We start from the raw sequence: 288358 nt of genomic DNA, 5'->3' as shown, positions 1-288358 counted from the left end.
TTCAGCATCTGCTTCCCTCAAACCCTGTAATCTTTCCTCTGTAAGTTCAACATCACATCCATTATATTGCTAACCTTCTGAGGAGTGTACTGTAGTGTTCCCCCAGAGACAGCCAAACATCGGAATCGCATTTTGAGGATTCCAAATGTTCGCTCAATTACAGTATGAGCACATTTAAAGGTATGGTTATATCTCTGTTCGGCAGGGGTCGTAGGGTTGAGCAGCAATGTCAGTAGCCACAGCTTCAGTGGATACCCGTTGTCCCCTATCAACCAGCCTCTCAGGCTGTCAACCCATTGAAACGCAGCTGCCACCTGAGAATCAGCAAGGATAAACGAGTCATGAGCAGAGCCAGGACGGTTTGCATACACATTTGTGATGTTGTTGTTGGCATCACACACTACTTGCACGATGACAGAATATGTCCCCTTATGATTTGTGCAGAGGTGCCTATTCTTTGATGGTGCACGTGGCTGCACATGTGTGCAATATATGGCTTCCAGGACACCAGGAAACCCATACCTCCCAAGAAAACCCCAAAAGCTGCTTTGTATTTTGCAGCTCATGAGAGACAGGAAAATGGATGAATTATCCTGCCCACTTTACAAAAGCTGCAGGTACATCTGACACTGAACATGATACAGCCGACTTGCTCATGCCTGCAGTATAATCCACAGTACATTGGAATGAGCCAGTGGCATAACATGTTAGTGCGGCAGATACCTTCAGTGCTACAGGCACAGTGTGCTCTCTGCATGTCTCCTTCCAGGCCAGCCTGAAGCAGTTGGCAGATGTCAGTGATTGTTTGTCTGTTGGGGCTGTCACAAGTGAACCTAAAACCCATCTACCCTTGTATAAGGTGTGATCACCTTTTTGAGTGAAAGGTGTATGTGGCAGAGATGGATGGCTCTTTGATAGAAACAGCTTAATTGATGATGGGAATGAGAATGTTGCAATAACTGTACTGTGTTTTAAAGACTATAAAGCCAGGCGAAATACTAACCAAATTGTTAAAACACACTGTTCATACAAAAAGTTATAATATTCTCTGTATTAACCTATAGTTATGTTAGAGCATTCTATATTCCTGTTTATTCTGTTATAACAGTGACAATATTATTGGATCTTTGTAAGTCTGAGTAAAAAAGGAGTTGGGTTGGGGTCACGCTGACCAAAAAACACGTGTGAAATGAGCTAAGCATGTCCTTGTCTGAACTACTAAAGCCAAGGCTTATAACCTTGAAGAGAAAGGCAGACGCGAGCATCTCATTTAATTAACTCAAATATTCATGGTCAAGTCTCTTATTTAGAAAAAAGAAGTAAGCTTGATCTGAAAGTAGTCTTTAAGCTAAACACAGGTATTCTAGAATAATTCAAACAGAACATAAATGTAAATGTTTTATTATAACAGAAGAACTGTAAGAGTTTGAAACTAAGAGACCTTCTGGTACATGAAAGGGAGTATATGATGAACTGTCTATGACTTCATTAAATCATAGAAATGAATGAAGACCTGGTAAAACAAGTTAGGGGGAGCAATAGCATAGGACCATATTTAGATTTAGTAAGTGCATGTCTGGGAAAATGTTTACAGTTAATGATGAATGACCTTGGCAGGAAAGCAGATGGTCTGAAACTTGTCTGAACAGGATTTTTTGTAAAAAACAGAGCAGGAGGTCACATTTAGTTGAAAGCATTGAATAGCTAAAATGGGACTGTTATATTTTTAACCACACATGCACCTGATTTGCGTGCGCTAACTGTCCACAAAAGTGTTTTGCGATCGCCTTAGGGGTTTGCAAACATTTCTAAATAGGGCACTACATGTTTTTCCATGTTCAGCTTTACAGTTGAGTCTTTACAAAAATACATTTCACAGCTGAACAAAGTATAAACTTTGGCTGCAGCACTCAAAACTTCAGAGGCTATTCAAACTGGCTATATCTTGGTCTGCTGCTAATGGAAGCAATCAATAGTGATTTGAAATTGCTTGGCAGTAGAGCTAGAGAGGACATGAAACTTGACATCTCTGCTTTGTGGAAAGAGAACCAGCTTTCCACAGACTTGCTAATTCTACACTTATCATGAGCACTGTACTGAAATAAACATGCTCGATAAGAATATTAAAATAGTTCAGATCCAGGTCTAAAATATATTTACTTCTTAACAGTAAAAACCCACTTCTCAGTATGTTTTTAATGAACTTGTTTCATTTCATCTACAGATGTGTGTTCAACAAACTTGGCTTCTCTCTACCTAAAAATCCCCTGCTTCCCCAGACCTTGGACAATTCATAGGTAAAGACTCTGAGGGGCCCTTCTCTCCAACTGGAGTTACTTTTTAATTAATAAGAAATTCTATTGTAAGCACTTGCCCGAATTCATTGCATTATATCATACTTTTGCTAGATTCAAGAGACACTCGGACCGGTATCTCTACAGATAAGACAAGCTTACATCCTAATTTTACAACTAAGCTCTCATTCATTTTATAGGTAATGAGAATAAGACAATCAACTTTGTTTTCTTGTACCATAAAGTACCTTCTCGTTAGTGAAATATAACAATCTATTCGGAGCAAAAACCTTGAACCACTTTAGATGCCCAAATTCCCTTATCTCTGGAGGTACTAGTACTGCCTCGCTCATGCAGGCAAAAGCAGAGGGGTCTTTTTCAGTATGTCCACTGTGTATTTAATACAGACGTGTAACTTCCAAGGTTATTATATTAGGTCACATTTTGTACTGATTCTCTCACTTTTAAACTTAACAGTTTTCCTGTAATAATACTTCTGTTTTCTATTACAATAAAACTTAAATAGGTGCAAATACCTATTTAAATTTTTCAATTTCAATATTTCAATTTTTACCCAAACATATTCCCCAGAGGTTGCTTTTCTTTTGCTAAATTGCAATACCTAGGAGGCTTCTGTGTTTTTGGCTTACAAACTACTTTCTAATTTAAGTTACTGCTTTTTCTGATAAGAACTTTGTGAACACTTTTTGTGATAAACTCAATAACTTTCTAATTATTGACTCAGAGAAATGGCACGCGTACACTTACTCTAATTAAATGTTCCTTTATTTTTCTGCACAAGAAGGTGCTCACGCTAGCCTGGACTGGAACTAGAATCTGTGCAGGACGTGGCTCCCCATGACCCATGACCCCTTCAGCTATTGGAGCTGTACCAGGGATCATGTTACAATAACTCAACTGGAATAAAACGTAACTAAAACCCAAGGGACTAACTATCAATATTCCACACTTTTCTAATTCAATTAAATAAGATCCTCATTTCTGCCTTTACAGTTTTTATGTTACAATACTTGTTTTCTTTTGCAGCAAAACCTTTACACTTATATTCTGTTTCAATTAGATTGGAATACCTGCGTTTAGCTTAAAGACTGCTTTCAAATCAAGCTTGACACATTCTCCAGTTAATTAAACAAGATCCTCATTTCTGCATTTCCTCCCAAGGTGTGTCCCGCCCCTTTGTTTATTATTTATTTTATATTATGATTTATTTATATTACGGTGAAGCGCCGCTTATTTGTTATTGTTTTATCATTTTAAAAACCTTGTGAGGATGCGTGACTGATCAGCTACTGATTATTTAACTAGCTGACAGTCGCGCATCCTTACTAAACTCGTGCAGACTATGGCCGATAAGCCTGCAGCTATCTGCGCAAAGAGGAGAGTGTATGGGAGAGCGAGCAAGGAGCGAGAGAGAGATAGAGATATTTAAAACCTAAACAACCGCTAAGCGTGCTGGTTTTACCCCAGCACGATACTTATTTGTTTATTTATATTTGTTTGGCCAACGTGCCCTTTTGTTTGTGGTGTTTGTTTTGTTTAAATCTTTTGTTTGTTTATTATTTAATAAAATGCTGAGCGCCGTAGCGCTGCAATTTCACCCAGCATTCATTGCTTTGGTTTCTGTTCCTGGTCCGTGACATCGCCACCAACACGCCACTCAACAGCTCGGTCACACAAGGTTATAGGTATTTCACTTCTGATGGAGCTCACAGTATTACTTATAAGTAGGCGTCTACCTAAATCGCGGAAATCGTGAAACTGAGGGTTCATCGTGAAATTCACCTTTTTTAGGGGCCAATGCATACTGGACAAGTACGGAGGGAAAAAAAGAAACCTCGTTAAATGCACAACGCAAACGACGCAAACTACATATCTTCCTTTTGTAGATAGCCTTTTTTATTCCTTCGCCATCCTGTGTGCATTGCAAAAAAAATAAAATAAATACATCTCCAAAGCGGTTAACATTCTTGTTTACTGTTCAAACGACAACGATGTTTTAATCAGCCTATCAGTACATCTGTACTGGCTTTTCTGTGACCTACAAAGTCAGTGCTGCATTGTTTTGATTTAGGTTGCTAAAATCTAGTTTTCAGCATTGGAGTTAAAATACCAGAAGTGGGTGACAAAGCAAAAAATGCAAAGTATATTTCGGTGATTGATCGTGTCAAGACATTTCCCAAAGAAACTGTACATGCAGATGGAGGTAATTGTTTTGAACATCTAATGTTTCTGCTGGCTTTATCTTCTTTAAAACACAGTCATTACAATATTTTAACATTGTTGCAGTTTCACAAATGTTCAATTTGTATCCCAAAGATCGTCCTGCTTCTGCTCTCAGTGACGGTCAAAGCCACTACAGGATCCTTTATCCATTTCTGCACATCACAGGTCTGGGTCTTTAAAAGCCTGATATCTGCAAAAAACTTAAATCTTGTTAACCGGGCTCCCATCTTTACATTCTCATTCCCATCATCAGTGGGAAAACCTCAAAGAAACTATGCTGGTTCTATCAAAGAGCCATCATCTCTGCCGCACACACCTTTCACTCAAAAAGGTGCTCGCACCTTGTACAAAGGAAGAAGGGTTTTTAGGGTCACATGTGACAATACAGTGTAACATGGATAGCAGTATTCATAGAGAATAACTTGTACTTTGCACTGGCATGTCCTGTAACTATAGATCTGACATACAGACTGCCAAGTCAGTAGTATAAAGATGTGATATCTACAAAATAAAAGGGTTATCGCAATAAAGATATGTGCAAAGGAAAATATGAAAAGCATGCAAAGGAAAATAAAAATAATAAAAATTGTATGCAACGAGCAACAAACAGGTTTTAGTTTTCTGTCTGATGCGAGATGAAATTTGTGTTATTTGTCTCCTTGACAATATGCTTCAAAATAGAGCATGCGGTATCAAAAGAATTTGCATTTACAATACACAACCAGGACTAACTTGGACAAAAAGGAACATTTCTGATGTCTAAAAGAGGTATTCAACAATTCAAATGTAATACTTTTTTTTAAGCTTTAGAAATCTATCAAAGATCATACCTCATTTGTTTCTGAAACTCCATATACTATCGACCCTGAACATTTACTGTTCGGCTTATGCACAACATGCACTCTAAAGCCATGATCTGAACACTGCATTATCAGTTTTGCATCTCCTTGGAGGAAACACTAAAATGCTGGAAATCCCCAGCTGTATCCTATGTTGGCATACCTCACAAAAGAATGCGTTACAAGAAACTAAATGGGAGTTAAATTACTTAAAAAAAAAAAAAGAATCTTTTGATTGATTTATTTTGATGATAACAATCATACATTGTAGGTAACCTTGATGTGTGTTGAAAGAAATGTATTTTTAGAATGTTTATTTTGGGTTTTGTTTTTAGTTTTTTCAATGTATTTTTTTTTTTAAATACTGTTCAATCTTATTTGTTGAACTTTGCTGAATGCTGAGCTTCACAGCATGTTTGGGGAAAAAAAGTTTGTATGTTTCCTGGTTGTCCTTAAGAAAACTGTTAAAAAATATGAATAAAACAAAATGTGTTTTTTGCATGTAATGTTACAATTTCCAGATCTGCTCAGATACATTACAGTAATGACATCTCAGTGTCTGGAACAGCTGGGGTCTGTCATGAAGTCTGGTACTGTGTATAGTGGAATAAAGAGTACTGCAAGGTGGTCTTTTAGTCAAAGCAGACTCTTTGTTTCTGTTGAATATTTACTGTACATGGGTATAATACACACATTTAAAATTCAAAACACCTGTTTGCTTTGAGACTTGCCCAGGAGTTAACGGGATTCCTGATGTCCTATACAGTACATTAGCATTGTTACTCACTCAAGCTTGGTATGCTTTTTCAAAACTTTAATAGTGCATCCAGTACTTACGCTGCTTGAACTGGTGATCTAGCACAATACGCACTGTCAGAATTTTCCACACATACTCTTTTTATTTTTATTTATTTATTTATATATATATGCTCTGAGCACACTCTTAAACTCAGGGGAGACGTTCAAGGAGGACAGAGATGTTTTAAACTCCTGGAGTGGTTTTGTTCGTGCACTGGACGGGCTATATGTCCAGACAACTTTTTAATATTCAAGAAAATCACGCAGACTCATTTAATTTGAAGTTTTAACAAATCAGAGCAGTAGCAGTGCTCTTTTCGGTTTATTAAATGCTTTAAAAATTGGATTGGTTGGTTGCGCAGACCACTGTAAATCCCAAGTAAAAAGCAGTCTGGGAGATCCAGTGCCTATACAGGTTTAACAGCATTAGTACTTAAATACAGTAATACGAATATGGTTATTATATATTTTGCCTTCAGGCTATGCATGCATAAAGCTAAAAACGCCCACCGCTAAATTCTAGAACATTCAATATATATATATCACTCTCTTAAGACTAAAACATAATTTCTACAACTTATAGCAATGTATCAATATAAAAGAGATATTAAATTCAAATATATGCTTACCTTCCAGTATATGGAAGTGTAGTGTAGGATATATTGAAAAATAAGAACTGTCTTCAAAAGGCAGAGACTTGTGAATACGACCAAACAGCAATCAGTTTTTCAGAGATCTTATGAGCACAGATCACATCAGCTTGTAGTTAGCAAGTTGAGCGATACTTGACTGGGGTTTTACCTTGGTTTTTATAGGATTTTCCCTCCATTGAATACATCAGGAGTTCCAATTAAATCTGACAGTTCCTATCTTTGAGTTAATGATATTTTCTAGAAGGATCCGGTCAACTCTGTTTTCAAAATTAACTGAATGTGAGCTCATGGCTCACTATCTTCCACCCCTCCTTTCCCTAAAAATTAGGTGAACTGGAGTTCACAGGGTCCTTGCTACCAAATACAATACAAGTATATGTGTATATATGAGAGATGTTTTTAATATGTAACACCAGATCTATTTAATGATATTAGCCTGGGTCAAAAAAAATATATGTCCCTCTTAGCTGCATATTATGTTACCTTTTCAGTGTGTTGTCAATGGGTCTGTTTAACTTCATATACAAATGTGTGTTAACAAAGTATTTGACAAAGAGTGTAGGGGGTTATCATAAGCCTTTGAATAAGACCACTAAGCATACAGTAGCAAGTCAAGTTATTTTCATTTAAATTCAAGCTGTAATGAAACATGTTAAATAGCCTTATATTAACTTGTACCATGGTTGGACCAAGCCTAACCTCTCTCTCTGTTTCTAAAAGTTGCCTGCACAAGCAGCTTTCCACACACCTTGTTTACTTGCCAAGCCTAGTGTTTTAATTAATATGAAACTCCACTGTAAGCACTTTTCCAAATTCACTGCATGAAGTCATTTTTTGGCCGAGAGACGCCTGGAGCGGTATCTTTTCAGATAATACAGAAAAACGCGTACATCCTAAGTTTTATAACTAAGCTCTCATTGTATTCTTAAAATATAACTAGATACATACTCCTGTCTTTCTTAAAGCAGCTTTCAAGAGCCAACACCGAATCCTACTTTAAGCTGCCAAAGACCAAGCTTTATTTTTTGAAGGTCTAATGCCCTTCCAGAATTATTGATATTGTAATGTCTAGACTTTTTGTTTAGTTGGAACTGAAACTGAACTAATTCTTAAATTGATTAAATTAAATAAATATTATTGCAAATGTGTGTTAACAATATGTTTGCAATATTGTCAGTGCCATGCTTCTGTTACAATAAACTTTTACTATGTTCTTTCAACAGTTTATCTTTAAATGGCATTATAAGATGTATTTCTAATTAAGTTACTTCAGTATAACAGTTGCTCCTAGAAATTGTATATTAATGGAAGGTCCAGTTATTTACAGTATATCTAAATACAACTAGCATTAATATACCAGAATGCCATAGTCCTACAGTGACTGAACTGTGTCTGACCTTCTTCACTGTTCATACAAAATCCAGTAAAAGCAGGTTTTAAGACAACCTTTGCTTTTTGCCAGTTTTAGGGTTGATTAATATGAAACACTATCGTAAGCATTTTTCAATACTCATTATTTCAAACCAATATCTAACTTAACGTATTAACACGTCCTACGCTTTCCATTCCCACCTCTTCCTGCCAGGTTCTAATTAATTTCTGTTATATATTTAATTTCTGTTATGTAAGATTGTGACAGAGATCGAATGGTGCTTGGTGTTAGATCTCCCTCTCGACCTGTGAGGGCACTGTGTAACGGGAACAGAGTACCCTTAACTAAATGGCACGACAATTTATTCCGTAGGGTAGGTAGAAGTTGGTCATTTAGGAAAGGGGCGCAGCTACGGTATCCAAACTCAATGACCCAGACGTTAAACGGTGTGGCATCTGAGGATTGGAGGAGTGGATGTGCTCGTTAACCTAGGGGTCATGAGCGAGGATATAAATATGGGACTTAGCATACGTGATCTGTTCCTTGGCAAATGGTTAGTGCTAAAAACCTACAAGGAGTCTGTGTGCTGTTTCTTGAACCGTGAGTTTTGTCTTGTGTTTGTTAGTGTTTTGTTAACTGTCGTCTGTTTTTAATAGACTACCAGCTGCACGATCCGGAGCTGTAGCGAAAGCCAGCATAAACCCGGGCATCACTTTCACCCCTGCATTTCACGGAGAACTGTATTACACCACTTGCACGTATTCACTATCACTAAGAACTGTGTTTGTGTTTAGTGTTGGTGTGTAAAACTTGACTTTTTTGGTTACGGGTCAAACCCAGGGAATTACAAATACCGAATGATACACGCCGCTGTATCACTCCATCATTATTATTTACAGGTGTTTGCCATAAGGCTCTGGACATTGTTAATTAAATCAATAAACACCCTTGCACCTGGAAATCATTGTCTTTCTGTTTTCTGTTCGCTCTGCACTGCACTCACCTGTATTCACTCACCACTTTGCCACAAAGATAAACTCCTATCTTCTGTTATCCGAAAAGTATTTCCTTTCGTTAATATTAACGAGATCGCTCATCTTGGATCTTGGCTTTTAAAGCGCTGACCATCAAAAATCCCGCTTCACTGGCCAAAACCAATGAGCCATTTTCAACACTGCCTGTACTACAAACAGGTGAGAACGAGATTACAAATCGGTTCACTGTATATGTAAAGTTACAGTTTATACTTTAAATTATTTTATAACATGTAGTTCTAATTCAGATATGTCAATATAGCAATCTCTTATAAACTGCAATTCTATTTTACTTCATTGATATACACAGAAGGCAAGAGGCACATTTTTTATTAATATTAATTGAATATTTAAACTTAGGACTGCTCATACGTTTACTTAATGTTATTATATTAGGTTTCTTATTTATTTAAATACTTTTGTTGTTTCTTACTATAATCAAACCTAGTTCGATTGCTTCTAGCATATTAACTGTGCTCCATTGATTCTGCCATTCTGCTGTCAGTGGATCAGAATGTTTTGAGACTCAGTCATTAAAAAAGATGCTTTTGCCCGATATGGGAAGTTTGGAACTTTCAGCAGGTCAGTCTGACCTTTAATGCAATTAACTTCTCCACACAGGCCTTACACAGATTTGCTAATGATATTTTCTTCTGGTTTTATATTCTTTAAAACACATTACAGTCATTACAATATTTGTTGCAGTTTCACTAATGTTCAATTTGTATCCCAAAGATCAGCCTGCTTCCAGTAACTGTGACAGTCTTGGGTCAGTTTCTGCTCTCAGGGAGTCAGTTTCTGCGCACAGGTGTGGGTGACAGTCTTTAAAAGCCTGATACCTTCAAAAACTTAAATCTTGTTAGCTGGGCTCCCATCTCTACATTCTCATTTCCATCGTCAGTAGGCAAACACATTTTAACTGAATCTGGGTCAATCAAAGAACTGCACACCCTTGCAACCGAGGCCTTCCATCTAAAAGGATCTAATGACTTGTAGCACAAAAGGGACGCGCCAGAACCATCTGTGACAACACCTAGTAGTTCATTGTATTGAACAATCTACAAATAAATGAATCTTTGTGGTTTATAGCCCTTTTACTTTATTTTACGACACTTCCTTCTGCTTTTAACCTGGTGAACTGTTAGGGAATATATTGTGGTACTGATTGATTTCTTACTCCAAACCATATTAGCAAAACAGAGAATCCAAGATCAATAAAAACAAACAAGTAAACAGAAACAGAAAATGCCCAGTTTTGGCAATCACCACTGCAAAAATATATATTTTCTTTAGTTTAAAATGAGGAACAATTCCACCCATTTAAATTAGTACCGCTTCACTTGTGAAACTGTCAACAAATATGTTTATGAGTCATGTGAGAGCCAGGTTGTTTACACAAAAATGTGTGACAGTATTGTCCCTCGCCCTGGAATGACCTTTTTTGACTGCATGCATGTATTAGAAAGAGAAGTCTACCTTTCCCAAAAACATACTGATGACATTTTATTTTTAAATGGAAAATTGAAGTAAATTATAGTTCATACACCCACTTAACAGTTGCTCATTCCCAGAATGCTTTTGATCTGACAGCTCAATGATTAATTGCCCAGGTAAAGTGTGAACTGACAATGAACATGTTTTTGGTTGTCAAATACTTTAAGCCATGACAAATACTTGCAAACTATGCTTAACTATTGATTTAATTGTAGTGTCAAACAATTATAATCAGTGTACACAGCTGTATCAGTGATGGCATTGGGGTGCTGGAAGTACTACAGTTTGGCCTGGGGGATCCCCCTCTATCTCAGTGGGAAGCTGGACCTCCAAGGCAAGGTAGTGCTCTTCAGTGGCCCCCCAACTTTCAAACTCTGTTATAAGCAAAACAGATTGCTTTTTTTCCCAAATGGTGTTTGTTATAACATTGTACAAGATAACATCTTCCTACTGTAAATATGTAAAACTATGTTTTAAAAGTCCTCCTTTTCAGAAATGTATTTAATACAGGAGGTCCTGCACTCAGATTGCCTCATTTGGTATAATTACTGTAAATAGTATTTGCTTTGTGGTCACCCAAAGTGCTCATGAGAAGAAACCCTTATACTAAATCAGACAGGGTCAGCTGTACAAATTAGAACTGTGGTAATTAGCTTTGGTCAGTTTGAATTGTAACTGCTCACAGAGTTCTAATAAAATAATTGTTCAACTCAGCAGTGTCTTCAGTTAATAGCACAGCAAAATGTGTACCATACACACCACAAGCTGACTGACAGGGTTGATCACCATACCAGGTGTGTGTGGATTCTGCTATGTGTTTTGTAGTTGTTGAATAGCAAAGGGATTGGGAATGCAATTTTTGATAGCAAAATGTGGTTGATATAATTAACCAGTGATTCTATTACCGGTAAAAAATGTTACTTCTATTACAGATTTCAGGTTATATTATTGAGTCTACTTTTTGACACTAGAGGGGGCTCAAATGACACAGTGTCCTAGTAGCAACACTTTAGGCTGCCTCGTGAGTTATTTAACTACAGTAATATTTTTCAAAGTCTATTTTTTTATGAATGCAATATAGTCTAATAATCATATAACTGATTGCTGGCTTTTGAACTATCTGTCTCAAATAAATACATATCAAACTTTATTAATAAAAAAAAAACTAAATAATTTAGAAATGTTCTAAAAGGAGCTTAAAAAGAACCATATTGAACAGTCCATACACAATAAAAACATAACACGTTTGCAAATCCAGAATCGGGACCAGTGTTTAAATTATATAGAAGAATGTAGTACAAATATACCATTATTGTGGTACCATATATTGTTGTGTTTTGTTCTACTGTATTTTGTAGTACAAATATTTGATACAAGAAAATAAAGGTAAAAGGTGCCCTGATATCTAATACATATTTTATTGGAGGATGCTTCACATATATAATGCAGTTTCTTTTCTATTTTACATGGGTGTGCCATTACAACTTCCATAAGTACCAGGGGCGTAGTGGCTGGTGCCTCTAACATGTAACAGAATGTAAACAAACTGAACTATCAAAAAAGGCTTTCTTCTTTATACTTAAAAGTAATTATGGGACTGTGGCAAAGTGGTTTACAGTGCGCAGGTGTAGAGGTGATGTGATTATAAAACAGAAGACAGACAACAAAGTTCACGATCCAAACATTTTTATTTTTATAATCCCGGTCTGCCGACCGCAAAAAATAATCCCAGGCAATACACAGCAATGTGTATTGCACTGTTCCAAATGAAGGGTTTACAGTCCCAAAATAATAAAAACAGTGTAACAGGGTCCCAAGTGGCGCATCCAGTAAACGCACTTGTGTAGAGTGCAGGATGCACCCTATAGTCTGAAGGTCGCTGGTTTGAATCCAGGCTATTCCTTTGCCAACCGAGGATGGGAGATCCCAGGGGGCGGTGCACAATTGGACGATCACCGCCCAGGGGAGGGAGGGTTAGGTTGGCCAGTGTGTCCTTGGCTCACTGCGCACCAGCGACCCCTGTGGTCTGGCCGGGCACCTGCGGGCTTGCCTGTAAGCTGCCCTGATCTGCGTTGTCCTCCGAAGCCGTAGCTCTGGGTGGCTGCATGGTGAGTCTGCAGTGTATAAAGAAGCAACCGGCTTTGCCGATCCCGAGTCAGCGCAGGGGTGGTAGTGGTGAGCTGAGCTGAGCTGAGCTAAACAAAATATTTGGACACTTAAATTGTGGAGAAAACAACAAAAAAAATAATTGGCGACTCCTAAATTTATTAAAAAAATAAACAAAATACAATAAAAAATAATAACAGTATAACACACATAAAGACACACACGATCACAAGTCCAGAGTGAGTGCTAACGTGCAAGTGGTGAAATACAATTCATTTGTGTACAGTTGTGAAGTGTTGTCCGGGTTGGTGCTGGTCTTAAGCGACTGTTCCCTGTACGTGTTAGCCATCTAATAAACAAACAAGATTATAATTAGACATGACAAAACAAACAAACACAGTACAATTATAGTTCTCCTTTCAGCGGTTCTCTCTTAACCATAACAAAGGAACAGATCATCTAGCCACGTCCCATTTTGTACCGTCACTCACACCCCAATCCGCGGCCCCCTTTCTAGATGGCCGACTTCCACCATTCCCTTGGAATGAATTGTCAGACCATCCAGTCCGGGGCACTCTGTTCTCTTTAAACAGCACCCTCACAGCTCGGGAGGGAGATTTATGACCAAGATTCATTCTTTTTCTGTCACATATCCCACCGCTCAGAGTGGAGCCGAAGGAACACTCGGCTAAATCTAATTTTCCCATTACTCCCCCCTCCCAGGAAAAATAATCTGCATTTTGTTGGTCTTTCCCTGCACAGTGAATCATATGATACATGAAGGGCTGCAATGCCAGATACCACAGAGTTATCTGGGCATTGCTGTCCTTCATTGTGCTTAATCACTTGAGTGGGGCATGGTCTGTGACAAGATTGAATGAATGTCCCAGCAGGTAATATTGTAAAGAGTGTGTAACCCATTTAATGGCCAAACACTCCTTTTCGACTACGGAGTAGTTGCGCTCCCGGGTGAGCATCTTTTTATTGAGGTACATGATGGGGTGTTCTACTCCATCTACCTTTTGGGAGAAAAGGGGGCCTGGCAAAGCCTCTACTTGATAGTGTCAAACAACCCCTGACATTCTCTTGACCATTTGATCAAATTGGAGCGCTCTTTTTAGTGAGGTCGACTAAGGAATTGACCACTATGCCATACTCGGGGATGAATTTTCGGTAATAACCGGCCAACCCCAATAGATACAGTGCCTTGCGAAAGTATTCGGCCCCCTTGAACTTTGCGACCTTTTGCCACATTTCAGGCTTCAAACATAAAGATATGAAACTGTAATTTTTTGTGAAGAATCAACAACAAGTGGGACACAATCATGAAGTGGAACGAAATTTATTGGATATGTCAAACTTTTTTAACAAATAAAAAACTGAAAAATTGGGCGTGCAAAATTATTCAGCCCCTTTACTTTCAGTGCAGCAAACTCTCTCCAGAAGTTCAGTGAGGATCTCTGAATGATCCAATGTTGACCTAAATGACTAATGATGATAAATAGAATCCACCTGTGTGTAATCAAGTCTCCATATAAATGCACCTGCACTGTGATAGTCTCAGAGGTCCGTTTAAAGCGCAGAGAGCATCATGAAGAACAAGGAACACACCAGGCAGGTCCGAGATACTGTTATGGAGAAGTTTAAAGCCGGATTTGGATACAAAAAGATTTCCCAAGCTTTAAACATCCCAAAGAGCACTGTGCAAGCGATAATATTGAAATGGAAGGAGTATCAGACCACTGCAAATCTACCAAGACCTGGCCGTCCCTCTAAACTTTCAGCTCATACAAGGAGAAGACTGATCAGAGATGCAGCCAAGAGGCCCATGATCACTCTGGATGAACTGCAGAGATCTACAGCTGAGGTGGGAGACTCTGTCCATAGGACAACAATCAGTCGTATACTGCACAAATCTGGCCTTTATGGAAGAGTGGCAAGAAGAAAGCCATTTCTTAAAGATATCCATAAAAAGTGTCGTTTACAGTTTGCCACAAGCCACCTGGGAGACGCACCAAACATGTGGAAGAAGGTGCTCTGGTCAGATGAAACCAAAATCGAACTTTTTGGCAACAATGCAAAACGTTATGTTTGGCGTAAAAGCAACACAGCTCATCACCCTGAACACACCATCCCCACTGTCAAACATGGTGGTGGCAGCATCATGGTTTGGGCCTGCTTTTCTTCAGCAGGGACAGGGAAGATGGTTAAAATTGATGGGAAGATGGATGGAGCCAAATACAGGACCATTCTGGAAGAAAACCTGATGGAGTCTGCAAAAGACCTGAGACTGGGACGGAGATTTGTCTTCCAACAAGACAATGATCCAAAACATAAAGCAAAATCTACAATGGAATGGTTCACAAATAAACATATCCAGGTGTTAGAATGGCCAAGTCAAAGTCCAGACCTGAATCCAATCGAGAATCTGTGGAAAGAACTGAAAACTGCTGTTCACAAATGCTCTCCATCCAACCTCACTGAGCTCGAGCTGTTTTGCAAGGAGGAATGGGCAAAAACTTCAGTCTCTCGATGTGCAAAACTGATAGAGACATACCCCAAGCGACTTACAGCTGTAATCGCAGCAAAAGGTGGCGCTACAAAGTATTAACTTAAGGGGGCTGAATAATTTTGCACGCCCAATTTTTCAGTTTTTAATTTGTTAAAAAAGTTTGAAATATCCAATAAATTTCGTTCCACTTCATGATTGTGTCCCACTTGTTGTTGATTCTTCACAAAAAATTACAGTTTCATATCTTTATGTTTGAAGCCTGAAATGTGGCAAAAGGTCGCAAAGTTCAAGGGGGCCGAATACTTTCGCAAGGCACTGTACCTCATCTGAAACTTGGTTTTGGGGACTGCCGCGTTCATCAAAGCCTGGACTTTGTGACAACGGGTTTCATCTGTCCATTTCCCATAATAAATCCCAAATATTGATTTACCTTTCCTATAGCCTGAATCACCTCATATGGCCCCTGCCATTTAGCACACAGTTTTGATTCTGACGTGGGAAGCAGCAACAGTACTTTGTCTCCTGGATGAAAGGTTTGAATATTTTTATTGTACTGCTGCTCTTGCCGGTGCTGATGCAATTTTAAATTGTCCTGTGCCAATTGACCAACCAAATCTAGGTGATCTCTGAGTAGGAGCACATGCTTCACTACATTTTTTGATGAGCCTTTGTGCTCCTCCCATACCTCTCTCACCAGATCGAGGATGCCGCGAGGCTGTAGGCCGTACAAGAGCTCGAAGGGGTAAAACCCTGTCAAACTCTGCGGCACCTCTCTCACAGCAAAAAGGAGGTAGGGAAGAAGCATTGCCCAATGTGTTTGCTCTTGAATCACAAAACGTCTCAGCATCTGCTTTAAGGTCTGATTAAAACGTTCCACCAAGCCATCTGTCTGTGGAAGATAAACAAATGTTCGGATGGGGCGTATTTTGAGTATTTTGTATACTTCCTGTAATCTTTGAGACAAAAAGTGTATTCCATGATCAGTCAATATCTCTTTGGGGATCCCTACTCTGGCTATAATCTGCACTAGTTCTTTGGCTATCGCAGATGCACTTGTAGACCTCAATGGAACTGCTTCCGGGTATCGCTTTGTATAATCTAACACCACTAATATATGCGTATACCCGGAATCAGAAGGTAGCAAAGGGCCTACAATGTCCATTGCAATGTGTTCAAAGGGGATGGAAATAATTGGCAGTGAGACCAAAGGGGCAGGGCGCACTCGATGCGGCGCTACTCGCTGGCAGTCCGGGCATGTGGCTACATATTTCGACACATCATTATAAAGTCCTACCCAATAAAATTGAGCCAATATGCGTTCCCTAGTTTTATCGACTCTGAGGTGTCCTGAAAAAGGGATGTCATGACCTCGGACCGATAAGACTGGGGAATTATTAATTGTGTTACAGGCTGTCTTGTGCCCATGGCAGGGTTCACCCTATATAACAATTGCCCTTTTATAATGAAATGTGGATATACTAGCTGCCCAGCACTTTCAGCATCCTAACCTTCAATAGACCGGATCTGCCCCCAAATGTGCACCAGTGTGGAATCGTTTTTCTGGTTCCACACTAGGTCTGCGCTTGAGTCTCACGTGTCCAGTATTTGAAAGGGACTGGAGTAGCCTCTGCCCTGGATGGCCCAGTAACCTCGCCTGGATTCAAACCTGCGATCTCCAGGCTATAGGGCGCATCCTGCCCTATAGCGGAGCGCCTTGGCTTTGCATGGCTTCCATCATATACAGGGGGTACAGTTTTGTTCAATGGCTTTCAGCACCCCCACTTTAAAAATTGTTCCAGTGCCACTGTTCATAGCTGTACAGTAGTGAGAGAAAATAGTTTGTTTTGTGAACTGTGGGCATCCATTTCTTTCAAATGACGAAAATCTTTTGTTACATATACAATACACAAGACTCAACTTGTCATCACTGTTCTCAGTGTTACTCCCAATATTTCCCATTGTTTGTGTGTCCACATATTCAGAGCTTCAGTTCAGAATACAAAAGCACTCTAGTCAGATCACTAATATTACCCTACATATTGCATTGACATTTCAAACTCTATTTTATCAGAAATAAAACCTTGACCAGCCAGTTTGATTACATTCCCCAAATGTATTCTGATTGCAAACACAGTTCTCTGTGAGACTATCATGTTTCTACTTACAGCAGTGGGAAGGTAAAACACCATCAAGCTCCTGCAGTAGCTCAGGAAGCAAGCTTTTTTTTTTTTTTTTTTTGGACAAATGGTTTTTATTAAGATTGTATAGTAGGGCAGGTGGTAAATATGTATACTTGTACCTGATACAACTAGTAAGTAGCATGGTAAATAAGTCAACTACTATTGACTTAAAAATGTGATGTTCCATAAATCTTTTTAGTTTTTATGGAAATGTGTCTAAACCAAAGTAAAGGAGAATTAAAAAAAAGTATTTGGCAACTCTATACTTAGTCAAATTAAGCAACATGTTTATTTAACATAGACAACTGCATTTTTAAGGAAATGATTTTTGTTTTTAGCAAGAGAGTGCACTAACAAGGAAGATCATTAGCAGAGTAAAAATCTTAGTAAGTTCAATGGCAAAGTTTCAACTAGAAAATTCTGCTGCATGCACTGTCCTGACTATAACTTTTGAAGGTGGTACATTTTGTTATGTGTTTTTTTAATGTACGCATCAGGTGTAATTTACTGATGCCAGTAAGGATCGATTGGGTGTATGGATAAACTTTGGATGAGTGACTGTCATTTTTGAAGGTGTTCCTTCCTTTAGAAGAAGATTGTAAATGGCAAGTCAAATAATCTAAACCCAAAGAAAACATGGGAGAAAAAAGTGTCAAACTTGCAAGCAAAGTACAAAGCTGAGTTGAAACACATTTCCTGCATCATTATGTTATAAGCAATTAAGGGGGTCCAACAAAATATTTAAATGGACCAGCAAAATGTGGAATAAAGAAGTGACCACATACTTTGTTCTTTATTCATTTTGTTAATATATTAAAAGATAGAAATGCAATTAATATATTTAGTATGTTGTAATGGTCAAAATGCTAAACATCTGAAAATGATTGCAAATATAAAACCTTTTTTTTTTTTCAAGCGTATACGATTGTGAAACATCGGTTCTTCCAGATGTTTTTGAAAACAATACATTCCTTAATTATCAATGCACTCTCTTTTACAGTACATTTTTTAAGTGAATGTACTTGTTTTAACTTGTTCATTGTTTTACAGTTTCTGGCTGGTAGCATTTGTATTGCATAATACTACCATGTCCAGATATTGTACTGTTGCAAAAGTATTTAAATATGTCCACTTTAATTTAAAACAGGTCTTATTGTTTCTGGTTTTGCAACACTGTTGTTCCTCTTCTTCGATGGTTACAATGGATTATTATGAATCCATGCATTATTTTAGTGTTACCAATAATGTACAACATACATTAATGAAAATTGACCTCTGAAGTTGACTAATTGTCGAAACTCAGTCAACAAATTAAAGCCTTGCCACAAAGTCTAAATTTGACATGTCTCTTTACCAGTGCCCCACGTGGCCTTATCATCACTTGCAGCCTAAAAGAATTTAAAAGCCAAAATTTATGTAAATTAATTAAGATAAAAAAAGTAGAATAAAAAAATCCATCAATATTTTTCCTTTCCAACAAGCACAAAATCAGAATAATCTACCTATTTCTATATAACCTGATGCAGTTCTGTGGACACACTTTGATATTTTCAAACATGTAGTACAATTCTTTTCATTTGAGGAAGGTAAGGTGACCACAGATTTAGCACACACTTCCTTTGCTGTGAATATGAAACCAAAGTCAACTTTTTATCATGCAGCTTTTTTTCTCCATTTAGAACAGTTTGCGTTGGGTATAATAGCACTCTTGTGCTTATTTTCTGTTTGTGCAATATATATATATATATATATATATATATATATATATATATATATATATAAAACATGGCACTGATTTGCCTGCAGAGTGTTTAAACTGTTCTTGAAGAAAATATTAAGCTGTAATTCATTCATGGAAGCTGGGGGTTGATATGAGCAGAGTAAATTATAGAATTGTTGCTCCTTGAAATCAGAGCACCTACCAATCGAGCACTTACTATTAGCCCTCTACCATGCTCCGTCAGATCTGCTGCCTTGAAACTAACATGCAAGAGATCTGCTGCCTTGAAACTAACATGCAAAAGTGTTATTATGACCTTCCATAAAAACACGTTATTTAGTATGTTTCAAATATTTAGTACACATACTAATTTGAATTTAGTACATGTTGTAATTTAATTTGGCCAATAAGTAACTTTAATGAAGGGGAATCATACTGTATTATTATTAGCAATACAGAATGTTTTCAATGACGTGAAAAGGTAATCTGCCTAGGGGAGGAAACAAAATTATTTGTCTAAAGAAACTCTTGGAAACCACTCCATTTTATACTATTGCATGGATCAGACACACCCTTTGTATCCCATTATATCCCCTAGCAGTACAGGCTGAAGGAAAGTACAAAAGGAAACATTGTTAATGTAACAGGTTGCATTACTACATTTATTACTTGAGGTGGACAGTTTTGTAGGAGGAATGCATGCATCTCCTCTCTCAAATTTAACCAACATTTAGACCAGGGATGGCCAAATTATAACGGAATCTTGCACTTACTCTGTGTAGTAGTTGTTATGGCGATGGCAGCAAAACACACAAGAACAAGGGAGAACATTGCAGACACAGCCTTACAGTTTCTGTGTCATTTTTATTGTGCTATAGATCTACAGTGTATTAAACTTTAAATGTAACTGTGATGAGTCAAAGGGGTTTCAGTCTGTAATTCAGCCTCCCGGGAATAGAAGGCACCAAGATAACTCGGGACTTCCCTTACCAAGATCACGTGACCATGACAGAAGTCACCTTTTATGAGAGGCGTCACCTTGGTGAGTGGCAGAAGTGCAAGTGTATAGATCCTGGTCACTCGAGTCAAGTGATTTGTAGCAAAGTTCGGGATTGGTGTTCCACTGACTACAGGGGCAGGGCTTTGCATACAAAAGGGAATGTGCTACTGTGTTCTGGGGAAGCCTTTGAAATACAGGTAAGGTTATGAGGCTAGGGGAGAGTAGTGATAAAAGAGTGTCTGTGCCATAGTGTTTGTGTGTGTGTTCTGTTAAACTTTTTTTTTCTTTTTATGTACGGTGGGCGATCCACAGAGGACTTAGAAGGCGCACAGAGTTTTACACAAAAGAATATAGTTTTTTTTTTTTTTGATCCAGCACTCCCTCCCTCACGCCAGTAATTTTTGTTTTGTTTTTCGTGTAACAAAAATCAAAATATGTTTTCCTTGTTTCACATACTTTCTATCTGGAAATTCCATTATTTTAATTCACACGCCTCACAGTAACACTGGTGTTTTTCTATTATTTATGTTTATATTGTATGTATTATGCACTTTAAACAAAATATTGTAGCATTGTGTGAAAATAAAAGCAGGCTTATACACAGAAACACATAACAAACAAACAGGACAGACAATAAGTCCTGCTGCAGTGCAAATCCCGGGGTCGTTACAATATATTCAGTTATTGTGAAGCAAAATACTATAACTGCCCTGATTTCACCAAAAACACCACATAAAAAGGATTCTTTATGACAAGCTCTTCCCTTGAAGCTCTGAATGCTTGGTTTAAAAAAAAAAAAAAAAAAAAAAAGCTTTTTTTCTTTGTATCACTGCTGCATGTATTAAATACTTTTGAAAGCTTTGTGGATGACAAATGCACTGTATTTATTTTGAAAGGGATTACAGTACCTGCTCATGACGAGATGTAAGATATGTAAATATAATATAAATGTTAGACCTGCAATATAACATTTAAACAAAAGATTCATTCATCTGAATAAGGACGTTTGGCATGAGTGATATTCCATGCCATACAAAACTTGCTTGAGTCGTTACATCAGCATCTTTACTGAACACCAAAAGGAGCATCTGCTGATGGATGAGGCATGCTTTTAAAGAGGCCAGCTTGTTTCTCATTAAGTCTGATCCAGGAGGATAGTCAGATGAAAATGTGTTATTTGTTTCATAATGATGTCTGAGGTTGCTCGCCTTGTACAGACTAAGTGTAAGCGATTTGTTGAAGGTGAGACACGGAGGTTCACCACTGTTTTCAGTGAAAACAAACTCTTCTTCTCATTCTGGCTTAAGCCTCATACTTTCATTTATTACTCGTGGATGGTTTGCTCAATGCCATTGTCTCCACGAAACAAACAAGCACATCTTTCAAAATTCACTTTCAACTGCACATCCGCCCTCAAAGGCTTGGGCACAAAAGATGACGGCGGAGGATGACCCTGGTCGCACTTGAGTGGTTGGCTACCACCGCGTCATGGTCAAAGGATTTCTGGGCTAGCCAGCTATGGCCCTGCCTGATTGGGGAGGCCCAGGCAGCCTACCAGGCCATGACGGATGCCGAAGCCGCCCAATACGACCTGGTGAAGCAAGCCATTCTCCGTCGCCTGAACATCACAGGGGAAACACACAGGGTACGATTCAGGGAGTACCAGAGATCGCCAGATACAGATGGGCGAGGCAATCGTCACCTAGCAGTTTTGCCATGGATAAGGCGCCACAATGCCGACACCGTGGAAGCTGCCATGAAACTGGCCAAGGATTTCGAGGACTCCCTGATCTCCGCCAAGACTGGCCTACTCACCGCTCCCTTACCACGGAGCAGCCGAGCACCGACTCCTCTCACAGTTCCACCACTACCTGGGACTAGACCAAGACCTCCTAGACCACCAACCCCAATGGACAACCTTACCTCCCCATCAAGGAGGCCAAGGTTGGCCCCCAGCTGGGGTAGATTTGATGCCCCTGCCCCATTGCCTTACAAGCAGCGGGACAGATACGTAACCTCAGCTCCTTCTGCCCCTTCTATTTGTTTCAGGTGCCAACAGCCAGGACACATCGCCAGGTTATGCCCATCGGCAATGGAGTGTGACGTGGTGACATGTTATTTGGCATCAGAAGCAGGTAAGCGATGGGGAAATGGTCGGGAGGGGCCTTGTTTTGTTGATGTGATTATAAGGAAAGTGAAAACCCATGCATTAGGGGACACAGAGTGTGAGCAGACCTTAATTTGAAAGGTTCTCTTGGGCGGTGTGTCATGGCAACCACAAGGTCAGGTGGCTATCTCCTGTATCCATGGAGACACGACAACATACCCTGTACTAAAAGTGTATTTATCGGTGGGACCAATCAAACGTCACTTGGTAGTAGGGGTGGCGGAAAGGGTACCACACCCAGTAATTCTGGGCTGGGACTGGCCAAACTGTAATGAATTGGTGAAATTAATGGCAGCCCCAGTCACACACGTAAATGTGGCCAAAAAAGAGAAAGGAAAACCGATTTATAACGGATATGTTTTCCCCACTTTTTGTCCTAGAAAAACAAAAAGAGAGAGATAGATTGAAAAATGGGAGGGAGCATCAATGAGAAGAGACTGGGGTCTGGTGGGAGAATGCTCTGATGGTAGCAAACGCCAATCAAAGGGAGTTGGTACGCAGTGTGACCGAGCGGGCGAGGTTACTGGGCCATCCAGGGCAGAGGCTACTCCAGCCCCTCTCAATATACAGGACATGTTGGACCGAAGTCCGGACCTAGTGTGGTACCGGAAAACAATTCCACACTGGTGCACACTTGGGGACAGGTCCAGTCTATTGAAGGTAAGGATGTTGAAAGTGCTGGGCAGCTAGTATATCCACATTTCATTATAAAAGGGCAATTGTTATATAGATTGAACCCTGCCATGGGCACAAGACAGCCTGTAACACAGTTAATAATTCCCCAGTCTTATCGGTCTGAGGTCATGAGGCTTGTGCATGGACCATCTCGGAACAGCAAGTATACAAAATACACAAACTATCCAATCACAGGGGTGAAGAGAAAAAACACAGGCACAACATTCAGACAGGGCTCCCGACACACAAACAAGTCTCTAAACTTTGACAATCTGAAGACCCAGCCTGTGACCGGCTTGAATAGAGCATACTGTTATGAGATAACTACTCGAGTGTTTGCCTTGGTGTGGGAGTCCGCAGCGTAAGACGTCTAAAATTCTAAAAGTACTTGTAATCAAATCTCTATCTTAGCCCCGATTGATCAGCGGAGAAAGAGTTGGATGAATGCGGTTGTAACCTTTAAGGGAATCTCCAATAGATTGCTTTGGATCGCTAATTAACTATCGGGAGTGGGGTGTCGTTGTTCATATTTTCCTTTCTGTACTGTTTAGATTAGTTCATTCTTCTTTTCTGTATTACTTTAGTTTAGTTGTTGAACCTTTATCATTTGTCCCTGTGGCAAAGTGGCTGGTGATTGGAAACAGGTGCAGAGGTGATGCAGTGCAGAAATAATCACACACCAGGAAACTGTAATCTATTTGGAAAGGGGTCTTTTATTTATAACTCCCGGTCTGGCAACCAAACAATAAACCTCCGGCAATACACACCAATGTGTAAAGCACAGAAGAAACAATAATAAATGGATTGCAGTCCAAATAATAAAGACACGTTATCTGCCCCACAATAATACAAAACACGGTCACCAGTCACATTGACTGTGGTGTAGTGTTGTTCCGGGCAGTGCTGGCCCAAGGCGACAGCTTCGGAGACGTGTTAGCTGTCTAGTGATTTACAAAAACAACAGACAATTACTAACAGCGACAAAACAAACAAAACACTCACTAACTCTTTTTCTTTAGTTTTTTTTAAGGGTTTCTCCCAGGCCTTCCAGTTCCTTGTATCTCGAACCAAGCGAAGGAAAAGATTGTAATTCTCCATCCCCTTTATGCTATCACGCATGACCCCTTGGTAAACGAGTGCAGCTGTCTCTACTATCTGCAGCTGCTACGTCGTTGCCCTTCTGCCCTGCAATGGAGTCTCGCCTTCCAGACTGACCGACTTCCCGGCTCGGGGAAAGAACTGTCAGGCCACCCTGTCCAAAGACTTCTCCCTTCTCTGCTTATCGCCCTCACAGGTCGGGAGGGAGATTTACAACCAAAACTCATTGTATTTCTGTCACAGTCCCTTATTTAGTTTTATTTCTAATAAAACTGTTCCTTTATATTCACTAGAAGCGTTGTCCAGTCTGATTATTTCAATACTGGTGGGTCCTACATGATTTGAATTCAAATAAGGTATTATATGACTACAACTTAAACTAGTCCAAATACAAATATACCTTGCACACTACAACAGGATTCCGATTATTTCCACTCCTTTTGAATGCATTGCAATGGACATAGTTGGCCATTTGCTACCTTCTGACTCTGGGTATACGCATATATTAGTAATGGTAGATTATACAACGCAATACCCAGACGCAGTTCCATTGAGGTCCACTAGTGCCGCTGCGATAGCAACAGAATTAGTGCAGATTATGGCTAGAGTAGGGATCCCCAAGGAGATCTTCACTGATCATGGAACCAACTTTCTGTCTAACACGCTACAGCAGGTATATAAAATATTAAAAATACGTACCATCAGGACGTCTGTTTATCATCCACAGATGGACGGTTTGGTGGAACGTTTTAAATCGGACCTTGAAGTCGATGCTGAGACGGTTTGTAATGGATGAGCAGAAACATTGGGCATCGCTTCTTCCTTACCTCCTTGTCACAGTGAGAGAGGTGCCGCAGAGTTCGACAGGGTTCTCCCCCTTCAAGCTCTTGTACGACTGACAGCCTCGTGGCATCCTCGATCTGGTGAGAGAGGGGTGGGAGGAGCACAAAGGCTCGTCCAAAAATGTAGTGAAGGATGTGCTCCTACTTAGAGATCGCCTGGATTTGGTTGGTCGATTGGCACAGGACAATTTAAAATCGTCTCAGCACTGGCAAGAGCAGCAGTACAATAAAAATGCACGTATTCAAACCTTTCGACCAGAAGACAAAGTACTGTTGTTATAGGGGCTATAGGAAAGGTCAATTATGAAATTAAGCAGCCCGATCACCGAAATAAATGCAAAATTTACCATGTTCATCTGTTGAAGCCCTGGCAGGCGAGGGAGACCTTATTTATAGCCCCAGATGAAGTAGAGGATGATTTAGGCCCCTGTCTAGAGGCCCCTAGCACCAAAAAAATTCCAATGTACAGTTTGCTGCACATTATTTGCATTACTTAAAGACTGAACAATTATTAAAACGGTTTATTAAAAGAAACATTAATATCATAAACCTTAGTACTGTATAAGTAGTAATAAAGTTTCTTAGAAATGCCTTAGTTACATGTTCTTATATCAATCAATCAATCTTTATTTTATATAGCACCTTTCATAGTGGACCCCATCACAAAGCCCTTTACAAGATGCAGTAACAACAAGAAAACCCATAATACTTTAAATACAGAGAAATGCATAATACATTATATTAGCATAATACATTAAATAGTACATTAAATACAGTAGAAAGTGCATAATACATGATAGTAACATAATACAGGAAATAGTAGCAGCACCACAGCAGCTAATAGCAGATATCAGGCTTAAAGAGCATGAAAAGCAAGAGAGAACAGGTGGGTCTTGAGAGTTGATTTAAAGCGTGCGACGGTGGGAGCATCATGTACCAAAGCTGTGAGAGAGTTCCAAAGAGTCGGAGCCGTGAAGCTAAACAAGCGTTCTCCAAGTGTGGTGGACTTTTGCTTGGGGATAACAAGCAGGCCAGAGTCAGAGGACCTCAGCTTGCAGGCAGGGACATAGCGGGTCAGCAGGTTGAGGAGGTACTTGGAACCTGTGTGATGAAGGGCATTGTAGGTGAGCAGGAGAGTTTTTAAAATAATCCTGAACTTTACAGGTAGCCAGTGCAGCTGGGCAAGACGGGGGGTGATGTGATCACGTTTTTTAGATCTGGTAAGGATCCTGTCAGCGGCATTCTGAACAGGTTGCAGTCGGTTTTTGGTGCGTCCCAGGAGACCACCATATAGAGAGTTGCAGTAGTTGAGTCCAGAAGGAGACAAATGCATGACAAAGTATATCCGCATCTGGGAAGGAAAGGTAGGGACAGACTTTGGAGATGTTTCGAAGATGGTAGAAGGAAGATTTGACCACGGAGGAGATGTGGGCATCAAAGGAGAGGTTGCTGTCAAGAAGTACACCAAGGCTTCGTACTGTGGGAGAAGGCAGCAGCAGACAGTTTCCAAGGTCCAGGGCAGCTATATTTAAATTATTAAGTTTGAGTTTTAGATCGTACTAGAAGGAGTTCAAATTTGCTAGTGTTCAGCTGAAGACAATTGGCAGACACCCATGCTTCGATATCTTGAATGCAAACCAAGAGCCGGACCATGGCAGAGGGGTTACCAGGGTCGAGTTTTAAGTAGAGCTGTGTGTCTTCAGCATAGGAGTCAAACATGAGGCTGTGTTGGCGGATGAGGTGACCCAAGGGAAGCATGTAGATGTTGAAGGGGCCCAAGAACAGATCCTTGGGGGACAAGGGACTGGGTTTGCAACACCACGGCGTCCAGCACAGAAAACAGACTGCATGCGTCCGGATAGGTAAGAGGACAGACTATTGCCTGTTAACTAACTAATATTGCTTATAACTGCCATTTTTATAAGGTACAAAATGATTGCAATTGTTTTTTTTCTGAATTAAAAACAAGTCTTTGCATTCCGAAAACAAAGGTGACTTGAGTTATCCTGTCAATTTCAGTGTCTTCCATCTCTGACAGGCATTTAGCAATTTCCACAGAGACTGACTTCACTATTCTAGAAATTAAAAATGGAATACGAATAGAAAACACTTCACAAACAAAATGCTTCATTGTATTGAAATAAACAGTTACTGCATCATAGGGGTTGATTTGATCAGCCTATACTGTGCCAGGATTTATCAGAACATTTTACAGCACCAGGCAATCCCTCCTGAATCAACCAGGCCAAATTCAGATTCACACTTTATTTAAAGACTGTGAAAATGTAAAACCTGTGATAAACTTTCATAATGTTACAACTGTTACTGGTATCTGTACCTTGGGAAGTCCAAAATTTGGCATGATCTCTAAAATGCATACCCTACTGTGTATTGAAGTAGCATGAATCAACATCACACCGTAAATCATTCTGCCTTTAGTTTAAAAATACAATTCTTTGAATTATGGGGAATGGGATTGGGTCAGATTAAATAGATGATATTCTGCATTATGAGTTTTTATGCCCTTGAATTTTTGACAGAAGCACTGCTCGACTACCTGAATTTCACCTGGTAGCAGCTGGAAGATTTTCTCTGTGGTGTTGTAGAGTACACCCCAGCAGTACTGCGCTGGATTGGGCAGCTTTGCAGCTTGGCCAAGCCATTCAAGGACTGATAAGCACAGGCCTGGGTACTGCAACCTGTTCTCTGCTGCAAAGTGCTGAACTGCTAACGCCTCCACATGTGACTGCAGTTTGTCATCAGGGACATGTTTCACCCAAAGGGAAAGAGACTTGTAAAGGTAGCCTCTTGTCTTTAAATAGGAAAAGGAGAACCTGAACCTGGTAATTAAAAGCACTTAATTGTTATTTCAGATTTTAAAAAGTAATCAAATTAGATTGCTTTAAAAAAGTAATTCAGGAGATTTAGGCAATTTGTAGATGATTTCAAGCAATTGGTAATAATGTTTCTTAATGTCTTTATTGTATATATGAGAATTGATAAAATAAGTAATACATTCAAGAAAAATTCAAAATAATTTCATGGAATTGGGTTTAATCCGAGATGCAGACTAAATGCTGAAGCTTTATTCAGTGGAAGCAGGGCTCATGAAATAACTTGGCTGTACCACAGTGTATTACTTACAATGACACTGTAAACAAGAGGTGGTGTCAGCCACATTCCTAGAAACATAGAAGCACTCTGGGATGAGCAGGATTGGCTCACAGCTAGCTCAATGCAGAATTGCTGGATTTCTGCACCTAAGAGGCAAAATACAAATAAAATGTTAACTTAAACGTTGATAGCTATAAAAGCTTACTTTTGTTTTGTGGACGTTTCTCCTTTACTCTGGTATATTGTTTAGTCTCTTATTGGCTGTTTGAATATTATAATCGTTATATACCTATATATTTATGTAATATCATTATACAGTACAAACACCAAGCAAGAATGTGTACGAGTAAATGTACAGGTTAAATATTTGTAAAAGTTTGTGTCGTAAAAGCCAATCAAAATTTGTCCAGAAATTAATGAAAGATAAAGGAGTTTTTAACTTCCAAAAAAAGAGCACTCAAATTGTACCCAATATTAATTTTTTCACATGTAACATGTAAATATAATCTTTCTACATTTCAACAGGAATACAAATGTGTGTTTTTATTTATTTATTTATTTATTTATTTATTTATTTTTTTGTAATAAAAAACATTCAATGGTTATCACAATAGGCTTCACATTTATGGTAATCATTTCCCTACATCAGATTTAAAATAGCAACAGTCCAATCGTTTATTTGTAAAGGAAAAAACACTCAACTGAAGACATTTTTTGGAGTGGCAATGTGATTAGAGCAAATAGTTTTTCATTGCAAATCACTAAGCATAACCAGGCTAAACTAGCCCATGCTGTGCACCAGTATTTAAAGGGATATAAAAAATATCAGAAATACTAAGTTTCGATGAGAAGTTTTTGACTAAATTTTTTTTGTTAGCATTTGTCCATATCCTACGATTGAGTGTTTTATAGTTATGGATGTTACAGTGTACAAATATAATCATTTCAAGATTGTATCCAATACAATAACTGTACTGTACTGCCATCAGCAATCTTTCTTTGGAATAGCACTGTCATGAAAGTTTAATGACTCATGCTAAAGCTGGATGGAAATAGCCCTGCGGCTAGACTTGTTTGTATCTGTGATTTGAAATAATCAAGGTACAGACTTGTTTAATATGTTACTGGTTAGAGCGTGTGTTTGGGCATCCAGTTTTTTTTGTTTTGTTTTGTTTTTTTCGGATAACATATTGTTCTATTCTATTGTACTGAGTAATCAACATTACACCAGCATAAGCCCATTAAACTAACTGCAGCACAGGTATTACATTATTGTGTAGTGTGCATAAACAACCCAGCTGACACCCAGTGGGATCCTTCAAGAAGCTGCGCTTGATGAGATTCTGGGATCAATAAGCTACTAACAACCAAACAAGCAAGATGGGTGAATGGCCTCCTCTCGTTTGTAAACTTTCTTATGTTCTTATGTTCTTAACACATAAAATAATACTTGATTTGGGATTCCATTGTGCTCCTTATGTGTAGAAGTATAATTACAGTACACATTTAAAGTAAACTATAGCACATTATGTTATATGAGTGCACAGTACAATATCAAAATAGCACACTTTTGTAATAGTTGATATGCTGGTTCATAACTGAAATAGCAGATGGTGGAAAAATGATATAGATGGCAATACAATTTGTTTATTTACATTAATAGCAGGTCAAACAGCACCCCCTGCTGTTTCCACTTTTAAAAGGAGCTTTTTAATACCACTGTGAAATTGTTTAAAACGACATGGTTTTTAAAATCACATTGTCTATATATTTTACAGTTCAAACCATCAAGTAACCAAAAATATTTAAAACAACTGCACAAATACAATATTAAAAAACTATAGCCTAAAATTACATTTTATTATTGTTCTCTTACCTGTTTGCAATCATTACTGAATTATTGTAGTTTTTTTTTTTTACTTTGACTATGAGTTCAGGAGCTGAGTTCACAACCGGAGAGCCCCGCTCCGTGGCCTGCACAGTGAGATTGGTTATCTTGTGGACGTGTATTTGAGCTTTTTTTTTTTTTTTTGTCTTTGCTTCCAGTAATTCGGGAACTTCTAATTGACAAGGCAAAAAACGAAGCAAGGTTTTCTGACCTTGACTGGATATTAAAACATGCCTCTCTCACAGATATGACTGGACATTTAATCCACCAGCTCCAAGGGGATGGACTCGGGACCTAGAAAAAAACAAGAACAGGAGGCAAATCATTTACTTTTAGAAACTCGAAAGTAAAGTTCTAGTACAGTGGGGATCTTTAACCCTTTTTGGAGATCACTCAGTTAAGCTTAACTGGCATAAAGAACGATTTTGTGTGTGGAGTTCATCAACCTACGAAGAAACCATATTACAGGTAATCTTCGTCTTCTTACCTCATCTGATGAACTCCACACAGAGTGAACCATACCAAAGCATTTAAGACAAGAGGATGGTTGGTAGAAGTTAGTAGAGGAAGATACAGAATACATAGAGTAAAAGTAGGCTGAAAATAAAACACATTCAATTTGTAATGCTGATAAAGGTCTCAGAGGAGGCCCAGGTAGCAGCGTGGCAGATGTCCTGTATTGGTCAGATTTTAGTTTTGCCCCTATATTAACCTTACTTTACCCCATGCACTGAACTTGATGCAGGATAAGATGCAGTTTAAATTGGTCTGTTTGGAGACAGTTTTTCCCTGGTTTTGTGATCCCTCTACTGAGATCACAATCACTAGAAATGCAGTAGACATTTTTGTTACCTGTATATAACCAGGGTCCGAACTGTGGTAACCTAAATTGTTGAATACAGGCTAAGGCTCCCCTGAGAGACGATGTGTTTCCTTGGGGGTCCTTAGATGGCAGCCCCACCAAACACTAGCCACCCTAGGGTGGGAATCTACAGAGTGACCTTCCTGGCCAGGTAGCATGTTGGAAATTGCAGCAATGTGAATGGATGGAAGGTACGTAGAACCCCTGTGAAACAGATGGCTAATAAATGTAGATAGAAAGACTCCAAGTCGTGCACTGAACTTGGATCGCACCAGAGAATAACTTTTATTATTATTATTATTATTATTATTATTATTATTATTATTATTATTATTATTTATTTCTTAGCAGACGCCCTTATCCAGGGTGACTTACAATCGTAAGCGAATACATTTCAAGTGTTACAATACAATACAAGTAATACTTCTTTCCATTCATCTATATGGACCTGAAACCTGAAGGTTTCCCCCTTATTTTATAACATTTTTTTTTGACCAAGTAAGGTTTGTACTTGTTCAGATAGCCCTAGCTCTTCAGTAGTTGCCCTTCAGTCTTCAGGCAGCTAAAATCAACTGAAAAGGATTGTGGAAAACATTGTCCTGTTCTGGACAGGAGATCGCTGCTCCACTGTAGGTGCAGGGCACCACTTCCACTATATCCAGTATCTCAGAAATCAAAAACCTTTAGGCCCAGTGAGGCACTAAGAACAAGACTGGCTCCATCTCAATTTACAACTTTTTTATTATTTATTTTTATTTTTTACAACAACATATACCTGAAATGGACACCTTCTGAAAGAACGCTAGCATGGATTGAATCTTTTGTAAAAACTCTCTTGCGTAACCAGTCCTCAGTGCGTGGATATGTCCGTCGCTGGTGTTAAACTGTTCTCCATGTTGTTGGCTATTTATCCTGTAGGGTAGCCGGGTCAATTTAAGTTCCAGGACCATAGGGATCTAATGTATATTTTACCCGCTTGCCAGAAAGCTTTTAGAGGGGCAAATTACAGCAGTTTGATTTGTGCGTCTGCTGTGAATGTGGATGTCTTCATCTGACAACACCTCCTACCGTGATGACATTCATCAAAGCCATGACGTTAGTGGCAAATGTATAACGTGTAGCCTCTAGGTACAATACTTACACTCCGGTGTAAGTATATACTAGTTGGTGTAGATGTCTGCCTGACTGCGGACAGCCTTCCCCCAAGATTGTGTTGATATTAGGTGACCAACCTCATAGTTATTAACATACCTGTTGCATGTGGAGATGGTGCAATCCTTCTCCAGATAGGTGTCAATCCACCCTCAGGTGGTGTAGCCAGAAAGAACTTCAGTTTTGGCTGTTAAAAAGTAGAACCTACCCATTGATGTTAAGGAAAACATCCTCATATGTTTAGCTCTGATTATTGAAGTTAAGAGATGATGAAATCCCTCTTAAAACAGCATCAGCATATCTGTATGCAATGATTCACCAATATTTTATTATTATTTCGTCTGGCAGATGCCGTATACAAGGCGACTACAGGAGTTACAGGGTAGGTTTGGTTATTAAAGTTGAACGGATGAAATCCCTGTTAAAACAACATCAGGATATCTGCCTGTAATGATTTACCAGGCAGATATCCTGATGTTACAAGGTGACTTACAGGAGTACAGGGCAAATATATAGCCCATTAGGTCTCTAAACTGCCTTCTATAATTTGTATTTATTTACCGGTACAGGAACCATACTTGCCTATTTGGATCTGTTACGCTGAAGTCTGGGTCTTTATGTTGAGAGGTGAAACTTTCTCATCCCAGCATCAGAATACATGTATGCAGGTGATTCCTCCATATAGCCCGTTTGGGTCTCCAGACCACTTCATAGGTTTTCTTATCCTTTGCATCAGTAGATGCTACAGGAATCATCCCATCAGGACTCTGTATTTGATGTTCAGGAGACGTTATCCGGACCGGCCGCTGCAGGCAGAGAGTGCAGCTGATTGGCTGTTACTGTGTTTGTTGCGGTATGATGCAGGCTTTTATGGAGGAAGTGACATGGGCTTTGGCGCGGAAAATAATTTCATCAATGTTCTCTGGGTAAGAGATCAGTTTGTTTCCTCCTGACCAATCAACATGGAGACCAGGAGTTCACTCTGTGTGGAGTTCATCAGGTGAGGCAAGAAACAATGTCACAACCAGCTGCCATCCCTGGTTTTAATGTGAGTGACTAACAGGAATGGGATAAACCCTAGTGAAACCCACAGTGTAATTTTGTTTATGTCCATACCCCCAAAAATAACAGTGTTATTCACTAGTTTTTATGATTAATAAGGTGTATTCCAGAGATAATCGGATAGCAAAAGCAAACATGAGGTTATTACATGGCTTGCCTTACCTGAGTTATTGCACTGATTACCTCATTAAACCGGCTTTGATGCTGGGAGGCTTGTACAGCATCAGACTGCAGCTGTGGTGAAGACAGACAGAACTGTGGAAAATTGCTTTTACAGGTATGTATGCATACAGTACTGTGATCCATTATGTGATCCAAATCATTCTTTCACTTGAGGTGACTGTAAGGGCTGGGTTTACCATGAATTCTGTCTGTCAGTGCCTGCTCCCAAAAGATCACAAGATACACCTCACCAAGAAAGATAGATCTGGATGCCAGTACTATAAGAAACAAAAACTGATCCACATCAAGAGGTATTTTTTATGATCAATTACATTCTAATGAAAAATGAAAATGACTGATCTAATTAGTACAAGTAGTTGGTAAATCTCAGTTTTTTGAACCCAAGAAAAACATGTGTTAAGTTTCTGACAAGCTGTAACTATAACAAGCATGTTAGTACCACACATCCCCACCACGGCTATGAATACATTATTGCAGCCATCAGTATCATAAAAATGTAGATCAATATGATGTACAACTGTCATTATCTACAGTAAATGTACATGTTTTTCTTTTTGAGTTGGACATGAAATATTAAGTGTGTTAGGAAATATTACAGTTTGGAGTTGGCTGGTGCGGTACATCATACATAGAGCTCTTCATTTTCGTGTTTTATTTTCGATCGCATGATGTCCCCTTTTTTTTCAATTAAACTCTTGGACAAGTATTGATTGTGAAACAAGTTTACTTTGTTTTTTCTCCCATAACTTGATTGAGACTATGATTCTGTTTCAATGATAATGTATAAAAAGGCAGCTCCATATTTTCAAATCAAACTGAACGCAAACAGCGAGTGAAGTTAAATTGATTTAATTTAATCGTAATTAAGAGGAAATTATTTGCATAACAGGTTATAACAATTTTGCGACTAGTCATTATGATTTTAAATCCGAGAAAAGCAATTTAACTGAACTTGCTTTTTGTCATCATTTTATTTTTATTTATTTACATTATCAATGAAACAGAATAATTGTCTCCTTCAAGTTACGGAAGAAAAAACAAAAGTGATCTTGTTTTACAGTCAATGCTTTTCGAAGAGTTTAATTATGAAACAGATTTGGTTCAATATAACTTTAAAGGGACACCACATAACCAACAATAAAAAATAAAAATGAAGAGCCCTACGCATATAGTACACTGAAAGTCATTAGCACCCTACACTGGTTAGCTAGAGCTACTGCAATGAATGTCCAATACTATACTGTATGTTTGTTTGTTTGTTTTTTTCCACGCAGAATGCTGATATGATCTGGCTCAAGAACCTTCCCCTATATTTAAAAACTGTAATGTGGTTGATTGACACTAGCTAAACCTTCTTATTTTGCATGACTGATCTTGAAGGGAGCTCTGAACAGCTGTGCTGTTTCTTCTTTATTGTTTCAGTAGCTGCTGAACAGAAAGAAATAAAAATCATACCCAGTATGCTTCACTTAATCCCTTAAATACCTCCATTTAATACAATCACACTTTTGGAAACACTACTGATAGTTATTACAGACAGAAAAGGGTAATTAATGTGAAACCAGATTTTATTCTACTGTAGTCTGCAAGACTGGATATTAAATCATTAATCAAAAGAGATAAATGCACTGCTCTAGAAGCACCTTAGATGACCTGGATATTTGAGGGGCATTGTTTTACTAGACGGCAGCCAGAAATAACATCTAATATATAAAAAAAAACAATCCATAGTTTTTGGTTCTTATAATAAAATATGGATTTTATAATCACTTACATTCTTTACATGGCTGAATGTATGTAGTCATATCATTTCTGTATAGTTTTCATATTATTAATACTGAAAATTATAACAAATATCACATTTAGTTTTGATGTTGCAATATTGCTTTCTTTAACATACATATTTATTTTATAAGGTTGAAAAACCTTTCATGCGTAAATGGTAAACAAGCATTTATAAATGTTTAAAATCAGTTTTAACACAAAATACATTTTAAAATGTATGCTACACTATTAGACACAGATTGACAAACAGAAATAGCTGCTATAAATCAGCTGTCAGGTTTTTGTAGTTGTAATTTTGTCAAGAAAAGCTCTGATTTTCCCCAACACATAAACTAAAGCCTGTGCCAAGACTAATTTATCGTAAAAAGGGTAGCATACATCTTTCACATGTAGATATTTTCTGGTTACAGTATCAAACATTTTAGCACACAAAATTTTAGACAAAGCTGGCAATTCTGGGAAACTGTATACCAGGTTACAAGTTATTCAGGGGCACTAGCTGTTTGAAAGAGCAAAGCTGCAGCCAGAGGCCTAGAGAGTACCCCTCAGGGAAATGTTGTGAAAATGCAAGGAACAACAACAACAACCAATATAGAATATCCTCCCTTAGAAAGTCCTTAAAAACTTATTTTTTAATGCTTCTTTTTTGTTTTTATATTTAAAAGAATGCACATTAAAAGAATGGATCATCATGGTAACTGTGTAGCAGCTTAAAATGTACAGCACTGCATTCTTGGTGTTTCTGTGTAAATGCTTCTTGGCAGTCATACAAGAGACCAAGTTTTTGCATTTAAATGAAAATATAAAAAGGCCTAACAACCAGCATCCTGCAAGTGTTATTTCCAGCTGAGAGGAGAAGGGTAGTTCTTGGTTACAATACAAAGGCTTGCTTGCTCAGAAAAAAAGACAAAAGACAGTGGCTTTACAAACAGCATATTTAACTTCAATTTGTATAGCCATGTAGCATTTCATTTGTAAATGAAGAACACAAACACTATTCATTTTACAGTTTCTGCATTTAATAAATGAACAGTATTTGAGTTTGCTACCATATTCTTACTGTAACTACTTTCCATCTCTACTGTGACTTCTGCTGTCAGCAGGTGGAAATATATAAAGACCACTTTTAAAAACAAATCAACCCACAACAATGACTTTCAGAAGGCTCTGATTTTAAAGAGACTGCAGCTGGTCCGCGGCATGATATAGTGTACCGTATGTGCAGTATATGTGATTGTTTGAAAAGAAACTAACCCTTGATTGAGAAAAGCATAACCTATCAAAGAAAAGGATTTAATTACGAATGGGTAACATTATTACCCACGCTGAAGCAGGGGTGTAGTGCTATATTTAGAAGTGAGGGGTAGCTATTATCTAATGCACACATGATCAAAACACTGTCATTATAATTATTAATCCTCCCTCTTCCTATCCCTCCCATCCTCTCCCCTCCCTTGCCTACCCCTCCCCTCCTCCTCCCTCCCCTCCCCTTCCTAACCCTCCTCCTCGCTCCCTTCCCCTTCGGACCCCGCTCCTCCTCCTCCCTCCCCTCCCTTGCCTACCCCTCCCCTCCTCCTCCTCCTCCCTCCCCTCCCCTCCCCTCCTCCCTTGCCTACCCCTCCCCCTCTCCTCCCTCCCCCTCCCCTCCCCTCCCCTCCTCCCTTGCCTACCCCTCCCCCTCTCCTCCCTCCCCCCCTCCTACCCTTCCCCCCTTCCTACCTAAGGTACAGTAAAGATGACATTTTCTCACAAATACAACAATAATACCAGTTTTCTGAATTGTGGTCCACTATTCAAAATAGTAACCTGCAGAACAGTCCATAAAAGTTGTATGCAATCCGTTACATCAATATACTGTACTTGCATCACAATTACATACTCTCGTATCTACCTGATTTAGATCTCTTGCTGGTACAGAGACCTCTTCTCATCCCCTCATTCTTTTGATTGCTTTTACTGGTATTTTAATGATTTCCTGCCCCCAACATACTTGAAAGTCACTGAACCATTGACAAAAACAAAAAAAAGATATGCAATAAAACAGCTCTCTCACTGTCAATTACAGTCCACTTGAAGTATGCATGTAGGCACTCAGATAGGAACATAGATAAGCGTTATTCAGGCATTGACTAGAAAGAAGTGAATAACCTTACAAGAAATGTTGAACTAAAAACTTAGTGACGGGCATGGTGAGGGTTCCTGGAGCACAGAAAATATATATTCTATATACTAATAACTCTGTGAACCATACCAGTTTGTACAATATTATAACAAATGCAGAAGTTCAGGGAATCTGAGATTAAATATGCACTCTGCAGTTGAAAAATAGATAACCAGTTAACCAGCATTTTAATTGTCCTGAAAAGCAGGGTAGTTTTGAGGAAGGTACTAACCAAAAACGTTTGTCTACTAGACTTAAGCCCCTTTCACACTGGCATGTTCTACCCGGTTCAGGACCCGGTGTCATGCTGGTCAGTTACACGATTTCACACCACTTTTGAAGAAGCAGGGTCGACCTGGGTGACAGAAGAAAATACACAACGTGCATATCAATGCCCTGAAAGCTGTTTGTTACAGACACTTCCATCCAAGCTTCTCTGGATTGAACCGTCGCCCCAATTGTTGATTAGAGCGAATGTTTCTTCATCCCTGCTGTAATCTGGCTCATGGTGTGTCTCCAATCAACAAAACTATGGCTAAACAGAATAAACAGAAATGTTCCTTGCAGAAGTGAAACTTTCATGGAGGCGTGGCTGTTTGCTATTTTGTCGGCTTACGAGCAGCTGTCATGCATTTTGAGGTGGGTCGCTGCAACCCGGGTAAGACCCAGGTACGTGGTTTCACACTACGCGGGATTGTGAAACCATGTATGAGTGCCAGTGTGAAAGGGGCACTAGTTTTTTTTTTTAAGTTTTACCTTCTATTTTTTAAAGTTCTTAACGTCAGGAAGCACCCTGATGTGATTAACTCACTTGCAGCATCCGGCCCTGGTTGCTGCTCTCCTCCAGGCTGTCAAGCAGCTTGTCCATGGTCACAGCTACATGCACACGGGACTCAGTTTGACTGTTCTGGCTCATCAAGGAAAGCACAAGACCAACTCCCAAGATGCATCCAGTGCTGGTAACAACAATAGATAATAATAGATTCATTAATACAAAACCCATCATCAAGGTGCAGCTTTTCAAACATTTCCACTGGAACACACTGGGATTAACTAGCTAATGTTAAGACTAAATTACAAGTTTAACACTTTGTGATAGCACAGGCTGGACTGTGTCACACCTCTTCACCTGATGAAGCTGCTCATGCCAGCTAATTCATGTAGAAAGTAGAAGTACCATGAGCAAAGTGTTACAGTGCAAAATAGTATTAGAACTGATATGTAATGTAGAACATATTCACTGCTTCGTAAGGATGGCTACATGTCAACAAGGACACTCTATTACACCTTGGGCAACACCCTTCAATTCCTGCAGAGTTGGTGGCCATGATGATTCAATACCTGTTATTGATGATTCAATACCGGGCTATGTAAAGCTTGGTTTAGTTAGTATAGTCTATTCTGTGCCTTCCATGCCCTGGAAACCTTTTAAGGAACTGAAAGATGTGTTCTTAGAATGATGTTATACAGGTGAAATGTTGATGCTGACTCCTTGTACCTAATCACTGCATGTGTTGTAGCTTAAACTGACTAATGAACAAGCTGCAATCAGATCTCCTTCAGCAAAAGTTCCAGGATGCAGCACTTCATCTATATCACTGTATTTGCATTTCCTGCATTGTGGTTATTAAAACAGGAAAAATATTGTTAGCACAATTAAATGGAGACTAGTAATAATATTAATAAGCATTGGTTATCACTCCTTAAAGGACAGAAATGGAGGGCAATAAGCAGTGCATATCCTGTCCATATGACTACATTATGTTCGGCCATTCCCGTAGCATTAAACAGACATGACTAGACAAGGAGTCTGAAATATGTTGGAAGATCTCCTGAGATACAAGGGATAAATAATCTCAGTTTTATAGACTGTGGTTTCACATAGATGTCAGTTAATTTCATTCTACAGGAGGTCAATGAGATTAGGCCCCATGTTACAGGTGTTTGTACCTGATGGCAGATGATGCCAGAAATGTCTAAATGATTTACTCACATGGATAGGGTACATCCAAGACAACAACTGTCCTATCCATTCTCCCAGTGGGTGGGATACTAAAGAGCAGCAGAGACATTACATACACAGTAGCACTATATTAGCTTGTCCAATCTCCCAGTGCCGAACTAATAGCTCAGTATTAATCCAGTTGAGACCCTATGAGATGAAACTGACTGATGTTTTCTGTTTATTTATGCATTTATTATGTAAAAACAGCAACCCTCCAGCGTATCCAGTGACTTCATCAGGAGCAAATTCATTTTCTGATCAGAGACAACAAGGTATGTTGGGAAGATTATTTAAATTTCACACAAATCATTACCTGACCCGCTCCTCATTAAAACAGGACAGAAACATTCCCAAAGCGAGACCTGTGTGGAACTGCTCAGCCTGGGACTTGTCTGCATGTGGTTTCCCTGGCAACACTGCCGTGAGTGTGTTTAGGATCTCCTCGATGCTCTCCTTGTGGGATGTGATCAACAGTGGCACCATCAGGGACAAAGCCAGGGCAGCACAGGAGCGTGCAATGGCACTGGCTGTGTTCTCTCCAGAGTACGATTTCTACAAAAAAAAGTCCTGAGTGGCATGATTGTGTTTATCATAATCTTATATACATGCCTACAATATTATATCATGTAAATACATTTTATAACCCTGGCATTTTTTCTTTCATTCAACAAACCATAACTGAAAGTCGAAATGTATATCAAGAGCCCTGTATGCATCAGGCGTCGTCTCCGCCCCAGGACATAAATATGAGTGATGCATAAGGCAGTGCTCAGGGCACATTCACAGCCACTGTTCAGACAGGGCTTGTCTGTGGAACGTAGACCCAAAGCAAATAAAAAATTGCTCTGATTATTATTATTATTATTATTTATTTCTTAGCAGACACCCTTATCCAGGGCGACTTACAATTGTTACAAGATATCACATTATACATTATTTCACATTATACAGATATCACATTATTTTACATACAATTACCCATTTATACAGTTGGGTTTTTACTGGAGCAATCTAGGTAAAGTACCTTGCTCAAGGGTACAACAGCAGTGTCTCCCACTGGGGATTGAACCCACAACCCTCCGGTCAAGAGTCCAGAGCCCTAACCATTACTCCACACTGCTGCCCCATATGATTGCCACCAACTCTGGGTGCGGTCAACATAATACGCCAGTGCCCTAACCAGACAGAGCGTATGGAACTCCCTGTCAGACTGGAAGGGAGGTGGATGGAAGGCCTCCAATTCCACTGACTGGTTTATATGGAAATCAGAAATGCTTTTAGGGAGAAAAGCAGGATTAGTATGGAGAGTAACCTTAGTTCTAGCCTCCGCAAAAAGCAAACAGGCTTTCGCTATTGAGAATGTTTGCATTTCACCCACCCGCTTAGCGGAGGTAATAGCAAGAGGGAAAGCTGTCTTTAATTACATGAATTTCAGCTTTGCTGAATGTAGGGGCTTAAATGGCGGTTTTCTAAGTGCATCCAGCACTACATTATGTCACCAGCGACCGACAAGGTCCTTTCTAGGGGTCTTAACCTCCGAGCACCCTTCAAAAACTTTCCCACCAGGGAGTGTGCTCCTGGAGAGACTGTCAATTTTAACATGGCAAGCTGAGATAGCTGCCAGGTAGAACTTTAGCATAGAGGGAGATTTCCATTCATCAAAAAGGTCCTTCAAAATTTGCAGTATATATGCCATGGAGTGAGTCATGGGATCCAGTTCACGCGACTGACACCACATCAGGAATATACCCCAATATACCTTTGTAAGATAACCCAAGACAGCTCAAATGTCTCTGCTCAGGGGCCAGACCCAAAGCTGTAGAGCTGTTGGATCTGGATGCCACAGAGTCCCCCACGCCTGAATCAGCAGGTTGTGACTGGCCGCCACCTCCCACGGCTGACCGCACAGTAGCTGTGCCAGTCAAGTACCATGTTCTCCTGGGCCACTTTGTCGCTATTAATAGCATCCAGGCCCATTCTTGCCTGATCTTCTCCACACACAGTGGAAGCAGTGGAAAACAGCTTGGTTGCCAGGACTGCAACTATTGATGTTTCATGAAAAAATGTAAATAGATGTAGGCCATTAACTAAGGATTGAAGAACGGTCATATCCATCAAGAATAATCAGTTACTACTTTGAGATAAGGCACTTAAACTAGAACAAACAATGAAAGTCGTATGGCCTGTTCCAACAAATATTTGTGGTTTGCCTTCTGCAAAGCTAGCTTGCAGATGAAATAAATCGTATTAAGCAAATACAGTAGACTGTTTTTGGATTCTGTCAAAATATTTCACAAGCATAAACTGTATTAATAAATGTTTTTAACTTTTTGTTTTGTATAGCTTTTGGCTGAGAGAAAGAAAGCAAGCCGATATCTGCATTGCTTTTGTCAATGGCTCCCAACTGATATCAACTATAAATAGCAAAACTAAAAGTGAGAGTAGGTGGAATTTGCCAATATTTATTTAAGTACTGTGTATGATTTTACAAACCATATTGAATTTTAGCTTCTCTCCCAGGCATTTTACAGACTCAAGCCCTTGCATTGACTTTATGCCTTTTTTGTGTACAAGCTCTTGGTCAGTAGCTAGTATAAGCAAAACGGATACCTGGCCAGAATCAATTACTTTTTTCTGCTCTTTTAAGTGAAATTTCAGAGCTCGAGATCTATTTATTCAGCTTAGGCTTGCAATGAGATACAAACACTTTTGATATTTCTTCATTTTAAGATTCTGTAGCGTTTTGTTGCATGTTTATGGTCTATACCTAGTAAGATTTCCCATACAGGTTATCTACCACAGCCACTACATCTGGTTGCACTATGTGGAACACAACCTCTCTTTGTACATACCCACATTTCCTGAAAACGCTTACTTAATATTCAAATATTACCATGTTAAACCACTTAGAATAAAAAGTTGAATGTTGTGAAAAAACATTTAAAGTAGAGATCCCACTTACCGCTAGATAACCTATTACTGGATAGAGATGAATAAGTAATAAAGTGTAAGTAAAATACACCACTCATTCGACTGACTTACAAAAGAGTTAGTCTAGTGTGAGTTATACTTTACTCTTTGAATACAGTACTTATGTGTTGGAACCAGGGGAAAACACAGCCCTTAGGGTGATAGCAACTATCCACACTACTCAGCAGTGTGTCAAAACCATGACAAACCAGTGCTTAGTTGCCAACACTTCAGCACCAATCTAAAAACAAAATGCAAGCATTTCATATCTTTCTGGTTTCACATACACACATAGAGCTATAAAACAAGTCAATTTGATGGTGCAGTTTGGAAAGAAGCACATTTTCATTTTTTTTGTTAAATGATCTTAGATAGGTCACAAGGGCTCTGACACAGAGGTGAAACCGACTCATTTCATCTAGTTTAATATCCCTCTCTTGATTTCGGCTGCTGGGCAGTCCCAGTTTGAAAAATTAATTGTATTATGCACATATTTAGAGGTGAACTCCCAACCAGACTGCAACATAATTTTGCAGCGGGATTCTGGGAAGGAGAAGCACAGAGCTCTTACACATCGCAGACAGCAAGACTCACTAGGAGCAGGACATGCACTTACACAAACTGATAATGTGAGCACATGTCAAGATAGAAAACAAGTGCATAGTTAATCAGAGGAACAGAATCCAGCTAAGATAAAAACAATTTGAATGAGACTTCCCTTTCAACTGTTAACAATCCCAGGGTCTGATTTTCACTTATTTTACAGTAAATGGAAGCCCTGTTTATGGTTTGATGTTTTTGCTCGATCAATCAGTGTGTTAGTGTGGGGTTTGAAATAGATCTCACCACTAACCTCTTGTGTGCTCTCAACATCTGATGGCAGGCTGTTCTCATAGTTGGTTATGGCCACCGCAAGCCCAGTAAGAGCTAATATTGAGTTCCCTTGCATAACTGGGCTGTCTCTGTGGGATCACAGAAAATAAAACTGCATTGAAATTGTCTGATGTCACAAAATACCAGATTGCAATACAACCTCCTATTTATTTATTGATCTAGTAGAAGTTATTTGTAGTGGTTGGTCTGGTGAATTTCTAGTGAATGTATTGTACTAGTCACTTTGCAACAGTTTGTAAGAGCAATGTTGGTACCGGTAATTTATTTTGGGGCTATATAACCTGCAGATTATCTTTATTTCTTTGTAAGGGAAGAAAATATGACATTTGTCTAAAAAAAATAACATTATACAACAACCTACAAATGTACAATAATATTCACAAATGTATTGGTAATATTTGATTGATCTTGAGCTTTTGTATCCATGAATGTATAAATCATGGACTAGAATGAGAATGCTATAACTCAGGGGTGCACAATTCCGGTCCTGGAGGGCCGGTGTCCCTCCTGGCTTTTGTTCCAACCTTACCCTAAATTACTTAATTGGACCAATTATTACCAATTTTTGGTCTAATTAAGTAATTTAGAACACAGTTGGAACAAAAGCCAGGAGGGACACCGGCCCTCCAGGACCGGAATTACCCACCCCTGCTATAACTCATTCAATACATTCAAAACAACAGACCAATAAACTAATCTAATATGTATAATATATGCCCCAAACCAAAAATGTTATCCTTCGGTAGTCTTGCTGTAAATTTAGGACATGAGTCTAACAGTGGCAGCTCTAAATATAGCTGCCCATATACCTCTTACACGCTGACCCATTTCACTGCATTGTTATTGTACTAAGTGATTTTATTAAGCTGATCAAGAAACACTAGCAGGAGTATGATAAAATGGCACTAGTTTTATCAGCCTTTATTCGGATTATTAAAATTGAGCCTGAATAGTTTTTTTCATGTCTTAGCTATTTCCTTGGATGTCAAAACCTTTGTCAAATCAAACTAGGAAACAATGAGAGACAGAAACTGGTGGGCTGTAAATGCAAAAGGCTAATTATTTTACAATGACGTGGAAATGGCTCATTTGCTTTAAAAGGGACTTACTTAGCTGCTGATTTGACTGCATCGGTGAGTTGGTCTCTGACCCTGTATGGAAGACAAAAAGCAGATTAGATAATTTACAAGGTACTGCAGACTTGACCTGGTGTAATCTTTATGCACAGTGTGATTAACACTCCATGGGTCAAGACCCCAAGCAGAGTCATTTCATCTTGACTAACTGCTACCTTATCACTCATTAGGAAGGCAGGCTAGTGTAGGGATCCCCCTTTGAAACTGTCCTGTTTCTCACATCTCAGAACATATAAAAGGAGTTTGCCCTATAAACCAGAACACATGCAGTGCTTGTGGTACAGGCTCATTGCACTGAACAGCGCTGGAACCAGTAGCCTCTTTTCTCAACATTGAATTGAGCTAGGAGTTGTAGTGTGTTGGCAGTGTTGCATCAGGCAGCCATTTTAAGAATGATTCCCAAGGCTATACAGGTGTGGGACAACATATTTGAAACACCTGCAATAACACTGGCAGTAGGTACTAAGGCCATCAGTGAGTGTACAAGTTTTAATTTTTCAAGATGTACATATAATCATTTATCAATTTTTACAGCCTCAAGAAAACTGGGTTTCAGAGTTACCCTTAATAATGTTTATTTGAATGATCAGTCAGACCCCTGTTAAATAATCTGCTATAGTTTAGGGTGACCATACCTCCCTGTTTTCCCTGAACAGTCCCCGGATACTGTGTCCACAGGCAAATAATGTACCGGAACGGTCCACGGTTCACGAAGCTCGTCCCCGATTAAACTTACTATTAATTTTTCGCATTGGTCTAATGTAATGTAAAAGCGTTAGAGATAAATATCAATGTTTCTATCATTAAATTACACCCAACCGCTTTCTTGATTCATCGTTGACATTCGTAGTAACCAATCATTGAGTTTAGTTGACGATCCAACCTCCGTTTAACAAAAAAAAAAAAAAAAAAAGTTACCGTGGGTTGATTGTCAGAAATTCCTACCACTCCGTTTATTTGCATAATCACTGACATTCTACTGTCTGTAGCCTATCGGTGTAGTTTGTTGAGCTGACCCGCTCTTGTTTCAACAGCCAGTAAATCCAGCTTCAGTACACACTGGAGCGAGTGTGAAGTACTAGACTTAAGAGGACATTTTTTAGATTACCTTTTTTTTTTTTTTTTTTTTTTTAAATAAATGCATTACCGTACTTTGTATTTTTGTCAGAAAAAAACAACAAAAAAAACTCACATGCGTTTAAAAAAAAACATGCTCGGTTTAGATAGGCTGACTGCATCGCATGAAAAGAAAAAACAGCTGCATGAGGATTATACGTGAATGGCGAGGGAGTAAGTACAGACCTTTATTATAATATATACAATATTTAAGTTGAATATCCTGTTTTTGGCTCGTTATCCCGTCTTTCATAAACGCCAGTGTTATGGGCATTAATAAGTGTTCTTGCTTGGTGCGTATGTAAATGTGTTAAACAGTGTTGAAGAAAATAAAAACATCAAAATACAAAGATTTTTTTTTTTATATATATATATTTTTTCCTTCTCTAAATTGACATGACATGAGAACCCATAACAGCATACTGTAGAGTAGGATGTCAGTAAAATTCGATTTTATATTTTCAGGAATCTCCTGGTTACCCAATTCCAAAGTTCCCAGGATGTCCATGTGTAACCCTGGCTACTTAGCTTTGGCTTGAAGGCAGCAGGAGAAGTAGGCTCTTGCATATTGCCTGTTTTGTTTAGTTTGGGGAATTTTTTTAATGTCTGCTTTTTTGGAAATGTAAAGTTTTTTGCAATTATTGCGGAGTGTGTGTTACTTTCTGTAAGTTATATGCATATTTGTTTTCTATTTGTAATAAATATGTGCATCTGTTAAAATATAAGCTGCTCGCAATACACTCTGCAACACACATTTCAGTCTTGGCTACTTTGCTGTGCTTCCATAACTGAGTGACCCGGATTTGGTTTACAAAATATGGTCACCCTACTATAGCTTCATGCAATTCTATTACAATAGAGATCAACAATATGCTGTTTGGACCATTTAAATTAAATGTTCAATATACTGGACAAAATGCAACAAAGGGACTCTTCCGTATTCCCCAGCAGGGGATAATAACATATTGATTATCAGTGGATCCTCCCTCGGGGCTGATCACTGGGTGCCACTGTCTTGACATAGGTGTAATCTAGATTTTCTCAATAATATAAATACTTACAGTCAAATATACTTAACTGTACATTTTCAGGACATGTGTGTGTGTTTTTTACATGAATGAGGTAACACGGGTAAAAATGGATTGCAGTTCTCTGGACAGACTATAGGGGGAGCTCTTAGTCACTGTGTGCTGACTCTTCCAACAAGAATAAATGTGCACTACGCAATCCCTAAATGGAATGAAAATTAAGAAAAGCACTAATCTTAATATTGGTCATGTAGTTGTAAAATTGGTATAGTATTATATATAAAAGCTGCATCAAGGGCTGCATTATGCTGCATTAGGGCAGCAGTGTGGCGTAGTGGTTAGGGCTCTGGACTCTTGACCGGAGGGTTGTGGGTTCAATCCCTGGTATGGGACACTGCTGCTGTACCCTTGAGCAAGGTACTTTACCTTAATTGCTCCAGTAAAAACCCAACTGTATAAATGGGTAATTGTATGAAAAAATAGTGTGATATCTTGTAACAATTGTAAGTCGCCCTGGATAAGGGCGTCTGCTAAGAAATAAATAATAATAATAATAATAATAATAATCAGAGCAATTTTTTATTTGCTTTGGGTCTAAGTTCCACAGACAAGCCCTGTCTGAACAGTGGCTGTGAAGGTGAATTGCAGATACGGTCAGGATTGCATACAATAGGCAACAGAGCATGTATGAGACATCTAATGAGGGCCTGTAGCAGAGGGTTCACAAGTAGTTTCAAAAGTGATGACCTGTTTGGGAGAATCTTTTTTTACAACTTTCTTGAAGGAATTATCTGTAGCATCCCTTTTACTACAGTACTAATTTTACAGATTGTCGTGCTTGCACAATGCATTTACTGTGGCTTATTAAATATTTACTCAGATGTGTATGCTTACCCCCAAAAATTTGCTTTGCTTTTATCATGATATACCATAGTACTGTAAACTTAGAAGGAAAATCATTGTGTCATAATGGATGCCCATGGTGGCCATACACACTACAAACAGTGTTATGGGAGGTGTGTTTTTTGTCTTCAATCTATGATTTTAAACATCTCCTGAAATAAAACTGTACAGCTGTAAGGTTAGTTCTCCCATGTATATCATCATATACAGGAATCCTTTCCCAAGTGCTGAAATAAAGACTACAGTTTCCTACCACAGCCAAGCTGCAAATTGTTTGTACTGGATGTCCTCAGGACTTTTTTTTTTGCCATGTCTGTGCTGCATCTCCAGCACTTATTGTCTACCCTACAGTCACAACGTAAAACCAAGCAAGTCAGTAATATCCACACTCCGTGCCAAGCATACAAATATCACAGTTATCAATACTGTGAAAAAAAGCAGATCACCATGACCTACTAACAAAACATGTGAAAGAAGCATCTCATAACAAGTGCCAGTGCTTAGAACTATCTAATGCTGCTTCATAAAGTCAAATGAAACCTGCTGAATAATATTATGTTAACATATTCAATTGCATACCGCTTTCTAGTGTTCCATATACTTAACAAAAAACTGACCCAATTGAAAAATGAGACATTTCGAAATCTAACATGCACACACGATTTTGCGAAAAGACGTCACAAATCTTGGCTTAATTAGAAATATAAGACTGGAAGCTGTAAAGCTGCTCACAAGTCTGATCGGCCAAACGTCAGCACTGCTCTCCAGGATCGCCACCTATGCTGTTCAAGTTTAAGAGATAGGACGGACAGTAGTATCCACTTACTGCGGCAATGGAAAGAAGTGAAGGCTTCTCTTGGAGAATGGTCTGCTGTCAGAAGCCCCTGAGCAAAAAAAAAACATCAGAGATCGTCTGAACATTTGTCGCACATATAAAAGACTGAACCAAAGATGGAAAGTACTACTATTATGGCTTCCGGTAGACTTTTGCGATATAAATTTGTAGTTTCTTTGATAACATGATGTTAAATAAAATATCTGAATTATGTTTGTACAATTTGTCTTAATCCTAAAATTCTAGGGTGATGCAAAACCTTTGGCCATAGCTGTAGTTTCATCAAAATCAGTCAAAATCATCAAAATGGTTACTAAGATACAAATGTCAATATCTAATCAGGCATCAGGGGTATAAAAAAGGAATCTTCATGGACACATTCTGTTTGGATTCCATGTCCAGATACATTAGGCGTTTGTAGATAAACAGACATGCTTTTTTGCATTTGTATTAAAAATATTGTAACACAGCAGGGAGGGGGTTAATCCTCCCTGCATGAAACATGTGAGAATGCACATTTGTTTGATTGTTTGATTGAAATTGGTTAAGTGTTTTATTGTTAATGATCCCCTGCACCTGGTAGTTATTGTTAAATTAGGACCAGGTGCAGGGTATTTAAGAGAGGCAGCGAGTCTGCTCATGGCTGCTGTCTAGAAGGAGGCAGGAAGGTGTGCTCTGCTTCCAAGCAGTCGGCAAGGGTAGAAATCCTGTGTTTGGTGTTGTGGGGAAACGGCTTAGCCGTCCCATTTGATAGTCAGGGTGTTCCTGAGTCTTAGTTAGCGCTCCGAAGGAGCTAGGTGTTTGTTTTGTTTTGTATTTTGTTTATTGTGTGTATTATTAAAAGTGTGCGGAAGCGCTGAACCCCCAATTTCTGTGTCTGGGTCAATTTGTAAAGGGGCAACGAACCCAAGTGGGGGCGATATATTACAATATGAAAAGAGTGTCGTTTTCTTAGTGTATATGTTATTACCAGATGCAAGTACTCTTCAAGGTAGTATTAAAACTGGACATATTGAGAGAGTGACAAACTGGGGGTTAAATTTAATTGTCAGATTTTATGTTAAAAAAAAAAACAAAAACATAAAATGCTAATTTATTGCTGAGACATAATGAGAGATTTAGTAAGTTACACAGCTGTCCCCTGGTTCCTTATTCAAATTGCTTTGTTTTTTATGGAAATAAGAAGACATTTAATTTCCAATTACCCTTGCAATCTGTTGAAAATTTACAGCCCCTTTCATAATACATTATAATTTAATATTATATTGCTTCAGCTGCAGAACTCAACTGTGTACAACCATGTCAGTGTGCTGATTGCACTTGACTTCATGCTGGGACAAAGGGATTCAGTGTGGTTGAGAGTTTAGTGTTAATGAAAGGTGCGGGACATACAGCACTGGCAAATGCACAGCACCAGTCATCCATGCAAGCTTCACTTAACAAGCTGAAACAATACACCACCTCTGCTGTTCAGTTCAGAGGACTGCCAACTGTTTCAAATGATGCAAATTATTGTGTGTTGGTTTTGCAATGTGGCATTATGACCACTCAACACAGTTACAGTTGAATTGTCACTTACAACTACGTCTCACCCGAAAGAGGGAGCACAAGGAGGTTAAGTGACTTGCTCAGGGTCTCACAATGAGTCAGTAGCTGAGGTGGGATTTGAACCGGAGACTTCCTGATTACAAGCCCTTTTCTTTAACCACTGGACCACACAGCCTCCTATATTAAATTATTTAAAGAAATGTAAAGCATGGACATCATGGTCTGTATCTGTTTCTGCTCTCAGACAGTAAGACAACATTTAGGTATCCATATATAAATCACACAATACACACACCTCATAAAATCATTCTGTAGCATCCAGAATGTCCAGTTACAGCTAATCTTTATTTGCTGTAGCCAGTGGAACATGGAAGCCCCTGGTATGTCATTGATTTATTATTGATTTTTTAGCAGACACCCTTATATATACAATTGTTACAATATACAACATTATTTTTACATACAATTACCCATTTATACAGTTGGGCTTTTACTGGAGCAATCTAAGTAAAACCTAACCACTACTCCACACTGCTGCCCGTACATCTTTGGACCCTGCATGATACTTCTGATTTGCTGAAACTTGGCATTTTGGATACACTTACAGTGTTTACTGGACACTAGTAAAGGTAGAGGTAGGTTGTCATAAAAAAGTGTGAGACCTATTTATAAAGGTTTTTAAATCATGATAATGAATGAATGATAATAAACCATGAAATAGTTTAAATAGGATACATGTTGACATGCTATTGGATGTGCTTTTAATCCATGGTAGATTTGTTATAAATTAAACCAGATCCAATTCTGCAAATGAAAAATTGAATTGGGGTAACCTAGTCGTAACAGAAATAATCAATTACTCCATAATTTAGAGTAAAGAAATCCAAAACCTTCAGGTCATGCCCAATTTAAAACTACACCCACTGTGTTCATTAGGCTCCCAATATTGAGGCAGTTCACACTTCTAATTACCTACCTAAATAAAAATGCATCCAACACTGTATCATCTGTAGCTTGAATAACAAGTGCAGTTACTCTTGATTACCAAATGCGTAATTATATTAAAAGAAAATATTTATGAACAAAAAACAAAGCAGGTGATATAGGGCAGTATCTCAAAGTCTATGTTCTGTATCATTCATATGGTCAGAGATTACTACAATGTGACAGTAAAGTGAGAGGGTAATGAAACTTGAGAAATAATACAGTAACACACAATATTATAACAGTATGGCAGCCAAATTAAGTCAGAAGTCAAAGTGAAGAGTGTCATTAATATTTTTCAGGCATCAAGTGATTTACAAGATACTAGAAGCTGAAATATCTGCAGCATATATAAGCTCAGGCGTAATGACTTAGGTAATGTCAATCAATGTTTTCCAAGATTCATATAGTTGTATTCCTAACAAACTCATGCTTTTTGTTCCTAGGCTGATATTTGGTGCAGGAATAATGGCATTGTGTTGATTGGCCTCTTACCTGTAACATAGCATGGTGTGCCCTACCCATAAACCCACGCCAACCCTGCGGCAAGAGGATTGAGCGGTGCCATTCGAAGGGTTGGATGTTCACCTGGAGAAAAGATCATACAAGGGGTTGTAATGAGTTACTGTACTTTTCGTAATTAACGCATGCCCTTTTACAAATGTTAAAAGCATTGCGGCAAGCCATACACTGAATGCACGTTATATGCAAGGTGGGCAATATACTTGAATGAAGTTTAGATGTGTCTCAAAAGTCACAACCTGCATGAATTCTGTACTGACCCGTTTTTCTCGCAACTGTCAGCAAAAGTTTATCTTACAGTTGGGCCTTTATTTATGTTTGAGATCAAATACAACACAAACAGATTTGCCTGACCTTATAACAAGTGTGCAGTTTATGCTTAATTGATACATTGGTATCACAGTTTAAGATTTGATTGATCCACCCAAGTATTATTCTTTGCTATGCCCCTCTGCTTTTAGCACATGAGCGCATTTTACAAGGTGTGTGCATTTTTCCAAGTATATTCACTATAAAGGGGATTTGCATTATACGATTGATGTACGTTATACAAGGGATGTTAAATGAAACTGCTCAGTCATGTACACAGTGCACTGGGTGAGTGCAATAGAAGGGCTTTCGAGAATTATAGAAAGCAAGACTTATCAACAACTTAATATATCTGATGTCGTGACTGGTATTATTATGTATGTAATGATACTGCTTTTCAGTACAGTCAGATAAGCTATACTGGTTCACATATAACAAATGATTTATGGGTGATATGTTTTAATAGGGTCGGCTGAATACTTGTACAAACTGAAGTTCCCCATCCAGATCAGTTTAGCTTCAGAAAGAGAGGAGAAAAAAAACCATAGGAGATGGGAAAAACATTCTGTTGATATAGAGGTGTTATCATAACTTAAAATCATAATTGGCAAATCCTACCAGATGCAACAACTACACTGCTCCAAACATTAAAAACTGGATGATTGAGAAACTGGTTTGAAAAAGTAATTCTCTCACATGTGCTCATCGACCCACCAGTTATTTAAGCACTATCATTCCCAGGTTTGCTTACGCAAGCCTTGTTGTTGTGGAGAAGAATTGGGTACATGTATAGATACAAGTACATGTATAGATTTCTCCTGTTGTTAATAAAAGGGATTACCGTTAAATCTCTCTAGAAAGCTGAATTTGTACGCTTGCATGACTCACAAATAGCATCTTTTTAATTTATTATGAGTCTATTCTTCCAAAGGTGTCGAGGGGTTTAGGGGTCCTGAACACCAGCACGAGGTCTTGTCATTGGGTTTCCTGATTGGTCTATGTACAAGGACAAAGTCAGATTTGGGTGAGCAACTGTCCCTGATTCCTTGGACCTATCCCAAAACAAAAAGGCTCTGTCCTTGTCACAGACAGCCCTGTACACCGGGTCGTCGTTTTCACAGGGATTTTGGAGAATGAGCAGGGACTGCTATTCTCCTCTCCAACATTCAAGGTTAGGACACATATCTGCCTTTCACCAACACTGTGCACATCAGTACAAATTAACAGCTTCAACTACAGTAGGGAGCTTTTATCCATTCACCTTTACCATCCTTACAACTTGCCAGATGGGAGCAGACATTATACTGCAGCATGACCACTTGAGTGGAAAGAAAATGCCTTCTCTTATGCAATGTAGAAACTAGTTTAATCACAGAGGTTGTGTTCAGTGGTTCAAAACTTGCAAAATGCAGCTTTCTGTACTGAGATCCAAATAATCAGTTTTCTAAAGCCCGCTGCACACAGCCTGACTCAAGCCATCCCAACTCATCTCATCTGAGTATGCACAGATTTTGCGATCAGTTGTGCTCAGTTTTGGTTTGATGTTACAATTGAGTTTTTCCTGACTGGGTGTCGCACACTGCTAAGACTGAATTAGACGGACCACAACTAGATCCTGGTGATTACTATGTATGCAGATTTAATTAATACTGCCCTGTACACATTTTTGTATTAACTTAGCCCAACATAGCTAAGTTAGTACAAAAATGGCATCGTATGCTGATTAGACGGCAGAGACAGTGCTGCGAGGCAACCAAAAGAAGCGCTTAGCCTATTAATTAATTGATCATTTACACCATGCAAACGTTTCAGGCAGTGTTTGACTTTTTGTATAGCTTGTCTACTACACTTTAGCCTGTGGTAAATAAAATCCAACCTGTTGATTTTTTATTTGACTTTGGCGGTTTTTTTTTCTCAGCGTGTAGATCTAGGGGCTTGTGATTTATGACCTATTGGAGATCGACACACCGGTTACTTCTGTTTTAGCGCAGTAAGAAAATATAGGCTGCCAGTAGATTGATAATAAAAAGGTAAATTGATAATTTACCTTTGATTAGTAAAAGCCAAAAAAAAACCTATTCAAATGTGCACATATCTGATATTTCTGAATTCGGGACACTCGGAGCAATTCAAGACTAATGTATTTTTACCTGTGGAACTAAAGCTGTCAATATTCCGCCATCTTGTGACAAGTTACATGACAAGCTACGTAGTACGTCTCTTAAACCTGCTTCACCATTGGTTGACACCCTTATGACTAATCGGTCTCAGTCAGTCTTGGTCGGCAACCGCTGCACACAGACAGACTGATCACATCTGAACGAAACTGCGTCTGAAAAAGATTCAACATGTTCAATCTTCAAATCCGAAGACATCCCGACTGAAATCTGCATAATCTTGGTTTTAAGGGCACGCACACTGATACGATTCATCCAGACTCTGTAAGGCCAGTTGAGATGAGATGAGTCGGGACGGCTTGAGTCGGGCTGTGTGCGGCGGGCTTAATTGAGATGATAAATGTGCAGCACAAGTGCCCTGTCCTAGAAAATTAAATAATTGCTATACTAAACTGCACTCTTACTCACTTATGCATTTGATGGTTTAAAGTTGCGTGTCAGCAGCTAGTAAAAGGTTATCAGACCTGTCACCTAATGCATGTCGTCATAGGGGAGTACTTCTAAGCATCTGAAGAGATCAGTCTCTGCTTGAAGAAAAAGGAAATCATTGCAGATGTCCACGCCATAAACTAAATAATACTTCACAAGAGACTCCATAAATGGAAATGATCAGAGATGACAGCTGTTCCAAGTGTCATTACCTGTGCAATTAAAATTTGTTGGAAAATGTGTTACAGTGTTACCCTGTAAACTATGCATATTCCATCATTTTCTATACAATCCATGATACATTTTTCTACCTGGCAATTCAGAAACATTTAAGATATATTTACAGATCATACTTCCTTGTTGTGATGCTAAAAACAGCAACACAAAAAAAATAAAATTCTTCAATTACTGCATTTCTCTCTTCTGTATTATGGACATATCCAGGTCAAAAGGCTAAAGTTGCTCCAGTGCAAAGTTTGTTCACCATTTTTCCCAGTAGAATTCAAAACTGTGCATTCAGAACTCAGGTGTAAATAGGTAGAAGCCCACAAAGCAAACTTTGAAAGGTACTCAGTATAGAAAGAGTAAATAAAAGAAAATAACACAGTAAGTTTTTTTGTAAATTATATTAAAAAAATACCTCATGAATAAGATGTCAGCATCTGCTGATAGCTGCGTCCCCAGCTGACAAGAAATCAATTGATGGGCCTTCCATCCCTGTCAGTCTGATCGGGAAGATCATAGCAGAGCAACAATCCAGCTAAAACACAAGGTTGCAGATATAAAATGTACAGTTGTCGTCAAAAGTTTACATACCCCAGTGGAAATTTATAATTTCTAGAAATTTCTCAAAAACAAATAATTATAGGAAAAATCTTTTTTAGCAAAAGTTTTGCTTTTGTGGATGAAGAAACAAAGTTACAAGAAATAAATGTCTACAGTTATAAATTTATTTCAGCATTTTTTTTTCCAAAACTCCAAAAACGCTAATTCAAAAGTGTTCATACCCTGACGAGGAAAATTAAATTAATAGTTAGTTGAGGCGCCTTTAGCAATAATAACCTCTTTTAAACGATTAGGATATTTGTCAATGAGCTTTTGGCATGATTCTTTAGTGATTTTTGACCATTCTTCAATGCAAAATTGTTCCAGTTCATTCAAATTCTGAGGACTTCTCTTGTGCACAGCCTTCTTCAACTCATACCAAAGATTCTCAATCAGATTTAGACTTTGACTAGGCCATTCCAGAACCTTGATTTTATTCTTTAATCATTCTGAAGTAGATTTTGATGTATGCTTTGGATCATTGTTGTGTTGGAATGTCCAGTTGTGCTTTAAACCAGGTTTTGTAGCAGTGGGTTTCAGATGATTGGATAATATCTTTTGGTATGCTATGGAATCCATTTTACCATGTATTAGAACTACACTTCCTGTGCCATTAGAGGAAAAACAGCCCCATAGAAGGATATTAGCACCTCCATGCTTGACAGTAGGTATGGTGTTCTTTTCCTTGTACGCCTCACCAAACTTTCTCCAAACTATCAGCGTGACCAAATAGCTCAATTTTTGTTTCATCACTCCACAAAACCTTTGACCAGAACTCATATCCATCATTTAAATGCTGTTTTGCAAACTTTAAGCGATTGTCCTTGCAACATTTTCCTAAGAGTCGCTTTTTCCTTGGCCTGCGTCCATTGAGACCTTCACCATGCAATACTCAACCTATGGTTGAAATGGAAACCCCAGTCCCACTTGCAGCCAGTTCACGTTGAATATCTTTGGCAATCAATCCCGGATTGTTATTAACCTTCCTCACAATTCTGCTTGTTCTTGGTGAAAGAATCTTCATTCTTCCAGACCGAGGGAGCTTTGTGACAGTACCATGAGTCTTGTACTTCTTGATAATAGAAACAATAAAAATTGGGATACTCAAATGCTTGGAAATCTTCTTGTATCCTTCTCCAGCTTTATGACAATAAATCATTTTCTGCCTAAGGTCTTCAGATAGCTCTTTACTTTTTTCATTATTGACTTATTGGTAATGACAGCAATCAACCTATGCCTAAGCCTTTTATACTCTCTAAGAATGTTCACCTACAATCCAGCATTTTCTAGACTTTTCTAGAATTAGGTTCTGCATTATCATATTGAAATTTCTAGCACCTTGTAGTCAATGCTATCATAGCATCAAAGGGTATGAATACTTTTGTATTAGCATTATTGAAGTTTTGCAAAAAAAAAATGCTGAAATAAATAATTGTAGACATTTATTTCTTGTAACTTTTTTTCCTCATCCACAAAAGCAAAACTTTTGCTACAACTGTATATATTGTGACAGGGCAGGAAGCCCTGCATATGGGAAATGTGTGTTTGTGGCAGGGAGAGGGTTAAAATCTCCCTGCCAAGCTAAATTGTTTAATTATCACCTGCACCTGGCTACCATTGTAAATTAGAGCCAGGTGCAGGGTATTTAAAGGAAGCAGCCAGTCTGTTGAGGGCTGCTGTGTGGAGAGTCCGCTTGATAGTTTGCGCCAGTGTATGGAAAAAAGGTACTGTGTATAGCCTTTTTGTAAAATTGTTATTTTTAAAAACTGTGTGGTTGTGTTTGATTTTGTTTAAGAGGTAAACAGCTTAGCCTTCCTGTTTTATAGTGGGGGAAGCAGCTCGGTTACATATATATATATATATATATATATATATATATATATTGTGAGATAGCGGGTTGTGAGAGACAGCAGGGAGGGGGTTAAAGCCTCCCTGAAGAGAGAAATGCACCTTTTTGTATTGTTTTGCTTTTTCAGTTAATCAGTTTTGTTAATTGTTTTATTGTTTAGTTTAATTGTTTAATTGTTTTATTATTAATTATCATCCGCACCTGGGCATTATTGGAAAATTAGATCCAGGTGCGGGGTTTAAAAGGAGAGCAGTCAGTCTGCTCGAGGCTGCTGAGTAGAAGGAGGCAGAAGGAAGGTGCTCTGCTTCCGAGCAGTCCTAATAGTAAGTGCTGTGTTAAACCAGTTTGTGTCCAAACGGAGTTAGGTTTTGTTTTGTATTTTTGTGTTTTAAAAGTATAGCGCAACTGCGCTTAGAAACTCCATTTCAGTGTCCTGGGTTGTGTTTTTAAAGGGGCAACGAACCCGAGTGGGTCAAATTTGTTACTATATATATATATATATATATATATATATATATATATATACACATTTATAAACACACTATGTGTGTGTGTGTGTGTGTGTGTGTATATATATATATATATATATATATATAAACAATGTAATAACAACAAGAAGATATTTTGTTTCTTTAGAACACAAAAGCAAGAAAGAAGAAAACCTGCCACCTCACCTGCAAGTTCAGGTTTCAGACCTGGCTGCCTGATCTTTTCATAGGTTTTCAGCATGAACCCTGGAATCCCTGCTATGCTATCCCTTGGCCAAAGAGCAAGGCTCCCCCTTTCAGAGCCGAGTGGTACACTCCGCGAGGCATTGCAACCATCTCCTGCTTCACGAGTGATGCCAAAAAGTGCTGAAAAAAAACAAGAGAAAGTAGTCAAAAAATCTAAAAGAATATCTCATAGAACAGCTACTGAAAACACGCCTTGACAATAAAACAAAGTCGTAGAAAACAAGTATGTCATTAAAATACACATATCTCTTGCACGGCTGTAAATATAAAATATGAGCTGTTGGTAATATTAAAAAGAAGATGAACATGACATACATTGTGAGCATGTACAAGATCTGAAAATGTAAGGTGTGAAAGATGCCTCCATATTTCTTGCAGATTCTTATACTCCAAATAAGCTGCTGTAAAGAATGTTGTTACCCTGTTTCATCACAATTAAGGAAGTGGTTCCCTCGATAGATAAACTGTATGTGTGACTTGTGCACATGTGACTCTGTATTCCCCAAACAAAATTAAATACACAGTTCTCGGTATATACATAAAAATGAAAGATATGCATATGCTTCCAGGGATATGCAATCCTGCACAGGTTAAATTAGCCTTTTAACAATTAAACATCTCGTTTCGGAAGTGAGTTTACTAATTTCCTCCCACTAATTTGAACCTGTCAGATGGAATAGGAAGGCAGTTGGCATCCACTGACCCTGTTGGACAAAAAGGATGGGGAGACGACGCGATACCATTTTTCATAATGTTGTTGCTCTGTCCATATTGTATTCTTTAAATACTGTTAACTTTGGTTTTTATACACTTTTTTAATTAAAGGATTTATGTAATGATTTATTCAGAGTTAGTTCACTGAGATCTGGTCTCATTTAAAGGGGCATCCTCATAGGAGAATAACATGTTATATAATTTAAAAATGCATTCCAATAAATAAATAAACAAGTAAATAAATGGTAAAAAACTAGAAATAAAATAGCTCTAACTGATGGACCAAAATCTATCACAATCTACCACAAGCAAACTTATACAGAAGTCAAAGAAAAGGTTAGTTTTTACAAGTTCAAAGTTAAGATCCTCAGTAAAGACGCTTATTTGTGTTGCTCAAAGCTGACCTCTGCATCAGTGTCCTCTCAGGAAGCTCTGATTAAGTGATGTCGGGTGCTTTAGGTCCTGAGATAAATGGTCTGACTAGTTCCTACTGATGAGGATGAATGATCTCTTTGTCTGAATTAATTGCAACACTGACAGTACAGGCCTGGGGTTAAACAAATGCAGCCAGGGAAGAAACACTCCCCACTCTTTAAGAAAGGCACACAGGCAAGTCTGTGTATGCACTGAAAGTCAATTGGACGAACTTGAGCAATTATACATTTATAATATAGCATGTCAATTAATCTGGCTGATGGTCTCAGTGCATGTGCATCAAGCATACCAGTTTCTGAAGTGTAGAAAAAACAGGCCGGTAAGTTTGCACAACACATTTTCAAATTAAATGATAAGTTACTGTTTGGATAGTAATCTTAGCAAACAAGTGTGCAGTGTACTTCAAAAAGAAGATTTCAGACATGCGGTTTGCTAACATTTTTGACAACATTACATTAAGCAGATGTATAAACTTTTTTAATTGCATGGCGGCACACTAAACAGCATCAGACTTCATGCAATTTAAGGCTGCTTGTCATTTATTCATGTATTTATTTTCAATGTTAAAGTCATCTTTTAGTTTAGGACAGTGGTTCTCAAACTTGTTTTGTGTTGTGACACAAGAGAATGGGTATAGCATGTGCAAAAACTAATATAGAAATACTACTAAATGTAGATTTTCACATCACAAAACAGGAAATGCAATAATAATACAGTGCACTACATTTATAAGAATCACTGACAAAGAATCAACTGCATATAGTGCTCAAAACCACAGGGACAAAATCATTCCTATACTAACCATGCTAAAATAACCTGCTTGTAAGTATCAAGCAATCGCTTATAAGAATAATTTCCGAGCAAACTAACTACATGTAATACGGTACTGTATCAAGTGCAATGACGTGTACAGCCAATAAAGCTGTTTTTGAATTTGAATTTGATCACATGTCACATGATTAGGCACGTACCCAGCGTGGATCGTATGGTTTTTTTGTGTTCTCTGTTACTGAAAATTTGTTTCAATAAAGTGAATACACATTTATTGAATACAGAGTACATGCTGCGCACCACGGTGAGGATGGGGGGGATTGCAGAGCTTTGCTTATGCGCTGAGGCACGCTTTTGCTAATTGTAATCATATTGGTCCACTTTTAAGAATCAACCACTTATAAGAATCAATTCATCCGGGACGGATGTGATTCTTATAAACAGAGTGCACCGTACTACATATTGCACTAATGTCTTCTTTCTACAAAAGCCATTACATACAAAATAGAAGGTCTACTTGTAATGGTGTTGTGTAGCTAATGCTTTTCCATAATTAAGGGAATATCAACATGAATCTTATTGGGCATTCATTTTTTTAGTAAAGGTTATGATAAATGCAGTGCTATTCACTATGCATGATAATAAAGACCACTGGACAGTCCCCCTTACTTCCAAGCCTGCAGTGTTGTAATTTTCACATGGAAATTCAGAATATTGTTTTTCCTACTGAGTACATACCACTGAACACAGCAGGAGGTGTTAGTGTTCTTCCTTCTCCACCTCATTAATTTCTTCATCAGCTTCAGGTTTCTTGACCTCTGGTCTGGCCTAAAAGCAGTCACACATAAACAAGTACAGTAATGAGGAACTAAAAACTGGTAATAAAAAATACCAACATCCTCAACTGTAAACCGTTTTAAAGATGAAGTAAGATGGATATGTGAAAAAGAGAGTGAGGTTAAAACAACATGGCAGTGAAAGGGTTACATTTTACTGGACAACTTTGGTAATGGAACTTGATAATGTGGCAAGCTGGCTTGAGCAGTGACGTCAGACCCGGAAGAAACACACACACAGCACTGCGACTGAATGTGAAATGCGCTGCTTGCACGTTTATCATAAATAAATGAACAAAATAAAAGATTTGAACAAAACGAAAACACTTATACACAAAACAAACAATGGACGAACCCCAAACAACAAGTATCGTGCTGGTCCTCCAGCACACGTAGCAATTGTTATTGTTTGTTTTTAATTCTCTCCTCCCTCTCTGTCCCGTACCTCCTCACCGTACACCTAACCCTGTGTGCGTGAAGCACTCACTCTTTTATGCAGCTGTGCCGAGACTTGATTGCTAATCAATCATTCACTTGAACACAGTCTGCACATGAACTAATTGTGCACTCCCCGTGCCCCCATACAAATACCCACTTTAATCTGCATGTGAAGTGATTGTGCAATCCCTGTGCCTAAAAACAAATATACATTTTAAATCACCTGTGCTACATAACCCACACTCCGTGCACCAATACATACACACAACATAAAACACAAAATACTCACAGGGGCGGGGCACAGAGAGTCATAGAATACAGCTGTGTACCTAATGTGAAGATGCAATTTCAATGTGTGGGGTCTGGATCATTGATATAGGCAGATGTTGAAACAATGTCAACTTGAAACTGGTCATTTTTACTGGACCTGTAAAGGAACTTTATTGAGATAATCAATAGATCATAGAATATAGCTTAAAGTGTATTGAATTCAGTTGCGGTAGCTTGTAAAATCACTGCCAGAAAAGGGTATCATTTTCTTGAAAGATACCCACAATAAAACTTGAGCTATAGTTAAGTATCAAGTTGGACTCCAATATATTTAAATGTGACCACAAAATGGCAGCCACCTTTGGTCATCTTAAGAATTTTCCCAACGAATTTCCAGAACTGAAGTTGGCATCCGAAATGCGATACAATATTGTAGTTAAAATAGTGCCGGCGACAATGCAGCTTGACAAGAACATATCAGATAACCTCATAGGGATGCTAACAATTATAATCACCCAGCCAATCAAAATCTTAGATTCACCAGTGCTCCTAGAAAATGAAAGAAGGAAAGAAAGACATCATGTCAATGTGCCTAAAACCTGTGAGTGAGTGTTTCTGTTAATGTGCATAAATGTGTAGTTACTAGTGGCAGGCTTGGTGCAAATGTTCATGTCTGTCAAGGGCCCTCCTCAGACAACCATAGATTGATCTGACAGCAGAAGAGCAGGGATTTATCACTTGCACAGGAATTTGCCTTTCTGACTGAAAATCAGTGGAGGTATGATTGACCACGGTATTATTTTTTTCTACATAGCATGTTCAAGCATTAGGTTAATATTAGGGATGCACCAAATCCAGGATTTGGTTTTGGATTCGGCCCGAATACCTACTTTTTGAGCAGGTTTCGGATTCAGCCGAATACTTAGGATTCGATGAACCGAATCCGAATCCTATATCCACCCAGACACACATCCATTTTAAAACATCCTTCCAATGTGTGCAGTTCTTCTTTAAATAAAAGACACAAATCCAGTATTGAATGTAACTGTTGTATTTAATAACAAGAACACATTTGATGAACTCTGTCGCAGCTCTCAACTATTATTATTATTTATTTCTTAGCTGACGCTCTTATCCAGGGCGACTTACAATTGTTACAAGATATCACATTATTTTTACATACAATTACCCATTTATACAGTTGGGTTTTTACTGGAGCAATCTAGGTAAAGTACCTTGCTCAAGGGAACAACAGCAGTGTCCTCCCACCGGGGATTGAACCCACGACCCTCCGGTCAAGAGTCCAGAGCCCTAACCACTACTCCACACTGACACAGGAGTGACACAGGAATGAAATGTTAGTCCTGTCCCATCCTGTCCTGTCAAAAATGTTCCTGTCCCATCCCATGACAGAGTCATCATTTCCAATCCTGTCCCATCCTGTCCTGTCCAAATTTTTCCTGTCCCGCCCCGTCCCGTCCTATAAGCCATCCTGTATTGTCAAAAAAAACCCTGTCCTATCCCATCCCATGATATACAAAGATCAACTGTTATTTGGAGGTACAGATATTTTCGTATTCATGTATAAAATTAGGGTTTATAGGGTTTTGAATTAAACACTACCGGTATACTACTAGTAATTTGTTTTTAGTCTTTGTTTTTTCAGAAACAAATACAGTGCAAGCACAGGATCTTTATAAGCATAATGTGCAATATAATGATGTAATATATAAATTTGGTAATATAAAAACAACTGTTTTGAGTTTTGTGTGGCAGTTTCAGTTTCTAAACCGGTTATTAAGCAACCCGGCTCAGAGATTTTAGTATGTCAATGCCACAATAAACTGTCAGTGAAATACAGTATTAAGAACCATTCATTCATTAAAAGAAATAATATTTCATAAACGTTCAGGGAGTAGCCATCATTTATTTACTTATTGATTAAAAATCTTAGTATTATACATTACTTAGCCCTTCAACGTAGCGCCGTAGCAGAACCTCCAAAATAGTAGCTTCTACGGCCAAATAGTAGCCGTTGGCATCTCTGCATATGATTAGTGGTAATATTCATAAAAAAAATGAAAATGTGCACATCCTTAATATACTGTAGATATGTATATAGAGAGAGATATGTTATCTACATGCCAGTAGCAATCCACAGCGTTCGGTTATTCTGCTAGTATCAATAATTCATGTATCAATATTGTTAACTAAAGGACTGACATGACTATACAATTATGGGTAATATGAAATATTTTAAGTATCAATCTATGTTAAATTTAAGGGTTTTTGTTAACCATTCCGCGTTGCCAAGACGCTGATTCTCCGCGGACATCTGCTGTCCCTCGGGTCCGTCCACATAATTGGTGTTGTCGGAGTCTCTCTGAGCCTTCTGATTCGGAGGCATACGGCTCGAATTGATACGGGAGACAATCCCTTCCTCTCGTCAGATCCATCACTACATGATTCACATTCATAAGAGGTGTCTGAAACTGATAAAATGTGGCTACTCTCACTTTCACTGTCGCTGTCAGCCATACTGGCAGATGCAAGTGTTTTTTTAGTTTTTTTTTTTTTTGTTTTATTTTAATGCAAATAATACAAACAAACATGAAATTAACAATAATAACAAAATTATACAGATGTAGAAGGTACATATATATATATATATATATATATATATATATATATATATATATATATATATATATATAGTACTGTGCAAAAGTTTTAGGCAGGTGTGAAAAAATGCTGTAAAGTAAGAATGCTTTCAAAAATAGACATGTTAATAGTTTATATTTATCAATTAACAAAATGCAAAGTGAGTGAACAGAAGAAAAATCTACATCAAATCAATATTTGGTGTGACCACCCTTTGCCTTCAAAACAGCATCAATTCTTCTAGGTACACTTGCACACAGTTTTTGAAGGAACTCGGCAGGTAGGTTGGCCCAAACATCTTGGAGAACTAACCACAGTTCTTCTGTGGATTTAGGCAGCCTCAGTTGCTTCTCTCTCTTCATGTAATCCCAGACAGACTCGATGATGTTGAGATCAGGGCTCTGTGGGGGCCATACCATCACTTCCAGGACTCCTTGTTCTTCTTTACGCTGAAGATAGTTCTTAATGACTTTCACTGTATGTTTGGGGTCGTTGTCATGCTGCAGAATACATTTGGGGCCAATCAGATGCCTCCCTGATGGTATTGCATGATGGATAAGTATCTGCCTGTACTTCTCAGCATTGAGGAGACCATTAATTCTGACCAAATCCCCAACTCCATTTACAGAAATGCAGCCCCAAACTTGCAAGGAACCTCCACCATGCTTCACTGTTGCCTGCAGACACTCATTCGTGTATCGCTCTCCAGCCCTTCGGTGAACAAACTGCCTTCTGCTACAGCCAAATATTTCAAATTTTGACTCATCAGTCCAGAGCACCTGCTGCCATTTTTCTGCACCCCAGTTCCTTTGTTTTCGTGCATAGTTGAGTCGCTTGGCCTTGTTTCCACGTCGGAGGTATGGCTTTTTGGCCGCAAGTCTTCCATGAAGGCCACTTCTGACCAGACTTCTCCGGACAGTAGATGGGTGTACCAGGGTCCCACTGTTTTCTGCCAATTCTGAGCTGATGGCACTGCTGGACATCTTCCGATTGCGAAGGGAAGTAAGCATGATGTGTCTTTCATCTGCTGCAGTAAGTTTCCTTGGCCGACCACTGCGTCTACGGTCCTCAACGTTGCCAGTTTCTTTGTGCTTTTTCAAAAGAGCTTGGACAGCACATCTGGAAACCCCTGTCTGCCTTGAAATTTCTGCCTGGGAGAGACCTTGCTGATGCAGTATAACTACCTTGTGTCTTGTTGCTGTGCTCAGTCTTGCCATGGTGTATGACTTTTGACAGTAAACTGTCTTCAGCAACCTCACCTTGTTAGCTGAGTTTGGCTGTTCCTCACCCAGTTTTATTCCTCCTACACAGCTGTTTCTGTTTCAGTTAATGATTGTGTTTCAACCTACATACTGAATTGATGATCATTAGCACCTGTTTGGTATAATTGTTTAATCATACACCTGACTATATGCCTACAAAATCCCTGACTTTGTGCAAGTGTACCTAGAAGAATTGATGCTGTTTTGAAGGCAAAGGGTGGTCACACCAAATATGGATTTGATTTAGATTTTTCTTCTGTTCACTCACTTTGCATTTAGTTAATTGATAACTATAATCTATTAACATGTCTATTTTTGAAAGCATTCTTACTTTACAGCATTTTTTCACACCTGCCTAAAACTTTTGCACAGTACTGTATGTATATAGCATATAGCACAGCTTGCATACTAATGAGCCGCTTCACTACGCACCACTACATTCTAAATTCCATGACAAACTGCCATTTTATTTGTTGTTTGTTACAAAACCACTGCCAAAAAAGTGTGGCATTTCACCTATTTCCTTTAATATATTTGGGGATGAAACGCCACATAACTGGTACAACACCAGCTTACTGAGTGAAGACAGAAGTCCATCTGAAAAAAAAAAAATAATAATAATAAATAAGTGCACCAGCAAGAGTAGACACATAACAGTAGATGAGGAACAGCTAAATGAAATAGAAAAAAAAGACTGAAAAGCACACACACACAAACAAACAAAAAAACTACAGCATGGACTGGTTAATGTACTTAAAGAAATAAATATGGACATTCATTTTATAGAAAGTCCAAAAAATCTCAACAACATTAAGAGAATTTTATGCCAGTGCAAGAAGTTCAACTGGGGACCAGTATTCAGTCTCCAGTTTTATAAATACATATTTTAACAGTAAAGGTTTTAACATCTCTGCTGACTGCGTGTTTAAAACCAGCAATAATGTATTCCTGTCAGTTAGGAAAACTCTTAGAAAAGCAGGTAAAGACAAGCCAGGCACCACCCCCCGAATTACCGGCCTGGATCTGAAGTGTCTGCGGGAAACTGAGGTACTGTCCCCTGACACCGCGGTCGGATTGGTACGTAAAATCTGGTTCACAGATTTGTGGTCAGTCCTGTAGTTTCTAGTGAGATGGCACTTTCGATGCAGAAATTCACAATAAACGAACAGGCCTTATCACCACACCAGGCGTGGTATATATCATGGGAACCGCATGGCCCGTTGTGGTTTAAACCTTACATATATTCTTGTATTGGGGGGGGGGGGGGGGGGGGGGGGTAGGTCCACGGATGTGTGAAATCTGTGGATAAATGAGTTGTCATTGCGTCTGACTAGAATGTATGAATAAAATAAAGAAACAAGTGATGTAAATCAAATTAGCGTTTACTGGAGATGTATGCAATTAAATATATTACAAAGACAGAAGAATGTTTTAAAATTAGTTTAGTTTGACAGTGATACTCCTAGCAAAATCTTTTCAAAATGTGATACACCTCCAACCCCGTTTCTGTAATAGTATAAAAAAAATAGTATAAAGCTACAAGATCATAAGACATTTTATGACAGGAATAAGCTATTCAGCACATCAGAGCTTACAATTTTCCTGTAAACAAAGTCGTGTGGCTAGCATCTAGAAATATCACCAGGTATTATTGCTAATTTATTCCACGCATTCATATTAAATAATGGCAGCTAAGTGTTGCTAGTTTGCTGTGATTTCAAACAAAAAATACAATTCTATTGCATTTGTTTTTCTACTTTAAAACTAAATAAACAAACCAGCTGTGTAATTTAAACTTGTTTTACATTTCAACAAAATACATACCAACAGAAGTGTTTTTTTTTGGTTTTTTTTTCGTAACAGCTTTTTTAAACAATTCACTGCTGCAAGTCGTTCTTTTGAACCTTGACAAAGTCCATCATAGTCTTTTGTTTGTGAGGCAAAATATGTCTGCTGGGATTCACAAAGTACAGTGCCTTGCATAAGTATTCACCCCCCTTGGACTTTTCCACATTTTGTAGTGTTACAACCTGGAATTAAAATGGATTTAATTTGATTTTTACCATTTGATTTACACAGGTCTGGGCTTTGACTGGGCCATTCTAAGATATTCAGGTTCTTGTTTTTAAACCACTCCAGTGTAGCTTTGACTGTGTGTTTAGGGTCATTGTCCTGCTGGAAGGTGAACCTCCGCCCCAGTCCCAGGTCTCTTGCAGACTGAAACAGGTTTTCCTCTAGAATTTCCCTGGATTTGGCTCCATCCATCTTGCCCTCAATCCTGACCAGTTTCCCAGTCCCTGCAAAAGTATCCCTATAACATGATGCTGCCACCACCATGCTTCACCGTGTGGATGGTGTTCTCAGGGTGATGAGCAGTGTTGGCTTTGCGCCACACATAGCGTTTTGCGCTAGGGCAAAAAAGTTCAATTTTGGTCTCATCAAACCAGAGAACCTTTTTCCACATGTTTGCTGTGTCTCCCACATGCCTTTTGGCAAAATCCAAACAGGATTTGATATGGGTTTTTTTTCAGCAATGGCTTTCTTCTCGCCACTCTTCCATAAAGCCCAACCTTGTGGAGCGTCCGGGTTATAGTTGTCCCATGGACGGTTTCTCCCATCTCAGCTGTGGATCTCTCCAGCTCCTTCAGAGTTACCATTGGCCTCTTGGTTGCTTCTCTGACTAATGCCCTCCTTACCTGGTCACTGAGTTTTGGTGGACGGCCTTCTCTAGGCAGAGTCGCGGTTGTGCCATATTCTTTCCATTTTTTAATAATGGATTTAACGGTGCTCCGTGGGATGTTCAAAGTTTGGGATATTTTTTTTATAACCCAACCCTGATTGGTGCTTCTCCAGAACATTATCCTGGACTTGTTTTGATAGCTCCTTGGTCTTCATGATGCTGTTTGTTTAGATAGGCTCTCTAACAAACTCTGGGGCCTTCCAGAAACAGGTGTTTAAATCTGAGATCATGTGACACTTTAATTGCACACAGGTGGACTCCATTCAACTAATTATATGACTTCTGAAGGCAATTGGTTGCACCAGAGCTTATTTAGGGGTGTCACAGCAAAGGGGGTGAATACTTATGCAATCAAGACTTTTCAGTTTTTTATTTGTAAATAATTTTGAAAAATATGTAGATTTTTTTCCCCACTTCGACATTATGGACTATTTTGTGTAGATCAGTGACAAAAAATCCTAATTAAATCCATTTTAATTCCAGGTTGTAACACTACAAAATGTGGAAAAGTCCAAGGGGGTGAATACTTATGCAAGGCACTGTAACTGCCTCAGGAGAACTAATTTTACAGAATCCTTCTGCTGTTTATACTAAGACATGAATCCTCACATCTGTAGCGCTGCTGTCTTGAATTTGACTCCACAGGTTAGACTGATGTATGCGTCTTTGTGTGTGTGTGTGCACCACAGGTATTAAGTCTACCTTTTGCAATAATGTACTGTATTTCAGAGATAAAACTCGTCAGGGAGCTGCGGATAATTGAAGTCACCGATGAATGGAGTGCTAATAAATGAGGGTCTACTGTACATGTTCCAACATCATGACCAGTAACCTCGGCTAAAGTAAAAACAAACCAACACCATTATCACTCTAGAACGAGCACAGTACAATGGAGAATAAATAATAGATTCAAAATAAAGATATGGACATTTAACCAAACAATGACAAGAACTTGAAAACAATGAGGTTAAGACAATAACAGAATCATTTAAGGAGACGTTTTTTAAAAGAGCAAGAAAATGAAAATACATGGGGGAAAAAAACACTTGCTGATATAAACCTCAAAGTCGCAAGCAAAACAAGATATACCCAAAAAAGACGTGTAAAAACAACACCTTTCAAATTTCATCTTGTCAGTAAAAAAAAAATGGGGATGACTTTGAATAATGTCTTTATTTGAAATGTATTATTTCTTCTTGGTTTTACTGTGCTGGCTGCAGTGAGAGCGATAATGGTGGAGGTTTGTTTTGAAATGTTATTCACTTTTGAATGTTTTAAGAAACATAGAATACAGTATATAAAATAACATATGGGCCAGAAAATATTATTAATCACACAATAATATATGTCTCTAGTTAGTTTTGGGCTGCGCCACTCATGCATTACTGCCCAAAACCAACTCAAGATATTATTGTGTAATAATATATTCTGACCCATAATATTATTCTATTTATGCACACACACAAACAACTCCTGTTCAATAATCGTCCACATCTGGAAGTCTAACAAAGGGAAATAGATTTTTAAAAAATCTTTACAAATAACATTGGCAGATTGCAAAAGTAAGGTTACCCTTCAAGGTATTTTTTTTTTTTTCCCCCACCAGTGCAAGTCTGTAAATCTATATCATTAAGTATTCAAGTTAAAAGTACAGTACAGTATATAATTTAACTGCCAAGTTCAAAGAAAAAAATATCTCATACAACTGGCAATTAAGAGCTCTTGACAACGATCCAGGGAAACATAAAATTTTAACACAGGATGCAAACCTTCTGGAGAATGCAATACAATCAGTGCCAGGGGCTACACAGCAGTGTTAGAATATAATAAGCTTCAGTGCTTCAGATAATTCTTTGTCTTGCTTTAATTATATTGCCATGCAGGGCAAACTGTCAAACAATTTGTAACCAAATCAAATTTTAGGTCTTACTTTACAGCCATGAATATTACACCATCTTACATTTTTCAGTTTTCCCATCAACTTTCAAGTCTTTCTAAAATCTTGTGACAGAAATATAATGAGTTTTGGTTGTAAATCACCCTCCCGACCTGTGAGAGCGCTAAGCACCGAAAGGGAAAGTCTTTGGACGGGCTGGCCTGACAGTTCTTTCCCCGGGCCGGGAAGTCGGTTGGTCTGGAAGAAGGCAAGACTCTATTGCAGGAACGTATTGACCCAAAAGGGAAACGATGTAGCAGCTGAAGACAGTAGAGACAGCTGCGATCGTTTACCAAGGGGTCATACGTGATAGCATAAAGGGGACAGAGGATCGTAAATCTTTTCCTTTGCTTGGTTTCAGAGCCAGGTACGGAATTGGATGGACTGGGAGAGATTCCCTTTGAATTGTATTGAAAAATAGTTTGTGAGAGTTTTCTTTGTTTGTAGCACTGTTAGTAATTGTCTTTTGTTCTGTAAATTCACTAGACAGCTAACATGTATCTGGAGCTGTCGCCTTGGGCCAGCACTACCCGGAACAACAACACCACAGACACTGTTTTTTTGTTATCACCCACCTCGAGCACTACTGCACGCACCCGGACTGGTGATTGTGTTTAGTATTATTGTGGGGCAGATAACGTGTTATTAATTACTGGGTTTTTGTAAACCATTATTATCTTTTCCTGCCGAGCTTTACACATTGGTGTGTATTGCCGGAGGATTATTGTTTAGTCACCAGACCAGGATTTATATCAAAATAAAGACCCCTTTTCCAAACCGGATTACAGTTTCCTTTGTGTGATTATTCCTGCACTGCATCACCTCTGCACCTGTTTCTACTCAGCAGCCACTTTGCCACAAATCTATTGAACAGTACAAGAGTAAAAATACACTAAAGCCACACGATACAATAGGTATCACAATATGCAGCTCAAAATAGAAGTGATGATCCTGATGGACTATTTTTATGTGGATCTTGGTGCACACTCCCTTGGCTTTGGTGACTGCCTGGCACTGTCTTGGCTTGGAAGCAAGATAGGCTTTGATTTTTCTCTATGCCCAGTGCATGATACCATACCCATATATGCTGGGGCTTACTTAAATAGTTTTACATACAATGGTACTGCAAGTTGATGTTTGAAATTATGATGGCTGTCTGCATTTTGGTGTCTCAGTGCCAGTGGTTTTAACTTTTAAATCCTTCCCTGTGACAGAGAGCGAATGAGTCCAAGTCAACAATCTCCCTCATGACCTGTGAGGGTGCTGTATAACAGGAACAGTGTTCCTCGGACTGGATGGTTTGACAGTTCATTCCTGGGTCAGTCAGAAGTCGGCCATCCAGAAAGGGGCCGGAGCCACAATAACAGAAGTCATCGCCCTAATGCGGTTAGTCATGGATTGGAGACGTGATTGCACTCGCTAACAAAGGGGCCGTGACTGAAGGTATATTAGGGGATGTGGCCAAGCAGTCTGTTTCTTGTTATGGTTATGCATCGACCTACAAGGAGTACTGTGTTAAAAACCATGATTTTTTGTATGTTATTTGTCTGTCTAGTAACCTGTGCTATTTGTCATTTGTAGATGGCTAACTAATCCGGGAGCAGTCGCTATAACCCAGCACCCACCCCGGACCACTCTACACCATTGTTGTCATGAATAAATTGTATTGAATCACCACTTGCACTTGGAGCACTCACTGTTGGACTTGTGATTGTGTGTGTTTAAAAGTGTGTGTCCATTCTATTACACTATGTAACACAATTTTTGTTCCTGGGTAGTAAGTGTTATTTCCTAATTGCTTATGCCTCAGAAGTATAGAAAATGGCTATTATTCCCCACAAACTTTGCTTTTGTGACCAGGACTGTGATATTTTGAAATTTACCTGTTTCCAATGAGAAAACGGGCAAATTTGTGTCTTTTCGTTCACATAAAGTCAGAAAAAAACAACATATGAATCCAAATTAACATGTATTTATACTAAAGTAATACAAAAATGACTACAAAAGATTTAGAAGTGAGTAGTTTTTTGAGATTTACGATTATACTGTAAATCACTTTCACAAATCAGCCCCCAAATGTAGTCTCCCATCATGTTCTCGTTATACTGTCCTTGGTAGCGGCGTTCAAAGTCCAGTATATCCTGGTTGAAGCGCTCGCCTTGCTCCTCCGAGTACGCTCCCATGTTCTCCTTGAATTTATCAAGATGAGCATCAAGGATATGGACTTTGAGGGACATCCTACAGCCCATTGTGCCGTAGTTCTTCACCAGAGTCTCAACCAGCTCCATATAGTTTTCGGCCTTGTGATTGCCCAGGAAGCCCCGAACCACTGCGACAAAGCTGTTCCAAGCCGCTTTCTCCTTACTAGTGAGCTTCTTGGGGAATTCATTGCACTCCAGGATCTTCTTTATCTGTGGTCCGACGAAGACACTGGCTTTGACCTTTGCCTCAGACAGCTTAGGGAAGAAGTCTTGAAGGTACTTGAAGGCTGCCGACTCCTTATCTAGAGCTCTGACAAATTGTTTCATAAGGCCCAATTTGATGTGCAGTGGTGGCATCAGCACCTTCCGGGGGTCCACCAGTGGCTCCCACTTGACGTTGTTCCTCCCCACAGAGAACTCGGTCCGCTGTGGCCAGTCCCGCCTGTGGTAGTGCGCCTTGGTGTCCCTGCTGTCCCAAAGGCAAAGATAGCAGGGAAACTTGGTAAAACCGCCTTGGAGACCCATCAGGAATACCACCATTTTGAAGTCTCCTATGACCTCCCAGCCGTACTCATCATACTTCAAGGCGTACAGCAAGGTCTTGATGCTGTTGTAATCCTCTTTGAGGTGCACCGAGTGAGCCAGGGGAAGAGATGGGTACTTCTTACCATTATGGAGCAGCACGGCTTTGAGGCTCCTGGATGAGCTGTCAATGAAGAGGCACCACTCATTCTGGTTACAGGCGATTCCGATTGCCTCGAACAGACTGGTCACATTGTGGCAGAAGCAGAGCCCATCTTGACGGGTGAAGAAGCTGGAAAAAGGTTGGTGACGCTTCCTCTGATCTGCGACTTGCACACTTTCATCCAGGACATACTGGACTTTGAACGCCGCTACCAAGGACAGTATAACGAGGACATGATGGGAGACTACATTTGGGGGCTGATTTGTGAAAGTGATTTACAGTATAATCGTAAATCTCGAAAAACTACTCACTTCTAAATCTTTTGTAGTCATTTTTGTATTACTTTAGTATAAATACATGTTAATTTGGATTCATATGTTGTTTTTTTCTGACTTTATGTGAACGAAAAGACACAAATTCTCCCGTTTTCTCATTGGAAATAGGTAAATTTCAAAATGTCACTGTCCTGGTCACAAAAGCAAAGTTTGTGGGGAATAATAGCCATTTTCTATACTTCTGAGGCATAAGCAATTAGGAAATAACACTTACTACCCAGGAACTAAAAAAAAAAAATAATTGTTACACGGTGTTATTATTTCGGGACTGAACCCCTTTTTGTGCACGGAGTGATACACATGGCTGTGTAGAGCCTGTGATTATTATTTAAGTGTTGCCGGCACGCAACCCAGCCAAATAAAGAGCTGTTTTACCGTGAACTGTCTTGTGTCTATCGTTCCTGAGCACCGCATCACCACTAAACCTGTGCACTAAAAAACACTTTGCCACATTCCCATATGACACCAAATGAAAATAAATTACTTAATAAACAATGGTAAAAGTTGATCTCAAACTGATTTGGATGTTTTTCTGTAAAAATAGTTCTTTAAAAATCATGTGAGCCTTGGTGTGTGTGTATATATATATATATATATATATATGCCGTTAGACGCAAGCTGGCCTAAGACAGAAGTTTATAAACACCTAACAGCATTGTGGTGCCTTGGCGTTCATTAATTGCTATAAACGGCTCATGTTATGAATGGCTTTTTTTTTCTACACAGGAACATTGCCAAAAAAACATTGTATTTAGGATGGTTGTTTGCAAAATCATTTTTTCAGACTTGCATTAAGAGCTAACTCTTGGTCTAAATTATGTTTTCACCTTCTTGTATTAAAGAAGATGCCAAGGATGACTCATGGCATGCCCTGCCATAGTGCACCTTGAAACATTATTATTTTTATTGGGGAAAATATATTCTCCACATCCAGGCAGATTAAATATTATACCTGACCTGGGGCTAATCTAAATAAATTACAAAACATCTTAACATAGTTTGTGTAGGCGTTTAGCAGATATTGGTGCAGTGCTTCGTAGAAAATGTAGGCCCGACATCTTTGAGGATTATTTTAATTTGACTGTCAACTGGGCCAGTAATCTCAATAGTGGTTCTGCTACAGTACCCATCAAAGGAGACAGAACCCCTTCAGGGTACTCTGATGCATACCACTAATGGCTGTAATAATGATGATATTCATAGTAAAGTGCAAATAAGTTGACAAAACAGTCACATACCTGAGATGCATCCGCCCTGGCCAATTCAGCAGCAGTTTTCAAAGCATTCTCTGTTTTTTCTAGTAATGAAGTAGGCAATGAGCAGTGTAACATGTTCAGGGATTCTCGTTATAAGGCATGCATATCACACAATAACAGTGTTGTACTCAGTATGTATCCAATGAATGTGTATTCACTTTATTAAATCTAATTTTCACTAACAGAACACAAAAAATACCTTGTGGCAAAGTGGCTGCTGAGTGAGAGAGACCGGTGCAGAGGTGATGCAGTGCAGGAATAATCACAACCATAAGACCGTGAGATGTGATCAAATTCACAGCGTCATTGCACTTTATTCAGTATCGTATTACATGCAGTCAGTTTGCCCTGAAATGATCCTAATAAGCGGATTGCTTGATTCTTACAAGTGGAGTACTTTAGCATGGTTAGTATAGGAATGATTTGATTCCAGTGGTTTTGATCATCATATGCGGTTGATTCTTATGTCAGTAATTCTTATAAACTGAGTATAAACAAATATGCAGGAACTATGTTAATTAATTAATTTATTATTATTATTATTATTATTATTATTATTATTATTATTATTATTACAGATATTTGCAATACTTTGTCATGTTGATATTAGTTTGAAAATAAGTAATGTTAATAATATTACATTATTTTAGTTTTGCTATATGCTTTTTAGAATCTACTCTCTATATAACCACCAAGATGAACTGTTGGATTGTTTTAACTACACTAAAAAAATAACATTTATAGCTACAGATTACATTTTGGTACAAGTTTCAGATTTTGACAAGGTAACAATTTGACGTTTATACATGTCATATTTTGCTACCAGTAGCAAATTATGACGAGGTAGCAAAAATTTACGTTACACCAGTATTAATGAAGGGTCTACACGCTGTTCGGATAAGTCAGACGCAGGCAGATCGGTAACTGGCATTTCTTGGCTAAACTTGTTCTCAAGGGAATCAGAGTCCAAATCAAAACAACAATAGAAGTTTGAAATTAATTCAGACATTTTAAAGTTGTTATAAAATACCTATCGTGACAGTACTGTTTGACTGTTTGAACTACCGAAGTGCACCTCTGTCATGAATTTCACCAGTACACCCCTGGATTGGAATGTAAACAAAGACACATTCAAAACCAGTCCTGGTAAATGTATCCTATGCTAGATATACCCAGATTGTGCTATATATACAGTATATATATATATATATATATATATATATATATATATATATATATATATATATATATATATATATAGGATATTGAATGATCGTCTGTGGTATAAGGTTTTGATTCACTGCAGGAGGATGGCCCAGTAAATTACAAGCCAGACAAGGGCGAGTGGTTTACAGTATGTAAGAACATCCTCCCAATTTATCCCACATTCGATATACCCACACTTGTGGTATAAATATAAGTTAGACATATACACACACATTATTTATACATTTTTGTCCATAAATATATTATTTTTGTCCAATATTTACACAAATATTCAAATGTTACCTAAAATATTCCTGTCATTCATTTTTTTTTTTTATTTAAAACAATAAATAAAAAATGTGTGCATTAAAAAAAAAAAAAAAAATCCTTACTGCCTTCTGAAATTTGTGAGCTGCGTTACGGCTTTCAAATCACTGTATCAGATCAATTATACTGTGTTTTACATGGTTCAGGGGGAAACTATTGTTAGAATATAGCCTGCTTTCCAGAATGCATCTTTCAGGTATGGTTGCATTATGGTTGCAATCAGTCTGACAGCCTCATGGAATTTATTTGGCGAGATGGAGTGAATATGAACTACATACCAGACCGAGATTCGACAGATTTTTAAAGATGAACTTCATTAATTGAAAAAACAAAAACATAACGAGGTATAGATTAGGCATAAAGAAGATAGTAGCCTGCGCTACACATCAGTGGCATAATGGCCATAATTAACCTTCATTATTAGGTAATATAAATATATATATATATATATATATATATATATATATATATATATATATATATATATACCAGCAGTTAAGGTGCTAATCACTTAATTATTCTGTAGATCAGTTGACTGGAGCCTCTATACAGACGGTGTGAGGTATAGGACTGAATTGGAGGTTGATCAATTCATGTAAATTCTATCGTAATCTTCTCAAGGCCCTACAGATCAGGTCAAATATACATGTACATAATCTTTCCTTAAATAGGGTCATGGTGGAAGCCTATTAGTCAGACTTGTTTCAGTGAGTTTTGTATAGAAGATCAGGGTAGGCCCAAAAAAGTGTATTAACATTTATTTTGAGACTACTAAAAAATCCAAAACCAATACTGCAAAATTAGGACACTCCTCATCTCAATATAACTTATTTTGCTTTACATCACTGCTGTTACAAAGCTTTCATTCAGAAAGACTTTTTTACCATCCCACAAAAATGTAAAGCTCTAGGTGATATATGCATCCTTACAATAATATCTGTACACCGCCAGCTCTCTGCTTTCCTGTCCAACCACTCTCTGCTTGACCCTCTCCAATCTGGCTTCCGCTCTGCTCACTCCACTGAAACCGCCCTCCTGTCTGTCACCAACTCACTTAAGTGTGCCCGAGCTGCCTCTCTCTCCTCTGTCCTAATTCTCCTCGACCTCTCTGCTGCCTTTGACACTGTTGATCACTCTATTCTACTATCATCTCTTGCTGACCTGGGGATCTCTGGCACTGCTCTGGCCTGGTTCTCCTCCTACCTCTCCAAACGCACTTACCAGGTAACCTGGCGTGGAGCAACCTCCACACCTCACCCTCTCTTAACTGGAGTCCCCCAAGGGTCAGTCTTGGGTCCTCTCCTGTTCTCTCTCTACACCCGCTCCCTGGGCCCCCTCATCACATCCTATGGTTTCTCATACCATTTCTATGCTGATGATGCTCAGATTTTCCTCTCCTTCCCCACCTCTGACTGCACCATCTCCTCCCGTATCTCTACCTGTCTGTCTGCTATTTCCTCCTGGATGCACTCGCATCACCTCAAACTCAACCTCTCTAAATCTGACATCCTTTTCTTTCCCTCCTCCTCCCCCTCCTCTGATCTCTCTATCTCTGTTCCTCTGGAATCTACCACACTCTCTCCCTCTTCCTCCGCTAAGAACCTTGGAGTCACCCTGGACCCCTGCCTCTCTTATTCCCAGCACATCTCCACTCTGGCACGCACTTGCCGATTCTTCCTGAGCAACATCCGAAGAATCCGACCCTTCCTCACCAACTATGCTACCCAGCTCCTGGTCCAGGCCCTGGTACTCTCCCGCCTAGACTACTGCAACTCCCTCCTGGCTGGCCTCCCTGCGTCCGCCACCCGTCCGCTCCAGCTCATCCAGAACTCTGCTGCCCGCCTGGTGTTCTCTCTGCCTCGCTTCGCCCACGCTACTCCACTACACCGCTCGCTCCACTGGCTCCCGATCACCGCTCCATCCAGTTCAAGACTCTTATACTCGCCCTCTCCGCTCCGCCTGCACTAGAAGACTAGCTCTACCTCCGCTACGCTCCCCTGCCTCCAGAGCCCGCTCCTTCTCCACCCTTGCTCCGCAGTGGTGGAATGACCTTCCTACAGATGTCAGGACTGCCCAGTCCCTGACCACATTCCGGTGCCTCCTTAAGACTCACCTCTTCAAACAGCACCTGTAGAACTCCTCTGTTTGTATCCTGGGACACTATCACCCTTCATGTAAATGTGCTTTATTTTGCTCTTATCTGCCCCCTATTTTACTGCATTTAATCCTGTACTTCAGAATACTGTAATCTGCCAAGTGTTTAACCTGTAGTACTTTGTATTTAATCATATCCTGATGTAACTATCACTATTTAATCATATCCTGATGTAACTATCACTATTATCTGCTGTATTATTGAATTGTGGTTTGTCACACTTGTACTTTGCTTGAACAAAAGTTATTGTATTTCTTGCTCTTATTGTATTACTTGTATTGTAACACTTGAAATGTATTTGCTTACGATTGTAAGTCGCCCTGGATAAGGGTGTCTGCTAAGAAATAAATAAATAATAATAATAATAATAATAATAATAATAATAATAATAATAATAATAATAATAATAAAAATATCATGCCACTCCGCATTTGCAAACCTTCAGGTGCTAAAATGTTTAAATTCTTTAGCATGTCTAATCTGTAATCTAACTCGTTTGCCTATTTTTTTTTTCTTTTATAAAAGCAATGTGTTCCCTTTGATCCCACTGTTTGTTCATGGAAATTAAGAATGATCAGCTTAATTGTGAAGTGTGTGGTTTTTTTTTTTACTCGACTCAAGAAGTCTAGGATTCGGTATCTCTTTTCTTCCTTCATCTTGCCCTTGGACGGTATGCAGGAGAGTGAGTGCTAGCTGCTGATTGGAGGTGCTAATCTGACTGTCCAATAAAACCTCCATGACAGCTGCACTCGATATGATCTGCAGTAACGGCATCACACGAATAGGAGCAGTTGAAAGTAACAGCTGTATCTCTGAAGGTGCAATGATCTTTAAATCTGTTGGAAAAAAGATAATCTGTTTATAAAATGTCACAGATTTTAGGAAAAGAAAAGAAGGCTGACAGTTTTATAAAGATTCTCATGGTTATCCATCATTTTCATGCATGAATTTTGGAATTCAGCTTTATGTCTAAAGAATGTTAAGTGGCTCTGTCTTACCAAGGTCAAGAATAGGAGTTTGTTGGTTTGCTGGAGTCTGCAGCAGGAGTAAACTCAGTCCAACTATGAGCTGTGATGATGGGAAGTCCTGAAACAAAACACAATAGAATGAAATAAGGAAGTATTACACCAGCAACATTTTAACTGGGCCACCCTTTTTTATTTTAAGGATGATCTTTTGATTCTTTTCTCGTATTTTAACTTTAATTTGAAAATACGCAGATTTTTACATATACAAGACTATACTGTATAGCAGGAGTAGGCAACCTGGGTCCTGGAGTGCCACAATCCTGCAGGTTTTGTAGGTATCTCTTAATCATCAATTGCTAACTACCTGGAACACATGGTAATTCTGACCAATTAAGCCAATCATTGAATCAATTAGGGCTTAGGTAAAACAGAAACCAGAAGTGTCTGTGGCACTCCAGGACCAGGGTTGCCTACCCCTGCTGTATAGGATGGTGTTGCTACTTCCTGGTTCCTGATCACCTCAAGTGTTGGGAGTTCAGACTCACAAAAAAATAAATAAATAAATAAATAAATAACACTCTATGACTGTTACATTAGTAGGGATGCAAATTTACCCAAAAGAGTTGAATAACTAGGTTTGCAGAGATTACAGAAAGTAACATGTTGGCATGCAGCTCCCAATCTAACATCTAACATCAGTGAAGTTACTTTCATGTTTAATTTGTGCTCATGGAACGTGCTGGACGTGCTTCCACAGAGCAGTCTTTGCACAAGCAGTGGCAAATGTGATGTTTCCCCACCCAGCCCCACATGCTTGGCTCTAAGGGAGTAAGATTCCGACTTAGGCCTCCAGATGTATATACAAATATAAATAAGAACATCTGTTTTTTGTTGCCCCCCCCCCCCACCCACCCCACTTAGACCTGAATAAGATATTATGGAGGTCTTGAAAATCAGTGGTTGTATACAAAATGGTCTAATAAACAGTTTTAACTCTTCAGATCAACTGCCTCCAGATGGAAAGCCTGGTACTTTATTCTTTTTGAGCTGAAAATAAAAAAAAAACACTCTTTCTACTAGAGTTAAACCAAGTTCAACAGAAACAGGCTGTTCGGATAAGTCAGATGCAGGCAGATCAGTAATTGGCATTTCTTGACTAAACTTGTTCTCAAGGAAATCGAAGTCCAAATCTAAACATAACACTAAGGCAAGTTTTTGACATAATAACATAAGTAGACAGGATTGGTTTTCCAAGAAAAAACACGGGATATGTAATGCTCCATTTACAAAACTAGAGCCTTTGACCCACAAACTCTGTTTTCAGTTTTACACTGTAAATGCACTGCCAGTAACTGGCTTCTGTGCTTCATTCTATTCTATGCCTTTTCCATTACTTCTGTTTGGATGCAGTAATTGTGCTGAATATAGCTTACACACTTCAGTTTTTATGAGATCAGATGGACTAATTAAATCACACAAAAACGGTACTAAAAAGATTTAAAAAGCATTTTCTTTCCTTTCATACGGATAACAACAATATCACAAATCCTATTCTGTTTTACAGTTCATATTTTTGTTAGAATTTTTTGTAAGTTGTTTAGTTTAAACACAAATAAAATATTTACAGTTGCATACTTAGAATGTTACATTTACACTAAATTGCCCAGATAATGTGATCAGGAGCTTACTGATTCAAATGTTGTTTGAGTCAAGTTGCCGATATTGGCTAGGAACCTACAACAGCCCTTGTGCGCCCACAGGCTAGAGAAGATAAATCATCCAGGGTTGGCCTCAAAGCACCACACTGACTCCTACTGGTCAGGTGCCAGAATGATCACCAGACAGACCATTCAGGTTACCCTTTTGCCACCAGGGTACAAAAGTTTGGCAATATCCATTGCCTAGGTGAAAATAGGTTTAATTGGTTTGTGCGTTCAGTGATGAGGTGACATTCAAATTAGGGATTGGGCACTTAGGCTTATACCTTCTTCATTGTAGTCTATAGTTAAAGTTAAAAATGTATATTTGACTTAGTTTCTTATAATTTTACCTTTAATGTCATAATGCGGGGGGTTAAGCAAAATGGTACACAAGAGCTTTTAACTTTAGCACTTGTTCCATGACTCACCTCTGAAAGGGCATCTATATTTCGCTCAATGAGTTCAATCAAAGCAGAGCACTCCCCTGTGATCCTCAGGCTAAGCTTGCAGGCACATAGCAGCTGGTGCGACATCAGGCACAGCTCCTTCCTCCAAAACCCAGCGTGCACCATAAAACTCCAGGAAAGCTCTTTAAGGAGCACGGCAGACTCCATGACCTGCGTCACATTGTTTACCTAGAGGAGAAGAAACATATATCCTGACTAACCGAGTCAACAAACACCCAAAACAAAAATCATTCAGACAAGGAGAGGTCCAGAGGGATGGCTCAGAAACAGGATGTTCTACAGACATTTTTTGTGATTATTGTGAATTATAAAAAGCTTTTACTTTCCAAAATTAAACAAGACACCTTTTTTGAGTCATCAAGGAGGCCTTTTTCTTTTCTTCTCAGTAAGTGAAGTTTGGAGCTAAATACATAAACTCCCATTTGCAGGTCTTTATTTTATAGAACCAGTAGAACTTATTTTACAGATCCAGTAGATCCAGTCATATCCAATGTAATTTATTCCAGGGGTCAGTTAGCATGTAAAAGATGAAACTGCATTCCCAAACGCATTGTCTTTTCGACTGCCTCCAGGTCTGCAGCAAAACCCCCCTCATCTTTTTTTTTTTTTTTATAAATATTTTTATTACATTTTTTTAATAACACACATGCAATTTTATAATGCAAACATAGTCTCAAATATGTAACTTTAAATTCATATATGTACAAATCTAAACCCACAACCCATACCTTCAATGATAATTAAAGAAGATAATTAAAGTGGAGAAGCTATAAAAAAAAGGCCAACAAGATGTTCGGATATATTGTGAGAAGTGTTGAATTTAAATCAAGGGAAGTAATGTTAAAACTTTACAATGCATTAGTAAGACCCCATCTTGAATATTGTGTTCAGTTCTGGTCACCTCGTTACAAAAAGGATATTGCTGCTCTAGTGCAAAGAAGAGCGACCAGAATTAAAGGCATGTCATACGCAGACAGGCTAAAAGAATGGAATCTATTCAGTCTTGAACAAAGAAGACTACTTGGTGATCTGATTCAAGCATTCAACATTCTAAAAGGTATTGACAATGTCAACCCAGGGGACTTTTTTGACCTGAAAAAACAAACCAGGACCAGGGGTCACAAATGGAGATTAGATAAAGGGGCATTAAGAACAGAAAATAGGAGGCACTTTTTTACACAGAGAATTCTGTGGGTCTGGAACAAACTCCCCAGTAATGTTGTTGAAGCTGACACCCTGGGATCCTTCAAGAAGCTGCTTGATGAGATTCTGGGATCAACAACTAACAACCAAACGAGCAAGATGGGCCAAATGGCCTCCTCTCGTTTGTAAACTTTCTTATGTTCTTATGTAATTAGTACATAATAGTACATAACAGTATGATAACAAAAAATAATTAAAAGTCATTGTAGTAACCCCAAATTAATAAATATTATATACTAGCGCTTGCCAAGAGCTGAATTTACTGTTTCAGAACAATGATATAATGTGTATTGATCAGTTTCCATCTGTATTGTTCAGTTGGTGCTAGCATGTGTAAATGCCAGAGGTCCATCTGTTAATAGCAGGCCTCTTAACTTACAGGATCGGATACGATAGGTTTGACTGTACAACCTTTATTTAAAAGTGTAAAACTTCAGTTGTGATCCAAAAACTATACCTGCTGCAAAGAGAATGAACAGATTGTTGTGGAAAGTGAAACAGACTTCACCAGAATTTTATTTTATTTTATTCAGTTAAATATATATATATATATATATATATATATATATATATATATATATATATATATATATATATATATATATATAATAACATCCCTAAATATGTAAACTATTAACATCCATCTCTTCTAAAACCATCAGTCTGGCACGTGGAAATAAGACCTTAGTTGATCAAATAGTTATGCAATGGCCATTTTACAGTCAAATGTGAGACCAGATCAAACAGCGGAGGACTTGCTGCTCGGCTGCAGAAGGCTCCTCTCTTTCCTCCATTGTCTCACATGACGGCAGCAGGGCTTTGAGGAGACTGTCTCAGCTTAGCATGCTCCGGTAAGTGTGAGGGCTTGCAGTACAGGTACATGGGAAAGGGTGCCAGCATAGAAACACAGTCTAGCTCTGTCCTACAGAAAGCATAAAGAACTATATTAAATTCATGTTCGCATATTTCTGAAGTGAGTTGTGTGCTTATATTTTGGGCTGGTTATTTGCTACATTCATTTTGGAAATACTTGTAGACTTGTCATACCAGTAAAGATAGGGTTACCATGTGGCTCCAGATTAACCGGAAGCTGTGAGACACAACAGGATTTCAAACTTGCCCCTAAATTGAAATAAATGAAGGTGTAAATGAACCATCCTTCGCTACAGTTAAGAATGGTGCTTAAATACCCGCATGCGCGTCAAATAATTGTAGAATGAATTGCAGCCAGTCGCTATTTTTTTCTGTTTGTTAAAATTCAATCGCCCATATTATTCTGCAAATAGAATCGCATCATCATCTCGTTGCTCTATCGATAAATTAGCTATTCATTCATTAAGATCTGATCAGAAGCAGCTGATCAGTGTGAATTGTTTGCTGCGCCCAAGCAATTCCACCACAGCAGGATTAATCTCAGCAAAGGTGGAGCTCATTTATACGTGAATTACTTTCAATTTAGGGGGGATTTTGAAATCCCGGTCTGTCTCAAAGTGTCCGGTTAATTTGGAGCCATATGGTAACCCTAGTAAAGACCATCTGAATGAAACTGAACAAACCTCAGTGTCTGTAATAATTAATAACCAAGCTGGTTCAAGTATGGGGTTTAAATGTGCATTGTTATTCAAAATATGAAATTCACTCAATATAGACACACTTTATTTGGTGGAGAGCTTCACTAGTATCAACACCAATCCAGAGTGCTAATCCAAGTGTCCTGAAGATACATCTTTTAAAAACTGGTTACAGATTACGCTGCCACAATACTTACTTTTCCCTGCACTGCTGAATAACAGCTGCAATCTGCTGCAGAAGGGCTGACCAGCAGTCAGGCCTGTTTTCCACTACAGAAATTATGGATATGAAGGGTTCCTTCAAAAACAGAAAAAGGGAGCTATAACCACAATTCAAGCAGTTGTCGACACACAATCACAACAAGATCTAACCATTTAACTCTCAGGTGCCATCTTTTTAAGATTTTTGTAAACAATCTGAAGTAGCAACAGCACAGGCTGCCCACATGAAAGCATACAGATGAGCATGCTGCTATTCACAACTTAGCATCTGAAAACAAAATACAAGTAGCACACAAAACAGAAAAAATGCACCACAGAGAACTGACAATATTGAAATGGGCTGCTTCCTTCCTCCTCATGTCTCACAACGAATGGTGGGTTTCACAATGCTTCTTACTGGGAAGCGCTTCTGGTACGATATATTAGTGAATTGATAAAGAATGACCGGCACTCACCACTAAAAAAAACAACGATGCACTTAAAAGTACAATTAATATTCCTTTATTATTTAATTTTTTATTTAAAAAAAATATTTTATATCCACTCCAATTAGGAACGAAGCTACAGACGCGTTTCGCTTTGCCGAAACGCGTCTGCAGCTCCGTTCCGAAGGATTTTTTTTTTTTGTCCTGACACCTACACGTGAAATAAAATAAGTATCTGGATGTAATGATCCCTTTCTCTTTGAACCTGATATATTAGTGTAACATTAAATTCCTGTTCCAAAATTCACTGTACTATCAAAGCAATATGTTTATTATTAGTTTAGGCAGGTATACATTACGTATTATAAATGTTATCTTGAATCATGCCCATAGGCGGCGCTGTTTATTTAGCAGACGCCTTTATCCAAGGCGACTTACAGAGACTAGGGTGTGTGAACTATGCATCAGCTGCAGAGTCACTTACAATTACATGTCACCCGAAAGACGGAGCACAAGGAGGTTAAGTGACTTGCTCAGGGTCACAGAATAAGTCAGTGGCTGAGGTGGGATTTGAACCAGGGACCTCCTGGTTACAAGCCCTTTTCTTTAACCACTGGACCACACAGCATCAGGCTATTATACAGTACAAGTTCTCAAAGACACAGAAGAATGAATCCGGTTTACAGCTTTTTGTGAGTGACTTTTTCAAACTCAACACAATGAATGAAACTTAGTATTCAGACTCACTAGTAACAGTAATACAAAAAAATGGCAGTCTCATATATATATGTATGTATATATATATATATATATATATATATATATATATATATATATATATATAATGTGTGTATCTTACTGTACATCGTTGGGTTCAATAAATGCAGGGGGAAAAGTGTGTGGAATAGCCTCCCCAAATGAAAGACTCACGCGCAGCCTTTGATCATGCCATAATGTTACTAAAGATCATAAAATCTTCTGAACTCAGAGTAGATGTTTTTTTTTGTTTTGTTTTGTTTTGAAATAGTAAGTACATTCATAATCCAAGAATAAAAGTAATTTTAGAAATAAGAATGGAAAAAGAATGCTTGTTAATAAGTGTTAGTAATTTCAAAGTGGTTTTCCCATTATTTTATTGGGGGGGGGGATCATTTAATTTTAATGAAAATTCGATTTAACCTTGAATGCAGAGCTATTCATTGTGCTTATCTCAACTTTTTAATTTTTATTCTTTCTTTTCCCCACCCTTTGGGAATAGGGAAATGGGAGAGACAATACAATTTAAAAAGTCACATTAATACAGAAATTAATATTCTTTAATTGACTGAATGAAAGTTGTCCTAGGGGGAAATGCAATAACAATAACAATAATAATAATAATAATAATAATAATAATAATAATAATAATAATAATAATAATAATAGACACGTGACACACTTAATATTACGCAGACAACTGTGCCACTTCATTGGCAGCAGTATCCCATGCTGCCATTGTGTTAGCAGTGGCTACATGTAGCCGAGCTGTGGATCTTTCCAAAGGAATAATGTCATGTAAATAGTCTAACCAGAGAGAAGAAATGGAGATAAATTTGTTTAATAATTAAGTAGTTTTAGGAGAATGTGTGGCTGAAGGGTGAGATGTGTCTAACACTGGATTGAATAGCTGATTTAAATCTCCTACCAATATGTAGCCGGGTCGCAGCAAGAAAGAGACTCTGAGGCAAGGATGCTGCAGTTTAAAGCACAAACTCACACTTTAATAAACAAAATAGCACCAAACAAAAGGGTGCAAGGGCCAAAACAAAATGTTCAAACAAAACACGGTTCGTAGGCTGGGCATTCACCTTCACAACTCACAGAAAATATACAACACAGATTAAAAACAACTCATCAACGCCTCTCTCCCAGACACAGAACTTCTGCCTGCATTTATGCAGATGGCCACTCCTCAATTAGCACCAATCTGCACTAACTGGTGAGTGGCCACACCTGTGGTTGCTGGCAGAGACATTAACCCTGTCTCTGCCACACAATATAAACTGTCAGTTATAGAAGGAGCAAGATGTTTCCATTTCCATACCCCAAGGTATGAAAAGTAGTAATCTGTAACAAAGTTAGTTCATCTATACCGACGTTCCATTCAGACCAAGGGATGAGAAGCACAGGGCCCTGCGCACAGAGGGATCAATAGACCCTGTCGTATCCTGAAAACATTGAGTAAAGAAGGAATTGACCTCTTCAGGAGTAGTGAAAGACAGACACTTCCCTCCATGATTGACTTTCAAGACAGCTGGATACACCAAGTAGCTGTCCACTCCCTGGGAGCGAAGCTTCGCTCTCACTTCACCAAAGGCCCTCCTCTTCGCAGCGGTGATAGCAGAGTAATCCACATAAAAAGAGAGCTTTTGTCCCTGCACGATGATTGGAGCGGATTTTCGAGCAGCCTGGTGGTCGTTGTCGAACAATATAACGAAGGCATTGAAATATCATGGTCCAGGTTTATAGGAATCCCGAGTGCCACCTGTGTATACTTGATGTGCTCTATTTAACTCCAGAAAAGGGTGGTCATTGGAAGGTTTCAGGGTCGGATACCAATGTGGAATTTTCTGCTTAAGAAAGTGGATGGGGTCATTGCCTTCTGTCTTCAAGGTCCACCATCTTATCCTGCATAGCATCAGTACAAGCGTGGCATTGATTAATTTAATCTTTTTGTTGGCAAAGATCAGCTCTGGTGATATCCTGTCTGGCTATCCTTAGCTGTTTCATAGAGGAAGCAATATCAGCAACCTCCTGTTTAAGAGAACTGAAGATAGTAGCTATTTCGGTTATGTTTTGAATCACAGGCTGCAATGCCACGTCAATTGCTTCGTGCACTGATCCACGGAAAGTGCGTGCGACCTCTGCCAAGCGGATGTCCCAGGCATTGGAGCCCAGTGACCGCTTTGTATGCTTTCCCTCCGGTGTGGATTGAGGGGAAGCAACAAGTCCCTTGCGTAAAGTAGCCATTTAAAGATATTAAAAGGATCAACTTATCCCATTCAAATTAAGCAGTCAGTCATTCTGCAGCCGGAGCTGGAGCCAAAGCCAGCACTGCACTTTCAACTCCTTGAATCTCTGAAACCATTTCAGATGCAGGGTCCATTTGTATTGTTCCATACTCATATTTAAATTTAACTGAGAGAAGCATAACATATAGCTCTGTAGATAGACACCTCATACAATGAACTTGGCTCAAGTAAAGTGGGTATCCAAGGACACAAAAGACACAATGTCTTATTGTTACAGTACCTCCTGTGGTGAAAAACTATATGCCTGTCATTCTTAGCCCGCTGCGTTCAAATTAATTAAAACTTGGTAATATATTAATGAATACATTTGCTTTCAATCTAGCATAAATTCATAGCAATTCCTTTTGGGAACAATCTCAACAGCGTAATGCCAGTCGTTCTTTATAATTTAGGAGTGCTTCTCATTTTAAAGTAATAACAAAGACAAATTCCAATTAAATTTACAATTTGAGAGCACTCTAAAGGTTTTTTTTTAAACGAATAATAGGGCTTTGAGCAGTTGAATTATGGAGTGAAGAAGGAAAACAAACTATCTAAAGCACGCAAAACTACCAAAACTGAACTCTGCCCCTATTTCTGTTGCACTGTAAATAAACTATAAACATTAACACCCGGCTTAGAGATGTCATTACTTAAGACCTTCATAAATCTCCAGGCTCGCTATCAAACAGGATCTCCCTGGAGGTCAAGACTACAGAGAGCAAACTGTCACGTCCACCCAGAGTCTGTCAATCAGGGAGACAAAGTGGCTGTCTGCAATCTGAATGACCATCTTCTTCCTCCGTAGTTTCCCACAGAAATGTGCCACCTTTAGTTACTTCAAACTAACCTCCAAATAAATGCTTGCAATCTATCAGGCCCGTCCACCAGATAGGTACACCAAGGTACAAAAGCAGGTACCTGAAAAGTTAACCTTGTAAGATTGCAGGTCAAATGCAAGTTCAGAAAGCCCTGGCATTGAAAAAGTGAACCAAATGAGGTGTAAAGCTAGGAAGAAAAAACAAACACCTGTCTAAAAGCTTCCTTAGCACAGTGGAAAACAAGCTGATTAATATTTGTTGAAGCAAAATGTGGAAACTGGATATTTATCCTTTATGAAGTGTGTGTGCATTCTAAATTCATCGTATCTTACCTGTTGTCTCACCCACAGGGTCTAGCGTGGAAAGTTCCTGGCTTATGTTTTATTTGAAACCAAGCTGCATACCTGACAGACTTACCTAAAGACCAGCCTCTCTGTATACTGTAGTCACATCTGTGTTCACTCTCTCCATAGACATAAACTGACTTCACTGTAAAGAAACCCTAAAATTAAGGACAAATTGACAATTCACATTACACTTTATGTATTATTAGTATAAAGTGATACAGAACATTGGCCCAAATGTATCATATCTTTACTCCAATGAGCATCATAATTGTCAAAGGAAAATAAAACTGTTGTAACTGGAGGAATAAAACAACTGCAATGATAAAAAAAAACAAAAAACTAGCAAGAAACAAAATGAGTAGTTCTCAGTAATTTCTCTCTAGTTTTATATAGTTTAAATATTTGCTTATTCACTTCTTTGTTTCCAGAGAGGCTCTTTGAAGTTCACCTGCAGTACTTCCATTGTTACAAGTTTTGTAACATAACAAAAAATATTGGAAAAAGGAATTATTGTGTGTGTGTGTGTGTGTGTGTGTGTGTGTGTGTGTGTGTGTGTGTGTGTGTGTGTGTGTGTGTGTTTTCATTTAAGTTGTAACTAAAGCGCAAATACAGTGTACAAGGACAGTCTTGTAAGTGGATAAAACCTGAGAATGAGGCGAGGGAGACGGAAGTTTTCATGTACACACAATGCATCCTTTCGTTGTAGTTATGTGACAATTGTCGTTTCTGCTTCAAATCTGACTTCAGTGGGATCAGTCATTCTGCAGTAGGCTATGCTATGCTGATGTCTGTTTTTTGTAAACTATACTGTTTACTATTAACAGGACTTGTAAACCCAGTGAAAGCGCAATTGTCAAGTAATTCCAATTGTACAGCTTGGAGTAAACCATCAAGTCCACATATTGTTTTACTGATTTACACATCTTGGTTCATTGCTTGCATACAAGCAACAGAAAAATGAACATGCTGTCATCAAAAAAAACATACTCTGGGCTGTGCCTGAGGATCCCTGACAAGGCTCTGTGCTGGTTACTGATACAGCACCCACCAAATATATATTGAGATAAAACAGACTGCAAAAGGATGACCCTGTGATATGTCATGATAATAAAATAACACATGGTTATCAATGTCAAAACAAACCTAGGATGTAGCAAAATGCTATCCACAAACTGCATAAAGACTCACACTACAAATAGGATAGTTTTTGAGGAAACTGACATTAGAGGTTCACTGCGGTTACCTCCAGTTAACATTCATGCTCCAAGATCATTTTAGTTAATTAAATCAGAATAGCAATATATTTCTCACAATATTTTCCAAGCTTAATTTACACAGCAGAGGGAAACCCGTTAATCTCAAGTCAATAAACGTATGCAAATGATTTTTCTTTTTGGTTTATTTTTATTGTGTGTTCTTTTAATATTTAAAGCATGCCAGAGGCCATTTTCATAACATCTTATTTGTCACAGTAAATATGATTTAAATATTATATATATATATGGTTCTTGCACACATGTTTTAACACATCTTCTGCACAAACTAGTGATGTGCATCCCTGACTGATATTGGAAATATAACTATAAAGATGTTGTCTGTATTGTGAAATGCCTTTGAGGTGTATTCTCCAGCGGTCAGAAAATGGCAGCCCATGGGCCAAATCCGGCCTGCAGAGGTGTCATCTGGCCCGCGGATACCTCCTGGCAGGGCTGTATCAAGGGCTGAGCGAGAGCGGAAATTCATTTTAATATTACCACAAGGGGGCTGTCATGAGGGATTCCCTGTATGACATTCATATATTTCTTGCGAGTAAGCAGAAAATTAATTGTTTTGCAATATCGATTCCAAAGTACAGTACTTGCTGATTGTGATACATTTATGCCTCGCTATGGTACTGGAATCCTCATATGATAGACAGGAACACAGAATAACACAAAACACAATTCAAAAGTAGCATACCTTTTTTTTCTTTTAAAAATGTAGTGGTCACCAATTATTTTTATTGTTTTCTCCCCAATTTAGTAATGTCCAATAATTTTTTAAGCTCAGCTCACCGCTACCACCCCTGTGCTGACTCGGGAGGGGCGAAGACGAACACACACTGTCCTCCGAAGCATATGCCGTCAGCGGCCCGCTTCTTTACACACTGCAGACTCACCATGTAGCCACCCAGAGCTACAGTGTTGGAGGACAACACAGCCCTGGGCAGCTTATAGACAAGCCCGCAGACGCCCGGCCAGACCACAGGGGTCGCTGGTGCGCGGTGTGCCGAGGACACCCTGGCCGACCTAGCACTCCCTCCCTGCGGGCGGCGCTCGGCCAATTGACCACCGCCTTGGTCGGCAAAGGAATAGCCTGGACTCAAACCGGTGATGTCCAAACTATAGGTTGCATCCTGCACTCTACGTGGAGCGCCTTTACTGGATGCGCCACTCGGGAGCGCTTTACTTTTTTTTTTTTTTTTTTAATTCTTCATTGTGTTATGACAAATTCAACGCGAAATGGCAATTTCCTACATAGACAGGAACGCAGAAAAACATAAAACATAATTCAAAAGTAGTAGACATTTTTATTTTAAATGCTTTATTGCATTATGACAAATTTAATGAGAAAAATTGCACTTTCGTTCTGCGCTTAGCTTGTATATCTGTATCGTGAGTGTTTGTTTGTTTGTTCTGTCTATTTTTTGCTTGCTATCACTAGACAGCTAACACATTCCGGAGCTGTTGCCAGAGGCCAGCACAAACCCAGAACAGCACTGCACAAATAATTGTATTTGCACCACTAGCAGTAATTCACGCACTAACAGACTTGTGTTTTGTGTGGGTGTATAAAACAAACGGGACTATTATTTTGGGACAAACCCGGGGATTACAAATGAAGTAATACACGCTGCTGTATACCTAACATCATTTATTGTTTACTGTTTGTTTCGCCGTCAGGCACTGGACCCAAAAATATCATTAAACAAACTTTGCACCTGGATTATAATTGTCTGTCTTTTCAATGATCACCTGCACCTGCACTCTATCAACCACTTTGCCACATGCACTTACAAAACAAAACCTTTACTTATGAATATATAAAGAAAAGTAGAAATCAGCGATTGGGATTTGACAGAAAAGTTTCTAAAAAAGTATGAAAAACATTTCCCTGACCCTGTTTCTGAGTTATCCTTAAGTGCCTTTAATCTGGGTGCACACAACTCTGTATTTTTTTTATTAAAAAACTGGCAAACTAAGGTATGGTGTAACATATTTTTAGATGAGAAATACCTGCAGTGTAGATGATAAATGAACATACTGCGTGGATCAAATTGTTGATTTGTTGCATTCTGTATTTCAGACATTTCTATGATAAACCCTGGTGCTGACCACATCTTAGCATAGTTTTAACAGCGTCGCTCCATGGGGCTTTTCACTTACCAAATTAAATGAATAACAAAAGATTCATGAAGCTTCTAATTGTTTATTCAACCGCGGAAACTGCTAAATATATTATATATTTTAACATTAAATATTTAGAACCTGTATAACCAAACAAAACCAAAAAAAAACACCAAACCCTCCAACTGTTTTTTGTTGTTTTTTTTTTGTTTTTTTGCATAAGACTATATTTGAGGGGATAGAAAATATTGAACACAAAAATATTAGCCTATCCTTGTTAACATTGATATTGAAAATGGTTAAAAGAGTGTCCAGTGTTTAACACCCCTATTTAGGTCTTGCAGCTGGAGTATTTTAAGGCAGGACAAAAATGAGAAAGATATATTAAGCAGAAACATGTAATCTACACAGAAATCAGCCACAAGTCTGAAAACTTTGATCTTTAAGTAAGAGGGCAACATCAAAGTCCAGTAAGCATTGCAACAAAGTGTGTAGAATGAATGGTGACCCTCTTGCTTCTTAGTTACAGTGCACCGACAGCATGACCTCAATACCAAGAGGGTCAGATGCCTTACTGTAATTGCACCATCACTGCACTGACACTCAGCATTATGATCACTGTATAAGAAATGATGCTTGAAAGAGGTGCTTAACCTTTGGTTCACCTTAACCTTTGGGTAAATCTCGTAACCCAAGGGCTCTTCAATCTGATTTACCACGTGAGTTAAACAGATAGAGGTTATTTTCATAGCATTTCAATGTAATTAATAGGACGAGAGGGCTTGCAGGTGCTTAGATAGCCCTCTTCACAGCTGAGACCCTTCATGCTGTCTTTAGGTTCTTCAGCCATGTGTATATGAATGGACTCACTTAGTAGTGAACACATTCTTGAAATCCCTTCTTTAAATCAAATTACTTCTATCATTACAACAAATTGTTGGTTATATTTCTGAATTAGCCAAATTAACACCATGTGTCACCCCTAATACGATCACAAACAGATACCATAGAAAGGAAAAATTATAGTACATGAAGGTCAGTTAGTCATCATTTGTTCTCCTTGTTTTCATGTACCTTCATTATCACTGTATTTTTGACATCTTTCCATCCACATCATTAACAAACAAGAAGAAAACAACCTACATTATTGTAAATGGGCAGGAGTGTTTCTCTTTTCCAGTTTCTGATGAATCACATTAATTAAACCCTAGGCATTCCTGTCAAAAAGGAATGGAAACAACATTGTTTGGCTCTGCAAACCACAGAAGTTCTTACAACAACAATAATTATGTGTGTCTGAAATGGTTTAGTTATCATTTATTTTTCAGAGGACAACCACATTTGACCAAGAGAACAGAATTTGAAGAAAAGAGGTCCCTATTCACAAAGCTATATCTCCTGAGTTATCTAAAGCTAGCTTTGGACAGATTAAATAAAATGTGATACTGATGGAACTTTTCTAGTTTTGCAGAACAACATCCAAGAACACCATTTGACTGGGTGTGACTCATGAGCCACACCCAATCAAAAGTCAAAAGGAAGTCTCAAATTCTAATGCACACGTAGAAGAGTAGGCTTCCTCTCACCATTAGTTTCCTGTGTTACAGGAAACCATACCTGGCCTCACATATTTTAAAATATATTTCAAATATTCTAGAAACATTTTTAAACTGTACTCTACTACTCGTAAATTGAATCCTCTTAAAAAGCAGGACTACGTAACACACTGAAAATATGAACGCATGGCATTGTATATTAGCAGTAGCAGTATAAAGAACTGGCTGGGGAATACAAGCGAGTAGCAGCAGCACATCTCTCCAGTAGTGAATAGAAAAGGAAGGCAGAGTGAGCTGATCTGTCTCTCACTGGATTGTAGAAATGTCAGTTTTACTCCCTGTACTGCTGCTACTCTTACATAATAAATCAATTATCTATGGTGCTGGGTTGAGGTTTCTTTAATCTTCTTCTTTTATCCCTTGTAACTTAAACAGCCCAGCCATTGGGGACTCATCTGTAACTGTATTATTGTAACTAGTTTGGATACTGGTATCTTTATAAAGTCGGGATAAAAATAAATATATAAATAAATAAAGGAACAAATAAAAACGTTTGATCCTTTTTTATTACTACTATTACAAAGATAATAAAATAAACCCCTGTTTTAATAAGATACAAGTCAAAAATGCTCTTAACCTTAAATCAATTAAAGTTAGTAAAAAAAAAATAAAAAAAAGTTATATAATATCTCAATGTCCTAGAAAATATTAAAGCAATGAATATACGTTTTCTACAAAAAAAAAGTCACAAGAGGAGAAATTATGTTCATAGTTATGTTCTTTCTTGGATTAGCCAATTGTAATTATACATCCTTGAGTTGTTTTTTTAAGTAATTGCATCTTAACGCTATATAGTGAAATGAATAAGAAACTGTGGCAATGTGCCCCGCCCCTGTGTGCATTTCTGTGTTGTATGTTGCATGTGGTGTGTTAATGTTGGTGTATTGTAGTTGGCTGCATGGGATATAAATGGGTGTGTGCAGCACGAGTTATTTAAAATGTATAGTTGTATTTAAGCACGAGGATTGCACATCACTTCACGTGCATTTAAAGTAATTAATATGCGAGCACGAGGTTGCACATAATTAATTCACGTGCTGGGATTCAAGTGAATAATTAATTAGTAATTGAATCCCGGCACAACAGTATATTTAGGTGCACGTTTCACTCACTCGGGGTTATGTGTTCGGTGAGTGGAGAACGGGTGTGGAGAAGGAGGTAAAATGTTTAAACTCACCGTGTTTGTTTATCTGTGCATCCACCGTTTGTTAAGTGTTAGTCCGTTTTGTTTGTCTATTTATTTTGGCCTCAAGTGCCGTGTCCTGTGTTTTGTTTTGTTCAAACCTTTTATTTTACAATAAAACGGCGCAAGCAAGCGCATTTACCATTTCATCCACCGTCTGTCTGTGTACTGCTTTCTGGTCTGACGTAACCACTAGAGCCTGCTTGTCACAGAAACGCAGAACGCATTCTCTGGAAACAAATATGTTGCTTCTTTATTACTTCATTTAAAACACAATTGTGTGGTTGCAGAGACCCCAATTAGAACATCAATTATAAAAGGGCAAGAATCGTCCTCCTATTTATTCTAAACTATATTGCTTAATTTTACAATGCCAAAAATCATCCTTCGATTGATTCCAATGGGTTACGTGATGTCATAACCGTGGTAATATCTCAGTACGTTACAACAGTTCTCTGTTTTCTCAGCAATTATAACCTCATAGCCATTATATAATTCCAATATGGCTCTCCAGGGTGTGTGTCACATTAGGATATCACCACTTCTTGGGTTGGTTAAAGGCATTCAGCTTCACCTTGTGCTTTGCAAAGCCAAGATACACAAACCACCACAACAAAACAAACACCTTGTTGTGCTTAAATTGCTCACATGTCTATCCTTTCGTGGCGTATCAATTTCGAACTGAATTATTTACAAAAAAAATAAACCCAACAGTATGATTGTGTATTGTGATTTCTATTTAAAAATCAATACTTCTGTTCCAAATGTTTCTATACGTTTAATGTACCACTTGCGGCTAAACTAATTTTAATTAAAAAATGTTTAATTTGTTTTGGACTTCTGGGCCTGTTTTTTCATCTACTTATCATGCATCCCTTCCCCATGGCAGCAACCACTGCTTCCCAATCCAAAAATCCTTTACCCCAAAGCTCTGAAGTACAAAAAACCTGGGTGGTACTTAGCTTCTGCCTCGCATCTTCCAGTTACCTCATTACATGAAAGGGGGGGATCTATCAAGTATTATTCATATTTATACTTTCATTTTGCATCCCACAAAGCCAGACTGCTGTGTACAAATTGCTGCTGCTCCACATGGCAATATTAACTACTGTGGTAGTCTCACTCTGTCGCAGGATATATTCTTGAATAAGGACATCATCTTGAAACCCATTTTCAAGTCTCTTCTTAGGAACTAAAGCCTCCACAGTGCACCAAGCTCTCCCTCCAGGCAATTCCTGACAATTGAATACTCTAAGACATGTCAAATGTAAATATGGAGACTGCCTTGCTTGTTTTTCACAATGCAGTCATCAATAAATAAAAATAATTATTGGTCACTCTAAATTAAAAAAATAATAATAAATAAAATAAAATAATACTTTTGTGTGTGGTGTTTACCTATGAGACTGACAATGATTGGTATGTATAGGGTTTGTTGTATCTTAATATAAATGAAACTTGATTATACTGCTGTTGCATTTTTAGCAGTATTAGCAATAAAATGTATGTCTCTGTGAGCATATGTGAATTACTTAATCCCACAATATCACAATATGGTAATTATTATCGATATCGCTGTCATCATCATAACATAATCTAACTAAAAAGTTTTTATAAAATGCACATGAGATACAACACAGGCTACCAAATGATGCTACCATACCTTCTAAAAGGTTAAAAGTATTATTATTATTTATTTCTTAGCAGACGCCCTTATCCAGGGCGACTTACAATTGTTACAAGATATCACATTATTTTTACATACAATTACATTATTTTTTAACGCATTTATTTTTTACATACAATTGCCCATTTATACAGTTGGGTTTTTACTGGAGCAATCTAGGTAAAGTACCTTGCTCAAGGGTACAGCAACAGTGTCCCCAACCGGGGATTGAACCCACGACCCTACGGTCAAGAGTCCAGAGCCCTAACCACTACTCCACAAATTCCACATGTACCGCTGTCTCTTAAATTATTAAAATAGCCAGAAATACAGAGACGAGACTTACATGAGCTGATAGATCTTTAATTTTCATATCCTTACACAAAGTGCCCTATGTTAATTAATAAACAGTGGCAGTATTTCAATAAATTGAGTCCCAAAAGAAATTCCTGGTCAGAAGACTGTGCGATCTTTTCACTCAAACGTTTTTCTTTCAGCACTGCAGTGGTTAGACTCTTTACAGCCTGAAGGAAACAAATATTAGTATTTCTTTTTTTAGCATTAAGAACATAAGAAAAGTTTAAGAATGAGAAAAGGCCATTTGGCCCATCAAGGCTCCTCCCTTGTTCCCCATGTTTCTCTAGTGGGGGGGAAATCATTTAAAAGCGCACAATCTAGTCTTTTTTTTTTAATGTTCCCAGTAATTGAGAGCCTACTACTTCACCTGGTAGGCTATTCCATGTATTTATAACTCTCTGTGTAAAAAACTGTTTCCTACCTTCTGTTCTAAACTTACTTTTGCTCAGCTTCCACTTGTGCTCTCTTGTTCTTATCTGTGCTAAATTTGAAGTAGTGTCTTGGGTTAACTTTATCTATACCATTTCTAATTTTACAGACTTCAATCAAGTCCCTGCTTTCCCTTCTTTTTTTCCAGGCTGAAGAGATTTTATTATTTTCACCTGTCCTCATAGCTCATCGCATTACGTCCTGGGATCAGCCTAGTTGTCCTTCTCTGTACCTTCTCGAGTGCAATGATTTTTTTTTTTGTAGTGAGGTGACCAAAAACTGCACATAGTAATCTAGGTGGGGTCTAACCATGGCTTTGTTTAACCTCTTGCAATATAGCCTAATATAATATTCTATTTGCCTTTTTAATTGCCTCACCACATTGACGAGATACTTTTAATGATGACTCCACTATAACCCAGAGATCCTTTTCAAAGTCCCCCATTTCCATCTTGTTCATTTTATACTTACAACATGGATTTTTACACCCAAAATCATATGGGAGATACTGAAATTGAAGAAGGGAACTATGAAAAAGACCTAGGAGTTTATGCTGACTCAGAAATGTCTTCATCTAGACAATATGGGGAAGCCATAAGAAAAGCCAACAAGATGCTCAGATATATTGTGAGAAATGTTGAATTTAAATCAAGGGAAGTAATGTTAAAACTTTACAATGCATTAATAAGACCTCACCTAGAACATTGTGTTCAGTTCTGGTCACCTCGTTACAAAAAGGATATTGCTGCTCTAGAAAGAGTGCAAAGAAGAGCAACCAGAATTATCCCGGGTTTAAAAGGCATGTTGTATGCAGACAGGCTAAAAGAATTGAATCTATTCAGTCTTGAACAAAGAAGACTACGCTGCGATCTGATTCAAACATTCAAAATCCTAAAAGGTATAGACAATGTCGACCCAGGGGACTTTTTTGATCTGAAAAAAGAAACAAGGACCAGGGGTCACAAATGGAGATTAGATAAAGCGGCATTCAGAACAGAAAATAGGAGGCTCTTTTTTACACAGAGAATTGTGAGGGTCTGGAACCAACTCCCCAGTAATGTTGTTGAAGCTGACACCCTGGGATCCTTCAAGAAGCTGCTTGATGAGATTCTGGGATCAATAAGCTACTAACAACCAAACGAGCAAGATGGGCTGAATGGTCCCCTCTCGTTTGTAAACTTTCTTATGTTCTTAATACTTTACATTTCTTAACATTAAAATTAATTTGCCACAGGTTTGCCCAGTTACAGAGAAGGTCCAAATCCTTTTGAATTAGATTATCTGGACTGCAGTTTCAGTCCACTACTCCCCCAAGTTTGATATCATCTGCAAATTTAACAATCTTGCAATGTGTATGTTGGTTCAAGTTATTTATATAAATGAGGAACAGTAAGGGGCCAAGTACAGACATTGAGAACACAATTCATGTTTAAATGAGCACTGTACCTGGGCTTGAATAAGAGAATTAGAGAATTCCAGACATCTTAGCGGATCATTTTACGAAGGATATTGCTGAAAGAAAAAAAAGAGAACAAAATAAATAAACCTATTGGGCCTGTAATAATCTTTACACCAAAATACAATTTATACAATTTAAAAAATATATACCTGTGAATGTTACAAAACACCAACACATTATGGGCACTTTTGAATCATTAAATAAGCATCTCTTAGTTGCTTATTACTTGTTTGGTAACATTTGTTTAATTTGACTAGAACAATTCTCCAGCAAAGACTGTATAAACACTCTAGAACGGTTACACAACTTATGAATGTAAGTTTCATATGCATCTGTGTGTAAGGACTGTTTAGTTCACTGCACTTACTGTGGAGTACATGTTTACAAATAATTGTGGAAGGTCTAGGTTACAAGGCTGTCAGGGACACGGGTACCCGCATCCTTTACGCATCCTTTAGTTTGTTGGGACGCTCAGGTTTGCAGTTGTCTGCGTTCCCAGGACTTGCATCTGTTCATCTGACATGGGCAGCCGCACCGTGGATTATTATATGTTTTTGAAGTTAATACAGCTGCTTTGTGTGAAGTGCAAGCTTCAGAATGGTGGCGGTCGCATACTGTGTTGTACATCCCGCTGTGGAGAACTGGAAAACATGGACCAGGGTATGTCTTGCATTAGAGCGGACTAAAAGACTCTACACTATACCGAGTTGCGCCATTTTCATGACCTCCTGCATAAGCTTTCTTGCTGACTGCTTACCAAGCAAGCATGGATTTGTTTTTCGCTGTCTATTTGGCTGTACTGTAGTTACAATACAGCTAAGTTTAAGAGTACTGGTTCATTCTTGGCAGAATTAATGGTAGTTCCGATGTTGGGTACCGGTTTCCCTTTCAATTCAAAGATGACCACCAACGACATTATGTATGGGATATGCCTCTATACCAGAGCTGCTGATAGACCCCTTCCTGGGATGATACACTCGGTCCCGCCCACCAAGGGATTGGAACCGTCATCCTGAGGAAGCCATTTCTCTTTTTTCTTCTCAAGACGGTATAAGACCTCTGTGTTCAGCTGAGCGTGTTGATAGAAAAGAGCGTCTCGAGTCGAATCGAGTCGATTGTATTTCCCTTGCATTCGTACTGAAAGCTGGCTTGTCACTTTCCCGGAATCAACAATTTTGAAAAGACAGAGCCTTTTGCCTACTGTCTTTAAGCGGGCTCCTCGTTACATAGTAGGCCGCTCTTTGTTATCTGTCTGTCGTGCGTGAGCGACTGCCTGTGCAGTCACCCATGAGTGGTTGTCTATTTCTTTCTTGAGAGTACACAGTTCCTCCACAGGGCTAGGCCTTGCCGCATCCCCGCTGTTGAGTGACTCTTCCAGCTGTGCTCTCCTCCACGGGGCTAGGCCTTGCCGCATCCCCACTGTCGAGTAGACCTCGTCGGCTGCGTAGGCCCGCCCAACTTGATGAGTCGGGCCTTGTAAACAAACAGTGTGCTATCCCCTATCTATACTACAACAGTTTTCTTTGTCCGCTCCGACTCGCCCACCGTGGCTTCGGCCCTTGAGTCCCCCTGGTGCATGCTACGCAGTGACCAGGTGTGTGAGACCATGCGGTTAGAGTAGGCACAATTGTTAATCTGCCCCCCGGTGCTTCGGTACCGCGGCACACGCATAGCCCTTGATACTTCAGTATCTTGGTGCACAAGGTGCTCATTGCATCGGCACACGGTGCCCAGAGGTACAGCGTCAGTGCACAGACACAGCACCACACGGTACTTGGTGTGCGTGGTGCTCGGTGCACACGGTGCTTGGTGCCCACTGCTACAGAGCTAGTGCAAGAGCGCACTGTGCTGCACGGTACTCGGTGCACGTAGTGTTACGGTACTCGGTGCGCACGGTGCACACGGTGATCGGCCGATTACGACAGTGTCAGTGCACGAGAGCACAGTGCTGCACGGTACATGGTGCACATAGTGCTTACGGTACCCGGTATGCACGGTGCACGCGGTGCACACGGTGCACAGTGTACACAGTGCTAAGTGCTGACCATTACACTAGTGCACGGCATACGGTGCTGCACGGTACCTGGTGCACATGGTGCCCAAGGTACTCAGTGTGCACGGTGCTTGAAGCGCACGGTGTGCACGGTGTTCACGGTGTTCGGTGCCCAATGCTACAGTGCTAGTGGGTGAACACACGGCTCTGCACTATTAATCAGTGCTTGAACGCCGTTACAACCAGCGTGGAGCAGCGTGGAGTAGTGGTTAGGGCTCTGGACTCTTGACCGGAGGGTCGTGGGTTCAATCCCCGGTGAAGGACACTGCTGCTGTACCCTTGAGCAAGGTACTTTACCTAGATTGCTCCAGTAAAAACCCAACTGTATAAATGGGTAATTGTATGTAAAAATAATGTGATATCTTGTAACAATTGTAAGTCGCCCTGGATAAGGACGTCTGCTAAGAAATAAATAATAATAACCAGTATAAGCGGTGTTCGGTGCACAACCAATGCAGAACACCCAACTCATGTCAGGCAAGTCAGGGTTCCAACCCTGCACGGCCGGCAATGCAAATATCCCACAGGAGGATAAGCATATCCTCTGTGCGCGGTGCTTGGGCATCCAACATGCCACCTTGGCCCTCGAAAGGGAGGTGGCCTGCAGCATCTGTGCAGCTTTTCAGCCCCGGGTGAAGGAAAATAGGTTGGAAAGGGCCACGAAGGCGAGTTGCGTGTCCTCGGTGGCCGGACCGTCGGCGGTTCTTGGAGCCCCAGAGTCCCTCCTCCATGACCTGTCCCAGGACCCCCTGCTGGACATCCCCGATGCGTAGGCCCCCCGTAGTAGTTCCCCATCTCCGCAGCAGAGCAGGGTGAAGCGTTCGAGACAGGCAAGGGACATTATGGACCTCAAAGCCCAGATGGCCCAGGTCCTTGAGCTCCTGGCCAAACAGGCACCTGCGGTGTCCCAGCTGATGCAAGAGGACACGAGCCGGTGGCCATGGTGCTACGTCTCCTGTCCAGCACGCTGCAGATCTCCGGTCTCCAAGGGCAAGCTCTTGGCCTGGCTAGCTTGATTGTGGCTCGTAGACAGCTGTGGCTGTCATAAGCCAGAGTTCCTGACGCAGATAAGGCTGCGCTGCTAGACATGCCTATATCCCCAGGACATGCCTATGGGCCAGCCGTGGAGGAGATCTTGCAGAGATCCCACCGGGAATGCAAGGTGTACCGGCAGGTGGCCGCGTTGCTCCCTCCTCACGCTCCTACGTGGGGCAGGTCGAACCGCTGGCAAACTCTTCAGACGCGGACTGTCACCAGGACAGTTCCAGTCCTCACGGCTCCACTGGATGACCTAAGGCATTGCCTACAGGGCACACCAGCAGCAAACAACGCCGCCCTAGTGCATGAATGGCCCAAAGCGTTTTTGTACGCTTTCTCGTCTATAACGCTGCTCCCGGCCTTTCTCGAAAAGGTCCGGTTAGAGGAGGCGTCAGTTCTCCTAGTGGCCCCCAGGTGGCCCAGGAGAATCTGGTTCTCGACCCTGTGCCAGCTGTTACATGGCCAGCCCTGGGAGATCCCACTGCGTATGGATCTCCTCAGTCAGACGAGAGGCACTCTTTAGCACCCGGAACCGGGCAGGTTCCGGCTATGGGTCTGGCCCCTGAAATGGACCGCTGGTTAGCCCTAGGGCTATTAGATGCGGTTGTGGGTACTTTGCAGAACACTAGGGCAGACTCCACTAGGTCTTTGTACACCTACAAGTGGAGGTATTTCCAAGCTTGGTGTCTGGCTGGAAGCCATGAACCAATCTCTTTTCCTATTCCAGTTATCTTACAGTTTCTGCAAGAACTGCTTGATGCTGGTAGGTCACCTTCCACTTTGAAGGTGTATTTAGCGGCTATTTCTGCATGCCATGCCCCCGTAGATTCGATGTCTTCGGGTGAGCATTTCTTCTTTTTTTTATTTAGTAATTGGCAATTATTTTATTATTTTCTCCCAATTTGGCATATCCAATTATTTTAGGCTCAGCTCACTACTACCACCCCCGCGCTGACTCGAGAGCGGTGAAGATGAACACACGCTGTCTTCCGAAACGTGTGTCATCAGCCGACTGCTTTTTTTCACACTGCAGACTAACCATGCAGCCACCTCAGAGCTACAGCATTGGAGGACAACGCAGCTCTGGGCAGCTTACAAGCAAGCCCACTGGCTCCCAGCCAGACTACAGGGGTCACTGGTGCGCGGTGAGCCGAGGACACCTTGGGAACGGACCCTAGGACAGCCCCTCTCAAAGCAGCGTCTGTCACATTGGATTGTGGACACAGTCTCAACTGCGTATGATAGTGCTGACTTGCCCCCACCTGTGCGGGTAGCCGCACACTCCACTAAAGGGTTGGCTACATCTTGGGCTCTCTCAGAAGGGCCTCTATGTCCGATGTTTGTATTGCGGCTAGCTGGGCTACACTGCATACTTTCTCCAGGTTCTACCGCCTTAATGTGGTAGATCCTGCCCTGCCTTCATTAGGCACAAGGGTCTTTGAGGGTGTAAGCTCACACCGCTAACCATTGGGTTATGTGGTTCTGATGTGTCCCTCATATGCTGCTGTTCCTTCTCCCTCGCGATGGCTCTGGTATACATTATCCCATACATAATGTCTTTGGTGGTCGTCTTCGAATTGAAAGGGAACGTTAGGTTACTTACCGTAACCCTGGTTCCCTGAAAGAGAAGACGACCACCAACCACAAGGTCGCATCAGTCGCCCTCACAGGTTCAATGGAAAAAGAGAAATGGCTTCCTCAGGATGATGGTTTTAATCCCTAGATGGGTGGGACCGAGTGCATCATCCCCGGAAGGGGCCTATTGGCAGCTCTGGTATAGAGAGCTCAGCAATTAGCTACCCAATGGGCAGGCATATCCCATACATAATGTCGTTGGTGGTCATCTTCTCTTTCAGGGAACCAGGGTTAGGTAAGTAACCTAACGATTTTTAACCGCCAAATTACCGTAGCTATGTTTAAAACATTTTAAGTTTGATATTAATTATGTTGATGTAGTTTTAAGAAATGTATCGAAAGCAGGACTTCACTTCCCACTTTTCTAGAGCTTATGTTCTGGCACGGAGATCAGAGCATGCATAGTTTGCAATATTGAATAAGCAGCTTATAGTCCGTGAGACCAAAAAATGAATGATGAATTTAAAAACCACAGGTTCTGGGGCATTTGGTCTTCTGTAATAGTGAAAGCAGTTGGGGATGCCTGGTTGAGTAAAACTGTTGGTTATCCTTTGATCTTTATGGAATTTAGCTTTGTGGATTCTATTGCTATGCAACTTCCTTTTAGACAGAAAAAAAATTGTTTGTGGCTTTGTAAAAAAGTTGTCAACACGTTAATCAAATAAACACAAAAAAAAACATTTGTGTACCTTAACATTAAGACTTTGTACATCATTGGACACCCAACATTTTCACTTGGTCCAGGGCGCAATGCCTCTCAAATTTAAAAAAAACCCAAACAAACAAAAAAAAACACTTAATGGCAAAAGTTGCATGTATGCTTATTTGTGCTGTTGTATCACCTAAGGCTGCATCTAAGCCTCTAATGTAATCTTTGTATTAGTCAGTGGTGTGACCCAGTTTATTTTGTTGCCAAATTACCCCAAAGCAGCCCCAAAACATAACCGAGCCTCCTCCATGTTTCACTGTAGGTATGGTGTTCTTTTCTTTGAAAGCTTCATTTTTTCGTCTGTGAACAAAGAGCTGATGTGACTTGCCAAAAAGCTCCAGTTTTGACTCATTTTTCCAAAGGACATTCTCCCAGAAGGATTGTGGCTTGTCAATATGCATTTTAGCAAATTCCAGTCTGGCTTTTTTATGTTTTGTCTTTCAAAAGTGGAGTCCTCCTGGGTCTTCTTCCATGGAGCCCACTTTCGCTCAAAAAGCGACGGATGGTGCGATCAGAAACTGACGTACCTTCACCTTGCAGTTCAGCTTGTATCTCTTTGGCAGTTATCCTTGGTTCTTTTTCTACCATTCGCACTATCCTTCTGTTCAATCTGGGGTCAATTTTCCTCTTGCGGCCGCGCCCAGGAAGGTTGGCTACAGTTCCATGGACCTTAAACTTCTTAATAATATTTGCAACTGTTGTCACAGGAACATCAAGCTGCTTGGAGATGGTCTTGTAGCCTTTACCTTTACCATGCTTGTCTATTATTTTCTTTCTGATCTCCTCAGACAACTCTCTCCTTTGCTTTCTCTGGTCCATGTTCAGTGTGGTGCACACAATGGTACCAAACAGCACAGTGACTACTTTTCTCCATTTAAATAGGCTGAATGACTGATTACAAGATTGGAGACATGTGTGATACAAATTAAAGAAACTAATTAGTTTGAAATATCGCTATAATCCAATTATTTATTATCTTTTCTAAGGGGTACCAACAAATGTGTCCAGGCCATTTTAGAATATCTTTGTAGAATAAGCAATAATTCAACTCTTTTCACAGCTTCTTTGCTTTATTCTATGACATACCAAAGGCATGCAAGTATACATGATAAAATAGCTTTTAATTTCATCACTTTTCAGGAGGAATGAAGCATTATTTCAATGAGCTGTAAGGGTACCAACAAATTTGAGCACGTCTGTATATACTGTGTACAATGAAAGTTCAAAGAAAGAAGTACCTTCATCTTTTTTATGTGTTCAGGGACACTGAGCAATCTGCTTTAGAAAGTACAGTATTTCAAATATCTGCCACAAGCCCAGTTCTTGGAAAGCTATCCACCCTTTCATATCAGAAACTGTTAGGGTTAATCTAGCCATACAAGTTTGCTCCAGGGAGACAACAGACATGCCTCAAAATCCTGAACGACAAACCTGTTATCACTACATGACACACAGAGGGCAGGGCAAGGAAATTATTTTTAAGAAAGTAATTTTAGTTAAAATGTAAGTTATAATACGACATGGCAAGAGCAGTTTATTGTATCTAACATTTACTTTGGGAAGTTTATTTCCTAGATTTAGACTTTAAAGATTTGGCCTTTTCTTTTTGTGCACATCATAGTCTCACTGGTGAGAATGTTTGCCTTGCCCCAGGGGTTACAGTGGTACCAGTGGATACTGCACTTAAGCTCTTCTTAATTATGGAATTTCATCATCACAGGTCTAATATAGCTGTAGGAGGAAGAGCAGGAAAAAAGAAAAATCAGGGAAATCTCGGAGGGAGTCGACACCGAGCAGTTCATTGTCAAACTCAGATGAAACACCGAAAGCTGTAGCTGTTGTCATTCCCTTAAGTTTTAAAGAAGGTTATATGTAAACTAGCCTTGTGGAATTTCAATTTTTTTTACCTGTCACACATTATCATCATAGCCATGTGTTATGCTACAATTCTTGCAAAATTGCATTGCAGTTTAGTAAATGTAATTTGTTGCATTACAAGGGCTTTATCTTTCAATATGCGACCATGGCTACACATATCAAATACATATGTTCTTGCCTATTCCCCCAGGGTCATACATTTACTAGTTAAAGACCTGGGCATGAAAACTGGGTTCAAAATAATTTTCAGATCCACCTGTAGAGCAAACAGGGCCTTAGCAACCTCAAGGTTAGAATGCAGCAAAGCTTTATATTAAACTTGTTCTGTATTCAACAGTCTTGAAAAGAACATTTAACTAATATTAAACATAAAAAACCTCAACCACAGACAAGTGTAAAATATATCACATCAATGCATTATTAATTTAACTTATTCATTATCTGACATGTTATAAATGATAATATAACTTTAATATAAGGTGTCCCTTACAATTATTTATTCTATAGACCTTTTGAGATAGGCTAATTCCCAAAAGAATAACAAAATACTAAACCTATTACCAAGCTGAGTAACGGCAGATTGCCAGTCTACTGTGATGAGGACCCACATCTTTGTAACAAAACATGAGGGAAGGCACACCCTTCTTGACCTGATAATGTAAGTAAAATACAGTACAATATTATCTGCCCTGGTCCTACTAGCGCCCCATTCATGCTTCAGACAAACAGTTGCAACGCAGCCTTTAACATGGATTTAGGCTCCATGAAATAAAAGGTAAGAACATTTTTGTTTTCTTAATTTGGGATACAGAAGTTTAACACTTACTGTATTCTGAACAGTTCCATAAAAACAGGCAAATTAGGTTTGCTTTGGGGGCATTCCACAGTATCCTGAGCGCCGTTTAGAGGCAGTTTTTTCATTCGCATTTTTTTAAATTGTCATTTATTATTCATAATTGCATTTGTAATATACCTCAACTTACTAAAACTTACAAAAACTTTTTTTTTCTTTTTTAAAAAGTTTTTATTAGTGTCACAGAGGAGACAGCAGAGTTTCAAACTACAATTTAAAAAGTCTGTGAACTTACAATAAACATACAACTTTTATCTTCTTATTTTATTAAGGTTAGGTATATACTTTTTAATAATATAATTAATGCAAGTAAATATGTACAACTATTTAAATAAATTAAAGTATAAATAAGCTAATGCTGTCGCGGAGGGGACATTGCAGAGCGAATGTTGTGGAGGGGACAAACTTGTGTTTTTTGTTAAATTTGGTACAGTTTCATTTTACAGTTTCATGCTCTCTCGCTGATGTCTCAGTTAGAAGTTTTCAGAAAAGTATTCCTGCAGAATTATTTATCCCAGGTTCAGAACTTCCTTTAGCTATCTTGGCTCCTTTTGTTGTCATCTAGCATTAAAAACATGTCGAGCAAAAGGCTCCAGCTGCCACTGGTAATAAGATACAGCATTATCTTCACTTAAATGATATAAAGGATCCACTGCTGCATCTGCTCCACAGTTTTGACAAGTTTTGTCAACACATGAAGTAGATTCCATGCTGCAGACAGTGAGACTTAGAATTTCACCTTTCCAACACCTTTAATGAGCAGTTGCACATTTTCATGGTATTTGCACAGGCATACTTCATGACCTCTGCTTGTCATAGGTAAAACATGAGGTGGTCTCAGTGCACAGAATTTGCCAGGAATAATAATAATAATAAAAGTTTACCACAGTATTTTAGCGTTTATGAATATGCTTTACTATACCTCGCCTTTCTTGACAAAATAGTGTCGTGGTAAAATGTTTTAACTGTTTTTTTTGTTTGTTTTTTTTATTTATGTTCAGGAAATTAACTAAAAGTACTGTAATTGAAAAAGCTGAAAATGACACCAAAACATGAACAGCAATATGAAACACTCTGTCCTGGTTTGACATGCCGAACAGTAGTGTTACCCAATGAAACATTTGTTATAGTCCAAGATCAGTTTTGAAGGACAGTTTGCTGATGAAGACGATAATGACTTGGGCTACATTATCTAGGCATTTCTCCAATAAGTGGAGAATGTGCAAGCTGCAAGCTTGTGATCTATATTATTAAAGCTAGAATTTAAATTATGAGCATTTGGTGTTCATTTGCAATCATTTAATGGTTAACCATATTTAGCACCCTTATGAGAGCAAATTACAACAGTTTTAACTTAATACCTTGACATATCCAGCATTTATAAATTGAAGCAATATCACTTTATTTAGTGATTTAAAAATAATCATTAGATAGATAGATAGATAGATAGATAGATATTATTGTTGTATATGGTACCGTACTGTATCTAATTTATAATTACGACATTGCTGATAATCAGGCTATCTTATAAGTTACTTATATCAGCACGAGAAATACTCTATTTGGGTTGTATGTGTAGAAATAAAGTAAAAACAACTTTTAAATGTACGGTACTGTACTTTGAACTTGACATTGTATTTATAACAAACTAATTATACCAGTCAGAATATGGTATAATGCAAAGAACAATGTTTGTAATAATACTAATGCAATGAAATATAACTTACTGGGAACAGGTGTTGTAACCAATTCAGTACCCCCTCAGAAATATGTAACCCATGGTGCATTGCGCATGCGTAAAATGAGATTGTCCCACAGGCCCGTCTAATTTTTCTTTTGCTCGTGTCTGCTGAGGTCAAATACGAGTGATGTGCACGCGCAGCAGTTGTCGGCTGCATTTTTCAATCATTTACTAACTTTTTCGACAGGACGGCATGATTTCTTTGTGATGTGTATAATCAGTTATAATTTATTTTCTTTAAAAAAATCTTTGACATGCGCAGCTAAAACAATCTTTAATTATTGATTAATGTATTAACTATGCGACCTTCCTGTTTATAAACGATTTCAAAGTAGCTTTTTTATATATATTTTTTGGATTTCAAAACTTGAAAGTTGAAAGTAAATGATCACGAAAGTTTTCAGGAATGTTGTTGCTCTGTGGCTTGTGCTGTTATGTCTGGAATAAACACGAGTCGTGTAAATTATATTAAAAATGCATAATGTATTACATATAACGTTATTGTTTAAAGATGTGTTTATATATTTATTGTATATACAGTACACACACAAGATTGGTATTGACAGTGAGAAACACAGGGGATACTAAATTAGATAGCTGACAATATCATATTATTTGGTATCCCATGTGCGTTTCAGGCAGCGGGGCTCCTACAAATGTCAAACTTGCACAGTATGCCTACCTGTGCCCCATTATCACACACAATGGGTTTGATTGATATTGGGTGTATTTACAGTGAGAAACACAAGGGATACCAAATTAGACAGCTGACAATATCTTAGTCTATGGCTGCATTATTTGGTATCCCCAGTGTTTCTCACTGTAAATACACCCTACATCAAAATGCAGCCGCAACTGCTGCGCGTGCACATCACTCGTATTTCACCTCAGACACGAGGAAAAGAAAAATTAGACGTGCTTGAGGGATGATCTCTTTTTACTCATGCAGAATGCGCCAGGGGATATAGGTTTCTGAGGTGGTACTGAATTGGTTACAACACCGGTAAGCAGTCACAAAACTTAAACATTGACGCTGCAGAAACTGTGTGTATGGATGTACGGCAGCCGGAATAGGTCAAAATGAAAGCAGCGTTTTACGTTACTCTTTGTTTTTGAAGCAATTGCATGAAGCCGAACAATACTGTATAACTGAAAATGAAATATAAACAAATAAACGCCTCTACGTGATGTGCGATCAGCTTTTCATTTTAGAAGCAATATGGATAGCCCAAACTTTGACATTCGACATTTAAATAACCTGACGCCTCCATGTGGTAGTTTTAGAGTTCCCCGTTTTTTTTCATCACAAAACATCTACCCCAATGCCACTTATCAGAAACGTCTATACTATAGTGTATTAGACAATACAGTAACTTTTTAAATTGTACAGTGTAGTACTAAATTAAATTCATAACATCGCATAGGAAAACATTTTATCTTAAAACGTTTATTACAGGCGTAAACATTTTTTGTATGCCAAAAAAAAAAAAAAAAAAAAAAAAAAAAAACAGCCTTAATACACACAAAAAATAATATACTGTATTTACGTTTTAATTGTAACTCCGATTAATATTTTCTACAGGGAAAAATGAAGAGTTAAATGCAAATGTATGAATGTTTTGAATAAAAACCTTTGACTTGTCATTGACGAATACATAGGCTAAAGGACCTCTTAGGGCCCATAACTTTACTGAGACAGTTATCCCAGAACTGTAAACAGTACTATTCAGGGTGTTATTCGGATTGGAGCTGTTGTATAATTATCAGTACTATAGGCGATGTGATTTTTAAAAAGGAACTTTACATTTGTAACATGCATATTGCTCATGTTTTGCCTATTAAAAACTGACAATCCATAATACAGATTATTATTAATTCCTGTACACCATCACAACCTGTCTGGAAAATAAAACCACTTTATAATGTAAAGAACATATTCTTAAATATAACAGGGAAGGGTATGCCAATGGTGTCCTCTTAGCGAATGAGAAGAATGTATTTAATTCATTAAATAAATGAATCACCATATAACCTATTGTACAAACGAGTGATATTCGACATTCAACATTATAACCTGGACAACCCTGCAATTGTGCTTTCCTGCACGCGGGAATGACCCCATGCTTGTAGCCCAACTCCCCTTTCTGGACTATTGATGTAACTTTTCACCAGCGCTGGCCCCAATCAATCGCTGGAAAAGGCGCCCCGGTGATTGAGCGCACCTGGCAAGTCCAAGGGGAGGGGTACGATAACAACCTACAGATTGGCCAGGGGTTAACTACATTCTTGCAGTTAGCGGTAGCGGGCACAGATTGGCTGAGGTTCAAACACAGTTGGGTTGTGGTCTATAAAATTAGATGGGGGGGATGCACATGAGTAGAGAATAGTACTGCACATATGTCTGAGTAAAGGAGCGGCCGGTTTGAGAATATCTGCTTCACGCTTCTTTCTTGCTAAAACGCTACAATATTTTCGACACTTTCTTTTTTAGATGGATGCGTATATTTATCAAAGCGCTTTACAGAGACTCGGGTGTGTGAACTATGCACCAGCTGCAGTCACTTACAACCACGTCTCACCTGAAAGATGGAGCACAAGAGGTTAAGTGACTTGCTCAGGGTCATACACTGTGTAACTGAGTGAGCCGGGGTTTGAACTGGGGACCTCCTGGTTACAAGCCCTTTTCTTTAACCACTAGACCACACAGCCTCCTATTACGGTTATAGTAGACGTGGGCTGGTTTTCTTTAAGAAATGTTTTATTAAATTCAAAATTGTGGCTAGAGGAGGCGGATTTGCACGTGATCTGTGAACAACGAACCCAATGCAAAAACTCGCGCAAAATGTAATGATGTATATACTGCATTGTACTGTGATACTGCAAGCCTGTGAGTGGCCTTGGTAAAGGTGTAACCAAATTAATAAATAATAAAAACATAAACTTTATTTTTCTGTGTACATTTAAGTAAAGTTTAACATCTAAAATGTTTGTCCCCTAAACAAACAAGATTTACAGAAAAAAATCAAAAATTTAAAAAAAATCAAAAATAGATCGACGCACTTCGCATTCAAAGCACAAGTTGCGAGCAAGACGATTGTCTTTTAATTTTTCTTTTTTGAGCAGGGTCTTGTGGCCATCGAATAAATGTTTGTTTACATTTTCAAACGCACCCCTGAAGCATCTATCACTCTCAAAAAAGTACACAGGCGAATAACCCGGAAATACTGATTAATTCTAACATAACACTGACATGGTCGATTCGCACGGGACTACAAAAACACATGACAACTGATTTGAACAAAAATTTTACAGGAGGTCCCGATGTCCTGTTAAACAAACGGACCGCTTGAAATATTATCTGTGGTAAAACGAAACGTACGATTCGCACATTTCACTGATGTCACTAAAAATTCCAGTCAACTGAAAATCTGGTGATTTTTAGTCTTGTGCGAATAGTACTTTAGACATGTGAGAGGTCTTGCGTTTTGTATCGGCTTCGTGGAATACGTCCATAATCAATTATGATACCGTTTTGTAAGATTTGGATGGTTTATTGCCTCTTTTTTATTGACCAAAATTGCGCTTGCATTGTTCTTTTTCACTGATGAACTCTGCATAGCTCAGCTGTGAAGATTTTAACAAGATCCCCGATTTAACTTTGTCTCCTCGAAATCTCTTGGATTCAGTGTTTAATATAGTATTAAATACTGAAAACCTTGGATTTAAAAGGTTATCTGATATAGCGCTGTAGGGCTACAGTTGTTTCAGACACCTGTACATTTTCAAATGGTACTTTTGTGCGTGGTGCATCAGTATTGGTTGATGGAATTCCTTACCACCTCGTATCCTCTCTTTATAGTAGGCTAACTTTCCTGTGTTCTGTTGTCAGAGTTGGTCCTAAATTATTTTTCTCACAGCACACCAGCGTGACCACAGCCAAGTTAGCCTACTAAAAATAGGAGGTGATGAGACATCCCTCTCAGTTGCGGATACTAGGTAGCTTATAATCTTTAAGTAAAAAAATACTAATAGTCAAATATAAGAACTATATTATAAATGTGCAACTTCTTGTTGTTAGCCCTTTTTCTTTTGTTGCTAATCCGAGCAGTAGTTGCGCTCTGTGGTAGTGGTTCTTAGGTCGGTATTTAGGTATGACATTGGCTGACTGATCAGTTAGTTACCTCGTTTCATTGGCTCGCCTTTCTCTGTTTTGTCTGTGTCTCACTGTCAGTGTACACAAACAGCGCATGCGCCTTGACTCAGTCTTCAGCCTTTGGAACTCGGGCTCAGTTCAATAAGAGAGACCATGTCCGCCATCAACCTTAGGCACTCTATCCTTTCATTTAAACCAACTTCTTCATGAAATAGCAGTAACACACGGCCTCAAGCATGGCCACATCGGTGAGTATGCAAAGCGCAATGTCCGTGTATTCCATACAAATGCATGATACTTTTTTGTGCTCATACAAAAGGTGATACAGCACAGTTCACATACTGGTGCAGTTTTCTAGTCATATTTCTATACAAGTACAGCAGAACTAGTTAAGCAGAGGCGCGTCTAGAATGGTGCATTTCTCACGTATTACAACTTGTCTGCAAAAGTAGTTGTATTGTAGAATTTCTTCAAATTTGAGAGAATATTACAAGCGTACGCTACAAAGCACTTACGACCCGTGCAACAGACATGTCATGCTTTGTAATAGGTAGGTTAATGTAGTAACGATTGGGGAAATGCTCAATGATGGTGCATAAACTATTTTTTGTATTCTTTATCAATGTTGTTGTTTTCTTGAATTAGAAATACATAAAAAAAGATAAATGTGTATATTGCAAAATGGTCATATGCGTGTGCTATTAATTTTATATATTAGGAATTGTTTATCGAGCATTTGTATTTTTATTTTTGATTTGCGCATTGGGTTCTTAGATTTGTTAATCCATACAGAACGCGTTGTGCTGATTTCTCCAGATTATATTTATAGAGTTGTAAAGGGACTGCTTGACATTCTAGGGTGCAGTTCAGGTGAAACTGGAGCTCGGTCATCGTGCCCAGGTCAGGAAGAAACCTACAGTGGAAGGCTTTACTCACGACTGGATGGTGTTCGTTAGAGGACCGGAGCACAGCAACATTCAGCACTTTGTGGAAAAAGTCGTTTTTCACCTGCACGAAAGCTTCCCGAGACCAAAAAGAGGTCAGAAAAAAGAATATTGTTTTATTTCCTTTCCTTTTTTTTTTATTAACCTTATTAACCTTAAGTTAAATATCAGAAAGTTACTTTATCGCTGGAAGTTTTAACATGTTGATGTTGTGTTTTTTTCTGGTAGTTCATTGACTTGATTGTTAATTTGGACTTTATATTAAGTTTTGTGTTTGTTTTTTCTGTTAAAGTGGTTTGCGTATTTTTAATGAGGAAAAAGTCAATGTGTTTGTATTTGTATTTTTTGCTTGTTTCTTTTGGTCGATTTGATTCATTCACAGATCATTTATACAAATCTAGGCTATAATGTGCTTGCGGACCAAAATTGTGCTATATTGACCTATGGGGCTACCCATTTGTGAAAATATAAGATTCACTTGTTTGAGAATGAATTTGAAAGTAACGGCAGCGGCGTGCAGACTCGATGCTGTTTGACAGTCAAGTTAATTGGTGGAGAAACTTTGTTATACAGATAATGAGTGTTTGTACCCTCTCTAAACATGAATCTGTTTGTCTTACTCGCTTTCCGGTACAAATTAGACATGCTGATTAAGTAAATGTGTCTATATAACCAACTCTGCCAGTGAATGGGTGTATTGAATTTATAAGTACACAGCATAGGACTAGTTAGTCGTCATGTTTCCAATCTACATTTTCATTTGTATCTCAAACGTCTGAGGCTCAGCACCTATAATCTTCGGGTAAATAGGAGATATATATGCATGCAGTCGCTAATTAGTAAAACAGTGATTTTTCAGTTACTTTTCATATTATATAAAAACACTGGAACGGTTTAGATTAATACTTTAAAACTTCAAAGCATGTCTGTTGATGAAAAAAGAAACTCGCAAAAGTTTAATTTCTGAAATGGGTTTTAACCACTGGGGTCTTGCTTTGAATACTGGTAGCCTATTGGTTCAAAACAATAGTAAAACTGAAACGTTGTAACTGTTAAATGTGGTGTCATTGAAATAAAGTTACAGTGAGGAGAATCTCTTCCCACAGCCTGTTTCAATGAATAATAGCAACTAGCACAATATTAGTAACAATTCAATTCATTAGCTATTGCGTAGAGCATCTCAATAGCCCATTCTCCGGAGTTGCCCCAAAAGTGAAACACAAATGTGTGTAAAATGAGATTTAAATAGCTCCCCTCTGCATAATTTGATCAGTGTCGGTTGCTGTCATGGTAAGGCTACAGGAGGTGCATCAGCATGACGTTGGTTGCGTTCATTTGTGCCAGTCTGAGTGCAAAATGGTAGGCCATACATAATGATTGTGTACAGCCTTGGGGAACGAGAATGCTGCTAGGTGTGGCAATGCTTTTTTGTTAGGTATTGTAGGCTTTTTAGATGTTTAGTAAGAGAAGTAGGAATGCTGTGTCTGTTTTTGGGTTAGGTCTCACGTTGACTGTGTTTGCGTTTGGTGATCTTGGAAGAGATCAATTAAAATGTTTGTTGGTTTGGGGATTTAATTATTTTTTTTCTACAGCTGCTGGTGTTTTTGAATTTTCTTTGAGTGACAAGTGCTGGGAATGATGCCAGCTCCAGACCCTGTCATATTGTAATAACACGCAACGCGGATTGCAGAAGAACACTGGTTTATTGGCAACAGTTGCAAGATCAGGCTGTGATTCATTTAGGGCTGTACATTTTAAAAATGCAGACGTGAAGGGAGGGGGACAGCAGGGATGTCTCTGTAACCTAAACGTAAGGGGCAGATTTCTAATTTAGTGTTGGTTTCACAGACCCTGATGTGACATCCTAATATTACTTTAGGTAAGGTAGATCAAAACAACAAGGGTCTAAGAATTATAAATTTGAGATTAAGAAATATTTGTCTTTCTTTCATTTTTATAATGTACTGTAGGGCTGTAGAATACATCATTATCAAATTAAAAACTAGAATGTTTACTGGACTTTTAATGAATACAGTGTCATGAACATGATTAAACCAGGCACATGCCAATTAGTTATGTTTTTGTTTCAGCAGATACATGAAAAAAAAAAAACTAATTGAATATCTCTATTTAAACAATTTTGTAAATATACTTAAATGTATTTTTTTTTTTTTAAATCCCTTTCTAATTTATGAATTGGTGCTCTAAGTTTAGGACATTGTCTTTCTTGGCCAGACTTGTGTGTGTTTCTTCAGAAATCAGAATATGTGAAGTTTACTTAAAAGGCTTTCAGAAATGTGATTTCCCTTTTGAACAGCCTGTCTGTGGTGAAGGGGAAAGCAAAATAACGAATTGTTTCTTTCAGTGTAGCTTTAGAATACAGTCTGTTCTGTCTCCATTCATTTGTAAAATGTCACTTAACCTCTCATCCACAGTATGTTAAATTAGCTGATATGCAAGCCTGATTTATTGTCTTTTGAATCCAATGTCCTTTGGGAGTACAATAGCTCAGTAAATCAACCTGATGGCTTGACACTGACTCTTGTGTTTATTGTAACCCAACTCCTTACTTTTGAAATTGTGTCAGTTGCGCCCCGTTAGTGTTTATAACCCTTGTCTGATGTTCTATCACCTGATGTCACCGTGATGTCATTTTGATCTCGCAGCAGGAACACAGGGAGGTGCTCATTGAATCCAGTTGCCTGAATTTGGTATTAAACATTTGCTCATTTAATTTTGTTGTCATTTTAAGAAACTACTTTCCATTTTATTTGTAAGATATATTGCAAACACAGTACTATAACTTGCTAAAAATAGCGTTTGGTCAATATTGATCAATTTTATATACAATTTTAATTTGCCTCTTTCATGCTGAAAACCTGAATTGATTTGCAGACAGTGTTTTGGCTTTTTAGCAGCCTGGAAGAGATGTAATCAATAATATAATGTCAGGATTCTTCTTTCTTCAAGATAGAGTAATTGTGTATATATACTGAAACCAGTAAAGGTAAAACATGTAAAATCTGTCCGTGTAGTTAAATGAGAATTAAAGGCATATTATAATTTAAAACGCACACAATGTTAGTTTATGCATCTGCCATTGTAAACACTACTGGTGCAACATTAATCCAAGGGCACTTTATTTAGTCCTGTAGACTGTTTGAATCACAGCTTTCTCACTTTAACATGGCAAGCAAATGTTGTTGATATCTGCAAGGTGTGATACATAGACTAAACCTGTGGTATATTGATTAAGGTGCTAAAGGTTGTTAATGATATCTTGTTAGGAAAAGCATTTAACAATTTATTACGTTTCTCTAAAGTGGATTGCTATGAAAGCATTTAATAAGGTGAGACTTCTATTCCAGTGCTGTATTTATTTATTGTAGTGTACCTGGTCTTCATCCATCATAAATTATGAAGGAATTTAATTTAGTCACTCTTATGTACCGTGCAGGACTGTTTTAATGGATAACAAGTGCTGTGTGTAATGTCCAAAAGACTAATATAATTTGTATTATTTAAAACACTATAGAGATGTGCTTATTCGCTGGTAATGAAAACTGGTTAAGACATTCTGTCTGTGCACCTGTGTTTTCTTTTAATTAAATGAATTGGACAACTTGTGGGTGTTGGTATGTACAGGGTGTATACAGCTGTACATCTATTGCTACTGTTTGTACTGCAGCAGGTAAAACCAGACCCCTTTTTTAAAATTTATTTTCTCTCGCATCCCTCTTCACTTGGCTAGCTAGTAGGCTGTGGTTACAAGTCATGTTTTGAAAATCCTGGCCTGTGTGTGCCCGCAGGATTTGCATTGGTTGAATTGAGGTTTTTAAAAATGTGGCGTGAAGAATCTGAGCCATTATGGTCTTGCATACCCAAGGTGTTATTTGTGAGTGTTACCTGTCAAAGATATGATGATTGAAATAGAGGCTCCATAGATGAAGTCCTTCAAATGATATGTTTTAATAAAAATACCCTTTGCATTCCTGTTGAGAGAGCTTATAGTTTCCAAAGATCATCTTTAGGTGTGTAATGTGTGAAGAATGTTATCAGTATAATGCGCTATTAATGGTGGAGATGATGTTTTGCTTTTTAGAATGTGACCCACTCCCATAAAATCAGTCACATGTCGGCAACATTCCTTTTGCTACAGAGGCGAAAATAGAAAAAATGGCGTCCCTGAACAATTTTTGGTTTTCGTGTTATTTTGATAGTTGGAAGTCTAGATTATAACTTGGTAACAGCTGTTTATGTTAAACAGCTTTAAAATCCTAGTGTTTTTATAACACATACACATACACATTTCAGTCGATTGCTTTTCGTGTGAGAACTCTTTCAATTATGCCTAATTTAAAGTGAAGCAGGTGTTCATTCAAAGCTGCGTACCACCTCAAGTTATACACCCCCTGAAAGCTGAGTCTGCTCTTTCAACACAACGCCACCTGCAGGTCAGATTTCACATTACCCGCCGACCAGAAGACGTTTAATAGCTCTTTGCGATGGCAACTTGAAGCGTGTTGCTACCATGTGACCGAACGGCGACCTCTGATTGGTTAAGCACACCCTTCTAATTGTTTGCACTTTCATCCTTCCGACAGATTCAGTGAAGCTTGAAGTTGAAAAATATTGAGGAATTCTATTCATGGTAGTTTTTAAACTTCTATTTTGATATATATTTTTTTTGTTTTATTATAATAATAACAATAATAATAATAATAATAATAATAATAATAATAATAATTAGGCTACGTTAAATGAGAATATTCTTGCAATCGCGGTCACTAGTTTTTATACTTTCAATGTATTGTTGTTGTTATTATTATACCATTAGCTAGCTATGTAGCTATATAATTATTTTTATTTCTTAGCAGACACCCTTACCCAGGGCGACTTACACAGTTGTTATTTAATGTGAAGTATTCATTTATAGTTCTAATAATCACGTTACTTCACGTTAAATGAGAATGTCAAATCAGGAGAGAGAAGTTGCTAGCAATGCGCTTAAATCTTGGAAAGTTACATTTATCTGAAGCTGCAGGAAGTGGAGAGTGGCATTCTCTGAATCTGATTGAGGATTATTTTGTGTCCAGAGTTGCGATTCGGAGGACACCGTTACCGATTCACCTGGGGTTAGACAAGTCTAATTCAACAGAGGAAGAAAACGTGTGAAACCAAGGGAGAGGTCATAAACATATGAAGTTCTCCGGTCAGTCTTAATTTAGAAAATATATATATAATTTAGAAAAATAGGCTTATGGAATACATTATGAAGGCTTATATTGTTAATTTCGATTTTTTTTAAGTAACTTATTGTTTTATTTAAAAAATAAATAAATAAAAGTTTTAGTTTTAGTAAACTGTTTAACAAGAAGCAAAAAAAAAAAAAATCTAATCTAGCCCTGCATGTGTTATTGCCTGATTATTTACCCCCCTGACATGGTTTGCTCACTAAAATATTGGGTAACTTATATTCTGAAACACAATTGCTTTATCAAGAAGACCCATGTGAGATACTTAATGAGCAAGCCCTATCACACCTGCACCAGCAGCCAAATAGCTGCCCTGATAAAATCCCATAGAATCCAATGGAATCCTATTCTCAACTTTTTTTTTTTTTTTTTTTTTTTTAAGGGCCTGTAGGTTGCAAGGTAATAAAATAAAAATACATAAGTTTCTCGCTCTCCAAATTAAAGTATTAGACTAGACCATTCTCTTAAAGCCTGCCAAATTTTAAGTGTCTAGCATAAACCTGAATATGTGTTGCTAAGGACATAACAAATGTACATAGTTGAAAATTGTTGCTTTACTTTATTCATGAATTTCTCAGAATTAGGATTTCTCTTATGCGAGACTTCAAAATGTTGTAACGTTATCATTTTTTAAAGATATTTGAATAAATGTGGTGTTATTTGAAAGAGCCGAATCTGTACTATACAACTAATATTTTGCCATGTGGTCATATTTGACTGATTTTGTGGGAGCAGGTCACATGTTAATCTTGTGGACATTTATTACAAATTTGTTGGTAAACATTGAAGTTTAGGAAATCTAATCTTGCCAAAAAAATGCTGCTATTAAAGAAAAATCATTTTGTGGACTATTGCACTGCAATAAACTACACAGTTGCTCATTTGCTTTGCATTTTTAGGATATGTATATGTGTGTGTGTGTGTGTGTGTATATATATATATATATATATATATATATATATATATATATATATATATATATATATATATATATATATATATATATATATAGTCTTTGCACATATTAAACTAGTAATATAGATGTAACTATACTATGAATATTAACTATATTGTTTTGAATACCTGCTAAAAATAAATTGTTTTTTGTATACATTTTTGCTATAAGTTCTGCTGATTCTATTCAAAGAACTCCTGAAATAAAACTGACATAGATTTCAGGGTCTGAGCATAAAGCCATAGCATTGTTTGAAACACCACGCATGTGCAAATTTGTGAAGCATATGGAACCAGTCTTTGCCAGTGGTATGACCTCACAGGCATGACCTTGTCATTGCAGTGACTTGGTCAGTGTGTTGAGAATCAATTACACAAAGCTAAGGATCTCCTGATTTTATTATAAAGACATTGTCAGACTTCAAAGTACACCTAAGTTTTTAAAAAAGTATCATACTGTAGTGTGTTTGAAATTAGCCAAGCCTCAGAAATCTTTTAAAAATCAATCATGGGGTGTGTATTTATTTTTGCAAAGCTGTAGATATAAATCATGCTAAATTCCTAATAAACAAGTGTGTAAAGTCTTTGAAGGCAGAAAGCACACTGAACGAATGTTTGTCTTGTCTTGAGGAATGATTGTAGAGTATTAAGAAAATTACGTTACGTTACGTTACGTTTACAGCGGGCACATATGTACCTTTTGAAAGTAAATCGTCTAACCTGACATCCATAATGAGGTGTGTTTCCTTTAAGTAAGAGGCTTGTGTCAACTCTAATAGTTTGTGATGCAGAGAGCAGTATTTTAGTGACAAAAAATACAAGAAATGGATAAGTGTGCTAAATAATACTTCAATGCTTAATGTGTTTTTTCTTTCTTCTTCTCATTACAAATATTTAGAGGTAACAAAGTATAGCCTAGTTTTAAAATGTAAGTCGTAATTGAGTGGATATACAGTATGGTGGTGTGGTTCACCTAATAGATAAAACTTGTTTATTGGGGGAACATTTTTTAATATCACCAACAACAATTTCTGAAGCAGCAGTACTTTCAAGCTGTGTAATTTGGTGCCACACATTGTGGTTGCCAGTTTTTGGCTTTTAAAATTTGTCCTCCAAAAAATGTCTTTGAGGTAGTTGCCTCAATAAATAACCAGAAAAGGAAATTACAAAAGACTGGAACTTTAGTGGGATAAATGGATATTAGATATATATATTTTGTCAATCTGCTTTTTTTAATTATTATTATTATTATTATTACTAATTATTATTATTATTATTATTATTTAAAGAATGATGTCCATTTTATAATAAGCTGAAGTAAACATCTGGGTTTGTGTTGCTGTTTGGGGACTTCCATTTGACCCTGATGCTAGAATGTACTTGGGGTTGAAGTTCAGTTTGTCCCAACACCCCTTACAATGCTTGATGTCTAATCTAGCAAAACAATAAATAGATTTGGGAGAGCACTGAAACTGTTTGAGGGTTGTCCAAGGCTGCTGAAGCTGTGTTGTGCCTTTTTAAGATAAACAGTCCTGCTTATTATTTTCTGTTCAGGGGACCCAGACACTTTGATCAGGAGAGCTGATGACTACATATTATTTAAAGGAAATCTGAAACCTGATGTACATGTGTTTTGACATTCTAATGTTAATAGACTTTTTAAGAATTGGTTTCCATCAATACCCATCATGTGATAAACGGCCAGTGGTCTGGTCTTTAAATGTCGAGCGCAGCATTAGCTCACTTCCTTTGCCTTTTGAACATCTATATGGTTTAATACAGTCAAATTACCAGCTACTGGAGATTGCACTGGTGCCCTCTCGGGACATACAAGAAGTCATTTACTTACTTTGAAAACACAAGTCTTTATAAATAAATATATTTTCAATGTTAATATAAATATTTTAAAGTCCATCTCTAGTAGATATGTGATTTGTTTTGATTTATATTGACCTTGACAAAATACATTATAATCTTTTAATCATAACGATAACAAACGTCCTTTTTTAAGCATCTGGTTTGCTCTTCATGTGCCTTCACGTATATTTAATCTTATTTTCTTGTTATATATTTATGTATTAATTGACACAGGCATTTAATTTAAACCAATGGATGCCTTACAAGAAACACTTACAATTCTCCAACATGCTGGACAGCCTTGGAAACCTGATATTTAGCTTTGGATGCTGTGAAGGACCATCGGAAGTTAAATGAATTGTAACATTTTCATTGTGTGTGATGTTTGTTTGTTTGTTTCTTTCTTTCTTTCTTTCTTTCTTTCTTTCTTTCTTTCTTTCTTTCTTTCTTTCTTTCTTTCTTTCTTTCTTTCAAGACCTTTTGTTCAAGAATTATTAATTTGTGTGCAAAGCATTACAGGATCTTGTGTTCTTTTGAAAATAAACTCATTACTTTCTGTTGCCACCTTCAATCTGTTTGTTGCTGCAGTTACTGGAAAGAATGTACTTTTTGACTTTTCTAAGTTCTATTTTTTAGCACTGGACCATTTGTCCTATGATGACTGTCCGTAAGCTAGAATTTTTTGTCCAACAAGTGATGGCCATCAATTTTTAACTTTTACTATTCAGTATTAGATGTTTCACTACTGTCTTAAAATATATCCTATTTTAATATGTCCCATCTCATAAGCTGCTGAAGCCTAAAGTTGTTCAAAGATGGAGCTCACATTAAAAGAATGGTTGCAAGATAGAAAAATGATTTAAAAATTAGCAAAATAATTGCACGATCCTTTGCCTTATGGCGCATACAGTGGTGCACAAAAGTGACCACTCATTTACACAGAGTACTCAGTATGTACTACACAGGGGTGAAATTCTGCCACTACTCACCGGTACTCCGTACCGGGACTTATTTTATCAGCTTTAGTTATTGGCAACAAGATAATGAGGAGAAGTTATTTGGAAGTTTTGGTGCCAATCATTAATAATCCAATCGGTCAGTCTCATCCGCCTTTGGATTTATATGATTGGTCAATAATGTTGTCGGCACCCTCCCCTGATTGACTACTAGTTCTTTAAGAAATGGAAAGTAAGACGGTTGTTCATTGAATGAATGACATCTGAAGTAAGTTTACTGTTATTAAATGTTTAATTTCCTCCTGATTTAATAGTGTTTGCTTTTTTTGTTTTTTTAAACCTTCAAAACAATGAATATGAAGGATTTTGGAAAAATATAGCCGTTTTCTAGGGCATGTGAAATAAAATCCATTTAAAAGTAAAATGTGTATTAATGAACTCTGGGGACCGTGCTACAGAGAAATAATATATTGTAACTTTGCTGGGTTCCAGGATGAATTGAGTCAGACAGGGTAGTTAATGTAAGGGCTTGAGCCCGTATTTATTTAAACCAACAAAATAAATATAAGCAAGGGAAGGGTACTGTGAGCAAACACAAAATAAAGTGGTGATTTCATATTTTTTTCTTTTTGTTCTTTCTTTCCTTTTTTTCTAATCTTATCTCTAACTTTTCACTCTCACTATCACACGCGCCAAGAACGGGGGTAGAGGGCAATGTCCCCTATTTATGCCCTTGCTCGACCCATATTCCCCTGCAATCATTTGCATCCCTTCCGCCCTACACCCCGCCTCCCGCTCCTAGAATGCACTCAGTCAGTCACCCCCAACCCCGTTTCCCCTGAACCACTTACCCCCTCACACAAGTTAACCCCTGAGGTACCTCCACTTTCCCAGAGATCGTCACCTTGCACCCACAAAGCAGTGAACCATCTCTGTCACTGTCTCAGTTCCGATCATAGTCTGTGAGTCTCTGGGGGTCAGGGAGCCTGCCCACTGTGCCTTGGAGAGGTGGGTAATGGGTCTGATGTAGGGGGCACCTCCCCCATTGGTTCGCACAAGGGACAGGTCTCCCGGGGTTGTATTGACCCACTGTGGGAGCCGGTCGGTTCGGAGGTCTTGAGGGCAAGTCGTCGTCTGTCCACCCCCAGTGCCCCCCTAGGTCCCAAGCCTTGCACTAGCTGCAAAGGCGGGGGCCCCCCTGGGCTCCCCCCGCTCCTGCTGATCCTCTGGCCCGCCAGCTACCCCCCGGCTTGTTCCAGAGACCTCTCTGGGCCCCACCGGGTCCATGTTGGCCATCCCCCGCTGTTTCTCCTGGGGCCGCTGGGTCACCCAGTCCAGGTCAGTAGTGTTCCAGCGTGGCTCCCATCGCCGCAAGCAGTTCCGCTCCCAGTAGCACTCATCGTCAATCTCCGCGAGCCACACTGGCTGCAGCAGCTGGGCGCCCCAAGCTCCACCACCAGCGTCTGTTTGCCCTGCATTGGGGCGACCTGGCCAGATACAGTTTTCTAGCAGACACTGGTTGGGGCCCACATTGCTTCGCTACCCTCGCCTTACAGCGGTAGCATGCCTGGAATCAGTAGGGTGATGGTGACACCGGTGTCGACCAGGGCTGTATATTGAACCCCACTGATGGTGCAAGGCATGTGCATGTTGCTACCCTGGCCGATCCTCCTCACTGTCAAGATGCGCTATCTTGGGGAGGGTTTGGGAGAGTCCCGGGTTGTTTCCCGACTCCGCTTTGGTCTTTGGGGTGCCCGGAGTGGGCTTTGGGTATCAGGTTTGCAGGTGGCCCAGCTGTCCGCAGCTCCAACACAGGCGGTGGTCCTTGGGCCACCCTTCATGCCAGGTTCGGTAAGTGCAAGCTTATTTTTTTATTTTTTATTTTTTTTAATTTATTTCTTAGCAGACACCCTTATCCAGGGCGACTTCAATTGTTACAAGATATTACATTATTTTTACATATAATTACCAGTTTATACAGTTGGGTTTTTAGTGGAGCAATCTAGGTAACGTACCTTGCTCAAGGGTACAGCAGCAGTGTCCCCCACCTGCGACTGAACCCACGACCGTCCGGTCAAGAATCCAGAGCCCTAACCACTACTCCACACTGCTGGGGAATGCTTTCAGATACAACTTGTATCTGAAAGCATTTCCCAATGCCCCCAGCGACTCCCCAATTCGCCTCTCCTGCTCCTTCAGCTGTGTCACGTAAGCAAACTCTGATGCAGCCTGTCCATAATGTCGCTCCAGTGCGGCCACGACTGCCCTGTAGTCGGTCCTCTTCCCCCACCGGGATCACTAGAATGCAGTTAGGGGCCTCCTTCTCGAGTGCTGCTATCAGCTGCCCCCATTTCTCCAGATCTGACCAGTTGTTCACTTGGGCAATGGCTGCAAATGCACAGTGAAACGCCTCCCAGCTGCCCTGCCCATCGAACCTCCCCAGCTTCACATTATTATTATTATTATTATTATTATTATTATTATTATTATTATTATTATTATTATTATTATTATTTGTTTATTTAGCAGACGCCTTTATCCAAGGGTGTGAACTATGCATTAGCTGCAGAGTCACTTACAATTATGTCTCACCCGAAAGACGGAGCACAAGGAGGTTAAGTGACTTGCTCAGGGTCACACAATGAGTCAGTGGCAACCACATACATATATATTTTTTTGGTTCTATAACATTGCTCAAGTCATTTACTGGTCCTGAACCAACTTAACTGGGTCCTATTTGTTGCTGATAAGTTCTGTACAGTAGTGGTAACCAACATTTTACAACATACGTGTTGCATATATGGAGGTGTTTGTCTGTTTTTCAAGTCAGTGTTGATCGTCAACAGGCATGCTCACTAAAACTAGTTATGAACTATTACTATGTCTGAGTGTGACCCCCTCCCCCTGCAGGTGTCAGGGTCCAACATGAATCCGCTATAATATATGATATATCAAGACAGAAAAAAAATACTGCAGCATTTATATTTGTTCTACATATACATTACATATTGAATGTTTTTTTTTTTATATATATACAGGCCAAACATCCTAACCCAAACTACCAAAACAAGTCAGACTATTAAACAAATACTGCATGTGACTGTGAAAGACAGTCTGGTACGAAACACAAAACACTGTACCTATATTTGTTTACACTATGCTAATATGTTCAACTGTAGAGGGTCTTATGCAGCAATCAGTATCAAAAGGGGAGCCAGATCTATGTGATGTCTATATAGAAAAACAGATCCATGTGTTATTATGTAATGTTTAATCAGAGCAGGCACCAGTTAAGTCCTGTGACTACATCCTGATGTTTAAAATTCTGCAGGAGCTGATAAACCAAACTATTATAAACCAAACTAGTATATTAATTCTGTACATTTCTGCTGATTCCATCTGGACCCAGGGATGCCGAGCTTTATGGGCAATGCATCATTAATTTTTATACAGTAAAGTCACAGGGAGAGCAGAGTTAAAATGCATTAGCCTTTCACAACACATCACAGGTGTTACATTAGATATGATTGCCTGTAATTGCATCATTTTCTCTAAAGAGCATGCACAGATTCGGTATCCTAGCTTAAATCCCTCTCGTTGTTGTTTTTTGTTGTTTGTTTTTAGAAAGATATACCTTTATAAGCTTATATAGTTTTGGGTTCACTGAAATCCCTAAAGGCTTTTAGGACTTTAAGATGCTCAAATACCATTTGCTTAAAAAAAAAAATATATATATATATATATATATATATATATATATATATATATATATATATATATATATATATATATATATTATCTATCAGTATTGATGATTCCTTTGCAGAATATAGTATCATTTTTCATATGATTGAGTAGACAGTCAGGCTTTTTCTAGATGTTAATCCTGGCCTTGTCCCATTTTGACAAGCTGTAAATTGATCACTGTTTTTGATTTGATATAGATAACTTGTCTTTTATAATTGTATGACATAAAACATGATATCCGTTTGCTGTCCGTCATTCCTTCTTTCTGTAGTAACAAAATACAAAACATATTCATGTATCAGGGTTTATTACATTGAGGGAAAGTTTAAAAAAAAAAAAAAGAAACCAAAAAAAATATTTATTTAATGATTAAATCAATATGTTAACCTCTGGGCTTTAGGTCTCGGTTTCTAGATTTATAGGAAGCCACCTTACAATCGTGTGTTTCAGAAAACCTTTTTTAAAATAAAAAAAAGAAACATTGGAGAGTTTTTTATATAGCTTCTTTACTGAAAATTATCGATATTTAGAAAGCCTTCAAAACCCCAGAAGGAAACTGTAATTAGTCTTGTTAGTTTTGTAGTTAGGAGCCTGATCTTTACAAAACATATCCATAAATATTTAAAACAAAGGCACATTTTCACTGGTAACCCAAAGTAGTGAAAGTATTGAAATTAAAGAGGATTGAAATAATTAACTTTAAACCTTGTTTGCAAACGCAGGCAGTTGTTTACTCTTTATGATAACTGAGATTTTCCACACTAAAGTATGTTTTCAACATAATTGTTTCTTTTGAGTTTAATCCACAACAGCCGTCTCGCTGCTGCTTTGAAGCAGCCTATGCCATTACTATTATGAAAGATTTTGGCAAAATTTTATACTAAGATATTTGTCATTAGTAGTCAAATTCATTTTTATGTTAAGATTTTGGTCTCTACTTGTCTGGTTATATTTAATCTTTGTATTTCTCTTATGTTCATGTTTGTTTCTTTAGAGTTTGAAACTATATCCTCTGTCATCATTACTAAGGAGAACCACAAGAAGCAAAGTTTTGGCCTGAAACAATTTTTGGTTGACCTTTTCCATACTAGAGCGTGTAAATGTGAAAATAGTATAACCTGGACATCGAGCTGGCATATCCCCAGTGATGTCAAAATTGCTTTTCACAGCCTAATCAACTATAGTGCAACGACAGGGGTAAGGCTTCCTTTAGAGAACATATCAGATCGGTTCAATAAGAAGGAAATTGGGCGCTGCATCATGATCATAAGTGCAAAGTTATTTCATTACAAATTATATTAAATGACTTAACAACATTATAGGAGTTTAACGATAACAGCGTCTCCAGAATAATTTGTCCTAAGGTGACCTGGGTGTCTAGTTAACGTGACGAGGACCGCAAAGTCTGGGGCACTTGGCCCTCTGTATTCAGTGACCTCTTCAAGTCTGGAAGTGACTATTAAAAGGGAAGTGGGGTTTAACATTTAGGGGGAAAAAGCCATGTCGGGTTTGCAGACACATTAGCTGCAGTGATCCAGCAAATTCAAATGTCGACTGTGTAGACTTTTATTATTAATCTCTTTTCACTTGCTGTAGGCTTAGAACTGAGAGTATCTGCTACTGGCAGCTTTAGGAAGTCTATGAATCAGGGTTCTCATGGGTCTGGTGTCTGTCTCATCTTTTGCTGTTAAATCAAAATTACATATGCAATATCCAATTAAAAAGCAAGGCCACAATTCAGATATCTGGAACTTTTGGTGCAGTACAGTAATATTTAGGTTCCTGTGTATATTAAAACAAATTACAGCAGAATCGTATTTGTTTTGAAACAATAACTTTGTTTTCACAACGACAGCCAGGTGTGTATTGATGAGATTTGATTTGAATTGTTTTGAAATACATAAACACCTCTTGAAGTGTGACACCCTGAATGATATGCTAGTGTGGATCTAAGACAAGAAAAATGGTGCACAGTGGGTTCGTTTTTTGGCATGTCGTCTCTTGAGTGGCTGCATCTGCAACGCTGCAAAGCGGCAAGCTTGTTTTATCTGCCCTCTTATCTAAAAGCATTTTTCAAGAATTACCAGCGCCTCGTGGATTGTATTGTAAAGTTAAAAGTGCTTTGAAGCCCCCCTCCCCAGGTCAGGCAGGATATCAAAGAGCTCCAGGAATTCACCAGTAATTGTTTTACGACTCACCAGAAATCATACCTACTTGTATAGGTAGCACACAAAGGGAAAGCTGTGAAATGACAGGCTGTTGCTGCTGGCATAAAACAGAAGAAAAGGGGAAAGGGAGTGAGAGATGGCATGAAACAGGAACTGGGCTGTAAATGCTTATTCTCGTACTGTTTTTTTTTCTGTTTGTTTTCTCAATGAACGGGGGGCCTGAGGAAGCAGTTTATTGAAGCAGAGTTAATAAGGACTGTTTGCTGCAGAGACATTTTCTGCTAAAGAACATGAAAATGAGGGAGTAATGTTCTCTGTACTGTTTAACAACAAAAAAAAAAAGAATTGTGGCTCACTACATTTTTTTTTTTTACACAACTTTTACAGGTCCCAAAAGTTACTGTCCTGTTAAGTTCAGTGATACTTTGATCCGTTTGATTCTCAATCAACGTGTATGATGCATTGTGTGCAGCTGGTTCCAAGTTTTAAGAAGCCTTAGAAAATCTTTGTTTTATTTTAACAAACTGCAGTGGTTTGTTTAGCTGAAACACATAAAATCTTAATCCATGCGGCTTCATGCACACAAGACAGCTGTTAGTTTTCGCCAAGTGTAATTTTGCTGAAAAATACTTACAATTTCAAGTGTCATAAAACAGAATGCTGTTTTAGATTAACTGTTAACGAAACTAATCTGCGCTTTTCAGAAAACTTGAAGTACAAGCAAGTGAATACCCAGAGAAGCAGAGAGGGGAAAATGACGGACTCAGTTTAACAGTCGGCTATACTATTGCTTTCAAGCTGAAATGAGCGCCACATGCACACAAAGAGGGGACTTACAGGGTTAAGCAGTAAAGCGGTTTGGATTGATTGTCCTAATAGGGTACTATAAACTGTAATTGAAGCTGGTTCATCTGATAACCAGAGAGATGATACAATTGTATGTAAAACCTTTTTAATAATACAGGTGATTTTTATTTTGACAAGCAGATAAGTAAGGTCTTCACACTTAATTACACGATGTGGCAGCAATCTCTGCTTATCGTTTTAACAAGCAAGTAATGTTTTTGATTGTGTTTGAAAAATGCATCGTGTGTTTTACTTATTCAGTACTATTTCTAGATGGTGAAGATTGCTTCACTGAAAGGATAAATTAGAGACCTATAAAAGTCATTGCACTTTATTTGTTACTAAACAGATGGTACAGTTTTGAGTTCATCTTATTGTTTATGGTGTAAATACAAACAAACAAAAAAAAAAAGTTTATTTTATTTTTTAGAAGTCTGGCAGTTCCAGCAAGAGGACTGTAATGCTGGCCTTTATAAACAATACATTGCATCTCTATAGAGTACTTTGGTAATATGTTTATTATTTTGCTGAGTATTCAGTTTTAATGTCAAATTACGCATCCTAGCACTCTAGGTTAAATTTATCAGACGCACAGCTGCTCATCAGTGGCCTGAAACTCACAGCTGCTTAATACAGAAAGCAGTCTGAAACCAAGAACTGTGTTTTAAGAAGTCAAAATAGATGGGAGTTTTGGCTTCTGTTTGCTTTCTTTGAGCTATAGCTATATCATTTGTTTTTCTTTTTCTTATCTTGTTAGCCAACTGGTTTTAGATATTACTAGTTGTATGTTGACCATCTGTATTATTTATATAATGTTTAGACATATAAAAACATTTTTTTAAATGAAGTCCAATTGTCTTAGAGCCATGTGCCAGGATAAACTGCCTTTACCTGAAAATTAAGTCTGAAAAACTAAAAACAGAAAAATGGGACTTGTAAAACTTGTTTTGTTAATGAGTGGTAATAAAATGTAATATTTTAAAATACTGAGCAGGCTACATCCCCTGAAAGGAATTTTGGACAACCGGTATAAATTTACACATTTATTCTAGTGGTTTCCCAATACACACTACATAAGTAACAGATGTGACATGAAAAATCTGCAATTTCAATATGCTGTTACTGTACTACTTTTACATGAATGTGTTATTGAGCTTTGGAATTAGTACTGCAAGTTCAATATGATGATGAAAATATACTGGTGCATTAAACATTTAAAACAGAAATTGGTGCATAAAACAGTAACTAATGGTCTATTTATAAATTGTGATGCAACACCAGTCATTCCATTGCTTCCATAGGACACCTCTCAAAATCCAGCCACTAATTTATCTGACCTTGGGCTATACTCATACAGTAATTAAGTTCTTGTGGTCTTACTATGCTATGTGAGCATGGCTCCTATGCCCACACTGCAGTTTACTGCAGTGTTTCATTTCTGAGACAATCCAGTTTATAGTGTTTGTTTGAATTCTAGAGGAATTTAACACGACCGTTTCCAAGTAATAATGAGTGATTTGTGCAGACTGAGGAAGTACAGTGAAACACGATCAAGTAGAATTTCTACATTCTAGGAGTCTTAAAGTAGCATTGTGTCTGTTCGGCCAGCTGCCAGGTGTTCAAAAACAAGCTGTATAGGCGATCTTTAACCATTCCATCACTTTAGGTTGCATGTAGAAACCTCTTTTGACTTTTGAAACAAGAGGAGATTGAGTTTTATAGTGGCATAAGTAAACGGGTAAAACATTTATAAAATATATATATATATAATTTTTTTTTTTCTTTTGGTGAAATGTCATGTCAATTTCCATCATAAATGTTTGTTGCCATCTACTGTGGTTTAGTAGCAGTTTTAAATACTGCTATTCTTTTGAAGGTCTTTAACCCACTAATACCCATTTCTGTATCACATATGATACAATGCTTAGCCACCCCTCTAGTAGTAGTAGTATTTTTTTTTTAATCCAGCCTTGCAAGCCAGAATTTCATTTGCAGCGCAGAAAAAATGTGTTTTGTACAAGAAATACAATTTAGTTACATAAAGTAGGTTTTCTAATTTCAAAAATGCTTGGGCATTACAGAGTTAATTGGCTTGCAACTATGCAAAGTCTGCCTCTAGAGAGTAATGCTGCACTCCTTCCAAGTGGTACGCGGGCAGATGTTGTTTTAAAAGGAAGCATTTTCCATAAGGTGTTGAATCATGCATATGCCTTTTAATGAAGATGTTTACTGTTAATGGAGTTCTGTTCACTTCAGATTTGCATTGGAAATCGAAGATATTCCAACAGTTGCATTTGAACTGGAATAATATAAGTGTCTAGTTTTGGTTGTGTTGAATAGATTTTCAATATGTTCAGTAGGTTGTATTCAAAAGTGGGCAGAAGGCGAGGGATGAGATTTTGGCAGCTTTGTCTCTGCTTGTGTGTGTGTGTGCTGCTGGTTTGTTTTTCAGGCTGCACTAAGGGTAATCCCTGCTGGTTGCCACCGATACCGGAGTGAGAGATTGTCTGGGGAGCCTATTGTTTTCAGTTGTAGACCATATGGCAACAGTAGAGATCAAAGCATTTAGGAAATTGGCACTCTTCATTTCGAAGCTGTTATTAGTTCTAACACGTTTCCTAATAGTGTTGTGCTTTTGTGTGTGTGAAACAGGAGCTTGTTTGAGATGGAATTTAAACTGAACCATTGTTGCTATGCTGTTTGATTCAACTGATTTGATATCGATAGTGATAAAGACCTTGTTCGTTTTTTTAAATTTTATTTTTGTATTTCAAGAGATATTAGATGTAGCATGGTTGGTGTAAAACCATGTGACCGAGCCTCTGTAGTTTATTTATATAGTTCTTTATTACAACCAGTCTGCATAGGATGTCCCAGTAAACCAGATGTAACGCACAAGTTAGCAAACAAATAACTTCAAAAATAAATTATAACCCTATGTTGTCAACCTAGAAGCCTATGGTAAAAAGATGGTTCCAGTGAAGGGTTCAATGGGCATTTCTAAGCCTTTAACCTTTTTAAGATTACTTTTGAATCAACATTTTGCAAGCAAGTTTAGACTTCATCTACCACATACTGTAGCCCAATTACTGTACTGTGCTGAAAAGTAGCTTGTGGTAGCTCTTTCCTGTTTTGCATGTAAAGGAAACTAATTTCTGTTGCAACGGCTTGAGAGACAGAATGACTTAACTGTGTAAAATGTGTTTGTATTCTGCTGGTAATTTATGAATCGGTCCTCTTGAGTTTCAAGTGTCATTCAAACAGTGTACATACATATTATGCAATTGCTTTGCAATGACTTGATGCTTTACATCAGTGGTACTCAACTCTTGTCCTTGACCATCCAGTCCAGTTCAGGTTTTTACTCCAAGCAGGTTCTAGTGTAGTTAAGTGAAGCTGCTAAGAGGCAATTAACTAATTTTAGGACCTGCTTGGAATAAAGACCAGGACTGGAATGGATCTTGAGGGCCAGAGTTGAGTACCACTGCTTTACATACATGGCTGGGCTTTCCAGAAAGTTAAAAAAAATCACCACATATTGTATGCTTACAATGGTTGGGTACCTTAAGTACTCTTCAACATGGCAGGGGTTACCAAGAGGAATACGTTGGGATTTAACATTCAAACTTTCTTATGTACTGTGCAGTAAGGAGGATGAATACAATGGACCACAGAGGCAGAAAGAACACAGATTAGCGTTTTGGCTGATATTGGACTGCTGACAACAAGGCTCCATAGTAAAATATTACAGCAATCAGAGTTTTAAGCATTTTCAAGCGGAGTAGATTTCAGAGGTGAAGTGAACACAATACCTTACAGGAAATTAAATCATTAGTCAAGGAAGTAGAATTGGGCAAGACTTCTGTCAATAATGTTCTTTTTAATGAGGCCATATAATGGAATGCTACTCGGCAACCACAATCTCCCAAGTATGGTGCCAATTAGGGGATGTGAACGTGAAATTTCAAACAAACATCTAGCGCTTGCAGCAGACAGAAAAATCGGACTTCTCAGGTTGTCAATCCTAGAATGATTTGTTATTTCCAGGGTGGTGGGAGAATTGGATAACAGCCTTCAAATGTTTAGGTGATTTATTTTGGCCTCCATTTTATTTTACTTCTAAATATCACTATTTATTGTTAAGAAAAAGAAAAACCTTAAAATACCACATTTTGCCATTGTTATTTCAACCCTCACATAAAGTAAAGGGCAGATAAACCTTAGTTTAGTAAAAGGAAACTGGAAAACCTTCATTCACTTGCAGTTATTGCTGCCAGCATCAATAGACATTCAAGTCAAGTGGTGTAGCCATTGAAAGAAACTGCATTAAGTAGGCAAATGCATTGTTAACAGGGTCCATATATCAGCATTTCTTTTTTTTTTTTTTTTAAATCCAGGCTGTAGATATATTTCTTTCAATGGCAATTGTAGTTTGGTCTCCAAATTTAATCTTTATCCAATAAATTAATCAGTCCTTTATTTAACCACGTAGGTCACAAAAAATATAAGCAAACAGGATAGATACAAAAAAAAAATCAAGCTTTCAATATACAGATTTTTGAATGGTCCGATTTGTAGAGCATTTTTTATACTATGCAATCTTCAGCATATTGCTTATTATAATGAAGTTTTAGTTTGTTGCTGGTTTTCTTACAGCAGAATCCATAACACATACAGCACCTACTGCATAACTGACATTACTTTTTCTAAAGTTCTTTTAGAATCAGAAGTCTGCATGTAGATTCTTGGCATCAAACCAATGCCCTTCTTGAGCTGCATTAGCTTTCATCGCTGGACAAAGAGAGACACATTGTTGCTGTTTCTAAGCCTGCATTCGCACTGTAGACTTCCTATTAGAACCCTGGAAACACCTCTGATTTGAAGCCTGAGTGCAACACTCTGTTTGAAAGCCCCCACAATTTTCACTTTGTCCACTGATTGTCGAGCAGAGTTTATGTACTTAATAATAATAATAGCTTTATTATTTATTATTCAAAGATACTTTAAAACTGCCAATGCTGCTTTATGCATGCTAGTTGAGAGGTGTTTTCATTGTTAGGCAATTGGAGGAAAGAGCAGATAAATTCTGCATACATAAAATTAATCAGGAGAAATCTCAATATGAAAAAATATCTTGATTTGCGTAATCTCTTAAGCCCTGGACACACTGCCCGATGCGATCAACAGAGAAGTGATTTTTTTTCAGTCGCATCGGGCAGTGTGTTATGCCTTGTGATGCGATTTTACAGGATCGGCCGATCGGTTGCGAAGTTTAAACATGTTTAATATTTTGCAATGCGATTCCCTTGCATCGGGCAGTGTGTTTTTATACCCACTCACAAGTCTCAAATACCCCTTCTCCACTGGCACCTCTGACCCATGAGGGCTCGGTACGGTATGGGTACAGGTGGTTCTCCACTGTCTATTTGTCGAGCCGAGCGAGAACCAAACCGTGAAACACTGGCCTCACAAGACATCTGAATCCGGCTGCGAACCGAGCCAGGGGCGGGGTTAAAGGTTTTCGTTATTACGTTGAATCAGTCAGTACACTCCAGAAAGAAACAACAAACATGGCAGAGTGTGATGGGAGAAAAGTACAGCCATGGGACGCTGAGGAAGTGCAGGCTCTAGTTTATGTGTGGGCAGATAGAAGTGTCCAGGAAGGTGTCCAGGAGTCGTGCGTCAAAAATGAGAACGGTTCTGCCCGAATTTCTGACGATTTGAAGCAAATGGGCATAAACCGTGGGTACGGTACGCTTAACTCTTACAGTCAAAAAAACGAAATTCTACAAATTTCTCATCCTTGACCTACATTATATTAATATAAAGAAGAAAATGCGGAAAATAAAACAATTCAAAACTTTATTTACAAAAATAGTCAAAGGAAATACTGTCCAGCTGTACCACACATACAACTACGGCTCTCATTGCGCTCGCGCAGCTTCTTTTTTTAAATTTAAGCACCCAAACAAATAACAGCTAGAAAAAAAACAACTACTATCCTTAAACAGGATATCTTTGGCAAATCAACAGAACTAACTGAACTATAGTAAGTCGATATAATCGGTAAACTGTGTGGATTATAAAGACATTCCGAAATATATTTACCAAATATAGCGATACAAGCTATACAGCAGTACTGTTGGTCTATTAATTTTTGAACACCATTTGTTTGCGTGTCTTTTGGCAAACCTGAGTTAATTAATAACAACTGTCTTGTTGCATGTGACATCAGTAGCACGGCTCATCTCTGCAGTGGAAAAACAACCCAGGCTCTCCTTAACTGCACTGAGGGCTTGGTACGTCCCTGGCGCGGCTCGGTTGTACAGTGGGAAAAGAGGCAAAAGTCAGCAACCAACTTTGTTCAGTCACGTGACTGGAGACAGACATGCCTGTATTCTCACTCTATTAAAATTTTTTTATATATATATATATATAAAATTGAGAGAGAAAGAATATATGCATGTGCTGGTCAATTTTAAGAAAAAAATCACAAATTGTGAGTTCCTTCCTGCGATTTCAATCGGGCAGTGTGTGATGCCTGCTTGCAAAGATTTTTTTGCGACGCGACCTCCTCCATTGATATGCGATGGTCTTGTCAGGCAGTGTGTTCCGAGCTTTACAAACTACTCTATTTATACAAAGCTTTTAGCAGGATTTGAACTTAAAAACGTATAGGCCTAGCAATTATCAGCACGGTGCTCTTAAAAGCCACCAAGCTTAGTGAATCACTAACTTTTGTATTTGAATAACTGTTTGGGTATGTAACAGGGCGAGGTGCCCTGTACATTGATTTGTTTATTTATTTTTAGAACAGGATTTCCCCCTCTGCCCCTGTGTTATTTTGTATTTGTTTATTATGATTCCTACAGATGTCAGGACTGCCCAGTCCCTGACCACATTCCGGCGCCTCCTTAAGACTCACCTCTTCAAACCGCACCTGTAGAACTCCTCTGTTGTATCCTGGGACACTATCACCCTTCATTTAAATATGCTTTATTTTGCTCTTATCTGCCCCCTATTTTACTGCATTTAATCCTGTACCTCAGAATATTGTAATCTGCCAAGTGTTTAATCTGTAGTATTTTGTACTTAATCATATCCTGATGTAACTATCACTACTTAATCATATCCTGATGTAACTTTCACTATTATCTGCTGTATTATTGAATTGTGGTTTGTCACACTTGAGAATTATTGTATTTCTTGTTCTTATTGTATGACTTATATTGTAACACTTGAATGTATTTGTATTTGCTTGCGATTGTAAGTCGCCCTGGATAAGGGCGTCTGCTAAGAAATAAATAATAATAATAATAATAATAATATGATTTGTTTATTATATTTATATGACGACGACGCGCTGCATGTTTTGTTGTTTATAAATGTGACGGCATAGCCGTGTTTGTTTTTGTTATTGTATTTGTTTAGTAGCGTGGATGGGTAGCCCCATCCACAGTAATTAAAAAAAAAAAAAAAAAACTTGTGCAGATTGTGGCCGAGGGGTAATAGAATAATTGCTAGCTAGTTAAACCCCTCGGCCACGAGATAAAAGCCTGCAGCTCGCTGCACTCAGTGTGGGTGTTAGAGCAGAGAGAGCGAGCGAGGAACGGGTGAAAACGAAACTAAAAGAAAAAATATACAGGAACAGTGAAGGCTACAGCCCAGCCTGACCTGTATTATTTATTATTTTGTGTTCGTGACTTGTTTTGTTTACCTGTTTTATTTTCATTCTGTGAGCAAGTTTCTTTTTGTTTAAACCTTTGATTTTTTTGTTTTTGTTTTGGAAACTGCAGTATTGGTGTCAGTTTGCTTAGTTCCTGCTTCTGTCCTGACGTCACCGCCCAGCCACCCTGTCACAGGGTATAATTTTGTTTTATAACTTCTAAATATCCCTGCATGGGTTTCAGTTTGAGTTTTTTTGTTGTTTTTGTGCCTCCCCAGTTTAGACATGAGTCTTGATGCTATTTTTGTATGTTTTGTGTAAAATAAAAATGAAAGAAATGCTTTCATTGCTTTCATTTACAAAGGCTGTACAGTTAGCATTGCTGTTTAGCATCAGTAATGTAAGCAAATGGGGAGACAAGTGACAAGTTCCACTTAGCTGGGCCACCCAGAAACAGAGAAGCGAAAGCAGACTTGAAAACAAATCACATTTATTCATTATCACACCAGAGATGTCCATTTCAAAGCTCGCAGCAGCTTAAGCTTCATTCTTTGGCAGTCCTTGCCTTTCTATATTGGTGTTCAGGGTAAATATAACCCACACCCGGATACCCATTATGACCCACAATAATCTTTCCCAGATTCTGTGAGGAAATGGTCTTCGAAACAAACTGTTACAAGAAACGTGAAGACTCCTGGGGGTCTTCTGTGAGCTGTTTTGAAAACCACAGCTTCAAATAAAAACCATCTGCAGAAGCAGATCCACTGGTTGTCTCAATTTTATTTTTCGTATATAATGGAGACATCATGGGGTTCAGCTCCATATCGTGACGTTACCACTCTGCAGTATTAGTCAGAACAGCTCTTGGGTTTCAAAAATGTGCGCTGTACTTGGTGACCCTATGCCAACTGTAAACCAGATTTTTTGTCATGTTTATCTGTATTATAGGGATATTCCTGTTTTTGTCCTGGTTCTTTGGGAGCTTGATTCTATTCATGGATCTCTTTTGATTTACTCGTGCCTTTAGTGGAAGCCATCCCATATGGCTTTGAGTCTTTGTACATATACTGTATCGGGCAACTTTCTGCTTGTTGGACTTTTGTTTGCTTCAGTCTCCCCTTCACAGCAGCAGTTTGAACTCCAGGACTTTAAATTACATCAAATATAAACAGGACTATCGGCAGTTTTTCTTCAGAAGAAATGAAATGCTGCAATTGAACAGCTAAACACGATTAAACAAACAATATTTTTTTGTTGTGTGTGTACATATAGAGATTTATGTATTTATTTATTATATTTATTTTTATATATATGTGTGTATATGTGTGTGTATATATAATATAGAGAGCGAGAAAGAGAGAGACTTAAGATTTCAGGCTGCAGTTTAGGAAAATTAATGTATTCAGATGGGTTTATGACTTGCCTTGCTTGTGTTATTGTTGCAGAAATAGTCCCATTTGTTGGCTGATTCGTAGGTTTTCCAAAGTTCTTGATATTTATGATTTCCTGGCTTTGGGTAAAGAGGGTAATGGAGGAAAATTGTTACATGTTAAATCCCGATATATTTTGCACTCATCTGTGTCTGGTAACAATTACCAGCAAACCAATTTCATGTTGCAAATAGTTTATTGTTCCATGTCAGACCAAGCACTGTTTGTTTGAAGATAAATGGGTTTGTTCATCTTTGACCCCCTCGACCGTCACAAATGTCACAGCCACTGATTTTGCTCTCTGCCTCGCCTCTACCTCCCCTAAAATATTATTCATACCTGTAACAGTTCATGGTTTTGTTGTTTTAAACTTTCGCAATAGAAATACACTTTCCATTCTTTCTTTAGTTATGCAGTAAATTACTACTGACTTCACTTCTTCAGACATGACTTTCGGAAGTCTACGATTTATGGTTACTACTTTTTGCGGAATAATGTATTTGATATTTTGTAGGTAAATGGTGTTGAAGTTAAACCATTGCCAAATGGAAATCTAATTGAAGCCATTGGGACAGGTATTTAAACATCATAGCTGGTGATGTGTGATTTGACTTATCATTGTCCCCACTTTAACTCGATTAGTCTGGCACTGTGCAAATAAGCTTTGCACTGAAGCTCTGACCTGTACTGTATATGCGTGTATGCTGTTGAAAAGGGCCAGGTATACTGCATTTTACTGGCACATTAGCACAGAACTGTTCGATTTTGATTATCCATATCTTATTCCTAACTACATTTACTGTTTTTGTTTGGGGGTTGTTTATTTATTTATTTATTTATTTATTTATTTATTTATTTATTTTTCAAAATGTGGAGAAACATCATCTGTAATTGACAAACCCAGGACTGGAAGACCCAAAAAGCTGTCCAATAAGGATGAGCAATACCTGAAGATAGTTTACTTAAGGAAGTGAAAGAAGACAAACGTTGAATTGACAACAGAACTGGCAGAAGGCACAGGTGTCGTTGTCCATCCATCAACATTCAAATGCACCTTTGACCATTGTTCCATAGTCCAATTTCTGTGTTCTTGTGCATATTTTAGCATTAGTCTTATTCCCCTTTCTTAACAGAGGTATTCTTACTGCAACACATCCTTTAGGCTAAGTCCTGATTTCAAGAGTGACCTTCGTACTGTTGATTTGGTGACCTTCGTACTGTTGATTTTGATGGACTACGACACCTCTGCCTTCTGCCAGTTCTGTTGTCAATTCAATGCTTGTCTTCTTTCTATTCTTAAGGATATTATCTTCAAGTATTGCTCATCATTGTTAGACAGCTTTTTGGGTCTTCCAGTCCTGGGTTTGTCAATTACAGATGACGTTTCTCTGTACTTGTTGATTATGCTTCGGACACCACACCTTGAAAATCAAGTGATGCGAGCTATTTCACTGTTTTTCCTTCTTTATGCAAGTCATGGTTGTTATAATAGTAGAAAACACTAGTGGAGGCTTTGAGTGAATTGTTGATGCTCATAATGCATCAGAGTAGAAAAATGCAACATGTCTAAGACTTTTGCACAGCAGTGTATATGAACGCAAAGCAGACTTGGGGCTGCCTTTTCGTATCACATGACCAATTTGGTTATGACGCTCAGTACTCTCATACTCCCACGTGCGCGAAAGGTAATAGAAAGGTGAATGCTTTGCTAGCCAAGATGGCAGTGGATCAGTATTGAAATGTAATTATTTCTACATCATACAACCTTTAATTATAAAAATATAACAAAAAAATCTAGCGGGTTAACGTTCAGGTTGTTTCTTTCACATAATATATAATATTGTCACAATTACCTTTTCTTCCTGTTATTTAGTAACTAAACGATAAATATAAAAACTGCAGGATTGTGGATCTCAATAATGATCAATAATGCTGGCGACTTGGCATATTCAGCCAGCATTGTTTATTTTGCACACAATGATATACATAGCTACAGAAGTGTGCGTCTTTACATTACAATGCAGATCATTTCTTTTAGCTGCTTGCTTTTACACACATGTAAAATACTGTTCTCCTCCACAAATATTGAGATCGTTGTTGCACCATGTGCCTGTTATTGTGATTTATTATTGCTAATGTTATTCTACTGGCGATAGAGCAGTGGTTTATTATGTCTTGTGCATGTTGTTGAGCAAAGTGTTTTTGATATGACGGTGTATTGCTGTATTTGTATTAGGGCGATTTTCCTTAATGAAGTTGCCATAGTTATACATGTGGGACAAGGGTTTTGTTATAGCATGCAAGTTAAACAAATATGTATAAATGAGAAAAAAACATGTGTAATGTAAAATATATGAATCTTTATTGTTAATGGAATGAATGTTAAATTTATTTTTGTATACAATGATTCCAGGTGTAACTGGTTATTGAATAATTAATCCTGTTAGGAGTAGGCGTGGCTGGGGATCATTTAATGCCTTGTCTCCTTAGGAGGGAGCAGTAATATTAGATTGTTTTAAAATATATACCATAAAATTGCTACTGTGTTGTATTGAATAAATATATATTAAGAAACATCTGCAACAAATCAGGGATTACTGTATATCCCAGTAGCTCTTCCGTTCAGAGTGCAGGCTATTGTTTCATCTAAAAAAAAAAAAAAAAAAAAAAGAAGTGCCACATTTTAGGCCTGCTTTTGAGTCACTTATGTGAATGCGCAAAAGGCCCCTTAAACCGCAGATGTGAACAGGGTTACAAACCTAAATATGCGGCGGCCCTTGGCCAGCACAGTAGTGTGAACGGGGTCATAGTCAGCTGAAAGTCTGCATTTCAGATTTTATATTTCTCTCTTGTCAATAACTGAACTGATTTAAACCTATCCTGTAGCCTGGATTTGTTCCCTAAAGTGTGCAATGTCTGTATTCAAGAAGTGGTCATTTAAAAAAAAAAAAAAAAACAACGTTATTTATTTATTTTAAAGGGTTATTTTGTCCAAGCTGAGTCCATTTTTAGTACTTGTGTTTAGTCTGTCTAATAAGGATTATTGTCTTTCTGTTTGGGTGATCTTTCAATAATATGATATTTAACCTGGCACCCATTGAAATAAAAGGGCTGTGCTAAGAAAGTAATGATCCTCTGTTAACACTACTCCACATGGTATACAGTAGCATGCAATTTGTGGAACTCATTCCACTCGGTTTAATATGTATGTAGTAATGTGTGGGTCATAAATCTCCTCTGTGGAGTGAAGTGGATAAAGAAGGAGGTAGTGCGTCTGCAGATCCACCACTGTTGAGATGATCATTAAAGATCCCAATTGTCTGGGTAAACAACTTGTCAACTGTGCATCAAACATGTGCTCGAGAATTATCATGCAGCAATAACACTACTGCTTTTCTCTGGTAAAATGGAGCCCTATTTGATTTTATTTTGAGTGAGGCATAAAATCTGTTCTCCTCCAAGTGCTTTTTCAAGATGTGAAAATTAGGCCAGTATGTAAGCAATTAGGCTTAAAGTTGGGCAGGGAAAATACTTTCTAACAGAGTGAACTTCAAAATCAAATAAGGTTTTGGCAACTGAGCTGATTTTATTAGCTAATCAATTGGCAACATATATCATAATTGTGTTTTGGAGCAATTATATATATATATATATATATATATATATATATATATATATATATAATTTCTTTGACTGTATTCAGACATGTATTTTGCTCATTCCCTTGTGTGTGTGTTTTTTTCTTTCTTTCAGAAGACTGGTAGTAGTTTTCAATGTATGCTTATCTAAACCAATAGAAGTATGAATATCTTCTTTACACTAGAGTCATTTATGTACAATGCTGAAAAAACAAATAGGGACCAGGGGTCACAAATGGAGATTAGATAAAGGGGAATTCAGAACAGAAAATAGGAGGCACTTTTTTACACAGAGAATTGTGAGGGTCTGGAACCAACTCCCCAGTAATGTTGTTGAAGCTGACACCGTGGGATCCTTCAAGAAGCTGCTTGATGAGATTCTGGGATCAATAAGCTACTAACAACCAAACGAGCAAGATGTGCTGAATGGCCTCCTCTCGTTTGTAAACTTTATGTTCTAATTGCAAATAAAAAATAAAAGCAGCACATTTCGCAATTCACCTTTTTAAGGCACATGTCTCCTGATTTGGTAAATAGAATGTATTGCATTTATAAAACAGCCAAATCAATTGATCAATCCTTGTTCTCTGTGGCAAAGGTGAATTGTTTCCTCTACATTTTTAGGGTCCTCTATAGTTAGGGGTCTACCTAAATCACAGAAATCGGGAAATAGAGGGGTCACCCCGAAATTCACCTCTTTTAGGGGCCAAGTAGTAGTAGTTGTTGTGTGTTTTTTTTTTTTTTTTTTTAATTCCTTCGCCATCCCGTATGCACACACTTAGGCAAAAAAAAAAAAAAAAAAAAAGTCCTTAGACAGATAACATTTACAAAAAAATACTCCAAAGCGTTTAACTGTGACCTGTACTGTACAGTAGAGGGTGGGACAAAGTCAGTGCTGTATTGTTTTGATTTAGGTTGCTAAAATCTATTTTTCAGCATTGGCGGTAAAATATCAGATATGGACGATAAAGCAAAAAAAGCAAAGTAGATTTCAGCTGATGATCATGTTAAGATATTTCCCAAAGAAACTGTACATGCAGATGGAGGTAATTTGTTTTGCACATCTTGTAATGTGTCTTTGGAGAAAATATGATCGATCAATATTTAACTTCAGAATCAAACATTAAACGAAAGGCTACTACAGAGGCTGCTGAACAGATCGTAAAATAAACAGCTTTCAGAAAACAAACTTGAAAGTCAGCACAGACAAAGTATTCCTGTTGGTTGTAGCCAAGTTAAATCACTACTACAAGTATGATCTAACACAGCCACCTTGCATCAAACAATCTGCTGCTTACTTTATAAACGCAGTTAGAATTTTAGACCTGAATAGGCACGTTTTCTTTGTTTTGACTCGGTACTAATAAAATAAATGATTGGATTGGACAAATAACATGACAACGAACATGCCTTTATTAAAGTAGGCCAGATGCCCTTGTTTTAACCGAGTTTTGGGACGGTTTTCTAATCGATTTCCACATCTGTATAACTTGGCAAAGCTTTGCTTTACACTTCCAACCAATTCAGTGGATGCAGAACGTGCAGTCTCAATGTATGGGCAAGTCCACACCAGACAGAGAATGTCGGCAGCAACTGCTGGGGGATGTTGCATGCTTGCCTTTAACAAATGACGGCACTCTGTTTTAGTAAGGAAGCAAGTACCACTATTTGTAGGCTTTTATAGTGCTCAGAAATATTGTCTGCTTAGGTTTATTTAATGTTTAAACAGGTCCGCGAAATCCTCATTTTATTCCATAACCTACCCGCGAAAAATACGTAAATTTACGGCAATTTAAACAGACCCCTAGTTATAGCTTTAATCAGAATGTGTTCTTGCAACTTTATGATCTGCAAATTGGATTGCAGTGTTCTACACTGGCACTGGTATTGTCTTAAGCACTGAGACTGAAAAAAGCAGCTGTGAACATGAGCCATCAACATTGTAGTGCCATTGATTTCATTTTGTTGGAGGGTTTCAAGTAATGCCACTTGTGTCATTTGAATTTCAGAACAATGTCTGTAAAAATAAACTTGCCAGTCATATTTTCCACTTCACTCTGATACTGAAAGTGCACTGCTGTGTTGATTTTAGATTGACAGAAAAGGGGTTGTGGTTTTACTCAAATGACTAATTCATTTTAAGTAAATGGTTTGCCCTACACATAGGGAAAGATGGTAGATACAGAATGATAGACGGATGCAGGCAGTTCTACATTTCTACATCCATGATGAAGAAATGTAGAACTAAAATTCCAAAAAAAAAAAAACCACTGTATAAATGGTTAATTGTATGTAAAAATAATGTGTAATATCTTGTAACAATTGTAAGTCGACCTGGATATGGGCGTCTGCTAAGAAATAAATAATAATAATGATGCAAATTACAGTGGACCTTTCTGAAGACCCCATCTCTGCTTTACATTTTTACCCCTAATTTCAGAAGGAGGTGGTAATTATTTAAGGAATGGCCCAGGGCCGCAGAATGTTCGCGTGAACAAATCTTTCAACTTTTGCCGGCATCCGATAGTGAGCCGAAGGATTCACCATCACAACCCCCCAGGTTATCATTTTATTCTACGTTATATTTACTTTAGATTCCCCCTTTTTTTGTCCCCCCCCCCCTCCACTCTATTCTCTATTCTCAATTTTCAGGTGTCATTTACACAGCACATTTAAATTTAACTTCCTTCCAGCACACACCTATGTGTGCTCCAGTACCCAATTCGACATGTGTTTATGTATTCTCCATGTCATTTTTTGGGTAAATTTACATAACTAAAATACAAATATTTAATGGGGGGGAAAAATGACTCAATGAGCCCATTTTACATTTTTCCCAATAAACCAATAAAGAAGTGTTTGTTTTAAAACAGTGCTGTGTCTAAGATACAACCCATGATAATGTTCACACAGGATTTCTCTCCCAACCCCTCTGACCCTGGCCTAATGTCTGGAAGGTTTTGTAGACTGTGCCTCGAAGATTTTGGACATTCTGCTAACCTGGAATGGTCATATATGCTTCAGACACTGTGGGGTTGCATCAGACTCCAGAGGTTTGTCTATGTAATGCACTGAAAGTTGAGGATAGTCTTATGTATTAGACCTAAGTCCATCATTTGGGATTTAGTATTATTTCATTGGTATCGCCTGGGTATATTTGCCTAAATATGGAAGTTCTACTCTTCAGTTGGGACTGAGCGGATTTTCTTGGTGTTGTGGTTTCAGCTTCTTGGATTCTTTACCATTCTCAGTTCTTTAGAAATGCTGCTTGCCATATTTAAGTTCTGCAGTAAAAACCCATTGTTAGTGATAATGAATTGTAAGGGAAGACTGATCAGGCTGTAATGGCAGTGTCTAGTAATAGAGTTGTATTGGTTAAAACACCCCTACTGCTTTGTGACTGGGCATGTGTGATTAGTAAGGGAAAGTCAGAATCGTGCCCTGTGTCAATGCATTGAAATTACTATAGAGAGGAGAGAGCAGAAGGGGACCTAACAGAGCTGTCTTTCTGTTATTATTATTATTATTATTATTATAATAATAATAATAATAATAATAATAATAAGTTTAATAGTGTCCTCTTTCCCATTAAAGTAAACATCCTAGTTTCATTCACCTTGGGTGTAAGTTAGCAATATATAATTTTTTGCTAAATGGCTTACATTCATGTTGACAGGTGTGTCTTTGTGTGCTATCAAGTAGCAGAAAGGTACTGTAGACTTTGTATCCTGTCTGACGTGTACGCTATTTATTTAGCTCTCAAATATGTAGAAGCATAATAGAATTGTCTAGATATTGACATTACAGTAGGACTATCATTAGAGGTAAACATGTACAGAAGATATTGGTAAGATTGTTTAACCCAAAATATCCTTAACTCTTGCATGGATGTATTTATGTTCAGGGGTGCACATTATTAAGAAGCTGTACTTTGGCTTGTTCATTTTCTCCTTCATGTTGGTTTTGCTTCCTGGTCTGTCTGGGTTTCTTGTGGTGGTTTTGAGGTCTTTCAGAGGGTATATCATTAAACATGAACAGGAACGTATTCATCAACTCCAAACATTAGCTTTTTCAAATGCTACGGGTACCATGAAACTTATAACCTTTTGGAGTTGGAGCTGTTAGGGTAGTGAGTGGAACTTCAACTGACATGTGAGTGGCATACAGTGCTGGGAGAATTCAGTGTTGTTGTGCAGGTTTTATGCACTTAACACACATTTCATAGCCTAGAATCTTTTTTGGGTGAAATACTTTTTAATTTCATCTTTAAAAAAATAAAAAATAAATTGATATAAATGGTTTAAATTATAGCTAAATGTTTATGAAGTAGTTGAAAGGGCTAATTTGCCCGAAAATCTAATTGGATGTGTCCTTTTAACAACTTGTTTGAAAAATGTTATACAGTGCATGTCTGGTTGATGTTTGCACCATGCAGAGTTTGCCTATTTTATTGTCCTGAAGTGGGAAAATGTTCTTGCTATAAAACACTAGAAAGAAACTACTCTGAATGGTAATTGGTTTACAACTATTCTATAAATGTATTTGTGCAAAAAAAAAAAAGACTTGAGTAAAAACCAAGTCAACCAACACAAGATGAATATATTAGTACGTTTAGTCTTCTGCCTCCTTTTGTTTACACCATGCAGTTAACTATATGTAAAATTAACACGTGCTACTTGGTGCATTGCTTAGTATGACATTCCTGGAAACCCTATGAAGACAAAATTGTAATGAATCATCTTAGTGGCGAGGTAGAAGACAGGCAGCATTACAAAGAAAATAACTAAATCCCACTAGTTGATGTACAGCTATGGCAAAACATACTGAATTGCATACCGCTTTGTAGTTTTCCATATACTAAAAAATGTGACATTTCAAAATCTAACATGTAATACTGTACTACTGTTATGGCTTCCGGTAGACTTTTGGGATATCATTATGTAGTTTCTTTGATTTACATGATGTTAAATAAAAGGTCTAAATCATGTTCATATAGTGTTTTTGTGTTTTAAGGTGACCTTAATCTGAAAATGTGGGGCTCTTGATAATATATCAAGAATACTTTTCTCTGCCACGAGCCTGTATGTGCAGTTGTATGTCGTTTTAAAATTCTTTTTTTTTTTTTTCACTGCAATTATTTGAGCTTGTTTAGGCCTGTTAACAACCAGTCTTAAAGAAAGGCAGATGCATTGTGACTGGTATTGTTCTATGATTGGCATCCCTGACCTGCTTGTTGGAGCAAATGCTTTCAGCCAGCCAAATAAAAGGGTAGTCCTGTCATTCTTTCATTTGCAGTTTGCTGTAATCGTCGGCCAAGTTCCTGTTACAGGTCAATGAATGTATTGTGCACCTCTGTTGAATCTAGAATTATGTACACTGACCTTTTAAACTTAAACCAGAATACAAGAGGCAAATTATAAAAGAGAACTTAAGTTTCAACCTTTTTGTCTGTGTGCATTTTTCAATGGCATACAAGTCTCTATAAAAAAAAAAAAAAGAAGAAATAATCCTTTTTTTTTTTTATTTCACCCGTATTCTCGACTGCAGGGGTCAATTCTTCTGTTGCCATTGAAGACTTGAGGACCACCTGTATAGTGACACCTCACCGTTTTCATCTGCGTAAAGGTGTACTGATTACAATGGAATTGACAAGGTGCGGTTTAACTCTTTCAGCACCTTTTTAATCACTGCAACACATGCCCTCCTCATCAGTTTTCACAGGTGCTTTTTAGAAGCTGTCAAAAGTATGAACTGCAGGTAATAGCCGGGAATGATCCGTTGCATCCCAGATGGGAATCCCACTTGCTATTTTTGTAAGAGGTTGGTATACAGTAGTACCACCAGCAATCCAGAATTGAGATCTGATGGAAAGATAACTTGTTTTAATGCAATAATGTATGTGACACTGTGGCAAAGTGGCTTGCAGTGCTCAAACAATGACAACAAACAGTGTTCACGGTACAAACAGTTTCTTTAATTTGTTTTCACGGCTTGGCACAGTTAAATAATAATGCTGGCAACTACACAGCAATGTGTAGTTGCACAGCCAAACAATACAGGGTTTCAGACCCGAAATAATAATAATAATAATAATAATAATAATAATAATAATAATAATACACAAAGGCAATGTACAGGCACGGCTCCGCGTCCTTTGGTGGTGAGTACACAGTTAAGTGTGACTGGTTCAGTGTTTGTAATCCGGGTCGGATGCTGCCTTAACAGTGACAGCTCCTGGTTTGCTTAGACATCTAATAATTACAAATAAACAGTTAATAACAAATACAAAACACTCACGGTTACTTTCAGCTTCGCCGATCCTTTACAGGTCTTTCCATAACCATAACAAAGGAACAGATTGCATCGTCACATCCCCTAAAATACCCTTAGTCACGCCCCCTCAAGATAGTTAGTTCAATCACATCTCATCCAATCCATGACTGACACATCGCTTACCGTACTAGGGCAACAACTTCTGGTATCGTGACTCAGCCCCCTTCTTGGATGGCCGGCTTCTGACTGACCCTGGAATGAACTGCTGAACCATCCAGTACGGGGCACACTGTTCCTGTTATGCAGCGCCCTCACAGGTCGGGAGGGAGATTGCTGACTACGATTCATTCGCTGTCTGTCACAGACATTAATAATGTTCTCATTTACCCCTCTAGAGCGGGTAATTGTAATTGACATTTATAAAAAGCTTTAGAGTAGTATTAATCTGTCACACTTTCAGATATATTTAGCTCATTGTTAAATGAAGCCAACAGAGCTGAAAGGTCTTGTGAATGAGGAAATCAATGAGCATGCAGCTAAACATTGTAGAGGTTATTAAGCATATGTGTTGATCTGGGTGTTTGTTTTTTCACTGTAAAAATAAATAAATAAATACATAAATAAATAAAATTAGCTTAACAGCATTTCATGGCCTACAGGTATTTTCAAGGTATTTCACAATTTGAAACATACAGTAATCCATCGTGTATCTGCCCGTCACATATCCGCCCTAACCGTTTACCTGCCATGATCAACCTCTTTAGCAATGTTAGTTTATTATTGAACAGAGAAGATTAGAGATTCAGAGATTGTAGATCCTACCGAAGTTGTCGTACACTGTGTTACGTGCTCCGTGCGCTGCCATTGCTGGTAGTGTCACGTGAGCTGTTCATTGTGTTGATGTGTAAATAAATCCTGTTTGCCTGCGGACGTATCAACTTCAACCTCCGTCTCGATCTCCTGCCTGTCACTCCGCAGCGAATGCACACCCACACGGCAGACGACAACCCTGTCACAACCATTAATACCCTATATCTTTCTAAACAAGGTACTTAGGGGAGCTCCCTAATAAAAGCTGCATCTCAAAGCAATAATTGTGTGAATATAGTAATTGTTATAGCTGTGTATAATGGTATTGAAAACAGGATTCATTCATCTGACTTACAGATCCGCCCTTACTGTGGTCCCACCGCAGTCAGATATGCAACAGATTATTACCTTTGTTAAAGCGGAAACAAATAGTGTTGCTACATTCAAAATGTATAATGTTCTCCTAGAGTTATTATACAACAATTGTTCCTAAATATTTAAATACTGACCTGAAAAACAGTAAATGCTAAATTGTATAATATTTTGTTTAAGACCAGCCTTTTAAAGACATTATATTTTAACCACCAGCAAATTTATCAAACAAAATAAAAACATAAATAACAAGTAAAAATAACAGACCTGTGAACTATCCCCTTTATGTACTGGACAGAGCAATCTGTAACAGAAATATTTCCGTTCTTTGCAGCTGGTGCCTTTTTTGTAAAAGAAATTTCAGTCATCTTCCGGAAGCAAACTAAACCGGCTGCCAGGTTCATAAATGCAGAGTAACAGGTAGTGCGTCAATAAGGCAAATTTTTACTGTATTTAATTTTAAGTGAGATTTTATATATTACGTGAAAACTGTGTTATCGGCTGCACTCGCACCGTATCATTTAAAAGATGGACATGACCACTGAAGAACATTGGAGTGCACAGATGCCTTTTTCTTTGTGTGTGTGTGTGTGTGTATATATATATTATTATTATTATTATTATTATTATTATTATTATTATTATTATTATTATTATTATTTATTTCTTAGCAGACATACAGTACTGTGCAAAAGTTTTAGGCAGGTGTGAAAAAATGCTGTAAAATAAGAATCCTTTCAAAAGTAGACATGTTAATAGATTATATTTATCAATTAACTAAATGCAAAGTGAGTGAACAGAAGAAAAATCTAAATCAAATCCATATTTGGTGTGACCACCCTTTGCCTTCAAAACAGCATCAATTCTTCTAGGTACACTTGCACAAAGTCAGGGATTCTGTAGGCATATAGTCAGGTGTATGATTAAACAATTATACCAAACAGGTGCTAATGACCATCAATTCAATATGTAGGTTGAAACACAATCATTAACTGAAACAGAAACAGCTGTGTAGGAGGAATAAAACTGGGTGAGGAACAGCCAAACTCAGCTGACAAGGTGAGGTTGCTGAAGACAGTTTACTGTCAAAAGTCATACACCATGGCAAGACTGAGCACAGCAACAAGACACAAGGTAGTTCTACTGCATCAGCAAGGTCTCTCCTAGGCAGAAATTTCAAGGCAGACAGGGGTTTCCAGATGTGCTGTCCAAGCTCTTTTGAAGAAGCACAAAGAAACGGGCAACGTTGAGGACCGTAGACGCAGTGGTCGGCCAAGGAAACTTACTGCAGCAGATGAAAGACACATCATGCTTACTTCCCTTCGCAATCGGAAGATGTCCAGCAGTGCCACCAGCTCAGAATTGGCAGAAAACAGTGGGACCCTGGTACACCCATCTACTGTCCGGAGAAGTCTGGTCAGAAGTGGCCTTCATGGAAGACTTGCGGCCAAAAAGCCATACCTCGGACGTGGAGGCCAAGCGACTCAACTATGCACGAAAACACAGGAACTGGGGTGCAGAAAAATGGCAGCAGGTGCTCTGGACTGATGAGTCAAAATTTGAAATATTTGGCTGTAGCAAAAGGCAGTTTGTTCGCCGAAGGGCTGGAGAGCGGTACACGAATGAGTGTGTGCAGGCAACAGTGAAGCATGGTGGAGGTTCCTTGCAAGTTTGGGGCTGCATTTCTGCAAATGGAGTTGGGGATTTGGTCAGAATTAATGGTCTCCTCAATGCTGAGAAGTACAGGCAGATACTTATCCATCATGCAATACCATCAGGGAGGCATCTGATTGGCCCCAAATGTATTCTGCAGCATGACAACGACCCCAAACATACAGCGAAAGTCATTAAGAACTATCTTCAGCGTAAAGAAGAACAAGGAGTCCTGGAAGTGAAGGTATGGCCCCCACAGAGCCCTGATCTCAACATCATCGAGTCTGTCTGGGATTACATGAAGAGAGAGAAGCAACTGAGGCTGCATAAATCCACAGAAGAACTGTGGTTAGTTCTCCAAGATGTTTGGGCCAACCTACCTGCCGAGTTCCTTCAAAAACTGTGTGCAAGTGTACCTAGAAGAATTGATGCTGTTTTGAAGGCAAAGGGTGGTCACACCAAATATTGATTTGATGTAGATTTTTCTTCTGTTCACTCACTTTGCATTTTGTTAATTGATAAATATAAACTATTAACATGTCTATTTTTGAAAGCATTCTTACTTTACAGCATTATTTCACACCTGCCTAAAACTTTTGCACAGTACTGTATGTGTGTGTGTGTGTGTGTGTGTGTATATATATATATATGTATGTAAGTGTATTTAAGTGTTTTTTTCCCAAAGCAGTTACTGAAAACAATCAAGTGACGACAACTCCTCCACATATGTATTAATTGCTGCTTTTAATATGACTCATGTTCCCCATATCTTAAAGTGCATCATATGATTTCTACTGGAAGTGAAAGCGTTTTTATTAGAGCGTGTTTGTATTTATTTTTAAATGTGTTTACTTAACATAGCAGCATTTCAAGTGTGACAATTTCAGTTTGTGTTTGAATAGTAACATTGTAGGTTTGTGAGTGCTGCACATAAGTTTGTCAATTGCATCAATGGTGGGACTTTTCCTGTTTCAAAAGCAGCTTGTTGGTGGTTCATGATATATTTTGTTTGTGCTAGTAATCATTCAGTAGGCCTGATACTTGTGAGTTTAGGTCGTGGACCTTCTTTGTTATCATACTGACTCCTGGGGTGCGTTTTTACGCTATGACCAGGTCATCAGGTTGTGTGTTTTCGCGATGCGATCACTGGACCTAGCAGTCATGGGTCCACTGAACCAGTTAAATGGGTTTGTGGCACAGTTCATGGTTGTAACCAGAGGTATTGTGGGATAGAGGTTTCCTGTCAAGATGGTGACACAAGTTTTACAAGTTTCTGTAACCTTTTCTGAATTATGTAGATTATTTTTGTTTCTGTGTAAATAATAAAAACACTACGATTGTGTAAATGTGTTTAATATTTTTAATGCAAGATGGCTTGTGTAGGTTATAAAGTACAGGGGTGCTGGAACTAGGTGTACTGGGGGTGTGGCAGGGATTACAGTTTTGTTCAATGGCTTTCAGCACACCCATTATTTTTTTTTTTAAACTTTTAAAAATGAGTGGCATGTAACAACATAGGAGTGAAAAACTAAAGGATTAAATAATGGATGAATAAAGAAAAACAAGTAATTAAGGACTACTGTAGCTCTTAAACAACTCATTACAAAAATGCAAAAAACTAAGTTTTGAAAGCTTTGAGCCATGCTTAAGATACAGTATTTGAAAGTATATATTTATGCTGTTGCAGTCAATATTGTTTATAGTGATGTATAAAATAAATGTGGCATTCAACCTTTTTAAAATGAGTGGAATTTCATAGAATTAAATTCTATTTCCTTTCATTCCAATTCAAATTCCAATTCTGTATCTTGAAGATTTTTTTTCAATTCAAATTCCTGACTTGAATTGGAGTTTACCAACACATTTGGAATTGACCCCAACCCTGGTTTACAGATGTATTTTGTATTATGTATTGGTATAGAACTTCTGACAGACATATCTGTGACATTAGTCAGTGTTATATACATAACCAACTTGTTGGTTCATCAATAATACTCATAACTGCTGCGACTACATTTTTAATCTCCGCCATTTTTAATGACCGGGTCCGTTCTTGTGTTGTGGTCACGTTTATGGGTTCTTGGTCAAAGGTCGTTTAACCAAGTTCTGTTGTGGTCAAAATGCGAAAATGCACCCCTGATTGGGTGAGCTGTTGAAGGCTTTCTGTAATTTTTTTGCAATACCATTTAACATGATTTTTTTCATTACTTCACATGTCTCTAAACTTTTATACAGAAACAAATGTATTTTAAAATTGCTCAGGTCTTGACCTGGGACCACCAGGAATGATACTCGTTGTTGACCAAAGCACTTAATCTAATTACATATGATTTCATAGGCCCCAGTGCACAGCTATTAAGCATGACCCATAATATTTATACAGAAGTACCTGTTTAAGGAACTGTTACCCAGGCAACAAGTTGGACTGTGCGCCAGAGACCATAGCAGTCTGTCAATATAAAACTTAAAGCAGCAGGAACACAAACATTGGCAACAATTGTAAGATCTATTTGTAGAGAAGTCTAGATTACAGTGACTAGTTGTTTTGCTACTGCAGACAGTTTTAGTAAATTGTTACTTTTAGGGCAAAGTAAAGGCATCCATTGTCCTTTGTGTTTTAAGTGCTCATTCATTTTCTATTGTCAACTCCCCAACAGTAACTCCATAATGTGATATGCCAAATCGATGTCATTGACATGCTGCAAAATACACTTATTCTGGAAGCATTAACTGGCAAAAAGGTAAACAAACGGTTAGTTTTTTTCCTTAAGTTAACAGAACTTTCTTTGCCATTTGCAGAAGACCAAGTATATTTAATGTTAAATGCTATTTGCTATATTAGTGGATAAATGTTATGGGTTGGATGCAATAAAGGACTGTTAAAGTAGAATATAACGAAGTTAAAACTGTTGCATCAAATGCCTTTGTGTGTGTGTGTGTGTGTGTGTGTGTATGAACTCGACATCCCACGGGGATGCCCTTTGTGTTGACTTATCCAAGGTGTCGAGTTAAACACGGGTGCACATGAGCCATGGCATATGGTTACTATAAGTAACAGAACTCGCACGTTTATGGTATTTACAAGTTGATTTTTAGTTTAAATGTTCTTATGAAAATGGTTGAAATAACTGCAGTGAATGAATCAATTACAGTATAGAGTAATGTACAACTTGTATAATTCAATTGAAATGAGAATTATTTCAGCGTTATTTTTATGAAACAATCCAACCACAAACTGTGCACAAACTATTGGTTATACTTTTAGTTATTGGCTTGTACTGTCTAATTTGACGGCTTAAATAGCAAAAGTTAACAAATGTACATTATACAGAACTAACTCGGTGAAAAAAAACAATAATAAACAACACAGTTTCATACAGACATTGTCGATTTTGTTTTGCATGCAAAAACACGTGCTTTGAAAGCTCTGCTGACCATAATTTTGATTTATTTTTTCTAGCTAGATTATTCTATTTGAATGCCTTTTTCAACTTGTCAGTTGCTGTCTTTTCTTTTTGGAATTGGAATACTGTTTGAATGTACCTGAAGTTTATAGATAAGCTTCAAGTTCAAGTTTGTGGAAATTGATAAAAGTCGTGATCTGGATCGGAAAAAAAAAAATGTCCTGTTAAAATCGTGTTATTCTCAGGGATGTAAGGGCTAAATAAATGTCAGAAGCCATCTGGAGCTTCCTGTTTATTATGGGTGTTTGCTTTTTACTGCCATCAGTAACTCCACAGTAATTTCGGAATGTTTTCATTTCAAATGGTGAAGCATTGAACATGTTTTTTGTGGTACGGCAATTTTGTTTGGCATAATTATTTACATACCACGTTTTTTTCTTCCGGTTCCTCAAAATACTTCCAAACGTGGCTTTGCCTCTTTCCTTTCTTTAGAGATGCCATTTTATTAAAAATATATAACAACCGTCAGAATAAACACATTAACTTTTATAACCCTGTGTAGTCTGATACCAAACCAAGGCTACTACAGCATGAACACAGAGTGCACCAATGAAGTGCCAGATCGACTGAGAATAAAACCCACCCCTGTGTCAATCTTTCTGTTGCTCCAATTAGAAAAGCTACTTGGAGGCAATTGCCAAACCCCTTCCTTTTTATAATATCCGCCCTTACTGTGGCACAAGAGCTGGCTGATACACGACGGACTGACTGCTATATATGAGAAATTACTAAAGTTAATACATTAAAAAAACACGTTTGGTGAAATGTGTCATGTGACTGATTATACGTCTAGTATATTATTCAACGTTTAACCACTTCTTTAGAGTTTATACATTTAAAATTCCCATTCCTAGTACATCATTAATTTATACCATTTTTTTTTGCAAACTTAAACTGGAAACAGACAATCAATTTCTCTAGAGAAAATACAATTCACAAAGTCCACCGCAAAGTTGCACAAGTAAAATAAATAAATAAGTAAATGAATGTACAAGACCCAATGTATTGCATTTGATAAATATTTGCATACTATTTCTTAATGGTGTAAATATGAGCAACTACATTAAAAAAAACATGTAAGACAGAAAACCGCATAACGCACCAGATTTGAATGGGTGCTTCCCTGCTTTCTTAGCATAAGTTGTTTAGGCGTGCCTGAAAATAACACAACACCTGTAAGAAATTAAAGTTACTTTCACCTTTGACTATAGCATCTACTTTGACTTCAGTTCGGGTAAAATCTGCCAATCTGATTTAGACATTACCAGAACTGTATATATACTGTGTTCTTAAATAGTACATTTAGTATTTTTTATCATTTGTTTTGCAAAACAGAAATGCTACGTTTCACTTTCATTGCATTTGCACTTTTAGTAAGTCTGTAATGCAATGATGTATTTATGAGATTGTGATTCAGTTAACTTGATTTCTGATAATGTATTTTCTAGCTTTTCTCTTTTACAAAAATGTATTATATTTATGTATTTCCCCTTTGTGTAGGTTCATAATAGGGGAAAACAAATGAAGTTCACAGAGACAGATTTCTAAGTTGACGCTGCACAGTGTATTGTTAATGTGTTTTCCCCGCATTTTATAATAAATAATTTTCATTTTAGATGATGGTTATATTGCAGTGGAAATGTCTGTGTATTGATTTATTTTGGCAGGATTGTCATAAAAACTTTGCCAACTCAATTGCTTGAAGGTAGTACTGTATTTCAGTTGCCAGAAAAGTCTTATTGCTTTTTGAGATAAAAGACCAATAGTGTTAAGCATTTCAACAGTAATTAGTTTTGCTGATGCAATCAAGGGTTTTATTGACTGAGATGTATACTTACTATTGGCCTCAATATTGTTTTTAAGGATTTTATGTGTGTTTTATTTTTGGTCAACTGTATTTAATTCAGTGTTACCAGTTTTTCTAATTTCAGTGACTGTTGAATTGTGTGTAAACAGTGCCACATTTGTTTTTTAAAACTGTATTTACAGTATGAATTTTACAACTGGTAAATATTAAAAATGATTTGCTAAATTATTAAAATAGGCTAAACACAAATACATTTCTTATATGTACAGATACTGTGCATCTGCCTTTTGTCTAGCCATGGTACTTATGCAACCCCATAATTCTGACCTAAAGTAATTTATCACATGCTCCCAACTCCTCCTTCCTCCCACTGTTTCCACACTGCTGACAGTAGTCAGCACTTGAGAGGTCCAGGTTTTCCATAGTGACATCGGATTTGAATCAAAGGTGAAACGTTATTTAGATTTTCTATAGCCTGTAAGTCATTCTATTACAAATTGAGAGATTAAAGTGATGAATATACATCGGTGAACACTGCCAAGATTGTAGTCTCAAAACAAAGTAATTGGTGTTGGTGCTGATTATGTGAGGGGTGTGTGCACATCAAGGAATCCTCATCTCTCTCTCTCTCTCTCTCTCTCTCTCTCTCTCTCTCTCTCTCTCTCTCTCTCTCTCTCTCTCTCTCTCTCTCTCTCTCTCTCAGATGTCTTGTTTAAATTTAATGTTGATACTTGTGTTGGAATATTGTTTCAAAATTGTATAATGCAACAGAAATATATTTAAAAGGGTTAATAAATGCATGGCCAAAGGTTTCTCACTGATAATTTCTCGGTATCTAAAAAACTAAGAGGGAACGCTGATAGTAAAAATTCCCCACTTGCGATGCCTCATAGATTACTCTGTGGGATAATATATTTATTTTAGGTTTTTTTTTTTTGCTTGTCCCTTTTATGACCTTCTAATCCACAATGAACAGTTCCCATGTGAAATATACAGAATCAAACTAATGACTGAATCATTTAAGTAGCTACATGTGGTACAGTGCACAAATTGTTTAGTATAAAAGCACCATACAACTGATACAATTAATAGTAGAGCAAAAATGCACCCTGCTTCATTTGATTTATTTATTTTAGTTTTTTTTCCTAAATATTTTAATTTCCAGAAAAGACTTCAGTGGACCCTGTTTTCAAAAACAAAGATTAATCTTCTGACAGGAACAAAAGAGTGTAGGGTAAATCCAGTAGCAGGAAACAATATAGTTTCTGAATTTAAAATGACTGTTCGGAGCAGTTTATACTAATACACTTTTTTTTTTTTGTTTTGCACTTGCTTGAGAATTTGGCCCTTAGACTTGCACATTTATCTTTTGTAGAATCAAGGCCTTTGTTCCTAAACGTGCTCCTGTCGGGTTATACCAAACAGCAGCTGTGATAACCTGTCTTGGTGAATGTATTCTTCAAGCTGCTGGTGTGTGTGTGTGTGTGTGTGTGTGTGTGTGTGTGTGTGTGTGTGTGTGTTTCTTTTTTTTTTTTTTTAAGCCACATATATCTGTTCTCTTTAACCCTTCAATATTGTGACCACCTTTTCTGCCTCCAGGCTATTTTTTTTAAAGCTTTAAACACCTGCATACTGTATTCCTGAGAGTGCTTGAGCAATGCAAACATGACCTCTTGTCTAGACTGACCATCAGGGTGGGGTTTGACCTGTATTACAAGGTTTGCCCTCTTTTCCTGAAGGGCCTAACAGCAGTGGAAATAAAATACATGTTGAAACAGCAGTGTTTAACTAAACATTTAATTAGTGTCCCGGTCTGCACTGAATAACTGTAGTAAACGATTTCCACCTTACCTAAATACTGTCTGTGTTTACATAATCTTTGGCATGTTAATAAGTTGCTGTTCTTTACTTTAACCACAGCATTAGAAATACAGTCAAAGAAACCTCTGTAAGCTAAAATCTCAAGGCCCCACTCTTCATGGATTTTCCAGCCTTTTGACTTTGAGATAAGTAATGGCTGTTAACTGGACTTGGTGCCTCCATCAAACAACATCCATAACTTCAAAAACATATACAGTGCCTTGCATAAGTATTCACCCCCCTTGGACTTTTCCACATTTTGTAGTGTTACAACCTGGAATTAAAATGGATTTAATTTGATTTTTACCATTTGATTTACACAGGTCTGGGCTTTGACTGGGCCATTCTAAGATATTCAGGTTCTTGTTTTTAAACCACTCCAGTGTAGCTTTGACTGTGTGTTTAGGGTCATTGTCCTGCTGGAAGGTGAACCTCCGTCCCACTCCCAGGTCTCTTGCAGACTGAAACAGGTTTTCCTCTGGAATTTCCCTGTATTTGGCTCCATCCATCTTGTCCTCAATCCTGACCAGTTTCCCAGTCCCTGCTGATGAAAAGCATCCCTATAACATGATGCTGCCAGGGTGATGAGTAGTGTTGGCTTTACGCCACACATAGCGTTATGCGCTAAGGCCAAAAAGATCAATTTTGGCCTCATCAGACCAGAGAACCTTTTTCCACATGTTTGATGTGTCACCCACATGCCTTTTGGAAAAATCCAAACGGGATTTGATATGGGTTTTTTTCAGCAATGGCTTTCTTCTCGCCACTCTTCCATAAAGCCCAGCTTTGTGGAGCGTCCGGGTTATAGTTGTCCCATGGACGGTTTCTCCCATCTCAGCTGTGGATCTCTCCAGCTCCTTCAGAGTTACCATTGGCCTCTTGGTTGCTTCTCTGACTAATGCCCTCCTTACCTGGTCACTGAGTTTTGGTGGATGGCCTTCTCTAGGCAGAGTCGTGGTTGTGCCATATTCTTTCCATCTTTTAATAATGGATTTAATGGTGCTCTGGGGATGTTCAAAGTTTGGGGTATTTTTTTCATAACCCAACCCTGACTGGTGCTTCTCCAGAACTTTATCCCAGACTTGTTTTGATAGCTCCTTGGTCTTCATGATGCTGTTTGTTTAGATATACTCTCTAACAAACTCTGGGGCCTTCCAGAAACAGGTGTATTAAATCTGAGATCATGTGACACTTTAATTGCACACAGGTGGACTCCATTCAACTAATTATATGACTTCTGAAGACAATTGGTTGCACCAGAGCTTATTTAGGGGTGTCACAGCAAAGGGGGTGAATGCAATCAAGACTTTTCAGTTTTTTATTTGTAAATAATTTTGAAAAATATGTAGATTTTTTTCCCCACTTCGACATTATGGACTATTTTGTGTAGATCAGTGACAAAAAATCCTAATTAAATCCATTTTAATTCCAGGTTGTAACACTACAAAATGTGGAAAAGTCCAAGGGGGGTGAATACTGTACATAGATTATAAGGCACAATTTACATGAAACTGTCATTAGTTTCCATCAAACGACACCTCTAGTTTAGTAAGTCTGTAGTATACAGTTTTTAAAAAGACAGCTCAGTTGAAGAAAGTGTGTTGTGTGTGGTTTTTTTTGTGGTGTTTTTTTTTTTTTTTTGCACAGCCAGCTGCATTTCTGAATAATGAGATCCCTGGAGAGTGCCTCCTGACTACTACTATGGAAAGTGTTGCCACCAGTATGTTGACTGGTGTATTTTAAAGTACAGACTTGGATCAATAGAATTGGAAATGCCACTGTGCTGGCTGACTATAAAGGTAGTCTGTGTATCCCAAAATAAGATCGTTGGTTCAATAGTGTAATTGCTGTTGAGAGGAAACAAGACCGTTTTGCATGAGGAGCAAGGCAAATGTAGACTCAGGAATTATGGTATTTCTACAAATAAAACCCAGAACACTAAACCAGGTGAACAGAATCATTAAGTGGGGCATTCCATACAAGGTGCACAGGGGAGTTTGTATTTGTATGTTAAAGCTAAGCAAAAGGTATGAAAGAACCAGAAACTATACACGTTTTTCCATACAAGTGGCTTCCCGTTCCAAGCAGTGTTTGACACCCAGTCAGAGCAAGAACTTGTTCTATCCTACAGTTATGGCTTGTCAAACTTAAACCACATTTTTCTTTATCTCGCTTTTTTGGGATGAAGTATTTGCACTGTTGGCTTCAATTCACACCGTTACTGCCTAAATTTTATACTTGTCTTTAGAGATGGTTATGGCTCTTTCGATTTTTATTTTTGGTTGTGTGATGCCCCTTTTAAAGTATTGAGCCGACTCCATTTCTTAATTTAAACATGGAAAAGCGTTGATTGTGAAACGAGATAACTTTTTTTGTTTTTTCTGCGGTAACTTGAATAGAAAAAAAAGACAGCTCCTAATTTTTTATTCAAACTGAACACAGAAAGCGAATTCAGATAAATTGCTTTTCTTGGCTTTAAAATCTTAATGACTCGTTGCCTTTAATTATGATTTAATGAAATCAATTTAACTTAACTTGCTGTTTTGCATTTGGTTTGAATTAAGAATAAGGATAATTATCAATGAAACAAAATCATAGTCTTAATCAAGTTATGGGAGAAAAAAACTAAAGTGAACTTGTTTCACAATCAACAATTTTCCAAGAGTTTAATTGAACGGCTTCGGCACAAAAAACGGACATGATGCGATCAACAATAAAAACCGGAAACGAAGAGCCCTAGAGATTTGAATAGTTGTTGTCTTCTGACCATTTTGTCTCCCTTTTTCATTATAGTTTGCAAGGATCCACCGTACAAAGTGGAGGAGTCTGGGTATGCTGGCTTTATCTTGCCAATTGAAGTATACTTCAAAAATAAGGTATTTATTGAAAACGCATTGTCTGACACTTTTCATTTTGGCTCTTGTAATGAATAGTCTGCCCTTTTCAAGTCTGGTTTTCACTTATTAAAACAGTATAACTGACATGTCTAAAAATTCTATAGTCCTTGTGTTGTAGCAGTCTGACTCTATAAACATGCTTTGTGACAGTTTCACTCTCCATCTTCTTTATTTATTTATTTTTTTTAATGCCTCCTCCTCCCTCACTCTGCCTGTATAGGAAGAACCTAAGAAAGTGCGCTTTGACTATGACTTATTCCTGCACGTCGAAGGCCATCCACCTGTAAACCACCTCCGCTGTGAAAAGCTCACTTTCAACAACCCCACAGAAGAATTCCGGAAAAAACTGCTGAAAGCGGGAGGGGTGAGTCCCACTCTCTTGTCAACCAAGGGCAGCAATAACCTGGCTACTGATTTAATGATCTCTCATATTTTTAAGCGCAATGAAAGTCTGTTCAAATGCAAAAAAAGCCTTTTAAGAGTTACCTGAGTATTTGCTCACCTGCGGGTGACTCCCTAAGAGTTCTCTCACAGGGTTGAACTTCCAGACAGAATAAATAATCCTCCCTAAAGCTGATTTTATACAAATATAGGCTTTGTCATCTAAGAGGTGGAAGGCAATTAGAGAGCACTCCAGTGAAGGCAATAAGTAACCTTCCAGATTTCATGTGAACTAGTCAGAGCTCAGTCATTTATCACAGGAGGATTTAAGTCTGTCCTTGGCATTGGGCCGAACTATCTCAAAGTAATGTTTTTATGAATGGTTTGTGAGTGCCTTTTATTTACATTCATTCCAGAGTGCTAGCTCAGTTAAAGTATGTGCTTGCAGTGCATTTATGTTAAGTGTTGTGTTTTTTTTTTATTTTAAGTCATTTTAATAGGCCTTCTTGATTTTAGCTCTGATGGTATGCTTGCCTTTTTACATTTGTTCAAAAATGTGGCAGCTTTTTATTTAGAATGGTTTGGTAGTAGTTTTAAAGATAATGGTGTGTTTTTATTATTATTTTTCTACCATAATGAAAATGGCTTGGTAACCTGTTGTTAAAGTGAATAATGGCAAGTTAATTAACTTGCTCATTGTTTTGTTATTTTTTTAATTACTGATTTTTATTTATTTATTTATTTTTAATATAAATTCCGATGAGTTGATTACAATTTTCGAGGAGAGTTTAGTTTAGATGTTGGTGGTAGTTTTGTTTTAAGAGTTTGAGTCAATTTTTTTAATTTAATTTTATTGTTGGATACTCTCCCTGGGGTTTCCAGACACTGAAATGATTGTTACATTCTAGTGATGGTAACAATACATACTGAATTGTATGATTTCTATGATTCCTTTCCCAGTTATTCTAACTAATATATTTTTCTATAATACCCCTAACAGCAAAGAGATCCTCACAAAAGGTTTGCTGAAGACCCAAAAGTAAGTATTGAGCAATGACCCCCCCCCCCCCCCCCCCATTTGTTTCTGTTTTTGGTACAGTGGCTATAATTGTTTCCCTAAGCAGTGTTGCTGGTGTCTTTTTAAATATCACTTTTGTGTGTGAAGAGGGGTTGCCAGTGTAAATAAAGTACATCTCTTTTTTAATGAAGTGTGTGATCTTCCATTTTTGTCATTTTTTCAGTAAGTGCATGATATACTGTACTCGAGGTGACAACAGTTCATTTAATAGCTTTGTAAACTCTGCCATGTTAAGGGTCAAACAAACCTGATCTATTACTGCAGTTGGTGTATCTGTTATTATTTTCATCTCAATTCACAAAGCTTGAATACTGTTTCAAATTAATTAAACTGTTATGCTCTCTGTACCAGTCTACAGCTGTGGCCAAAAGTTTTGTATCATCCTGTAGAATTAAGAAATTCTGCTTCATAAAGTCGAATGAAACCTATTGAAGTACATACCGCTTTGTAGTTTTCCATATACTTAACAAAAAATGACATATGAAAAATTTGACTTTTCAAAATCAAACCTGAAATACAGTACTACTATTATGGCTTCCAGTAGACTTTTGCGATATCATTTTGTAGTTTCTTGGATTATATGATGTAAAATAAAAGATCTAAATTATGTTCATTTGTTTATTTATTTATTTATTTATTTATTTTTAATATAAATTGTCTCAATCCTAAAACTAATGGGATTCACAACCTTTGGCCATAGCTGTAGTTTCATGAATACCATAACATGCAGTATTTATTAGTTGTTCAAATTAAAGCTGAATATGGCCCTTTGTTTCAAATAAAATTGCTATTCTTTATATACTAACCTGAAAAGTCTCTGTCTCAAGAAACATCTAAATGTAGTAATCTGTTTGTCCTACTGTTTGTGTTTTGGAAAGTGCACAAATGGTCTTGTTATGAACAGTTATTATTTATTATGATAACCTACTGATTATAGCCAACGTTTAATACAATTTCACAATCGAAAGATGTTGAAACATTCTGTACTGTCAAACGCTTTTTACTTTAGTGTTTCAGTACTCTTCCCTGACCTTCCTACTAAAATTAGCTTTAAAATGCATTAAACATGCAATATTGGTGTAATCTGATATCTAATTCGGCATCATTAATTCATAACAATTACTGTCAATGAATACTCCTGCAGATATGTTTTTATGGCACAGTAAAGGATCACAGTAAAAACTATTCTTATCTCTTGCCAAAATATATAAATTCCGTAGCAAATGACTCCTTAGTGGTGGTAGCAAACAAAATAATTCACTGTTCACTTCCATTCACTCTACTCAAGTGTGCTGTTTTCAGGGAAGCATTTGTTAAAGTAAACATGTAGTTTTATTTTTAAATAAAATATCCGGTACTGCACTAGATTGAAGAAATCTTTGTTTGCAAGCCATGCTTTCAGATAGCGTTGCACTTTCTTGGTCATTTCACCTGAAGGATGAAATGGTCCTCACCCCTGCAACGGCTTATATCCTGTCCCCTATTGACTGACATGCATTCTGCCAGACATTGCTGAGGTGAAATGACCTGAGAAATGCAAGTCTATTTTATGAGAGTAAGTGATGGAAACTGATAACTTTTCTTTTAATGCAATGTAGTTTCAGGCAGAGGTGTTGACTCGAGTCTTTTTTGGGGACTTGAGACTTGACTTGGAACTTGATGAAAATGACTTGACAATAATAAAAATTCAAACGCTACACCAGTATTACGTCTCTCTCTCTCCTCTCTCTCTCTCTCTCTCTCTCTCTCTCTCTCTCTCTCTTTCTCTCTCTCCTCCTCTCGTGCTGCGCACTGTGTGTGTGTGTGTGTGTGTGTGTGTGTGTGTGTGTGTGTGTGTGTGTGTGTGTCTGCCTGGTCCCTGTCAGTGCTGCCAGAATTTTTGGGAAAACGCCCTGCCAAATTTTGGAAGTAACCATCCAAAAAGTAGCCAAATTGTGTTTTCTAAACCAGCAAAAAAACGATTATGACCTTATTTATCTTCAATTTCAGATTTGTTTCTATATTTGCTTCAGAGATGGTAAGATATTAAAGTTTTGAATAAGGCAGTTGATATTTTTTAGAGGCTACTCATAGAATACAGACATGCCAGATGAGGAAACAATTACTTTGAATAATCCTGTAATTAATTATTATTATTATTATTATTATTATTATTATTAATAATAATAATAATAATAATAATAATAATAATAATAATAAGTTCAATCAGGGTGGCTATTATCAGACTTGAGACCATTGTGCCTTGAGACTTGACTTGGGACTTGACAAAAATGACTTGGTTACGACTTTGGTTCCAGGTAGCATGTTTTAAAATGAAAGTACATATTTTTTATAGCTTGTGTTTCTTTCAAAACCGCACAAGACCAGCTTTGCAAATGGAATACCAATTACATTGTTAGCTACAATAACTTTACAATAAATAACAACATATTTTGAATTCACAAATCCCATTTTGCTAATGATCCTTCTTGTTTTCCAAACTTCATTTATACAATGATGTGTTTTTTTTTCTCTGCCACAATACTTTCCTGCGTTTCACACAACAGGGTTCTATATAGTGCATTCATAAAACAATGTGGGACCTTATTACCTGTAACACAAGAAGGACATGAGCATAGGAAACCAAATACTTAGTCTGGAAAATAAATGACAACACAAACATTTAAAGTGTAATGTGCTCTTTTTTATGCCTTAAATAACAGTAATTATTGTTGCCCATTATGCTCTTGCCATGTTGTTTTTGTTTTATTGTTTGCTAGGTCATGGTCATGCAGGAAGGATCCACGTCCCTCTTCGGACAAAGCCTGCAGCTCCCTGTACTCCCCAGTAATGCTGTGTCTTTTTCGGACACGAAGAAGATGAAGTCCTCGCATGGATCAAAGGTCAATCTGGGAGAGGGTCTCTTTTCATTCACTAGTTTGGTTAGAATGATGGTTGCTAATGGAAGCCCATTTACCATTACAAGTCTAATTCTAGTTATCAAGTAACCACAAAAAGTTTGGAGGAAAAAAATAACACTTTAGTTTGATTCTGCATTATTTATGTAGGTAGTTTCCTTTTTACAATTTATTTGATCTTTATAAGTGTACAGGAATTAAAGCCATGTGTGCAAGTCCAGTGGGTCTTTCCAGGTAATTTAAAGCAGAGGTCCTGTCCTACAGGCTACACATCAGTTATACCGCTATGAAGTTGTATTACAAAATAGAGATTCATATAATAAATAATGCTTTTAACATAAAGAACTGCTTTGCTCATCTTTGGCATCAAAAAACAATATAAAATTGTAAAGTTCTCATTATGTTGCCTTCCATTACACTAAATATGCTTAGGTTCGAGAACTGGCATATTGCTCCCATTATGTGTTATTTTATGGTTTAATTAGCTTGTTTTTGTGTAAAAATCCGTAAGTCAAGTGAGTTGGAGGTTACTCTAAAATGGTTTAGAGCACATGGAAACATTTTGAAATCAAAACAGACATAGGCAGTGATGGATTGCATGCTGGTTAGAGTTCACATAAGATTTGAGTTGACTTTGTTCAAAATGTCTGCTTTTTTTTTTTTAATTAAATGACTAAGAGCTTATGTTAATTCTTGAAGGAAATTTATATTTTCATACCAAAGTATTTGACTACACTATTAAGGTTCCAGCTGTGCTACAAAATATTTATTAAATAAAGAAACTTGTTGTTTTTATGCAATGTTTCTAATTGCATGGATGCAAATATAGGCACTAATTAAGTACAGTGTGCTACCACTATACAGTACACAAACAAAACTGCTTATTGCTCATTCAAAATGATACCGCCAGGGTCGGCCTTAAGGCAAGGCGAGCGAGGCGGCCGCCTAGAGCCCCCACCCTTCAGGGGCCCAACGCTCAACCGGACTGCCGTAAGATTTAGCGTGTTCGTTACGTGCGCGCAAAACGCTCGGGTACAAATTTGGTTCTATGGCACTAGATTCTAGCACTAGGGTACCCCATATGGCGCCTGCAACATTAAATTCTGGCGCCAGTAGACATGCTTTAAAAAGTGTAAAAAATGTTTTTCTTATTCCTTGGCAAAACATAGATGATAGTTTCTCATTGGGTCTGGACTACTCACATGACCTACCCACACTCATCCACATACATAGGAGAGAAGGTTTGTGTCATGTGGGGAAAATTGTAGAAAACATATCGCAGCACACTTTTACAGTTCTCAATTAAATCTTTGTTCAGCAAGTCAAAAACTGAAAGTTGCTTTGTTGATTTAAAAAATTCTCATGCTTTGGTTAGATGCATATAATCACAGATTTATGTTAACACCAAATCAGTTGTTGCAGCAAATGTAAATCTAATCCATATATATATTAATGCGCTAACTTCACTGTAAGGAACCCTTCTTATAACGAACACCCAACAATCAAGAACTGATTTTTTTTCAATGCAAATTAACCCTATTAGAACGATCACGTACAGGATCGTCACGGATAGAATGATCTCAGTACTGACTGACACTTAAGTGTCCAGTGTCAAGTGTGTTATTCTCTCAGTGAAAACAAAGACCATGGTTGACTAATTCAAAGATAACGCTAATTCAAAGATGACCTATTGTAGTACGAATCATGCATGACGAATGCAATCGTTGCCTATCAGTCATCTTCACACAAACTGCAACCAGGCAACAGGCATGAAGAGAAATCTATGCTGGATAGTTCTTTCAAGAGAAAGGACATGTAATTACTGTATTCAGCATATAAGTGTACATTCTTTTCTTTTTCATTTCTTTACTGTTTTCTTTTAAACATACCACGGGGGAGAATTAGTGTTGGTGTAATCTATATGTGGAAACGGGTTTGTTTTGTGTGCTTTTTGGAGTTATGTTTGCTCAAATGATTGTTTACAGACGTGCGCTCGATTGAGACTTGCTGCCTGCCTGTCTTGTATGTGTCCTCTGTGCGTTACCATCATTGGTAGCGTCACATGACCTGTTTGTTTACTATCTGTTTTGTGTTTAATAAATACTGCGCATCTGTGCCGGTGTTTCAACTCCAGCTCCCATGTCTCTGTCTTGCAATGCGTTTACCCACACATGTGACACGAGTACCTTGTCACAATACCGTTTAAATGTTGAGCAATGTGAAGGAATATTCATAAAAGTACTATATATTGATGTTGAATTCAAATTTGCTGTTTTGTCATTATTCTGATTACAGAAAAATACCAAACCCTATTATAGTGAATACCCTGATATAACGAACATTTCTCCAGGTCCCAGGGTGGTTTGTTATAGTGAAGTTAGTGTGTATGTGTGTGAGTGTGTGTGTGTGTGTTTATATATATATATATATATATATATATATATATATATATATATATATATATATATATATACAGTACTGTGCAAAAGTTTTAGGCAGGTGTGAAAAAATGCTGTAAAGTAAGAATGCTTTCAAAAATAGACATGTTAATAGATTATATTTATCAATTAACAAAATGCAAAGTGAGTGAACAGAAGAAAAATCTAAATCGGATCCATATTTGGTGTGACCACCCTTTGCCTTCAAAACAGCATCAGTTCTTCTAGGTACACTTGCACAAAGTCAGGGATTCTGTAGGCATATAGTCAGGTGTATGATTAAACAATTATACCAAACAGGTGCTAATGACCATCAATTCAATATGTAGGTTGAAACACAATCATTAACTGAAACAGAAACAGCTGTGTAGGAGGAATAAAACTGGGTGAGGAACAGCCAAACTCCGCTAACAAGGTGAGGTTGCTGAAGACAGTTTACTGTCAAAAGTCATACACCATGGCAAGACTGAGCACAGCAACAAGACACAAGGTAGTTCTACTGCATCAGCAAGGTCTCTCCCAGGCAGAAATTTCAAGGCAGACAGGGGTTTCCAGATGTGCTGTCCAAGCTGTTTTGAAGAAGCACAAAGAAACGGGCAACGTTGAGGACCGTAGACGCAGTGGTCGGCCAAGGAAACTTACTGCAGCCGATGAAAGACACATCATGCTTAGTTCCCTTCGTAATCGGAAGATGTCCAGCAGTGCCATCAGCTCAGAATTGGCAGAAAACAGTGGGGCCCTGGTACACCCATCTACTGTCCGGAGAAGTCTGGTCAGAAGTGGCCTTCATGGAAGACTTGCGGCCAAAAAGCCATACCTCCGACGTGGAAACAAGGCCAAGCGACTCAACTATGCACGAAAACACAGGAACTGGGGTGCAGAAAAATGGCAGCAGGTGCTCTGGACTGATGAGTCAAAATTTGAAATATTTGGCTGTAGCAGAATGCAGTTTGTTCGCCGAAGGGCTGGAGAGCGGTACACGAATGAGTGTGTGCAGGCAACAGTGAAGCATGGTGGAGGTTCCTTGCAAGTTTGGAGCTGCATTTCTGCAAATGGAGTTTGGGTTTTGGTCAGAATTAATGGTCTCCTCAATGCTGAGAAGTACAGGCAGATACTTATCCATCATGCAATACCATCAGGGAGGCATCTGATTGGCCCCAAATTTATTCTGCAGCATGGCAACGACCCCAAACATACAGTGAAAGTCATTAAGAACTATCTTCAGCGTAAAGAAGAACAAGGAGTCCTGGAAGTGATGGTATGGCCTCCACAGAGCCCTGATCTCAACATCATCAAGTCTGTCTGGGATTACATGAAGAGAGAGAAGCAACTGAGGCTGCCTAAATCCACAGAAGAACTGTGGTTAGTTCTCCAAGATGTTTGGGCCAACCTACCTGCCGAGTTCCTTCAAAAACTGTGTGCAAGTGTACGTAGAAGAATTGATGCTGTTTTGAAGGCAAAGGGTGGTCACACCAAATATTGATTTGATGTAGATTTTTCTTCTGTTCACTCACTTTGCATTTAGTTAATTGATAAATATAAACTATTAACATGTCTATTTTTGAAAGCATTCTTACTTTACAGCATTTTTTCACACCTGCCTAAAACTTTTGCACAGTACTGTATGTGTGTGTGTATATATATATATATATATATATATATATATATACACACACAGAGCACAGTTTATTTCTAATACCATTCATCATTTTGTTAATTATTTTTTTTCTACGTAGTAGTAGTAGTAGTAGTAGTAGTAGTAGTAGTAATAATTAAACTACATCTGCCCACTTCTAAAATACTCTCTTTTTTTAAGTACTACTTTGTTTACGAATAATTTTTCTTCTAAGAAAAAGATTAAATAATATTATAAGCTGCTATGAGTCTTGCCATGGATGAGAGGTGTGGCAGAATTATTATTATTATTTTTTTTTACAAAGTATTACAAATATGGGTGTGAATAGATAGGGGGTACATTTTGTTAAATATTTACTGCAACACAAAACATTAAAAACGAATTGTCGGTTCTCTGGTGCTTAACTTTCAAAACAGTTTGATTTGGACCCCTGACTGTAGCTGCAGCTCATCATGTCGGCACCTCGCAGGTATGAGTCCTATAAAAATGCTGCAGTACATGCATGAAAACAGACTAGCTGACAGATCATTACAGTGATAACTCATAAAAAGATTGTCAAATTTGGCCATACTGTCAAATGAGAGCGAAGTTGTCAAGAATTTAGAATTGATAAAGGACTTTGCTGCCGCTAAAGCTAGGAAAATGTCTTTGTAATTTATGTTCTTACGTAATTTAGAACATAAAATTGAAAAAAAGGATTTGATATAATGCCCAAGGGCATTGCACTCAGTGTCATGTTGTTGTTGTTGTTGTTGTTGTTGTTGTTGTTTATATGTATTTCTGCCTGGATATTCTCGCCACCGAACCTGTCAGAACCCACTTATAGTTGAGCATTACTGTTTTTTCCAATAGGCTTACTGGGGCATGGTCATTTTAGAAAAAAGTTAATACGTGGTATGCTTGAAGTTGTGAATTATATAAAATGATGAAGTCTAACAAACTAACTGAAACAAGTATTCATTAATATTTCAATATCATTAATATTATTTACTGTATCTTAACGTTAGTATATGTAGGTACATAAGATTACATGATGCACCTATATACTAACTTTAAGATATGGTTGCTACTGTAGCATTCATTTGATGTTGTGGACCCCGCACTTAATCATCACCGCCTGAGGCCAGGCCCTGGATACAGTAGATATTAGTTTTGGAGATGTGCAGAACATTCAGATTTTAAAGTTGATGCAAGTATAATAAACAGCAAAATTTCAATTCAAAACAAAGGTGAATGCATTTTTAACTGCAATTAAATATCACGGCATCCCTGAACAGATAATTGTCCCCTTTTCAAAAATAATCAAATTATTTTAATAAGCAAGACATACCATAAATGAACTGGTACCTTTACCCCAGAGGGGACAAGTGAACAGAAAATACAGTATGTTGAATTGTATATTAAGTAAAATGTATTCTATTTGTTGTGCATATAATGTGAGCTTTTCTCTGGATAATGACATTGTAGGAAGCCTCCCAAGCTGAGCTTGGGGCCCAGGATACAACAAATTAGATGTGTATGTTGTTTAGGGTTTCTCAGATGCAGCCTCGGTCAACGCTTATGCCCACCCACAGATTTTTATGTGGCCACCAGTGCACTGAATTAATGGAAATCTTATGTTTTGAAAGCTTTGGAACAGGGAACATCTTGTTCATATCCAGACTTTACATTTCAAATCTTTTGATATTGTGTTTTATTTAATATTTTTTTCTCTTTAACAGTCTTCTATTTAACGTGCATAAAATGATTGCCGCAGTCAACAGAGGTTTGGCACTCGCTTTAAGAATTAGCTTTTTTTTAATTTACCATCTAGATTTGTAGCATGTAAATTGACATTAAAACCAGCCTGAACAACTGCCTGTGCGTGTTGTTTGAACAATAAAGCCTGAATCTCAGATAAACAGTGAGTATTGGCAGCTCCAGGCATTTGAGATTCTCACGGGGACATCTGTGGCGACTCAAACTGAAAGCTGTTTTGTCTGAGAAAGAGGGCACATTATGAAAAAGGTCCAGGGGAGTGCCAGACAAAATAATAAAGTTTTAAAAGTGGTTAGAAAAGGTCGTAACTGGCCGTTTGTCTAGACTGTCTAATGGCTTTAGACTAGTATTGATGAAACATTGAAGGGGGGAGACAAGTGCGACCCATGGAACAAACAACATTGCCTGTTAGGAAGATTAAATGCTGTTTATCTACTTGAAGAGCCATGCTGCTGGTCAACCACTTGCTTTGTGGGTCCACTCTGAGCTTTTGTGCTTTGACCAGATTTGTTTTTCCAACACTACAGCATATGCTCCCTTTAATTGTGTGTGTGTGTGTGTATGTGTATGTATGTATGTATGTATGTATGTATGTATGCATGCATGCATGTATGTTTTTACCATCAACATGCAAGGAGTTCCTCTGCATACCACAAATCACCTTTTATCATGTAATTATCCCATTCACAGGGCATAGAGAAATGAAGAGTTTATATATATATATATATATATATATATATATATATAAATTAGTTCAGACTTGACTTCAAACACACTACTACTTTCATGATTTTTGGTAAATTCACTGCTGAATTAAATACAAGTCAAGGTAGCTCTGGATATATGAATCGATTGCTGTGGTATGTCAAACCCTTAGCTGACAGTTATTATTATTATTTTTTTTAATAATTTAGTCGTTGCCAATTACTTTTTATTATTTTCTCCCCAATTTGAAATGCCCAATTATTTTATTATGCTCAGCTCACCGCTACCACCCCTGCGCTGACTCGGGAGGGGCGAAGACGAACACACGCTGTCCTCCGAAACGTGTGCCGTCTGCCGGCCGCTTCTTTACACACTGCCAACTCACCGTGCAGCCACCTCAGAGCTACAGCGTCGGAGGACAACGCAGCTCTGGGCAGCTTACAGGCAAGCCCGTAGGCGCCCAGCCAGACTACAGGGGTCGCTGGTGCGTGGTGAGCCGAGGACACCCTGGCCGACCTAACCCTCCCCTGGAAGGAGTGGAATAGCCTGGACTCGAACTCGCGACGTCCAGGCTATAGAGCGCATCCTGCACTCTAGCGAGTGCTTTTACTGGATGCGCCACTCGGGAGCCCCACCTTAGCTGACAATTTTAACATTGCTCAGTTATACCAGGTAGCCCTTGACAATTGTATGCATGAATTGGAAATCCCATAATGTCTTGCAAAACATTATAAATAATGAAATAAAAATACTGGAATGTTGGATAACAGGAGGTTCTTTCTGAGAAACACCAGAATTCCCCCCCCCCCCCCCCCCCCTTCCCCCCGTAGAGGTCAGTGACCAGTCAAATTCCAGATAGGGCAACTGTAAAAACCTTTTTCTCTTCTAAAAATGTGGCAGATTAGAGTCTCCTTTTATGTCATTGAAAGGATAGGACATTTGCTCATCGCACCATGCTGCTGTTAATAGATGTGGAATTTCCAAGTTACACCTCTTCTTCTGAACTACCAGTACCTACACTCCAAAATTAATTTTAGATTTGCTGACTTTTTTGTACTTTTTTTTTTTTTTCATTAATTTCAGGACCTGGCCAAGTGCAGCACCCTCACCACCACCACTACCAACAGCAGCAGCAGCAGCAGCGGCTCATCAAAGCTCCACAAGTCCACGAAAGAGCACAAAGACAAACCTTCAAAAGAGCATAAAAGTGCCTTTAAAGAACCTTCCAGGGAACTCGGTAAACTTACCAAAGATTCCAAGAAACCCAAAGAAAACAGACCACTTAAAGACGACAAACCCATTCCGAAGATGGCATTTAAAGAACCCAAGCCCATGTCCAAGGAATTCAAGTCTGACACAAGTAGTGTCCACGTAGGCAGGGCGGGGGGTCTGCAACACAACATTAAGGCCACCAACAAAAGGCAGCCCAGTGGCGACTCTAATGAACTTGTAACCAAAAAGAGAAAGAAGAGTAGCTTGGAGACCGCGCTGAAACCTTTGTCCAGCTCGTCTCCACCGCACCTTTCCTCTGACAAAAAACAGACGAAAGACAAACCCCAGATTCGACCAGCAAAACTTAAAATAGACAGCGAGACCCCAGAGAGAAAGAAACCCACTTTGCCTCCTTTTGAAGATTTTGTGGACCCAAATGAATCAGACATAGAGGACAATATGTCTACCAAATCAGAGGTGAGATATGTTTTACTGTAGTGCAAAAAAAGTGCCTTTTAAAGCAACATATTTACAGGAGGGTACAGTATGTATTGTTTGCCTTCTCTTTGAAAGCTGGATGATGGGCACCAGTTGAATAGAAATTAATAAATTAGAACCTGAAGCACAAATAGGCACAAATATGGTGGGTATTTGGGAGGATGGTAGGGGAGGGGGCGAACTTCAAGAATTCAAATACATAAGTTAAGTTTGCCATACAGTAGTTTCGGGCAAAATTCACTTGGCATTTATATCACATTGGTAATGTTTTCGTGATTTGAATGTAAAACGTACTTTAAAGATGGTAAGTGAAGTTGACAAGCGTGTGTACATATTTAGTTTTATGTCCTGGCATTTTTATATCCTGTACACTTTTTATTTATAGCATAGGATTGCTTTTGTCTTATCTATCAAGATTGGTTTGAGAGAGCAGTTCTTCCTGGCTGTTTTCATGTGTGTGGCTTTACCTTGTTTATTACGGATAGTCATATTAGCCTGTGAACATCAAATGTATGGGAGGCATGCACTGAAAAGATTCCTTTGTAATTGAGGTCTCAGAAGAGTTGGAATGAAGTGCTATTAAACATTGTGGGTGTCCAGCAAGCATGTGCTACATGGCACACTGTCTGAAATGTGGGTTTTTTTGGAGGTCGGGTTTGGGGGGGGTTGATGGTGGCTATGGCAGTTTGCTGTCCTACATTTTGATATCATGTGTATTAAAATGCTTATCAAGTATTGGGGAGGGGGCGGGGGGGGGGGGGGGGTATAGAAAAGCAGTTAATTGCAACCACTACTATCTTAAAAAAAACGTGACCCTAAAGTTTCTTGAATATTTTTTATTGTATTGCTTTTACCCTCTGAATAATCCATTTTTTCTTTAATTCATAGAGGAGAAAAATATCATTGTAATTGTGGGGGGGAAGTTTCTGTACAATCTAGGAGCTGCTTTTCTGAAGCTCCAATCAAGGTGGCTTTTTGACAAGATTCTGTTGTCAAAATGATTGTAACTTTCCTTCAGTGCAGTGACTAATGGTTCCAGTGACCTGCACCTGATCAATGGCCCATATCTGTCCATTTTAATTTGATGGGGCATGGCCAGATATGATTGAGACAAGCGCAGCAGGGATGTGCTGTTTAGCCATAAATTCTCTAATGAGGAAATGCCATGTAAAATGAAATACTGAGAGTGGGGGAGGGGGGGTGCTGGCTATCCAGATCAGCTTTTTAAGCTATGACTTTTAGGTCTGACAGAAAGAGAACTGTTTTAGTGCAGTATACAATTACTCACTTACAAAGTGTTCAACAAACCAGCTTACTTAATGTCATGTGGATCGTAACAAGTTCATTCAAGTTACCTAAAATGTAGTATAATTGGTTGAATACATACAGAAATAAAATTGCAAATATGAGTAAATGTACTATTTCTGTGCCAGCTATCCTACTCGAGCAGCCTTTAGGACTATAAATGTTTAGTTTTCACTAAACTGAATGCATGCAGTGCAGTGAAACTTTTCAGATCTTGCCCTTTTTTTTTCTTTTCTCTTTTTCCTGCTTGCGTCCTATTCCCTTAGACCCGCCTCTTCTCACTCCCTATTGGCTTCCATCCTCCCCAGGTTTTTGTAAAGCAAAAAGCTATTGGCTGATCTCGACATACATACAATTATACAAATGTGCCAATTAAATTGGCAATTTACTTTCCAACAATCAAAACTTTCATTTGACAACCATTTTGTCGCGCCTCATTATCATAACACCTAAACGCCTGTTATACAATTTAAGCCATCAAAAATGAAACCTCTGGAACCTCCAAATAAAAAGAAACACAAACCTGGATGTCAAACGGAAGGAAAAGAGAATAAAAAACGCAATAAGGACACTGTCAAATTTTCTATGTAAATTTTAAAATAATTTCTGTAAAGTGTTTTCTGTTAATTGTGCACTAAGTAGGCTATAGTAAAAAAGAAAAAAAAGAAAAAGAATGCACTAAAATAATTTTGTTTTAATTAAATAATATTTAACTATTTACACTGTACTAGTAATGTGTAAAAGGCAGCAGCATGATTTATTTTATTACCGGTGGGTATTCATTTGATTTTAATACTGTATAGGCCTACTGTACAGATTTATTACTTTTTTTTTTTTTTTGTTTAAATCCGACAACTCATGTCTCCAGACATGTCCACTTTAGCCGGGGACTACTGAGTATGAACGAAAAATATTTGATTTGGGGGTGAGGGGGTGTGTTTACTTGAGGTCCATTGCCCAGGGCCCACAAAAACCTGGCGTAGGCCCTATCTTTACATACTACTTATTGTAATTTTACAAAAACAATCTTACTTGGAAATGTAAGGTATGTTAATATTAGCCTGCAACTCTCCCTGAAAATCAACAAAATTATGATTTGTATTGTTTATCTAAAGGTATATCTTATTAAATAATTCCTGTCTGGCATTTCAAGTTTGTAGTTTTGAAAGGACGCTCATGTCATACAAACCTTTTTTTTTTTTTTTTTTAAATTGAATTTTTTTATATCTGATACCATTCTAGGTTAAAGAAATGCCTTATTTTCTGGGTGGTATGGCATATAAATATCAGTCTGGATTTGGAAGTGAGATACTATTTCCATGTACCCAGAACAGTTTGCATCAGTGTCTCTACTGTAATTTGAAAAAATTTAAACCCAGTGTTAAACTAAGCCAGTTCCTCTTTTAAAGCCCAGCTTGTTTTGCACGGCACTCAAGCTGTCCCCTGCAGGTGCTAGCCTGAAGACATTCCCTCCCTCATTTCTCTGTTTGTAGCCAGCAGGAAACATGTGGCATCACTAGACGTGTTGAGATTATTGCAGCCGGCTCATTTCCATTCCTGCATTGCAGCTTTGATTGCTTCCTGTTTGTGTTTTTTTTTCTTTTCTTTTTTTCTGTTAACATCTTGATACCCTTTTCCCTTTATGAAAATGGTTTACATTTCTATTTTTTTGTTTTTTTGTTCTCCTGGCAGAAAGAAGAAAGTCCCATAAACGCTGTGCACCGGTTATAAAAACATAAAACTGAATTTAAAAATGTATGGAGCTTAATAATGAATTGGCAACACTAAAAATGTTGCCAGGTCCTCACATTTCAAATGGAAACCCCACACAAAGAGAGAGGTTTACAAGCAGGATCAAGAGGCAAAAAGATTTATGGTTTTATTGCTGCAAAGTAGAATACTAGAGGCTATTTGAAAACCTGAGGCGCTTCTTTTTAAAGAACTAAACCATTTTAAATGCATCTGTGATGAATGCATAGGATTCCAAGACATGTTTCCCAACATTGTTGCACAGCACTTTGAGATCACAAAGAGAGAGGCTATTTGTTTTTTTTGTATTTTTCTTATATTAGAGTACACCAAGGGGCCATTTTTAATTCGCTACATTTGTACTGTTGATATCCTGCCCTTGTATAATTGATTTGAACTTTGAATAAATAGTATCTATTATTGTCTTGAAGGTATACAAAGAGACTTGAAGAAACTGGTACCCCACTTTTACAATCAATGTGCTTGTTGCTGCTGTTTCTGATAGTGTATCACTTATGTACTGTACGTTTCATTTTCAATAAAGGTTCTACAGTACTTCAGCAGTGGTAGCAGGGAAATATGGGAAACAGACAAGCAAGGGACTGAAATGTAAGTTAATCTTGTCTGGACTGTTGGCTCAATTAAGATCTGTTGAAAAAACACAGTTTAGATGGCATGATTGAAACGTCAGGTTGTCTTCCACTGGCTTGAAGGCTTGCAGGCTTGAATGTCTGCCAGCTCAAAATATTACTATAATCCTAAATAGTGTAAAAGCACTGGGCCAGCATATATTCCTTGCAGAATAGTTATTAAAATGTACTGAATTAAATTTAAAAAAAAAAACATAGCAGTTTGTTTATTGATATGTAGTTACAAAACACTTTTGAGAATACATTATATCATTTCAATTGACTAGATGCATGAAGGTTTTTGACTGTAGGGATGGGGAGTAGAATTTTGAGAATCCTGAACCAAGGTCCTGAAGTAAAAAACATAATACAATGTGTTCCAGTTAAAACTTGGGTTACACACTGGGCCCAAACAATCTTGAGGAAAGAGATGTGTACCCGCATTAAACACATAAATAAACACACCCGCATTAAACACATAAATAAACACACCCGCATTAAACACATAAATAAACACACCCGCATTAAACACATAAATAAACACACCCGCATTAAACACATAAATAAACACACCCGCATTAAACACATAAGGCATAAGGAAGTGTAAAGGCATTTGCTAACGCCTTTATACTTCCAAAGTGCAAAGAAACACGTGGATTTCTACAGAGGAAACTGAATTGTAACATGCCAATTTTTACAAGATCAATGATGCCAGATTACATTAAAGAGTTTTTGTGTCAAACTTGCCATGAATCCAGGCAGTTTAACAATATAAAGAATACATGTAATACTGCAGTGATGAAGTGACTGGAAGATTGTCAGGAGGTTGTACAATGTAATTGATACAGTTGACCACAATATTGGTATAGTAACCAGACATTTAAATGATTGTGTTGATCCTACCTGTTGTGGTTGATGTTTCTGCTGCGTCTACCTACACGCTGAGGATGTATGCCTTGAGGAACTACTTTGTCAATTTTTGACTCGGTTCTAATGTACTGACCAGGAGGACTAAAGATTACCAAGTGACCTCCATTCCTGCTGTCAAACCAGTCTCCTGTTTTCATCCCACAATCACTGAAGCATAATGGGGTGAACTAACTACATCCCGATCCAACGGGAGCACATTATCCAATCTAGTGGTTCCTGTGGGTCCCCAGCCAAAATTGACAATTTACAGCAAGCAGGATTCAAACGGATGTACTTATATAATGGTACAGACACCTGATTGGCTGTTCTTAAAGCTATAGCTTATGAAATGCTTGTCTAATTTAACTTGTGCATGGGCATTTGTTTTAAGGTTCTAATCCAAATCTTGTTGATGTGGTTTTTCACAGGTACTGACACCTGCTGTATGTTTGTTTCACATTCAGAAATATGTGTAATAGTCGTGTCTTGTTTTGCTACATTTGCTAAAACTTCACCAGGAGCAAAGACCAATTCGTAGTTATCTCTGAAAATCTTTGAAATAAAACAAAATATTAAACGGTAGAATGCACAGCAGTTTTAAATGACTGGATGCTGAGGGTATTATGTAATGTGTTCCAGTCTGTGAAAGACCTTATGGTACAGCTATTTAGATTTTGGTAAATATACCATTTTTTTTAATGGCTGAAACAGGCCTGTCTAGCCTGGGTCAGTCTGCGGTATTCACTCACACCTTTATTTGGATCTATTCCCTCGGGGGAACTGTTTTGATTATGTCAAATATCAACTACAGATTACTATAGCATAATAATAATAATATAGACTACTGTATATGTTACTGAGACCATTATTTTTAATGCTACTTACTTTCCCAGTATAGCATAGAATGTGCCATAAGTTAATATACAACCCTTTCGCCTGGTGTTGCTATTTTTTATTAGAATACAGGAGACATAGAAGAGCAACAGATACTGCCGAGTTCTACCTAGAATATTCAGCTGCATGTGCTTATCCTTCTATCATTGGTTTTTAAAAGCGCCCTGTTGCTTTTAAATACTGTCCTAAAGTTCATAAAAGGTAACAAAGGAAATATACAATTTCAGTGTTCTTGGTCTGTGTAAAATTTATTTTGGCACTTAAGCAATTGATAAAGCATCAAGTCATGCTGGTGCCCAATGCCAAGGAAAACATTTTGTACGTCTTTGAAGCTCAGCATGATTTATACAGCGACATGCAAACTCTTTCTTCTTCTGTTGGGCACAGTGATCACAAGATTCATGCACTGTACAATCATATAGAAAGAACTTTTAAATGACTGCATCGTTAGTTATAATGGGATTTAGCACAACAGCTGTAAGCTATATAATTGCATTGTCCTAAATGTTTGAGAATTTCCCCAGAAAATTAAATGTCTTGTGGTCTTGGCATGCATAAAGCTGGTATTTTGTTTTCTTTTATCTCGTCACTGTGCATTTATCTAAGAGTTCTTTGGTCTTTGGACTTAAGACTGCAACCCAGTCTCTTCATGGGAGTTTTGAAGGTCAAAAATGTTTTTATGCTTTTTTTTTTTTTCATCAGTTTTCACCTGAAAAGTAATATTAAAGAAAAAAAAATGATTTCTAATAGTTTAGCATGTGTAGGATTTGAGTTAACAGTTGATAGTATTTGCTGCAAATTGTGTTGGAACCCTTACTTGGTATTATATATTTACAAAAATAAATGGCCTCTTTTTAACATCAGCACATAATGTGGAAGCTGGCCAAAGAAGATTAAATTCTGTTCTCCAGGTTAGACACCAATAGTCAAGAACTTGGATGTAAATAAGCAAGGTATTTTGTTTTTTGATCTGGCTTGAAGTAGTTTTGTTTATTTATTTAGTTCTGCAATGTAAACTGTAAGATGTGCAGCATTTTTGAGAAGTAAAGGGATGATGTTCATTATTTAGGCCCCTAGTTTACAAGCATCTAGTCTGGTCAGACAGAGCTTGTAGGGATGGCTGCTTGATTTATGAGGGGGCCACTGACCATGTGTTTGTCAGCCAGACAGACAAACAGGCTGTAAATTGCATGAAACAACATCAAAGTGCATTTCATTTTCTACGGGGCCCTACAAGCTGTAACACCGTTTACCACCCTGGTTGCTGCGCTCTCTTTAAGCTTTTAGTGTCTTCTTCCCCTTCCCCCAGGGAACAACATATTGCCACGGAAAGCTATGCAGTTAATTTTGGGTTGTTTTGGGGGAACAGTGTTAGAAAAATCTGTCTGTGCTTCATTCCCCACCATTATGAAGCTGTATAATGTTCAAATCAAGCAAAGAAACATCCAATGAAGACAACATGTATAAACAGTATGTAGCTTGCACGCATAATTATGGGAAAGTTATTATAGGTGTAATTTACACAGGGGTTGGGGGCGGAAATGCAAACCTGTGTTGCACATAGTTGAAAGACCCCAGATGTCATTTGCATAGAGCCTGAGATCACAGTAATGTTGGGGGGGGGGGGGGGGGGGGAATGGCAAACGGATGGACAGATAGGGGAGGATGCGCTATGTTGCTGTCTCCCAAACACTTTATTTTATGTTAACAGGAAAATGGTTTGTTTAATTCACCATAGATCTGTGTTTCTGTCTACTTAGTTTAACTTTCAATAGAAACAGTAAACTTTAAACAGTACAGCAAAATGACCTTAGTGCAAATAAACATAGACATCAATAAAAACTAAATACTTTACCAAGCACTTTATACACAAATATTATACCAAATTAGTTACGATATATCACTTAATCAAAATTATTTTTGGTTGTTTTTAAATACGTTGTGCAGACTCTCGCATCTCTATTTGTATTTCATTGTGAAAGTTTATCAATTTTACAAAAACTCTAGGTCATGTTTTACTAAACATTTTAAAACTAATAAACAATTACCATAACTAACAGTATCGTATTCATATTAAAGTTGAGTTCTTACCTGTAAACAGGAACATGTTTAACATTTGGACTTCTCCAAGTCCTTGGTGTTTAAATTATTGTTGATTTTACACTGCGGTTTGAGGTTTTGAACAGCACAACCGTATTTATCTTAAGTATTTAAATTGTGAGATAATCTCAACGTTTCTAGAAATATATTTTAAGGTCAATTCTCATACCTCAATACGTCGTGTGAAGGGTGTCTCTTATTTTATAAGAAATGTCATCTGGCGAGAGGACCGCGAAGCACATAAGGATTAGACACACACGTCTTTACAGTGAAAATAACTTATTTTCATTAAATATAACATTCAACCCCCCTTCTCCTTGTCTAAAAATGATTTGGTCCAATATCGACCATAACTGACTTACAGTAGCCGATCTGTGCTGTGTTTTCAGGCTAGTTAAATGTGACAAAACTATTTATTAAAAACAAATGTACATCCTGTAAAGCTTGCACCACTAGCATGTAAGTGTCCTGAAGCGGTGTTAGTAACTGAAGAGATGAAACAGTTGCTCTGATTTGGTGTAGGAAAGGTATTACTAGCATCGCTGTCACAGCAGGGGGGACTTGTTCCTGAAGACTTGTGTGAAGAAATGTATTTATTTCACTTTTTTGCATTTGATCTGTGTTTGTTGCGTAATGCTTAAGACTGAGTTTGCTCTTGTGTCCAGAAACTGAAATAATGTGCCTGTCTTCAACTCCAGCAGCACTTAAAACGTGGCAACAAGTGGCACGAACACAGTGGTTGGTGTATATTGTAGAGAGAGCAGCTTCTATGGAGATTTTTTTCATCACCAAGGGGATGCTTCCCGTACCAGATGTCGTCCGATTTTTTTTTTTGTGGAATTTGAAAAAGCTTTGGCTGTACAGCTTAAAGCTTGCAAACGTACAGCTTAACGCTTTTTACAGGACCATTTTCTAAATCTGGCTGGAAGTACATTCGTATATCACTGATATATGGACTGTCTTTAGACCACCTTGGTGATTTTTGGTCTGTAATGCTGAAGTTTGAGTGATGTATTAACGGCCAGTGACATCAGTACATAATATGTCCTAATTACTTATCCAAATTAAAACAAAGTTCAAAGTTAATAACAGGATATTTCCATTTTGCTGTGTTTTTATTTAGAGCATTTTATTTTTTATTAAATACCGATCATTCTTTGCACAGGATGACATTTATACACAAGGTATGGGGTATAAGAATGTTTGGAAATGCTGCTCAGTGATTGGCTGATTTATCACATGCGATTTATAATCTGCATTATGCCACACTCACTCTAGCGTTCAGCATTGCCTCGGGCCAGTTGTTCTAAAGGGATCCAATCCTGGATCCAGGCTCTGATCTGAGAGGAACTTCAGTGCTCTTCGAAGACTAAAGTCATGGCGACTGAATAATATAGGTACTGTATTTGCCACACTCATCACTAATGGCAACATTGTGCCAACAATTTATTGCTATGAATAATTACCACAGGAATGTCTTTGGAGCTTTTAATTGGACATGCAAGGGATGCAACGTTTTATTATACTTGTTTGTGACATTTTTTTTATTTATTTAATAATCTTCATGCATGCTCCAGCTACAGAACCCCCCCCCCCCCCCCCCCCATTTTAATACCAAAGTTATGCTACTGTTCACATTAGACCACATTTCTGCCACTTAGTAAATCCTACACTTAATTGTTGGCCTCACATTCACAAGAATTCAAGGTGCATTACATGAAGTAATGTTGTTTAAAAGTTGTGTGTTTGAAAACTGTTAGCCAGCTTTCGCCGTATTTATTTATTTTTTTAATATCCGGTGTGTTGGGGAATCATATCACTCATAGTAGTCCCAGCGATGTTCCCATTGATGATCTGTACAGACCACTTTCCTCAATCCATGATACACTTGTAGCTATGCCAGATACTTTTTAATGTTACTGCCTGATGGCTCTTATTGTGCATTCAGAGCCTTGATGGTAGATGAATAACTGACCTGCTTGTTAATTAAAGCAGCTGCTTAACCACCTGAAATGCATTTTAAACCAATTTAATCCACATTTTATTATCTGTTCAAGAACATCATTCTGGAATTGATCGCAAAAAGGATTGACGTTCTAGCATCTGTGCTTTTAGATTAATAAGTGTTTAAAAATAATTAACTTTTAAAGATACACCCATTCTTATCCCAGGGCTATTGAAGCTTGCTCAATAACGCATCTTCTAGGAGATCAATTTTCCTGCAATTGAAAGCTTCACATAAATTAGGTAGTTGTTGGATCAATTATCATTGTTTCGAATTACCTGCTTGTAAATACAAGGCCACAATTTGAGCTATAATGATACATACCCCATTTGCTGAGTTGTGCGTCAGCAGACAAGTATTTTGTTTTTGTTGATGGAAATTGCTGTTCAGTGACATCTTCTTACCACATCAACACATGCAGCAAACTTTTTTGCAAAAGCAAAACCGAGTTAGAGGTCTCAGATTCAAGTGTCATGTTGATAGTTTGAATTATAGCCTTGTGAAAATGGGTGGGAGAAGTTTCTTTATGGATAGATATGTTTAAATCTTTCAGCGTTTAACATTTGCGGAATATTTTAAAATCAGTCATAAAACCCATTGAGAGATCCCTCCAGTCAGCGCTCCAGATAAGCTGTGCTAAATTAAAATGTAATGTGTAAAAACATGCACAGCTTGTCCTGCCTCCCTTACAACTTCCACTAACAACTACACCTCCCAGAATACAATGTCTTCAGTTACTAGGAAACTGAACACAAGAAAAACCAACCCAACAAACATTATCCAATCTCTGGCTAGCCCTATTGTCTTTGCAGCCAATCACAGTAAGAATAAGAAAAATTCGAAGCTACACAGGTTGAAGCGTAAACACCCTAGTCCAACTACAAATCCAACTGGAACAATCGTATTAGAGGATAAGCTACTCCCAGACCCAAAAGTTTGATGTCCTGTATTTTGATTTTTTTTATCCCTCTGTTTAACTCATGGCTAACATTTAACTCTGCACCAGTTATCTTACCCCGCCCCCTACTAGGGGTGTTAATAATTTAATCAGAAAGAAAAATGGCTGTAACTAGGAATGTCTTATAAACCTGATGTCATACGTTTGGTTTCACAGGCTCCATTTAGTAGTAACCTTGGACTGCTCTTCTCCAAGTCCAAGGACGGTGCTAATCAACTGTAAAAATGTCTATGTGTGCAACTGCAAAATAATAATAATAATAATATTGTGTACTCTATATTTATAACTTGATAGTTTGAGGGGGATACCTCTGTTCACAACATGAATATGGCATCTCTGAATTTATTTCCTGAAGGTGAGACAGGTGACCTATCGTAACGCTTCCCTTGTGCAAAATTATACCATTCACCAAGCATGGTGCCAAGACCTCTAAGTTGTTGTGTGATGGCCATAGAAAGAGTCCTCATCAGAATGCCTGGGTTTCCTGTGCATCAACAGGAGGTGACATGAGAAGGTTTCCCTGGACTACCATAAATCTTCTCTGGACCATTTCACTATGAGTGGTATAGATCTAGACCCTTATTAGCTTGTCTGGGAGGCCAGGAATTGAGTTAAACAGGAAGAATATCGGGTGGTGTGCTGGAGGGTGTTTGAGGAATTGGCCCAATCGCACCCTTTGCCTCTTTTGTTCCAGGACCCCCTTCATGCAAATTTCAAGCCTGTGAAATCTTGATTTAGTGATTAGTAACCGGAGGATAAGAGAGAGTAGCCCAAGTGAATAATGCCATAAATACCAGAGTCTTTGGGACAGCCTGTAAAACTATCAGACAGGGCTTTTTAGTTGCAGAGAGCCTGTAGTCTATACTACAGACTATAGCATGAGGTGTAAAATCCCAATATGCAGTAATCCATGCATTGCTTGGAACAGAATAGTTTTTTATTTAACATTTGTAACATGAATTATGTAAAATGCCATGGGCGAGTTCTAATTGATTGCTACTCCTGAACAATCAATCAGTCAATCAGTCTTTTATTTTATATAGCACCTTTCATAGAGGACCACCATCACAAAGCGCTTCACAAGATAGTGAGAAACAATGCATAAACTTTGAGAATGTGTTGGTTGTTTTATGATGAGTTGTTTTACAAAGACCCTGAATTTAATCTATTTAGTTTCCCTTTTTTTTTTTTTTTTTTGCAAGATTATGAGAATCCTTCATAGGTGTGTGTAATGGTTTGTTGCTGATTTTAAGTATCTAAGTGTTTTTTTGCCATCGGCACTAGGGGTGCCATTAATTTCAAGCGAACAGATGTTTATGAGGTTTTGTACGCCCTGCAGTGAATAGAAGGAAATCCTGATATTGGCAAAGCAGGCATTGTGTGAGCTGGAAGCAGGGACAGTAAAGGGCTGTAAATCACTATGTTCATTAGGACTGGCAAAGTAGATTGATTTATGGGGTGAAGCAACTGTTAAGACCATCAAAGCTATCTACATGGAAGAGGAACTTCAGATAATTGTGCCATTTACATTCGAAGAAAATGTGTACCTTTCCAGGGACACTATGGCAAATGGCATACAATCATTGTTTGTCACGTCATCACAGCAGCATGTTTTTTAATCCTGCAAGTAACTTTAAAATCTAAGCTCCTTGAGGAGGGCATGGCTTAGAATAGCGTTCGGTGGTTAACTAGGCTTTTCTCATTGAGTGAAAGCACAGGGTTTCTTAAAGGTCACTACAAGGTGTGATTTTGAAAGGTAGAATGTACATATTTCTGTATGCACGTTAAATTATGAGTAGCGCACGATTTTCAACATTTTATTTCATGCAATACATGTGGCACCTCATTAACTTGTATCTGTCTATCTAAACTGCATACTCTGCATTAGTGTTGCCTCATTGCCATAATGTACTGTAGATGGCTTCAGTATTTCAACAACCCATTTCAGAGGTGTGCCACTACAGTATCTCTATGCAGACTGTTCACTGTGGTGGAACTTGTCAGCTGGGAACCCCATTCAGTGACTTTGTTTCCTGGGAATTGTCACATGGAAGCCTTTAATGAATGTAGGAGTTTTTGAAGTTGGTAGAAGTTGGAGTTCCCCATTGCTAGAATAAATGCAGCAGTTAACTAACTTTTTTCCCATTTTATTGTAGTCGGGACAGCCCAGTCCAGCAAGTTCCAGTGCCAGTTCCAGCTCTGGTTCCAGTTTTACTCCATCTCAGAACACACAAGGTAATATTTGAATTGAAAGCCCGTCCGCTGGTATAAATTGTTATACTGGAAAATGTTTATTCTGAACCCTTTCTAGTGGTTCTACATATCATTTCAGGGAAGTACTTCCTCTCTAAGGTGTTAGTGTTTACAATTGGTTCTAAAAGGAACGATACTTTGCGATTGTCACCACCTGGTGGCCAGAGATTTAAACAAAACAATTCTAAAATGTTCAATGTTTGTCCTTTTTACAATATCAAAAAATAAGAATATATACTATGAAATGTGTAAAATAACATTAAACCCCTTCCTGAATATCCCTAATATGAAATCAATAGCTTATCGGTTCTATTGCCCATTTTAATTTCTTCTTTGACATGCTCTTTGTTGTATTCAATAAAAAATATTGGTCATTGGATTAACTAGGTGTGTTTTTTTTAGAATGCAGTAGCCTTTCAGATTAGGCCACATGTAAAACATGAGTTTGGTGGCCTCAGCTGAGTGACCTGTGGATAGAACAGCACTTCACAATACAAAACCACCACAATTCAGAATAGCGACCATTCAGATAACAAAGTGCACTTGTGGGGAAGGGGTCTGTCTGCAATGAGACTTGCTGGAGGCAGTGGAATTAGTCTCCTGTCTTTTATAAGAAGATACCTAGTTTTTCAGTCATCCCATTTACTGACTCTCTCTATTCATATTGTATCTTGTGCTGTATATTCTATGCATATTCAACAAAGTGTTCATGTATAGTTTTACAGTTTTTACAACTTACCACTGCTCCATGGTGGGTTGTACCGCAACAATTTTTTTGTTTTTTTTTGTTTTAAATTTACAGGTCCTTGATGATTTAATTAGTTTTCACCAGTTATTTTGTTTCACAACAGTGTCACAATAGCCTCAGTATGTATAATTAAATCCTGACCCAGTCAACGTTTTGATTGTCCGTCATCTTTGCCAGGGTTCTTGCAACCTTGTCCGCTGTGTTGACAGGTTTATGAATATGCAAGCCCCAGACCATGATGATCACACTTTAATAGGATTTGTCATACTCTGACCTGTGTCAGCTTCTGCTGTCAAAGCCTGACAGCTTAATGTAAGCATCACCAGCAGTAGATTTTGTCATGTCCATTTTCCACTAAGGAATTCAAAACACCCATGGATTAACACACAAATGAAGTGTTATATTTTATGCTGTCTTTAATGCTTTGCTGGACTGCCAACTTATATGTACACCTTGAGCTCTCTCTATAGATATACATTTATTTATTTATTTATTTAAGAAAAAAATAGATAGGCTTCAGCGAGTTACAGGAAAATAATTTCATCTAGGGTTTCTGTGACATCATAAATTACGAGACCGAATGTCGAGTAATTTATAAACTGTCACAGAAATCAGAGATGGAATTGTTTTCCTGTAACTCACTGAAGAGGCCCATCTATTATTTTTTATAATACATAGACACCCTTGTGATGCTAATATTAAAGAAGACGAGGTTCAGCAGTACAGTTTGGTTTTTTAAACATAGTGTTTCAGTGCTGTACAGACGTTCCATGTTATCCTTTTTTTTTTTAACTTCTCATTTTGTTGATCATTAATGACCATTTCTGTACAGCGGGTGTTGTCGAGTGAAAATGAGACATTTTGTGTTTGAATTGAAAGTGATGGTCTCAGAGTCGAATGGGCCAATGAAAGTATATTTTCCGCTAGAGGAATTATCGCTTTTTGACGTCACTACTGTGGTATTATGCCTTTTTTTTTCGACTGGCTCAGGATGCAAATATAGCCTTCATCCATGTGTTATTTATATATGACAGTGTAACTGACTAGTGGTGTAATATGTGGTTATACACAATATTGAAAAATGAAGCTGACAGTTTCTTTAGTGCAAGCATGCAGAGAAAAATTAGGAAACTACTTGCAGTCACAGTGACTGGTCCACTAAAAGTTTTACCAGTCACAATTCAAAACCTCACTGTCATTCGTGTGACACCTGTGACAGAGTTGACCGATGGTGTGGTGCAAAATGACAGACTCCAGTCCTTTTCCAATTAAGCGCTTGGGTTTTATTTCCTTAAAAACCGGTTACCAAACGCACTCAAAAATAATAGGGACAAATAAACAATAGGGCCGCCGGGGTACACAACGATGTGTAACCCGACAACATAAAGAGAAACGGGGTTGCAGTCCCAAATAAACAAACAACAAAAACAGTCTGTCTTCCTTTTGTAATCCAGGAACGGGAAAACACGGGGGGGTAACGAGACCAGCACTTCCGGGTAGTCGCTCCGCCGTCGTAATCCCGGAGCGTCCCGTTAGTGCTCTAAAATACAAAGAACAGATGGGTTAGCAAAAGTCCACACAGCAAAGACGACCCGTCTTCAAAAACCCTTCCTCTGTTTCCCTGCTCGTTTCTCTCTCTCTCTCTCTCTCTCTCTCTCTCTCTCTCTCTCTGTCTCACACGCACTGTACCTTGCCAGAAGGAACAGAACCCCGGGCCACGCCCCCTTTTGTACGCCCCGTCCCGTCCCCATTGGTCAGCGAGGGCAACCGCCGTCAGCCAATGCGTGATTGCCACTGCGCTTCCCGACCGGGTCTGTGACGTTGCGCACCGTGGCTCTGCCTGCTCCTCCTCCCCAGTGCCCTCACCGGTCGGAAGGGAGATCTAAAACAAGAATTCACTCTCTCTTTGTCACATATCCCACCGCTCAGAGTGGAGCCGAAGGAACACTCGGCCAAACCTACCAACCCCATTACTCCCCCCTCCCGGGAAAAATAATCCGCATTTTGGTGATCTTTCCCTGCACGATGTACCATACGATACATGTAAGGCTGCAATGCCAAATACCACCGAGTTATCCGGGCATTGCTATCCTTCATAGTGCTTAACCATCTGAGTGGGGCGTGGTCTGTGACTAGATCAAATGAATGTCCCAGTAAGTAATATCTGAGGGAGTGAGTCGCCCATTTAATGGCCAAGCACTCCTTCTCTACAACCGAGTAATTGCGCTCCCTAGGAAGCATTTTTTTGCTGATGTAAAGAATGGGATGCTCCACCCCGTTAACCCTCTGGGACAAGACCGCCCCCAAACCAACCTCTGACGCGTCAGTATGGAGGAGGAATCTCTTGCTAAAGTCTGGTAATATTAGCGCAGGAGCCTGGCACAGTTTGCGCTTAATGGTCTCAAACGCTCCCTGACACTCTTCTGACCACTTGACTAAATTTGGCGCACTTTTCTTAGTGAGGTTCACCAGAGGATCGACCACGGTGGCATACTCGGGGATAAAGCGGCGGTAATAACCGGCCAATCCTAACAGTGACCTCACCTGGGATTTAGTTTTGGGGACCGCCGCGTCCACCAAAGCCTGGACTTTGGTGGCTACGGGTTTCACCTGTCCGTTTCCCATGATAAATCCTAAGTACTGAGTTTCAGATTTCGCAAACGCACATTTTTTTAGGTTGGCTGTCAGCCGGGCAGCCCTCAGAGACTGAAGGACGGCTGTAAGTCGAATTACATGCTCTCTCCAGGTGGAGCTATATATCACCACATCGTCAATATAAGCTGCTGCATACTCACGATGGGGATGTAACACCTCGTCCATCAGTCTCTGAAAGGCGGCGGGCGCACCATGTAACCCAAACGGCATGGTTTTAAAATGGAACAGACCATCCGGAGTTGAAAATGCCGTTTTTTCACATGAATCGCGGGTTAAAGGGATCTGCCAATATCCCTTCGTCAGGTCCAAAGTTGAGATAAACCCGGCCGTCCCCAGTCGGTCGAGAAGTTCGTCGATCCGAGGCATGGGGTAGGCGTCGAACTTGGCGATAGCATTGACCTTTCGAAAATCGACACAGAAGCGATTAGTGCCGTCCTTCTTGGCCACTATAACAATAGGACTGCACCACTCGCTTCTGGAAGGCTCAATGACCCCAAGTTCAAGCATCGCCCTCACCTCGTTCTGGACGCCACTCCGCCGGCTTTCTGGGATCCGGTAGGGCCTCTCCCGAACAGTGACCCCTGGCGGAGTAATAACAGCATATTTGGTAAGGTTAGTTCTGCCGGGCACGTCAGAAAACACATCCCCAAATTTCCCAATCAACTTACGCAATTCTACTTGCTGATCTGGAAGTAACTGTTTCCCCATTGAAATCTGGCTGGGGCTAGGGGTCTCTATACAGGGTCCTAAGTCATCCTCCATCTCGCCTGGGGCTATGAATAAGACCTCCCTTGCCTTCCAGGGCTTTAACAAATTGACATGATAGATTTCTGTTTTATTTCGGCGATCGGGCTGTCTAATTTCATAATTCACTAATCCTATGGCCCGTATCACCTCATATGGCCCCTGCCATTTAGCACACAGTTTCGATTCCAATGATGGAAGAAGCAGCATTACTTTATCTCCTGGCCGAAAGGTTCGAATTCGTGCATTGGTATTGTAATGCCGCTGTTGCCGATGTTGAGCCGATCTGAGATTGTCCTGAGCCAGTCGACCAATTAAATCAAGGCGATCACGCAGTAGGAGCACATGCTGCACTACATTTTTAGAGGAGCCCTTGTGTTCTTCCCAACCTTCTCTCAACAGGTCGAGGATGCCCCGTGGCTGCCGGCCATATAATAGCTCGAAGGGGGAAAATCCCGTTGAGCTCTGAGGCACCTCTCTCACTGCGAAGAGCAGGTAAGGAAGAAGGGTAGCCCAATGTTTCTGCTCCTGACTCACAAACCGTTTCAACATTTGCTTCAATGTTTGGTTAAAACGTTCCACCAGCCCATCCGTTTGGGGATGATAAACGGATGTCCTAATGGGACGTATTTTTAGAATTTTGTACACCTGCTGTAGCGTTTTCGACAAGAAGTTTGTTCCATGATCAGTCAATATTTCTTTTGGGATCCCTACCCTAGCCATAATCTGACTTAACTCTTTCGCAATTGCAGTGGCACTAGTGGACCGCAACGGAACTGCTTCCGGGTACCGCGTTGCATAATCCACCATCACTAATATGTGCGTGTACCCGGAATCAGAAGGCAGCACTGGCCCAACTATGTCCATTGCAACGCGTTCAAAGGGAGTGGAGATAATAGGCAGTGGGACCAGAGGGGCGGGGCGCACTCGACCCGGTGCTACTCTCTGACATTCTGGGCAGCTAGCTACATATTTCGCCACTTCGGTGTAGAGCCCTGCCCAGTAAAATCGAGCCAGTATTCGGTCCCTCGTCTTGTCCACGCCAAGATGTCCTGCAAAGGGGACGTCATGCGCCAGCCTCATGACCTCTGGTCGACAGGACGGGGGAACCATCAACTGTTTGACAGGCTGTCCTGTGCCCGGGGCTGGGTTTACTCTATAAAGCAAGTGCCCCTCTACCACGAAATGGGGATATACCAGCGTCCCAATGCCGTCAACATCCTTACCCTCAATAGACCGGACCTGTTCCCAAGCGTGCACCAGTGTGGGGTCGTTGTTCTGCTCCCACACTAGGTCCGCGCTTGAGGCCCACACGTCCGGGATATTGACAGGGGCTGGAGCAGTCTCTACCCTCGAGGGTCCAGTAACCTCGCCCGTCCGGTCACACTGCGTTCCGACTCCCTTCGATTGACGTTTGGGACCATCAGCACCTTCTCCCGCCAGACCCCAACCGTGTCTTATCGATGCGCCTTCCCACTTTTCCTTCCGTCTCTCCTTGCGTGTTTTTCTAGGACGAAAAAGTGGAGAAAACAGCTCTGTATGGAAGGGAAAAACAGTACCAATTACTTCCCTTCCCCGGGGGTCTGCCGTGTCTACACGTGTGGTCGAGGCTGCCGATATTTTCACTAAATCTTTATATTGCGGCCAGTCTCGACCCAGAATAACTGGATGTGGCAACTTTTCGGCCACCCCCACTACTAGGTGGCGCTTTATCGGGCCTACCGATAAATATACTTTTAGAGTGGGGTATGTCGCCGTATCCCCATGGATACAGGAGATTGCCACCTGGCCTTGTGGCTGCCACGACATACCGCCAAGGAGAGCTGTTCGAATTAAAGTTTGCTCACACCCTGTGTCCACTAATGCGTGGGTGTTCACATTCCCCAATACAACATCAACCATACACGGGCCCTCCCGACCATTTCCCCATTTCCTACCTGTCTCAGACGCCAGGTGACACGCAGCCACGTCGCACTCCATGGCTGCCGGGCAGTATCTGGCAATGTGTCCCGGCTGCTGGCACCTAAAACAGACGGGTGGGGCAGAGGGTAAAGGCGGTACATATTTGTCCCGCTGCTGGTATGACAGCGGGGCAGGGGGAACCATTCTACCCCAGCTGGGGGCCAACCTCTGCCTCCATTGTAAGGGGGCCGGGTGGCCCGACGGGGCCGGTGATCTGACGGCCCTGGGTCCGGGAAAAGGGTTCGACGGCGGTCCTTTGGCAGCGGAGGGAGGGGGGCAGTCCAGCAGGGTGGTTCGGGCGGACACCAGGGAGTCCTCGTAGTTCTCGGCTAACGCCACGGCCTGCTCTAGCGTCGTGGGGTTATGCCGGCGTACCCATGCCTGCGTCTCAGCCCCGACCACATGGCAGAATTGTTCCATCACAATGGCCTCCCCCATCTGAATCCCGGTTTTCTGACTGGGGTTCAGCCATTGCGCCATGTGGTCGCATAATTGCTGGGCTACCACCCTGGGCCGGGTGTTGGGGGGTCGCCGGAACTCCCGGAATCTGACCCGATGAGTCTCCCCCGTGATATTGAGACGGCGGAGGATAGCCTGCTTAACCAGGTCATACTGGGCGGCATCGTCGTCAGTCATGGCCCGGTACGCTGCTTGTGCTTCCCCGATCAAGCAGGGACCAAGTTGGCTCGCCCAGTACTCCCGGGGCCATGCTGCAGTGGTAGCCAACTGTTCAAAGGCTACAAGGTAGGCCTCCGGGTCATCCTCCACCGTCATTTTCTGGGCCCGGGCCTTCGGGGCAACCAGCACGGGGCCCGTCGCCGCTGACGTCATCCCCATCCCCACCCTCTCGATGAGAGCCGTGTATCCCTCCTCCCTCCTCCGTTCCTCAGCCTCCCTCCGGCTGTCCAACGCCTCCAGGATCGCCGACAAAGTGGTTGGGTCCATCCCTCTTCTGACACCACGTGTGACAGAGTTGACCGATGGTGTGGTGCAAAATGACAGACTCCAGTCCTTTTCCAATTAAGCGCTTGGGTTTTATTTCCTTAAAAACCGGTTACCAAACGCACTCAAAAATAATAGGGACAAATAAACAATAGGGCCGCCGGGGTACACAACGATGTGTAACCCGACAACATAAAGAGAAACGGGGTTGCAGTCCCAAATAAACAAACAACAAAAACAGTCTGTCTTCCTTTTGTAATCCAGGAACGGGAAAACACGGGGGGGTAACGAGACCAGCACTTCCGGGTAGTCGCTCCGCCGTCGTAATCCCGGAGCGTCCCGTTAGTGCTCTAAAATACAAAGAACAGATGGGTTAGCAAAAGTCCACACAGCAAAGACGACCCGTCTTCAAAAACCCTTCCTCTGTTTCCCTGCTCGTTTCTCTCTCTCTCTCTCTCTCTCTCTCTCTCTCTCTCTCTCTCTCTCTGTCTCACACGCACTGTACCTTGCCAGAAGGAACAGAACCCCGGGCCACGCCCCCTTTTGTACGCCCCGTCCCGTCCCCATTGGTCAGCGAGGGCAACCGCCGTCAGCCAATGCGTGATTGCCACTGCGCTTCCCGACCGGGTCTGTGACGTTGCGCACCGTGGCTCTGCCTGCTCCTCCTCCCCAGTGCCCTCACCGGTCGGAAGGGAGATCTAAAACAAGAATTCACTCTCTCTTTGTCACACACCTGTCCATTCTTAAAGCAATACGCATACACACATGGAGAATAAATGTGGAAAAAGTTAAAAAAAAAAAAAATAAATAAATAAATAAATTCCTTTCATTTAGAAGTTTTATTCAGCAGAAAATGAAAGAATTTTTTTAAAAAAAAATGTGTTCAAAAAAATGATTTAACATGAATATTTAGCTTTATAAATTCTAGTATTTTACACAATAGTTCTCAGTGTAACTGAAAATTACAGCTATAATATCAGTGTGAATTAAAGCTTTTTGTACTGAAAAGATAGGAGGGTGTGCAAACTTACATAAGACCAGACTGACATATCTAGACTAAAAGCACGTAAAAAACAATACAAAAATAAAATGCACTTTCTGCTTTCATTTTAACGAACACATGAGGCACAGTCAATCCGAATCATGGATTCAAGCGAAATAAACAAATCCTCCCCTCCAGCAGGAATGAAAGGATGGGGCAAGGATCAGTGACTTGCTTTAACAACTAAGACAGGAACTGGCAAATCACTCACTCATTCGATTACCTGTGCCTTTTAAAGGGCTTAGTCTAGAGCAGGGTTCTCGAAATGTGACCATGGGAGCCTGCCAAAAGGTGCATGGGCTGCCACCAGACCATTTTTTACTTTTAACTTTGACTTGAGTTCCAAACATATATTTACTACAAGGTCTTCATAAATTTTTATATATATATATATATATATATATATATATATATATATATGGTGCTAGACATTTTAATATGATAATGCAGAACCTAATTGCAGAAAAGTCAAGCATGGAGGTGGTAGTATTCTTTAATGGGGCTGTTTTACCTCTTAATGGTACAGGAAATTTAGTTCCAATACATGGTAAAATGGATTATATAGCATACCAAAAGGTACTGGCCAGTCATCTGAAACGCTCCGCTACAAAACTTGGTAAAGCGCTGAAATAAATCATTGTAGACATCTATTTCTTGTAACTTTTTTTCGTCATCCACAAAAGCAAAACTTTTGCTACAAAAGATTTTTCCTATAATTATTTGTTTTCAAGAAATTTCTAGAAATTACAAATTTTCATTGGGTTATGTAAACTTTTGACTAGAACTGTATAATATATAGACATGTTGCATTTTTTTTACTGTGATGCATTATGAGCATCAACAATTTACTCAATGCCTCCACTAGTGTTTTCTACTATTATAGCAACCTTATCTTGCATAAAGAAGGAAAAACATTGAGTGAAATAGCTCGCTTCACTTGATTTTTCAAGGTGTGGTGTCCGAAGCACAATCAACAAGTACAGAGACGCATCATTTGTAATTGACAAACCCAGGACTGGAAGACCCAAAAAGCTGTCTAACAAGGATGAGCAGTACTTGAAGATAATATCCTTAAGGAATAGAAAGAAGACAAGTGTTGAATTGACAATAGAACTGGCAAAAGGCACAGGTGTCGTTGTCCATCCATCTATAGTCCAAAGCACCTTTGACCATTGTTCCATAGTCTAATTTGTGTTCTTGTGCATGTTTTAGCCTTTTAGTCTTGTTTCCCTTTCTTAAGATATGTATTCTTACTGCAATCAGTCCTGATTTCAAGAGTGACCTTCATACTGTTGATTTGATGGACGACGACACCTGTGCCTTCTGTATAACATTACATAACATGCATAAAATGAAAAATAACATGCAAAAACTAATTTCATACTTTGACAAAAGTATTTGGGCAGTCACATATTTCGTGTGAAACCCATTCATTGCTAATTATTGACAATTATCAACACCTGATAATTATAGAATAAATAAATACATAATCAAGTGCTGAAAAAATAAATTGGAAATTTGTGGTTTTAAAAAAAGCAACAAAAATGGTTAAAACTAAAGAGTACAGCAACAATCTCAAAATGGCAGTGATACAACTAAATGAAAAGAGACCAGAGAAACTACCAGAAAAATAGCAGAAAGACTCGGTTTACCGAAAAGCACTGTGTGGGCTATTATTGACAAACACAGGAGAACAAGAACTACTTCATCTAGCTCCAGGTGTGGAAGACCAAGAAAGATTTCTGCAAAATCTGGAAGAAGAATCATTTGAGCAGGCCATCAAAATCCTCGGATTACTACAGAAGATATGATACAAGAATTGGGAGAAGATGGTCAATAAATTCACGAGCGAACAATTTAATGATATCTTAACAAGATGAATGTCCATGGGAGAAAACCAAGATGCAAACCTGTGTTAAAAACAATACACAAAAGAAAGCGATTGGAGTTTTCCATTGAATACTTGAAGGCTGAAGAGTTCTTCAACCAAATTTTATGGTCAGAGAAATCCAAAATATAACTTTTTTCACCAAGAAAGCAACAATACGTTTGGAGGAAGAGGAGAAGAATTTAAAGAAAAGTTCATCATGCCCAGTGTTAAACATGGTGGAGGTTGTGTGATGGTATGGGCTTGTTTTTCTTCCTCAGGCACTGGTGACCTTTGTATTGTAGAAGGATGAATGAATGCTGCAAAATAGCAAGAAATGCTGCACTCTCATTTGTTTCCAGTGCTAGAAGGCTTATTGGACGTAAGTTTGTATTCCAGCAGGATAATGACCCTAAGCATTCTGCTAAGTCTACAAAGGAATTTCTGGAAAAAAAGGGAAGATTAGTTATGGATTGGCCATCTCAGTCCCCAGACTTGAATCCCATCGAGATTTTGTGGTTTGACTTGGTCTGCTTTTACAAAAAGGAAACCAAAGTCGATTGCAGAACTCAAAGCTGTGTGGGGTTGAAGAATGGGCAAAAATATCTCCGGAAAGATGCCAGGAACTGGTTTCAAAATACAAAAAAAGACTGAAAGCTGTAAAGGAAGCAAAGGGTGGGAACACAAAATACTAATGTAAGGGTGCCCAATGTGATTCAAAACATAGTATTTAAATATGTATCATGCACTTAAAACATTTAATATATGTGATTTTTTTAATATTTATTTATTTATTTATTTATTTATTTATTTATTTATTTATTTTTAAATCATTACCCAAAAAAGATCTGGGTACCCGGGTATTTCACGGCGGGAACCCGGTTCTGGATTTTCTACCCGTGTCGACCTCATATATTTGTATACAATACTCTGTATTTAGTAACAAAAAATAAATAACTGGAAATGTTTTCTAACATTACTGAACAAAAAAATGCTTTTTTATATATAAACATTTAACAGTAACAGTACTTTATTTAAAGTTTGTACATTATGAAAAACAAAACGCTTCCAGTGTCTGGGGAAATGAAGTACTGGAAAATACGTTCTGTACTATCAATGCGAAATCTGAGAGTTCTTATTCCTCACCAGTAACTGGAAATTAGGAGTCAGTGAGTTGCTCACTGCACAGCACAGCTGTGCTTTCAGATTGACTTTGCTGTCTGTTCCTAAACTTTTGATTTGAGAACTTTCACTGTTGAAAATGTGGCTTAGCAGAGGTAAGTTGACCCGAACATAGACAACAGCCTGGCGCCAATAGATTTGACTTAAGCATAATCCTCCGATTGAAGCTCAGAATGTCAAACTGAGCAACGTCGCCTGAGGTTTGCAGAGAAAGTCACTTACAAATTGCTGTCAATTCAGTGATAACAGTTCTTCCAACTCTTTCACATTTCTGACTGTAAAAGAGAAAGGATCTTTTATGACTTTCTCTTTGTTTCAAGTTTATATTGGTTTGAAGTTCGCTTAAATTGTCAAGTGGATGCAGATCAAGCTGCTTTTTTTGGGGAAAAACAAAAAACAAATGTATTAAGTTAGTTTTTGTTTGTTTCTGCCGTTGTTGTTAGTTAATCCTGGTGACTCCTTAAATTAAACTATTAGTGGTATAGATTTGAGTTTTTCAGTCATGCCTGCAATCTCTCTGAAATGTATCATAAGTTAAATGCTTTTTGTTTTGCAAACACAGTGCCTGACTTCATCTGCAGGAAGGTTGTAGCTGTCCCTGCAGCAGCTCATACAGGTAATTCCATATTTGTAGAACAGCATTAAAAAAATAGCATTAAAGTTCAGCCTACAAGTCTCTGTCATCAAACTGTAGAACTATGTAAGTTGTTACTGAAATCCATTGCTATTAGCAGACCGATGTACTTACTGTGACCATTTACAAGGCAAGTAGAGGTGGTTAAGTATACCGATTTACAAGAGCAGGTGTTTTGATAAGCATATAGCTGTGAATGAAAACCTTTCCTTTGCTTTTGTTTGTAGTTTTGGGCCCTTTAAGGTCAATAATGCAGGACCTGCATTCTGATGACAATGAAGAGGATTCTGAGGAAGAGGACGACAATGACAATGATTCAGACGTAGAGCGGCCTGTACACGTGCACATGACGCACAGAAATCGCAGGTCAGTCCCGCCCGCGTGCTGTTGAGAGAAACACTAAATCAGTAGACAGTAGACAAGAAACTGAAAATGGGAGTCGGATAATTTTAAATGTTTGAGTTCCATAAAAATGATTTCATAATAATCAATCATACACGTCATATTAATACATCTTTCTTTTGCATTTGTTTTATGAATAGGAGTGTTCCTAAAAAAAAAAAAAAAAAAAAAAGATTGTTATGCGATTTACTGTTTATCTCTGTCACTGCATCACTTTTTATTTACATTATAGTACGTGAATACTGGGAATGTATAGGTTGTGTCAGTTTTTAAATAATTTGTATAAAGAACTAGTGAAAGAGCCCAGCCACACTCAGGATCATATCCTTAGTTAAGTTGTACTATAACAAAGAATACAGGGTTATTTGGGTTTCATATACTATATAGTAGGGTTTCCCAATCCTGGTTCTGGGGACCCACTGTGTCTGCTGGTTTTCATGCCAACTGAGCTCTCAGTTACTTAACTAGACCCTTAATTGAACTGATCATTTGCTTAATTAGACCTTTTTAATTGTTTTCAGCTGTTAAACAGTTGCAGAGTTCGTTACATATAATGTTATAATTAACTTGAAATCTGCAACTGTTTAAGAGCTGAAAACAAGTAAAAAAAAAAAAAGTCTAATTAAGCAAATTATCAGTTCAATTAAGGTTTAATTAAGTAATTGAGTACTCAGTTGGAATGAAAACTAGCAGACATAGGGGGTCCCCAGAACCAGGATTGGGAAACCCAGCTGTAGAGTATACATACTTTACTGGTGTTTTATTAATCATTTGTTTTCAATAACTATTTAATGAAGCTTCATTGGTTTTCCTCCCAGTGTTTCAAGTTAGTCTGGTATCTGAGATGCCCTATTGTTGTAGTTGGGGGTGTGCATGGATTCTAGTATGTACAAATTGTGTACACCCCTGGTTATTGTACCTAACTATCTGTTGAGCTATTTAGGGTTCAATTCTTTTACAACTTGGACAACCCTGCTACAAAATTGTACCCACTTACTGGGGAAAAAAAATGAAGTGCGACATCTGATTTCAGTATCCCCAGTTTAAATGTGTTTGTACAACTTATCATCATGAAAGCCTAACCAATAAATGTAAGAATGAAAGTGCCTGCTCAGTACAATCCATCCCATTCTGATCTTTAGTAAATTCCATTTCTACAGGGTGAGCTTAAGTGATGGCAGTAGTAGTGACATTAGTGCTGCTTCATCACCACCAGCACACCGTGAACCACCACCCTTACTAAAAACTAGCAAGAATCAGGTAGGAAACAGAGCTTCTTGTATCTTACTATAAGGGAGGAATCCTCACTTTCATGTTTTGAAGCACCTACTGTGATACCTTTCTTAACAACATGAACTACCAGACGTCTTACCTGGTCATTTCATGTGGGACAAAAGCAAAGGATGTGGGCATATTGGGAGGGCCCTTTTGGCCCATCTTTGATATTTTTTTGACAGTATTATTATGATGTAATGTAACTGTTGTACGTCCATAGTGATCATTGACTACTGTTATAAACTATAAAAGTCCCCCCCCCCCCCCCCCATCTGTGGGACGGCTGTTTGTGTGTAGTAACAAGATAACTGTATTTTAAAGTAAACCGTTTAGTAAGTAATGTACTAAATTAAGATTGTATGTTTACTTTCTAATGTACTAAATTAAGATTATATGTTTACAATCTAAAACAAAATGAGTTGGACTATATAATTGCCTGTATGTATGCGTCTGTGTCTATAATAACCGTGTCAGATGTTCATTATAGCATACAACTATTGTGTCTCATCCAATTCGCCATGTATGCTTGTGTTTCTGTGTATCATTATCTAATTAGTATGTTGGTAGAAAAGCTTGCCAACTTTTACTGCTTGTGCTATGGGGCAACATTGTGGGAGTTTCCATGTGTGGTTATTTACACATGAAGTGGCGATGCGTGTGCACGTTTGCGGAAAAAAGCTCGACAGAATCAGGTTTGTGGCCAAAAATAACGTCCATAGACAGGGATAGGATAAATCTCATTTACTCGTGAGCATGACATAAAACACGGGGAATTCATGCCCATTTTCACATGGAAACCCACATTTCATGTGAAAACATTCACTGCTCCCAATCTAGACAGCCAGATTTGTATAATCCTACACCTCCACTGGTTTTCAGCCATGGTGATCTGCAATAGCTGGGTTGGACAGTTTCATTATGTACCTCCGGGATATTTGTTTTCTTTGTTCTTTAATTAATAATTTGTGTCATAAATTAGTTTAAATATTATTCAATACTAACGATATGCCACCCCACCAATGGGCATTTGAAAAACAATTTGGGCAAGAGCAATAAAACACAGTATTAAACAACCAGGCATGAGGCATTTACAAATCATAGCTTTATTACATGAACTTAACGCTGTGTTTTAAACAGTTTCACTCAAACAAGATGTCACCTGACAACCGTGGATTTCCAGGTGAGATTATCTCATGTACCTGTTCTCCTATGCATGGAAACCACATTTTCCTGAGCTGTTTACGAAAACAGCACGAGAACACTAAGCATGGCTAATTTGCATATCAACCTCCTCCTTCTCGAGTAAAAAAAATAAAAATAAAAAAACTGAGGCAATGGAAACCCGAAATGTATTGGACCATTTTTGATTTGGCTCGAGCACAATGTCTCGAGAAAAATTAGAACACACATGGAAACACCCCCATTGTGTACGTGCATATCTAGCTCCCTGTATTGTATGGATTAGTGTATTGTCTGTTGCACTGGCCAGTCTTCAAGGAGCAACTTGTGAGATCTCAAATGAAATTTTCCTGATTTTAATGTATTGTCATAAATCATCTTCCATTCACAATACAGTTGATTAGCATGCTTATTTTATCATTTATAATATATGCATACTGCAGTGATCAGTGTAAACTGTTATTTGATTCTTTGCCACCCTTTTATGTCATTTTATCATCATATCTAGTTTAAAAGAGCACAAGACACCACACTGGTCCCCTATTCCTGTGCGGAAGACAGCGGCTATTACAAGACACTAGCCAAAACATTTTGTCTACTGCGCTAAGTTCCATCAGTTTTAAAATATATTACATGCAGGGTTGGGGTTTCCTGTCTTTCAATTCAGGAATTGGAATTGGTGTTTTAGAGAGAATAATTCTTTCATTTGAAGCCAATTTAATTGACCAACAGTGAAATTTAAGTAATTTGCTGCCACTGTGAGAAGCTTATTTTAACAGAATACTGCTAATTGCAATTTTGATCAGTTTTTAAGTTGGTAACACAATACATTTCAAACTGTTTTGTTTTTATAGATTATAGAAGTAAAAAGCCCAATAAAGCAAACAAAACCTGAAAAAACAAAGAATGGAGATTGTGATACGGTAAGTATTTATTTATTTTTATTTATTTATTTATTTTTATTTTTATTTTTTAAAGCTTCAGTTTATTGAAAATTTTTTTTTATTTTTTTATGGCTTTTCTTTCATACTCGGCCCAATCAATTAATGCTGTAATTTGTAAACGGTTGTATTGTGTACAGTTTAAATTAAAATTGATGAACAGGTCCTATATATTGCCATTTTGTTTTTTAACAATGGGGAAAATTAACTATCTGAATTCATTCAGAACTCTACATGCTTTTTCTCTCTGGTGAAATGTGTTTTTTTTTTTTTTTTTTTTTTTTTGGGGGCAAAAATTGTAATTGCTTTTCAAATGACAAATTCAGCAAGATTTTTTTTTTTTTTTTTGTATTAAAATTGGTCTTTTGTTTTTGTTCATTGATTGTTTGGATTTTCTTCCAGGACATTTCGGGTTATCAGAGGATTGGCAACTCCATATGCACAGCAGTAGACAGGACCAGACAAAAGCAGGTGAGAATAGCACAGACATTCAGTGGAAATACCAACAGTGGTAGAGTAGACAATGTAGCTTTTAGAAATCTCAGCGTACAGCTGTGCACCACAGGTAATAATCCAAAATGTGTCGGAAGAAATTCTGAACTGAAAGTACGTTTTTTTCTTTTTTGTGTATTTAGAGAAGGAGTGGCAATGTAATGGTTTGCAGTAGGATTCTGCATTTGTTCCTACAATTGAATAAGATCTGTAACCTGGTGGGCATGTCTATCTCTCTATCGCTATCTCTCTATCTATCTCGCTATCTCTCTTCTCTCTCTCTCTCTCTCTCTCTCTCTCTCTCTCTCTCTCTCTCTCTCTCTCTCTCTCTCTCTCTCTCTCTCTCTCTCTCTCTCTCTCTCTCTCTCTCTCTCTCTCTCTCTCTCTCTCTCTCTCTCTCTTACCTATCTATCCTCTGTCTGTGTCTCTATCCATTTGTGCTGTCTGGCGCTGAGGTTTCTGTGAGGAAGTGTGTGAGTCAGTCTTGAGTGATAGGCTTGTGAGTAGATTTTTTTTCTCTTTTCTTTTCAAACTGTTTAAACCAGGGTTTTTTTTGGTGATGGAGGGACAATTTCCGGAGGTTGCATGGGATGGGGGGCCGCACAAAAAATGTTTGCATTTAAATTAGGAATGTATGTTACTACCACTGCAACACCAGCAGCTTTGAAATGTATTTGTATTTTATCCTGTGTCTTGGTGACACAACAGGCTTAGGTTTGAGCACCAATATCATGCTGTCACATCTTGCATTGTCCTGGTCACAACAATTAAAGAAGATAATACCGAAATAGAGACTCTTCAAACTATACCAGTTAAACTCTTCTGTGGGTTATTCTTCAGTATTGAGGCAGAATGCATCTTGACTTGTACAGCTAACCACTTCACTAAGAGCTGAATGTATGTACAGTGAACTCGGCTTAATACGAATCTCTGGAGACCATACAAATAGTTTGATGTGCAAAGTTCGAATTAAACAAATTATGTAAATTGCTCCATGGTGTGGACATTTAGAGCTATTTCCACAGTAAATGTGCAGAAATAAAACAGACGTTACTGTATTTTACCTTGATGTTTTTATTTGTTTTTTCTTTCTGAATACAACTAAATAATCACACTTCTATTTAAAGTGCAGCATTAATTATTCATAAATTATCTGTGGCACTTTTTATGCAATTATATACGATTGCTACGTAACATCCTACTAGCTACTGTACTGTAGCCTAACTGTAGTCGTATTCAAAAACATTGTACAAAAAAGTAATGGAACAGTAACAATTTTAAACTGTAGCCGGGTACTGTTACTACAGTAGTACTTTCCCAAACAAAAGATCCAAGAACACCAAAACTACAATACTGCAGCATTTTCCCAATGTAGTTGAAGCTGAATACAGTTTTGCTTAAAATAATAAAACAAAATCTACTAAAGTCACTAAATGGCCTAAAAAGCTTTTTTGAGCGTGCTGAAAGTAAGTAAAATATAAACTTGTTTTCTGATATTAACAGGGTTGCCTTTTAGTGTATTTGTACGTGTTTTTTTTTGTATTAACAGTGTTTCGTGCATTGAGTCTTGCAATGAAATTCGTATTTTGCTCCTTTTCCAGCATTATTTATTTATTTTTTATAAATTTAGTCGCCTATTATTTTTTATTATTTTCTCCCAATTTGGAGTGGTCAATTATTTTTAGGCTCCGCTCACCGCTACCACCCCTGCACTGACTCGGGAGGGCAAAGACGAACACACGCTGTCCTCTGAAGCGTGTTCCGTCAGCCGACCGCTTTTTTTTCACAGTGCGGACTCACCATGCAACCACCTCAGAGCTACAGCGTCGGAGGACAACACAGCTTACAGGCAAGCCCGCAGGCGCCTGGCCAGACTACAGGGGTTGCTGGTGTGCGGTGAGCCGAGGACACCCTGGCCAACCTAAGCCCCTGTCAGGTCCAATTTATTTTCACACGCACAGTTAATTTTCGATGCGTTGTTTAAAAGTATTTTTTTCACAGTAAAACAGGTTTAAAAGGCACTGCATATCAACAGGACCCTCAGCACTGCATCTCCAGCCCTGCCCCACTGGGAATGGTGGAGAAGGCAACAGGGCACTTTCTCATTGTTAAGGCTATGGTGGGATGTCTCTAATTCAGATTAAATTATTTTGTCAACCCTATACTAAAAATATTACTAAGAGTACTAGTTTAGCAATTAGAGAGCTGGAGGACGACACCACTGAGCTCCACAGAGCTCTGGGGTCCAGCTATAGTGGTTGTTTGAGGACCTAAAAAAGCAAATCTGCTGGATACATGAGTATAAGTGGTATTAGTACACGCCAGGTTTCTTAACTTGTCCCAAATGGATGCTCCCACACAATATTTCCTCTAGAAAAGAAAACCTCTCGGGATAAACTAATTCATTGTTTACGGATGGATCAAGGACAACTACTAAGTGAACCTGAGGCAATCAGAGAGTATTGTGTAGGCTTGTACACTTACCTATTCATGGTGGAGGCTGGGGATGTCTGGTAAAGCTCAGCATTTTCTAGAGGGTCCAGGTTCCTAAAGTGGAGGGGTCACTTGGAGAGAGATTTTACTTTCCAGGAGTTCTATTATGCACTTGTGGGACTGAACAATGTTAAAGCACCAGGGATTGATGTGTATACCAGTGGAATTCTATAAGACTTTCTGGTCTATAGTCGGTTTCTTGAGAGCATTGCTGAAAAGAAACTACCACTGAGCTGCCGGTGCACAGTATTGACTTTGCTACCAAAGAAAGGGGACTTATGTAATATAAAGAACTGGCGTCCACTAAGTCTCCTTTGTATGGATTACAAAATTATCAAAGACTTTGGTTAACAGGTTGGGCAAAGTGATTAATTGTGTTGTGCATTGTGATCAAATGTATTATGTACCCGGCAGATCAATGTTTGATAATGTCTTTCTGATCTGTGATCTAATAACGGCCTCCAAGCTTTTGGGATTTATAGCTTGTCTAATTTCTTTAGGTCAGGGCTGCGTTCAATAGGTGCTACGTAACATGTTAACTCTTACCGAACAGTGTGTTATGAAGAGAGAACTTTCAAGATGGCGGAAAACACAGCACTACCATGTTTTTTGAGTCAATTTTTCAAAAGGGACAGTTCTCAGTGTTTAGAGCCAGAAGTTTTTGAGCTGCAGGTTAGACCTGCTGTTGATCAGAATGTTGACTCCCCAGGACACCACCTACAGTTTGGTGCACTCTTCAGCCTGCAATTCAGAACAATAAAAAAGAGAGAATTGTACAGGTTGTGTGTTACTATCAGAAACTTAAATGTGAAAGATGTCCCAGATACGCACTGGAGGGAGAGATTAGGTGTTGAAGAATCTGTTAAACCTGTCTGGAGAAACATGTCCACCAATCCAGAGTAGGTGATCTCCAGTGGAGAGTGCAGCACACCATTGAGGCTGTGAACTCTTTTCTCAGTATTATTCAGTCAGAAGCAGATGATAAGTGTGTGTCTTGTCAGCAGAGAGAAATTGTTTTTCATTGTTTTTTCTTTTCTGTCCAAGGCTGCAGTCTCTGATGATTTTACTATAAGATATAAAGGAGAATAAATATGAAGTTACATTGGCCAATTTTCTCCTTGGTCAAGTTACTAGCAATTTTAAAAATCAGAAAAAAGCAACTTGAGTGATGTGTTGACTGCTGATGTTGTATCTGCATTTAAAGTGCTGGTGGCTTACAGAGTGCAAGTTGATTTTAAGTATTATAAATAGGCATGCTACTTTTAGATATTAATCGGTAAAGCTCGTTAAACGTCGAATTCACTGAAATAAATTTATATAGGATAAACGTCAGTAAAACCACCCGCTATTTTTTTGTTTTCTTACCAACAATAATCATTTAGAAATCATCTCCAGTTTGTGTAGTTTTTATACTTACTTCCTGTTCTGTCTCTGTTTCGCTCTGAATGGCTAGGGATCGCTGCGAGTCATCTCAGTGGTCTGTTAGTACTGTAGTTTCACTGTCACTGTCACTGCCATCGTTGACTGAAACAGCGTTAGAATGCTCTCATTCGTTTAAGTGACTGTCAGTCATCAAGACCTGCACCGACTGTACATTTTCATTTGCCAGTTACAGCGCCTGCCATTCAAAGCGCTTCCTTTGAAATTAGTGGGTTAAGGTGTAGGTAAGCTTTTGCTTTATGGATACGGTGACAGTTACTAGTTTGATTTGAAAATGGTATTGTGCACAATACTCTGACTGACAGCTGAAGTCTCCGCGGCAGGATGAAGCGGGCCCGTCTGCCTTGCCTTCCATTGACTCTGATTCCAGCTGTGCTGAAGCAGGAGAGGGGGGGAGCTCTGACTGAATAATAAGTGCAAGTTAGTTCTGTTCAACTATCTAATGTTTTTTGTTCTGTGCATATTTTTACGCGTAAATTTATTCTATAAAAGTCTGTGTAGGCTGCGTTTTTTCTATGGTTTATTTGAGAACATTTTTTAATTTTGTGTAGGATCTTTATCTTTACAAGGTATAGCTCCGCTGTGACCAAACGTTATTTCAATTAGAATGTTGGTAACCATGGTTTTGTTGCATGTTGAATATCTTAAAAGGGTTTTGCTAAATGAGACGTTTCTCAATGGCATAAAAAGTCTGTTCCAGACATTCTGGGCTATTGGTGGGGTGGTGTGCTCAGTGGAAAAAGGAATTTTAATCATGTGACTTTTTCAAAAAAATATTTAATGTACAACACTGTTTCAATATGTAAATGTTTTGTATCATCATTGCATTGTTTAATTTATGATATTTTCTGATGATAGAGATTTTATTTTAAAATAAAATATCCTAGCTATCTATTGGACTAAAATGATCTATATCTTGACTGTATGGATACCATAAATGTGGCATACTTGCAATAGGGGAACACCTTTTTATTTATTTATTTTACTACCTAGTGATATCTTCTGTATTCTGTATGTGACCCGAATACATAAGACAGCAGTTTACCCCATTTACTTATCTGCAGACACTACATTTTGTTAATTTAAAGAGTAAGTAGCGGGGTTCCAAAAAATATTGTTCTACATCCCCATGTGTTGCTACAACTGTTTAAAATACATACCTGTAATTTCTTTTCGTTAACATCCTGACAACTTTTTACACTTAACTTTAAACTGTTTCAAATATCTTTTCAAAATGGCCGCTCTAGTGCACTGATAGCGCAAGGATTATTGCCCTCATTGTCAAACAGGTAACACAGCAATAACGATCCCTGATGTGGTACAGAACAGAAAATCCAGAGCACTTGCTATGTTATGTTTATTTTGTGACAGATCTCAAACCCCAGTGCACTAGAGTGGCTATTTTGAAAAGAACTGTAGCAGCAAGTGCGGATGTATGACGCTTTGTAAGATTTTTTTGTGCTTTCTACATTCTTGTTGTCGAATCAAAGTACCCTCCTTTTTAATCCTGTTCACAAAGATTCAGTTTAAATGTGTGAGAAACATATGGATTTTCTTTATCAGAGGACTTGTATCCGATAGAAATTACATTATATTAAGATTATTTAATACTGGGTGCTTTTAAGGTGCAAAATGATTTTCACCACATTCAACGGAAAAAATTAGAAAGCCCACATGTGATGTGTCAGACTCTCTGACCTTTTGTGACTTGTATCATAAAGCACCCCATGTGATATTATGTATAAGCATGTATATTTGTGGTGTGTTGTTTTCTTGTATACAAAATTTATTTTTGAAATGTGTTTTGTCAGCTATTTATCAATGCCCTACTGTACAGGGCACTTTCATGTTACAGACTGTGCTTTTGCACTGTAATGTACTGTAGTTGGTTATGTAGGTAAACCACATGAATGAAATATTTACAGAAATTATATTGAGTAAACTTACTTGCAAACATGAAAAATAAACCCCAGGACAAATAGTAACTTACTAATTGTTGTGTGTTTTTGTTTTTTCAGGCTTATCTCGATGAGTTGGTGGAACTTCATAGAAGGTTAATGACTCTGAGAGAGAGACATATACTACAGCAAGTAAGAATTATGTTTCACTGTTACAGTAATGTGAGAAGTGTATATTTTTGTATTATTCTCTCCAAAATTGACACAGCTTCAGTTTTCTGCTCATTAACCACGTTGCATGTTTAAACACTGATATGCTGCATTTTGACTGTACTTGCTTCCACCTTTTCAAACCTGTTAAACTGAAGTGGGATACTTCTGAACAACCCTATTGTGGAGCTCAATGAGGCATTATAAAGCTCAAGTCAACCGTTGGATTTTGATTTGGGGGTTAATCTAAATTAGGCAGTCGAAGACGTTGTCTCTGAATGTTTTGAAGGCAATGGGAATATTGCCATGGGTGTCGGAACGAGTGCTTCTGAGGACTGAAATCAAAAGATAAGTGCAGATTTTGAAATGCTAATGCAAGTATTCAATGAATTTGAATACAGTTGTTTGTCAGTGTTTAAAATAATAATTTGAACAACATGCCGAGCCATGGGAAGAAAGAAGTGCGTTTTTCAAGTCATTATCATCTCCCAATGTAATTTATTCTAGTCTACCAGATGAAAGGTACAATATTTATTTTGCTAATTTCATAATTTGTTTCATGCAAGCACAGTTTGTCATGGGCATACCTGTTAATATTAAACTGCGTAGGAAACAACGTGTATGCATATAGTATCGCAGATTTATTAATTAATACTATTTTTTTCCATGCTATTTAGGCTGCATTCCCACTCAGTCCGTTTCAAACTCTCTGTCTGGTTAGTTTCATTCAAACTATGTATCAGTTTGCTGTTCACACTTGTCTGTGAGCAAAAGGAATAAGTTCGTTGGATGCGAGCTAAAGTTAGGTTTTTTTGGTCCTTTTTTTCCCATTTTTTTCAGGACCAAGTTCATTTGTGTTCACAACTCAGTCTGCAAGTGCACTCATTTTGTTTAGTTATGGTTTGTGAACCGGGTGTTTACAGTATCCTCCAAGGCATCTTGGTATCTTGAAATATGGCAGCTATTGATGTATTGCTCTGGTTTTTAATAGCATGTATTAGATTCTTACATGTTGCTGTTGAAGAAAGCCATTATGAACACTGGAGGAGAGTTCAGGAAATCGAGGAAGAGCATTCTCGCCAACCAAAATGTGTTCTTCAAAGGCCTCATACATACACACTGCAGTTAGCACGACAACCGTATTAATAAGCTGCACTTTCTGCGGTTGTTTGTTGTACACACACACACCTTTAATTACTGAAGTGAGTGACTCCCTGTTTAACCAAACCACTGAACTCGGATCACTATTGCATGAAATCCGAAATCCGTGTGGCGGCAGCATGGAGGCTGTGTTTGTTTATATGCTTTTGGAAGAAAGTACAGTACGTAATCGATCGAGAGCTCGTCAAGCACAGCTCTGCTCTTTTCTGCGAAACCAGCGGAGACGCCGTTTTGCTTTTTCTGCACTGCTACAGTGGCGACGATCTGCAGTACCATGACGGTAGATTGAAACTAGGACGATCTTCCGACCAGAAGGCTGGTGGGAACAACTTGAGTGGTCTTCAATGGCTTTTTTTCCTCATCTACAAAAGCAAAACTTTTGCTACAAAACATTTGTCTTAAAATTCTTTGTTTTTCGAGAAATTTCTAGAAATTAAACATTTCCATTGGGGTATGTAAACTTTTGATTACAACTGTATGTATGTATGTATGTATGTATGCATGCATGTATACAGACAGACACAGCACTTCCAAAACACATACCTTCACCACAAACACCAACATAAATTCTCATAACTAAATCTACATTAGCACCCGTGAATGCCTGTTCTATACACCTGTGGCTGGAGCCTTAATGAATCATTTAAACATTTATTCAATTGATGATTCCAGCCACATGCCTACTAGTTTTTGTAGCTTTCATCCTGCCGTGCTGCCACACACCTACACTAATGCACCAAAACAATAACAACACCAACTATACAGAAAATAATCTACATATACGCAGGGGTGGGGATAATCCGTCACGCTGGTGTTGTCCAGTTAAAATGTAGTTTTACTGCTACTTTGTATTAACCTCTGGCCATAATCCATATCCATATCCATACAAACAATACACTTTGAGGTTGTGTCTATAGTTAGTACGCAGCTGTTTTCTGTGATTCTCTTAACACATTTTACTTTGTTTTCCTTGTGAACCCTGGGGTTGTTTTTCCTAGTTGACACTACAATCATAAAGGACTTGAAGCTACCAGTGGAGCTAAAACTATTCTATTTTTATTGTATATTTGTGACAAAGTGGCTGAGTGAGAACAGGTGCAGGAGTGATGCAGTGCGGTAATTAAAGAGACAGAGCCTTGTAATCCAGTTTGGAAAAGTGGTGTTTATTTTTATTCCAGGTCTGGTGACCAAAACAATAATCCCCCGGCAATACACAACAATGTGTACTGCACAGGGTAAACAATAATGGGATTGCAGTCCCAACTAATAAACACAATATCTGACCCACAATAATACATACACGGTCACCAGTCCTGGGTGCGTGCAGTAGTGCTCGTCGTAGGTGATACAGGTTATTTAGTGACTGTTGGTGAAGTGCCGGCTTAGTGCTGGGCCTCGGTGACAGCTCTGGAAATGTGTTAGCTGTCTGGTAATGTGCAAGACAAGACAAACAAAACACTCACTGTACTTTTTTTTGATTAGGAACTGGGTCTCTCGCAGTCCATCTCGGTTTATTTACATAAACCAAAAGCAAAGGAACAGATTACGATTCTCCGTCCCCTTTTATGCTGTCACACATGAATGACCCTTCATAAACGAGTGCAACCGCCTCCAATCTGCGGCTGCCACATAGTTTCCCTTCCGGGTCAATGCGAGTCTCGCCTCCTTCCAACTTCCCTTGAACCCTGGGAAAGAACTGTCAGACCAGCCCATCCACAGAACTCTGTTCTCGTGCTTAGCGCCCTCCTGGTCGGGAGGGAGATTTACAGCCAAGAATCATTGTATTTCTGTCACAATATTTGATGCTAAAACAACATTGTTTGCAAATCTAATAATTTGGTTTGTATTAAAAATATTTTTTAGCATGGATATGCTTTATGGATGAACACAGATGCATTTGTCTTTGGTTGGTATAATATATACATTAGTGTCGAAAACGCAAACCAGAAAACACCACCAGAACTTCAAACGCAAACATTGACCTGGTAAAAATTATGTATGCATTGCAGTTTGCAGAGAAGTACATTACATTAAGTACATACCACTAAATACATGCACTTAGCACACAATTCTGGAACATACATTAACAACATGTATTCAACAACGGTAAGGCCTTGTATTAAATTTGTTGTTTTACATATTTTTTTCCCAACCTTCAATGTAGGCGGCTGGAATTAAAGACAAAAATGCCTTTGTGCTTGCTTTTTAAAATAAAACGTTATGTTGTGTTTTTCTTAAAGCCAATATTGTATGCATTTAACTATTCATTTTTTATCAAAGCATCTGATGTGTATTTTGAATGTCATAATAGCCCTCTGGCATTCCCAATTTTTATCCAAGAAATTTTACATTTAAAATGTTTTCCACATGGAGAGCTGCTTTGTAGTGCAAGAAGAAAGCGAGTCAGATTCAGCCCTGTCACTTGAAATGGCTTTATCAGTGTGGACTACCTAGGTCTTGTTTAGTAATACTGAAAAACCGTCATAGCTTAATTGTAAATGCATTCCCTTTTTATCTCAAATTCTGAGGTGAAATTATATGAAACTACAGCAGAACCTAAAAGTTACATGCCCCATACAAACTGAGTCAATTAAACCTACTACTTAAAAGTCGAAACGGGGCTCCTAGCTATTGTAAATGATATTAAGATCTGACGGTGTGAATTTTAACAGTTTAGCACTGCTTATTTTGTGTTTTCATAACATTGCCATTCTATTGTATTTCAAGTCAACTAATATTTACATCAAATGGCTAACAATGCAGGAAAAATGCCTCTGAAACTGTCTGGTCTTTTATATCTATTTATTTCCTAATTATTTACCGGTAGCTCCTACCCACCAGACAGGCACCTACCCTGTTAAAGGATATTCATTTCAAAACTGCATCTGAGCTGACTAACCAAAGGCACTCGTGCTACCCAATTTACAATTTGATTGGCACATTAGTTTATTAAACCATTAAAAAAAAAAAAAATAAATAAATAAATAAATAAAGTTTCCAGTGTTCTTCATTTTTCTCATCTCCAGTTGAAAAGCCGAAGCCTGTGGCTGTGTAGGAAGTCTTTCCATCACAACCAGCCAAATATTTCCCTAATGGAGAGGTCCCTGTCCATGTGTTTTGATATCATGTTTCTACTGATTAGCCTCTGCACTCTGTATGTTATGTGTTGACCTGTGGGGAAATATGAGCCAGGTAGTCCAATGATCAGTGCTGATTTTTGATAATATCTTCTAATATATAGCAAACAGCCTTTTGTCAACTAAAGAGTACATCTGAAAATGTACAAATATTACTATACAATAAAACGATCGGGGATGACAATACCTGCAGGACCCAACCACCCCCAACACACACACACACACCTCGTTTTGTAGTAACCAGGTTTGAGATGTAGACCACTTTGTCTGCCTTTCGTTTGATCATTGCACACTGCAATTTTGAATTTCTCTTCCAATTATTTAATTTGGTTCTTCCCACTCTTCTTTCAGATTGTTAACCTTATAGAAGAAACAGGACACTTTCACATTACCAACACCACCTTTGACTTTGACCTGTGCTCACTGGACAAAACTACAGTACGAAAACTACAGAGTTACCTTGAGACTTCTGGAACTTCCTGAGAATACAGCGGCTGGCTGCTTCATGGAAATGAGAAACACACACAACAAAACATTTCTTTTACTTGAAATATTGCAGTGATGCAACCCACCCACGCAGCGGGCCCAAGAATACAGCTCCCTACAGCTTTGTTTTTTGAAGCCAGTTGTAGATCTGGAACCAAGCGAAGAAGAGTGAGGGAGAAAAAAGAAACAAGAGACCCAGAATAATTTTTTTTTCTGCCAAGGAGATGTTCTGGAAGTGTTCACCTGGAAAGCCTTGAAAAAAAAAACAAAAAAAAAAAACAAAATAAAATCTTGCCCTTAATGAATGTGTATATGGTTATCATATGTCATTGTGTGATACTGTTCTTTGTGACAAATGCATGTTTAACACTGCCTTATTACATTATTGGTCTATTTATTAAGTTTCAGATATCGGTGATTGTTGGGAATGACACTACCACATTTTTTACAAGCCCTCAAAGTAGCAAAAAAAAAAATATTAAATTCAAGGGAGGGTGAATAAAAGGTGGTGTTTATGGATAGTTTATTATTATTTATTTCATTATTATTATCATCAGATGTTTTTTAGGCAAACATTGCCAGGCCCTAATGGGAACACTAAAGCCAGTGGTCTATATTTGCACAATATTGGTGCAACTTTAATTTATCAGCTTGTGCAGATTAATTGGCAACCATTAAGTGACAAAAAAGATGAACTCCCAGATTAGTTCTCAAAGATGAGAGCAGCAAGGGAAAGGCAAGGGTTTTTGTCATTGGTCTTGAGATTGGGAGGGTTTAAAAGATACTCTTGCATGTATAAGGAATGTTGTAGAAAATTCTTAATTTTGAAGATGTTGATTAATTTTATGATTTGGCTCTCATCATTCATTCCGTTATTCTTCACTGCATTAGTGTGTGGCTTCATAGTTATTGCTCTGCATAGGGTTTTTTTATGTAGTTCAATAAAATCATGTTTTTAAGAGCTGGGGCTATTGAACCCCCCCCCCCCCCCCCCCCCCCCCCAAAAAAAAACAACAACAACAAAAAACCTGTAAACAGAAGATACAATGAAGCTTCAGTACAAATTAGTGTTTTGTGCTTAGGCTTGTTTTCTTACATTAGGTTGCTGTCTTCCCAGAACTAAATTAGTCATTATTCATATAAGTTTGTACCCACAACAAAGATACACAGTAAATATTATTGATATTACATTTTCTTTGATAACATATTCAGCTCATTTATGACATACAAAAAAAGAAAATTACATTTTAATTTTTGCTACTGTAAATGATCCAGGACTGCTCTTTTTCTGTACAATTTACTTTCACCCCAAAGATTTATTTTATTTTATTTTTTTTTTTTTAATTTAAGTGTATGTTTACTGTGGTTCAGTTCCAAATCAGTATGTACAATACTTGAAGCATTATAGCTTTGTAGTACACAGTGTGCAATTATTGTTAGAGGAACAATGTAACATCACAGATTGATGTCAGAGCCTTATTTTTCATTTCTGTCATGGTTGTCCATGTGTAAGGAGTGATAACTGACTGCACAGTCTTTGATTTGTGCACACTTGATGTGGTACTATTGTTCGTCTGTTTAAATGTGATTCAGGCAAACTTGGCTGTTCTAATTTACTTTGGTAGAACTCTTAAGGTGAGAGTGAAAATCATTTGGTTTCAAACGTCAGGAACTTGTTTACTGTGTGAATAATGCTACTAAAAGCAGAACATGTATTTTTGCAAAAAACTGCAGTAGCTCAGACGGCAAATCCTTGGGTAGTTTAAACACAGGTTTCTGTGTTTGCCTGAGCAGAATGATGATGCAGATTTTGAAAAAGGAAAAAGTTTTGCCAAGTACTGCGATAACCAAGGTTTTTACCACAGATTTAAATTGGAATAGCCAACTTGTTGTGTTAAACTCCTTGAATATACATTTGTTAATTTCATCTAATTGTTTTGTATAAATAAGAAAAATAAACTTTTTTTCAAAATAAGTGCATTTTTCAATTAGGACTACACTAATGTTGAGAACCCCTGTCATTTGCAGTCTTGAGAAAGTTAGATAGTCATACTTCTGTTTAGATTTCAAAATATAAGGATTATACTTGACACTGGTGCTTAAGTGTCTAATTTCCATGGTTTGCATTCCCTTAAGTATGTGCTCCACCTGTTCTCTCTTTTTGTAATTCTGAAAAGGCTTAGCCATTTTCAATGTGACAGTTATTCACATGTGCTACATTGTTCCCTTTTCAGGTCTTTTGAGCTACCTGGTATTGATTGTAATGGAAATACATCTGTTAATTATATAGGCACAAAGGCACAAAAGTGGTAACTGTTACAAAGTCAATTACAATTTGGATTGATTGAATTGGCTGCCATATAGGCCAATTATTGGGCCCTGTCCACACTACATAACTGATCTCGAGAACCGTATTCAAAATCGCTCTAATTAATCCAGCTCAAAGCGTCCACACTGAAGTACCGTTTCATGTTTAGTCAGGCTTATTGCGTCCACACACCATTAGAATAGTTCAGTTACAATTCCCAGCAGCACAACGAACCGTGGAAATTAATACGACAGTATCCCACCATGCACTGTATTTTATTTTAAAATAATGTGTTATGCCCCATATTAACAGAGGTCCATATTGCATAAATTAAATATTACAAGTATTGCGGAAAAAGTAAATCCGAACACACACACAAGTAGGGCTTGAAGTTTTCAGGTTTTATTTTTAATCAGATGAAGTCCCTTTTAAACAAATTGAGCTGATTCTGTTTTATAATTAAACTCAGAAAAAGCTGTTAATTACAAAACAATCTTTGTTTTTACCTTCATATCTTGCCTGAGCCTAATTCTGGTCCTCTTAATTTTATTTCAAACAGAGCTGACAAATTACGTAATTTGTTCATTCCCGATCCTACTTTTAACTCGCATTTCATTTTTGCAGTCGCCTAATTTAAAGCTGTGTTTTTGTTTGTTTGTTTATTTATTTATTTATTTATTTATTTATTAATTATTATTTCTTTCTTTCTTTCTTTCTTTCTTTCTTAGCAGCCGCCCTTATCCAGGGCGCGTTACAATCGTAAACAAAAATACATTTCAAGGATCACAGTACAAGTAATAATACGGTTAAGAGCAAGATAAATACAATGACTTTGGTTCTAGCAAGTACAAGTATGATTCAAGAAAAATACGATTTTCCCCGCTAGTTTAACAGAGATGTCCTGAAAGATTTTTTAAAGTATAAAAATGAATACCTAGTGCGGAGTGTACACTGATAGCAACTCCTTTGGGCGCCTGCTCTAAGTATTTCGCCAAACATACCACAAAGCATTTTGGGATATTGGAGGATACACAAAACATGTAGTTTGGTATTACAGCGTCCACACTTCTGATAAACACAACCTGATGCGATCTGATAAGAACCGGACTCGAGACTACCTCCTGAGGTGGTCTCGAGTACGGTATTAAATGCTGCGTAGTGTGGACGCAAACCGTATTTAGCACTTTTAAGCCGGCTTAAATGCAACTAATCCGGTTTAAAGGCATAGTGTGGACAGGGCCTTGGAGTGGTGTGTTAAGTAAATGGCAACTCAAAAGCTACAATAACGAGCTAACACTAGCGTGCCACGACCAGTATTTCTTGAAACTTATTTTCAAAAAAGGTGAAATTATGTGGAACGCACAGACCATACATGTTATATCGTTGATTCTCTGTCTCCAGCTTCGTTTTGTCTAGCAAACGGTCCTTTTGTTTTCATATTGAAGAAAAAGGGTGTCTCACAACACTTACTCCTATCCAGTTTTATTGAGAACTTAGCAAAAGTTTCTCTAGAGCCAAATATACCTTGTATTTGCTAAAATCCATTAGGTTACAACAATAATGAGGTTTTAAAACTCCACAGGCTTTCTCTCAGCTTTTGAACAAGGCATAATAAACATATCCCTTGCCACATTAACACATGCTACTGTCAAATTGCTGTATACGTAATTTGGTTAAATTCTTTACTTGGCAGAAGAGACTTTAATATACATTTAATAAACAGATTAATTGTATTATCTATTATCAAGAGAGTGATAAAAAGAGTAGTGTGGCCAGCTGTGCAACCTTCAATTATGTTTTATTATTCTCTGGATTCCCAGACAATATGCACTTTGATCGTAAATAATCTGCAATATAGTATACATACAGAAATGTCAAAGTTGTATTTGGCTTTAAATGCAATTAAATATTGTTACAGCTACAGTCTGAAATTTTATCATTTATGTATTAACTGGCAAATTTGTACATTTACTTAGGCCTTTTTAGCAAAAAGCTCCTGGGTGCTACTCAAATGAGCTAGTCCGTGCATTGAAGAACAAATTGACACTTTAGTTGACTTGGTTGTTTTAGATAATATACTGTACAATCAACTAGTTTATACACAAATTACCTAAGTTTGGACTTTGCCTAACATTCAATATAGGGTTAATGTGTTTAAATTTGTCTGTTAAATGTAGAACATAATTGGACAGCCCCTGCATATTACTGTGTGTGGTTAAAATGAAATAATTTGTATTTAGAATCTATTCTATATGAGCAGGACATAGGGGTGTGTGGCAAGGATGGCTTTGAGTGGCGTGGGTGGTGACGTCAGCGTCCTGGAAGAAGCACACAAACAAACAGAGGTATGGTGCTTAAACTGACGCAGCAGTATATTTATTAAATCTTTAAATAAAACACTTTGACAAAAACACAAAAGAAAAGGGCACATTGGCCAAAACAAACACTAACTGCAGCTTATAAAAACGAGTACCTTTTCAATCTCACAATCGTGGTAGCATTCGCTCTCGCTCTCAGTCTACCGTCGTTCTCCTAAGCGGTCTTCTTTGATGAGCCTGGGGTCCTTTTATATTATGTGGCTGGAGCCTTAATTACCCATTAGTCAAACAATTAACTTATTAAGGCTCCAGCCACATTCCCACAAGGTTATAGGGATTGGGGATTTAACCCCGTCCACGCCACCTAAACACTATAAGACCAGCTTTTTCGTCGGTCTAAAATACTAATAATTTTCGTCCGCCTGCATATGAACATGTTGTTATTATTATAATAATAATATTACAAATGAAAATAATATTAATATATAAAAGGGGCAGGCACCCCGTCACTGGGGGTCCCATGTAGACATGATTTATAAATACATCAGTGCCCTAATCCCAGATCAAATTAGTTTAAGAAGCACCATAAAAAACACTTGTGACTTATGACATAACCGCAAAATGCCATTTAATTTTATTAAACTAGTGCTAATAAATCAGTTTGTTTAGAAACCGGTCACATAAACTGCATAATTGTAAGAAAAATGTTCTATAATCACTATAAAAAAAAAGCAGAGCCTGCCAAGAGTTCCAGGAGGATAAAACAAATGATTTTTGTCTAAGTGCTGTGGTCTGTGCAAGCAACAGGGTCTAATGTTGATATGGATTTCAATTAGAAGACAGACATTCCTAGCACATGTGGTTTGTGCATGCATGCCTGTGTGGGTGGTCTAAAAAAAAGTGCTAAAGTCCTTTAGAAACCATGGTTTTTTTTTTTTTTAGTAATTTAGGGAGGGCACTTGGCAGAATGAAGGCAATGACATCTGAAACTCTTTGGGCTCCTGACATCTTCCCCTCTCCTGTTTGTTACAAACTAGGCAAGGGTTTAGCCTCACCCCCCTATAACTATAGGTTATGTTTCTGCACAGCCTCACTGCTGTGACAGCTTTATTGGTTTTGTATTTATCCAACAGGGTTTCCTTTCTGATATGTTTACATTGAAATTATTTTGGGTAGTTAAGGACAGTTCAGTTTACGTTGCACATCCTTGAAGAAAACTCGTTGTCTGCGTGTTTTATCATGGTTAAGTATACAAGCATGATAACTTTAATTTTATGTTTTTGCATTAAATATCATTTTGTAATGTCATGATATGCTTATTACACAACGTATTGACACAATTTGTTGAACTTTAAATGATCCAGAGTTTGTTTTAACATTTAAAACAGTCACAAATTTAAACACTGCATAACACATCAGCAAAATCAATCCTTCTAAACTGTCACGTATCAGACATACATACATGTCTTCATACTTTTGAGCAGTTTTTTGTGTTGAGATTTGCTTTTTTGTTACCTTTACTTTTTTGTCATTGAGTAATTGTGCTTTTGTTTTAAAAGGCAATTCCAATGTTTTATTATGAACACTGAAGAACATAAAGTTTACAAACGAGAGGAGGCCATTCGGCCCATCATGCTTGTTTGGTTGTTAGTAGCTTATTGATCCGAGAATCTCATCAAGCAGCTTCTTGAAGGATCCCAGGTGTCCGTTTCAACAACATTGATGCTAGGAGAATCGTATCCAGGAAAGACTGTCTTTTAATACAAATTTAGTAACAAATAATTTCTAACTACAAATGAGATGTAGCTGAGGACCTGAGCTAGGTTATAACAGTGACAGCCTCAAAAGATAGAATAAATGTATTACAGCTCATTTATTGTAGCTTATTGCATTGGATTTCACCTATTCTTGGTTTGTCAATCTAACAACAAGGCAAAAAAGCTAAAAAATTGTAATGCATAAAAGCAGCAGTGATTGGGAATGGAGTTTCTGCTTTCCAAAGCAGTTACGGCTGCTGGTAATTGGATACTATTGGAAGTACAGCGAGTGTGCCAATTTGAGCATCTGTCGGAGTCTTAAACAACAACAAACAGAATAGCTTTCTGCATAATAAAAAGTCCCAAAGTGAAGTAAAGAAGTGTATTCTCTAATTCTCTAAGCAGAAGCAGAAAATGTCATATTCAATAAAAGGGTTCTTTTGCAGCCATATACAATCTTGGTTTGCATAATTTCTCGTGGGAGTGCATTCCAATGCGAAAGAGGCAAAAATCCAGCACCTATACATATTACATGAATAAGGCATTCTTTAAAATCTTAAGCACTAAATCAAAACTAATACTGAAGTCGTGTGTGTGAAGGTGAGGCCAGCACAGTAGAGGTACCGCACACAAATTGCTCCTTGTTCTTTGCTTCCTTTAAAGATCAGCTGGTGTTCGTGGTTACTTTCCATATGCATTTACTGAACCAACTTGCCAAAATTACAAATGTATTAAGAAGTGTTTGAATGTAAACAGTACCACATAAAGATTAATTCATTGAGATGTGGACAGCACTTTAGCATTAAGTAATGTCTTCCTCCTACTTGTATAAGCATCCAGAGCATGCTCTTCTGGTATTTGTACTTCTGCGCAGATCATTGGAGAAAGCTACCTCTAGAGAGCAAAGGGACAGAATCCTCTCACCGTCACCAAGTAAAATAGCAACTTAAAAGACTGAATTTCTGCCCCCTTTGTAACTGGGCTTTTTGCATAGATGTTTTCTATTTACTAACTCACAGTTGACACAGTTTCAGTGGGGACAGAAATTACTTTTGCACACCTCTAGTGTTCAATTGCTAAACCTCACTTCACATTTTCAGAAGCAGCCGTGAATGGGTAAGGGCATTACTTAGTAAGCCTGGTAAGTAATGATTGAAACAATAGAACATTCTACAAAATACACTGTAATCGGATATTAAACAGGTGTCTGTGCATTGCTTTTACCATGATAAAAAAGAAGCCTCTATGTGTGTCTTTTAATTGTTACTCCATTTTAGAAGCTAACAAGAAAATACATTTTCTTTTCATGTTGAGAGATGCGCTTATCCATTGCAAATAGATGCCACATTTGGAGATTTGTAAGGGATCAGTTTCTGACCCCTAGTGAGGTGTTACTTAAGCTGTTGATGTTGTTTGGAGAGTAATTGTAACACATATACTGAGCTACTCTCCTTAACACCTAATCAATGTGTACAGTTATCAGACAAGAAAGGGAACAGCTGTGTTTCTGATACCAGCAGATGGGTATGCAGAGAATGTGATACACTTCTAATCATATTAACATGCCTGTCCCACATTCAGAATATATGGCAGCTATATATATATAGTGGTTTGCAGAAGTATTCACCCCCCTGCAAAGTTTTCACATTTTGTTGGCACCTGAGCGTACTCCACAACGCTTTCAAAGTAGACTTTACATGTAGAATCTACACAAAACTACCCCACATTGATAAAGTTAAAAAATGCATATAGAATATAAATAAGTAAGATTTACAGAGAAAAACAGATTAATCCCAGTTGTTTAAGTATGTAACCCCTTTGCTACTGCAGCCCTAAATCAGCTCAGGTGCAAATGATTTGTTTGAAAGGTCACAAAATTAGTGAAATGGTTTCAGCCTGTGTGTACTCAAAGTCGTTTAACGTGTAGATAATTTCCCTCAGGTATATAAAGACTTTCAAGCTACAGCTCACATAGTGATCCAACAAAGCAACCATAAAGACCAAGGAGGTTTTGAAATAAGTCAGGGATAAAGTGGTAGAGAGGCACAGAGCAGGAGAAGGGTACAAGAAAATTTCAAAGGCACTGATTATCCCTCTCAGCACAGTGAAGTCCATCATTAAGAAGTGGAAGATGCATCATACCACCCAGACACTACCCAGATCAGGTCACCCTCCCAAACTGAGCAGCCGTTTGCTACCAAAGAAGCCATATGATTGTCTGTAATGGATGATATCAATGCTGTTGGTGTTACCAGGAGGTCAGTCAACCAGGTGATGAACAGGTGAAATTCAGCGAATAGGTCTAGGATAACCTGCGGAGTGAGGCGATAGCACCTTATCACCGCATCGTCTGGCATCCCAAACAAAGTGCCCCTGGGTTTGAGTATGCAGGGTCTTCTCCGTCTTGCCCTTCTCCTCCAAAGGTTTTCATGCCTGTCTTCAACAAGAGCCAAGCGTTGCCGCATCAGGAAGTCTAGCACAACAGCCATCCTGAGGGTCTCTGAAGGTGTGTGGTTTTATACAGCACCTTATCAGAGGTGCAAAGTTTTTGGAGGGTCAGCAATTGCCCAAGTGCAAGGCAAAATACTTACATCTCATTGTAATGTTTGCGCCCTGTGAGGGGGAAAGAAGGAATCTAAGCTGCAGCCCTACCTCTCAACCAGGACTGGCGCTTGGTAAGGTGAGTGGTGCACTTTCCCTGAGATGGCTAGGGCAAAACAGGAAGTTGGCCCCTCATCGCATCCTATGGTTTCTCATACCATTTCTATGCTGATGATGCTCAGATTTTCCTCTCCTTCCCCACCTCTGACTCCACCATCTCCTCCCGTATCTCTACCTGTCTGTCTGCTATTTCCTCCTGGATGCACTCGCATCACCTCAAACTCAACCTCTCTAAATCTGACCTCCTTTTCTTTCCCTCCTCTGATCTCTCTATCTTTGTTCCTCTGGAATCTACCACACTCTCTCCCTCTTCCTCCGCTAAGAACCTTGGAGTCACCCTAGACCCCTGCCTCTCTTATTCCCAGCACATCTCCACTCTGGCACGCACTTGCCGATTCTTCCTGAGCAACATCCGAAGAATCCGACCCTTCCTCACCAACTATGCTACCCAGGCCCTGGTACTCTCCCGCCTAGACTACTGCAACTCCCTCCTGGCTGGCCTCCCTGCGTCCGCCACCCGTCCGCTCCAGCTCATCCAGAACTCTGCTGCCCGCCTGGTGTTCCCTCTGCCTCGCTTCGCCCACGCTACTCCACTACTCCGCTCGCTCCACTGGCTCCCAATCACCGCTCGCATCCAGTTCAAGACTCTTGTACTAGCCTACAGATGCCTTGACCAGACTGCACCCAGCTACCTCCAGACCCTCATCTCTCCCTACACCCCCACTCGACCTCTCCGCTCCGCCTGCACTAGAAGACTGGCTCTACCTCCGCTACGCTCCCCTGCCTCCCGAGCCCGCTCCTTCTCCACCCTTGCTCCGCAGTGGTGGAACGACCTTCCTACAGATGTCAGGACTGCCCAGTCCCTGACCACATTCCGGCGCCTCCTCTTCAAACAGCACCTGTAGAACTCCTCTGTTTGTATCCTGGGACACTATCACCCTTCATGTAAATGTGCTTTATTTTGCTCTTATCTGCCCCCTATTTTACTGCATTTAATCCTGTACTTCAGAATACTGTAATCTGCCAAGTGTTTAACCTGTAGTATTTTGTACTTAATCATATCCTGATGTAACTATCACTATTTAATCATATCCTGATGTAACTATCACTATTATCTGCTGTATTATTGAATTGTGGTTTGTCACACTTGAACAAAAATTATTGTATTTCTTGCTCTTATTGTATTACTTGTATTGTAACACTTGAAAGTATTTGTATTTGCTTGCGATTGTAAGTCGCCCTGGATAAGGACGTCTGCTAAGAAATAAATAATAATAATAATAATAATAATCTTGGGGAGGAAGCGTAGCTGCAACGGGGCTAAAGAAATCCATTGTGATCATCTCTGGGCCACGCAGTGATTGGATAGAGCGTGGCGACGGGCTGATTGCAAGGAGGAGTTTGGCAGTAGAGAGTGACATGAGGACGGGACTCCGACAGTCCCCGCGGGATTCCCACGGTACGGGAATACATTTCTCTTTATGTTTACAGGAATGGATGGAAACGGATATTAAACTGACAGAAACGGTTGGGACCGGGAATAAAGAGTTTTAAATTTCATGGGAACGGATGGGTGTGGAAGTGAAGGCTGTGTGAACGGGTGGGAGCAAGACTGAAGGCTGCAGGCAAAGCAGTACAGTACCAAACTTTAGTTCGTCAGACACGCTACAAGAACTTTAGATATTGTAATATTAAACCAATCAATATGAGATGTTGTAAAATTAAACCAATCAAATGCATACTCAGGCTTCTGGGTATCCATATATTTACCAAAACAGACACTATAACCCTTGTATCAACGACACACCCCATTTAGTGATGTCACTGGGCCACTCATTCAATTCATCCCCACTGCATCTTGCTATTGTTGATTGCAACTAACATTTACAATACAACTGTAAAACACCTAAACTGATTGTACATGTGTCAACCTCAGCACTAATTGGATTAATTAAACTTATTGGGAAGTTGGCGTGAAACTCAAAAGACTGCGGCCCTCAAGGTGTTTTTTTTTTCTGTTATCAACACGTTATGCATAATAAAACGGTTGGAGTAGGTTTGTGTGGTTTTTGTTATTCTCATTTTCTTAAATATCACAGGACGGGAATGAAAAAAATTATATGTACGGAACAGTACAGGATGGGAACAGAAATTACATTAAAACATTTTTCATGGGATGGGATGGTAGAGGAAAATGTATAAAGTACAAAGTGGGTGGAGCTATGTGGGCATGGCCCCTTACTCTGAATAAAAATATAACACACCGGCGCACTGGGTGTTTGTTTGTGTTACAGAGGACTGAGAGCGGAGCTGCAGCCAGAGAGCCAGCATAACCCAAGGCACTTTACTCGGAGCACAGCTCAGCACAACATAACACAGCACCAAAGACCTTTTGGATACAAGAGCGCACTTGCAGGCATGGAGACAGCACCACACAAAGTGCAGGTGAAAGAGAATATGCCTGCATGTCAGGTATTCACTGAGCATTTTATATCAAAGCTACCGATAGACCCCACTGCAGAGTGACGTCCTCAGTCCCGCCTCACTGGGGTAATAAGTAGTCATTACGCAGAGACGTCAGTCTCTTTTGCATTGAACCTGCGAATGCGAGTGATGCAACCTCACAAGGTTTGTTGGTCGTCTTCTCTTTCAGAGATCCGGGGTTACACCCGTAACCTATCGTTCCCTTTCAATTTGAAGATGACCGTCCAATTGAATATTTTTGGGAAAGTATACCAGAGTCGTCGTGAGGGAGAATGAGTGGACAGCATCTGAGGGACATCTCACTACCGCCATCTAGTGTTGGTGGTGTGAGCGTGCAACCTCAAGGACCCTAGTGCCTATTAAAGGCATAGAGGCAACTACGACATTAAGTCAGTAGAACCTGTAGGGAGAACCACAGGGGGCAATGGGTCGTCTCTGCCATGGCAAAGAGATCGACCTGGGCTTCCCCGAAGCATTCCCAAATGTGCTGCACCACCTGAGGGTGCAGTCACCATTCTGACGGATGAGGACCTTCCCTCGAGATGAGGTCCACCGCCTAATTCACCACTCCCGGGAGATGTACAGCCCGGAGGGACAAGAGGTGCCTCTGTGCCCAGATCAGTAGCTGAAATGCTATGCGGTGTAACCCTGGGGACCGAAGCGCTCCCTGGTGGTTCAGATACGCAACCACTGACATGTTGTCTGTGAGGACAAGGACATGTTTGTTATGGAGCACAGGGGGCAAATGTTTGAGCACGAGGTGGACTGCTCTCAGCTCTAGCGCGTTTATGTGCAGGGATGTCCAGCGGTCCGACTATGATCCGCGGACTCCTCTTCCTGCCCAGACCGCCCCCCAACCAGAGTTGGATGCGTCTGTCATCGCCACTTGACTGTTGTAAATAACTCCCACCCTTATGCCTTCACTCAGGTGAGGGGCTTGCCGCGAACCAGCATAGTGCATTCCAGCACAGACGAGACACTGTCATCCGACGGTGTCTGTCACGCTTGGGGTGTAGCCGAAAGGCATTGAGCCACTCTTGAAGCGGGTGCATGTGAAGTAACCCCAGTTGAATGGCTGAGGACACTGCGGCCATCAGACCCAATATTTTCTGACACAACACTAATTGCACTGTGGACCCTGGTTGAAACAGGGCCAGGCAGTTGCGAATAGCAGCTACCCTGTCGTACGAAAAGGGAGGCTTGCATTGTAATGAAATCCAGCTGGAGACCCAAATAAACCGTACTCTGCACCGGTGTTAATTGGCTTTTTGCATCGTTGAGGGTGAGACCCAGCCTCGACAGATGCTCCGTCACAATCGCTGTGTGGGCCACTGCTCCTTCCTGGGACTGGGAACAAATCAACGAGACGTCCAGGTAATTCATCACCCTGATCCCCTGCAGCCACAAGGGAGCTAGGATGGCATCCATGCACTTCGAAAACATGCAGGGGGCTAAGGAGAGGCCAAATGGCAACACGGAAAACTCAAAGACGCTCCCCTAAAAGGCGAAGTGGAGATATTTCCTGTGCGATGGATGGATAGGAATTGAAAAATACATGTCCTTCAGGTCCGCTGTTGTAAACCAGTCGCCCGGCCGGACAGACTGGAGGATGTGGCGATGTGTGACCATCTGGAACCTCCTCTCCCTCAAGAATCCATTGAGGTGTCTCGGGTCTAGGATGGGGCGAAGGCCAACATCCTTTTTTGGCACCAAGAAATACCTTGAGTAGAACCTCTCTCTTTGAGAAGTGTGTTCTACGAGATGGATAGCTTGTTTTCGAAGTAGTGTTTCTACCTCTTGTTTGAGGGCCAAGACCTGGAGAGGGTCATTCACGGATGTGACCGTGATCCCTCGAAAGGGAGGAGGTCCTGAGTGGAATTGCAGTGCGTAACTAGTGTGTACGGTGGTGAGCACCCAGGAGTCTGAGGTGCAACTGCACCAGTAGCGCAGATGGCGTTGTGCGAATGGGTGGGTCTGAGGCCGCAAGCCTTCAGGGCCCCTGCTGGGGCTGCTGAGGCTAGGGCGGAGGCTGCCTGGAGTGGTTCCGCTGGAACTGCCTTCTTGGGCACTGGTGCGCTGGGGCCCCACTTCCGCGCAACCACCAAGCCTGCCCTCGGAAGCCCGATATTTGTAGTAGTGCCTGAAACCGGCCGTAGCTCTGAAGCTAGCAGCTTGGGGAGGGTTACGGAGCACAGTGGAGCCGGCACACAAGGAATATCTTGTGTAGGGTTTGGAGGGTGGGGAGAGGAGGCCTGGGATCCCGAGGCCGACGACGGCTCTCTCAGGCTGGTTGCAGGGTTCTCATCCAAGAAAAGTGCCAGCCTTTTTTGTAGGGTGCTCCCTTTAGACCCGGCACAAAAAGAGCAGGACGACCTGTCTGCCAAGGCAGCAGAAGTGTGCTTAATGCCCAGGCACCTCACACACAGGGTGTGTTTGTCCTGTGGAGAAATATTCTGCCTGCAGGACGTGCATGGGTGGAAATTAGACATTTCAGTCGAGGTGTGTAGCTCTGGAGCGTCGGCAGAGCCGAAGCACCGAGGGTTGAGGCTGTGTAACACAAAGGCACCGAAACCTCCCCCCAGGGGATTGAGTGTGCTGGTGAAATGCCGCAGGCATTGAAGGCATCTGGGGCAATGTGGCACCAAGGTGCCGCTGCACAGGGCTCGAAAGGCCTCAAGGCTTCGAAGCAGCGAGGCGTGTAGCTTTCGAGGCACCGAGGCTCCTGAGGCTCTGAGGCACCGAGGCTCCCGAGGCTCTGAGGCACCGAAGGCGTCGAGGCCTAGACACAGGGGCACTGAAGCACCAAACACCAAGTACCGAGGGCAAAGCACCAAGGTACTGGGCTGCGTGTCTGTGTCTGGGCTGCTTGCAGTTACACTTGCAGTTACACAACCAGGAACAGCGCATAGCTTGCAACGGTGTGGAGCGTAGCCTGCGGACAGTTGCAGTGCAGTCACACAACCAGTGCAACGCAAAGCTTCCAGTGGAGCCCTCAACCGATACAGCATGTAGCTTGCAGCGGGGTAGTGCAGTTCAAGAACTTGGAGAAGGGAGAGAGACAGAAAAAGAGAAAAAGAAAACACACCGAGTGGGCGTACTGAGGTTGCCCAAAGCCCTTGAGTCAACAGCGGTTGCAGAGCAAGGCTGGACTCGCTGGAGGGTTGTGTCTCCCTTCTCTCCTTTTTTTTTTTTTTTTTTTTTTTACAGCTGCAAAGAGCAGAGGAAAATACAGAAAGGAATGTGCAGCAAGCTGCAGAGGTTAGAAAGCAGGCTACAATCGCCAAGCGATTGTAGGCTAATGAAGATTTTTTTAAAACGAAACACAGTTGCGTAGTGTTAGCTCAGCCTTCAGTTGCTGAGTTTCTGATTCCTGGGGAAGTGGCAAGCCTACTTCCAGCAATTAATTGCAAGGGAACTCACAAAAACTCAAAGAAGGAGAAAGAGTCAATCAGAACTGGAAAAAGGGGTTAGAGTAATACTCACCACCTTACCTACCTGTCTGTGAAAGGCAAAAGAGACTGACTTCTCCGCGTAATGACTATTTATTACCTCGCTGAGACGGGACTGAGGATATCACTCCGCAGAGGGGCCTAACAGCAGCTTTTAGATAAAATGAGAATACCTGACAAGCAGGCATATCTCAAAAATATTCAATTTAGCGATCATCTTCGAATTGAAAGGGAACCATTCTTTACATATGCTAAATTTTTTGTGGCAGCTAAAGTCCTACTTTACGATTTTAGCTGCAAATCACTTTGCATGTATCCTTACATCAGCCCTGTAGTGTGGTACTCTGGTCAGAACATACTTGATAGTGGGTACTGCGTTAGAACAGACCTGTGGTATTGTACTTAAGACTGTCAGTGACTAAGCAGTATGGGGAGGCATTGAAAAATCTTAAGAGAATGCTTTGTAATAAAGTAAAAAGTTGTGGTTGCTTAATGCACTGGTGAGATCACACTTAGAATATCCACCAGTCTTATTACAAAAGTCAGTCATTAATTTATAATGAACATGAAAATAAAGTTCAATCACTTTATAAATCAGAAAAATTTGAAAAAGTGGTACTCGTTTTTATAACCCATATGATATTTATGTTTATAGGAGATATAGTATAATTTGTTGATCAAGCAAAATTGTATTACTCATTTGTGGCTTCACCACCAATGAGTTGTGTGGTCATTTGTTAAAATAATCCCATAGAAAGCCCTTATATATCTCCCTCTGAACAAAATTAAATGTTCCTTTGCTTGGTTACTTTTAAATTGGTTAAAAACATAAAGCAGAGATCTCATTACAGGGCTAAAGGATTATTTAGTGATGCATGCACTTGAAAGTTTGTCCCAAATTAGCCTTTTACTATTGAGTGTAATAACCTTCTCCTTGCCGCTTTTAATACACAATAGTTGCATGACATGAGATTTCAGGTGTGCCAGAGAATCCAGGCTAAGCAATGCCTTATTGCAATTACAAATCACTCAAGTTCTGTGTAAAATGGGTTAAAACAGCAATAAATCATTGAAAGGCCTTTCAAATTTTTGAATATTTATTTTTTCATCTAAATCAAATGTGTGAATTAGTCAAATCATGTAAATCATGAGGGCTTTTCTTTTACATTAAAAAAAAATGTTAATGGTAGTTTATAACATGGCCGTCTTATTAGGGAGGTTTAACAGGTTTGGTCAGCAAATCGTGGCCATTAATACTGAAATAAAAAAATGGCTTTAATTGAGGTGGTCTTTTTACTGAGCTGACTTAAATGTGAGGCTTTACTGAATTATTTCTTAAAAGCGGTTTCATTGACCCTGCTTAGCCCCAGTCTTTGACAACCTAATGTTACTTTAAGCACACTAAAGCATGAGCTAATTAGGGTTTTTTTGTGTGAATTTTAACCATCTGAGTTATAAAACAGTGTGAACAAAAACACATAAAGATCATATAGTCAGGAGAAGGTTTGAGACAATTTGTAGTTACACAATATATATATATATATATATATATATATATATATATATATATATATATATATATATATATATATATATTTTCATTTAAAAGAGCTTTACAAAAAAAAAATAGATGCGTGTTGACATCCTAGATTAACTTAACCTATTTCACATAGCATGTGCAGGGAAAATATGGAACTGTTCACAGCCAGGGACAGCAGGACATCCTGTTTGAGTTTAGATACAACTCCTTTCCTCCAATAAAAAAGGGAACTTGAGAAATAATCTCCAGCAGAGGAGACATGCAGACGTTGATTGTCCTCCTGGTGTGGGTCCAGGGCTAGAGAAAGTCCTGGAGAGTGACTGGAAGTCAGTCAAACAGCACCAAGAGGAAGTCATTAAAAACCTCATGTATTTAGCTCCCATTTTATGATACTTTGGCCCTAGAAAGGCATCCTTCAGGCGGTTCATAAGTTTCTGGTGTCTTTTCAAGAATGGGGGAGGGGGGGGGGGGGCAGTTTTGCTCAATTGATGAAAACTTTATGAGTACATGAGGCCCAGATGAGATATACCATGTCCCTTCTTGCTTATTATTATTATTATTATTATTATTATTATTATTATTATTATTATTATTATTATTATTATTCATTTTGTCATCTCAATTCTTTCTTTGGTTACAATGACAACAAGCATTATAATACATATGTCACATTTATCTGGAGAACCAATCACTCAATTTTTTTGAAGGTACTGACACAAAATTGTCAGTTATTTTTAGTTTGGGAGAAATTTCTCAGAAGATTAGTTCCCTTTCAATTCGAAGACGACCACCAACAATACTTTTGGGATATGCCTGCTACAGGTCAGTTATTCACTGAGCATTTTATATCAGAGCAGCCAATAGGCCCCTCCAGGGAGTGACATCCTCGGTCCTGCCTTCTAAGGGAACAAACAGTCACTCCACAGAGCTCACTTCCTCTTTTGCTTCTCACCGCATTAAGGTAAGGTACTAACCCAAACCAGTTGCTGTGATTGAGTCTGTATGAAAGAGCTCTCACTTGAGTTTACTGGAGTTCCCCTGCTTTATTTTGAGAGAATATTGCTGGAAGTCAGCTTGCCACTTCCCTGGAATTAGTAACACAGCTTCTGTGAACTGAGCTATAATCATTGTGCAACTGCGCATTGCATCACAGGCTGCTTTCTAACCCTGCATAATCTGTTGTTGTGTGTGTTTTTCTCCTGCTATTTCCTCCACCGGGGCCCGGCTCTGCCGTGTCCCACTGCTGAGTCAACTCCGCTGGTTGTCTCGGCCTGTCCGCTCGGTGTGCTTGGCCTAAAAAAAAAAAAAAAAAACGTTTTCACAGTCTACCGGCCTGGCATGGTGACTGTTCTACCCCCACAGCTTGGTTGTTGTGTGTGGGTTTTTTTTTTGTTCTTCTGCTACTCTTGCAGTTTAAAAAAAAAATAACAGCTAGACAAAGTATTCTTCCTCCACAGGGGCCTGGTTCTACCTTGCTCTGCTGTTAAGTAGACTTCACCAGCTGTCTTGGCCCGCCCACCTTGGTGCGTTGGCCTTAAAAAAATATATATATATATATATATATATATATATATATAATATATATATATATATACACACTACCGGTCAAAAGTTTTAGAACACCTCCATTTTTCCAGTTTTTATTGAAATTTATGCAGTTTAATGTCTCAATGTATTCTGAAATTAAAGCATAGAACAAATAAACAATTGGAGATAAAAAAGAAATCATGGAATCGTTTTGTTTAACAAAATTTAATCTAAATTTCTGACTCATCAAAGTAGCCACCTTTTGCAGATATAACAGCCGAACCCACTCGTGGCATTCTTTCTACAATGGAAATCAAATATTGTTTGGAAAGTTCTTCCCAAAAATGTTCATCCCAAACCAGCTTGATGGGGTTTAAGTCTGGAGACTGTGCTGGCCATTCCATGATTTGAAGCCTACCGTCTTGTTCTTTTCTTCTAAGGTAGTTCTGACATAGACTGGAGGTATGTTTTGGGTCATTATCTTGCTGTAGGATGAACCCCTGACCAACTAGGCGTATACCAGAGGGTATTGCATGGCGCTGCAAAATGCTGTGGTAGCATTTTTGGTTCAGGATGCCACTCACTCTGTGCAAGTCGCCGACTCTGGATCCAGCAAAAGAGCCCCAGACCATCACGCTTCCTCCTCCATGTTTGACAGTTGGTGTCACACACCGAGGAACCATCCTTTCGCCTACTCGACGGCGTAGAAAAACCCTGCGTGATGAACCGAAGATTTCAAATTTTGATTCATCGGTCCATAAGACCTTCTTCCAGTCTTCAGTAGTCCACTGGCGGTGCTTCATGGCCCAGGCAAGCCTCTTTTTCTTATTTTGCCATCTTAGCAATGGCTTTCTTACTGCCACTCGACCTGTCAAACCTGCAGCTCGAAGTCTTCTCTTCACAGTTGAAACTGAGACTTGCTTACTTCAACCAGTGTTAAGCTGTGCTTGAAGCTGTTGTCCTGTGAGCCCCCTATCACGCAAGCTGTTGACTCTCAGAAGCTTGTCTTCTGATTCTGTTGTGGCTTTGGGTCTGCCAGACCTCTTCCTGTCAGAGTTTCCTCCAGTTTCCAAGTGCGTTCTGATGGTGTAGGAAACTGTACTCACTGACACCTTGGCTTTCTTTGCAGTTTCTCTAAAGGAAAGACCTACACTTTTAAGGGTTATAATGGTCTGTCTGTCTTCCTTTGTTAATTGCCTTTTTCTCGCCATTATGAGAGCAATATACTACTTCCTGCAGTACAATACTGTCCAAATAATGCTTAAGAGGGTGTAGTAACACAGTCTGTTCCAACACTGCTTTTATACAGACAGAGGGTTTGTAAGTAATCAACAAAAGTTGGGACACCTGTAGGAATTGTTAGCATCAACTTTCAAGGCTTTACTTCCATTGCTGCAGAACAGCTGTAAGTTGTTAACCCATTACTTGTTCCCTGAAAAAGGCCTTTTTGTATAACTCTGAAATGTACATTATTTTTCAGTTTTTGGTAACCTAAACTTTTTTTTTTAACCTCTGGCAGTTTACCGCTTACCTTTGTACCATTTCAGGTTATTCAACTGCTTAAATTTCAATAAAAACTGGAAAAATGGGGGTGTTCTAAAACTTTTGACCGGTAGTGTGTATATATATATACAGTACTGTGCAAAAGAATTGATGCTGTTTTGAAGGCAAAGGGTGGTCACACCAAATATTGATTTGATGTAGATTTTTCTTCTGTTCACTCACTTTGCATTTTGTTAATTGATAAATATAAACTATTAACATGTCTATTTTTGAAAGCATTCTTACTTTACAGCATTTTTTCACACCTGCCTAAAACTTTTGCACAGTACTGTGTATATATATATATATATATATATATATATATATATATATATATATATATATATATAAAGAGTGAGTGCCCTCTTTTTTCTTAACTGTCTCTTAGCAGTTCAGCCCATCTATCGCAGCCCTTTGAGCCTGTGCTCCACTCAGTTGTATGCTGGTTCTACAGAGCAGACTCATCAGGTTTACCAGTGTGGCTTCTCCAGCTAGCTCAACTGAACCATCTGCGGCGCTGGGAACCCCGGTCTCCCCCATCCTTCAATTATCACAGTGCTACAGGGTTCTTGAGGGAGAAGAGGTTCCAGATGGTTACACATCATCACATTCCCAGTGGTAAACCAGTCCGGCCGGGCGACTGGTTTACCACCGTGGTCTTCCAGTTTGCCGTGCTGTCATTCAACCCTCTGCCAGCTACTGCAAGGCCAGCCCTGGGAGATCCTGCTACACTGGGGTCTCCTCAGTCAGGAGAGAGGCACCCAGAACCGGGCAGACTCCAATTATGGGTCTGGCCCCTGAACGGGACTGTCTGTCCGCTTTAGGGCTCTCAGACGTGGTCATAAGTACACTGAGGAACACTAGGGCCTCCTCCACAAGGTCGCTGTATGCTTACAAGTGGAGGTATTTTCAAGACTGGTGTCTGACCTGGGGCCATGACCCTATCTCTTGCCCAATAGCAACTATCCTATTGCAACTAGCTCTGATATAAAATGCTCAGTGAATACCTGACCTGTGGCAGGCATATCCCAAAAGCATTGCTGGTGGTCGTATTCTCTTTCAGGTAACCAGGGTTACATCTGTACCTAACGTTCTCCCTAATTTAACTTTTTTTGTTAGATGCAGTATTGAGCAACATGAAGATCACCCCACTCACCATCTTAGTAAGAGACAGTTGACATATTTGATAAATTTAAGCATATTTGGTGTTATTTTGGATCATTCTAATAAATGTATATTGAATCAAGTCTCCAAAGGGTTAAAAAGCCATTATCCAGGACACAAAAAAGCATTTAGTTCCTTTTTGCAAATACTGTAACTAGATGCCATACATGTTAGTGATGAAGGACAAATGCAGGTTTTTCTGTATTTTAATTCCACATGGATAACATATTGTTATTCTATAATATTGTAATAATGACAATAGTGTGCATTTAAAGACAAAACTAACAGGCCTCCCCATCTTTGTGACTTCTTTGGAAATTCTGGGTGGCAGTTTCATACAAGAACTGCATACAAATTAGCTTTTCAAAAATCAGATAAAGTTATGTAAAGAACAAAAGCAGACTTCAAAGGGGAAAGTAGTGAGGGGGGATCTACAGTTGTAACATAGAAGGCCTTTTTCTGCAAATGGGTCTGGCTCTTAAGAGCAAATCACAATCAAAACCTGCTCTTTGATTTCCTTCTATGACTCTGCTAGCCCTACTTTGTTCCTCTGGATGTTTCTCAGCAACCCACTGAGACGTGAGCATTCCCTGCCCACCTAACAGACGCTCATGCTCGCTTCCCCCCCAAATCTGTAGTGGCTTGCTTTTTCAATCTAATCTAGCCCTCCTCATAAAGATTACAGACATTACCATGTATCCCCCTTTATTCACTCTCTTTTCTAGTTAGTCACCCATGTGTGCATTTCCAGTACTGGAAAAAAAAAAAAATTAGCACCTAACCAGCATGGCATAATTTATATGCCTGACACCTGCCTTCTAACTTTCAATTTTTTTAATTTTTTTTTTAAATCCTGGACATTTTAAGCGTTGTTTTTTTTTTTTTTTTTTGGTTTACCAGTTTAAATATGTCAGACTGTTTTCTACACAACAGCTTTGAGGAGGACCCCAATATGAAGCCACTTGAATAGACTGTAATATGTTAAAAATCAAGCATGACTGTTCCTTCAGCTTTATCATTACAAAATTGCATGAGGGGCCTTATTTCATATGCAGTAGTGGAAAGTGTTTTATCTCAGTTATAAATAGTAGTACATTAAGAAACAAAGAATACAATTGAGACAGTATTTTGTTTTGTCACCTGAAGATATTCAAATACTTTTATGTGGATTTATATGGACAATATTCTTAAAATATCAGTACCCCAAGATAGTAAAAAAGAAACAACCAAGTAGACAAAAGCCAAGCATATTGTTATGAAAGGGGAAAAAAATACATTTTAGACTATAAATACAAAACTAGTTGCAAGCAGCTCCAAAAGACTAATCTGAAAAATGTACATGGATGTACTGTACAACTGAGTACACTATGATATATGCCATGAGGAAGACATGATTGCCAGCTTTGCTGTCTGAGGACAATAACATATTGTCTCTGAATAATATGGATTATATAAAATAAAATGTATTTATTGGAAGATTGCCTTTTGAGTGCTCTCACTTCCCGGAGGAGTCCAAATAGTGAAGTCTTCATGGCTATATATATATATACAGTATATATATTCTACCAGAGCGGTCTGCAGTTTCAAGTGGTAATTATCTTTTGAAGAACAGTTCACAATGCTGTTAAAAGTGTGCTCTATCTGTTCTCCATAATGGTGTAAATTCCAGTTAATACCTTAAAATTGGGATAGAGGCATGAAACTAACCCTCTGTTTTAACTGTCTCTCGCAAAACAAGATTTAAATGAAATAAATTGTGCCCTCTTGTCATTTTACAAGCTATATACAATTAGAGCACCTGAAACTGCATGTAGACTGAATAAGGCAATGCAACTTCACCAGGCTTTTTTTTTTTTTTTTTTTTTTTTACATAATTACAGTAGTACAATATATAAATGCAATGTATATGTTAAACTATTTTGATTCCAATCTACAACATGCACTTACCATTATAACCTCATAAACCTGAATTACTCAACATTTTTTCTTGGCAACAGATGCAGCTAATTACTTGTCACAAAAAAGTATCAACACCCCTGGTATAGAAGAGCCTGAAGGTACGGCACAAGTTCCCTTTGAAAAAATTGAAAGTAAATGAAGCACACACACATCCAAACACACACTGTTCTTTATTGGTAAAATGGTTTAATGTGCCAACAAGAGTTTTTTTTTTTCCCAATCAGTAGCCTAGTAGTACATTACTCCTGCAGATGTTATGCTGTTTCAATTTGCATAAAAAGTAAAAAGACATAATTAAATCAATGTTAATTAGCTACATTTCTAGTTACCATATTGCAATTTTCAATAGCTTTCTGTTAGGGATTGTTGTTTGTAAGACAATGTCTATATTGGGAACCTTTTTATTTGCCTAACAAGAATGTATTTTTTTCCTGAAATCAATACAGCAAAGCTTTGACTTTAAACCAACTAAATATATTTGTTTAAACTTCAAAACAAGGTTACATTGTAACAACTACATTTTATATTTAATTTCGTAACGGTTATGTGTGTTTTGTATCAATCTCTTTTGTTGTTTCTTCTTAGGTCATTATTTAACAGGCTCACTGTTCAACCACAGGGGCTGCTTCTGAAAAGACTGAAAGCTAAAAAAAAGGGTCAGGTTTCAAACCACCTTACTTCAGGAATAGAGGTTTTAATGCAGCCCTTTTGGTTGATTTTTTTTTTTGCAGGAATAGTTCATAAGCAAAAAAAAAACCAAAAAAACAGGGCATGGTAGATAATACACAAAATAGTATATTGTCAGGTAAGAAATGAAATACTGTATTATGAAAATGTAGATGATAAAATCCCATTAAGTGCTGTATATGGGCAAACCTTAGCAATGCAATGGCTTTTGTTTCCTGTGGATTCACTTTTTTTTGTTATGGCATGCAGTTATTATTTGTCACGTGGCGGCTGCAGTTATTAATAGAGGTGCCTTCCTGTTGGACTTCCACAGTGCACACATCACTATATCTCTCTGTTACAAACAGGATTCATGAAGGCACTCTTCCTTTGGGTCCATTCATGCCAACAGTGTCCAAGAATCCCATGGCTGTTTTTATAATTTTATTTTGTTTGTAATTTTAAGCGTCTTTGAAGAACCACAGAAAAACAAAGACTTGCACTTATTTATTTATTTATTTATTTAGCAGATGCCTTTATCCAAGGCGACTTACAGAGACTAGGGTGTGTGAACTATGCATCAGCTGCAGAGTCACTTACAATCACGTCTCACCTGAAAGACGAAGCACAAGGAGGTTAAGTGACTTGCTCAGGGTCACACAATGAGTCAGTGGCTGAGGTGGGATTTGAACCAGGGACCTCCTGGTTACAAGCCCTTTTCTTTAACCACTGGACCACACAGCCTCTTGACACTTGACACTGATTTTCCTTTTCCTTAGAAAAAGAAAGAGCCAAATCAGTGTGATTGACTTGTGACGAAGGATTGGGTTTCAGGCCTCATGGTCAGACTGTGAGGTGTGATTCTTCTAAAGTGAATCCAAATATATAATTTTTCTTATTTTGGAACTTGTCGGGTTTAAGTTTTAGGTGTGTAAACTGAACAATACATAAACACAGTTGAGGTATCTTTTTTTCTTAAGATTCTAAGACACATTCTTACTGTATGGTATACAGTTTATTCAGAGAAAATGGGCAGTTTGATAATTGGAATGTGATAATGGGTTTTAATGGGTCACATTTAGTGTGCACTGTTTTTTTTATTTTTTTATGATTTTCACAAAACTTTAACTGTGGGCCTGAGAGTAAAATAAAACTTATTCATAATTACATATTGTGTAGACATGTGTTATCCAGATCTTAGCACTAACACTGATAGTGTGTCTCACGCTGCACACAGAACTCAATATACATCATTAAAATCTCCTATGCACCATATTGTTCACGGCAAGCGGATGCAGTTATAGAAAAAGGAAATGCTATTATTAAGTTAGTTTGACTGTTAACAGTATACCGGTAGTCTATTATACTGTGCTTATAAATTTCTGAGCCAATCAGATCGCTTCAGAATCTAAAAACACATTTAAGAAATGCCTAATATGCACTTGCCTTTGGCCTGGGTCACCTAACTGTTGCTGCGATCAATTTTCTACCAGGTAATGACCGCTGCGTCAGAAATAAATGCCTTAATAGCACGTTAATAATTTATTAATTTCAAGGAAATGAAAAAAAAAACATGTTACTGCTCCTATAGTAAATATTCTGGACTGACAATTGTAATCTTCATTTTGAGGATTATTTTTATAAATGCATAACTTTTTTGTCCAGAACAAAAAAAGTGCAATCAAAGCAGGATTATGTGACATAAATCAATTGTTCAAATGGAATGGAGATAAAACAACCCTGTTATTATCATTCTTAAATGGTCATTATCACCTTTTGCAGCATGATGACATTTACCTAAGTGATCCCAAATCTTTTTTTTTAATGAATCAAGGTAATGCATTTCAGGCAGCAGGCTTTTAGACTCATCAATCATCATTTGGTAAAAAATAATCACCTGGTCTCTCTTCACTTGCGTGCTGAGATGACAACTAAGTAACAGATTTAAACATCCTGACACCTATCCACCCAAAGGTCAGAAAGCATTGAGGGTGATTATAGAGGAAACAAATAGATGACAAGCACATCGATAGTTTGTCTCATTGGCAATGACATGTGTGTGAATTCTTGTGTTCATAAGGATATGAGTAATTGAATTCAACCTGACAACAGCAGCACTGTCCTGCTGACAGCTGGTTCCTCAATGAAGGCCTAGTCAGCTCTCATGCATCAGCAACCACAAAGTAGGAGTATATTTTAATTGCTTTTCATTGTTATTTTATTATTTATTTCTTAGCACACACCCTTATACAGGGCGACTTACAATTGTTACAAAATATCACAGTACAAAGTATCACATTACAGATAAGAGCACCTACAAGGCACAGTAAAATCAACAGAAAATAAGATCAAATTCAAATTAAAGCAAAGTAAAGAATACAGTAAATAATTACATTTAAGAGTGAGTTCCACTAAGAGCAGTTAACTAAGTTTCTGAATGTTCTTGTAGTATCAGAAATCAGTTCATGGAGACCTACTTTTGAATAATTTGCAGGTTGTCGATTCGTTGGCTCCTGCATGTCCAAACTGAACACAGCAGTATTTAAACGACCTACCAATCACATCATGTCACCTCCAATAAAGCAACAACTCCTTCCTCAGGAAGCTCTTGGAATAGCTTCCCTTTAACCAAAATAATCTGAACAAACAGAACCACTGATGTTCCCAGTCTTTTATACCAGACGAATCGGGAACGTTAGGTTATTATCATAAACCTGGTTCACTGAAATAGGAGTATTAACCATTACAAATGGTTGTTTGCCCTTCAAGACTCCCGAACCTGAAACTTTATACCAAAGACTTCTCGTCAAAGCAGTGTGGCGCAGCTGCTGCTCCGCCCCCGAGAGCATAAAGGAGCTGCACACACTGACCACGACGTCATTTTCCTTCGAGGATTGCGACCATGAACGCTGCGACCTCAAAGTTAATGGTTAATATTCATATTTCAGGGAACCAGGGTTATGATAATAACCTAACGTTCCCTTTCAAGTAGGGAATATTAACCATTACAAATGGGTGAAGTATACCCAAGCTGTCACAAGGACATGGTAGTACCTCACTGAGCTATAAAGCTGAGCCGAAACCGCCTTGCGCTAGTAATCAGCATCCAGCAACAGCTGGAAGAGACATAAGATGACAACTCACCTAATGTTCTGTTGTGAGGGTGGACTGGGAAGCACCCTGGAACAAAGCCCATGAAGTCGCCTGACCCCTGGTGGAATGACCTGTGAGCTTCTCTGGCGGGGGCAGATTGGCCAGTTCATAAGCAGTCTTTAACTATGCCTGTCAACCATTTAGGCAGACGCTGCTTAGACAGAGCCTGTCCCTGGAACTTAGCCCCATAGCAGACAAAGAATTATTCTGACTCCCTCTAGCTTTTAGTCCTGTCAACATAATACGCTAATGGTCGCACTGGGCAAAGCGTATGGAGCTGGCTCTCCCTGTCAGATTGGAAAGGAGGGGGATGGAAAGCCTCCAATTCCACTAGTTAACATGAAAAGCCAAGTTGGTTTTTGGCAAAAAAGGTTAGTACGAAGGGTAACCTTCATTCTGGCCTCTGAAAAATTATTAGACAGGCTTTCGGTACTGAAAATGCTTGCATTTCACTCACCCGCTTCACGGAAGTGATTGCAAGCAAGAAAGCCGCCTTGAAAGACAAAAAATTGAGCTCAGCTGAGTGCATGGGCTCAAAAGGAGGTTTCATCAGTACATTAAGCACTACATTCAACCTCCAACGAGGAACCACATCCTTCACTGGTGGCCTAAGCTGCTGGGTGCCTTTCAATAATTGCCCCGCCAGGAAATGAGCTCCTGGGGAGACAATCTATTTTACATGGCATACCGAGATGGCTGCCAAATAGACCTTTAAATTAGATGGGGATTTCCCCTCATCAAAAAGGTCCTGTAAAAGTTGCAGTATAACTGCCATGGAGCATGTCGTGGGTTCAAACCCATGAGACAAGCACCACGCCTGAAACACACCCCACTTGTACCCATATAGGGAATGGGTAGAGGATGCCCTGGCATTTTGCAGGGTGTTATTCACCCTGTTCGATAACCCCAGACGGCTCAAATGCTGCCATTCAGGGACCAGACCCAGAGCTGTAGGCTCAATGGGTTGAGGAGCCACAAAGTACCCTGTGTCTGAACAGGTCGCGGCTGGTCGCTGCGGAGCTGCATCAGGGAGGAGAACCAAACTCTCCTGGGCCAGTATGGGGCTATTGAGGGCACCCTGGGCCGGTTCTGCCTGATCTTCTCCGGGAGCAGCGCAAGCGATGGAAATGCATAGTGGAAGTGCTGGCCACAGGGGTGCCAGTGCATCTACTCCCAGAGGCCGCCTGTTTCCTTTTATAGAGAACCAATAGGGGACAGTGTGCCAATTCCTGAGAGGCAAAGAGGTCTACCTCTGCTCTCCTGAATGAGGCTGGTAATGAACTTGGTAATGAGCTCTGTGTGTTTGTGTACCTGTGCTGGAGACTTGGTGCAAATGAGCCAATTGTCCAGGTAGCTGAGTACCCTGATGTCTCTGAGCCTCCATGCACTTTGCAAGTATGTGTGGAGTTACAGCGAGACCGAACGGCAGAACACAAAACTGTTATATTGTTCCCTGAAAGGTTAACCTCAGGTACTTCCTATACCCTGGTTTTATGGGGATGTGAAAATAGGCATCCCTTGGGTCCACCATGGTGAACCAGATGCCTGGCCTGCTGAACTGCAACAGCTGTTGCGAAGTCAGCATCTTGCACCCTCTCTGACTCAGATACAGATTTACCTGTGTGAGATCGAGGATTGGTCTGAGGCCGCCATCCCTTCTTGGCACCAGAAACTGCCTGGAATAGAACCGTTCTTGTTGGCGGGGTGTATTATGTAAATGGCCTGCTTTTGCAGCAGAGCTGCTACCTCCTGAGTCACCTGAGCGGCGGCTCGCAAAAAAAAAAACACACACACACACAATTGCAATGAGAATTTTACTCTGTGGCTACGGAAGGTGTTTTAAATCGAGAAATGTACAATTACAGCTAATTCTATCAACAGCTGTGTGGTCCAGTGGTTAAAGAAAAGGGCTTGTAACCAGGAGTTCCCCGGTTCAAATCCCACCTAGCCACTGACTTGCTGTGTGACACTGAGCAAGTCACTTAACCTCCTTGTGCTCCGTCTTTCGGGTGAGACGTAGTTGTAAGTGACTCTGCAGCCGATGCATAGTTCACACACCCTAGTCTCTGTAAGTCGCCTTGGATAAAGGTGTCTGCTAAATAAACAAATAATAACTAAAACATGGTGGTATATAGGGAAAAAGAACCAAAACAGAGGTACTGTTTCCAAAGAAATAAAAAGCAACCAAAAAAAGAATTAAGGAACATGATTTAAAAAAGTCAAATTTAACTTAACTTTATAGAATGCTTTTAATTTAAATTAGACATGAGTAGACATTATTTTGGTAAATGTACAAGAGGAAATTCCGTGCCTAGGTAGGTTCTAGAAAGGGGGAACAACCAAACTCTTGTTTTAAGTTTAAAGGTGATAATTAGCATAACATCAAAAAACAAACAAACGTGAGCTTTAGTGGGGCTTTTATTGGGTAACAACGACCCCTGTCGGTGAGATGTGGTAAAACGTTCTATAATCTCATTTGCATAGTAGTTAGGATGCTTGCTTGTTGTGTGCGTGGTCACCAATTCGCATCCTCCGCACTGTTACATAAACCGACGCTGAAATTCCACAAATGTAAAAAAAATTAAAATATTTAAACATACCTAGGCTGTGTTTGAGCTGTAAAGAAATGTTGAATTTAGATAAGTAGCAGCAGCAAATCTAAGAGTTAGACAGCAACATTACAGGGTTGTTGTTTCATGTTTGGTTCTATTGGTGTTGAAGTCCTGCCAGGCTGAGACACACTTCAGCAACACTGCACACCTGTGTCATTACCTCATCCCAAACACCTGTATGGGGAAAACCATTTTCCAGAGTTATTGCACTGGTTTAAATTAATAAAAAAAGGACTGTTAAGCTTGACTTTGCTTTAGGCTTTTCTGGCTTTGCTCCGTCCTCCAACCTAGGAGGCTGTGTAAACAAGCACTTAATCAATGAACAAGGATATAAGTTTCAGAGGGTTTTGCTGTCAAATTAAGTAACAAATCTTATTGCGCAACTGGCAGAAAATTATGCGGTGGGGTACATGGTTAAAAAAAAAAAAAAAAAACTAGTTTTTTTTTTTAAAAAAAAACAATCCCCTCCAAAGAGAACTCTATGCATGATCCAGTTCATAATTAGCTGTCCTCGTTTTTATAATGTGTAAAAAAAGTAGTGAATGATTGACATTATCTTAACAACTTATTTGACCCGTTATTTTTATTTGGTCTCTGTAAAGTTCTTAAAGGTGCATGTACGTTGAAAAAACGGTAGTTTTAAAGCATTAGCTAATTAAATTGTTAATAAATGCAATTAATATACCGTCTTTTATACATGTGATACTCAATTACAAGCATTTCTACTATACAGTCGATATACATACCCACCAACTCCTGCTTGTATCCAGTGCAAATTGAAATGTAAAAATGGAGGACATACTTTGGAGTGAAATGAATTCATTCATTTTTTGGAGGCGATTGCCAATCAAGCAACTTTCCAATTTCTTTAATTCAGCTTCTTTCTTTTAAACTAATATTGCAACTTAAACTGTATACAGACCATATGTATTGAGCTATGTAGTGTGACAGTTATGGACTTTGATTAAATGTTTTAACACTGGGATGGAAACAGCATCTCCAGTTAATCGATTTGAGCATTGGTTGATCGAGTTGACGAGGTTGGTAAAAAGAAAGCAGTCTTCAAATTCTAATCTGTTGAGAAGAGTAAAAAGATATTACCCAGACTTGTGCAAAAAAACTTGTCTAGAATATGTGGTCAATTTTTATTTTAAACAAACATAAGTATTATTAGAAAGCCATTTGGTGGCCCTATCAAGCTGTTGCAGCTGTGTGTCTACGAGATTTCCCTCCCTTCTAATCCAATTCTGGATCAACTGCATGTCACCTGAGCACCCTCTAGTGGATAAATCTATATATTAAAAAATGACATTATACAGAGTACACCCAACATGATCAAACAAAATAAATTGGTGTCCCATGGTTGTCTCCAACAAAAGCATGTAGTTTTTTTTTTTTTTTTTTTAAATGGTACAGTATGTGTTTATTAAAAAAAATGACTGAAAAAACTGCAGCAGCTTCCTATAGACATCCTAAAAAAGCAACAGTATTTTTAAAGCACTTTTAAAATGCATTACAATTTCATATAGGAGGAAACTTGATTTTTTCTGGGGCCAAACACTGTTTAAGTGGAAGCATACTGTATGTGCTTTGTGTAATGCCTTTCATTTGAGATGTTGCAAGATTTAGTGATTTGTCTCGTCAAACCCCTGGGTTATGTTAGATCAGTACAAATGACTTGTCCGAACCTTCACATATTTAACTTTCTTGGTGGTAATGTTACGACAGTATTTATTTGTGCTTTAAACTGAACTCTTTGAATTTATTTGGGTAAATGAGTAATAAGTAGGATTATTTTATATATTAACTGTTGGGAGATTTAGCTTGGGTGCCTAAAAGTACTGTACTAAAAAACATCACTAGCCCCACGCAAAAACCACCGCACCAACAGTCTGCATATTAGTTTAGAGGGTTTGGAGATTATTCTGGTATGGCTTTCAAGCACTCTCAAGTAAGGTATTTGACATTCATTTCATTCAACAGCTATCAACAATTACATTAATTTTATGCCATTACTAAAATAAATCACTGTCACAGCTAATCACAATGTCACTAATGCATAAGTACAATAAAATCAACTGTTAACTAAAAATGTCAATTGATTTTTAAAAATCAGACTGCATGGTTAAACAAAACTCAGATCTCAAAGGTTTGATTAGTCTCTCACATCAATCCTAAAAAACCACATGGTTCTCTGAGGATTCCTTACAGGAATATGGATTTTCAATTTAATTATACTATGGTTGAACCCCCACCCCACACAGATAGCAAACAAGATTACACCTCTAGATTCAGGGCAAACAACCTATAAACTTACATGATCTGGAATAAGTTATGGATAAAGTTCTTTATGGAAGAAAGCCACAATGCAGGACCGCGGCACAAATTCTCATATTAAAAAAGGGGTTCACCATATAAATCTGCTATAGGGCAATACACCTTTGGTATAAGAAATTAAATAAAAAGAGTTGGATGCACAATGTTTAAACATTTATTGAGTTTTTGTCCAGGATACAAGTCAGAACAAAAACATGGATTGAAGCAAATTTAAACATTAAATCAGGTATTGAGTGTTCGATAATGTACACAGAACAAACTTACCATCTGAATCTACCACAGTTTAAGAACCAAGCTTCTTTGAAGCCACACTTATTTATATACCCCAGAAGTGAGTAGATGTACAGCTCAATTTAAAACAAATTCTATTACAAAAGCAGAAGTGTCTCCCCACCCACTTTCAGAACAACTTTTTGAACAAACTTGGAACAAGTTCAGTGTCCAGAGATGCTTGACCAATAAAACCAGGTTATTCTTTAAACAGTCTTCTGTTGTCCCTTCTTGCCAATCAGTGATTTGTGGATGTGAGGAATGACACCTGTTTAAAAAAAAAATTAAATAATAAAAAGGGGAGAAACTCAAGTACTTTCTACAGATTCCAATATGTACACAATGCTTGTGCCAAGTATTCTAATACAATGAGGCAATATACTAGAATCCAACTTTAAATCTACAGTTTGTAACAGCAACACTCTTCACTGACTGAAGGGTTACTCTGGAGATGAACTTTAAAAGACTATTCTAAAAGCCACATTAGATATGTTTTACAGCAGCAGATAGAATACAGATTGGCACTTACCACCACCAGCAATTGTTGCCTTGATAAGCGAATCCAACTCCTCATCTCCTCTAATGGCAAGCTGCAAGTGGCGAGGAGTGATACGCTTCACTTTTAGATCTTTTGAAGCATTTCCTGCCAATTCCAAAACCTGCAACAAATGCAAAAGATCAGACATCTCTCCCAACAACCTTCTCAAATATGCCTGCAACGCCAACTAATCACATGTCTCAGCCAATACATTAAAAGGGGACCGTCTCTCACAAAATACACCTGCCTATGAAACTATTTTTGGTGGCTCAATTAGGGCCTGAACTTTTCCATTTATCATTTGCCAAAATCTGTTTAAAAACCATCAATTCAGTTTGTATAATAAATTGCATGTACATTTTAGCAATATTTATACAAACATCAACTCTAAGTGATGTCCACATTTAGGATTCAGGCAATTTAGATAGAACTCTAGATTTATTTTGAATCCGAGAATTGCAAAGTACTGTATTTCGTTATTCCACATTACCACCTTCTGCTTATCACACTAATGTTGGGGTTTGGATGTGATGAAAAAATAACTATCAATAATTCAGGTAGATGCAAACATATTACAATCAGTTTTATTGCAGCTCAGTTTCCCAAATCACCTCCTTGTTTGCAATATAGCTTTTTGAATGCAAGGTATTTCAATAACTGTATAGAAAACAATTAAAAGACAAACTATACTTCTGCAAAGCAAGCTTAACAGGAATTTAAACAATTGACCGATTAGCCTTTTAACAGTAACTTAATTTCATGTTACACGACTTAATTGTAAATAAATGTTAACATCTCGTGTAACAGAAATTAACCTCAACTTAAAATTACTGGTCTTGAATTAATTGGCCCTAAACAAATATTAACACCAGAATTGTTTATTTCAGCCCACCCCAGTCACTCGAAGGAGAGTACTCTGTTAGATAGTTCGATAACAAGGTCTTTGCACAGGGCCCGCCAAAGACGTTCTCGGTGTAGAAAAGGTAGTCTAGACATTTATTACCGAAATCCAGGTTTATCGGTTACACGTTTTTAAAAATGCGTCTTAAAGGGTATTTCTGTCATTATCGGTTAAACCCCAAAACTTCAAGCCCTATTTATAACAGAACGCCGCAAGAGTTTGCAGTGTCATTGCGCCACCACCAGGTTTAGAGGAAAGTGCTCGAAAAGCAGAGGATCGGCGCTCCCTGCCCTTAATCTGAGCCCAGCCTTTATAAAAACACACACCTCGGCCGTGAGATACTCCAGGATGGCTGCACTGTAGACGGCCGCTGTAGCGCCTACGCGACCGTGGCTTGTAGTCCTTGACTTCAGATGTCTGTGAATTCGACCCACTGGAAACTGCAAAGGAAAAGCACGGTGGATAACACCATTAATAATAATCGATTAAACTCAGATTTACCTACAAATGCCGATTAAAAGGCATCTAGTTTCTAAACAATTTAAACTGCTAGCTTGCCCTTGGCAAAAAGGAGGCCACGGTGCATTTTGTTAGATTCTTGTATTTCTACAATTAACTACTAAGACATGAATGTTCCCGTTTAAAAAAAAAACATGAATTAAAACACACCCGTACACAACAGGATTGTATTCACTAACCTGCAGACCTGCTCTCTGAGAGCGGGAAACCGACTTTGTCTTGGTCTTTCCAGAGTCCTTCCCAGCTTTTCCACCAGCCTGGACAAAAAACGTTAAAATTAAGCGAATGGTATGAAAACGGAGATCTGTTTAATTAAATGCACTCTGTACACTATTTATCTATCCAAAAGCAAATTAATAAAATTGTCATTTACCGTACGGCTTTCCCACCATCCAAGTAAACACGCGTTACATGAAAGGGTGTCGTTATATTCCAAACACCGACTCTTTATCGTTATTGCTAAATCCAAAGCATGATATTATTAAGACTATGTCTATTTTTGTGAATTTTAAAAGTAAGACGTTACAAAATCCGTACCTACATATGAAAAAAAACAACACTTACCATTTCCTTCTTAATAAGCTTTACTATGCAACACTAAATATATATATATATATATATATTTTTTTTTTTCTTAAAAAACCAAACACACACCTCCGTCTAATTTCAAACTACTCTGATCCCCGCCTTCACTCCCTTATATATGGAATGAATGAAGAAACATCCGGGGCTTTGGAGTCAGTCATCCACGAATGGAGTGACGGCGAAAAGTCTCCATATATTAACATCCACTGTCCAATCAAATTACACAGATTTTTCAAAACGGCAGTTATGAACATTTCTGCACGAATGTGAGCTCGGTATTGTGGTAAATGTAGTTTGGTCACTTTGGGCTTTTTCTCTGCATCATAACATTCCTGGCCAATAACTTCTGTCTAAATGTTTTCCTTGTGTACTTAAAATGAACCATTTTAGCCACGTAGAATAGTAGGAATACAATTATATACAAAGCTGGCGTAACTAAGCATTTTCTTAATCCGTTTGACAGTATCTGGATACATTTTAACCTGCTTAGTATTAGCCTGGGAATTAATTTGCTCTTTATAATTACCCACAGCAACACACACACACACACACACACACACACACACACACACACACATATAGATATGTGTGTGTGTGTGTGTATTAAACACACATCACTAATGTATATATTGTAGTGTAAAACAAAACAACACAAGTGTAGGATACTGTATCTTTAAATATTTTGTGAAAGTAACCTGGTAATATTTGGTAAGTCAGGGAATATTATGTTGTATTATAATCAGAATTTTTGAATTGTTGTGAATAAAGTTACTATTTTGCAGTTACTATTCAGAATTTAAGCACAGCAATACTGTTTTCATTCATTGCATGTCATTCAGATTGCAAGCCTCAAGAAGGTAGTTACTTGGTAAATAGCTGACGGGTTAGCCTGAATGACCCTCAATCGCTTTGGACCAGTGTTGTCCAAGGTGTCAGACACCACTTACAAAAAAAGGAGCTTTTTCAAGATGAGACCATTTGATATCAACTTTAGATTTTATTTCAGTTTTAAAGTGGAACCTGGTCATATCATATGAATATAATTTATTAATTTGTCTTTATGAATCTCATTTCAAGAAAATTATGTTTGGTATGACATAAAAATAGAGACAAACATTTCAATAAAATGTATGTTTTCAATCACAAGTAATAATAATAATAATAATAATAATAATAATAATAATAATAATAATAATAATAATAATAATAATAATTAAATAAATAGATCCAGACACAAAAAGTAGAAACTACCAGTATATTATTTATTCATGCTGAAAGGAGAAATGTAAACGTTTTAAATTTTTCTTGTAAACAGCCTTTTTGTATTATTCCCTATCCCAATATTGTTTATGTATCACATGAGTATGTCTAATTTTGGACTAAGTAGTGTAGCTAATTAGATTTTGTAATATCTTAAATATATTTTATATAATGTCACAAATACAATGCATGTTTTTTTCCGTATATTTTATTTTTTGCTTCCCTCTGACTGTGTGGAACAAGTCCAACAGACATTTATTTGTAAAAGATGGGATTAAAAGAAACTAAACTATGAGGGATTCAGTTTGATTGTTCTCACACTGGAATATTGCAAGCTGAATCTGAACCTGGGTTCACAAAAGACATTGGACGAACACCAGCATTTTACACACAACCCGTTGCATTGATATGCAAATTAATGTAAACGGCCACAAAACAGAACACAGTAGGGCTTTTAGAGCAAGTCAGCCTGATTGTGCTACAGCCTGTTTGCAAGTTTTTAGCACTGATATGTAAATTCAATTTCTGCAGCTGAAATATTATCCCTGAAAACAGTTGCCGAGACACCATGCTATCATTTAACAACAAATGAGAATTTCAAACGAAACACACCATGTTGCTGTTAACTGGAAGGCAGTTCAAAATAACTTTGGTACAAGTATAGCTCTAGTGGTTGGTTTTGGAGGTGGGGGACACCTTAGCTGTCCAAATTGTACCTGGAGGAGCCAAGGACCCCAAAACAGTAAAATAAATAAATCAATAAATATGTGTCACTATAATATGTAAAAGGGAGGGAATGAGCAGTTGTGATACAGAGTTCACTCCCCAGTCTCAGTAAGTCGCTTTTGATAAAAGCGTGTGCTAAATGAATAATTAATAATAATAATAATGATTTCTCTGTCTGTAAATAATTGAGATACAGTATAACATATATAAGTATTCACAACACGTTGTCAATGTGCTACAAAGTTATAGTAGTATATAGCAATAGTTAAATATTTTAATTGTGTTTCGTGTTTATGGATAAATCAAGCAATGGATAAATCTTTACAGATCCATTTTTTTTGGAGACTGGGAAAAATGAGTGCTACAACATTAACATTAATCAGATTTGTTCCACATTTTGTTCCTGGTCGCTTATGTCAAAAGTAAAAAACATAACAAATGTTTGTGGTCAATGCATGCCAGTGGCGTAGCCACGGGTGGGTCTGGGTGGGCCACGGCCCACCAAGTTTGTACACAGGCCCACCCATATCTGCACCTATGTGAATTTAAGTACATTTATAAAAAAAATAATAATAATAATAAACGTCAACTGTGCGCCCCGAAGGTGGGTGTTTAAGTTTAGATCAAATAGGTTATTTTTTAAATGCCGCAGGCTTTAGCCAATAAAATCAAAGTAGTAATTGTGATGCAATATTTGGGTCAGATCTTCCTCTCACACAACAAATCATGTGCAAGCCACGTGTAGGTTTCACGACTGCACACTTCCAGCCTCAGACCCCAGCCCTGGTCTGCTTCTCGCACCACTGTCGTGCCAAATTCTGCCCATTGCTGAATTTTGCACTACTTTGAGATACACGCATGTGTCATTGCTTCGTTGAAGTTTGTCCGTGTGATTACTTAAACTATTAATGTATTCATCGATGTGGTTTACTGTGAACCTTCGGTATTACAAATTAAATGTATATTTTGGACATCATATATATGTATAATTTACATATTTCCCCGATTAGCATTACAAGAGTCAATCAAATCATGTGAAAACACAAAGCAGGCAGAGCTCATTTGCATACAAACTCCAGATTTAGCAGGCCAGTTAAATATTCAGCTAAATGTTAAATCTTGTTAAGAGATTTAAGATTTAGTTAAATATTTAGGTAAATGTTAAATCTAGTTAAGAGATAAATCTTGGGAAAAAAGAGGTTAAAATATTAACACTTTCTTTTTACACATGGCACCCCATACACACACACACACACACACACACACAGACACACACACACACACACACACACACACACACACACACACACAGACACACACACACACACACACACACACACACAGACACACACACACACACACACACACAGACACACACACACAGAGACACACACACACACACACACACACACACACACACATTTCTTTCTACACAGCAGAAGGGCTTATGTCCGAAACGTCATGAAATATATTTTTCAGTCACTGAAACCTTTTGTGTACATCCAAAAACACCTTTTCGTTTTTTTTTCTTCAAATCTTTCATTTTTGTACATTGCAGTTATACCTCCTTCAAACCTACATATACCTTCAAATATATTTTGTAGCGGCGGGTTCAGGCAGACCGGCTTTGTCTGTTGCTGTATTGTTCCACAACTTGTTAACTTGCAGGACTCGATTGCTTACACCATGCGGCAGGGTGCTCAGATTCTGAACCGTGCTCTGTTGTCAAGACTGCCTTCTTTTTCCGATTGCAATTTCATCCAGTGCTACAATATATACGTGTCTGAGTTACCATGTTTCATTACTATATTTATTATGCTAAATATATTGGATTATGCATCAAACTTATCATACTGCTATTCGCAATTCAGTTACTGTGGTGCAATATACTGCTAAAGACTACGGCTTACTACTACTACTGTACTGTACTCATATTACTATTATGCATGTAGTGTATGGAAAAAGGCAAAGGATGTATACTTTTTGATGCTTTTAAATGTGTCTACCTTAAATTTTAGTCGCTAAATACATATTTCAAAATTACATGAGTCGCCTGAGGCTAGATATAGCGCATATTTCAACACATATATCAACGAAAAGTAGGCCTATTAGCAGAATGGAAAGTAATTGTCTCCCCGCCACACCCTACCTGCTCTTTATGCTTCTTAAAGATTGGCAAGTGTGACCGGGTTCCGCTTGTTCTGGGCTTTATTTGAAGAACGAGGTCGCTCTTTTTCTGTCAGAAATCTGGCAACCCTGACCCAAACCAAGGAAGCAGTACTATCCACTGCACCTGCACCCGAGCACTGCACTCCATTTCATGAGCTTCACTTTACCCCTGGACTGAAAAGAGCGCATTTCCATCTCACCCTGCAGCGTATATCCGGAATATCCGCTACAAAGTGTCCTGAGGGCATCAGATGATTCTAGGGCATTTGCCAAGCACTGCCACCTTTCACTTCCAGAGCTCGGCACCTCTACAAAATCAAGCCACTCTGTCCCTAACCCAACCCCAACCCTAACCTGAAGCAACCCCGGCACTAAAACCTAACCCTAACCCAATACCTAACCCTAAACCTAAACATTAAGAATCATCTGATGCCCTCAGGACACTTTCTAGGGGATATTCCTGTTTGCTGCTCTCACCCCCACAGTTTCTTCCTGGTTTGACGTCACCACCAAGCCATCTTGCTACACAGCCCAAGAATGAAAGGTACTGTCTGCTGTTGCTAAGATACTGTAAAGGCCAATGAGTCTGCAATGCGCAACACAGCAGATATGACAGGCGTTGATAGAGGGCTCATAGTTTAACTTTAAAGTAAACTCCAATTACCATGTGTTAACTACGTCCTTCCATTTATTAGACTTATGTTCATTTCATTTTAACATTGAATGGTAGCTTACACACTATTTAGATCAATAGTGTTATGGCAAGAATCCATCTCCTCATCTAAGAAATATATACATTTCTTCTAATTATTATTATTATAAATGTGCTTATTTAACTGTGATATATGAAACATATAATTATTTAATTTTTCTTTCTAATTATTTAGATGTACTGTTTTACTTGAGCTGACATATTGATCCAGTTAGCCAGTGCACCTCTGCTGTGACCTAGCTGTCAGTCAATTCTGAGCCTTCTTTCAAAAAAAATTGCAACAGTCTGGAAAGTTTATGGTTATCTAAGTTCACCAGTGCTGAGTTTTTGTGATACATTTTGAAAAGTATCACATGTATTCATGCAGAAGGAATAGCACAAACAATGACAATATGAATTTCCCGACACTGCCCTGCAAGCATGCCTCTAGCTTGCTGTAATGAATTTTCTCCAGTAGTTGAATCAGTTGAGTAGCATAATGTGTCTGTTTGCTGAGCAAATGTAGCCTAAATGTTTTGGCAGAAGGCATTATTGTCTGAACCTGGAGACAGTTATGGTTCCTGATGCATGCTTGCATTGTCTGCACTTCCCCTGGGTACAATACAGGCTTTGACTTTGTTTGTTGCTTGTGAAACCCTTATTTCCCTACACCCCCGTAGTATGTTGGTTGAATATGGTACATGTTATATTCAGTATTATTATTTATTTATTTATTTATTTATTTCTTAGCAGACTACCTTATCCAGGGACTTACAATTGTTACAAAATCACAGTACAAAATATCACATGACAAAATATTAGCTTTTCAGAGTATCACATTACAGATAAGAACAGTTGTAAAGTACAATAAAATAAGTAGCAAAAGATCAGAATCAAATAAAAGTAAAAAACAGAGAATACAGTAAATAATTACATGTAAGAGTGGGTTTGACTAAGAGCAGTTAACGTTTAATAAAACAATTTTCTTATACAAGTAAAATCCAGTATGAGCACATAGTAAGTACGATGAAAGGATGAGAATGATTTCAAATAAGAGCAATTACACAAAACGTGAATACGGATACCTATAAGTGTAAAGTCAAATACAAGATACGGGAAGTAGTTATAATTAAGAGCAGTAGTAGAATAAGGGAAGGTATGGAGCAGTTCAGTGCAAGTACAAGCTGATGCAAGTACTGCTACAATTGGGTGCCATATAGTCCAGTATAGTCAAGATTTGTGAGGTTTACATATGCTGCCTGAACAAGTGTGTCTTGAGGAGGCCCCTGAAGGTGATTTCCACCCCCCCTTGCCCCTCAGTGGTGGAACAACCCACCCAATATGCTTGTCGCTTTCGCACTCGGAGCACTGGATGACAGCTTTACAGTTCTTCGCCTAGTGTGCTGTTGAGGAGACACACCTAAAGCATATAGAGTTCTCTCTACGGAAGGTTTTTCTCTCATCTAGGGGTTTCTCCCTAAAGCCTCTACACTTTCGCAGAGGGTGCGGCTTTTTGTGTATAGGGCATTGTTTGTTAGGGTCATCCTTCTTCTTGGATTCATCTTTCTGGATGGCATTGTCCACTTCTGTCTTGTGCACTGTGATAGGGGCTCTCGCCGTTCTCGTTGAGAATTTCTCTCCTTTAGGTGGTGCTGCGCTGGAAGTGGAAGTGATGAAGCTTGGGTCGTTCCTCATTTTTGCTTCTGCACGGATTAAACTGGAGAAGAACGAGAAGGGTGGGAAGCTGACACCATGCGCCTGTTTGTATCTGATCCCCTGTGACATCCACTTCTCCTGCATGCTGAAGGGGAGCTTCTCCAGATTAGGCTTGATGCCCCTTGCAGTGTCCAGGTAGGACAGGCCGGGTAAGTAACCTTCAGCTTTGGCTGCCTCCAACTCGAGGAGAAGGTCACCCAGCTCTCTCAGACGTTGGGGGTCTTTATTGGAGATCTTCGGGAAGCATTTAAGCTTGTTGAAGAGGGCTGTCTCCATAGCTTCAGACGACCCATAGCACTCCTCTAGCCATTGCCAGACCACACTGAGGGCTGCAGCAGGATGATTGACATGGACGGACCTCATTCTTCTCACATGCTCAGCTGATTCTGGCCCAAGCCACTTGATTAGTAGGTCGAGTTCCTCACTGGGCTTTAGGTCGAGGCCTTCAATGGCGTTGGAGAATGTTGACTTCCAAGCCCAGTAGTTCTCTGGCTTGTAGTTGAACTTGGTGAGTCCAGCTGTGAGGAGGTCACGGCGTGCTAGGAACTTCGCCAGATCTGCAACATTGGCACGATCAGAATGGGTCCCACTGGACTCATGACGTTCTACACCAGGTGGCTGGCTGTCATCATCTGCGTAGCACCTGGGAGACTGTGAGGTGTGGAGCCTGTAGGTGGGGTTAGGCACGTTCACCACATGCTCTCTGATAAGGTGAGTCGTTGGGTGTCTTGAGGTGGCTGGCGCTCCAGTATGAGTGGGGGCGCGAGAGAGAGGATGTAGTCGTGGTTGGAGGTGATCAACTGGGGGAGGCGATTCAACCTTGACGTCTGGCTGTGAGACTTCCTTGTATGCCGATGGCTGATGGTAGTTCATGTAGGCTTGCTGGTCTTGTACATACTTCTCAGTCCTCTCGAGAGAATGGTAGGATGAGCCTTGTTTGTTGTCGTCAACCCCAGACAACTGTGGCATATCAGCTGCATCCACCGCTGTCTCAAAGACATTAGCCTCAGCTAAGGCGGCCTTCGCCTCTTTCTCCTGCTGAAGAGCCTCTATTCTATTCTCTAGAGCCTTCTATTTCTCTCTGTGCATATGATGCTCTTGCTAGTGCTGCTTCAGCCTTGGCGCGAGCTTCTAATGCAGCCAAGCTTGCTGCAGATTTGCTGGAGCGTCTTGATGACTTAGATGAACGTGAGCACTCTGACCTGGTTGCAAGGCTCTTATGTTCTGAAGCTGACATCTTGCATTGGATGTGTACAGAGGAGTAGAGCAGACTGGATATCTTGTCCACCGGAGGTTGCAATCACCGTTGAGAGTGTCTTTTTACTATTCTGTTGCCTTCCTCTGTACATTGCACTTAGGCAAAAACAAAAACTTAGAGAAATATTATTCTGCCCTCGCAAAAGAGTCCCCTTCTTAAGCTTAACAGATAGATAAACTCTTTCCAGTAACTGTAGTATTGAATGATGATTTATTGCCACCAGTTTGTAGGTACAGTATTAGGAACTGAGTAAAACTGAAATAAAATAAAGAAAACAACCATAAGTATGAGTATGCTGAATACTATGCTTAATTCTCACTAATAGCACAGCATGTATTTTTAGGTATGGTATAATATTATCATAAACTCAGAAATATGCTGCCGTATGCAAAATAATTCCCCAAACATGGCAAGATCAATTACATAGAACAGATATCTCCAACCATGCAACAATCAAGAAAATACGTAAATCTATCACGTAAACGATCATCCATATAAAATATCATCATGAATTGAAAGGTAAGTATGTTATTACTGATTTTACTTACAGACAATGCTTCTACAAAATAATTGCAAGAAGGATGGAGTTCGATGATATCTGCAGCTCCACAGATCGACTTTTACCATTGCTAACAAGGATTCTTCTTTTACAGGATATAGGAACTTAAGCAAACAACAGACCTTATCAGTAAACAGCGCTGTCTAGTGGCCAAATGGAATTGACTTAAAAAATGAACTCAAACCAACTACAGGGGCCAGAACAAATATAATTAAAAAAAAAAAATACTCCAAAGCGATTAACTTTATTGTTTACTGTTCAAATGACAACAATGTTTTAATCAGCCTATCAGTGCGTCTGTACTGGCTTTTCTGTTACCTGCTGTACTGTACTTTTTGAGGATGCAATATTGACAATGGATAATGCAAAGCATACCACATGGTTTATTTAGATTTCCAGAAAGCTTTTGACAAAGTCCCGCATAAAAGATTAATTCTCAAACTGAACGCAGTAGGGATTCAAGGAAATGCATGCACATGGATTAGGGAGTGGTTAACATGTAGAAAACAGAAAGTACTGATTAGAGGAGAAACCTCAAAATGGAGTGAGGTAACCAGTGGTGTACCACAGGGATCAGTATTAGGTCCTCTGCTATTCCTAAACTACATTAATGATTTAGGGAGGTATTTGATATGCAAAGGGCAGCAGTGTGTAGTGGTTAGGGCTCTGGACTCTTGACCAGAGGGTTGTGGGTTCAATCCCAGGTGTGGGGGGGCACTGCTGCTGTACCCTTGAGCAAGGTACTTTACCTAGATTGCGCCAGTAAAAACCCAACTGTATAAATGGGTAATTGTATGTAACAAAATAATGTGAAATAATGTAACAATTGTAAGTCGCCCTGGATAAGGACTAACCTTATATAGGGCCCCGGAAAATTTATAATTTTACAGAAATAGTGTATTTGACTGCCTACCATGAAAAATATGCATTTTATCTTTCTTAAAGTACAGGATTTTACATTACTCTTCACTTCCCCTATTCATGTCATGCTTTTATCAAGTAGAAGCAGCGCTACAGTAGCTGTACACGGTCCGGCATCAATGCCGTGCATTTGGTTACTACAGCAACGGGGTCAAACAAACACTGGCTTCACGATTGGTGAATTCCTCATACTGTACAATGACGTAACATGCGAGTCAGAGGCGGGAATTTTAAAATGGTTGTTTAGATAGTGTTGATTTATTAGCTTGCAGTGTGTGATTAACATTAAAAATGCAGACAGCTGACAAAAAAAAGCAAAGTTAATTTCAAAAGAAGATTGCGTTCAGAGCTACGGAAAGGGTTTTGAGTAAACAATGTACACGCCTTATGTTATATAATATAGTAATGATATATTTTACAGTAGCAAGGGAGTTGAAGTATTTGTTACATGGTTTAAGCAAGATTCGTTTTACTCTTTTAATGACTGCTTGACAAAACGTAAAAATTCTGTCTGGATCCTGTTTGTTAAACTGTAGAAAATAAATGAATGAATAACCGACCGTTGTGTATTTTTTTTTGGTAGCATGGAAAAGATACTTGCATTTGTGCTCAGAATCTGTGGGATTGCAGGATTTAATTTTTTTTTTTTTTTTGTGGGTGGGAGTTGGATAAAAATCCATGTGGGGATGGGAGTTGGATAAAAATCCATGTGGGGATGGGAGTGGGTTTTACGTGGCAAGACAAGAGCGGGATTTTTTAAAAAAAATCTTGCGCTGGGCTCTGGAGCCTAGTGCAATGTTGCTGAATGTATAGTTGTAGATGTTTAGCAGACTAGTACACAAAAAATAAGAAAAACTAATTTCACTTATGAATTAAACTGGATTATAAATCCAGGCCTTTCGCGCTTTCGCAGTGAAAGGGTGGCATCCCACTTTGCCACCATGCCCCCCAAACTCAATTAATTTGAGAAGAAGGATTTAAGCCTAGGTATGCAGACCATAATTGAAAGACCATCCATTACAATTTGTCTTCCATTATTAGTCTCTCTTTTACTGCTCATAAAGCTCTAATATTTCTGTTTAGACTTCAACAGCCTCTGGCCTTGATACTTTTCCAAACTGCTGAAATTTAATTTCTTCTGTATCTCTGTTACTTTCAGTGTTATACAAAACAATACCTTATGTACTTGAACTAAGTGTAATAACATTTTAAATAAATATTGTGTCTGTTGTGATTACGCCAGAGACCAATAATACATAAAAGTTTTAGTTTACATAGAACAGTCGTGGACTTCAGTTTAGAGCTTTGGCAGCTGTAAATTGTCAATACATTTTTAGACAAAGTTTCAATGTAAGGGCAACACCAGCGAGTACAATGCAAAGCACCCAGCCTATTTGGATATTTTGGAAAAAATTAGCAGTATTAATATTCATGTAGTCCAACATTCATTGTATGCTTAAAATAAATGCTTTGAAATATTAGAGCTTGATTTGAAACATTTCCAAATCAATGGGATACAATTTAGAGTCGACATTGATGCCAGGGTCAGTCAATACTCCACAGCCAATATGATAGGGCTAAAATCACTAAGAGATCTTCGCCAAGTCCTTGACTGAGAAAAACAATGTATAGGAAGAGCTGCTGCATTACATACCCAGGACTACTTCATACAGTAGATATACTTTAGTGATGTTAAGCCTCAACAGAACATGGGTAGTTCAAAAGAAACTAAGATATGTAGATATTAATAAGTGCTCACTTGAAATGTTTGATAACACATGTGTTTTGGGGATTTGTTTGTACTATATCATCTATTTATTTGTCATAATTCTTCCTAATAATTAAAAAAAAAAAGAAAATTCCTACAAAGGCTATTTAAATTTCAGGCTAATAAACTACGGTAATTTAATACATTGTGGACTGCATGTTCAGTAGTGGCATTTAGAAGAACATTACAAAGTTACAAATTATCGTACTATATGTGACTGCTTTAATGTAAAGAGAAACTTGCTTTTGTTAGTTGCAGCTTAAAAAAGGAAAGGTTAAAAACATACAGTAATGCAACTGCAAATCTCCAGGCTGCCCAGAGGATGGAGCAGTACTCTGTATTACAGCAGTGAGACTGAGGCACGCTGCCCTCTGAGAGCTAACAGAGAGACAAACATAGCTCTTGAATCCCATTGTTTCTGGTGAAGGGATCTTTCAGAATTCTACAGAACATAGGAGCTTAGGTAGTATATTTAGGCTCTGTGTTGCTGCTTGGTAGTTCTATAAAAGTGCCGGATTACTGTCCACTGTGTGATATTCGGTAGATCATCTGATTTCATTGATCTTCACTCCTGCCAGCTCTGGAACTGGAGAAAAGTATCGCACCACTGGAAATAAAAGACCTCATTTCACATGGGCTTCTCTTCTAGGTGAATACTGAAAACACAAATAAAAAAAACTTTAAGGGCTGTTTTTCTAAGGACTATTTTAAAAAGTGTTTTTTAACTTTATCTTTGTTTAAACAGTGCTTTCTAAAATGTGAATAAACTAATACAAACTCTAAAACAGTTTAAAATGGTTTCATGAAATTCAAACTTGATTTAATGAACTAAGTCTTGATTACTGCACTAATTAGTAGCACACACATCAATAGCATTGTCAATCTTGCTTATCAATTGTCTGCCTCCTCTCATACTAAAAGTTTCAGAATAAAACTTCAAAGGTACTTTAGAATTGCCCTACATCCAGCCATCCAAAATTAATAGGATTCCTTGGGTCTGGTGTATTAAAATGGGTCATAAACCTAGAGACCATCCTATTTATTGATGCAATAAATAAAAGATCTGCTGTGCATATTTAAGAAAGGGGTCATAGTGCACAGCTGAGGCACAATATTTTGTTAATTCTCTGACTAGATACAACCACAACCATGCTTTTGTTATATTTATATAGCAAAATCCTGCATTTTTTGCATGGTAGCTTTTCAGTGATAATCCATAAAACATAGCAATTTAGCAACATTATACAATACATTTTGGCCAAAAAAGTACTTTATATTGCATTGCTCTAAAAAAAATATGGTCTATTTTTTAGCAATTGAAGAGCTCTGGGAAAAATAATGGTGACCTGCGTTTCCCTTAAAATAAAGACAATAATATCAATATCCTGCCATATCACAACACCTTTATCCAGCTTTATTTATTGTCAGATTACACCAGAAAGTGTCACTATTAAAAACATGTATTTTGCTTTTCATTTTTTAAGGTGACTGTTTGCATTAATAACAGGCTTTTCCTCAAAAGATAAGGTACTATAGTTTAGAATTGAGCCTTTTTTCTATTTTGCTCTACTCAGACTGGAACTGCTAACCCACATTTTACTAAAGTGGGTGAATTTATGAGTCAAAGACAAAAGAAAAAACAGTTGCACACTATAATTTGCAGTTCAATTAAAGTATTGTATTGATTCAATATTAGATGATGACTGAATCCATCTGACCCAGCCAAAGATCGGATTTTCTTAAAATGTTCACAGTTGAATTTCTTAAAAAAATAAAAAAATAAAAAAATAAAAACATTTTTGCCCCCAACCCCTTAAATTTGCAAATGGCTCATGACATATGTTGTTGATATACATGTCTGTGTATTATCTGTTAATTTGTCTTTAAAAGTAAGCATTATTGTTTAAATACAATGGATTTCACTTTCATTTCGTATTCGTGAAAAGTGTTTGGCAAGTATAATTTGCTTCTTTTGTCTTACAGTATATGTTTATTCCTCAGCATCCAATTTACAAGTCCCAACAACTGTGAGTCATTTCTACCCCCAAAATATTCTCAGTAATAAATGCTAGCTACTACTCACTACAACTTCCTCATCTCTTCTTAACTGTTTTGTTGTCTTCCTCCGTTTCAATCTATTTGACCTTGCTCCAGAATGGCAATGGCATTGTTGTTAAATCTGCTGCAGAGGGCCTGTGATGTCATATCTCTGTAACAAAATCAATGTTCATAGATTTTCTATTGTTTTTGAAAAGTTGCTAAAAAAGATTAAGCACTTGGTAAAAGCTTTCATGTACTAGAAAAAAGTTAAAAGGTGGTTATTATTGCAAATGGTCATTAACCTCCATATGTTGGAAATTAAAAAAAAATTACATTAACTTAATTATTTTATTTACTCTCCTTTAAAAATGCAAAAGGGCAATTAAGTAATGTTAACTTACATATTTAAAATTAAATTATTCAATGATCTGGTTTTAACCTTTTATTGCATGAACATATTTAAAAAACATATACCTACTTCATAGATCCCCATACAGAACAGCAGTAAGCAGCCAGAAACCCCCCTAACAGACACACCCCAATATAGTAATTTAAGTATTTTCCTTGATAATTAGTTTTAATATATCTGTTCAATCATTGATCTTCTGTGCACACTTAAGAGAGTACATGCCATTATTTGGACTGAGACTATTTTACAAATGAAACCAGGAGTTAGATTTACCATCACTGACTTTCCCTGAAAGTTAACCATCAGCTGTGAGGAAATCCTTGAAAATACTGTTTTAAGGCAAAATAAGTTAAACTTCAAACATTTTCACTATCCCACAATGCAAGCACTGAATAATGCCAAGAGTGCGGTGTTTGATACTGTCTGTCTTATCCCCCCTGGAGCTTCCATAATCCTGACTGCTTTGAGTCTGCTGACTGCAAAAACATTTCATCAGGTCAGGAGATGTGCACTGTTCTTAAAGGGACAGCTGACTAATTTCATGATTAGGAATCCAAATGTTTCTGCTCTTCTCAGTGTTTAGATTTTTCACTACTTGTAAGGGTAAAAAAAGAGATAAATGTTTTTTCCTCATTTCTCCTGTTAAAACATGTAGTCCTAGTAAAAATAATTAGGAAATTATAACCTGACATCTTTCCTGCAAATTGAATTAAGCACAGTATTTAAGTAGCTATAAACATGAAGAGGAAAGAGGTAAAAAAAAAAAAAAAAATTAAAATGCAAGTTGAAGCTATTTAGTCTTTACATTTGTATCCTTAATGTATTATCAATTGATAACATATACAGAATATGGCAGAAGGCTGGCTGGTCAAATTAGAGTCATATATTTAAATGTAACAAGCAAGACATGTACAGTACATCGTATAATTATTTTTTCAAAGACAGTCATTTACATGCACAGGGTCAATTCCTCTGGAAACAATTATTTTCATTCTTTAAAAAAAAAATTATTGCACAAATGATTTTATGATTTTATAGATGGTGTCTGAAACACCAGGAATATTGTTATGAGCTATGACAATAATGAATAATGTGTGTTAAAACTGATTCTAGTTTTGAAAAACTACCCCTGTTATTTTGTATTGTCCCTTTGAAGCAGAGGTTGCTCACTGAACCACATTGTATTGAATTTTAGTTATGTTATAAAAACAGTTTTTTTAGACCCCATACTGGTGTTTAAGATAGATTCTGTACCAGCCTCCAGTGTTGAAAGGCTACAATACTGAGGGGGAACACTGACCCTCCATTCAGCTGGCACAAGTAAATGCATGCACTTTCTTTTTCCAATGAATCCTAAGTATAGTGTTTGAAAGGAGGTTGTGTCTGTTTCAAGGCTTGTGTTACTGTATTATCATGCCCATTATTAGAACGCTGACTTTGCATTATATTGAGTGATTTGCAGCCTTCAAGGTCTCCAGATAATTGGACATGCCACCCATTGTTCTCGTCTGACAGGCTGCCACTTTCCTCCTTCTGGTCTTCTACCTGATTGCAAGACATGAGATATCAGCAAAATGGTGTGATATAATAAGATATACACACCAGTCAAAACAGAGGATATTTAAAATACTAGGATTGTACAGTGTATGTGGTGTCTTAGCACAGGCAGTTCCACTGTTTATTATCCTGGTAGGAACCATAATTAAAATATCCCCAACCTTTTTGACAAGTACAGTGCTTGTGACAATCTGATAATTCACAGATCATTCACAGTTAGGCCATGCTAATAGGAAATTGTACAGGTACTACAGTATACCTTTTTTATGTCTAAATCAGATAGAAAAATAATAACAATGGAGCATGTTTTTTTTTTTTTTTTTTTTTTTTAATATATATTCAATGCATTGCATTATTAAATGTATTATTACAATGCAAATATTTCAAAGATAACCACATAGATTTTAAAAAAAGGTTTCTTCTGCATCCTGGTACACAATCACTTCCTGTATTGTAGTGCAAATCATATGACCTGCATCAAAGATACCAAGATGTAGCAGTTTTAAATGTGAAGGCCAAATGATTACAAGTACAAAAAAAAAAGCGAGGTCTGTAACACTATTAATACAGCTAATACGAGGTAAAAAAGTGGATTTGAAAGCATTGGTTAGCACTCCTAAGTGAAAAGTTGTTTTTCTTGGTGGGTGGGGACATAAGTGACTTCAGTTTTCAGTTCTGCTGGACCTGGATCCCATGACTGAGCAGGTGAATGAACTGTTCTAACCAATGCTGTTGGGCAGAGGTCTTTCCAAGACAATTCCCAATCAAACCTGATGGAGTAATTTCATGTTCTACCACAGAGGGGAACAGGAACAGCTGTTTCATGCCTGGTTCACAAGGAAGCAGTACTTGTGTATGTCATAAATATCAGTATGGGTTAGTGGCAGTAGCTTCCTCATTGGCTCTGGTATTTTAGCCTGTGACCCAAAGTGAATGCTGACATAAGTAAAAGCATCACATAACTACCGTAGTAAACTTACTAGCAGACACACACTCAACTGACATTGGCAAGACTACATGTCTCTGTCGACATCCGTAGTACTGGAACAATGTAAAATATGCTGGTGATGAAATAAGACTATGCAAAGCAGTACTAGTGGAGAGTGGGTTATGTGACTACTCATATGTATTCCTAAAAGGTTTGTTGTATTGTTCATACAAGTGATATACTAGTTAGTTTCTGCAACTCTGGATGTATGTCATTTTTAAACTTTTAATGGAACTACCACAGGGTATATTTATTAAGTGAGCACTATCTCTAAGCAACTTCAGTATATGTTGTTTAGGATGAGGATATGTATAAAATATGGCACACATGACCTCATAATTAACACAATTGCACAAATAGCCTACATAGAGTTCAATACATATGGAAAAATATGAATGCGGCAAAAGACAAGCTTGTTAATTTTTGCAAATATACCGTATAATAATTCCATTGTAAATACAGTGCTCACCCTTTATAACGCTGTAGTGGGGAGCCATAGTTACAAGGCCGTGCTATTTGTGTTCTGCCTTATAACGAGTATAAAAGGGCTGCTGTAATGGCATTATGGAGCAAATGGGAGCCACGACACTACCGTGTTATAACCAATTCCGCACTATAATGAGGCGCGTTATAACGGGTGAGCACTGTATTCATTCTTGGCCATCACTTGTCCTGTGTGACAAAATCTGAGGAGAGCTGTAATTTGGAGTGATTAAATATATACTGTATATATATATATATATATATATATATATATATATATATATATATATATATATATATATATATATATATAGTCTAAATGAATATATCTTGTACAGTTCTCAAATCAAAAGACAACATTACAAACAAGCAAAAGATTATAAAGTTTTACAGAGCTTTGAGAGTAATTAATGCTATTCAGAGGATAAAGTCAATTAAGACAACCCTAAACAGATGGTATTTAAACGTGACTTAAGAAACCATGGGACAGCATCTGAGAAGACTTTTGAAATTCAGGTTTGGAAATGGCATGATTATTTTAATGGTATTCAGAAGATTCTGCAATAGTTCTCTAATTCAGGTTTCTATTATACTACCACATGACTTTACCATTTTGATTTTTTCATTGTTCTGTTTTGTTGTTTGTGGATGCTTCAGAGGTTTGTGAGAGGTAAGCCCCAGCAAAAAAAAAAAAAAAAAACAAACAGAAAAAAAAATCCTAAATTTCACAAGAAATCAGACTACCCAAATGACCTTCAATGATTTTACCATAGTGTTGTATTAATGAATAAACCAGTTGACATGGTTAACTTTTACTAGACCATGCTTAGTATATGGCACCACCCTTATAAAAGTTTACCAAGCTTTACCATATCTTCCATAGTTTTAACATAGTTTACTCTGGTTTGCCATGTTTATTAATATGCTTTACCATACCTCGCTATTCTTAACATTGCTTACCTATGCTTTACCATGCTTTCACTAATGCTTTATTATACTTTGCTATGCTTTTACTACAGTAAACTTTTATAAGGGCACAGCCAAAATATGTTTAACTCAAATTGCAGTACCATGGTGTTTAGAATATGGCAGCAAATCAAGGCCAGTCATTATTATAGTGTGGGAAACTCCAAATAATCATGGTCAGCAATAATACCACCTGGTGCAAATTGTTCCATATTCATTGTGTTGACATTGCTTGTTACATGGTACTGCTGTTTCTGCAAAGTCTTTTCTTCATGCTAACAGCATAAACAATAAGTATACTGTAACTGTCACCTAATTGTTAGGTGGGTGGCATTATTGAATGACCATGAAACATTAGGAGCTATCTGTCCACGTGCACAGTAAACTAGATGGCAGTGAATGCAAGGTCTGATAAATCCACTTCAGCTGTGCAGCCTGCTTGTATAAACAGGCAGACAATGCAGAACAGCCTCAGACTTAAACTCCTTCTTGATTAAGATCGAATTGTTTAAATAGTCAATACATTCCTTGTCATCATTTTTAATTTCTGGGGTTTATATGCCTCAGGTAAATGCTGAGTGGATCTCCTGTATGGCTGATGAATGTGTAGTTAACAAGAAACTGTATTAAGTGTATAAGATGTATTAAGTTTAACAACATTATTTTACTCCTATAACTGGTTCTTGTTAAATGAATGCACTCCTGTTGCGTCAGCTCCGCTTGGACGAGATCCAGCAGTTTTGCCCTCCTGACATTTAGCACAAGCCAGCTTCTCGCTGCTTGGTCGAAAACCAATAAAGTGCGCAGACACAATAATAAAGTATTGTTTTGTGGACGCATGACATCACTTTCCAGGCTCAAACTGTATGAGCCGCCATCTTTAAGCAAGTGACACTGCTTTAAAAACAAGGGAATCTGTAACACAACCATTTACAGAAGGGAATGGGTTTGGCTTTGCTCGGAACATGAATGTTGGACCAAAATATCCCAGTGATGGAAGAACATGTTATGTACTTTGTTTTGTACTTTCTAAAACGTAATAGTGGGAACTATGCAAGTACTGTAAGCATTGCACAAATCAAATGAAGCATGAATATCAAATATTCGATACTTAGACAGTTTGTAGCCTTTCTGCACAATATAAACAGGCAGCAAGCCAGTGCAATCAAGATTTGGGAACATGCCATATTTTAGCACAAGTCCCTGCCAAGGCTCAAATTCTCTGCACTTGGGCCAGGTGTTAAATAACCGAAGAATATATATATATATATATATATATATATATATATATATATATATATATATATATATATTTTTTTTTACAGTGCCCTAGTCTCTGTTTAGCTCCTGTTACCAGGCTCCTCTAGTTATTGAGAGAGTTTTATTAATGTGTCACAGAAAAGTGCCACATAAACACAGGACATTAGCTGTTTGTGCTTCTTTGTACTGCTTTGCCTGCGACACATGCATTAATGATCTGTGAAATGTTGTTCTTTAAAGTCTTGGCATCCCATTGAAGAGCACATAGGCAGTTTTTTTTTTTGCTGATAAATGTTCTTTTATTTACAACGGATTAAACAGGTCTGATCAAGCCAGCTGTACACCGACAACCATATGCATCAGGACAAATAATCACTTAACAGTTTTTAGACAGGCCTGAATTAGTTTTGGGAATACTATTTTTTAGGTCTGACTATCTTGAATTCTTTATCAGTAGAAGCAATGGATAAGAGCAGGTTGTGTCTGTGTTTTGGGGAGTTAATGTTAACAGTTTTTTTATTTTTTTATTTCACATAAAATAGAGAAAATAGCACTTGGTGTAAAAGTCCTTTGGCCCATATTGTAAATTTGTCCCATAGCTCACACTTAGGTAGATGACAGAAACTGTGTGTCTGGATGTGCTGTATTTTGAGGAGGGTGTTAATCAGTTTGTGACTCTTTTGCTAGATTAGGAGCATGTCTCTCAGCAGGCAGTGCTGCCCCAGTGATTGATGGGATTGTTTACTAGTTCTCTCTTCTGCGAGTGACAGGGGAGACAAAATTAGGTTTAAGTCAATGTTTAGAAAGGGTTTAGCTGAGGTACAAAGCCCTAAGAAAGGGATGTGTTCATAATACACTAACACCTTGGCTGTTTTGGCTCTAAACCACGTTCTAAGTTAAATTACTAAAATTAGGACAGTACAGGGACTGGTTGTTTTTAGAACTGACCCTTCTGTGCAAACTTTACAGCAATCCCAGCCAAGCCATTTTAAACAGCTCTGAAACAGCTCTCTGAAATGGGCTGCTCCTCATTCAGAGGTCAGACATGCCGCTGCATTTGCCAGATCCTCCTTTTGTTCTCTTCTGCAAATAAAGAGAACATCATTCAATTCTACCAACGCTCTTGAAAGTCTGAAAAAGGTGTGAGAACAAATGTGGGCTTTGCAACAACAGGACTACTTTTCATGGATTGTAAGAAAGATATCATAAGACTTCTTTCTCTTTCTGTCTTAAAGTGCCTCTGATTTTTATTTTAACTGGGCCATTCACATTCACAAAGCTTTAATTTATGTTTGTTTCAAAGTTTGTTATTTATTAAACTGTTGCTTTACAACAACACTAAAGTGTATTGAATATGACTAATAAATACCAAAATCTACTGGAAAGCTTTGAAAAAAAACAGGCTAATTTATGTGACAGAGCTTTAAAGAATTAAGACTGGTGACAGCTAATCACAGCTGCTTGATCGTGTGTTCCAAATTTCTGCTTCAGTCCAGTCCCAGAGATCATCGTTTATTGATAAAGTTAACTTACTTGGGCCAGAAAAGCAGAATGTATATCTGAGTCTTACAGCCGGACAACGCTGTGTGAACAGTTTCAGATTTTACCTCTATAAATAAAAATGCTTTTATTTTTTTTTCAGAAATGAGTTTTATTAGTTTTAGAAAAAACTTAAAAAATAATAAAATGTTGTATTTCCATTTAATTTAATGCATTTGGGAATAATGGATCCTGTTCACAAAGCTTTCCATCTATAAACAATAGTACTATCCAAAAACTACACTGTTTGTGTGTGTGTGTGTATTTTTTATGAGTTAACATGTACATTATTTAAAGAACGTTTTTAAGACTATTTTAAGGAATTAAATGAAATGTCTGAAGCTGTTCTATACTGTTAAAGGAGTGATAAGCAAAGCTTTAAAATCCATTTTCTTACCTCGTATTGGAACTAGCAATATTATCAATGGCCCTCTGTGTCTTCAGTTTAATATATTTTGGTACTAATATTATTATACAACATGCAGTTACTTAAAATGCTAAATTATTGATGAAAAGCTGCTGTTGCTGCCTGGTTCCTAATAACCTCTGCAAACTCAGTGAAGTTGAAACCTACAAAGAAATGTACCACAATGCAGCATAAACTGCTAAATCCAAATACCTTTGGAGTGGGTCACATTTTAATTTTTAAAGTTTTTAAGTAATAATAAAAAATTAAAAATAAACATTTGTTGCATGAATTCCTCCGTAAAGTTATATATATATATATATATATATATATATATATATATATATATATAGTGATTAGCTGAGATGTGATCTTTACAACTGATCAGGATTCTTAACTCAAGTTTTTCAATAAGCATTTATTCTTTTCCTCTGTGCGTATGAGCTAAATAAAGCCAGATTAAATTAAAAAACAGTACAAGACACAACACGAAAACCATAACACATCATTTTTATGGATGCATTCCTCTTGATCAGCTTGGAAATAATTGGAAATAATAATTAAATATAATTGTTTGGTGTACACAATTACACGTTTATCCTACATAGTGTGATTTCGATTCTGACAAGTAAGTTGTATAAATGACTCCAGATGGCGTACAGTTGATGGTTTATTTGACTGCACAAGTCTTCTTTGTGTGGTTATCCGTGAATATGGTGATGTTTTCCATACACACAGAAACATGTCCAATACCTGTTTCACTCAAAGGACCAAGGAGAAATTAGCGTTGTTAGTAGAGAGGGAAACAGTTTTTGTAAACTTTGCTGGAAAAAATAATACTGCAATCCAGATGCAGGAACAGTTGATTAAAACCTAGATTATGTATGAATGACACTTGAAAGTAGGTATGATAATGTTGGACGGTAACCAACAGCTGCACTGTTTTGCTATCCAGATGTTTATTGTAAAGCCAGATTTCTTTGAGTTATTTCTTCCAATACTTTTTTTTTTTTATATAGAATATCCACAAAATAGATTCTGGATTAAGGAAATTGAAATCATGTTTTGTGTTTTGTTTAATATTAAAAGCAACATTTAGGACTGAATTTATTTCAACAAGAATCTTTTGCAATCTGGAAAGCCAAATATACAGTTTGCAATAAATACAACAAAGAGAAAAAAAACCTACTTGTATAAATAGTACTGAACCCACTCTCTCCATTTACATTAAACAAAAACGCTGTTTCGTATTAATGGAACACTTGTGCCATTCAGTTCCACTTGTTTGTTAGTCACATGAAAGAACTGCATTGTGCTACAAGAGTGAAATTCTGAACAACAACTCAGCATCTATGAAGGCTCGAGTCAATTTCAGCATCTGCTCTGCTACATGAATTATTTATATCCAAGGAGCCTGCACAAAAACAAGCAAGGTGAAAAATGTTTTTTGCAATTACCCCTGCAGCCAGACCTGAATCCTGCCTTGTGTGAATACATTAATTAAAGTACACACATGAAAAGTAGGTTTCCTTGGAGCGGATGCATTTTGTCTAAAAATACAGAAATCTATTTTCTTAAATATCTTGTATGTATGATATCAGGTATATGACTAAATACTTTACTTATGAAAATCTGGGCTGGATTTAATAAAAAAATAACCAGTATGCAAAGTGAATTTTTAGATCACATTTCTGTAGAAGTGAAACGTAGATTCAAAGTCTGTGTTAACTGTAGCATAGAGTCTGAAGAAAAGAAAAACCACAAAATTTAAAAATATTTTTTATTGTCAAAAAGACAAAATATTGTCTTCCTTTAACAGGAATTTAAGCACAGAAGGCTCCAGCTGCCGAGTAACAGCACTGCAGCAGTAAACGCCTTAGAAAGGCATCTTGACATTTGTAAAAATGGAAAGTGTACAAAAGTCTAAAGTCTATTGAGCACTACAATGACAACAAACCATAATGAACAATGTTCTCCAATTGTGCAATGATCGCCAATGCAAAAAAAACAAAAAAAAAACACACACACCACAAATACACAAGTGCAAATAGTAAAATGAAAAAAAAAAACCCTCATATCCCTAAATTAATCTAATCTGTACTGAACTTTAGTCTAAAAAAGGCACCATGTTTTAGAAATGGGGGGGAAAAAACAAAATAACAAAAACAGATCTACAACCTCAAGCATCAGGAGGGTTAAGTGGCTGGTGACAAGAATTTGTTTTAGAGACCCATGTGCTACCAGTTTAAAATTATTATTTAAAATGTGTTCTGCAAGTCCATTTGACTACTGTGCAAGCTATCTTGTCCAATAGTAAAAACACTAAATTAGGAGCGTCGCTAGCAACATGGCTTGAGGGGCGGGGTGAATGAAAAAGAAAGAAAAGAAACCCACACACCTTTACCATCACTGTTGCAAAGCATTACTGTTAAAACACTGTAAGCAGCCAAGGGCAATTAGTCAAGGTTAAATCAGAGTGAGCGACTCTTATTTAAACACAAAGAACTGGATCCTACATTAAATTAAGCACTTGTCACTTACCACATTACCAATTATTGCATCTAAATGTTAGATGGAACAGTCATTACAAATTTCTCATAAAAAAAAATGGTCTGCTTCTATTTGAATACACAGTTAGCCACCTAAAATCCAAAGTCATAGGGTGAAGACAGTAGTCATTCGAGTAGACCCACTGTGAAGGATTGGTTGCAGTGTGCTTAAAATGAAATAAGGACAACACAAAATGTCTTCGCTAGAACATGACACATTTTGATCACTTGTTATACCAGCCATGTACATTTGTAGTGGAGACAAATGATAAAGCTGCCGTACTTAAAGAAAAAAAAAACACACACCTGAAAAGGTGAAGTCCATTGGAAGGCCCACCTTTTTAAAGTGACTACATCTTTGCAATGCCCCCCACCCACCCCTCAAAATATGCAACACAAAACAGGTTTAAAGACCACCCGTCTCAAACACGTGGTTTTACATTCAGGTTTTGCCAAAACAGAAGTGCGTGAAGTTTCAGTACTCCTCTACAACGGTACCAGCTGACGGGGAATACAGTTTCTTTTTAACCAGTCTAAACCCGGGGCTGAGCTTCAGAGCATGCCGGAACCCGGGACTGAAACAAGCGCCGATGAGGAAGAAGTCTCTTAGGCTGGGCCAGGCACTGCTGTCCTGTTTGAACACCAGGGTCAGCTCAAATGTGGGCACCACACTGGAGTCGTAAATTATCCGGTCCAGTTTTTTGCAGACGTTTTCGACCTCCAGGTTGATAAACAGGATGCAGCCACGTAGGCCACAGGGCTCACCAGAAGAGAGCCTCAGGACGTCACGAGCTATCCTGCTGGTGAGCTTCTCGGGGACCAGAACCTCAGAACAGTGCAGTTTGGTCTTCTTGGCTCGGGACAGGCAGTTCTCAAACATTTTGGCCAAATTCTGACAGGTTCTTTCCTCAAACACCTCTCCATTCAGATTGGGCTCAATCAGGCCATGATACCAGTAGTCCAGTTCTAAAAAAGCATGAATAGTTACAATTAGATTTGCTAGAGTATCTAGAATTATTACTATTTGTGTCTGCCAAGAAATAAATAATAAAAAATACATACATTTGCAAACACGTGTAACTGTGTGCAACACAAAACATGACCAAGCAGAGAAAGGGTGGCTAAATTATTTTATTTCTGAACCCTTTGCAGTGGGGAAATTAATAGGGGGCAACATATACTGTGTATAAAGACATGGAATTAAAATCATTAACTTTAAAATAGAAACAAAAGTACAGCTTTAGGAAAACTCAAGGTCATACATTATCTTGGGCCAGCGCAAGCATTTCTAGTGTGCTAAATAAATTACAAAAAAACAAACAAACAAACAAAAAACCACACCTTTAGCTTGTGTTACTTAACCACAAGGAGTTCTACAACAGAATTTGTCATCTCCAACTACAGCAGGCAAGCTATCAGGTTTCAAATGAGTTAGTCCTGCATATCATATTGGAGACAGCTGGACCGTTTATTTAAAGAGACACTAGCTGAGAGTCATAAGTTTCAAACAGAATGAATGAATGAATGAATTGAATGAATGACCGATAGATAGATGATTTACAAAATCATATTTCAAAAACTGTAATGCTTAACTAGCTCAGCTAGTCAAAGTGACTTCTTTCAATGAATGTTTAGTATTAAACTAGATTGCTATCTAGAAATCGTTATAGTTCAGATTTTATACATTTAAAATTAGGGTTACTGAGATTTAGGAATAATCTCGTTTGCCTAACACAAGGATTGTTTTTGATGCGGTGGGGTAATTCAGTATTCTTAAGGGCTGCAATATCAGTATGCAGCAAAAGGTAACAAAAAAAAAATCCTTATCAAATGTTATTTCAAGAATTGCCCATTGATTGTGTTACGGTCTGCGCAGTCCATGCAGCAGACGAGACCATCTGAATTTAAAGCATAAAGTTAAAAACGATGACTTCATCGTAATTAGAACCCCCTCCCTCCTACCCTCCCTTGTTATCTGTGCGCTACTCCTCTGCAGCAAGTCTTTGTAGTTAAATACATGCCGTGACACGTCTGTTTATGCTGGACTGAACATTCATTCGGCTATACATTTAAATTGCATACAAACACCTACCTTCATCTATTTGTGCGTGGTCAAGTCTCCGGTCTATTAGCTCTGAAACGCATTCTGAATTTTTGCTCTTCATTGTGCTCGTGGCAACCATTGTTTTAGATCTTCGTGCAAGTTAGTTACGTTAAAGTGCTGGATTTAGAAAAAAGAAAAACGTGTGTGAATATATTATTTAAACAGAAACGATTTGCACAGCTGCATTTAAGCTTAATGATAATTAAGGCTATACCATTCAATTACAATGACTTTCAAAAATAACACATAAATAGGCGTTCCTTTACCAAACAGTATGTTTATCGACTGGCTTTCAAACTACCATGTAAGGTTTTCAAGATAAACATATTTTACTAATACAAAAGTATCACTCCGCTTACCTTTTTTAAATATAAAAAAAATAAATAATTTGACGAATAGGCTTTCCCTTTCAAATTAACACCGCCAACTTCCAGTACTGCAACTGTCCCCTCAAACGCAATATCAATACACAAACACCAAATGAACGCAAATGTGTGCTCTTCTCAGAAACTTTATAGCCTCCTCGCTCACAGACGACTGCAGCGCGTCAGCCAATCAGTGCGCACAATGGTTTTCTGGCATTACAATCCCAATCTGCGCGCTGCTGACTTCTTCAGAGCCGTGATAACAAAAATTCGGGGATGTGATTGGCTACTCATTTTACAGAAGTATCCAATTAAAGAGAAAGGTAGTGTGTTGCTACCTGGTTTTTTTTTTTATTATTTATATAAATACCGTTTTCCCTAGCGTTCCTTTTTTATTTTTAAAATCTAGGTGCTTGATTAATTATTTGTTTATTATTTTTATGCTTTATATCAATGTTTATTCTACATTGCACTTTTTAATTGTATTTAATTATGTTTATGTTGCGCTAGTTGGGAGTTTATATTAATGGTCTGTGTTTCTAGAACAATCAAAATATGTTCACGAATTGTACATTATCGTTTGTTGCTTACCTGCAGTCTCTTGTTTTTATATTTAACCTGGGCATGACTGAAGTAAAACAGGTTAACATTACTGTTCGAAAATGATCATCCACTAGAATCCAGAACATTTAGGACTTTCATTTCTGTGTCTAACCACTTCCAGTCATTTCACCAAAAATAAGACTAGTATTTACTAAACCAATTTAAGTAGTATAAAGGCTACTCCTAAACTACTTCCAAGTCATTGTCAAATGGCTAAAATATAAGGCATTACATGTCATTGACTGAGAAGTCTTCTACACAGTGAGTCAGGCATAAACAATGGTAATTACACAATAATGGCTTATAAATCTAGGCCAAGATCTGTTGGAAAATCAATGCATTTTGTAGACAGAATGATTTCAGAAGGCAGTTCTTTGTGGCTGCCACTAAAAAGGCTTTGAATATATTGAAACCACCCACTAGTATTTGGCAAGTTTGATTTTCAGACCAGACTTGCTGTCAATTTAACCCCCATACTTTGCCAAAGAAATGCATTTACAACTGTGTACACTATGCAAGTTAATCTCAGTGGCAAACAATTATGGCAATCAACATCTCAAAAATCCCAGCCTATGTGCTGTTGATCTAACCCCCAACACACATGACAGTCAGGGCCTCAAAGACACAATATGCAGACCACTGATTATCTTTTGCTCAAACTGTAACTGGCTATTGTTTTTGGATTGAGGGAGCAGACAAGCTTGTGGCCGTAATGTCTCTGAAGCAGATGGGTGCTTGACTTATAATATCAAATCTTATGGGTGAATGGACCTAATGAGTCCAGAAGGGTCCTCATTCTTCATAAAACAACCTCTCAAATAGGCTGAACATTTGTGTTATTGTTTCTGTCCCAACAGCTTAGCCTGTAAAAAAAAAAAGTCAATGAGTCAAATATATAAACATATTCTTTAAAAAAATACGATTTTGTTGATTTTCCCCCACCCAAGCCTTTAAATGAAGAGTAAACAAGTAACTTTTAGCTAGTGAATTTATTTCATTTGATTTACATTGAATACTCAACTACTACAGTATAAAACAGTGAAATGTGTGCTCTCCCTTTACACAGGAATGGAATAAACAGCTGAAAATGATTTATTACACAATAAAATTATAGAATGGTGATTAGGTTATCTTCAAAGTTTACTATTCCTGAACTGTATTATACGTCTCAAAGCCTAACTCAGTTAGTCTAATTTATGACAATTATAATTTACAAAGAATGTGATTGCGCAGCAGCAGGTGTTTTGTGAAAAATTGGTAATGTTGCAAAACTAGAAATAAGCAACTCTGTTAATTAATTAAAGTTTTCAAGATAGTTTGTTACCAGTTTTTTTTTTTTTTTTTTTTAACATAGCAACTTGTTTTTGATGTAAATATTTTGATAAAGCTCTGTACTGAGCAGCTTGAGTAGCATATTACTGTATATCTGATGAAAATTATGTTAGGTGCTTCCAGACAACTATTGCAATTAAGTGGTACAACGTACACATAAACCATAAAACCGCATCTGTTAAGATGATTTTTTTAAGCACAAAAAGCATAAAACATGCCTCCCAAGGACAATTGTCACGTGTTTAATGTGGAACTATTGATTAGTGAAGCACTAAGGCACTCCAGGGGTTGGGTTGACATGATATAACCGCACACTTAAGGCGTTATAAGACACGACACAAAGTGGAGTGCCTAAAAAATAGGAAATAGATTGTAGAAAAACACTGATATGATGATATTGTAGCATGCTGGTACTGATATGATACCACATTTTTGTAATACAGTATATAATTACTCGGTAATATTTGTATGAAAATGTTGACAATGTTAAGACCATTTTAAGTAAAATTGTATTATGACTATCCCACTGGCATCAAATAAAATAATTGTGGTGCTAAAGATAACTCAATTTATGTTATAAAAAAACATGTTAAAGTAACAAAACAAAAACACAATTGATTTTAGTTATTTTTTGTTTGTTATGCTTTGTGTTACTTCTTTAAAATTGACATTATCTTAAGAAGTCTCGTAATTTGTATCTCTTAATTTGCCAAGTCATCAACACCCTTGGTCTTGCAGGGTCCCATTTTGACCTTGCTGGACAGTTTTAATCTGTAATGTGTTGCAGTAAAACAGGTTGGAGGAGGCTGTGTTAAAATGTATATTTATAGCAATCATTTATTGTGTGGTTGTGGATAAATGCTTCAACCACAATTTTAATAGAACAATGTAAAATGTCACAGCAGGAGAGGAAGGATTGATCTTGCGAGGGTTCTTAATGTTAACAGAGGGTACCACATTGACAGTTTGTATCTTTATCTTGATTTTTCCACCCTGCTTGTTGATCTTAAAGGAGCTGATAACAAACAGAAGTTACTCATTAACAGTGATTGAAACATATAGTCATCTGAAACAAACTACACTCAATGGAAAGCCTTAAGGGAAATAGCTGCTTCAACACCAGCACCAGAATTATACTCATCTATCTTGCCTTATTGAGGTATGATTCAAACCTAATGTCTCTAATACAGGCTCACTCGCTATCCGTTTTCACTTATATGATTAACTCATAGTTGAGAATCACTATTTTGTTTTGTACATTATGCATATTTTGTATATCAGTATCATTACCAGTATCTAAAATGATATTCTTGCCTACAACTTTGTCTCAATTTGGAATATTTTACAAAATGAGGCTAGCCATATCTTTAGGGTTATCCCTGTGTGATCCTTAACACATTGCCGCTGAAATAAATATAACCTTATCTGATTTGGTGAACTTCGCCTAATGCAATTGCTTGAACATCATAATCCCGGGTGCAATTTGCAGGTTTTACTTGCAAACTTTCTGTCGGTTTGCTAAGGCAAAAATGGTCGTTGGTTGCTATGTTCTAAACAGTTATTGGTTTATTTACAACAGTCGAGAGCATTACCATGGAACTTTATTATTAAAAACAGTCTGTGAGTTTAAGCTTTGTGAACAGTGCCCACTATCTCATCTGTCCTACACAATACAATTCAATATGGATATAGCGCCTTTCATCACCACTTCAAAATGCTGTACAGCTCAATAAAAGGTTATACTGGTTATAAAAGTTGTGCCTTGCCTCTTGCCTTTAAGGGATAGCAAATAAATATGTTTGTGTCTCAATTGCTAGTTATTTTGATTACAGGCAATTCACAGGTTGACCACTCATTTGTGAGCTGATTGCTGAGCAATGAAATTCCTGCCAGGTTCTGAAAATTGTCAACCAAACAACAACATTTGTTTTAAATAAGCAGTTGGGGCAAGCATGCACAGCCATTGAGAGGTATCCTGTGTGGCTGCATAGGAAGGTGTGACTATAAATAGGTGAACATCTCCATAGCAGCTTTGGCTGTGTGCCAGGTGTAACAGATATTTACTGATTAGACGTGTTTGAAACATGTAGCAGCTTAATAGCTCATTCCTCGAGAGAAATCTTTTAAAAATAGATAGTCAAATGATTCAATGTAATGGATGACTGCACAAGAATCCCCCAGAATTTGTCTCATAGATGATCATTTTGCTGTAGAGTCTTTGCAGATAGACACTCTAACCCAGGTGGTTTTAAATTGGGAGGCTTGAAGTAACTTTAGTGGGTCGTCACATGCTGTGGATGGGAACATAAATAGAAAGGAAAAAGGGCACTTTATTGTAAAAAGTTTACAAGACACAGCTCCAGCCTGTCCACCAGTTTCATGATAACTGGTATAGGAGTCTGTTAGGAGCCAGAAGCTGATTGCGACCTCTGTGTTTTTTTACCTTTAGGTGGTCCATCAGATTAGGATACAGATCATAATTGCTTGGATTTGAGAGTAGGACAGGCAGGACAGGCCACTGTTTCTCATGATGGTAAACTACAGCAGATATTATCAATGCACTGACCCCAAAGAAATGTACTTTAACATTGATCATAACTATAGTAAAATGCATTAAATGCATTTTTGTTTTCCAGATTTTATAATTTTATTGACTTTTATTGAGCTTTTTTTTCTTTTTTTATTCCAAAAATAAATATTGGATGGTAGCATTCAATCCAGTTAAGGATCAAATGGATAAAGTAAGTATGGCCTAGCATGTCTAAAGCACTGTGTTGAACTCTGTCTTGGAGACATGTGTTGAAATCCCAAGACTTTTTCCCACAAACTAAAATTGTATTAGTTATAATAAGTGATATCTAACCAAATACAATTCACATGTACAAATACAGCCAAGATAAAATAAAAGGATCTACAAAAAGATCTACATACATAGGAATAACTATCAATGATGTGGTACGGAATGTTGCTGGTGTGCATTCACACTTTATTATTGATTAATTTTTACTCTGTTGTTGTTCACGTATGTGTATTAGTTATTTTTCTTTAAGATATGTTTTTGTCATTTCACTGCGCACTATTTATGATTGATTGTGCGATGTTTTGCTTTTGTATTAGATTTTTGTTTATTTGCACTAATGACTGTGAATCACGGCATTTGCCTGGACTGCATCCCCACCAAATTGACAATTATCAACGAACTGTCTGTGAAACACATTCCACACGTGGGTCTTTAACATTTTCCTAATTGACTAAAGGGTTTATAAGGCACGTGAAAACATCTGTTGAGAAGGGGATGGGGAGACATGAGACGTGAGACGTGAGAGGAGAAGTGGGAATACGTGAGAGGAGAAGTGAGAGGAGAAGTGAGAGGAGAAGTGGGGAGACGTGAGAGGAGAAGTAAGAGGAGAAGTAGGGAGACGTGAGAGGAGAAGTGAGAGGAGAAGTGAGAGGAGAAGTGGGGAGAAGTGAGAGGAGAAGTGATGAGAGAATTTGGGAGACGTGAGAGGAGAAGTGGGAGGAGAAGTGAGAGGAGAAGTGATAGGAGAAGTGAGAGGAGAAGTGGGGAGAAGTGAGAGGAGAAGTGATGAGAGAATTTGGGAGACGTGAGAGGAGAAGTGGGAGGAGAAGTGAGAGGAGAAGTGGGGAGAGAAGTGCCCAGTATGACATGGGCAAAAGTGTGGAATAGTGGTTAGGGCTCGGGACTCTGGACTGGAGGGTTGTGGGTTCAATCCTCGGTGGGGGGACACTGCTGCTCTACCCTTGAGCAAGGTACTTTACCTAGATTGATCCAGTAAAAACCCAACTGTATAAATGGGTAATTGTATGTAAATTGTATGTAAGTCACCCTGGATAAGGGCATCTGCTAAGAATTAAATAATAATAATAAAATTACAAATTATTGAATGTGTCTACGTGTGGCATAGCAACACGGAACAGAAAAGCCAGAACAATTATGTTTTTTTTTAAATTTATTTATTTTTTCATTGCTCTTCCTTCTGTGATTTAGAGGACAGATATCAAACCCCAGTGCACTAGAGCAGTGATTTTGATAGACAAGACAAATGGGTGTCTTCAGTCCACTGTGGTATATTATAAACTTAGATGTTTAAACAATGTTGGGAATCCCAGGGCTAAATACACAAATACTGACATTGACTGATTTACTAAGTATGCATAGGTGAACTCCAAAATAGATTCCGTTTCAAACAATTTGGTAAAGATTTAGTAAGCTTTTGCTCTGGAGCAGAAAAAGATACTCCCTTTACAGTATATCACCAATCTACCAGGAATGGCCAGTATTTTAACACAAACCCCCTTTAAACCTCACTATTTTTCTAATTGGTGTTACCTAGCAGAGTATTAAAGGAGGTAAAAACAATTCATATTATTCTTCAGAGCACCACCTATGTAAATGTTAGCACAGCAACACCATTAATGCAGTGCAATGCAAATATAGATCCCTGTGACATACTGTGTGCATCCACAAAATCTACATGTGAAAATAAAATCCAAGTGATCATACATATATTCAGGCTCCTCAACCTAACAAGGTTTTATCACAATTCTATAAGAAGTTCTCTAAATTTAAAAACTCAAAGATAGATGTCAAACTCAAGTGTGACAAACCTAAATACCGTACATAGGAGTTAATAGCTTGCTTTTTTCCCCTCTTACAAATAAATAGGCTAAACTTTTTTGTGAATATTAGACGCCAATTGTGCACCACACAAATCTATCTTTAAATGTAATACATGTACACGCACCTTTTACAGCAGTTGTCAGTTTTACAGAGAGCTTGAAGATGTTATTTGCTTCTCTCAGTCTCAGTGAGTGGTTATTAAAGCAGGGCGGGGTGCTTTGTTTTCCTAAAGAGAGATAACTTTATCTCTGGATGGTATAAAGTGCAGGTGCAAGACGGTAATCAAAAGACACAGAAGATGAAAGGTGCAGAACAATCTTATAATAGCTGCTTAATTTACTGGTTACTAGAAATCTTTTTTTTTTTTTTTTTTTTTATCAGCAAATACAACAAACACCTTGGATGGTTTATGCCTTAAAACCTGAAGGGAAACATTTTGAAGTGACAACAAATATATTTTTTTTAACTGTTATTGTTTAAAACTTTTCATGGAAATTAGATTTTTTCATAAAATTATATATTTTGCAAAAAGCCTGTTAAACATTTGCTGTAGCACCATGGTGAAAGCTTAGTGAAAAGATGGTAAGCTTGGTTACTTTATTTATTTATTTATTGATTGATTGATTGATTGATTGATTGATTGATTGCATTTATATAGCGCTTTTTTATACAAAAGTATTGCAAAGCACTGTACAGTACATAGCAGAAAAAGAACAAACCACAATACATTTGTATAGCATGTCACACATTCAACTGCCACAGTCAGACCATTTAAATAACAGTATACACAAAATAATACAAAAGCAGCAATTTTAAAGTTACATTAAAACCCACTAAGATAAGAAAGTCATTTTATAAAAGTGCATTTTTAGTCTTGACTTCAAAACTGTAACCGCCCCAGCTTCCCTGACAAACGAAGGCAGAGCATTCCATAATTTAGGAGCTCTACAAGAAAAAGCCCTGCCTCCTGGGTTTTTGTTGGCCCTAGGAATAATCAGCAGCCCTGCATCCTGTGATCTCAGAGTGCGGTTAAGGGTCATTAATTCCTGCTAATAACTTGGTGCTAATCCATGCAGAACCTTGTAAGTTAACAGCAAAATCTTAAAGCCAATTCTATACTGCACAAGGAGCCAGTGTAGAGAGGCCAAAACGGGTAATATGTTCACTTTTCCTGGTTTTAGTCAGAATTCTAGCGGCTGTATTCTGAACAAGCTGTAAGCGGAATACCACGCGTTTTAGCACACCAGAAAAAAAGTGTATTACAATAATCAATTCTAGATGAAACTAAGGCATATAAAGCAATGGAACACTATTTTAAGCATAAGCATATTCAGACTGCTAAATTGTATCATGGTAAAGTTATATATGGTAATAAATGCTTATGAAAGTGTAGTAAGGTGCAGTGAAAGCAAATCTAAAGACAGTTATTGAACAAATGTTAACTTTTTTTGAAGCGTCTTTTTTTCCTTTTTTCCTTTTTTTTTTTCTTGGAGAATTAGGCAGAATTGTATTGACCCTACCCTACTGGTATTTAGCCATGACTAGGGACTCTTTTACATCCACACAGTAGTCAATATCTTGGTTTAACATCTCATTCAAAGGACATGGCAAGCATATTTTATGAGAATTTTCTTAAAGTACATATAGCTAACAAAATAATTTAAGTACATTTTTTCTAACAAGAATTACCATCACTTCTTAGATCTCACACTTTTCCCACATGTGCACTTTATAGTTAACACATTTTTCGTAGCTATTAGTGATAAAAAACTTGGAGCTTTGCACTAATTTCAGAGCTGGACTTCCCTACGATTGACATGTTTTCAGTGTTGACTGAACCTGAAGTGCAGCACTGAAGTATCTGCAAGGAGTGATCAATAAAATAACACATGAGAGTGCTGCCAGTAACATCCATGACTTCTGAACATCTGCACTGTACAGCAAGGGGAGTTGGCTAGGCTGAAAACTGATTTACATGTGCATTCTAGATGGACTGTTATGATGCTAAAATCCTGCAGAGATCCTATATACTGTATAAATGCACATAGCTGGAATCGAATCAGAAGTGCACAGTTTTGTGTGTTCAGCGATGTGACTCCAGTTATCTTCAGTAACGTGTAGTGTCAACAGTAACTTGCAAGGAAAACAAATGTAATATTTAGCAATGTTATATCTTCTTATCATATGGGCACACTTTTGCACACAGGATTTCGGACAAAGGGGTATTGATTCCAAGTGCTTTGTCATTTCAACTGGATTGCTTCATGTCGTCTGCATAGCAGCTGTGCATATACACATTTGACAGAGATTTTGGATTCACGTGTTTTAAAACCAAAGTACAATAATGTATTGTGCATATATCTGAACTGACTAATGTGCCAGCAACGTGTGTATAACCTGTGTGTCTTAGGGGGGGGGGGGGGGGGAGGGGGGGCAGGTTCACCTCTGTTAATCAATTGACTGAGGGTTGGTGGTCAGAAAATAATGTCTATTGTATCAATTTGTATTTACCTGTCACAAAGATGGCCGGAGTGGGTGGCGTCAGACCAGATCCAGGAAATAAACAACCGAGACTTGGGGTTTTGGTGAAGCTGAGCGCGTGATCGCACTCAGCATTTAATAATTAAACAGAACAGAAAATAAAAGGTTTTAAACACAAAACAGGACACGGCACTTGTAGCCAAAATAAACAGACAAACAAAACGAACTAACACTTAACAAACGGTGCACGGAGACAAACAAACACGGTGAGTACAAAACACTTATTATTATTATTACTTATTTTAACTCCTCTCTCTCTCCCGTTCTCCACTCTCGAACACCTAACCCCGAGTGAGTGAAAACATGCTGCTTTTATGCAGTTGTACCGAGACTCGACTGCTAATCAATCATTCAATTGGAGTTGCGGTACAACTGCACGTGAATCAATAAAGTGCAATTCCCCGTGCTCACATATTACATTTTACTTGCACGTGAAGTGCTGTGCCATCCTCGTGCCTAAATACAAATATACATTTTAAACACTCGTGTTACACAGACCCGTTTATGTCCTGTGTACCAATGACTATACACCAACATTTAACACACCACACGCAACATATAACAGAAAATACACACGGACGGGCACTTCGTCACATATACCCCCCCCCTGTGCAAAGCACACATGGCCTCAACGGCCACCTCCCCCCTTAAAAACCCAGCAGTCCAGGACAAAGTCTCGGGCTGGGAAGGGAGGCTTCAGTGGGCCCATGGCTGGCAATGCTGTCAGCACCCATGCCTAGGGTTACCATATGGCTCCAGATTAACCGGACGCTGTGAGACAGAACGGGATTTCAAACTTGCCCCTAAATTGAAATAAATGAAGGTGTAAATGAACCATCCTTAGCTACAATTAAGAATGGTGCTTAAATACCCGCATGCGCGTCAAATAATTGTATTATACTAAGAATGAATTGCAGCCAGTCGCTATTTTTTTCTGTTTGTTAAAATTCAATCGCCCATATTATTCTGCAAGTACAATCGCATCATCATCTCGTTGCTCTATCGATAAATTAGCTATTCGTTCATTAAGATCTGATCAGAAGCAGCTGATCAGTGTGAATTGTTTGCTGCGCCCAAGCAATTCCACCACAGCAGGATTAATCTCAGCAAAGGTGGAGCTCATTTATACGTGAATTACTTTCAATTTAGGGGGAATTTTGAAATCCCGGTCTGTCTCAAAGCGTCCGGTTAATCTGGAGCCATATGGTAACCCTACCCCTGCCGGTAGTGGCACGGCTGACAGCATGCTGGTCCACTCCTGCAGCGAAATTGCTGCGGGGGATGCTGGTCTCCTGACCTCTCCCCCTTTCTTCGTAGCCGGTAGCTCCCCTTTGTGGGGCTCCGACCACAGTACTTCCGGCAGCGAAGAAGCTGCAGTGGGAGCAGGTCTCCGGACCTCCCCCACAATCTCCGGCAGCGAAACTGCTGCAGTGGGAGCAGGTCTCTGGACCTCCCCCACGATCTCCGGCAGCAAAACTGCTTCAGTGGGAGCAGGTCTCCTGACCTCCCCCACGATCTCCGGCAGCAGAACTGCTGCAGTGGGACCAGGTCTCCTGACCTCCCCCACCTTCTTCGTGGCCGGCAGCTCCCTTTGGTGGGGTTCTGGCCACAGTACTTCCTGCTGTGATGCGGAGCGGCTGGCAACCCCAGGCGATGCGGAGCGACAGGCAACCCCAGGCGATGTGGAGCGACAGGCAACCCCAGGCGATGTGGAGCGACAGGCAACCCCAGGCGATGCGGAGCGGCTGGCAACCCCAGGCGATGCGGAGCGACAGGCAACCCCAGGCGATATGGAGCGACAGGCAACCCCAGGCGATGTGGAGCGACAGGCAACCCCAGGCGATGCGGAGCGGCTGGCAACCCCAGGCGATGCGGAGCGACAGGCAACCCCAGGCGATATGGAGCGACAGGCAACCCCAGGCGATGCGGAGCGACAGGCAACCCCAGGCGATGCGGAGCAACAGGCAACCCCAGGCGATGCGGAGCGACAGGCAACCCCAGGCGATGCGGAGCGACAGGCAACCCCAGGCGATGCGGAGCGACAGGCAACCCCAGGCGATGCGGCGCAACAGGCAGCCCCAGGCGATGTTGCGCGACAGGCAGCCCCAGGCGATGCCAGACAGGCATCCTTGGGCGAAGCGTGGCAAGCATCCTTGGGCGAAGCAAGGCAGGCATCCTTGGGCGAAGCGAGGCAGGCATCCTTGGGCGAAGCGAGGTAGGCATCCTTGGGCGAAGCGAGGTAGGCATCCTTGGGCGAAGCGAGGCAGGGAGTCAGGACAAACTGGGGTGTGGGTGTTGGCCCTCTTCCCGACCTCTGCGGCAGGGCGGTTCTTCCCCGTGCTTCCCTCAGCAGCCTATGCAAGGGCTGCTGAGGACCGCCAGCATCTATTCCTGGTCCTTCTGGTGAAGGGAGAGGCAGCTCCCGCTCCTCTCCTCGTGATGGTGGGGAAAGTGATACCAGCAGGCATTCATCCTCTGCTGGTAGGGGAAGTGATACCAGCAGGCATTCATCCTCTGCTGGTGGGGGAAGTGATACCAGCAGGTATTCATCCTCTGCTGGTGGAAAGGGACCCAGCAGGTATTCACCCTCTGCTGGTGGACGGGAACCCAGCAGGCATTCACCCTCTGCTGGTGGACAGGGACCCAGCAGGCATTCACCCTCTGCTGGTGGACAGGGACCCAGCAGGTATTCACCCTCTGCTGGTGGACATGGCGGAGGCAGAGGCAGCTCCTGCTGCTCTGCTCCTGCCGGTGGAGGTGGCGGAGGCAGAGGCAGAGGCAGCTCCTGCTGCTCTGCTCCTGCCGGTGGAGGTGGCGGAGGCAGAGGCAGCTCCTGCTGCTCTGCTCCTGCCGGTGAAGGTGGGAGCAGTGTGTCGTCTCCTGGCGACGAAGGTGGGAGCAGCGTGTAGTCTCCCCCTTTTACAGGGGACTGGTGCTGCTCTGCCTCTCTTGCAGGGGACTGGTGCGGCTCTGCCTTTCTTGCAGGGGACTGGTGCGGCTCTGCCTCGGAAGGGGAAACCAGCAGGCATTCTTCCTCTGCTGGTGGAGATGGGGACAGCAGGCATTTTTCCTCTGCTGGTGGAGGTGGGACCAGCAGGCATTCTCCCTCTGCTGGCAGCTTGGTTCCTAGGGCTATGGAAGCCCCGACTTCCCTCTCTTTGGGCTGTGGACGCACCGACTCCTTCCTTTTGGGCTGTGGACGCACCGACTCCTCCCTTTTGGGCTGTGGACGCACCGACTCCTCCCTTTTGGGAAAAAAAAAACTGTGGTTCCCACTCTGGCCTGAGTCCTGGAGGCGCTGTAGATCCCACTCTGACATCACGTGTCACTTCCCCGTGCTCACATATTACATTTTACTTGCACGTGAAGTGCTGTGCCATCCTTGTGTCTAAATACAAATATACATTTTAAACACTTGTGTTAAACAGACCCGTTTATGTCCCGTGTACCAATGACTATACACCAACATTTAACACACCACACGCAACATATAACAGAAAAATACACACGGGCGGGCACTTCGTCACAATACCATAGTGCACTAAAGTGATAGCAGACTGTGGCAACTGGTAATTAGTTCACAGGTTTAGAGCAGGTGAAGTGCAGGTGCAGTAACACAATGAAACAAACAGACAACAAAGTACAGGTGAAATGGTTTGTTTATTTGGTGACCAAGCAGTAAATAATAAAGAGCTTGCAAGACACAGCAATGTGTATTGCACAGTAATGATAAAGGGTTGCAGTCCCGTAAATAATAAACACAGTACTAAACACAATTAGACACAAACACGGTCACCAGTCCAAAGTGAGTGGTGAAGTACAATTTATTACGTGCAACAACAGTGAACAAGTAGTGCAGTGTTGTCCGGGTTTATTGCCGGCCGTGGGTGACAGCTCCAGATCGTGTTAACCGTCTAGTCTAGTGAACAATGAACAATGAACAGTGTTTTAGACAAAACAAACAAAACACTCACGGTTCTCTATAACAATACACAAGTCCTTCCGGTTTCAGCGTAACCATAAATAAGGAACAGATCACATCACTATGTCCCCTTTTCTAGATGTCTGACTTCCGCCTAACCCTGGGAATGAACTGTCGAGCCATCCTGTCCAGGGTACTCTGTTCCGTTTACACAGCGTCCTCACACGTCGGAAAGGAGATCTAACACCAATAATCATTCGATCTCTGTCACACAGACACATAGTTGACCAAAGTTTTTTAGAGTAACAGATTACAATTGGCATTTGACATGTTGTCAACTATATTAAGAATTGTAAGGAAATAATTCAAAAGTAAAATTTCAAGTAGACAAATGTTTTAGTACCTATTTTACCACTATTTTCTCATTTAAAGGGTCCAATGCTCCATCACCCGATCAATCCCCATTGCAGCTTGGGAGAACTGAAGGCCTGTGGGCATCCTCCGATTCCATGACCGAACCAATTGCCTCTTTACACCCAGGTGCTCCACAGAGGATATCAGTGAGCAACCGGCCACTGGAGAACAAAAGCTAGCCCTGTAGGTGTCTACCAGTAGGTTTCACCGTTGTGCTGTGAGTATAAACAGTCTAAGTAACCCACGGTAGCATCAGAGCCAGTGAAACGCTTCATGTGGACTCCACAGAAAGATTGGAAACTTTGCTCAACCTGGACACGAACCTGCACTCCCCTGACTGTATGCGTCTCCTTGCCCACCCCAATCTGCTTCTATTTTTAAGGGTCACATGTCTAAGTATAAATAGTCACTGCCATTTTTCCAAAACAAATAAAAAATAACTTGAACACTGTGCACCTTCACCGTACTACAGTACAAACACTTTAAAGATCACATGAGTAAATCAGATACTCCCTCACAGCTCCCCCCCGTTGCAATAAATACTATCACATGGGTGTGTTAGCACTGGGAAAGACTATTTATTTGCAGGCTTGGCTGGTGTGAAACTGCTGACATCAGTATGCCAAGTTGTAACGAGATTCATATGAACTTAAGATGTAACATAATAAGGAGAATCAGCTAAGATTGCAACAAGTGACTCCTCAGGCACCCTAAACATTCTAATTTATAAAGACAATTCAAAATACTTTTTTACTGTACCACATTAAGGCCTTAGTAAGAACATAAGAACAAAAGAAAGTTTACAAACGAGAGGAGGCTATTCAGCCCATCGTTTGGTTGTTTTGCTCGTTTGGTTATTAGTAGCTTATTGATCCCAGAATCTCATCAAGCAGCTTCTTGAAGGATCCCAGGGTGTCAGCTTCAACAACATTACTAGGGAGTTGGTTCCATACCCTCACAATTCTCTGTGTAAAAAAGTGCCTCCTATTTTCTGTTCTGAATGCCCCTTTATCTAATCTCCATTTGTGACCCCTGGTCCTTGTTTCTTTTTTCAGGTCAAAAAAGTCCCCGGGTCGACATTGTCTATATCTTTTAGGATTTTGAATGTTTGAATCAGATCACCAAGTAGTCTTCTTTGTTCAAGACTGAATAGATTCAATTATTTTAGCCTGTCTGCATACGACATGCCTTTTAAACCCAGGATAATTCTGGTTGCTCTTCTTTGCACTCTTTCTAGAGCAGCAATATCCTTTTTGTAACGAGGTGACCAGAACTGAATACAATATTCTAGGTGAGGTCTTACTAATGCATTGTAAAGTTTTAACATTACT

General features: G+C 38.6%; 4 protein-coding genes and 1 long non-coding RNA gene across 7 annotated transcripts; 1 reads left to right on the top strand and 4 right to left on the bottom strand.

Moving 5' to 3' along the window:
- Positions 1–28192: 28192 nt before the first annotated feature.
- On the bottom strand, positions 28193–45070 carry LOC131737914 (focadhesin-like). Of its 2 annotated transcripts, XM_059029889.1 has the most exons (7): positions 44876–45070; positions 44214–44255; positions 43064–43172; positions 39554–39792; positions 38047–38191; positions 30242–30324; positions 28193–28288 (listed from the first exon to the last, which is right to left on the bottom strand). In XM_059029889.1, the coding sequence occupies exons 3-7, from the start codon at positions 43157–43159 to the stop codon at positions 28261–28263; spliced, it is 591 nt and encodes a 196-aa protein (XP_058885872.1). In that variant the 5' UTR covers positions 43160–43172; positions 44214–44255; positions 44876–45070; the 3' UTR covers positions 28193–28260. The 2 variants fall into 2 exon arrangements, with proteins under 2 accessions (XP_058885872.1, XP_058885868.1); XM_059029885.1 differs by lacking the exon at positions 28193–28288 and having other exon boundaries at positions 29966–30324.
- A 61595-nt stretch (positions 45071–106665) lies between these two features.
- LOC117420766 (protein AF-9-like) lies at positions 106666–214539 on the top strand. Of its 2 annotated transcripts, none has more exons than XM_059029877.1 (15): positions 106666–106685; positions 113516–113696; positions 161151–161233; positions 161475–161618; positions 162636–162674; positions 165473–165595; positions 173231–173836; positions 186563–186641; positions 198364–198417; positions 198663–198801; positions 199998–200097; positions 202146–202214; positions 202635–202703; positions 208676–208747; positions 213415–214539. In XM_059029877.1, exons 2-15 carry the CDS (start codon positions 113600–113602, stop codon positions 213544–213546), a joined length of 1806 nt encoding a protein of 601 aa, XP_058885860.1. In that variant the 5' UTR covers positions 106666–106685; positions 113516–113599; the 3' UTR covers positions 213547–214539. The 2 variants fall into 2 exon arrangements, with proteins under 2 accessions (XP_058885860.1, XP_033890270.3); XM_034034379.3 differs by lacking the exon at positions 106666–106685 and adding an exon at positions 112668–112905.
- Positions 214540–245164: 30625 nt separating this feature from the next.
- LOC117421457 (histone H2A.Z) lies at positions 245165–248021 on the bottom strand. Its single transcript, XM_034035923.3, has 5 exons — positions 247819–248021; positions 247434–247511; positions 247062–247175; positions 245826–245955; positions 245165–245564 (listed from the first exon to the last, which is right to left on the bottom strand). Exons 1-5 carry the CDS (start codon positions 247819–247821, stop codon positions 245503–245505), a joined length of 387 nt encoding a protein of 128 aa, XP_033891814.1. The 5' UTR covers positions 247822–248021; the 3' UTR covers positions 245165–245502.
- A 22300-nt stretch (positions 248022–270321) lies between these two features.
- On the bottom strand, positions 270322–273798 carry LOC117420405 (DNA damage-inducible transcript 4-like protein). The gene is made up of 3 exons (XM_034033840.3): positions 273568–273798; positions 273197–273325; positions 270322–272070 (listed from the first exon to the last, which is right to left on the bottom strand). Exons 2-3 carry the CDS (start codon positions 273285–273287, stop codon positions 271580–271582), a joined length of 582 nt encoding a protein of 193 aa, XP_033889731.1. The 5' UTR covers positions 273288–273325; positions 273568–273798; the 3' UTR covers positions 270322–271579.
- A 12534-nt stretch (positions 273799–286332) lies between these two features.
- LOC131736955 (uncharacterized) lies at positions 286333–287380 on the bottom strand. The gene is made up of 2 exons (XR_009328572.1): positions 287017–287380; positions 286333–286610 (listed from the first exon to the last, which is right to left on the bottom strand). It is a non-coding gene; the product is annotated as an uncharacterized LOC131736955 (long non-coding RNA).
- Positions 287381–288358: the final 978 nt, after the last annotated feature.

The sequence above is a fragment of the Acipenser ruthenus genome, chromosome 1, assembly GCF_902713425.1.
Source record: "Acipenser ruthenus chromosome 1, fAciRut3.2 maternal haplotype, whole genome shotgun sequence".
In the NCBI taxonomy this organism is placed as follows: Eukaryota; Metazoa; Chordata; class Actinopteri; order Acipenseriformes; family Acipenseridae; genus Acipenser; species Acipenser ruthenus.
The sequence above is the reverse complement of the archived record's forward strand: the minus strand, read 5'-3'. Positions and strand labels throughout refer to the sequence as shown.

Bases quoted from the DNA above. Each gene is read 5' to 3' on its own strand.
- LOC117420405 (XM_034033840.3), bottom strand. From the start codon at position 273,287: ATGGTTGCCACGAGCACAATGAAGAGCAAAAATTCAGAATGCGTTTCA. The intron at 272,071-273,196 runs GTAGGTGTTTGT...ATGCTTTTTTAG, and splicing joins CCACGCACAAATAGATGAAG to AACTGGACTACTGGTATCAT.
- LOC117421457 (XM_034035923.3), bottom strand. The intron at 247,176-247,433 runs GTTAGTGAATAC...TTTCCTTTGCAG, and splicing joins CTCAGAGAGCAGGTCTGCAG to TTTCCAGTGGGTCGAATTCA. The intron at 245,956-247,061 runs GTGTGTGTTTTT...CATTTGTTGCAG, and splicing joins TGGAGTATCTCACGGCCGAG to GTTTTGGAATTGGCAGGAAA.
- LOC131737914 (XM_059029885.1), bottom strand. From the start codon at position 43,159: ATGCAAGGGAACTCAATATTAGCTCTTACTGGGCTTGCGGTGGCCATA. The intron at 39,793-43,063 runs GTTAGTGGTGAG...TTTTTTTTGTAG, and splicing joins ATGTTGAGAGCACACAAGAG to AAATCGTACTCTGGAGAGAA. The intron at 30,325-38,046 runs GTGAGTTAATCA...GTTTTTTTCTAG, and splicing joins ACCAGGGCCGGATGCTGCAA to GTCCCGAGTCCATCCCCTTG.
- LOC117420766 (XM_034034379.3), top strand. The intron at 202,215-202,634 runs GTAAGTATTTAT...ATTTTCTTCCAG, and splicing joins AGAATGGAGATTGTGATACG to GACATTTCGGGTTATCAGAG. The intron at 208,748-213,414 runs GTAAGAATTATG...CTCTTCTTTCAG, and splicing joins AGAGACATATACTACAGCAA to ATTGTTAACCTTATAGAAGA.